General features: G+C 55.8%; 4 protein-coding genes and 1 long non-coding RNA gene across 9 annotated transcripts; 1 reads left to right on the forward strand and 4 right to left on the reverse strand.

Annotated features, from left to right (window-relative positions):
- The first annotated feature begins 50447 nt into the window (after positions 1 to 50447).
- On the forward strand, positions 50448 to 219617 carry LOC142819614 (uncharacterized). Of its 5 annotated transcripts, none has more exons than XR_016347745.1 (5): positions 50448 to 50911; positions 68828 to 68899; positions 177408 to 177581; positions 180396 to 180467; positions 185171 to 186389. XR_016347745.1 is itself a non-coding variant. In XM_089772656.1 (2 exons), exon 1 carries the CDS (start codon positions 183205 to 183207, stop codon positions 185203 to 185205), a length of 2001 nt encoding a protein of 666 aa, XP_089628782.1. In that variant the 5' UTR covers positions 181310 to 183204; the 3' UTR covers positions 185206 to 185278; positions 219484 to 219617. The 5 variants fall into 5 exon arrangements, 1 of the variants encoding a protein (XP_089628782.1); XR_016347744.1 differs by lacking the exons at positions 50448 to 50911; positions 68828 to 68899 and adding exons at positions 136279 to 136988; positions 219484 to 219505 and having other exon boundaries at positions 185171 to 185278; XR_016347747.1 differs by lacking the exon at positions 177408 to 177581.
- LOC149521888 (uncharacterized) lies at positions 71344 to 87839 on the reverse strand. Its single transcript, XM_089772752.1, has 15 exons — positions 87740 to 87839; positions 87373 to 87489; positions 86616 to 86738; positions 85338 to 85493; positions 84478 to 84615; positions 83085 to 83392; positions 80703 to 81125; positions 80127 to 80657; positions 79562 to 80075; positions 78390 to 78586; positions 77562 to 77756; positions 77274 to 77459; positions 76671 to 76739; positions 75495 to 76631; positions 71344 to 75377 (listed from the first exon to the last, which is right to left on the reverse strand). Exons 1-15 carry the CDS (start codon positions 87837 to 87839, stop codon positions 71535 to 71537), a joined length of 8037 nt encoding a protein of 2678 aa, XP_089628878.1. The 3' UTR covers positions 71344 to 71534.
- LOC142819680 (uncharacterized) lies at positions 117650 to 123666 on the reverse strand. The gene is made up of 5 exons (XM_089772753.1): positions 123181 to 123666; positions 122281 to 122652; positions 121906 to 122184; positions 119853 to 121464; positions 117650 to 117864 (listed from the first exon to the last, which is right to left on the reverse strand). Exons 1-5 carry the CDS (start codon positions 123664 to 123666, stop codon positions 117650 to 117652), a joined length of 2964 nt encoding a protein of 987 aa, XP_089628879.1.
- LOC106733060 (uncharacterized) lies at positions 152785 to 162468 on the reverse strand. The gene is made up of 9 exons (XM_089772754.1): positions 162075 to 162468; positions 161213 to 161335; positions 160180 to 160335; positions 159343 to 159480; positions 158182 to 158591; positions 156247 to 156299; positions 155931 to 156018; positions 154543 to 154682; positions 152785 to 153136 (listed from the first exon to the last, which is right to left on the reverse strand). Exons 1-9 carry the CDS (start codon positions 162133 to 162135, stop codon positions 152785 to 152787), a joined length of 1521 nt encoding a protein of 506 aa, XP_089628880.1. The 5' UTR covers positions 162136 to 162468.
- On the reverse strand, positions 186897 to 193327 carry LOC149521889 (uncharacterized). Its single transcript, XR_016347750.1, has 3 exons — positions 192848 to 193327; positions 187358 to 187480; positions 186897 to 187034 (listed from the first exon to the last, which is right to left on the reverse strand). It is a non-coding gene; the product is annotated as an uncharacterized LOC149521889 (long non-coding RNA).
- Positions 219618 to 225330: the final 5713 nt, after the last annotated feature.

Below are 225330 nucleotides of genomic sequence, written 5' to 3' on the forward strand. Positions count from 1 at the left end.
CATCCGGGCTGACGAGGGGGAGCAAGCGGCCATTTGGGCCCCACACTCCCCATGCAGCACAAGCCTCCCAGAGGGAACAGCCAGCATTTCAGGCAACAGCTCCCCCCAAGAGGGAACAGCCAGCATTTTGGCATTACAGACTCACAGACACTGGGCTACTATATATATGATATGCATATATATACATACATATTACGTGTGTGTGTGGGTGTCTATAAAAAGTGTATGTGAAAAATAATGATGCCCTATGATCAGGTGGGTGTTTAACCATAGATGTCCATACGACGGCTACTTTTTACTTCTGGATACCTGAGTACAATTAAGATGCGATACTTTCATACTTTTACTCAAGTAGTTTTCCAGAAGGTCACTTTGACTTTTACTTAATTACATTTTTTTTCAAAGTAGCTGTACTTCTACTCAAGTCACTTTTTGGGGTACTTTTACCACCACTGTCGAGGGATGGCCTTCTCTGGGGGAGCCCCCCCTCAACCTTAATCCCCCTTGCAGCCTACCCGCCAGAGTCCCTCCATGCATCCCCTCTGAAGGGCATTATATGGCCCAGAGGCCAAAGTGCACACACAGGCCCTTGTAGCAGGGTTAATACAGCCTGGTGTCCAGAATCCATTCCTCAATCCTCGCTCACTAGGGGTAACATGGCCCTCAGGTCTAGTTCACAAGCTCACAGACCCAGTTCACTCCCACGAGCCAGCTACGGAGGGGGCAGAGGGACCCAGGCCCTCCCACTCCCCAGGGTTCTAGCCCAGGGCCTATAGGCAGTGGCTGGGGACGCGCCCTCGCTCAGTGGGGAATCCTGCAGCAACACACTGAGCGTGCCAGGGCGACTCCCCACCCTGGGCTACTACCTACCGGAGTCTGGCGGACGTCTCCTGCATCGTCTCCCGGCGATCCAATGACCCTGCGGGTAGCACCTCCGGCTGCTGGAAAGTCTGGGTGCTCCTTCTCTACGGGGTGTGACGTAGTGGGGGTAATTGCTGGGCTGTGGTGACCCCTGCTGTCTGGAGCAAGACCCAGCAGGGAAAACCTGGCTAGGCAGAGATAAGGTCAAACTGGTTGAACCAGTGGCCAGACACCCCCCATGGAGAGGAACAAAGGAAGGTGGAATGCTGCCCTGACTGCGGGGGCAGGGCTGGAGGGGAATTTAGTTAGACTGTGGAAGAGCATGGAGGAGAGCCTAGGGGAAGGGGCTGGAGTTTAGGGGCCCAGTCTCCCCCATCTCAAGGGGGCCTGAGGCATCCTAGCCCAGTTCCTGTAACCAGATTACATCTGTGCTGCGCTGTGCTGGAGGAGCAATAAACCACCCTCAATTCCACTGGCTGGTGCAGTCTGTTTGTGCCATTTCGGGGTGCAGGAGACGGGGAACCCCCAACGCGCCGTCACACTGGTGTCAGAAGTGGGATGCACTGCACCCCGTGGATGGAGCTTCCAGCGGCAAGCGACAAGGCGCAGTAGAAGCAAGAGCCCTGGAGCCAGGCGTACTGGAGACAGAGCGAAGCGGTTCCTGGGAATCGTGGGGCGCTGCAGCACTAGACTGGTGAGTCTGCACCGAGGGGCCCAGCGGGCAGATGGCCTACGCCCGACTCTTGAAGGCAGAGCTGGTGGGGCTGTGCAGAGAGAGGGGCTTGCCTGTGCGGAAAGCAGCCAAGGCCCAGCTGATTACCCAGCTGGAAGAGAATGACCAGCCACAGGGCCAGGATCTTGTCCCCAGGGGAAGCAGCCAGACCCCCCCTGAGAGTGTGTCAGGCTCAGAGAGGGGGAGGAGCGCTGGAACCCAACGGAGAGATGAGACAGCGTCTCCCGGGAGGCCTGCAAGCCGTAGCCCATCTAGGGCAGGGGCCAGCCCAGCGGAGCTGCGGCGGCTGGAGATCCAGCTGCGGATCAGGGAATTGGAAGTAGAGGACCGAGAGAAGGACCGCCAGGACCGAGAGAGGGAGCGCCAGGACCGAGAGAGGCAGCGGCAGCATGAGCTGGCCATGGCAGAGCGGAGAACCGGCGGGGCACCGGCTGCGCCAAGTGCGGATGGGCCCCAGGGTCCCAGGACTGCCAGATGCTTGGAGAGGCCCGTGGTGGCCCAATTGAAGGACATGGGTGACATAGACGGGTTCCTCAGTGCCTTTGAGAGGGCCTGTGGACTGCAACGGGTTCCCCCAGCTGACTGGCTGCAGGAGCTCATCCCCGCACTGAGCCAGGAGGCGGCCGGAGTGCTCAGTCAGCTGGAGGACCTACAGCCCGGGGATTACAACCGAGTCAAGGAGGCCCTGCTGCACAAGTTCGGGCTGACCCCCGAGATGTACAGGAAGAAGTTCCGGGGGGTACAGAAAGGGCCACGGGAGACCTATGTGGATCTGGCCTCCCGCCTGGCGCAATACTGCCGCAAGTGGGTGTCTGGAGTCGGAGCCCAGACCGCAGAGGAGCTGCTCAAGCTGGTCATGATGGAGCAGTTCTATGAAGCGTGCCCACCCAAACTGAGGCTGTGGCTCAAGGACCGGAGACCAGAGAACCCCCAGGAGGCCGGGGGGCTGGCGGATGAGTTCACGGAGAGCCGGTCCGGGTGTGAACGGGAGTCCCGGAGAGAAAGGGAACCGCGCAGAGACCGGATCTCGGCTGAGCGACGGAGGGAGTCAACTACGGGGCGAGACCAAGGAACAGGTCGTCTGCGCCCCAGAGAACCAGCCAGGGCCTGGACAGAGACAGCCCAAAGCCTAACTTGCCAGCGCTGTGGGCAAAAAGGCCACAAGAGGGCTCAGTGCACCAGGTCCCGGGACCGGGGACTTTCCAGGGTTAACTGGCTGGGGCGGGAGGAAGGGCAGGCTGCCCCAGAGGCAGGGGCTGGCAGGCAAACCTCAGCTCAGAGAGAGGGGAAGGATGCTCAGTGCACCTCCCCTGGGAGGTCTGATTCTCAGGAGGCGGATTTCTCCGTGTACCGGGTGGGGGCAGGACGGCCCCTGCGGAGCGAGTGCCTCTTACCCCTGGAGGTGGATGGTAGGAAGGTGACGGGCTTCTGGGACACGGGGGCGGAGGTGACTCTGGCCCGATCCGACATAGTGGCCCAGGAGCGGATACTACCCCACGCGCAGCTGACCCTGAAGGGCATAGATGGGTCCCCGTTTAAGGTGCCTGTAGCCAGGGTGCATCTGAAATGGGGGGCCAAGGAGGGCCTCAAGGAAGTGGGGGTGCACCCGCACTTGCCCACCGAGGTGCTGATGGGGAATGACCTAGAGGAGTGGCCCCATGGATCCCAGCGGGCTCTAGTCCCTACCCGGAGCCAGAGCCAGCGGGGGGCCGACAACGTGGGTCCAGGGAAGGACTCCTGGCAGCGTCCTCAGGGTCCCATCCCAGTGGACACGGGGTCCAGCCAGGCTGGGACTCCGGACCTAGGCAGAGGTGGGGGACAGATCCCGATCCCTGCCTCAGCAGCTGAATTCCAGGCTGAGGTGCAGGCAGACCCCTCCTTGCAGAGGCTGAGGGACCAGGCTGGCCTCCATGCAGCTCAGCCCCGGGGGAGAGGTGGCCAGGAGAGATTCCTGCGGGAGCGTGGGCTCCTGTTCCGTGAGTGGCTCCCCCCCAGGAAGGCGAGGGCATGGGGTGTCCAGCGGCAGCTGGTCGTCCCCCGAAAGTATCGCCTCAAGCTGCTGTATTTGGCCCACGATGTCCCCGTTGGGGGCCACCGGGGGATCCGGAGCACCCGGCTGAAGCTGCTCCAGCACTTCTATTGGCCGGGAATCTTTACAGCCGTGCAGCGGTACTGCCGGTCCTGTGACTCCTGCCAGAGGGGCGGGAAGGCCCAAGACAGGAGGAAAGCGGCTTGGGGGTCTCTACCCCAGATAGACCCTCTGGGCTTGCTGAGAGAGTTATGGGAGGGGAAGACCTCCCTGGATGGAGCTTCGGGGGTGGAAGCCGCCCTGGCTGTCCAGAGAAGGCTCACTGGGCTCATGGCCCCGGCCCGAGAGACCCTGGCCAGAGATCAAGGCCAGCGGAAGGGTGGGTGTGACCCCCGAGGACAGGCCTGCGCCAGTCGCCCTGGAGCGGGGCGGCGAGTGGACAGAGGGAAGCCAGCTCATGTGGGGCCTTGCCACGGCCGGCCTGAGTCAAGGGGAGCACCCATGTCCCCGGGGCGGGTTCCCACGCAGAGGACCCGAACTTCCCTAGGTCACGAGCGGAGTGACCCTGCTCAGTTCGCTCTCGGAGGGGGGAGAACTGTGACGTAGTGGGGGTAATTGCTGGGCTGTGGTGACCCCTGCTGTCTGGAGCAAGACCCAGCAGGGAAAACCTGGCTAGGCAGAGATAAGGTCAAACTGGTTGAACCAGTGGCCAGACACCCCCCATGGAGAGGAACAAAGGAAGGTGGAATGCTGCCCTGACTGCGGGGGCAGGGCTGGAGGGGAATTTAGTTAGACTGTGGAAGAGCATGGAGGAGAGCCTAGGGGAAGGGGCTGGAGTTTAGGGGCCCAGTCTCCCCCATCTCAAGGGGGCCTGAGGCATCCTAGCCCAGTTCCTGTAACCAGATTACATCTGTGCTGCGCTGTGCTGGAGGAGCAATAAACCACCCTCAATTCCACTGGCTGGTGCAGTCTGTTTGTGCCATTTCGGGGTGCAGGAGACGGGGAACCCCCAACGCGCCGTCACACGGGGCCCCCGCAGCGCCTCCTTCCCCTTCTGCAGCCAGCCCCGACTGAGCTTCTCTGGGGCCTTTTATAGCCTGGTGCCACCAGGAGCATGCCCAGCCGGGCTGTGTGGGAGGGGCTCTTTTGGCCTGCTGGGACCAGCTCCCTCCCTGCTCTTCAGTGCCAGGAAGATACACCCTGTCACACACCCTCACCCTTGACTGGGTATGTGGCACCTGTTCTGCTCCAGGTTCCTCCCCTATGGCCCGGGAAAAGAAATCCGCATTGGTATGCGCCTTACCGGGCTGGTGAGCCATTCTGAAGCTGTAGGGATGCAAGGACAAGTACCATCTCATTATCCATGGGTTGGTTTCTTTCCTTGTATGTAGCCAACTCAGTGGGGTGTGGTCGGTGACTAGTTGGAAGTGGTTGCCTAGCAGGGAATATCTCAGAGCATCGATGGCCCATTTTACCACTAGGGCCTCCTCTTCCCCCATGGAGTACTTCTGTTCCCTTGGAAACGATTTCCTACTCCTATACAGGACTGGGTGTTCCTCTCCCTCTATCTCCTGGGGCAGCAGAGCCCTGAGCCCCACATCAGGAGCATCAGTCTGCAAGCTAAGAGATCTCAAGAAATCGGGTTGAACTAACACTGGGGTGTTTGTTAAGCAATCTTCAAGGGCTTGAAAAGCTCGCTCAAATTCAGCCGACCTTTGAACTTTTCTGGGTTGTGAGTCCTTGATCAAGTTGGACAAGGGAACCACCAGGATTATGAAGTCCGGGACAAAGCAGTGGTAGTACCCCACCTACCCCAAGAATTGTCATACCTGCTTCTTTGTCATGGGGGCTGCTCACTCCTTTAAGGCCTGTCCCTTATGTTCCAGTAGGAGCAGAGTGCCTTGTCCTATGGTATGGCCAAGGTCTGTCACCTCATTCCGTCCCAGATGGCATTTGCTGGGGTTAGCTGTGAGTGCGGCTTCACGCAATGCTCATACAACCTTTAGCTGTTGAAGATCTTTGGCCCATGTCTGGCTGTATATCACTATATCGTCTAAATAAGTCACTGCATATTGGTGGTGAGGTTTTAACAGCCGGTCCATCAATCGTTGGAAGGTCGTGGCAGCCCCATGTAGACCGAAGGGCATGGTGACAAATTGGTACAATCCGAACCAGGTGTGGAAGGCCGTCTTCTCCTTGGATACTGGGGCCAAGGGTATTTGCCAGTACCTTTTGGCCAGGTACAGGATAGAGGCGTACCTTGCATTACCCAAGTGCTCCAGCAGTTCACCAACCCCCGGTATAGGATAGGCATCAAAACGTGATATGGCAGAAGTCACTACAAAACCGAAGAGTCTCGTCCAGGTTTGGAACCAGCACAGTGGGACTTCTCCACTTGCTCCAAGATACTTCTACCACCCCCATCTCCGACATGGTCTGGAGTCCCCATTGGACAGCCCTCCACATCTTCTTGGGAGGTGGTCATGTAACGTCTTGCCGAGGAGGGTGGCTTTGTGGTGACTAGTCACGCTGGTCCATGCTGATCGGGCGGATAGCACATAAGAGAAGGTCTGGAATAGTTGGTGTAACTCCTCCTGTTGTTCCAGGTCTAATTCTTCCCCCATCACAGCCAGGGTCGGCATCAGGGAATCCTTGATCCATGGCCCTAATTCTGGTTCTGGTGTGTACGGGATAATCAATAGGCCCTCTCACAGCTTCCATTTCTTTAGGAGGTTTATGTGGTAGGTCAGGACTCCCCTCTTCCTTCCCGTCAGCCACTCCTCATAGTCCAGGGTGTTGCACCACCTCAAAAGGGCCTTCCACTTGCCAGCAATTTAGACTCCTTAGACAGTAACAAGAGGGGGACGTAATCTCCCGGCATAAAAGCGCGTCGCTTCGCCCTGTGATTGTAATACTGGGCCAGTGTCTCTTGGGCCTGCAGAAGATTGGAACGGGTGAACTCTCCTGGTTCCTGTAGCTGTTCACGGGGCGGTAGGATATAGGGGACCAAGCCCACGACCCGTGACTCCAGTACTTCCCAGGTTTCCTTCAATAGGTCTAGTCTTCTGCGAGCATGCCTCCCATAAGGGAGCTCAGCTGGCGAGAAGCCCGTAGAAGCCTGGGGAACTTCTCAGTGCCAAACAGCAGCGCCGGGAGCAGCTTGTCTCAATTCCAGGGATCCTCCTCTACAAACCTGTGCAGCATTGCCTGTAGGGTTTGATTAAAACGCTCTGCTAGCCCATCTGTCTGGGGATGGTGAACCGTGGCCCTTAGGGCCCTGATATTAGTAACCGGCATCATTCTGCCATCAACTTAGATGACACATTTGTCACCTGATCATTTAAAATCTTCCTGGGTACCCCCACCTGGGGAATAATCTTTAACAGTTCGGCTGCTAGGGTGGGTCTGCTGGTCGTCTACAGAGGAACAGCCTTGGGATACCTGGTTGCATAGTCTACCACCATGAGGATATGCCGGGTTCTACTAAATCAAGACCGAGCCGCTCGAAGGGGACTCCCCCCACCAGCAACACTATCAAAGGGTCCTCTGGTCCTCCCTTTGGGCTTGTTCGCTGGCACTCCGGGCAGGATTCACAGACAACACGACCCTCACGGTGCATCCCAGAACCTCTGGGTCACCCGTTGTAACGTATTTCCCTGCCTAGGTGTCCGGCCCAAGGGTTTGCATGGGCCAGATTAAACACACTCCATCTGTATTGCGTTGGGACCAGCAGCTGCCACATCTCCCCCTGGACTGGGGGTCCCTGTTCACCCAGTAGAGGTGATCCTCACATACCTCCGTGTTGCTCCGTGTCCTGCTCTCTGGGTCCTGTCGGGGAGGGGCTCCCAGGGCAGTGGTGAAGCTCCCCCCCAGGTTCCTTTTGCTCCCTTGGGCAATCAACCCCCCAACTTCTCACCCGCCGCCTATTCTCTGCAGCTCTTTTTGATTCCATTCCCTGATTATTCTATGAAACCCCTGCCAGTCCTGGCCCAAAGCCACAGGATAGGGCAGCCCAGGGACTGTCTCAGATCAGACAGCCGGTCAATCGCCCCACTGACATCCCCTCTCTGCTCTGCCCGATGTCCTGGCAGTGCGACACGGTGGCACCCAGAGAGTCCGACCTGCCAGGCAGGAGGACATGTGATGGGTGGGCGATGGGGAATGGGGCTGACAGTGACAAGTACCCAGACCCGGCACATGCAGCGGCCAAGGGAAGGGGAATCCACCCACGCTCCTGACAAGCTGCTGCCAGGCTTAAATCCACCTGAGATTGATCTAAACTTGGTTCCCAGCCACTGGCTCTCCCCCTGCCTCTGCCTGCCAGCCGGGAAAGCCCTCTGCCACCGGGCAGTGCAGTCCAGGCTCCAGTCGGTCCCCTGGCGCGTAAGTGACTCCTGTGTATCATCCCCTTCTGTTACTGGCAAACCCGCTGTGGGAGACGGAACCAAGCGCTCTGCTCAAGGCAAGGTGTGTTGGAGCCCGGAGTCAGGTTCGTTTGGGGGTTTTGCTGACATCTGGCAACTCTCTGCTGCTTGACCTGGGCCTCTTTGAAGCTGATGATAATAAAAGTTCTTCCTCTTTTCTTCTTATTAACCTGCATTGCCCCCCACTTCTGCATTTATCATGCGGGGGCCCACTTCTGCTCCTTCTGTACTCTGTCACAGTAAATACAGAAGTGGGGGCCTGCAAAAATACACCAAAACCTTATCAATGAGGCTTGGGTCAAAAACTTCCCCCCAAAATCTTAACAACCTAGATTTGGGGATAAAAGCTCCACTGACACCGCCCAAGTACTGATAAGAAAATCAGGGGAGAGATCTCTTGGGAAAAACCAGGACACAAAAATTAACCAGTGCCAGGCTAATAAAAAGAAAAGAGAACAAACTTTTATTATCACCACAATATTCCTGCTGCAAGCATATTGACTAGGCGGAAGTCACAAAGTAATATATGCATGGGGGGGGGACCCCACCATGGGCCGAGAACTTAGTTACAAAGGAGAGCAAAAAAGACATTTTTTGAAATGCGCAGACATCGGATCCCAAACCCAACCCATAAAACAATAACACCTAATGGATTGATCTAAACTTCACCCTACTTACTGTGAAGAGGCTTTTCTTGGAGGGAGACACAGAATCTGTCCCCCTCAGTAGCTGGAGGGAAACTGCCCCAGAGACAAAGGAGGGAGAAACCAAAAAATTCCTTTTCTCCCAGTTTGAAATTCCTACCTGCCTTCCTATGGGCCAATGCCACCTGGCTTAGGTGTAGTTAACCCCTTCGTTCCCAGGCTGCTGGCTAAATCTCATGATCATGACATTCCGGTCCCAGTCTCTGTTCCTGTCAGGGACTCAGGGCTTGGTTTACACAAGGAGGCCAATTAGCTGAGATAAGAAGGGATGGGGAGTAAATTAAGGCTCTGGGAGCACTTAGAGGAGCCTGTCAGACTGGTCTGAAGCGAGACTGGGTGGAGCTAAAAAAGTCATTTCCTCCGTTACGTGTTCACACCGCCTCACCAGCGACTGGAATCGTGCCACATTCCCCCTGAGGGATGGGGTCCACATCGCACGGGAACAGGCTCGTCGGTTCTGGCGCACGATCGCCTGCCCCAGCTCTGTCTCCTCTTTGCCTCCCAGCCAAGTGGGTCCAGCCCACGGGAGCGGCTGCCCAGCTAAATCTTTAATTGCCTAATGATTCCCGTCACCTGGCTGCCTCCTGAAACCCGTAAAGCAGGAATCCCGTGGCAGGGGAGGGAGCTGTGGTTTAAGGGTTATTTCGAGGGTAGGGGTTTGCCTCGAAATAACCCCGTTTTTTCTCTCGCAATAGCGCTATGTCGCAGTAGCGCCAGTCCGCGAGTATGCAAATGAAGTGTGGGATATTTAAATCCCCACGTTATTTGCAATTTCAGATGCCTGCATTTGCATTCGTCCCTCGAAGGAGGAATCAAGTGACTCTGTCCGGAGAGAGACACTGTCAGGACTGCTGGGCTCTGTCCCCTCTCTGGGAGGGGAGTGGGATCTGGTGGGTTACAGCATGGAGCAGATACACCTGGGTTCTGTACAAGAACATCAGACTGACCAGGCTGGGTCAGACCAAAGGTCCATCTAGCCCAGAATCCTGCCTGTCGCCAGTGGCCAATGCCAGGTGCCCCAGAGGGAATGGAGAGATCAGAGAACCACCAAGTGATCCCTCCCCAGTGACACAATCCTAGTTTCTGGCAAACAGATGCTGACTAGGAGCCATTGACAGACCTACCCCCCATGAACATATTTTGTTCTTATTTGGACCCTGTTATAGTTTGGGCCTTTCCACCTCCCCTGGCAAAGAGTTCCACAGGTTAACGGTGAAGAAATAATTTCCCCTGTTTTCAGTCCGCTGCCTATACATGCAATTGGGTGACCTTCAATTTTAGTGAAGAAGTTCATCACATTCCTGTAATCTAGTTTTCCTCACAGTTCATGATTTTCTAGATCTCTAACATACTTCCCTCCTTTTCATAATTTCTTTGCTAGGAATGAGCCCCAGTCTCCTTAATCTCTCCCCCAGACTATATATACATCTATAATCTGTTTGTTTCCTAATGATTCCCAACACTCTCTTGGCTTTACAGACTGGCACTGCCGTTGAGCTGACATTTTCAGGGAACTATCCACGAGAATTCCAAGGTCTCTTACCTGAGGGGTAACAGCTGATTTAGTCCCAATCATTCTTGTGTGTGCAGTCGGGATGATATGTTCCCATGCTCATTACAACCCTGAATTCCACTTGCCCGTGTGTCGCCCAGACACCCAGGCTGGTGAGGCCCCTCTGGAACTCTCTGCAGTCAGCTTTGGGCTTAGCTATCTCGAGTCATCTCGGTTTAACCCACAAAAGCTCATGATCCTCGACCTTTGACAAAGGTGCCATGGGACTCCTGATTGTGGAAACGGGTTAGGGTTAAAAGGTTAATATGTATTTGTACTTCGTTACTAACTCTGTCGGGAGAGAGACACTGTCAGGACTGCTGGGCTCTGTGTCAGCTCTGGGAGGGGAGTGGGATCTGGTGGGTTACAGCAGGGGGCAGATACACCTGGGTTCTGTACAAGAACAGCAGACTGACCAGGCTGGGTCAGACCAAAGGCCCATCTAGCCCAGTATCCTGCCTTCCAAGATCTCGTACCTGAGGGGTAACAGCTGATTTAGTCCCCATCACTCCTGTGGGTACAGGTGGGATTATATTTCCCCATGCGCGTTGCTTTGCATTTCCCAGCCCTGAATTCCACCTGCCCGTGTGTCGCCCAGTGAGGCCCCCAACTCTGGGTTTAACTATCTGGACTCCTTTTGTATCATCTGCCAATTTTGCCCCCTCACTGTTTGCCCCTTTTCCAAGATCATTTATGAACGATCTTCATAAACGGTGCCCAGTTACTCCTACCCTGGGTTTCCAGTCTTTTAATTGCAGTGCCCGGCAGTGTTTGCATGATTATTTAAGGAGCTGTCACGAGCCTTCTGCTATCTTCATCGCCCTGCCTCCCTCTGCTTAGAAACAAACTCCCGGGCCTAAGGGCAAAGCTGGGAGCAGCACCAGCTCTGTTGCAAGGAAGAGGCGGGCGCGTGAAGCAGACGTCAGGGATGAAATTCTTGGTTCTAACTTTAGGGAGTCTACAGCACCCCCTAGGCCTTTTGAACCCCGCGTCCCCCATTGGCGTCACTGCTGTCATGGTTATCAGTGTACAGGCCGGGAGGAGACAGATAGAATGGGAGTCACGTGAGCGGGGCTCACTTAGCGCCCTGGGGTGGCAGGGCCTGCCCCGAGCTGGGTGCAGAAACATGGCTGCTGCAGGACTTCGCAGTGGGACCGAAAGCCACTGTGTTTTGTCGCGTCGGGTTGTGAAGGGAGGGAGGAGGGAGGCGGGGAGGTTGGCAGGAGTCTCAGCTGCGATTTTTGCCTCAGATTTCTTGTGGCCTCAGCTGCAACACTCGGGTCTGGCAGTTCCGGCGCGGGGACAGGAAAGGGGCCGCTCCGTCCTGTGCCAGGGCCGGGTGCGCTACACTAGAGTCCCTGCACTCAGGCCGGGTCTCAGGGCGAGGCGGTTGCCTGGAGCCCCGCGGCTTCAGGGCCCTGCACTGCCCCCCTGGCTGCTCGCACGTGGCCCTGGCTGGGGGCTGCGCGGTGCAGCCTCTGTCAGCGCAGGGCTGGGCCCGCGTGCGGGTGAGGGAGGGGAGCCCCCCGCTGCGCCCGAGTGGGGCCAGGCAGAAGGCCCGGTACCGCTCCCTTGTCGCAGGGCGGTTCCGCCCCAAGCCCCAGGCAGCCCGTTCCAGCTCAGTCAGAGCCGAGCCCCTCCAGCCCCTCGGGCAGCAGGACGCTGGGGCCGTTCTCTGCCCCCAGGCACTAAGAGGTGGCCGGGGGGGGGAGCACTGTGACTAGTCTCTGCCCCCCCCCCACAGTGCCCACAGGGAGCAGATTAGGGGCCTAGCAGGGGGACTGCCCGCCAGGCCCCACAGGGTGTGAACCAGTGACCCCCCAGCCTGGCGCTGGCCGAGGGGGATGCCCGTGGGGGGGGCAGTTTGCAGACAGACATGAAGGGGCCGGGGTTGAGGCCCCTCATTGTGACACTGCGGGGGGGGGGGGGGTCAGCCCTCTCAGGGTACCACAGAAAAGGGGCGGGGCTGAAGAGGCGGGAGGAGGGTGAGACTGACAGACCCCAGGGCCAATGGGGCGAGCTCAATGCTCCAGGTTGGCTGATTGGCGGGGCAGCAGGCCAATGAGGGGGGGCCCTGGCTCCTCTCCCCTCCCGCACAGAGACGCCTCCCAGAGAGAGCGGCTGCCCTAAGCGCCCTGTGAGCCTGGGCAGGGCCGAGACCAGGGGGGAGGGGGGGAAGCCGGGGGCTGGGCGGGGCCGGGGGCTGGGTGGGACAGAGGAGGGAGCTGGGGGCAGGGGCGGAGCGGGGGGGGCGGAGGTTCGGGGGGGCAGAGGAGGGGGGCCGGGGGCTGGTCGGGGCAGAGGGGCTGGGGGCTGGTCGGGGCGGAGGAGGGGAGGTCGGGGGCTGGTCGGGGCGGAGGAGGGGAAGTCGGGGGCTGGGCGGGGCAGAGGAGGGGGGCTGGGGACAGAGGGCGACAGGGGGGGGTCGGAGGCTGGGCGGGGCAGAGGAGGGGAGGTCGGGGGCTGGGCGGGGCAGAGGAGGGGTGCCGGGGAGCGGCTGGGGGGATCCAGAGAAGGCCCAGGCAGGCCCCCCAGCGCAGGGAGGTGTCACTAGGCCTGGCAGGCTGGGTTCAGACGGGGCTCGTGACCCAGTGGCAGGAGGGGACGATGCTGGAGAGAAGTTCCCTGCCCCCAGCATGTTTGTGTCCCTCTCAGGTGCCGTGGCGAGAACACCAGAGAGGCCCAGGAGGGGTCGTTAATCATTCAGAGCAGCGCGGGGCTGGAGCGGTAAGTGGAAAATGTGGCTTGGGGTCTCTCACAACACAAAAGGAAAAGGCGCCTTCAATGAGGCACGGCTGCTGGGGGGAAAGTACAGTGTGTGAGCGTGGAATCCAAGGCTGCACGCTGCAAATGCACTGGGGCACTGAATTCACCTTGTGCACAAACATACACACACACACACACACACACACACACACACACATTGTTATCTGTCTAGTGCATCTCATAGGGCCTCAGTCTCACAGACATCACCCCTGTGCAGTACAGCAGGTCCTGGGCATCGCCCCAGCAGCACCAAAGGCCTCTGGGGTAGGGTCAGTGCAACTGGGAACTCAGACTTTGAGGCTATGTCTACACTGGCGGGTTCTTGTACAAGAATGGCCGTTCCTCCACGGAGCATCCACACTACCCACCCGCTCTTGCACAAGAAGATTAACAGTAAAGTGTGGCATGATAGGCCTTCTTGCACAAGAGCTATGCTCTTTTCTAACAAGTGTAAGCAGTCTTGTGCAAGAGCTTTTGCGCAAGAGGGCAGTGTGAACGCACGACAGGGGTTTCTTGCACAAGAAAGCCCTATGGCTCAGATGGCCATCGGAGCTTTCTTGCACAAGAGAGTGTCCACACTGCCATGGATGCTCTTGCACAAAAGCATATGGCAGTGTGAACGTGTTCTTGCACCAGAGTTCTTGCACAAGAGCCCTTGCGCAAGAACCCGCTAGTGTAGACATAGCCTAATTGTGGAGCCAGCGTCAGCATTTATTTCTTTCAGCTGCTGTAATGGGCAGGGGAGTGCTGACCAGCACCCAGTGACTCAGGGGTTAACTCAGGTATCTACAGGGGTGTTGGCCAGGGGGCCGGGAGAGCCAAGGGAGATAGAGGGTTGAAATGTGAATTGGATCTAGGTTCCCTGCCGGCTTCCTTTGGGTAGGAGAGAGAAACCAGGAGTGGGAAGACACAGAAGGATTTCAGTCAGGGGTCTCCAACCATTTTAAGCAAGAGACCTATTTTTTTAATTTAAGTGCATTTTCCTTTGGGATCTACCGCAAACGCAGATACCTTTGCCCGCCTCCTTCGTGGCCCTTCTCTGAGGCCCCACCCCTGTTCACTCCATCCTCCTCCCTCCCTCAACCGTCCTCCCTTTCATCAGGCAGGAGCAGTGGCTTGGGGTGGAGGCTCTGGTCTTGGGTTAAGGGATTTGGAGTTGAGGGGCTCTGGGCTGAGCCTGGGGCAGGGAGTTGGGCTGCAGGAGGGGGCTTAGTGTAAGGGGGGCTCAGGGCAAGGGCAGGGACTTGGGGTGCAAGAGGGGGTTCATGAATACGGGTTCAGGATGCAGGCTCCAGCTGGGCACTGCTTACCACAGGTGGTGCAATGGGGTAAGGCCGGCTCACCACTGGCCTGGCCCTGCACCACACTCGAAAGCAGCCAGCAAACTCCGAAGTCTCTACCTGTCCCCTATAGTGAACAGCGGGATTTTCCGTACCACTGAGACTAGACAGTGATGCTCCCTCTGAGATACATTGTTCTACCCCAACACGAATGAGTTAGCACTGCCCCTCTGACATAGTTACTGTAGTGACTGCCCCCTGCTGCCTCCAGTTCTCACCCAGCATTACGCATGTGGGTTCTATTAACACATCTCCCCTACCTCCCATGTCCCGATCTCTGTCCGGAGAGCTGGGGGGCCCCTTCTCCTTGGGCAGAGTTTGTGCCATGGGGCTGTTCTGGCACCACTTGTGTTAACAATCTGTCTGCGGGAGCACTTGGTGCCCAGCACCCTTAGCAACGGTACTCTGCCAGCCTGGCCCTGTGCTCTCTACCCCAGACACCCCCTCTATCTATCCATCTGTCTGTCTGTCTATCTATCCCCACACACCCCCTCTATCTATCTATCTATCTATCTATCTAGGGCAGGACTGCATCTACATCTACACAGTCTGTGCAGCACCTGGTACACTGGGGCCCTGATCTAAGGCAGGTCTGGGTGGCACGTAGCCCAGTGGGTCCCTGGTCATTCGCTATTGCCCATGGATATTTCTTTTTCTCTGGGCTATGAGAGCACTGACACACAGACACCGTGGGGGGGGGGGGGGGGGAGTGACCCGAGCCCTGGTATTTCACTGGAGGGCTTAACATGCCCTGGGAGGAGCCCAGTGACGTTTCCAGAGACCAGGCTGGAAATCGGCACCCACCATGAGACTCCCCCTGCAATTAAGGTGTCTGGCCGTTCTCCAGTCTCACGTAGGCAAGGCAGGACATGGGCAAATGGGACAGAACACACTGGGGTTTCAGCATCTATTTCTAATGCTGGTTTATTTGGAGAATTTGACAAAGGCAGATTCCAGTCAGCAGTGAGGTGCTGGGATACACACGCACACGCAAGCACCGGGTACCCCTCACCACATAGTTATACAGGATCCCCTTTGGCATCGCCACGGCACCACAGAGGGGCCTTGGAAAGGGAGAAGCTCAGATTTCAGATCTTCGTTTGCAGGCATCAGGTGGGGGGTCAGGAGGACAGATTCACCAGCAGCAGTCCAGCAAGGGCCGGAAGGTAGAGAGCAAACGAGAATTTCCCCAGAGCAGAGGTACCTCCACAGATGTGGTCATTGGTATCCGGGGTGGTCACAGAACACGGCGGAATGGTAGTGGCTGCAGGGGCGGTAGAAGTGGTTGTACCAGGGAGGCAGGGATCATGTATAGCAGGGGTCCTTGTATCAGGAATGCAGGGGTCTGGTGTAGTGGGAGTGGTTATATCAGGCATGCAAGGGTCTGGTGAAGTAGGGGTGGTTATATCAGGCATGCACGGGTCTGGTGTAGTAGGGGAGGTTATATCAGGCATGCACGGGTCTGGTGTAGTAGGGGAGGTTATATCAGGCATGCAAGGGTCTGGTGTTGTAGGGGTGGTTATATCAGGCATGCACGGGTCTGGTGAAGTGGGGGTGGTTATATCAGGATTGCAAGAGTCTGGTGTTGTGGGGGTGGCTATATCAGTCTTGCACGGGTCTGGTGTAGTGGGACTGGTTAGGGTGGAGGTGGCGGTTTCAAGAGCAGTAGAGGTGGGAACCGATGTACTTTTGTCCGAAGCCGAGGTGGTGAGGACCGAGGTGGTGGTCTCAGGAGCCAAAGTGGTTAGGTCCGAGGTGGTGGTCTCCGGAGCCGTAGTAGTAAGGATCGAGATGGTGGTCTCCGCAGCCGTAGTGGTGAGGACCGAGGGGGTGCTCTCCGGAGCCGTACTGGAGAGGACCAAGGGGGTGGTCGCCGGAGCCGTAGTGGTGAGGATCGAGATGGTGGTCTCTCCAGCCGTAGTGGTGAGGAACGGGGTGGTGGTCTCCGCAGCCGTAGTCGTAAGGACCGAGGTGGTGGTCTCCGCAGCCGTAGTTGTGAGGTCCGAGCTGGTGGTCTCCGTAGCCGTAGTGGCGAGGAGCGAGGTGGTGGTCTCCGCAGCCATAGTGGTGAGGACCAAGGTGGTGGTCTCCGCAGCCATAGTGGTGAGGACCGAGGTGGTGGTCTCCGCAGCCATAGTGCTGAGGACCGGGGTGGTGGTCTCCGCAGCCGTAGTAGTGAGGACCGGGGTGGTGGTCTCTATAGCGGTAGTGGTGAGGACCGGGGTGGTGGTCTCAGCAACCGTAGTTGTGAGAACCAGAGTGGTGGTCTCCGCAGCTGTAGTGCTGAGGACCGGGGTTGTGGTCTCAGGAACTGTAGTCGTGAGGGCCGTTGTGGTGGTCTCAGGAACCGTAGTGGTGGGGACGGAGGTGGTGGTCTCCGCAGCCGTAGTGGTGAAGACCGGGGTGGTGGTCTCCCCAGCCGTAGAAGTGAGGACAGAGGTGTTGGTCTCCGGAGCCGTAGTAGTGAGGACGGAGGTGGTGGTCTCCGCAGCCGTAGTGGTGAGGACGGAGGTGGTGGTCTCCACAGCCGTAGTAGTGAGGACCGGTGTGGTAGTCTCTGCAGCAGTAGTGGTGAGGACCGGGGTGGTGGTCTCCGCAGCCGAAGTGGTGAGCACCGAGGTGGTGGTCTCCGCAGCCGTAGTGGTGAGGACCGGGGTGGTGGTCTCCGCAGCTGTAGTGGTGAGGGCCGAGGTGGTGGTCTCCGCAGCCGTAGTGGTGAGGACCGGGGTGGTGTTCTCCGCAGCCGAAGTGGTGAGCACCGAGGTGGTTGTCTCTGGAGCCGTAGTGGTGAGGACCGCGGTAGTGGTCTCCGCAGCCGTAGTAGTGAGGACCGAGTTGGTGGTCTCCACAGCCGTAGTGGTGAGGACCGGGGTTGTGGTCTCAGCAGCCGTAGTGGTGAGGACCGGGGTGGTGGTCTCCGCAGCCGTAGTTGTGAGGGCCGAGGTGGTGGTCTCCGCAGCCGTAGTGGTGAGGGCCGAGGTGGTAGTCTCCGCAGCCGTAGTGGTGAGGACGGAGGTGGTGGTCTCCGCAGCAGTAGTGGTGAGGACCGGGGTGATGGTCTCCGCAGCCGTAGTGGTGAGGGCCGAGGTGGTGGTCTCCCCAGCCGTAGTGGTGAGGACCGGTATGGTGGTCTCCGCAGCCGTAGTGGTGAAGACCGGGGTAGTGGTATCCGGAGCCTTAGTGGTGAGGACGGAGGTGGTGGTCTCCGCAGCCGTAGTGGTGAGGACGGAGGTGGTGGTCTCCGCAGCAGTAGTGGTGAGGACCGGGGTGATGGTCTCTGCAGCCGTAGTGGTGAGGACGGAGGTGGTGGTCTCCACAGCCGTAGTAGTGAAGACCGGTGTAGTGGTCTCCGCAGCCGTAGTGGTGAGGACCGCGGTAGTGGTCTCCGCAGCCGTAGTAGTGAGGGCCGAGGTGGTGGTCTCCGCAGCTGTACTGGTGAGGGCCAAGGTGGTGGTCTCCGCAGCCGTAGTTGTGAGGGCCGAGGTGGTGGTCTCCGCAGCCGTAGTGGTGAGGACCGGGGTGGTGGTCTCCCCAGCCGTAGTGGTGAGGACCGGGGTGGTGGTCTCCGCAGCCATAGTGGTGAGGACCGAAGTGATGGTCTCCGGAGCCGTAGTGGTGAGGACGGAGGTGGTGGTCTCCACAGCCGTAGTAGTGAAGACCGGTGTAGTGCTCTCCGCAGCCGTAGTGGTGAGGACAGGGGTGGTGGTCTCCAGAGCCGTAGTGGTGAGGACCGCGGTAGTGGTATCCGCAGCCATAGAAGTGAGGACGGAGGTGGTGGTCTCCGCAGCCGTAGTGGTGAGGACAGGGGTGGTGGTCTCCACAGCGGGAGTGGTGAGGACCTGGGTGGTGGTCTCTGCAGCCGTAGTGGTGAGGGCCAAGGTGGTGGTCTCCGCAGCCGTAGTGGTGAGGACCACGGGAGCGGTTTCCGCAGCCGTAGTAGTGAGGACCGGGGTGGTGGTCTCTGCAGCCGTAGTAGTGGGGACCGGGGTGGTGGTCTCTGCAGCCGTAGTAGTGAGGACCGGGGTGGTGGTCTCCGCAGCCGTAGTGGTGAGGACCGGGGTGGTGGTCTCCGCAGCCGTAGTAGTGAGGACCGGGGTGGTGGTCTCTGCAGCCGTAGTAGTGGGGACCGGGGTGGTGGTCTCTGCAGCCGTAGTAGTGAGGACCGGGGTGGTGGTCTCCGCAGCCGTAGTGGTGAGGACCGGGGTGGTGGTCTCTGCAGCCGTAGTAGTGGGGACCGGGGTGGTGGTCTCTGCAGCCGTAGTAGTGAGGACCGGGGTGGTGGTCTCCGCAGCCGTAGTGGTGAGGACCGGGGTGGTGGTCTCAACAGCCGTAGTAGTGAGGACCGGGGTGGTGGTCTCCGCAGCCGTAGTGGTGAGGACCGGGGTTGTGGTCTGAGGAACTGTACTCGTGAGGGCCGTTGTGGTGGTCTCAGGAACCGTAGTGGTGGGGACGGAGGTGGTGGTCTCAGCAACCGTAGTCGCCATGACCGGGGTGCTGGTCTCCAGAGCCGTAGTGGTGAGGTCCGCGGTAGTGGTTTCCGCAGCCGTAGTAGTGAGGACTGGGGTGGTGGTCTCCGGAGCCGTAGTGGTGAGGACGGAGGTGGTGGTCTCCGGAACCCTAGTGGTGAGGACCGCGGTAGTGGTATCCGGAGCCGTAGTGGTGAGGACCGGGGTGGTGGTCTCCGCAGCCGTAGTGGTGAGGACCGGGGTAGTGGTATCCGCAGCTGTAGAAGTTAGGACGGAGGTGGTGGTCTCCGGAGCTGTAGTGGTGAGGACGGAGGTGGTGGTCTCCGCAGCAGTAGTGGTGAGGACCGGGGTGGTGGTCTCCGCAGCCGTAGTGGTGAGGACGGAGGTGGTGGTCTCCACAGCCGTAGTAGTGAGGACCGGGGTGGTGGTCACCGCAGCCGTAGTGGTGAGGACCGGGGTGGTGGTCTCCGCAGCCGTAGTGGTGAGGACGGAGGTGGTGGTCTCTGCAGCCGTAGTGGTGAGGACGGAGGTGGTGGTCTCTGCACCCGTAGTGGTGAGGACCGGGGTGGTCGTCTCTGCACCCGTAGTGGTGAGGACCGGGGTGGTCGTCTCCGCACCCGTAGTGGTGAGGACCGGGGTGGTCGTCTCCGGAGCCGTAGTGGTGACGACAGAGGAGGTCGTCTCCGGAGCTGTAGTGGCGAGGATCGTGGTACTGGTCTCCGCAGCCGTGGTGGTGCCCACCGGGGTGGTGGTCTCTGTAGCCGTAGTAATGAGGACCGGGGTGGTGGTGGTCTCTGCAGCCGTACTGGTGAAGACCGGGGTGGTGGTCTCCCCAGCCGTAGAAGTGAGGACGGAGGTGGTGGTCTCCGGAGCCGTAGTAGTGAAGACGGAGGTGGTGGTCTCCGCAGCCGCAGTGGTGAGGACGGAGGTGGTGGTCTCCACAGCCGTAGTAGTGAGGATCGGTGTGGTAGTCTCTGCAGCCGTAGTAGTGAGGACCGGGGTGGTGGTCTCCGCAGCCGTAGTGGTGAGGACCGGGGTGGTGGTCTCCGCAGCCGTAGTGGTGAGAATGGAGGTGATGGTCTCCACAGCCGTAGTAGTGAGGTCCGGGTTGGTGGTGTCAGCAACCGTAGTGGTGAGGACCGGGGTGGTGGTCTCCGTAGCCGTAGTGGTGAGGACCGGGGTGGTGGTGGTCTCCGCAGCCATAGTGGTGAAGACCGGGGTGGTGGTCTCCCCAGCCGTAGAAGTGAGGACAGAGGTGGTGGTCTCCGGAGCCGCAGTGGTGAGGACGGAGGTGGTGGTCTCCGCAGCAGTAGTGGTGAGGACCGGGGTGGTGGTGGTCTCCGCAGCCGTAGTGGTGAAGCCCGGGGTGGTGGTCTCCGCAGCCGTAGTGGTGAGGACCGGGGTGGTGGTCTCCGCAGCCGTAGTGGTTAGAATGGAGGTGATGGTCTCCACAGCCGTAGTAGTGAGGACCGGGTTGGTGGTGTCAGCAACCGTAGTGGTGAGGACCGGGGTGGTGGTCTCCGTAGCCGTAGTAGTGAGGACCGGGGTGGTGGTCTCAGCAACCGTAGTTGTGAGAACCAGAGTGGTGGTCTCCGCAGCTGTAGTGCTGAGGACCGGGGTTGTGGTCTCAGGAACTGTAGTCGTGAGGGCCGTTGTGGTGGTCTCAGGAACCGTAGTGGTGGGGACGGAGGTGGTGGTCTCCGCAGCCGTAGTGGTGAAGACCGGGGTGGTGGTCTCCCCAGCCGTAGAAGTGAGGACAGAGGTGTTGGTCTCCGGAGCCGTAGTAGTGAGGACGGAGGTGGTGGTCTCCGCAGCCGTAGTGGTGAGGACGGAGGTGGTGGTCTCCACAGCCGTAGTAGTGAGGACCGGTGTGGTAGTCTCTGCAGCAGTAGTGGTGAGGACCGGGGTGGTGGTCTCCGCAGCCGAAGTGGTGAGCACCGAGGTGGTGGTCTCCGCAGCCGTAGTGGTGAGGACCGGGGTGGTGGTCTCCGCAGCTGTAGTGGTGAGGGCCGAGGTGGTGGTCTCCGCAGCCGTAGTGGTGAGGACCGGGGTGGTGTTCTCCGCAGCCGAAGTGGTGAGCACCGAGGTGGTTGTCTCTGGAGCCGTAGTGGTGAGGACCGCGGTAGTGGTCTCCGCAGCCGTAGTAGTGAGGACCGAGTTGGTGGTCTCCACAGCCGTAGTGGTGAGGACCGGGGTTGTGGTCTCAGCAGCCGTAGTGGTGAGGACCGGGGTGGTGGTCTCCGCAGCCGTAGTTTTGAGGGCCGAGGTGGTGGTCTCCGCAGCCGTAGTGGTGAGGGCCGAGGTGGTAGTCTCCGCAGCCGTAGTGGTGAGGACGGAGGTGGTGGTCTCCGCAGCAGTAGTGGTGAGGACCGAGGTGGTGGTCTCCCCAGCCGTAGTGGTGAGGACCGGTATGGTGGTCTCCGCAGCCGTAGTGGTGAAGACCGGGGTAGTGGTATCCGGAGCCGTAGTGGTGAGGACGGAGGTGGTGGTCTCCACAGCCGTAGTAGTGAAGACCGGTGTAGTGGTCTCCGCAGCCGTAGTGGTGAGGACAGGGGTGCTGGTCTCCGCAGCCGTAGTGGTGAGGACCGCGGTAGTGGTCTCCGCAGCCGTAGTAGTGAGGGCCGAGGTGGTGGTCTCCGCAGCTGTACTGGTGAGGGCCAAGGTGGTGGTCTCCGCAGCCGTAGTTGTGAGGGCCGAGGTGGTGGTCTCCGCAGCCGTAGTGGTGAGGACCGGGGTGGTGGTCTCCCCAGCCGTAGTGGTGAGGACCGGGGTGGTGGTCTCCGCAGCCATAGTGGTGAGGACCGAAGTGATGGTCTCCGGAGCCGTAGTGGTGAGGACGGAGGTGGTGGTCTCCACAGCCGTAGTAGTGAAGACCGGTGTAGTGCTCTCCGCAGCCGTAGTGGTGAGGACAGGGGTGGTGGTCTCCAGAGCCGTAGTGGTGAGGACCGCGGTAGTGGTATCCGCAGCCATAGAAGTGAGGACGGAGGTGGTGGTCTCCGCAGCCGTAGTGGTGAGGACAGGGGTGGTGGTCTCCACAGCGGGAGTGGTGAGGACCTGGGTGGTGGTCTCTGCAGCCGTAGTGGTGAGGGCCAAGGTGGTGGTCTCCGCAGCCGTAGTGGTGAGGACCACGGGAGCGGTTTCCGCAGCCGTAGTAGTGAGGACCGGGGTGGTGGTCTCTGCAGCCGTAGTAGTGAGGACCGAGGTGGTGGTCTCAACAGCCGTAGTAGTGAGGACCGGGGTGGTGGTCTCCGCAGCCGTAGTGGTGAGGACCGGGGTTGTGGTCTGAGGAACTGTACTCGTGAGGGCCGTTGTGGTGGTCTCAGGAACCGTAGTGGTGGGGACGGAGGTGGTGGTCTCAGCAACCGTAGTCGCCATGACCGGGGTGCTGGTCTCCAGAGCCGTAGTGGTGAGGTCCGCGGTAGTGGTTTCCGCAGCCGTAGTAGTGAGGACTGGGGTGGTGGTCTCCGGAGCCGTAGTGGTGAGGACGGAGGTGGTGGTCTCCACAGCCGTAGTAGTGAGGACCGGTGTGGTAGTCACCGCAGCCGTAGTGGTGAGGACCGGGGTGGTGGTCTCCGCAGCCGTAGTAGTGAGGACCGGTGTGGTAGTCACCGCAGCCGTAGTGGTGAGGACCGGGGTGGTGGTCTCTGCAGCCGTAGTGGTGAGGACCGGGGTGGTGGTCTCCCCAGCCGTAGTGGTGAGGACCGGGGTGGTGGTCTCCGCAGCCGTAGTTGTGAGGGCCGAGGTGGTGATCTCCGCAGCCGTAGTGGTGAGGACCGGTGTGGTGGTCTCCCCAGCCGTAGAAGTGAGGACGGAGGTGATGGTATCCGGAGCCGTAGTGGTGAGGACGGAGGTGGTGGTCTCCGCAGCAGTAGTGGTGATGACCGGAGTGGTGGTCTCCGCAGCCGTAGTGGTGAGGACGGAGGTGGTGGTCTCCACAGCCGTAGTAGTGAAGACCGGTGTAGTGGTCTCCGCAGCCGTAGTGGAGAGGACAGGTGTGGTGGTATCCAGAGCCGTAGTGGTGAGGGCCGCTGTAGTGGTCTCCGCAGCCGTGGAAGTGAGGACGGAGGTGGTGGTCTCCGGAGCCGTAGTGGTTAGGACGGAGGTGGTGGTATCCACAGCAGTAGTGCTGAGGACCTGGGTGCTGGTCTCTGCAGCCGCAGTGGCGAGGACCGAGGTGATGGTCTCCGCAGCCGTAGTGGTGAGGACCACGGGAGCGGTACCCGCAGCCGTAGTAGTGAGGACCGGGGTGGTGGTCTCTGCCGCCGTAGTAGTGAGGACCGGGGTGGTGGTCTCCGCAGCCGTAGTGGTGAGGACAGGGGTGGTGGTGTCCGGAGCCGTAGTGGTGAGGACTGCGGTAGTGGTCTCCGCAGCCATAGACGTGAGGACTGAAGTGGTGGTCTCCAGAGCCGTAGTGGTGAGGACGGAGGTGGTGGTCTCCGCAGCAGTAGTAGTGAGGACCGGGGTGGTGGTCTCTGCAACCGTAGTAGTGAGGACCGGGGTGGTGGTCTCTGCAACCGTAGTGGTGAGGAACGGGGTGGTGGTCTCCGCAGCCGTAGTCGTGAGGACCGAGGTGGTGGCCTCCACAGCCGCACTGGTGAGGACCGAGTTGGTCGTCTCTGGAGCTGTAGTGGTGAGGACCGCGGTAGTGGTCTCCGCAGCCATGGAAGTGAGGACCGGGGTGGTGGTCTCAGCAGCCGTAGTGGTGAGGGTCGAGGTGGTGGTCTCCGCAGCCGTAGTGGTGAGCAACGCGGTGGTGGTCTCCGCAGCCGGAGTGGTGAGGAACGGTGTGGTGGTCTTAGCAACCGTAGTGGTAAGGACCGGTGTGGTGGTCTCTGCAACCGTAGTGGTAAGAATCGACGTGGTGGTCTCCACAGCTGTACTTGTGAGGTCCGAGATGGTGGTTTCCGCAACCGTAGTGGTGAGGGCCGAGGTGGTGGTCTCCGAAGCCGTAGTGGTGAGGACCGAGGTGGTGGTCTCCGGAGCCGTAGTGGTGAGGTCCGAGGTGTTGGTCTCTGCAGCCGTAGTAGTGAGGGCCGAGGTGGTGGCCTCCGCAGCCGTAGTGGTGAGGAACAGGGTGGTGGTATCCAGAGCCGTAGTGGTGAGGACCAGGTTTGTGGTCTCAGGAACTGTAGTGGTGAGGACCGTTGTGGTGGTCTCCGCAGCCGAAGTTGTGAGGATCGGGGTCGTGGTCTCAGCGATCATAGTTGTGAGATCCAGAGTGGTGGTCTCCGCAGCTGTAGTGGTGAGGACTGGGGTTGTGGTCTGAGGAACTGTACTCGTGAGGGCCGTTGTGGTGGTCTCAGCAACCGTAGTCGCCATGACCGGGGTGCTGGTCTCCAGAGCCGTAGTGGTGAGAACCGCGGTAGTGGTTTCCGCAGCCGTAGTAGTGAGGACTGGGGTGGTGGTCTCCGGAGCCGTACTGGTGAGGACGGAGGTGGTGGTCTCCGGAACCATAGTGGTGAGGACCGCGGTACTGGTATCCGGAGCCGTAGTGGTGAGGACCGGGGTGGTGGTCTCCGCACCCGTAGTGGTGAGGACCGGGGTGGTGGTATCCGCAGCTGTAGAAGTTAGGACGGAGGTGGTGGTCTCCGGAGCTGTAGTGGTGAGGACGGAGGTGGTGGTCTCCGCAGCAGTAGTGGTGAGGACCGGGGTGGTGGTCTCCGCAGCCGTAGTGGTGAGGACGGAGGTGGTGGTCTCCACAGCCGTAGTAGTGAAGACCGGTGTAGTGGTATCCGCAGCGGTAGTGGTGAGGACAGGGGTGGTGGTATCCGTAGCCGTAGTGGTGAGGGCCGCGGTAGTGGTCTGGGCAGCCATAGTAGTGAGGACCGGGGTGGTGGTCTCCGGAGCCGTAGTGGTGAGGACCGCGGTAGTGGTCTCCGCAGCCGTAGAAGTGAGGAAGGAGGTGGTGGTCTCCGCAGCAGTAGTGGTGAGGACCGGGGTGGTGGTCTCCGCAGCCGTAGTGGTTAGGACGGAGGTGGTGGTATCCACAGCAGTAGTGCTGAGGACCTGGGTGCTGGTCTCTGCAGCCGCAGTGGTGAGGGCCGAGGTGGTGGTCTCCGCAGCCGTAGTGGTGAGGACCACGGGAGCGGTTTCCGCAGCCGTGGTAGTGAGGACCGGGGTGGTGGTCTCCGCAGCCGTAGTGGTGAGGACAGGGGTGGTGGTGTCCGGAGCCGTAGTGGTGAGGACTGCGGTAGTGGTCTCCGCAGCCATAGAAGTGAGGACTGAAGTGGTGGTCTCCAGAGCCGTAGTGGTGAGGACGGAGGTGGTGGTCTCCGCAGCCGTAGTGGTGAGGACCGGGATGGTGGTCTCCGCAGCAGTAGTAGTGGGGACCGGGGTGGTGGTCTCTGCAACCGTAGTGGTGAGGACCGAGGTGGTGGTCTCCACAGCCGTAGTGGTGAGGAACGGGGTGGTGGTCTCCGCAGCCGTAGTCGTGAGGACCGAGGTGGTGGCATCCGCAGCCGTACTGGTGAGGACCGAAGTGGTCGTCTCCGGAGCTGTAGTGGTGAGGACCGCGGTAGTCGTCTCCGCAGCCATAGAAGTGAGGACAGAGGTGGTAGTCTCTGGAGCCGTAGTGGTGAGGACGGAGGTGGTGGTCTCTGCAGCAGTAGTGGTGAGGACCGGGGTGGTGGTCTCCGTAGCCGTAGTGGTGAGGACCGCGGTGGTGGTCTCCGCAGCCGTAGTGGTGAGGAACGCGGTGGTGGTCTCAGCAACCGTAGTGGTAAGGACCGGTGTGGTGGTCTCCGGAGCCATAGTGGTGAGGTCCGAGGTGGTGGTCTCCAGAGCCGTAGTGGTGAGGACCGGGGTGGTGGTCTCCGTAGCCGTAGTGGTGAGGACCGCGGTGGTGGTCTCCGCAGCCGTAGTGGTGAGGAACGCGGTGGTGGTCTCAGCAACCGTAGTGGTAAGGACCGGTGTGGTGGTCTCTGCAACCGTAGTGGTAAGAATCGAGGTGGTGGTCTCCACAGCTGTACTTGTGAGGTCCGAGATGGTGGTTTCCGCAGCCGTAGTGGTGAGGGCCGAGGTGGTGGTCTCCGAAGCCGTAGTGGCGAGGACCGAGGTGGTGGTCTCCGGAGCCATAGTGGTGAGGTCCGAGGTGGTGGTCTCCAGAGCCGTAGTGGTGAGGACCGAGGTGGTGGTCTCCGGAGCCGTAGTGGTGAGGACCGAAGTGATGGTCTCCCCAGCCGTAGTGGTTAGGTCCGAGGTGGTGGTCTCCGGGACCGTAGTGGTGAGAAGCGAGGTGGTGGTCTCCGGAACCGTAGTTGTGAGGTCCGAGGTGGTGGTCTCCGGAACCGTAGTAGTGAGGACCGGGGTGGTGGTCTCTGCAGCCGTAGTAGTGAGGGCCGAGGTGGTGGCCTCCGCAGCCGTAGTGGTGAGGAACAGGGTGGTGGTATCCAGAGCCGTAGTGGTGAGGACCAGGTTTGTGGTCTCAGGAACTGTAGTGGTGAGGACCGTTGTGGTGGTCTCAGGAACCGTAGTGGTGGGGACCGAGGTGGTGGTCTCCGCAGCCGAAGTTGTGAGGATCGGGGTGGTGGTCTCCGCAGCCGTAGTGGTGAGGACCGGGGTGGTGGTCTCCGCAGCCGTAGTGGTGAGGATGGAGGTGGTGGTCTCCGCAGCAGTAGTGGTGAGTACCGGGGTGGTGGTCTCCGCAGCCGTAGAGGTGAGGACGGAGGTGGTGATCTCCGGAGCCGTAGTGGTGAGAACGGAGGTGGTGGTCTCTGCAGCCGTAGTAGTTAGGACTGGGGTGGTGGTCTCGGGAGTCGTAGTGGTGAGGACCGGGGTGGTGGTCTCCGGAGCCGTAGTGGTGAGGACGGAGGTCGTGGTCTCCACAGCCGTAGTAATGAGGACCGGTGTAGTGGTCTCCGCAGCCGTAGTGGTGAGGATAGGGGTGGTGGTATCCGGAGCCGTAGTCGTTAGGACCGCGGTAGTGGTCTCCGCAGCCGTAGAGGTGAGGGCGGAGGTGGTGGTCTCCGCAGCAGTAGTGATGAGGGCCGGAGTGGTGGTCTCCGCATCCGTAGTGGTGAGAACGGAGGTGGTTGTCTCCGGAACCGTAGTGGTGAGAAACGCGGTAGTGGTCTCCGCAGCCAAAGTAGTGAGGACCGGGGTGGTTGCCTCCGCAGCCGTAGTGGTGAGGACCGAGGTGGTGGTCTCCGCATCCGTAGTGGTGAGGTCCGAGGTTGTGGTCAACGCAGTTGTAGTGGTGAGGACCGAGGTGGTTGTCTCCGGAGCCGTAGTGGTGAGGACCGAGGTGGTGGTCTCCGGAGCCGTAGTGGTGAGGTCCGAGGTGGTGGTCTCCGGAGCCGTAGTGGTGAGGACCGACATAGTGGTCTCCACAGCCGTAGTGGTGAGGACCGAGGTTGTTGTCTCCGCAGCCGTAGTGGTGAGAACCTGTGTGGTGGTCTCAGCAACCGTAGTGGTTAGAATCGAGGTGGTGGTCTCCGCAGCTGTAGTTGTGAGGTCCGAGTTGGAGGTTTCCGCGGCCGTAGTGGTGAGCGCCGAGGTGGTGGTCTCCGGAGCCGTAGTGGTGAGGATCGAGGTGGTGGTCTCCGCCGCCGTAGGGGTGAGGACCGAAGTGGTTGTCTCCGGAGCCGTAGTGGTGAGGTCCGAGGTGGTGAGAACCGAGGTGGTGGTCTCCGGAGCCGTAGTGGTGAGGACCGAGGTGGTGGTCTCCGGAACGGTAGTGGTGTGGTCCGAGGTGGTGGTCTCCTGAGCCGTTGTGGTGAGTACCGAGGTGGTGGTCTCCCCAGCCGTAGTGGTGGTCTCTGGAGACGTAGTGGTGAGGACCGAGGTGGTGGTCTCCGGAACGGTAGTGGTGTGGTCCGAGGTGGTGGTCTCCTGAGCCGTTGTGGTGAGTACCGATGTGGTGGTCTCCCCAGCCTTAGTGGTGGTTTCCGCTGCCGAAGTGGTGGGGTCCGAGGTGGTGGTCTCCGCAGCCGTAGTGGTGAGGACTGAGGTGGTGGTCTCCGCAGCCGTAGTGGTGAGGTCCGAGGTTACGGTCTCCGCAGCCGTAGTGGTGAGGACCGAGGTGGTGGTCTCCGCAGCCGTAGTGGTGAGGGCCGAGGTTGTGGTCTCCGCAGCCGTAGTGGTGAGGACCGAGGTGGTGGTCTCCGCAGCCGTAGTGGTGAGGTCTGAGGTTGTCGTCTCCGCAGCCGTAGTTGTGACGTCTGAGGTGGTGGTGTCCAGAGCCGTAGTGGTGAGGACTGAAGTAGTGGTCTCCGCAGCCGTAGTGGTGAGGGCCGAGGTTGTGGTCTCCGCAGCCGTAGTGGAGAGGACCGAGGTGGTGGTCCCTCCAGCCGTAGTGGTGGAGTCCGCAGCCGTAGTGGTGAGAACGGAGGTGGTTGTCTCCGGAGCCGTAGTGGTGAGAATCGCGGTAGTGGTCTCCGCAGCCAAAGTAGTGAGGACCGGGGTGGTTGCCTCCGCAGCCGTAGTGGTGAGGACCGAGGTGGTGGTCTCCGCATCCGTAGTGGTGAGGTCCGAGGTTGTGGTCAACGCAGTTGTAGTGGTGAGGACCGAGGTGGTTGTCTCCGGAGCCGTAGTGGTGAGGTCCGAGGTGGTGCTCTCCGCAGCCGTAGTGGTGAGGACCGAGGTGGTTCTCTCCGGAGCCGTAGTGGTGAGGTCCGAGGTGGTGGTCTCCGGAGCCGTAGTGGTGAGGACCGACGTAGTGGTCTCCACAGCCGTAGTGGTGAGGACCGAGGTTGTTGTCTCTGCAGCCGTAGTGGTGAGAACCTGTGTGGTGGTCTCAGCAACCGTAGTGGTTAGAATCGAGGTGGTGGTCTCCGCAGCTGTAGTTGTGAGGTCCGAGTTGGAGGTTTCCGCGGCCGTAGTGGTGAGGATCGAGGTGGTGGTCTCCGCCGCCGTAGGGGTGAGGACCGAAGTGGTTGTCTCCGGAGCCGTAGTGGTGAGGTCCGAGGTGGTGAGAACCGAGGTGGTGGTCTCCGGAGCCGTAGTGGTGAGGACCGAGGTGGTGGTCTCCGGAGCGGTAGTGGTGAGGTCCGAGGTGGTGGTCTCCTGAGCCGTTGTGGTGAGTACCGAGGTGGTGGTCTCCCCAGCCGTAGTGGTGGTCTCCGGAGACGTAGTGGTGAGGACCGAGGTGGTGGTCTCCCCAGCCGTAGTGGTGGTGTCCGGAGACGTAGTGGTGAGGACCGACGTGCTGGTCTCCGGAACGGTAGTGGTGTGGTCCGAGGTTGTGGTCTCCTGAGCCGTTGTGGTGAGTACCGAGGTGGTGGTCTCCCCAGCCTTAGTGGTGGTTTCCGCTGCCGAAGTGGTGAGGTCCGAGGTGGTGGTCTCCGCAGCCGTAGTGGTGAGGACTGAGGTGGTGGTCTCCGCAGCCGTAGTGGTGAGGTCCGAGGTGGTGGTCTCCGCAGCCGTAGTGGGAAGGACCGAGGTGGTGGTCTCCGCAGCCGTAGTGGTGAGGGCCGAGGTTGTGGTCTCCGCAGCCGTAGTGGTGAGGACCGAGGTGGTGGTCTCCGCAGCCGTAGTGGTGAGGTCTGAGGTTGTCGTCTCCGCAGCCGTAGTTGTGACGTCTGAGGTGGTGGTGTCCAGAGCCGTAGTGGTGAGGACCGAGGTAGTGGTCTCCGCAGCCGTAGTGGTGAGGGCCGAAGTTGTGGTCTCCGGAGCCGTAGTGGTGAGGGCCGAGGTGGTGGTCTCCCCAGCCGTAGTGGTGGTGTCCGCAGCCGTAGTGGTGAGGTCCGAGGTTGTGGTCTCCGCAGCCGTAGTGGAGAGGACCGAGGTGGTGGTCTCTCCAGCCGTAGTGGTGGAGTCCGCAGCCGTAGTGGTGAGGTCTGAGGTGGTGGTCTCCGCAGCCGTAGTGCTGAGGACCGAGGTGGTGGTCTCCGCAGCCGTAGTGGTGAAGACCGGGGTGGTGGTCTCCCCAGCCGTAGAAGTGAGGACGGAGGTGGTGGTCTCCGCAGCAGTAGTGGTGGGGACCGGGGTGGTGGTATCCGGAGCCGTAGTGGTGAGGACCGCGGTGCTGGTCTCCGCAGCCGTAGTGGTGAGGTCCGAGGTTGTGGTGTCCGCAGCCGTAGTTGTGACGTCCGAGGTGGTGGTCTCCGTAGCTGTAGTGGTGAGGGCCGAGGTGGTGGTCTCCGAAGCCGTAGTGGTGAGGACCGGTGTGGTGGTCTCAGCAACCGTAGTGCTTAGAATCGAGGTGGTGGTCTCCGCAGCTGTAGTAGTGAGGTCCGAGTTGGTCGTTTCTGCAGCCGTAGTGGTGAGGACCGAGGTGGTGGTCTCCACAGCCGTAGTGGTGCGGAACGGGGTGGTGGTCTCCGCAGCCGTAGTCGTGAGGACCGAGGTGGTGGCCTCCGCAGCCGTACTGGTGAGGACCGAGGTGGTCGTCTCCGGAGCTGTAGTGGTGAGGACCGCGGTAGTGGTCTCCGCAGCCATAGAAGTGAGGACAGAGGTGGTAGTCTCTGGAGCCGTAGTGGTGAGGACGGAGGTGGTGGTCTCCGCAGCAGTAGTGGTGAGGACCGGGGTTGTGGTCTCCAGAGTCGTAGTGGTGAGGACCGGGGTGGTGGTTTCTGTAGCCATACTAGTGAGGACGGAGGTGGTAGTCCCCACAGCCGTAGTAGTGAGGACCGGTGTGGTGGTCTCCGCCGCCGTAGTGGTGAGGACCGCGGTAGTGGTCTCCGCAGCCGTAGTAGTGAGGACCGGGGTGGTGGTCTCAGCAGCCGTAGTGGTGAGGGTCGAGGTGGTGGTCTCCGCAGCCGTAGTGGTGAGCAACGCAGTGGTGGTCTCCGCAGCTGTAGTGGTGAGGAACGGTGTGGTGGTCTCAGCAACCGTAGTGGTAAGGACCGGTGTGGTGCTCTCTGCAACCGTAGTGGTAAGAATCGAGGTGGTGGTCTCCACAGCTGTACTTGTGAGGTCAGAGATGGTGGTTTCCGCAGCCGTAGTGGTGAGGACCGAGGTGGTGGTCTCCGGAGCCGTAGTGGTGAGGTCCGAGGTGGTGGTCTCCAGAGCCGTAGTGGTGAGGACCGAAGTGATGGTCTCCCCAGCCTTAGTGGTTAGGTCCGAGGTGGTGGTCTCCGGGACCGTAGTGTTGAGAAGCGAGGTGGTGGTCTCCGGAACCGTAGTTGTGAGGTCCGAGGTGGTGGTCTCCGGAGCCGTAGTGGTGAGGACCGGGGTGGTGGTCTCTGCAGCCGTAGTAGTGAGGGCCGAGGTGGTGGCCTCCGCAGCTGTAGTGGTGAGGAACAGGGTGGTGGTATCCGGAGCCGTAGTGGTGAGGACCAGGTTTGTGGTCTCAGGAACTGTAGTGGTGAGGACCGAGGTGGTGGTCTCCGCAGCCGAAGTTGTGAGGATCGGGGTGGTGGTCTCCACAGCAGTAGTGGTGAGGACCGGGGTGGTGGTCTCCGCAGCCGTAGTGGTGAAGACCAGGGTGGTGGTCTCCGCAGCTGTAGAAGTGAGGACAGAGGTTGTGGTCTCCGGAGCCGTAGTGGTGAGGATGGAGGTGGTGGTCTCCGCAGCACTAGTGGTGAGTACCGTGGTGGTGGTCTCCGCAGCCGTAGTGGTGAAGACCGGGGTGGTGGTCTCCCCAGCCGTAGAAGTGAGGACGGAGGTGGTGATCTCCGGAGCCGTAGTGGGGAGGACGGAGGTGGTGGTCTCTGCAGCCGTAGTAGTTAGGACTGTGGTGGTGGTCTCCGGAGCCGTAGTGGTGAGGACCGGGGTGGTGGTCTCTGCAGCCGTAGTAGTGTGGGCCGAGGTGGTGGCCTCCGCAGCCGTAGTGGTGAGGAACAGGGTGGTGGTATCAGGAGCCGTAGTGGTGAGGACCAGGTTTGTGGTCTCAGGAACTGTAGTGGTGAGGACCGTTGTGGTGGTCTCAGGAACCGTAGTGGTGGGGACCGAGGTGGTGGTCTCCGCAGCCGAAGTTGTGAGGATCGGGGTGGTGGTCTCCACAGCCGTAGTGGTGAGGACCGGGGTGGTGGTCTCCGCAGCCATAGTGGTGAAGACCAGGGTGGTGGTCTCCGCAGCTGTAGAAGTGAGGACAGAGGTTGTGGTCTCCGGAGCCGTAGTGGTGAGGATGGAGGTGGTGGTCTCCGCAGCACTAGTGGTGAGTACCGTGGTGGTGGTCTCCGCAGCCGTAGTGGTGAAGACCGGGGTGGTGGTCTCCCCAGCCGTAGAAGTGAGGACGGAGGTGGTGATCTCCGGAGCCGTAGTGGGGAGGACGGAGGTGGTGGTCTCTGCAGCCGTAGTAGTTAGGACTGTGGTGGTGGTCTCCGGAGTCGTAGTGGTGAGGACCGGGGTGGTGGTCTCCGGAGCCGTAGTGGTGAGGACGGAGGTGGTGGTCTCCGCAGCAGTAGTGGTGAGGACGGGAGTGGTGGTCTCCGCAGCCGTAGTGGTGAGGACGGTGGTGGTGGTCTCCACAGCCATAGTAGTGAGGACCGGTGTGGTGGTCTCTGCAGCCGTAGTGGTGAGGACCGGGGTGGTTGTCTCCGGAGCCGTAGTGGTAAGGACCGCGGTAGTGGTCTCCGCAGCCGTAGTGGTGAGGACCGGGATGGTGGTCTCCGCAGCCGTAGTAGTGAGGATGGGTGTGGTGGTCTCTGCAGCCGTAGTGGTGAGGACTGGGGTGGTTGTCTCCGGAACCGTAGAGGTGAGAAACGCGGTAGTGGTCTCCGCAGCCGTAGTAGTGAGGACCGGGGTGGTGGCCTCCGCAGCCGTAGTGGTGAGGACCGAGGTGGTGGTCTCCGGAACCGTAGTGGTGAGGACCGAGGTGGTGGTCTCCGGAACCGTAGTGGTGAGGACCGAGGTGGTGGTCTCCGCAGCCGTAGTGGTGAGGTCCGAGGTTGTGGTCAACGCAGTTGTAGTGGTGAGGACCGAGGTGGTTGTCTCCGGCGCCGTAGTGGTGAGGTCCGAGGTGGTGCTCTCCGCAGCCCTAGTGGTGAGGACCGAGGTGGTTCTCTCCGGAGCCGTAGTGGTGAGGTCCGAGGTGGCGGTCTCCGGAGCCGTAGTGGTGAGGACCGACATAGTGGTCTCCACAGCCGTAGTGGTGAGGACCGAGGTTGTTGTCTCCGCAGCCGTAGTGGTGAAAACCGGTGTGGTGGTCTCAGCAACCGTAGTGGTTAGAATCGAGGTGGTGGTCTCCGCAGCTGTAGTTGTGAGGTCCGAGTTGGTGGTTTCCGCGGCCGTAGTGGTGAGGGCCGAGGTGGTGGTCTCCGGAGCCGTAGTGGTGAGGACCGAGGTGGTGGTCTCCGCCGCCGTAGTGGTGAGGTCCGAGGTTATGGTCTCCGCAGCCGTAGTGGTGAGGACCGAGGTGGTGGTCTCCGCAGCTGTAGTTGTGAGGTCCGAGTTGGTGGTTTCCGCAGCCGTAGTGGTGAGGACCGAAGTGGTTGTCTCCGGAGCCGTAGTGGTGAGGTCCGAGGTGGTGAGAACCGAGGTGGTGGTCTCCGGAGCCGTAGTGGTGAGGACCGAGGTGGTGGTCTCCCCAGCCGTAGTGGTGGTGTCCGGAGACGTAGTGGTGAGGACCGACGTGCTGGTCTCCGGAACGGTAGTGGTGTGGTCCGAGGTGGTGGTCTCCTGAGCCGTTGTGGTGAGTACCGAGGTGGTGGTCTCCCCAGCCTTAGTGGTGGTTTCCGCTGCCGAAGTGGTGGGGTCCGAGGTGGTGGTCTCCGCAGCCATAGTGGTGAGGACTGAGGTGGTGGTCTCCGCAGCCGTAGTGGTGAGGTCCGAGGTGGTGGTCTCCGCAGCCGTAGTGTTGAGGACCGAGGTGGTGGTCTCCGCAGCCGTAGTGGTGAGGGCCGAGGTTGTGGTCTCCGCAGCCGTAGTGGTGAGGACCGAGGTGGTGGTCTCCGCAGCCGTAGTGGTGAGGTCTGAGGTTGTGGTCTCCGCAGCCGTAGTTGTGACGTCTGAGGTGGTGGTGTCCAGAGCCGTAGTGGTGAGGACCGAGGTGGTGGTCTCCGCAGCCGTAGTGGTGAGGGCCGAAGTTGTGGTCTCTGGAGCCGTAGTGGTGAGGGCCGACGTGGTGGTCTCCCCAGCCGTAGAAGTGAGGACTGAGGTGGTGGTCTCTGGAGCCGTAGTGGTGAGGACGGAGGTGGTGGTCTCCGCAGCAGTAGTGGTGGGGACCGGGGTGGTGGTCTCCACAGCCGTAGTGGTGAGGACAGGGGTGGTGGTATCCGGAGCCGTAGTGGTGAGGACCGGGATGGTGGTCTCCGCAGCCGTAGTGGTGAGGACTGGGGTGGTTGTCTCCCCAGCCGTAGAAGTGAGGACGGGGGTGGTGGTCTCCGGAGCCGTAGTGGTGAGGACCGGGGTGGTGGTCTCCACAGCCGTAGTGGTGAGGACGGAGGTCGTGGTCTCCACAGCCGTAGTAGTGAGGACCGGTGTAGTGGTCTCCGCAGCCGTAGTGGTGAGGATAGGGGTGGTGGTATCCGGAGCCGTAGTGGTGAGGACCGCGGTAGTGGTCTCTGCTGCCGTAGTAGTGAGGACCGGGGTGGTGGTCTCCGGAGCCATAGTGGTGAGGACCGGGGTGGTGGTCTCCGGAGCCGTAGTGGTGAGGACCGCTGTAGTGGTCTCCGGAGCCGTAGAGGTGAGGACGGAGGTGGTGGTGTCCGCAGCAGTAGTGGTGAGGGCCGGAGTGGTGGTCTCCGCAGCCGTAGTGGTGAGAAACGCGGTAGTGGTCTCCGCAGCCGTAGTAGTGAGGACCGGGGTGGTGGTCTCCGCAGCCGTAGTGGTGAGGACCGAGGTGGTGGTCTCCGGAACCGTAGAGGTGAGGACAGAGGTGGTGGTCTCCGGAACCGTAGTGGTGAGGACCGAGGTGGTGGTCTCCGCAGCCGTAGTGGTGAGGTCCGAGGTTGTGGTCAACGCAGTTGTAGTGGTGAGGACCGAGGTGGTTGTCTCCGGAACCGTAGTGGTGAGGTCCGAGGTGGTGCTCTCCGCAGCCGTAGTGGTGAGGACCGAGGTGGTTCTCTCCGGAGCCGTAGTGGTGAGGTCCGAGGTTGTGGTCAACGCAGTTGTAGTGGTGAGGACAGAGGTGGTGGTCTCCGGAACCGTAGTTGTGAGGTCCGAGGTGGTGCTCTCCGCAGCCGTAGTGGTGAGGACCGAGGTGGTTCTCTCCGGAGCCGTAGTGGTGAGGTCCGAGGTGGTGGTCTCCGGAGCCGTAGTGGTGAGGACCGACGTAGTGGTCTCCACAGCCGTAGTGGTGAGGACCGAGGTTGTTGTCTCCGCAGCCGTAGTGGTGAGAACCGGTGTGGTGGTCTCAGCAACCGTAGTGGTTAGAATCGAGGTGGTGGTCTCCGCAGCTGTAGTTGTGAGGTCCGAGTTGGTGGTTTCCGCGGCCGTAGTGGTGAGGGCCGAGGTGGTGGTCTCCGGAGCTGTAGTGGTGAGGACCGAGGTGGTGGTCTCCGCCGCCGTAGGGGTGAGGACCGAAGTGGTTGTCTCCGGAGCCGTAGTGGTGAGGTCCGAGGTGGTGAGAACCGAGGTGGTGGTCTCCGGAGCCGTAGTGGTGAGGACCGAGGTGGTGGTCTCCCCAGCCGTAGTGGTGGTGTCCGGAGACGTAGTGGTGAGGACCGACGTGGTGGTCTCCGGAACGGTAGTGGTGTGGTCCGAGGTGGTGGTCTCCTGAGCCGTTGTGGTGAGTACCGAGGTGGTGGTCTCCCCAGCCTTAGTGGTGGTTTCCGCTGCCGAAGTGGTGGGGTCCGAGGTGGTGGTCTCCGCAGCCGTAGTGGTGAGGTCGGAGGTGGTGGTCTCCGCAGCCGTAGTGGTGAGGTCCGAGGTTATGGTCTCCGCAGCCATAGTGGTGAGGACCGAGGTGGTGGTCTCCGCAGCCGTAGTGGTGAGGGCCGAGGTTGTGGTCTCCGCAGCCGTAGTGGTGAGGACCGAGGTGGTGGTCTCCGCAGCCGTAGTGGTGAGGTCTGAGGTTGTCGTCTCCGCAGCCGTAGTTGTGACGTCTGAGGTGGTGGTGTCCAGAGCCGTAGTGGTGAGGACCGAGGTGGTGGTCTCCGCAGCCGTAGTGGTGAGGGCCGAAGTTGTGGTCTCTGGAGCCGTAGTGGTGAGGGCCGAGGTGGTGGTCTCCCCAGCCGTAGTGGTGGTGTCCGCCGCCGTAGTGGTGAGGTCCGAGGTTGTGGTCTCCGCAGCCGTAGTGGTGAGGACCGAGGTGGTGGTCTCTCCAGCCGTAGTGGTGGAGTCCGCAGCCGTAGTGGTGAGGTCCGAGGTTGTGGTCTCCGCAGCCGTAGTGGTGAAGACCGGGGTGGTGGTCTCCCCAGCCGTAGAAGTGAGGACTGAGGTGGTGGTCTCTGGAGCCGTAGTGGTGAGGACGGAGGTGGTGGTCTCCGCTGCAGTAGTGGTGGGGACCGGGGTGATGGTCTCCACAGCCGTAGTGGTGAGGACAGGGGTGGTGGTATCCGGAGCCGTAGTGGTGAGGACCGGGATGGTGGTCTCCGCAGCCGTAGTGGTGAGGACTGGGGTGGTGGTCTCCCCAGCCGTAGAAGTGAGGACGGGGGTGGTGGTCTCCGGAGCCATAGTGGTGAGGACCGGGGTGGTGGTCTCCACAGCCGTAGTGGTGAGGACGGAGGTCGTGGTCTCCACAGCCGTAGTAGTGAGGACCGGTGGAGTGGTCTCCGCAGCCGTAGTGGTGAGGATAGGGGTGGTGGTATCCGGAGCCGTAGTGGTGAGGACCGCGGTAGTGGTCTCTACTGCCGTAGTAGTGAGGACCGGGGTGGTGGTCTCCGGAGCCATAGTGGTGAGGACCGGGGTGGTGGTCTCCGGAGCCGTAGTCGTGAGGACCGCGGTAGTGGTCTCCGCAGCCGTAGAGGTGAGGACGGAGGTGGTGGTCTCCGCAGCAGTAGTGGTGAGGGACGGAGTGGTGGTCTCCGCAGCCGTAGTGGTGAGAACGGAGGTGGTGGTCTCCACAGCCGTAGTAGTGAGGATGGTTGTGGTGGTCTCTGCAGCCGTAGTGGTGAGGACTGGGGTGGTTGTCTCCGGAACCGTAGTGGTGAGAAACGCGGTAGTGGTCTCCGCAGCCGTAGTAGTGAGGACCGGGGTGGTGGCCTCCGCAGCCGTAGTGGTGAGGACCGAGGTGGTGGTCTCCGGAACCGTAGTGGTGAGGACCGAGGTGGTGGTCTCCGGAACCGTAGTGGTGAGGACCGAGGTGGTGGTCTCCGCAGCCGTAGTGGTGAGGTCCGAGGTTGTGGTCAACGCAGTTGTAGTGGTGAGGACCGATGTGGTTGTCTCCGGAGCCGTAGTGGTGAGGTCCGAGGTGGTGCTCTCCGCAGCCGTAGTGGTGAGGACCGAGGTGGTTCTCTCCGGAGCCGTAGTGGTGAGGTCCGAGGTGGTGGTCTTCGGAGCCGTAGCGGTGAGGACCGACGTAGTGGTTTCCACAGCCGTAGTGGTGAGGACCGAGGTTGTTGTCTCCGCAGCCGTAGTGGTGAGGACCGGTGTGGTGGTCTCAGCAACCGTAGTGGTTAGAATCGAGGTGGTGGTCTCCGCAGCTGTAGTTGTGAGGACCGAGGTGGTGGTCTCCGCCGCCGTAGGGGTGAGGACCGAAGTGGTTGTCTCCGGAGCCGTAGTGCTGAGGTCCGAGGTGGTGAGAACCGAGGTGGTGGTCTCCGGAGCCGTAGTGGTGAGGACCGAGGTGGTGGTCTCCCCAGCCGTAGTGGTGGTGTCCGGAGACGTAGTGGTGAGGACCGACGTGGTGGTCTCCGGAACGGTAGTGGTGTGGTCCGAGGTGGTGGTCTCCTGAGCCATTGTGGTGAGTACCGAGGTGGTGGTCTCCCCAGCCTTAGTGGTGGTTTCTGCTGCCGAAGTGGTGGGGTCCGAGGTGGTGGTCTCCGCAGCCGTAGTGGTGAGGACTGAGGTGGTAGTCTCCGCAGCCGTAGTGGTGAGGTCCGAGGTTATGGTCTCCGCAGCCGTAGTGGTGAGGACCGAGGTGGTGGTCTCCGCAGCCGTAGTGGTGAGGGCCGAGGTTGTGGTCTCCGCAGCCGTAGTGGTGAGGACCGAGGTGGTGGTCTCCGCAGCCGTAGTGGTGAGGTCCGAGGTGGTGGTCTCCGAAGCCGTAGTGGTGAGGACCGGTGTGGTGGTCTCAGCCACCGTAGTGCTTAGAATCGAGGTGGTGGTCTCCGCAGCTGTAGTAGTGAGGTCCGAGATGGTCGTTTCCGTAGCCGTAGTGGTGAGGGCCGAGGTGGTGGTCTCCGCAGCCGTAGTGGTGAGGGCCGAGGTTGTGGTCTCCGCAGCCGTAGTGGTGAGGACCGAGGTGGTGGTCTCCGCAGCCGTAGTGGTGAGGTCCGAGGTGGTGGTCTCTGAAGCCGTAGTGGTGAGGACCGGTGTGGTGGTCTCAGCCACCGTAGTGCTTAGAATCGAGGTGGTGGTCTCCGCAGCTGTAGTAGTGAGGTCCGAGATGGTCGTTTCCGCAGCCGTAGTGGTGAGGGCCGAGGTGGTGGTTTCCGGAGCCGTAGTGGTGAGGACCAAGGTGGTGGTCTCCCCAGCCGTAGTGGTGAGGACCGAGGTGGTGGTCTCCGGAACCGTAGTGGTGAGGTCCGAGGTGCTGGTCTCCAGAGCTGTTGTGATGAGTACCGAGGTGGTGGTCTCCCCAGCCGTAGTGGTGGTTTCCGCTGCCGTAGTGGTGAGGTCCGAGGTGGTGGTCTCCGCAGCCGTTGTGGTGAGGACCGAGGTGGTGGTCTCCCCAGCCGTAGTGGTGGTTTCCGCTGCCGTAGTGGTGAGGTCCGAGGTGGTGGTCTCCGCAGCCGTAGTGGTGAGGTCCGAGGTTGTGGTCAACGCAGTTGTAGTGGTGTGGACCGAGGTGGTTGTCTCCGGAGCCATAGTGGTGAGGACCGGGGTAGTGGTATCCGGAGCCGTAGTGGTAAGGACCGAGGTGGTGGTCTCTGGAGCCATAGTGGTGAGGACCGAGGTGGTGGTCTCCACAGCCGTAGTGGTGAGGTCCGAGGTGGTGGTCTCCCCAGCCGTAGTGGTGAGGACCGAGGTGGTGGTCTCCCCAGCCGTAGTAGTGGTCTCCGCAGCCGTAGTGGTGAGGACCGAGGTGGTGGTCTCCACAGCAGTAGTGGTGAGGACAGGGGTGGTGGTATCCGGAGCCGTAGTGGTGAGGGCCGCGGTGGTGGTCTCCGCAGCCGTAGTTGTGACGTCCGAGGTGGTGTTCTCCGGAGCCGTAGTGGTTAGGTCCGAGGTGGTGGTGTCCGGAGCCGTAGTGGTGAGGACCGAGGTGGTGGTCTCCGGAGCCGTAGTGGTGAGGACCGAGGTGGTGGTCTCCCCAGCCATAGTGGTGGTCTCCGGAGCTGTAGTGGTGAGGGCCGAGGTGGTGGTCTCCAGAGCCATTGTGGTGAGTACCGAGGTGGTGGTCTCCCCAGCCGTAGTGCTGGTGTCCGCAGCCGTTGTGGTGAGGTCTGAGATTGTGGTCTCCGCAGCCGTAGTGGTGAGGACCGAGGTGGTTGTCTCCGGAGCCGTAGTGCTGAGAGTGGAGGTGGGTGTTTCTGAAGTGGTGGTGTCAGTGATTGGGGTAATGTCTCTGTTTTCAATTTCAATCTGGCTGCTGGGGGTTATTTTTCCTGTCACAAATCTGAAGGTGTAGTCTGTAGACGTCAAGGTGGTTCCATTTTTCATCTCTTGTGCGGATGGTGATGCGCAGCCCTTTGCCGCAAATGTCGATGATGATGCACCTGGTGGAGATATTCAGCCTGTTTTACCAATGAGGAGCTCCTGTTCCTTCTTTACTCTTATTTTCTCTATTTCCACTAGCTGGTGGTTCCTTCTCTGCCTCCCCTCCTCCCCGACTCCGTGGCCTCTTGCCTCCCCTGCACTCCACAGGAGTCTCGTACTGGGTTTGGGAACGGAGCTGTGGACTGGCTTTCTCCACCGGGAAACACGCCGGCTCTCCCCGCCCCAGCAGCCTTTCTGCTCGGTTCAGTTATTTTATAACCATGGCTGAGTGCTGGGAGCCCTGGGCCACACTCAGAGTAGGAGGTGCCTCACGGAGCAACAGCAGCTTAACTCTCTTAAACATGAAGGAGCTGGGGAGTAGTGGATAGGGCAGCGAAGGGGTGGAAGACAGGACTCCTTGGTTCTCTCATCCGTGCTGCATCACTGACATCATAACCCTCCGCTTACAAGTACCCCGCTGCCATCACCCTGGCAGCAGGGTGGCAACCTCTGGTGGCATTGGTGAATTGGGAGAGCTGAACTGGGAGGGAAAACTTCCCAATTCCTCTATGCTTCCCTCCAGCCAAAAACCCTCTTGGTGCCCCCACCCTCCCATGGTTTCGCACAGACGCTGGGTCCCACTAGCTCTCGGGGGAGTTCCTGGCCTGCGAGCTTTCTGGGCATCCCCGCTCTGCAACCAGCTGGGAGAATTTACCTTGGTTCAGCTCGCCAGTGGAATCCAGGCAATAGGTCTCTTGCCCAGTGCAGGGGGTGATTTCACTGTTGCAGGCAGCGGAGCCCAGAGCAAAGCAGGTTGGGCACTGCCGCCCGTTCGGGGTGGTGTCTGGGTAAACTGAGAACAAAGACAGATAGATGGTTACAGGATGGGTTAAGCCTCGTTCCAACTGGGGAATGGGCCCCGCCTCAGTGCCCACATGCAGGCCCCTCCCTGCAGCCGAATGGCATTTCTCCGTCTGTCTGGGACACAACAGTCTGCGACGGCCGCACTGGTTCATTTCTAGATCCCAGCGAGTGTGAAGAGTGAGCTGTTAGGTCTGTCAAGCAGCCCTCAACCATCTGATGGCAAACGGGCCCTGACTGTTGTACCCCCTCTTGGAGACCCACCAGCTACAGGGATTTCACTGGAGATAGAAATGACACGTGAGTACATCGAATTTGGGGCAATAAAAGGGAGAAAAGGGCACCAAATACAATTGTGCCAGGGCTTGTCCATGAACAATCCAACTGTAGCAAGGGAGATGGGGTGTGCGGAGCTGCTGGGGTGTGACTCTGCCCAGTGCCGGTCCAATGACCTCTCTGACCTTGCTAGGTGCACCGTGCTGACACCTGAGAGCTGTTTATTCCTGTGCTTTGAGCTAATGCCCTTCCAAAGCCCTCCTCCTGCCAACCTATGTACATCGGCAGGAGCACACGGAGAGGTAGAGCCACACGCAGCTCACACCCTCTAATTGTTCCTGTGGTCGTGCCCTGAAATAGGGACAATACAAACAGACCCACAACGTACCTTGAGGTGCGGCCGAGTTGCACAAATCTGTGTTGCATTGTAGGACGTTGATCCTCACGTACTGGTCCTTCCCCACGGTGAAAGAGAAGGGGCCTTTTATGTCACTGCTATAGCCGCTGAGACATTGCTTGGAGAAGAACTTCTGCTTTGTCCCGCCTAGAGGAGAGCAAAACAGAAAACGGGAGGCTGGGAGGGACCCTCGGGCAGGGCAGGGAGGGGATTTTACCTCCGTGTGCGGCTGCTGGGATCCTGTCGCTGATTCTGGGGCCACAATACAGGAAGGTGAAGAGGAGCCCAGGCCTAAACTGCCCCCCAGGTTGTGTCAGCCAAGCTGAGGCTAAAGGGTTTGTGGGTGGAGAGAAGGGGGCAGTGAAGTTCAATCTCGGTTCACGGCCACTTTTATTGCAGTGAGGTCAGAGCCTGATTAAACCCACTGGGGACTGTGCTGGGAAAGGACACGTCAAAGGACAAAGTGCGGGAACTGGTGAATCCGCTGGCCCGAAGCTCTCGGCGGTTGAACAGGGAGAAGGTTTGTTTGGCATCTCCCAGTCCAAGGGGTGGAAAAGAGTCTTTTTAAGAACAAAAACACGTGTGAGGAAGGGCCCCATCCCTGAGCAGGTAACCAAGGGCAACAAATGGGCTTTGGGAGCAGCCACAGGGCCCAAAGGATCTCATCCCCAGTCTCCTTTTCAACCCCGCTCAGAAAGTGCATTTCTCCCCGGAGCAGCTTCCTTTGCTGCCGCGCAGCCGGCCCGTGTGGGGCTGAAAGCCCAATGAGTGAAATCCCATCAGTAGTGCCCGGGAGGTGAAATCAGGCCCCCTGAAATCAATGGGAGCTTTGCAGCTGACCAGTGAGGCCAGGCTCCAGCCTGCCCGGCCTGCCAGTCGCTGCACCAGAAACTGGAACGTTGCCGGAATCAGCCAAGCACCGCATCCGGCCTGAGTGTGCTGTGCCGGGTGCCGGGTCTCTCTGGCCCTGGTGCCGAGGGAGGGGACAGAGGCAGGGTAAGATGTGCCAGGGGTGAAGGTAATGTCACCTACCCAGGGAAATTTCTTCTGCCACAGAGAGGCAGCCGCCCGTCGCCTGGTCGTCTTGGCAGGTCCCTGGAGCCACATCGCAGGCCTCCGTTGGGCCCAAGCACACGTTGCATGTCAGGGTCCCCGCTGGAAGAAGAAGAGCGAGTGTTTCCTTCTTACTGGGGTAACGGTGTCAGCTCTGAACGTCCCTGAGCCCGAGTCTCCCCCTGCTGCAAGCATGCTGAGGGGAAAATAGCCCCAATTGCCTACAGGACCCTCCACAATGGCACAATTTCAGTGACAGGGCTGCTGCAGTACCTGGGCTAGGGATCATGAGGATCTGGGGTGATCTCAGACCACTGGACAAAGGCAAATGTGGTGCCCCTCTTTACAAAGGGAAGAAGCAGGATTTGGGGGAACTCCAGACTGGTTAGTCCCCTGAAAACCTTGGAGCAGATCTTCAGGAAATCCATCTGGAAACATTTGAAGGAGAGGAAGGTGATCAGGAACAGCCAACATGGATTCCCCAAGGGCAAGTCTTCTATGCTGAGCTTTGTGACTAAGGGAGTTTCTTGAGGGAGCTGTCCACGTGAAGGAGGAGTGATTACAGGACCCCTGAGGTAAGTGGCTGTCTGTAATGTGTGTGTTTGTGTTCGGGGGGTTACTTCCTGGTTGCGTGAAAGAAACTGTGTTTCGAGGTTGTGTTTGTTTGTTTGGAGATTCAAGTGCTGAACTGTTTGCTTGAAGGACCATGTGCTGTGGCCGGCATTTGGAAGGTGTGAGCTTCTTAATGAGGACTTGAAATCTAGAACCCTCTGTTCATTGGACAAGCCTTAGCCAGGGGCGGGGCTACCAGGAAGGGCAGCACTTTATAGCCAGTTAGTAAGTGACCAGGGAGCTTTGTGAACCTGGACAGCTCACAGGGAGTTTGGTGAGGGAGCTTCGAAGGGGAGTGGGAAGGGGGTGAAGTACACTTGCCATTCTTAAAAACTTTGAAACTAAACTGAAACCAAAACCACCTGATTTAAATAAAATCCCCATCAATAACCGAATTCTCTGTCGGAAGGGACGCAGGCAGAAGTGCAGCAGCAGAGGGGGGGCTGTCCTCTTTATTGCACCCCATGTAGCATGTGTGATTACCTGCCCTGTGGGCGGGTGGCGTACGTGTGCATTCAGTGCAAGGAGCCCTCAGAGACACATACGGGCTTTGGAGGCCAGGGTGGCTGAACTGGAGGAGCTAAAGAAGCCCAAGAGGTACACAGATGAGTCTTTCCAGGACACTGTAGAACTCTCCCACCTCCGGTCAGACAGCCCCTGTGCTGTTAAGGAGGGTGAAAGGCTCAGGGAAGGAGAACAGTCAACTGGAACAGAGGGAAACGATCCCATAAGTAGGACCCTCCTTCCAGAGGATGATGGGGTCTCCTCTCGCACCGAGGATACATCTGCAGGGGGAGGGAACTCCAGTCATTAGGCAAAGGCAGGTGTTAGTGTTGGGGGTGGGGTTCAATTATTAAAAAGATAGCTAGCTGGCTTTGTGATGACTGGGAGAAACATATGGTTATGCAAATAGAAATGCAAAGGTTGTGGAGCTCTCTGGGCATCTAGACAGACTTATGTGTAGTGCTGGGGAGGAGCCAGTGCTCGTGGTACATGTAGGTACCAATGACATAGAGAAGAGTAGGAGAGAGATTCTGGAGGCAAAATTTAGGCTGCTAGGAAAGAGATTGAAATCCAGAACCTCTATGGTAGCGTTCTCTGACATGTTTCCAGTTCCATGCGCAGGGCCAAGTGGGCAGACCAAGTTTCAGATGAGACAATAACAGATGAGATAATAGTGGAGGAGGAGTCTAACGCTTCAGGAAATGGCAAATTAGAGGAAACTATAGTAAAGAATAGAATTGTGAGACACATAGATGAACATCATTTTGGGGGGAAAGTCACCATGGTTTCTGTAAAAGGAAATCATGCCTTACTAATCTGCTAGAGTTCTTTGAAGGCATTAACAAACAACTGGACAAGGGAGATCCAGTGGATATAGTATACTCAGCTTTCCAGAAAGCCTTTGACAAGGTCCCTCACCAAAAGCTCTTAAGTAAAGTAAGTTGTCGTGGGATAAGAGGGAAGGTTCTTTTGGGCTGATAATGGGTTAAAAGGCAGGAAACAAAGGGTAGGAATAAGTGGTCAGTTTTCAGAGTGGAGAAAGTTAAGTAGTGGGGTCCCCCAAGGGTCTGTCCTGGGACTAATCCTATTCAACTTATTTATAAATGACCTAGAGAAAGGGGTAAACAGTGAGGTAGCAAAATTTGCAGATGATACCAAACTATTCAAGATAGTTAAGATCAAATAGAGTTTGAAGAGCTTTAAAAAGATCACCCCCAACTAATTGATTGGGCATCAAAATGGCAAATGAAATTGAATGTTGATAAATGTAAAGCAATGCACATTGGAAAATATAATCCCAACTATACATGCAACATGACGGGGACTAATTTAGCTACAACTACTCAAGAGAGAGATCTTGGAGTCATTGTGGATAGTTTCTGAAAAATTCTTCTCGGTATGCAGTGGTAGTCAAAAAAGCAAACAGAACCTTAGGAATCATTTTAAAAGGCACATTGACAGAGAATAAAACAGAAAATACCTTATTGCCTCTATATAAAACCATAATACACCCATATCTTGAATAGTGCGTACAGAAGTAGTCGCCTAATCTCAAAAAAGACATATTGATATTGGAAAAGGTTCATAGAAGGGCAACAAAAATGATGAGAGGTGTGGAACAGGTCCCATATGAAGAGAGATTAAAAAGACGGGGACATTTCAGCTTAGAAAAGAGGAGACTAAGGGGGATACGATAGGGGTCTAGAAAATCATGACTGGCCTATGAAATCATGACCATTGGTCTGACCCAGTATCGCTGTTCTAATGTAAGTGGCTCTGTGGAAATGGGGAACTGACAGTTCCTCTCTGTTTGGCACCGGTGAGGCCATGTCTGGAGTGTTGTGTCCAGTGTCGGGGGGTCCTGTTACAGAAAGGGTGAGGACATTCTGGAAAGGGGACCGTGGAGGGCAAAGAAGCCATTAGGGGACGGAGCACGTAACCTCTTCTCCTTCCATGTCAGGGGCAACTGTGCCCCCAATCCCCTTCTCCACCAGCGTTCTTGTGTTCTGGGGGAGCGGCCGATCGAAGTGTGTGCGGATGAGTCCAGGGGTGCATGTTCCCCTCAGCTTGGACCCCCTGGCTTGGGAGGTGAGCCCCTCGAGGGATGGAAACCCCCTTCCACTGGGGCAGGTGGAGTCTGCACTATGGGCTCCGCAGGACCCACTGCAGCGCTGTGGCCAAGCTGCTACCACAACGGTCGTATCCACAGAACCTTGTACCCCCAGTGCTACTCCCAGCGCCCTGCACATGCGGAAGGGGCCCTGGCTGGGGAGCCGAGGGGCGTGAGGGGTCGAACTCCATGGCTGCAGCCACTTCTCCCCTCCTGGACGACTCACCTTGGACACTGGTTGTCGCTAGGAGAGCAGGGAGGAGGCAGAGGAGCGAGGAAACCCCCATGGTGCTGGGAGGAGCCCACAGCTGGGCTGGGAGCTGAACGGAGCCTTTCACTGCTGGCGCAGCTGGAGCCGGAGGGGAGCAGGAGGGAGTCACGACAGAAAGGAGGCTGGAAGGGAATTGCAGCCGAGGATCAGGAGGGTAACACCAAGCAACACAATTCTGCCAGAACTGATTTTTGGTTTTCTCCCCGTTCTAAAGAATTTTGACCAAAAATATTCTGGATTGACCCAATTATTGGCCAAACTGAAAAGCCAAAGTATATGGGTTTGGTGCATTTACAAACGTTTAAGGACATTGAACGTTGATTTAAATCTAAATGTTGCAGTCAGCCTTCATTTTTCAACTATGAAAAGTGTGTTCCCCGCTGTACAATGCCACAGATATTCCCAGAGATAACAGAACGGGAGTTCTCTGATACAGCCCTGCGTGGGACGGTATTTTAATCCTACTCCCACTCTCTCCGGCGCTGTGCCTGCATTTTTATTTCACTCCCACCTGCAAAGACCTTAGATCTCGCTAATCCCGCAAGAGAGACATATTCCCTCAAGCTACTTTGAAAAACTACTTTGGTTACTATATTACACAAATGAACAGAATCCAACACAATTTTTACCACTAAAAATATGGAACAAAAATTATGTAAATCTTGCAAAAAGGCATTTCACTGCTGCGGTAACAAACTTCAATGCTCTTCCCACCCCCTCCTCAAATTCGAGAATTTAAACCTTTCTTTAGGAAAACACTTGCTCTCTCTTGCTGCCATTTCTGACAAGCTGCTGTCATGTGCTTTGCCCCGTGGCCCCACAGTCTCTTCTTGCCCACCCAGTCACCCCCACAGCAAAGCACCTTTTCCTGTAGCAGTAAGGTTTGTGGTACCAGCAGGATTCCAGTTTTTCCTTCCCTTATCCGCTTTGGCTCCAAATCTGAGATATCTCTTCTGAAACAGGGCAGCCAGCAATGCCCACCTCAAGCCCAGAGCATCCTGCTGGTCCAGAGAGGGCACCACATTATTTTCCATGTTTCTCTCCACCCCTCTGACAGGGAGAGTCCTATTTGGCTTTTCTCTTCTGCAGCGGCACAGGGAGCCGAGGTGAGCACGGCTCCTCCTCCTCCTCTGGGGACACTTGGGTCCCTTCCCTGGCTCCCCTGGGTTGAGTTAGAACCTGCCAAGTCTTGGGCACTTCAAACTCACCATCCCCCAACGCGCGACCAAACCTGAATTTCATCTGCCATCCTGTTGCCCTTGAGCCCACCCCGGTCAGGTCTCTCTGGAGTTCCCGACTTACCTCGGTGCCTGTCACCTCTGTGAATGTCATCACCTCACCCAAGAGCCACCTCCTCTCAGCCCCTAAATACTCATGTAGGGGCCTTGCCCCTCCCAGGTGTCACCGGCTCAGCCCACATTTCAGATACACTGTAGGCACCCAGCCAGCTATTTGCCAGAAACCCAGAATGGCTCATTCGAAGGGCCAAGAGGTAATTACCACCGCCCTGCCTGTGAGGAAAGACAGGGACCGGAGAGGGTGAGGTGCACAGCCAGGGCCCAGTGACTCAATTGGGAAGGGAGGGATGCCGGCTGCATCCCACAGCAAATTGAGGATCTGGGGGCATGGCTCAGGACTGGGGAATCCGGCCTGGCCGACCAGGGCAGTTGGGATCAAAACACAAGTGATTGATGCAAGAGGGGAGGGGAAGGGATGTGAGGGGTTGGGTCACAGAGACCCCCCTCCGGACTGTCACCTGATGGGCTGAAAACACCGGAGCCTGCTGAACTGCTATCCCAATATCCTGTCCTGCTGAGTCAGGCCCACCGGCCTCCTCCAGCCCTGGCACAGCACTGGGGTCCCAGCCCACTGCAGAGTGACACAGGCACTCCACACGGCTTGGCTTGGGGAAGGCTCCATGAAAGGGACTCGTCCCTGATCTCAGGGGCACAGCCCAATGGGACCAGAACCCCAGATCAATCCGTCTTTCCCTGTATAATGTTCACACAGAGCAAGCCCATAACATGCTCCCCCCTTTATCACTGAAGCAGAGACGTGCCCAGCTCTCGTCCCCCCAGGGAACAATTATTTACGCAGGGTTTGTTCAGAAACACGGAATTTCAGTTAGTAGAATGGGTGGGGTTTGCGTGGCTGCAAGTGGCAACAGGGAGATCAAAGTTACTGAGCAAAATAAACAAACTGGGCAGTTGCGCCTCGTACTCTCAGAAACCTGTTCCTTGCGAATTCGTACCTAAGAGTCGCTCTCCTCACCTGGGAAGCCTCCCGGCTCGGGCTGATCCTTCCTCCTGATCAGCCTTTTGTTTCCTGCAGGCAGCTTGGGTGCAGCCGTGGTCTCTGGGCGTCTGGCAGCTGCCCCCATTGTCCAGTTTCCTGCCTATGGAGAGATTTTGTCTGAGGCGGGATCCCTTTGTGCTCAGCAAGAACTTTTCCATGTTTCCAGTGGGAAAATATAAGATCCACAATGAAACGCTGTGACGCCATTCACAGGTGTGTTTACGGAGTTCTCGATCTCTGCCGCCCGGTGCCTGGAAACGTTTCGGGTGCAGAATTGCCCCAGAGGGAGGATGGCAAATTTTTCTAAAGTGTACGGTTCCTGGCATTTAGCCACTAGTACCATGTAGTAGTGTGCCTCAGTTTCCCCTGCCACACAGCATTCTGCTTCTCTCAGCCTGTGATGCGCTTGCTCCTGTGCTGGTGTCTAAACCTCTTTTCGCTTCAGAGCTGCCTGCTTACAGGGACGCACTTGTCCCTGCCCCTTGCATGTGCAGACGCTTTCCCCAAACCTCATGTGTCTCACACAGTGTCACGTCTGTCTCGTGGCTGGGGGGAGGGAAGGATTGGCCATGGACCGGGACCCCTCCTGGCCTCCGGGGCTGCACCCACACAAAGGACTGGCCCAGGCTCCTTGCTCCCCGGTTGCGATATTGTCATCCCCTCCCCCGGTGATGTATTGGCCTGGTCACAGACACTGGCCACCTCGGTACGAGCTTCTTCCCCCGTCTCAGGCGGACAGCGGGAGCTTTGACATGCGCAGCAGGAACAGTGTCCGGCCTGGGTGTGAGTGAACAGAACAGGTGCCCGGCCGTGCGTTTCCACGAGTTACCTGCTGCCGGTTCCGTTCAGCCCTGGGCACTTGCTCCCCCTACTCAGTGGGACCCGGTGAAAGCCCCGTCTGGGCTCCTCTGCCTGCGCAGGGGCCTTGGGGACGGTAACAAGGGACTGAATTGAGGGAGGAGAAGGCCCGGCCTCCCCACACCCTTCTTCCCAGGGTACCGTGGGGCCTTTGCCTCCCACCCAACTGACACCCTCTGCCTGTGATTTACCCCAGCCGGGGGTGGGATTGTTCAAACTGATCAGCACAGGCAGCAGGAGCTTCTGCTCCTTCCCCGTTTGTCCCACAAACACGGTTTCACATCACCATTAACCTCAGTGAGGAGCTCACCAACCCGCTCGCACGTCCCTTCCAGGCCGGCCCGGCCTTTCCCTCTGACTCACTTATCTAGCAGATCTGCCAATGGATTTACATAAGCCGCTTTATTCGGCCCAGCCCTTCTCCTCTGGCTTCTAAACGTCGCCCTGGAGATTTCAGGTGTAATCTGAGACTGTTTTAATACCAAATCCTCAAATTGACCATCGTCATGGGTGGGTGCAAGAGGCAGGGAGAGGCATTGCCTCCTCTGGCTCTTAGCACGCAGCCCCTCCCTTCCGCTGTCCCCAGTCTGGACACTCCTGAGCTCTCCCGCAGCAGGCTGGTGCAGCTTGTGGACAAGTGACTCTTCCCCCAAAGCGGATGTTTGTCTCCAGTTGAAAACCCTTCAGCTTGCTAGATCCGTCAGCATAACATTGGAAACATGTTTGAAGAGAAATTTCATAAACACGTCTTGTTATGAAGATCGCACAAAACAAATTTGTGTTCTCCTTTTCTAAAAGCAACAAACTTTGTTAGGAACACACTGACCTGCTCTGCCTGATTACTTTAAATTGATATCTTTGTGTCACTGGGACCGTGTCTACACTACAGAGTTTTTTTCGGAAAAAAAATGCAGATCTTCCACTCCTCAAGCGCATTCCCCTCCCCCCCCCCCCCCCCGCCCTCCAAAAAATGGAAAGAACAGAGGGTGGCCATTCTGTGCATAGCAACCGGGTCTTACTTTCAAGAGAGCGTCCATACAGTCTGGGTGCTTTCCTTCGCAAAAGCGCATCGCTTTTTCAATGTGCTTTTGCCGTGTGAACGCGCTCTTGCTCAAGAAGGCTACGTCTACACTGGCATGATTTTCCGGAAATGCTTTTAACGGAAAAGTTTTCCGTTAAAAGCATTTTTGGAAAAGTGCATCTAGATTGGCAGGATGCTTTTCCACAAAAGCACTTTTTGCGGAAAAGTGTCTGTGGCCAATCTAGATGCGCATTTGACCAAAAAAGCCCCGATCACCATTTTTGCGATCGGGGCTTTTTTGCGGAAAACAAATCTCTGCTGTCTACACTGGCCATTTTGTGCAAAAGTTTTTCAGAAAAAAGACTTTTGCCTGAACGGGAGCAGCATAGTATTTCCAGGAAAACACTGACAATCTTACATGAGATCAGCAGTGCTTTTGCCGAAATTCAAGCGGCCAGTGTAGACAGCTGGCAAGTTTTTCCAGAAAAGCGGCTGCTTTTCCGGGAAAAAGTGGCCAGTCTAGACACAGCCGAAATGTTTGCAGAAGATTTCTTGTGCAAGAAGCCTGCAGTCTAGACCTAGCCTGAGTTGAAGTAGCTAGTTTTCTGGAATGATTACTTTATAAAGGCTTAAAATAGAAAGTCAGTTTAGAAATACTGAGGAAGAAAGTGGAAAGCATAATGTGGAATGTTGCGGCTACTACAAAGTTTTTGCAAATAAATCTCTGACAAGCTCCAGGGTATGTGGAGAAACCTGCGCCTGGCGTTTTTTATTCCCAAATGCAGAGCTTTTAATGAAGTGCCTCCCGCACCCGGTGCAACACGCTCCGTTTTCTTTGCCAAGAAGTTGTAGGGGGAGGGGTTCCCAATGTCGTTTGCTACCTTTGGGTTCAGGGTTTCGGCTGAAGGGGGGAGCAGAGAGGAGGGAGGGGGAAGGGGCGGAGCCGGGGGGAAGCAGGGGTGGAGTCCGAGCAGAGCCTCAGGCTGGGGAAGTTGCCTCCCGAGGCAGCAGCTCCACTCGCGCCTACGACCCTCGGCTGCAGCATCCAGCCTCTGAGTGCATCAGCATCCCTACCCGGCCTGGGATTGCGAATGTCCAGGGCTCGCCCGGGCCCTTCTGTACCCAGCACAGCCCGTCATCTCCCGAGCCTCGGGCGGCGCGTGGGCAGGTCCGGTCCCAGGGCGATGAGCTATTTGGCCGGCTCTGCGGATGCACCGTGAGTTGGGGAGACCTGCTCCCAGCGCGGAGCGGGGCGCGCCGGCTCCTGCTGTCCCGGGCGGCCAGTTCAGGTCTCGGCGCTTCCCGCGGCGCGTCCCGCTCTCGGGGGTCTCCAAGGGGCTCCAGTGTCCGGGCTCCCCCTCCGCGGCTGCCCAGGCTTCCTCCCGCGGCGCTGAGACTTGCGCCCGCGAAGCTTTGCCCGGCCCTTTGCGCTCCAGTCTCTGGCTTCCGAAATCCCCCCGTGCGGGGCCGCTCTCTCCGCTCGCTGGCGCGGCTCGCTCTGCGCTGGCTGCTCCGCCTGCCCCCGGCTCCGCACCTGCAAGGAGCCGACAGGGAATAGCGAACCAGCCGCCGCGTGGGCTCTTCCACCCGCGGCGCTGCCACCCGCTTACCCAGGGCACAAGCCGCGCGCGCCCCTGCTCGTCTGCGCCCCTGGGCCGGGATGGGCCACGGGGATCCCCTTGGGGCTGTCAGCTTGTGCTTCCAGCGAGCCCGGGGGATTTTTATGGGGGGGGGGGGGCAAGGGCTGCGTTTCGTGCGAATCCGAAGGCAAAGCAGTTCGGTGCTTACACAGACACACGCGGACGTACGGTTTTACCGACTGGTCTTACATGGATTCATTTACGGTGTGTGGCTAATTAGATAATTATGGGCGGAGGAGCGAAGGTTAATCGGGTAACTGGTTTGGATCGAGGCTGTAGATATGGCAGGACGATTTTACAGCTTTATGGGAAAGCAGATTTTTATAGCAGTATTTTGATTGGAATTAGTACGTTGTGCATTCTTATGCTGGTTATTTCTTGTTATGCACAAGCAATTTTTGTTACAGGGAAGTTATATGCATATTTGAACAAGGACATGACATTCGATTTTAAGAAGAATAATGATAATACCATCTACGTGTTTTGTTAGTCTACAAAGTGCTACCAGAGCATTTGTTGGTTTTTTAGTTATTTTACGGTTTTTGGTGTGAGCTTAAAACAGAACAGTGTTCATAAGGCTTTAGACCTAATACTTTGGCTGGGGCACCTTTACCAACGGGAAGGGAAAGGCCCTTTCTGCTTTCAGAAAGGGTGACTGGCAGAGTGCTCTGCGCTCAGTGCTTTGCATAAAGCTACATTTTAGCTGCATGGCTACCTGCCTTTGGGGTGCCCCTGACTCTCTCCTGATGAGCCAGGCCCTCTGCCCTCCTCCAGCCCTGGCACATAGTTGGAGTCACAGCCAAGCGACACGGACAGTCAACACGGCTCGGCTCTGGTCCCCCCTCAAGGAACAATTATTTACACGGGTTTGTTAAGAAACAAAAGTAATTGCATTGAGTATAATGGGCAGGACACACGTGGTTGCAAGTGATAACATACAGATCAAGGTAAGTTAATAAGCAAAATAAAACAAAATTCACCAGTTGCGCCTGATACTCTCAGGGTATGTCTACACTAGCCCCCTGGTCTGAACTAGGGAGGTTAATAACAGGTAGTTCAAACTAGGGCTTTATTTCAAACTACCGGGTCCCTGCTGGGCAGTTAGTCCAGACTTGTACATTTCAAAAATGGCAACCGGTCGGGAAGATGCAAATCAAGCATGGGATATTTAAATCCTGGGCTTGATTTGCAACTTGGAATGCCTAAATTAGCCTCCCTAGTTGGAACTAGGGGCTAGTGTAGACACATCCTCAGAGACTTGTGACATGCAGATTCTTACCCTAACAGTCACAAACTGGGAAGCCTCCCAACTCAGGCCTGATCCTTCACCCATTCAGTCTTAGATGTTTCTAACAGGCAGCTTGGGAGGTCAACAGGGTTTCTGGGCATCTGGCAGCCACCCCCCTTGTCCAGTTTCCCCCTAGAAAGACATTTTTCTCCAGGCGAGATCCCTTTGTGCTCCGTCCAGGCTCCCAGGGGAAGCGAGGCTAGTCACAGAGTAGTATCCCCAGATAGCGACCACTGTCTCCCTTCCATAGCGCTAATGGCCCCGCTTCGCAGGGCTGGGTTAATAAACAGGGTTTATATTTCACATGTCTACCTTCCAGTGCAGGAGTGTCGTGTGCACGCAGACAGAACACAGGCACAGTGGACTGTATCCTATTAGATGAAGTTACATGACGTATTTTGCATAAAACATCTTACATTATACATATTCATAAGCCAATTTTCATTACGCCTGGGGGGCATCCTGTGATGGGGACATTCTCTGTGCTGCTCTTGGCCCCTGCTTCTTCTAGGTCCTCTCCCACGTCCCAGTGCCACATTGGGAAGGTCGGGGCTGGCCTCGGGTGCTCTAGAGGTGGAGGGGAGGAAGGCAGAGACACCCAAAGATGGGTAAGCGAGGAAGAATATAACCAAGGAGTTCTGGCTCCCAGCCTCCTAGTGAACCACTAGACCCACTTTTCCCCCATCGCTGGGATAGAATCCAGGAGGGCTGGTGCCCTGCCCCATGGTGGATGGGGATGAAGCAGCTCAGCTAACCCAGGGCAGGCCCTGCTGCAAGACTCCCCCGAGACTCTCTCTGTAACCCCACCAGGTCAAGGTCAGGAGGGGCAGGGGTGGCTGAAATCAGGGCTTCTAGGCTCTTTCTTTGGCCCTGGGAGGGGAAGAGGCCCTAGTGGTTAGACAAGGCTGGGACTGAAGCCCAGGATGCCTGGATTCTCTCACCCCTCCCGGAGCCGTGGGGCAGAATGAATCTGTGCCCCACGTCAAGCAGGTGGGAGCTGCTAGCTACTGGCAGCCTGGCTGGAGACAGTAACAGGCTCACTCTGCCTGGGTCACCCTCACCAGGTCACTGAAACTGGGGTGGGACATGGGGCTTCATGGGCAGCCCTGGCTCCCAGGAGCGCACCCCCTGCGTGGGAGAGCCCGGGGGTGTTCCAGCTACAACTCTGGCTGGGGTCAGAAAGCCTGGGTTCCATCCGTGTGTCTGGCAGGGATGTGGAGTCTAGTGGTTAGAGCAGGCGGCCTGGGAGCCAGGACTCCTGGGCTGCATCTGCAGCTCAGAGAGAGGAGTGAGCGTGACGGATTGGATCATAGAGACCCCGTGAGACTGTCACTTGATGGGCTGAAATACCACTGAACCCCCCTACCAGCTCTCTGGGGTGTCCCACCACCCTGTCTTACTGAGTCAGACCCTCTGGTCTCCTCTAGGCATGGCACAGGGGTACGGGCACAGCCCACTGCAGGGCAACCCAGACACCGAGTGCCACTCAGCTCTGGGACCTGACACACCCCCATGGGACCAGAATCCATCTTACTCTGTCGAAAAGTTTTACACCGAACAAGCTCATAACATGTCCACCCCTTTATCAGTCAAAGAGAGAGACGCACAGATATATGGCCCCTTAATAATTATTTACACTGGGTTTATTAAGAAACAAAATTATTTTATAAAGTAAAAAAGCAGGATATAAGTGGTTACAAGTGGTAGCAGACAGATCAAAGTAATAGAAATGTAGCCGTGTTAGTCTGGTGTAGCTGAAACAAAATACAGGACTATGTAGCACTTTAAAGACTAACAAGATGGTTTATTAGATGATGAGCTTTCGTGGGCCAGACCCACTTCTCATAGACTCATAGACTTTAAGGTCAGAAGGGACCATTATGATCATCTAGTCTGACCCCCTGCACAGTGCAGGCCACAGAATCTCAACCACTTCCTCAGATCAAATAGTGGAAGAAAATTGTCACAACCATATATACCAAAGGATACAATTAAAAAAAAGTGAACACATATGAAAAGGACAAATCACATTTCAGAACAGAAGGGGGATGCGGGGGGTGGGGGGGAGGAAGGTAAATGTCTGTGAGTTAATGATATTAGAGGTGATAATTGGGGAAGCTATCTTTGTAATGGGTAAGGTAGTTGGTGTCTTTGTTGAGCCCCCCTTGAAGAGTGTCGAATTTTAGCATGAATGACAGTTCAGAGGATTCCCTTTCAAGTGCAGATTTGAAAGTCTTCTGGAGTAGGATGCAGGTAATTAGGTCGTTGAGACAGTGTCCTTTCTGGTTGAAATGGTAAGAAACTGTTTTTTCTTTGTGATCCTGTCTGATACCTGTTTTGTGGGCATTGATCCTTTGGCAAAGTGTCTGAGACGTTTGTCCAATGTACAAAGCAGACGGACACTTTCGGCACATGATAGCATAAATTATATTTCTGGTTTCTTGCCATTTCAACCAGAAAGGACACTGTCTCAACGACCTAATTACCTGCATCCTACTCCAGAAGACTTTCAAACCTGCACTTGAAAGGGAATCCTCTGAACTGTCATTCATGCTAAAATCCTTCTCAGGATAGATTTTTTTTTTTTTTTAAGTCTAGTGGCTCCATTCCACCCTGCTGTTCCAGTCCTTTTGTTCTCAGGTGTTTTCAAGTGTCATCTGGGGTAGGTTGTGAACCAGCTGGAGATGATCATGGTATGCTCCCCTTGCCTTACAATCTATTTCCCTAGGGTGGGAATTCTATTCCCCCCCAGACCATGGTGGAAAAGTACCTTATTCAAGATGGAAGCCAGGCATCGGGTGACATGGACACGTATCTTTGTAGCTCATTTGCTGGTAGCCAGTTTTCCACCACTCAGTTGTCTCTTGATAATGGTCTATCAGCTCTGAGTCTGACTTCTTTGTTGTTGTTCTTGATGGGCTGGACATAGATTTTTCCCAACATGAACACATTCATAATAAACCTACAGTCCTTATTCCTAATTTCAGGAGCTGAAATGGTTCAGATGCAAACAAAAGAGAATATACACATTCAAGGGTTACAAGCTTTCCAGAGACAGATTACATGAAAAGTTTTGCATAATGTATATGAAGTCAGGGATATGAGTAGTATATACCTCGACACCTTTTATCACCATGCAATTTTGATAGGTGTATGTCCCGCTGCTTTCCGCTTCTGTCTGAGTTTGGTGCGGTCTGCTATTTTGAAAAAAGTTTTGAAGTGCTGTGTGAGTGTCAGGGTGGGGGTTGTGGTGTGCTTGTCCTTGGAGACATTTGATTGCTTTTTAAGAATAACAAATTGCAAAGGTGAATGAAATTGAAGAGGAGAGGTGAGTAGGGTTGCCGGGTGTCCAGTATTGAACAGGACAGTCCAGCATTTTCATCTCCTGTCCAGTAAAAAAAATCAGAAAATACCGGACACCTAAAATGTCCAGTATTTTCTGATATTTTTTTTTCCCAGCCAGGAGGCGAAAATCCCAGGTGCTTACCGGGTTCCGAAGAGGAGGCAAGATGGCAGGCGGTCACTAGCAGCCTGTTAGAGCCAAAAAGCCTCAAAAGCATTTCCTAAAGGGACCACATTGTTTGTTTATTTGTTTGTTTTTGTTTTTTGCTTAGCAACTCTCAGGGGCTTTTTTTTTTTTTTAGTTCGGTATTTTTTCAGAAACCATCTTACAACCCTAGAAGTGAGAGAGCAAATTGAACAATAAATAAAAAAAGAAAATAAGAAAAAAACGTTTTAGAGATGGTGGCTAAAGAACTTAGCAGAGGGATCATTTTAAAAGAGCATAAGTGGATTTTAAAAGCTGAATAAAAAGAAACTAAATTTAAAAGCAAATTAAAATAAAAGAGGGACATAGATTAACAGGGGGGAAGCATGTGGCAATTAGAAAAAAGTATAAAAAAGAATTAAAAGCAAAGGAACATAAAAGATAAAAATAAGAAATAAGGTTTTAGAATGAAAAGTATAAAAAAGAATTAAAACACGTTAAATGAAGGAGGGAAGTAGAAAAGCAGGGGAAGTATGTGGCAGCTAGAGAAAGCCTCAAGAAAAAGTATGAGAGAGAATTAAAAGTGAATCTCTACTGCGATCAAAGGAGAGGTGTCCGTCAGGCCGTCTGTCACAGAGAACAGTTGAGAATAAAGTCGGGGTCTGGCGTGGGTCCTCCAGTGGCCTAATGACTATGGCATCAGCCTGCAGAACCTGGGCTCAAGGGTTTTCAGTCCTGTCCCAGGAGCAGCTGGGCAGCTTCCCCAGGACTGGAGTTGGCGGAATTGAGCAGCAGGCTGGCTTGGGAGGGGTTAATGCTGGCACATGGGGGCTCCCGGTCCTGGCGGGAGGTGTGGTGCTCCCTGCCCCCCTCCCCAGCCAAGACAGCTCCTCCTCCCCTGGGGCAGGTCCCATAGCTGTAGGAAGGTAATTAAACAAATAACCCCTTTCCCCATCCCCAGTTAGCACTTACGCCCTGGGACTGAAAAGCACAGGCCCTCAAGGCACAGCCATTGACAAACCTGTTTAGTGACGGTTGGGCGGAGCTGCAGCCTGTGAATTAGAGATTATAACCCGAAGCTTCTAGGGTTGCTTTTAGAGGGTTTTCTTTAAAGGAAAACGTGCCAACCAGTTTATGTTTTCCCACTTTTTAACCTTTCCCCACCCCCTCTGTCCTCCACCAGACACTTTACTCCATCTTGCAATTTAAAAAAGAAAAGCTGCAATAACTTCCCAGGGTTAAAACCACAAGCCTTTAATCGGGCAGTTATCAAAGTTTTCTTCCTATCTTGTTAATGAGGATGCTGTGATGCTGCAGCCTATGAATTCTTCTGCCCCTTATTCCAGAATAGCGGGCGTGGTCGTGTGGATGCACCACTTAGAAATTCCACTGTAGGGGGGGAGGGGTGTAATTTCGGACTAAGGTCCTAGTGTAGGCCAGGCCTAAAAGCCTTCCTTTTTATTCTCTTTCTTTTATTTCATTTTATTCAGTTTATCAATCTCCTGTCTTGCCGTTTTCTCTCGCTGCCACCTTGAAAAGCCTCTTTTCCAGTCTCTGTTTTTATTTTAATTAGCTTTTATTTCCTTTTTATACTCTCTCACTGTTTTCTGTAGCTGCCATGTGCTTCTTTCCCCGCTTTTCTATTTCCCCCTTTTAATTAATGTGCTTTTAATTCTTTTTATATGTTTTTCACTCTAAAGCCTTCTTTTCTATTTTCCTCTCACTTCATGTGATTTTAATCCTTTTTTATACTTTTTCACTCTAAAACCTTTTTTCTATTTTCCTTTTTATTTTAATTTGCTTATAACTTTTTTTAATAATTTTTCTTGCTGCTTTCTCTAGCTGCCATGTCCTTCCGTCCCAACCCCTATTTTTCTATTTTCTTCTTTTATTTTAATTTGCCTTTAATTTAATTTTATTTTATTTGTATTCAGTTTTTAATCGACCTGTCCTCTTTTTTAATTATCACTCTGCTAATTTTGTAAGCTGCCATCTCTAAAAATGTTTTTTCTATTTTCTTCTTTTATTTATTTTCTACTTCCCTCTCTCACTTTTCCTTTTATTTAATTAGCCGTTGCAATTTTTTTTTAAGACTGCACACTTCTCTAACCCTAATCCAGTTTTTCTTTTTCAAACTTGCCTTCGCCGTAGACACTTTGCTTTCATAACCTCTTTAATGTCATTCTCCTTTGCAATTTTTTATTCTTAAAACGCAATCAAATATATTCAAGCACAAGCACACCACAGCGCCTGGCCCCAGACATTCACAAAACACCATATAATATTTTCAAAATGGCCAACCGAGCCAAACTCAGGCAGAAGCAGAAGGGGTGAGACGTACATCTGTCAAAATTGCATGGTGATGGAAGCTAGTGAGGTATATACTACTCATATTCATAAGCAGGCCTTGCCGAACCTTGGCGAGCCCTGCCACGAACCCGGCTCTTCCAGGTTATAATCTACTTGCCACGGGCGAGTAGATTGTATAATTTGTCGAGCCCTGTTCATAAGCATATTTTATAACAAATACTAGCAGATGTACGTGGCTTTGCTCAGGTCTTTAGCTGAAGTATTTTGGGGAGAAAATAAATGAAAATCTTGCATTCTTTACTTCAATTATTTATAGTTTTCAAAAAAAAAGGAAAATAAGAGTGGGATTTTGGGTGTGAATAGGGGCAAGGGATGGCTGGCTTAGGGCAGAGGGTTGGTGTGGCGGTGCTCAAGAAAGGAGGTGAGGAGTTGGGGGGGGTGGAGAAATCAAGGCAAGGGAAGATGCAGGAGTGAGGCTCAGGCAGCAGGCTCGGGACAGGCCTGAGAGGTTGGCGGCATTTCCAGGGCTGCCTGTGGTGGCGAGGGTGATGCTGCTCTGATGCTGACTCCTCCCAGGGGGCTGGGCAGTGCTCCCCTCAAGCAGGCCCCCCCTTTATCCCCTGCAGGCTAGCTGGGAGAGACCAGGCTCAGGAAGCTGCAGCCCCCTCCTGCAGCACACACCGTCCCCTCCCCTTCCCCGCAGCTGCTTACACGCAGAACCCGCCTCATGCCGTGGGCTCCAGCATCCCTCGCCCACGGCCTGCGTGCTGTCTGGGGGCCAACCGAGCCAAACTCAGGGTATGTCTACACTACAGAGTGTTTTGGAAAAACAGTCGTTTTTCTGAAAAAACGTCAAGTTACGTCTACACTGCAATCACGTGCTTCCAACGGAAAATGGAAAGACCGGAGGGGTTTTCCAACACTGGTCATCCTCATTATACGAGGAAGGAGCCTTTTTGCCTGCAGGCTGTATGGGGAGGGACCAGCCTGCAGACTGTCTGGGGGGGGGACCAGGCTCATGAGGCTGCCACACCCCCAGAAACACTCCCACGGCCCACAGGATATCTGGGAGGAGTCTCCAAGGGCTGCCCTCTCCTACACCTTCCCCTGCAGGTATTTACACTCAAAACCCGCCTCATACCCGTGGCTCCAGCCTGCCTCTGCCACGTGCAGCCGGCTGGGACTTTCCCCAGCCCTTGGCAGGAAGGCGGGAGCTGGGCTGGGCCAGACCATACAGCCAGGACTCTGTCCGCCCCCCCCCCCCCATCGCTGATTTATACCAGTGACCCCCAGTGCCCCCAGCCCTGGCATCGGCTTTTTTCCTCCCCTCCCCATTCCTGCCTGGTGTATAAGGCTGGGGGGCAGAGGGGGTCTTCCACCTGCTGGTTCTTCCCTTCCATCTCCCATCCCCCTCCACACCCACTAACCGCTCCCCCACCCCCCCGCTGGACTCACACAGCTGCCCGGCATGAAGTTGGGGTGTGGACAGCCTGGCCCCCTGCTTCTCAGAGCCATTGGCTGTGTCTACACTGGCATGAATTTCCGGAACTGCTGAAAACGGAATACTATTCTCCAGTCAAATGGTACAACCCCTGAGTTTAGAGATTTATTAAAAAATTATGCTAATGGACTTGCAATTTCATGTGCCAGTTCCTTTAATATTTTTGGATGAAGATTATCTGGGCCCCCTGATTTACTCCCATTAAGCTGTTCAAGTTTGGCTTTTACCTCGGATATGGTAATATCTACCTCCATATCCTTGGTCCCATTTATGTTACCATTATCCCTAAACTCTTCATTAGCCTCATTAAAGACTGAAGCAAAGTATTTGTTTAGATATTGGGCCATGCCTAGATTATCCTTAACCTCCACTCCATCCTCAGTGATTAGCAGTCACACTTCTTCTTTTTTTGTTTTCTTCCTATTTAGATGGCTATAAAACCTTTTATTATTGGTTTTAATTCCCTTTGCAAGGTCCAACTCTACATGACTTTTAGCCTTTCTCACTTTGTCCCTACATGCTCTAACCTCAATAGGGTAGCTTTCTTTGATGGTCCCTCCCATCTTCCACCCCTTATATGCTTTCTTCTTTTTCTTAATCACCTCTCTGAGATGCTTGCTCATCCAGCTTGGTCTAACACACCTGCCTATAATTTTTTTCCCCTTTCTTGGGATGCAGGCTTCTGATAACTTCTGAAACTTTAACTTAAAATAATCCCAGGCCTCCTCTGCCTTTAGATCCGTAAATTCTTTAGTCCAATCCACTTCCCTAACGAATTTCCTTAATTTATTAAAGTCAGCCCTTTTGAAATCAAAAGCCCTAGTCTCAGATTTATTTTTGTTTATCCTTCCATTTAGTTTGAACTGAATTAGCTCGTGATCGCTCGAGCCAAGGTTGTCCCCTACAACCATTTCATCTGTGAGGTCCTTAATACTCACCAAAACCAAATATAAAATGGCATCCCCCCTTGTTGGCTCAGCAGCTACTTGATGCAGGAATTCATCAGCTATCACATCTAGGAAAATCGGAGCCCTATTATTATTACTAGCACTTGTTCTCCAGTCTATATCTGGAAAGTTGAAGTCTCCCATGATTACACAGTTTCCATTAGTATTTACTTCATTAAAAACATTAAAGAGGTCTGTATCCATATCCAAATTAGATCCTGGTCATCTATAGCACACCCCAAGCACTATCCCTGGGGAGGATCTAATAGTATTCTTCCCCATTGTGATTTTTGCCCAGACAGTCTGTGTTCTCCATTCCATCACTTTTTATTTCTTTACAATCTACCTCATCTTTGCTATACAGTGCTATTCCACCACCTTTACCCTTATTTCTGTCTTTCCTAAACAGCACATACCCTTCAATACCTGTACTCCAGTCATGCCTAGTATTCCACCATGTTTCTGCTATTCCTATAATATCTGGTTTCACTTCCTGGACCAATAGCTCTAGTTCCTCCATTTTATTACCTAAGCTCCTCGCATTGGTGTACAAACATCTTAATTTTTCCTGTTTGGCCTCACTCACATTCTTTACCTAATTTGGCACGGCCGTTGTACCTTCAATATGACCTATTAGACTAGTATCCACCCTACCCTTCCTCATGTCCATTCTCCTACTCCCAACTATATCCTTTCTTACTTTGTTTTTCTCCCTCTCAATGCTAAAATCCGGCGTAGAGATTACCTGGACATCTCCCAACTGTCTCCCCCAAATTCCTAGTTTAAAGCTCTCTTAATCAGTTGTGCCGGCCTCCATCCTAGAAGTCTATTTCCCTTAAGTGAAGTCCATCCCGAGAGAACAGTCCAGACGAGGGCCTCCGGGGCAGAGAAAGAACGGGAGGGTGCAGGCCGCCCGTGCACAGTACCGACCGGCACGGCGCGCTCTGTTTTGCTGAACATGCGTGTCCCGGCAGCAACTGCTGCAAAATCTCTGATCCAGGTGCTGGCACCAAGACCAAACATGGAGCATCCACAGGGACACCATCTCAAAGAACTCCAGTTACTGCCGAGGTGAGTAACCTTCATCTCTCAGCAGTGTCCTCACAAAGCTCCGGTGTCACACCCCCTAGGGAAGGTTTACACAGACAAAGCTCAGGAAGTTCGTTCTTTTTATCAACCCAAGAGCGAGATGTGCAGCCATGGCCCCTCCCCCCCCAACCAGTGCGGGAGGCCACAGCCTTGTCCACGTTGCTGCTCTCATTCGGCTCCCGCCCATTGAAGAAATCCTGCAGCAGATTCTGGATCCTGGGGATGCGGGTGGAACCACCGACCAGCGCCACGTCATGCACCTGGGACTTGTCCGGCGTGGTGTCGTGCAGCACCTTCTCCACCCGCCCCAGCGTGGTGCTGGGGAGGTCGGCGTTGAGCTCCTGGAAGCGGGCCCGCGTGATGGCTGTGTAGAAGTCCACGCCCTCGTAGAGCAGGTCGATACTGGTGGAGGCCTGGGTGGAGGAGCTGAGGGTGCACTTTGCTCAGCCAAATGCACAGGATTGGGAAGGGGGGTTATAAACTCTTTAAACGAGCCCAGGACATGAGTTTGGGCTGATCCCACAGGCGCACAAGAAAACATTCTGGAGTGTGCAGCAGAGCCAAGAGGAGACCGACCTGGAGCTGGTCCTGCAACTCCTACCAGAGGATGGGCGAGGATGGGACAAGGAGAATTTGGTGCTGGCCATACATGGGCACAGGGAGGGGCAGTGCAGGGAATAAGCCTGGACACTCTGGATGCAGGTGAAAACGAGTCAGAGGATTTATTACACACAGCTGGTGGAGTGCCAACCAGGGGCTATCCTGGTGAACACTGGTTAAGCAAAACATGGCAATAGATTATATAGGCGGCAGATGGATGGAGGAGAAGCAATGTGATCCAGTCTGGCGGCAAGATGAAATGAGCATCTAAGCCAACAAACTCGGAAGGTTACACAGCACCTCCGCCCGTTGCCAAACAAACGCCTTATCTCTAATGCAAATAGTTGCCTTAACAAGCTCAATAAGCCAACATCAACAAACAGACAATTAAAAGGCAATTTTTGTCTAGTTAAATGATGCTGCATCTGTGAAGGGGTTACGGGCGCCGCATGCGACGTGATCCCTGAGTTTATGGGCCCATTATCTAGGATTAAAGCAACACGCAGTAGCAAGGCTGGGTTGGCATCACTTGGCGCAGCCCCTTGGAATGTGGTTGCCAGGGCGACTGAGCCTTCCCAAGACCCCTCCACTCAAACTGTCCGTGCTGTGAAGTGACAGGCCTGTCTCAGATTTAGATTGAATGGGGGTTTTAGCGAAATACCATGGACTGCCTCAGTGCCCTGCAGGCAGGGAGATGATGCCCCGGTGGATCTGTTCCCTGGGACCGGAGCGGGCTCCTGGCTGAAATCGGCTTTTCTCACCCCTTTGGGGCTCTAGGAGTTCCCGGTCCTGCCTCTCGGCCTCAAGAGGGCGCCAGCCACCTTCCAGTGCCTGCCGGACCAGCGGCTGCGGGGGATGGAGGGTTTGGCCCTGGATTCTATCGATATTTGTGTGTTTAGTCAGAGCTGGGAGGACCACGTGTCCCAGGCCAGCCAGGTGCTGGGCGGCTGCGGGGCGCTGGGCTGACTCTGAAGGCTGGGAAGTGCCAGGTGGGGATGGCCCAGGTGTCTTACCTGGGCCATAAGCTGGGGAGTGGCTGCTTGAAACCAGAGCTGGCCACAGTGGAGGCCCTCAGAAACTGGCCGGTTCCCCACACCAAAAGCCGGTCCAGGCCTGCATTGGGCTGGCAGGGCACTCCCGGAGGTGTGTGCCCCACGTTGCTCCATCACCGCCCCTATCACTGAGCTGTGTGAGAAGGGGAGGTCAGACAGGGTGGGCTGGGCCGAGCCGAGCCGGGGGGCTCTCTGCGCGCTGGCAGAGTCCCTGGTCAGAGCCCCAGTGCTGGCAAACCCACCCTGTGACAAGCCCTTCCTGGTGCTCACTGACACTGGGCAGGGGCGGGGCTGATGCTGGGGGAGGAAAAGGAGGAACGACACCCTGTTGGGCACCTGAGCAAGAAGCTGCTGCCCCGGGAGCAGAGCGACGTGGCCAGAGAGAAGGACGCCTGGCCCTGGGGTGGGTCCCTAAAAGCTGCAGCCGGATCTCTTTGGACAGCATTGCCCGGTGGAACCGACCCTGCTCCCCTGATGTGGCTGTGCCAGATGCAGGGGTCCGGCGCCGAGCTCTGAGGCGGAGCCTGCTGCTGCAGCACTATGCCACGGAGGGTCCGGGTTTAGGGGAGCACGAATGTCACAGGCTCTGAACTTCCCCAGGCCGCTGGCCAAGGGACCCTGCTCAGTTCGGTCTGGGAGGGGGAGAGACGTGACGATGTGAGGATTACATTCGCTCTGTTCACTTTGTTGCACTGCATGTGATTTCTACTGTCCTCTAGGAACCCCCTGTGTGTGCCTCAGTTTCCCTGGGCACAGCACCAATAGCGAGCTGGCGTTGGGAATTTCAGTGTGACAGCCTTTCCCATGCTCCTGTATACACAGGCTGGCATGGGCTGTGCCAAGATGACACATTTGGCCCGGAAAGTTGGATAGAGGCTGGAGGTGGGGCCAGCTGTAGGGAGTGAGGAGCTGCTGTGTGGCGAGGCGGTTTTGCAGGCTTGGGGGGCAGAGATGGGGGCAGGGCAGGTCTTCCAAGAGCTTTTGTTCTGTCTTGTGTCTCCCTAGCCCACTTTGCTCCCGTTCCTTTATTTGAAGCGTTGTCTGTTGCAAAACATCCCACACTGACGTGCTCAGGGCTGACAATGTGTCACTGGAGTTTCATACAGGAAGTGGGTCCCAGGCGGGGCTGGGTGCTACCGGGATTAGTGGGGAATGCGAGCGCTGCAGAAAGGAGCCAGCCCAGCCTCTGTCCCCGGCCGGACTCGGCTTGGTTTACACAAGGCAGCAAACTGATGAAGATTAGACAGGAATGACGATTCAATTAAGGCTCTGGGAGCACTTAGAGGAACCTGTCAGACTGGTCTGAAGCAAGACTGGGCGGGGCTCAAAAAGTCATTTCACCCTTCACCTGTTCACGCCGCCTCACCAGCGACTGGAATCGTGCCACATCCACCGAATTGCTTGGCCTCGTTCGCACGGGTCCCACGTCGCACGGGAACACGCTCGTCGGTCCTGATGCACGATCACCTGACCCAGCCCCCGTGTCCCCTTTGCGCTCCCAGCCAAGTGGGTCCAGTCCACGGGGGCGGCTGCCCAGATAAATCTTTAACTGCCCAACGACTCCTCCTTGTTTAAACCTTCCTGTCAGCAGCACATCCCTGGGCACCCGCACGGCCCCACAATCAGCCGACATCGATACGGCTGACCTCGAACAACGTTTCCTCAGCTCCCGTCCCCGCGCACCCTCCTCCACTTGCACTACATTGACAGTATGTTCATCCTCTGGACCCCCGGGAAGGAGACCCTTGAAGAATTCCAGCGGGATTTCCACAATTTTCACCCTCAGCCCGGACCAATCCACACAAGAGATGCACTTCCTGGACACTGCAGCGCAATTAAATGATGGTCACATTAGCACCGCCCTGTACCAGAAACCTACAGCCTGCTGGTCTTACCCACCCCGGACACATCACGTGATCCGTTGTCTGCAGCCAGGCCCTAAGAAAAAACCAGCTCCACTCCAGTCCCACAGACGGAGACAAACACCCACGAGAACTTTATCAGGCACCCTTAAAATTCAAATCCCCACCGGGGGAAGTGAGGAAATGGATTGACGGAGCCAGACAAGCGCACAGCAGTCACCCCCTTCAAGACAGGCCCCAGAAGGAAGATAACAGGACCCCCACTAGTCATCACCTCTGGCCCCAGCTCAAACCCCGCCAGCTCATCATTGACAGTCTGCAACCCGGCCTGGAAATCCCTCCCTCCCTCCCTCTCAGAGGCTTGGGAGACAGGCCAGGGCCCACCTGCAGATACCCCACACCCTCAAATCTTTTCCAGCAGCCACACATCTCACCTCAGGCCCACCTATACAGGAGCATCGCCCTGCCACAAACCCCAGTGCCAATGCTGGCCACACAACTACACAAGAGACACCATCACAGGCCCTAGCACATCAGCCTCCACATCAGCAGCTCATACCAATGCACATCCCCCAATGTGATCTATGCCAGCAAGTGCCAGCCATGCCCCTCTGCCATGTGTAGTGGCCAGACTGGACAGTCTCTGAGCCAAAGGATAAATGGACACAAATCACACATCAGGAATGGTAACATGCAGAAACCTGGAGAGGGGTATTTCAAGCTGCCTGGCCACTCGATAATAGTTTTAGAAGGAGCCATTCTTCTACAAAGGAATTTCACCACCCAGTCACAGAGGGAGACTGAAGAACTAGAATTCATGCACAAGTTCAACACTCTCAGCGTGGGTCTGAATATAGATATTAACCGGTTAATGCACTACAAAGGCAATTTCCCCTGCCTTTGATATTTGCATTGCCACATCAAAAGCTACGAATGGGACACATCCCTTGACACGGCCCCTGCAATTGACAGACAACTGCTTTTGCTGCTCTATAGTACCTGGATCCTGTAATTTCCACTCCAGCGTATCTGATGATGTCAGTTTAACCCACAAAAGCTCATGATCCTCGACCATTGTCAGACTCTGAGGTGCCATGGGACTCCTGATTGTGGAGACAGGTTAGGCTTAAAATGTTAATATATATTTGTACTTTATTACTAACTCTGTTGGGAGAGAGACACTGTCAGGACTGCTGGGCTCTGTGTCAGCTCTGGGAGGGGAGTGGGATCTGGTGGGTTACAGCAGGGGGCAGATACACCTGGGTTCTGTACAAGAACAGCAGACTGACCACGCTCAGTCAGACCAAAGGCCCATCTAGCCCAGTATCCTGCCTTCCAAGATCTCGTACCTGAGGGTAACAGCTGATTTAGTCCCCATCACTCCTGTGGGTACAGGTGGGATTATATTTCCCCATGCGCGTTGCTTTGCATTTCCCAACCCTGAATTCCACCTGCCCGTGTGTCGCCCAGTGAGGCCCCCAACTCTGGGTTTAACTGTCTGAACTCCTTTTGTATCATCTGCCAATTTTGCCCCCTCACTGTTTGCCCCTTTTCCAAGATCATTTATGAACGATCTTCATAAACGGTGCCCAGTTACTCCTACCCTGGGTTTCCAGTCTTTTAATTGCAGTGCCCGGCAGTGTTTGCATGATTATTTAAGGAGCTGTCACGAGCCTTCTGCTATCTTCATCGCCCTGCCTCCCTCTGCTTAGAAACAAACTCCCGGGCCTGAGGGCAAAGCTGGGAGCAGCACCAGCTCTGTTGCAAAGAAGAGGCGGGCACGTGAAGCAGACGTCAGGGATGAAATTCTTGGTTCTAACTTTAGGGAGTCTACAGCACCCCCTAGGCCTTTTGAACCCCTCGTCCCCCATTGGCGTCACTGCTGTCATGGTTACCAGCGTACAGGCCGGGAGGAGACAGATAGAATGGGAGTCACGTGAGCGGGGCTCACTTAGCGCCCTGGGGTGGCAGGGCCTGCCCCGAGCTGGGTGCAGAAACATGGCTGCTGCAGGACTTCGCAGTGGGACCGAAAGCCACTGTGTTTTGTCGCGTCGGGTTGTGAAGGGAGGGAGGAGGGAGGCGGGGAGGTTGGCAGGAGTCTTAGCTGCGATTTTTGCCTCAGATTTCTTGTGGCCTCAGCTGCAACACTCGGGTCTGGCAGTTCCGGCGCGGGAACAGGAAAGGGGCCGCTCCGTCCTGTGCCAGGGCCGGGTGCGCTACACTAGAGTCCCTGCACTCAGGCCGGGTCTCAGGGCGAGGCAGTTGCCTGGAGCCCCGCAGCTTCAGGGCCCTGCACTGCCCCCCTGGCTGCTCGCACGTGGCCCTGGCTGGGGGCTGCGCGGTGCAGCCTCTGTCAGCGCAGGGCTGGGCCCGCGTGCAGGTGAAGGAGGGGAGCCCCCCACTGCGCCTAAGTGGGGCCAGGCAGAAGTGGGGCCTTGTCACAGGGCGGTTCCGCCCCAAGCCCCAGGCAGCCCGTTCCAGCTCAGTCAGAGCCGAGCCCCTCCAGCCCCTCGGGCAGCAGGACGCTGGGGCCGTTCTCTGCCCCCAGGCACTAAGAGGTGGCCGGGGGGGGGAGCACTATGACTAGTCTCTGCTCCCCCCCACAGTGCCCACAGGGAGCAGATTAGGGGCCTAGCAGGGGGGCTGCCCACCAGGCCCCACAGGGTGTGAACCAGTGACCCCTCCAGCCTTGCGCTGGCTGAGGGGGATGCCTGTGGGGGGGGGGCAGTTTGCAGACAGACATGAAGGGGCCGGGGTTGAGGCCCCTCATTGTGACACTGCAGGGGGGGGGGGGGCTCAGCCCTCTCAGGGTACCACAGAAAAGGGGAGGGGCTGAAGAGGCGGGAGGAGGGTGAGACTGACAGACCCCAGGGCCAATGGGCTGAGCTCAATGCTCCAGGTTGGCTGATTGGCGGGGCAGCAGGCCAATGAGGGGGGGCCCTGGCTCCTCTCCCCTCCCGCACAGAGACGCCTCCCAGAGAGAGCGGCTGCCCCAAGCGCCCTGTGAGCCTGGGCAGGGCCGAGCTAAGGGGAGAGCAGGGGGGAGGGCGGGGGCAGTGCGGGGCGGGGGGGCGGAGGTTCGGGGGGGCAGAGGAGGGGGGCCGGGGGCTGGTCGGGGCAGAGGGGCTGGGGGCTGGTTGGGGCGGAGGAGGGGAGGTCGGGTGCTGGGCGGGGCAGAGGAGGGGGGCCGGGGAGCGGCTGGGGGGATCCAGAGAAGGCCCAGGCAGGCCCCCCAGCGCAGGGAGGTGTCACTAGGCCTGGCAGGCTGGGTTCAGACGGGGCTCGTGACCCAGTGGCAGGAGGGGACGATGCTGGAGAGAAGTTCCCTGCCCCCAGCATGTTTGTGTCCCTCTCAGGTGCCGTGGCGAGAACACCAGAGAGGCCCAGGAGGGGTCGTTAATCATTCAGAGCAGCGCGGGGCTGGAGCGGTAAGTGGAAAATGTGGCTTGGGGTCTCTCACAACACAAAGGAAAAGGCGCCTTCAATGAGGCACGGCTGCTGGGGGGAAAGTACAGTATGTGAACGTGGAATCCAAGGCTGCACACTGCAAATGCACTGGGGCACTGAATTCACCTTGTGCACAAACATACACACACACACACACACACACACACACACACACACACACATTGTTATCTGTCTAGTGCATCTCATAGGGCCTCAGTCTCACAGACATCACCCCTGTGCAGTACAGCAGGTCCTGGGCATCGCCCCAGCAGCACCAAAGGCCTCTGGGGTAGGGTCAGTGCAACTGGGAACTCAGACTTCGAGGCTATGTCTACACTGGCGGGTTCTTACACAAGAATGGCCGTTCCTCCACGGAGCATCCACACTACCCACCCGCTCTTGCACAAGAAGATTAACAGTAAAGCGTGGCATGATAGGCCTTCTTGCACAAGAGCTATGCTCTTTTCTAACAAGTGTAAGTACTCTTGTGCAAGAGCTTTTGCGCAAGAGGGCAGTGTGAATGCACGACAGGGGTTTCTTGCACAAGAAAGCCCTATGGCTCAGATGGCCATCGGAGCTTTCTTGCACAAGAGAGTGTCCACACTGCCATGGATGCTCTTGCACAAAAGCATATGGCAGTGTGAACGTGTTCTTGCACCAGAGTTCTTGCACAAGAGCCCTTGCGCAAGAACCCGCTAGTGTAGACATAGCCTAATTGTGGAGCCAGTGTCAGCATTTATTTCTTTCAGCTGCTGTAATGGGCAGGGGAGTGCTGACCAGCACCCAGTGACTAAGGGTTTAACTCAGGTAGCTACAGGGGTGTTGGCCAGAGGGCCGGGAGAGCCAAGGGAGATAGAGGGTTGAAATGTGAATTGGATCTAGGTTCCCTGCCGGCTTTCTCTGGGTAGGAGAGAGAAACCAGGAGTGGGAAGACACAGAAGGATTTCAGTCAGGGGTCTCCAACCATTTTAAGCACGAGACCTATTTTTTTAATTTAAGTGCAATTACCTTTGGGATCTACCGCAAACCCAGATACCTTTGCCCGCCTCCTTCGTGGCCCTTCTCTGAGGCCCCACCCCTGCTCACTCCATCCTCCTCCCTCCCTCAACCGTCCTCCCTTTTATCAGGCAGGAGCAGTGGCTTGGGGTGGAGGCTCTGGTCTTGGGTTAAGGGATTTGGAGTGTGAGGGGCTCTGAGCTGAGCCTGGGGCAGGGAGTTGGGCTGCAGGAGGGGGCTTAGTGTAAGGGGGGCTCAGGGCAAGGGCAGGGACTTGGGGTGCAAGAGGGGGTCATGAATAGGGGTTCAGGATGCAGGCTCCAGCTGGGCACTGCTTACCACAGGTGGTGCAATGGGGTAAGGCCGGCTCACCACTGGCCTGGCCCTGCACCACGCTCAAAAGCAGCCAGCAAACTCCGAAGTCTCTACCTGTCCCCTATAGTGAACAGCGGGATTTTCCGTACCACTGAGACTAGACAGCGATGCTCCCTCTGAGATACATTGTTCTACCCCAACGCGAACGAGTTAGCACTGCCCCTCTGACATGGTTACTGTAGTGACTGCCCTCTGCTGCCTCCAGTTCTCACCCAGCATTGCGCATGTCGGTTCTATTAACACATCTCCCCTAACTCCCGTGTCCGATCTCTGTCCGGAGAGCTGGGGGGCCCCTTCTCCTTGGGCAGAGTTTGTGCCACGGGGCTGTTCTGGCACCACTTGTGTTAGCGATCTGTCTGCGGGAGCACTTGGTGCCCAGCACCCTTAGCAACGGTACTCTGCCAGCCTGGCCCTGTGCTCTCTACCCCAGACACCCCCTCTATCTATCCATCTGTCTGTCTGTCGGTCTGTCTTATCTATCCCCACACACCCCCTCTACCTATCCATCTGTCTGTCTGTCTATCTATCCCCACACCCCCTCTATCTATCCATCTGTCTGTCTGTCGGTCTGTCTTATCTATCCCCACACACACCCTCTATCTATCCATCTGTCTGTCTGTCTGTCCCCATACACCCATCTATCCGTCTATTTATCTAGGGCAGGACTGTATCTACATCTTCAGTCTGTGCTGCACCTGGTACACGGGGGCCCTGATCTAAGGCAGGACTGGGTGGCACGTAGCCCAGCGGGTCCCTGGTCTTTCGCTATTGCCCATGGATATTTCTTTTTCTCTGGGCTATGAGAGCACTGACACGCAGACACCGTGGGGGAGGGGGAGTGACCCCAGCCCTGGTATTTCACTGGAGGGCTTAACATACCCTGGGAGGAGCCCAGTGACGTTCCCAGAGGCCAGGCTGGAAATGGGCACCCACCCTGAGACTCCCCCTGCAGTTAACGTGTGTGGCCGTTCTCCAGTCTCATGAGGGAAAGGCAGGCAACGGGCAAATGGGACAGAACACACCAAGGCTGGGGCTACTATTTCCAATGCTGGTTTATTCGGAGAATTTGCTAAAGGCAGATTCCAGCCAGCAGTGAGGGGCTGGGACACACACGCACATGCAAGCACCGGGTATCCCTCAACACATAGTTATACAGCATCCCCTTGGCATCACCACGGCACCACGGAGGGGCCTTGGAAAGGGAGCTCAGCTTTCAGATCTTCATTTGCAGGCATCAGGTGGGGGTCAGGAGAGCAGGTTCACCAGCAGCAGTCCAGCAAGGGCCGGCACGTAGAGAGCAAACGAGAATGTCCCCAGAGGAGAGGTACCTCCACAGATGTGGTCATTGGTATCCGGGGTGGTCACAGAACACGGCGGAATGGTAGTGGCTGCAGGAGCGGTAGAAGTAGTTGTACCGGGGAGGCAGGGGTCATGTATAGTAGGGGTCATTGTATCAGGATTGCAGGGGTCTGGTGTAGTGGGGGAGGTTATATCAGGCATGCACGGGTCTGGTGAAGAGGGGGTGGTTATATCAGGCATGCACGGGTCTGGTGAAGAGGGGGAGGTTATATCAGGCATGCACGGGTCTGGTGAAGAGGGGGTGGTTATATCAGGCATGCACGGGTCTGGTGAAGAGGGGGTGGTTATATCAGGCATGCACGGGTCTGGTGAAGTGGGGGAGGTTACATCAGGGTTGCAAGGGTCTGGTGTAGTGGGGATGGTTAGGGTGGAGGTGGATGTTTTAAGAGCGGTAGTGGTGAGAACCGACGTGCTCGTGTTTGGAACCGTAGGGGTGAGGCTGGAGGTCATCGTCTCCAGAGCCGTAGTCGTAAGAACCGAAGTGGTGGTCTTGGGAGTGGTCGTGGTGACAACTGAGGTGGTCGTATCCGGAGCCATAGTGGTGAGGACCGAGGTGGTCGTCTTGGGAGCAGTAGTAGTGAGGACGGAGGTGGTGGTGTCAAAAGCCGAACTAGTGTGGACTGAGGTGGTCATCTCGGGAGCAGTACTGGTGAGGACCGAGGTGGTCGTCTCCTGAGCCGTGGTGCTGAGCACCGAGGTGGTCGTATCCGGAGCCGTGGTGATGAGCACCGAGGTAGTCGTCACGGGAGCACTACTGGTGAGGACCGAGGTGGCCGTCTCTGAAGTGGTAGCAGTGAGACCCGAGGTGGTCGTATCCAGAGCTGCACTGGTGAGGACTGATGTGGTCATCTCCGGAGCACTAGTAGTGAGGACCGAGGTGGTGGTCTCTGGAGCAGTAGTGGTGAAAACCGAGGTGGTCATCTCTGGCGCGGTTGTGGTGACAACCGAGGTGGCCGTATCCGGAGCCCCAGTGGTGAGGACCGATGTGGTTGTCTCTGGAGCCCCAGTGGTGAGGACCGATGTGGTCGTCCGTGGAGCCCCAGTAGTGAGGACCGAGGTGGACGACTCGGGAGTCGTAGTGGTGAGGACAGAGGTGGTCGTCTCAGGGGCTGTGGTGGTGAGGACCGAGATGGTCATCTCAGGGGCGGCAGTAGTGAGAACTGAGGTGGTCATGTCCGGAGCTATAGTGGAGAGGACGGAGGTGGTCATCTCAGGGGCGGTGGTGGTGAGGATGGAGGTGGTCGTGTCCGGAGCCGTAGTGGTGAGGAGAGACGTTGTTGTTTCTGGGGCCACAGTGGTAAGGACCGAGGTGGTCATCTCGGGGGCAGTGGTGGTGAGTACCGAGGTGGTCGTCTCGGGGGCGGTGGTGGTGAGGACCGAGGTGGTCGTCTCGGGGGCGGTTGTGGTCAGGACCGAGGTGGTCGTGTCCGGAGCTGTAGTGATGAGGACCGAGCTGGTCGTTGTGGGAGCCGTAGCGGTGAGGACCGAGCTGGTCATCTCAGGAGCGGTAGTGGTGACACCCGAGGTGGTCGTCTCGGGAGCGGAAGTGGTGAGGACCGAAGTGGTCGTCTTGGGAGCTGTAGTGGTGAGGATCGAGGTGGTCGTGTCCGGAGCCGTAGTGGTGAGGACCGAAGTGGTCGTCTCTGGAACCGTAGAGGTGACGACCGAGGTGGTCATCTCGGAGGCAGTGGTGCTGAGGACCGAGGTGGTCGTTCCGGGGGCAGTGGTGGTGAGGACTGAGGAGGTTGTCTCGGGAGCTGTAGTGATGAGCACCGAGGTAGTCGTCTCAGGAGCCGTAGTGGGTAGAACCGAGGTGGTCGTCTCAGGGCCTGTGGTGGTGAGGACCGAGGTGGTCGTATCGAGAGTGGTAGTGGTGAGGACCGAGGTGGTCGTGTCCGAAGCTGTAGTGATGGGGACCGAGCTGGTTGTCGCGGGAGCCGTAGTGGTGAGGACCGAGCTGGTCGTCTCAGGAGCGGTAGTGGTAATGCCCGAGGTGGTCGTCTCGGCAGCGGAAGTGCTGAGGACTGAGGTGGTCGTATCGAGACCCGTAGTGGTGAGGACCGAGGTGGTCGACTCGGGAGCTGTAGTAGTGAGGATCGAGGTGGTCGTGTCCAGAGCCGTAGTTGTGATGACCGAAGTGGTCGTCTCGGGAGCCGTAGTGGTGAGGACCGAGGTTGTCGTCTCGGGAGCGGCAGTGGTGAGGACCGAGCTGGTTGTCTCAGGGGCGGTGGTCGTGAGGACCAAGGTGGTCGTCTCGGGGGCAGACGTGTTGAGGACCGAGGTGGTCGTATCGGGAGCCGTAGTGGTGAGGACAGAGGTGGTCATCTCAGGGGCAGTGGTAGTGAGGACCGAGGTGGTCGTCTCCGGAGCCATAGTGGGGAAGACCGAGGTGGTCATTTCGGGAGTGGTAGTGATGAAGACCGAGGTGGTGGTCTCGGGGGCTGTGGTGGTGAGGACCGAGGTGGTGGTCTCGGGGGCGGTGGTGGTGAGGACCGATGTGGTCGGCTCAGGGGCGGTGGTGGGGAGGACCGAAGTGGTCGTCTCGGGGGCTGTAGTGGTGAGGACTGAGATGGTGGTCTCGGGAGCCGTAGTGGTGAGGATCGAGGTGGTCGTCTCAGGGGCTGTGGTGGTGAGGACCGAGGTGGTTGTGTCCGGAGCCGTAGTGGGGAAGACAGAGGTGGTCGTCACGGGAGCCGTAGTGGTGAGGATCGAGGTGGTCGTCTCAGGGGCTTTGGTAGTGAGGACCGTGGTGGTCGTATCGGGAGCCGTAGTGGTGAGGACCGAGGTGGTCGTCTCAGGGGCAGTGGTGGTGAGGACCGAGGTGGTTGTGTCCGGAGCCGTAGTGGTGAAGACAGAGGTGGTCGTCACGGTAGCCGTAGTGGTGAGGACCGCGCTGGTCATCTCAGGAGCGGTAGTGGTGACGCCCGAGGTGGTCGTCTCGGGAGCCGTAGTGGTGAGGACCGAGGTGGTCGTGTCAGGGGCAGTGGTGGTGAGGACCGAGGTGGTCGTCTCGGGAGCTGCAGTGGTGAGGACCGAGGTGGTTATATCGGGAGCCATAGTGGTGAGGACCGAGGTGGTTGTTTCAGGAGCGGTAGTGATGAGGACTGAGGTGGTCGTCTCGGGGGCGGTGGTGGTGAGGACCGAGGTGGTCGTGTCCGAAGCTGTCGTGATGGGGACCGAGCTGGTCGTCACGGGAGCCGTAGTGGTGAGGACCGAGCTGGTTGTCTCAGCAGCGGAAGTGGTGAGGACTGAGGTAGTCGTATCGAGACCCGTAGTGGTGAGGACCGAGGTGATCGACTGGGGAGCTGTAGTAGTGAGGATCGAGGTGGTCGTATCCGTAGCCGTAGTTGTGATGACCGAAGTGGTCATCTCGGGAGCCGTAGTGGTGAGGACCGAGGTTGTCATCTCGGGAGCGGCAGTGGTGAGGACCGAGCTAGTTGTCTCAGGGGCGGTGGTCGTGAGGTCCGAGGTGGTCGTCTCGGGGGCAGACGTGGTGAGGACCGAGGTGGTCGTCTCGGGAGCAGTAGTGGTGAGGATCGAGGTGGTCGTCTCGGGAGGCGTAGTGGTGAGGACCGAGGTGATCGTCTCAGGGGCAGTGGTGGTGAGGACCGAGGTGGTCGTCTCGGGAGCCATAGTGGTGAGGACCGAGGTTGTCATCTCGGGAGCGGCAGTGGTGAGGACCGAGCTGGTTGTCTCAGGGGCGGTTGTCATGAGGACCGAGGTGGTCGTCTCGGGGGCAGACGTGGTGAGGACCGAGGTGGTCGTCTCGGGAGCAGTAGTGGTGAGGATCGAGGTGGTCATCTCAGGGGCAGTGGTGGTGAGGACCGAGGTGGTCGTCTCGGGAGCCATAGTGGTGAGGACCGAGGTAGTCGTTTCGGGAGTGGTAGTGATGAGGACCAAGGTGGTGGTCTCGGGAGCGGTGGTGGTGAGGACCGATGTGGTGGTCTCGGGGGCGGTGGTGGTGAGGGCCAATGTGGTCGTCTGGGGGGCGGTGGTGGTGAGGACCAAGGTGGTTGTGTCCGGAGCCGCAGTGGTAAGGGCCGAGGTGGTCGTCACGGGAGCCGTAGTGGTGAGGATCGAGGTGGTCGTTTCGGGGGCTTTGGTAGTGAGGAACGTGGTAGTCGTATCGGGAGCCGTAGTGGTGAGGACCGAGGTGGTCGTCTCAGGTGCAGTGGTGGTGAAGACCGAGGTGGTCGTCTCAGGAACGGTGGTGGTGAGGACCGCTGTGGTCGTCTCGGGGGCTGTAGTGGTGAGGACTGAGGTGGTCGTCTCGGGAGCCGTAGTGGTGAGGATAGAGGTGGTCGTCTCAGGGGCTGTGGTGGTGAGGACCGAGGTGGTTGTGTCCGGAGCCGTAGTGGTGAGGACCGAGGTGGTCTTCTCGGGAGCCGTAGTGGTGAGGACCGAGGTGGTTGTATCGGGAGCGGTAGTGGTGAGAACCGAGGTGGTTGTATCAGGAGCTGTAGTGGTGAGGATCGAGGTGGTCGTCTCGGGGACTGTGGTAGTGAAGACCGTGGTGATCGTGTCCGGAGCCGTAGTGCTGAGGACCGAGGTGGTCGTCTCTGGGGCGGTGGTGGTGAGAACCGAGGTAGTCGTCTCTGGAGCCGTAGTGGTGAGGACCGAGGTGGTCGTCACGGGAGCTGTAGTGGTGAGGACCGAGGTGGTCGTCTCGGGAGCCGTAGTGGTGAGGATTGAGGTGGTCGTCTCGGGGGCTGTGGTAGTGAGGACCGTGGTGGTCGTGTCCAGAGCCGTAGTGCTGAGGACTGAGGTGGTCGTCTCGGGGGCGGTGGTGGTGAGGACCGAGCTGGTCGTCTCGGGGGTGGTGGTGGTGAGGATCGAGGTGGTTGTATCGGGGGCGGTGGTGGTGAGGCCTGAGGTGGTCGTCTCAGGGGCTGTGGTGGTGAGGACCAAGGTGGTCGTGTCCAGAGCCGTAGTGGTGAGGACCGAGGTGGTCGTCTCGGGGGCGGTGGTGGTGAGGACCGAGGTGGTCGTCTCGGGGACGGTGGTGGTGAGGACCGCTGTGGTCGTCTCGGGGGCGGTGGTGGTGAGGACCGAGGTGGTCATTTCCAGAGCTGTAGTGGTGAGGACCGAGGTGGTCGTCGCAGGAGCGGTGGTGGTGGGGACCGAGGTGGTCGTCTCGGGGGCAGTGGTCGTGAGGACCGAGGTGGTCGTCTCGGGGGCGGTTGTGGTGAGGACCGAGGTTGTCGTGTCTGGAGCCGTAGCGGTGAGGACCAAGGTGGTCATCTCAGGGGCGGTGGTGGTGAGGATCAAGGTGGTCGTCTCTGGGGCGGTGGTGGTGAGGACCGAGGTAGTTGTCTCTGGAGCCGTAGTGGTGAGGACCGAGGTGGTCGTATCGGGAGCGGTAGTGGTGAGGATTGAGGTGGTCGTCTCGGGGACTGTGGTAGTGAGGATGGTGGTGATCGTGTCCGGACCCGTAGTGGTGAGGACCGAGGTGGTCGTCTCTGGGGCGGTGGTGGTGAGGACCGAGGTATTCGTCTCTGGAGCCGTAGTGGTGAGGACCGAGGTGGTCGTCACGGGAGCTGTAGTGGTGAGGACCGAGGTGGTCGTCTCGGGAGCTGTAGTGGTGAGGCCTGAGGTGGTCGTCTCCGGAGCTGTGGTGGTGAGGACCAAAGTGGTCGTGTCCAGAGCCGTAGTGGTGAGGATCGAGGTGGTTGTATCGGGGGCGGTGGTGGTGAGGCCTGAGGTGGTCGTCTCCGGAGCTGTGGTGGTGAGGACCAAAGTGGTCGTGTCCAGAGCCGTAGCGGTGAGGACCGAGGTGGTCATCTCAGGAGCGGTGGTGGTGAGGACCGAGGTGGTCGTCTCGAGGGCGGTGGTGGTGAGGACCGAGGTGGTCGTCTCGGGGGCGGTGGTGGTGAGGACCGAGGTGGTCGTCTCGGGGGCGGTGGTGGTGAGGACCGAGGTGGTCGTGTCCGGAGCCATAGTGGTGAGGACTGAGGTGGTCGTTTCGGGAGCGGTAGTGGTGAGGCCTGAGGTGGTCGTCTCGGGGGCTGTGGTGGTGAGGACCAAGGTGGTCGTGTCCAGAGCCGTAGTGGTGAGGACCGAGGTGGTCGTCTCAGGAGAGGTGGTGGTGAGGACCGAGGTGGTCGTCTCGGGGGCGGTGGTGGTGAGGACCGAGGTGGTCGTCTCAGGGGCGGTGGTGGTGAGGACCGAGGTGGTCGTCTCGGGGGCGGTGGTGGTGAGGACCGAGGTGGTCGTGTCCGGAGCCATAGTGGTGAGGACTGAGGTGGTCGTTTCGGGAGCGGTAGTGGTGAGGCCTGAGGTTGTCGACTCGGGGGCTGTGGTGGTGAGGACCAAGGTGGTCGTGTCCAGAGCCGTAGTGGTGAGGACCGAAGTGGTCGTCTCAGGAGCGGTGGTGGTGAGGACCGAGGTGGTCGTCTCGGGGGCGGTGGTGGTGAGGACCGAGGTGGTCGTCTCAGGGGCGGTGGTGGTGAGGACCGAGGTGGTCGTCTCAGGGGCGGTGGTGGTGAGGACCGAGGTGGTCGTCTCGGGGGCGGTGGTGGTGAGGACCGAGGTGGTCGTGTCCGGAGCCGTCGTGGTGAGGACCGAGGTGGTCGTGTCCGGAGCCGTAGTGGTAAGGACCGAGGTGGTCGTCTCGGGGGCGGTGGTGAGGACCGAGGTGGTCGTGTCCCGAGCCGTAGTGGTGAGGACCGAGGTGGTCGTCTCAGGAGCGGTGGTGGTGGGGACCGAGGTGGTCGTCTCGGGGGCAGTGGTGGTGAGGACCGAGGTGGTCGTCACGGGAGCTGTAGTGGTGAGGACCGAGGTGGTCGTCTCGGGAGCCGTAGCGGTGAGGATTGAGGTGGTCGTCTCGGGGGCTGTGGTAGTGAGGACCGTGGTGGTCGTGTCCAGAGCCGTAGTGGTGAGGATCGAGGTGGTTGTATCGGGGGCGGTGGTGGTGAGGCCTGAGGTGGTCGTCTCCGGAGCTGTGGTGGTGAGGACCAAAGTGGTCGTGTCCAGAGCCGTAGTGGTGAGGACCGAGGTGGTCGTCTCAGGAGCGGTGGTGGTGAGGACCGAGGTGGTCGTCTCGGGGGCGGTGGTGGTGAGGACCGAGGTGGTCGTCTCGGGGGCGGTGGTGGTGAGGACCGAGGTGGTCGTGTCCGGAGCCATAGTGGTGAGGACTGAGGTGGTCGTTTCGGGAGCGGTAGTGGTGAGGCCTGAGGTGGTCGACTCGGGGGCTGTGGTGGTGAGGACCAAGGTGGTCGTGTCCAGAGCCGTAGTGGTGAGGACCGAGGTGGTCGTCTCAGGAGCGGTGGTGGTGAGGACCGAGGTGGTCGTCTCGGGGGCGGTGGTGGTGAGGACCGAGGTGGTCGTCTCAGGGGCAGTGGTGGTGAGGACCGAGGTGGTCGTCTCGGGGGCGGTGGTGGTGAGGACCGAGGTGGTCGTCTCGGGGGCGGTGGTGAGGACCGAGGTGGTCGTGTCCAGAGCCGTAGTGGTGAGGACCGAGGTGGTCGTCTCAGGAGCGGTGGTGGTGGGGACCGAGGTGGTCGTCTCGGGGGCAGTGGTGGTGAGGACCGAGGTGGTCGTCTCGGGGGCGGTTGTGGTGAGGACCGAGGTTGTCGTGTCCGGAGCCGTGGTGGTGAGGACCAAGGTGGTCATCTCAGGGGTGGTGGTGGTGAGGACCGAGGTGGTCGTGTCCGGAGCTGTAGTGCTGAGGACCGAGGTGGTCGTGTCCGGAGCCGTAGTGGTGAGGACCGAGGTGGTCGTATCGGGAGCGGTAGTGGTTAGAACCGAGGTGGTTGTATCAGGAGCTGTAGTGGTGAGGATTGAGGTGGTCGTCTCGGGGACTGTGGTAGTGAGGATCGTGGTTATCGTGTCCGGAGCCGTAGTGGTGAGGACCGAGGTGGTCGTCTCTGGGGCGGCGGTGGTGAGGACCGAGGTAGTCGTCTCTGGAGCCGTAGTGGTGAGGACCGAGGTGGTCGTCACGGGAGCTGTAGTGGTGAGGACCGAGGTGGTCGTGTCCCGAGCCGTAGTGGTGAGGACCGGGGTGGTCGTCTCAGGAGCGGTGGTGGTGGGGACCGAGGTGGTCGTCTCGGGGGCAGTGGTGGTGAGGACCGAGGTGGTCGTCACGGGAGCTGTAGTGGTGAGGACCGAGGTGGTCGTGTCCGGAGCCGTCGTGGTGAGGACCGAGGTGGTCGTGTCCGGAGCCGTAGTGGTGAGGACCGAGGTGGTCGTCTCGGGGGCGGTGGTGAGGACCGAGGTGGTCGTGTCCGGAGCCGTCGTGGTGAGGACCGAGGTGGTCGTGTCCGCAGCCGTAGTGGTGAGGACCGAGGTGGTCGTCTCGGGGGCGGTGGTGAGGACCGAGGTGGTCGTGTCCAGAGCCGTAGTGGTGAGGACCGAGGTGGTCGTCTCAGGAGCGGTGGTGGTGGGGACCGAGGTGGTCGTCTCGGGGGCAGTGGTGGTGAGGACCGAGGTGGTCGTCTCGGGGGCGGTTGTGGTGAGGACCGAGGTTGTCGTGTCCGGAGCCGTGGTGGTGAGGACCAAGGTGGTCATCTCAGGGGTGGTGGTGGTGAGGACCGAGGTGGTCGTGTCCGCAGCTGTAGTGCTGAGGACCGAGGTGGTCGTGTCCGGAGCCGTAGTGGTGAGGACCGAGGTGGTCGTATCGGGAGCGGTAGTGGTTAGAACCGAGGTGGTTGTATCAGGAGCTGTAGTGGTGAGGATTGAGGTGGTCGTCTCGGGGACTGTGGTAGTGAGGATCGTGGTGATCGTGTCCGGAGCCGTAGTGGTGAGGACCGAGGTGGTCGTCTCTGGGGCGGCGGTGGTGAGGACCGAGGTAGTCGTCTCTGGAGCCGTAGTGGTGAGGACCGAGGTGGTCGTCACGGGAGCTGTAGTGGTGAGGACCGAGGTGGTCGTCTCGGGAGCCGTAGTGGTGAGGATTGAGGTGGTCGTCTCGGGGGCTGTGGTAGTGAGGACCGTGGTGGTCGTGTCCATAGCCGTAGTGGTGAGGATCGATGTGGTTGTATCGGGGGCGGTGGTGGTGAGGCCTGAGGTGGTCGTCTCCGGAGCTGTGGTGGTGAGGACCAAAGTGGTCGTGTCCAGAGCCGTAGTGGTGAGGACCGAGGTGGTCGTCTCGGGGGCGGTGGTGCTGAGGACCGAGGTGGTCGTCTCGGGGGCGGTGGTGCTGAGGACCGAGGTGGTCGTCTCGGGGGCGGTGGTGGTGAGGACCGAGGTGGTCGTCTCGGGGGCGGTGGTGGTGAGGACCGAGGTGGTCGTCTCGGGGGCGGTGGTGGTGAGGACCGAGGTGGTCGTGTCCGGAGCCGTCGTGGTGAGGACCGAGGTGGTCGTGTCCGGAGCCGTAGTGCTGAGGACCGAGGTTATCGTGTCCGGAGCCGTAGTGCTGAGGACCGAGGTGGTCGTCTCTGGAGCTGTAGTGCTGAGGATCGAGGTGGTCGTCACGGGAGCTGTAGTGCTGAGGACCGAGGTGGTCGTCTCTGGAGCTGTAGTGGTGAGGATAGAGGTGGTCGTCTCGGGGGTTGTGGTAGTGAGGACCGTGGTTGTCGTGTCCGGAGCCGTAGTGGTGAGGACCGAGGTGGTCGTCTCGGGGGCGGTGGTGAGGACCGAGGTGGTCGTGTCCAGAGCCGTAGTGGTGAGGACCGAGGTGGTCGTCTCAGGAGCGGTGGTGGTGGGGACCGAGGTGGTCGTCTCGGGGGCAGTGGTGGTGAGGACCGAGGTGGTCGTCTCGGGGGCGGTTGTGGTGAGGACCGAGGTGGTCGTGTCCGGAGCTGTAGTGCTGAGGACCGAGGTGGTCGTGTCCGGAGCCGTAGTGCTGAGGACCGAGGTGGTCGTGTCCGGAGCCGTAGTGCTGAGGACTGAGGTAGTTGTCTCTGGAGCTGTAGTGGTGAGGATCGAGGTGGTCGTCTCGGGGGTGGTTGTGGTGAGGACCGAGGTGGTCGTGTCCGGAGCTGTAGTGCTGAGGACCGAGGTGGTCGTCTCGGGGGCGGTGGTGGTGAGGACCGAGGTGGTCGTCTCGGGGGCGGTGGTGATGAGGACCGAGGTGGTCGTGTCCGGAGCCGTCGTGGTGAGGACCGAGGTGGTCGTGTCCGGAGCCGTAGTGGTGAGGACCGAGGTGGTCGTCTCGGGGGCGGTGGTGAGGACCGAGGTGGTCGTGTCCCGAGCCGTAGTGGTGAGGACCGAGGTGGTTGTCTCAGGAGCGGTGGTGGTGGGGACCGAGGTGGTCGTCTCGGGGGCAGTGGTGGTGAGGACCGAGGTGGTCGTCACGGGAGCTGTAGTGGTGAGGACCGAGGTGGTCGTCTCGGGAGCCGTAGTGGTGAGGATTGAGGTGGTCGTCTCGGGGGCTGTGGTAGTGAGGACCGTGGTGGTCGTGTCCAGAGCCGTAGTGGTGAGGACCGAGGTGGTCGTCTCGGGGGCGGTGGTGGTGAGGACCGAGGTGGTCGTCTCGGGGGCGGTGGTGGTGAGGACCGAGGTGGTCGTCTCGGGGGCGGTGGTGGTGAGGACCGAGGTGGTCGTGTCCGGAGCCATAGTGGTGAGGACTGAGGTGGTCGTTTCGGGAGCGGTAGTGGTGAGGCCTGAGGTGGTCGTCTCGGGGGCTGTGGTGGTGAGGACCAAGGTGGTCGTGTCCAGAGCCGTAGTGGTGAGGACCGAGGTGGTCGTCTCAGGAGAGGTGGTGGTGAGGACCGAGGTGGTCGTCTCGGGGGCGGTGGTGGTGAGGACCGAGGTGGTCGTCTCGGGGGCGGTGGTGGTGAGGACCGAGGTGGTCGTCTCGGGGGCGGTGGTGGTGAGGACCGAGGTGGTCGTGTCCGGAGCCATAGTGGTGAGGACTGAGGTGGTCGATTCGGGAGCGGTAGTGGTGAGGCCTGAGGTGGTCGACTCGGGGGCTGTGGTGGTGAGGACCAAGGTGGTCGTGTCCAGAGCCGTAGTGGTGAGGACCGAGGTGGTCGTCTCAGGAGCAGTGGTGGTGAGGACCGAGGTGGTCGTCTCGGGGGCGGTGGTGGTGAGGACCGAGGTGGTCGTCTCAGGGGCAGTGGTGGTGAGGACCGAGGTGGTCGTCTCGGGGGCGGTGGTGGTGAGGACCGAGGTGGTCGTGTCCGGAGCCGTCGTGGTGAGGACCGAGGTGGTCGTGTCCGTAGCCGTAGTGGTGAGGACCGAGGTGGTCGTCTCGGGGGCGGTGGTGAGGACCGAGGTGGTCGTGTCCAGAGCCGTAGTGGTGAGGACCGAGGTGGTCGTCTCAGGAGCGGTGGTGGTGGGGACCGAGGTGGTCGTCTCGGGGGCAGTGGTGGTGAGGACCGAGGTGGTCGTCTCGGGGGCGGTTGTGGTGAGGACCGAGGTTGTCGTGTCCGGAGCCGTGGTGGTGAGGACCAAGGTGGTCATCTCAGGGGTGGTGGTGGTGAGGACCGAGGTGGTCGTGTCCGGAGCTGTAGTGCTGAGGACCGAGGTGGTCGTGTCCGGAGCCGTAGTGCTGAGGACCGAGGTGGTCGTGTCCGGAGCCATAGTGCTGAGGACTGAGGTAGTTGTCTCTGGAGCTGTAGTGGTGAGGATCGAGGTGGTCGTCTCGGGGACTGTGGTGGTGAGGACTGTGGTGATCGTGTCCAGAGCCGTAGTTGTGAGGACTGAGGTGGTCGTCTCTGGGGCGGTGGTGGTTAGGACCGAGGTGGTCGTCTCGGGAGCCTTAGTGGTGAGGATCGAGGTGGTTGTATCGGGGGCTGTGGTGGTGAGGACCGAGCTTGTCGTGTCTGGAGCCGTGGTGGTGAGGATCGAGGTGGTTGTATCGGGGGCTGTTGTGGTGAGGACCGAGGTTGTCGTGTCTGGAGCCGTGGTGGTGAGGACCGAGGTGGTTGTATCGGGAGCGGTAGTGGTGAGAACCGAGGTGGTTGTATCGGGAGCGGTAGTGGTGAGGACCGAGGTGGTCGTCTCGGGGGCTGTGGTGGTGAGGGTGGAGGTGGGTGTTTCTGGAGTGGTGATGTCAGTGATTGGGGTAATGTCTCTGTTTTCAATATCAATCAGGCTGCTGGGGGTTATTTTTCCTGTCAGAAATGTGAAGGTGTAGTCTGTAGACGTCATGGTGGTTCCAGGTTTAATATCCTGTGCGGATGGTGTTGCGCAGCCCTTTGCCGCAAATGTTGATGTTGATGCACCTGTTGGAGATATTCAGCCTGGTTTTACGGATGAGGAGCTCTGGGTCCTTCTCTACCCCGTTGTGGTTCCTGCTCTGCCTCCCCTTCTCACTCGCTTGCGATCTCCCTGCTCCTGCTGCAAAAGGCCACAGTAGGGCAGGTGCCTGGTGCCCTCTAGGCTTCCCCGCGCACCAGTACATGGTGCTAGGTTTGGAAACGGAGCTGTGGGTGGGGCGGCTGCTTTTCAGTGCGGTGCCACCGGGCAACACGCCGCCTCTCCCCATCTCCAGCAACCTTCCCCCTTGGTTCAGTTACTTTATAACCATCACAGAGCGCTGGGAGCTCTGGGCACACACTGAGAACAGGAAGTGCCTCATGGAACAACAGCAGCTTAGTTCCACTTAAACATGAAGGAGGTGGGGACTAGTGGTTAGAGCAGCGAAGGGGTGGAAGCCAGGACTCTTTGGTTCTCTCCTCAGTTCTGCATCTCTGACATCACAACCCTCCCCTTGCAAGTACCCTACTGCCACCACCCTTGTAACATGGTGGCACCAGTGAGTTGGGAGAGCCGGGCTGGAAGGAAGTGTCCCAATTCCTCTCTGCTTCCCTCCAGCCAAAAGCCCTCTTGGCACCACCAGCCTGCCATGGCTCGGCACAGACTCCAGGTCCCACCAGCCCTCAGGGGAGCTCTTGCCCTGGTAGCTTTCCGGGCACCCCTCGCCCTGTGAGCAACTGGCAGAATTTACCTTGGTTCAGCTCGCCAGTGGAATCCAGGCAATAGGTCTCCTGCCCTGTGCAGGGGGTGATTTCACTGTTGCAGGCAGCGGAGCCCAGAGCAAAGCAGGTTGGGCACTGCCGCCCGTTCGGGGTGGTGTCTGGGGACACTGAGAACAAAGACAGAGAGACGGTCACAGGTTGGGTTAAGCTTTGTTCCTACGGGGGATGGGCCCTTCCTCAGTTCCCATGTGCAGGCCCCTCCCCGCAGCCAGGTGGCATATCTCTGTGTGTCTGGGACACAACAGTTGGCGATGGCCACACTGGCTCAGTTCTGGATCCCAGTGAGTGTGAAGGGGGAACCAATAGGTTCCAGGAAGCTTAGTTGTGAACCTGTCCCAGCAGCTGCTCCCTCCTTCGCATGCAGCCCCCGCCCATCTGATGGCAAACGGGCCCCGACTGTTCTACCCCCGCCCGGAGATCCGCCAGCTTCAAGAATTTCACTGGAGACAGAAATGACATGTGAGTATATAGAATCTGGGGCAATAAAATGGAGAAAAGGGCACCAAATACAATTGTGCCATGGCTTGTCCACATGAACGATCCAACTGTAGCAAGGGAGATGGGGTGTGCGGATCTGCTGGGGTGTGACTCTGCCCAGTGCCGGTCCAATGACCTCGCTGACCTTGCTTGTTGCACCGTGCTGACACCTGAGAGCTGTTTATTCCTGTGCTTTGAGCTAATGCCCTTCCAAAGCGCTCCTCCTGCCAACCTATGTACATCGGCAGGAGCACATGGAGAGGTAGAGCCACACGCAGCTCACACCCTCTAATTGTTCCTAATTGTGGCCATGCCCTGAAATAGGGACAAAACAAACAGACCCACAACGTACCTTGAGGTGCGGCCGAGTTGCACAAATCTGTGTTGCATTGTAGGACATTGATCCTCACGTACTGGTCCTTCCCCACGGTGAAAGAGAAGGGGCCTTTTATGTCACTGTTATACCGGCTGAGACATTGCTTGGAGAAGAACGTCTGTTTTGTCCCGCCTTTGTGCCATAGAAAAGAGCAAAACAGAAAATGGGAGGCTGGGAGGGACCCTCAGGCAGGGTCAGGGAGGGGATTTTACCTCCTTGTGCGGCTGCTGGGATCCTCTGCCTGATTCTGGGGCCACAATTCAGGAGGGTGAAGAGAAACCGAGGCCTAAACTGCCCCCCAGATTGTTTCAGCCCGGCTGCGGCTAAAGGGTTTGTGGGTGGAGAGTAGGGGGCAGTGAGGTTCAATCTCTGGTCCTGGCCACATTAATCACAGTGCTTCCAGAGCCTGAATAAATCCACTGGGGACTGTGCTGGGAAAATGTCCTGAGTGTGCTCAGAGGCGGGTGGGCCTGGCGGGGAATGAATAAGTAGGCAGGTTGGCAGACAGGTGGCTCGATAATGACCAACCACGTAAAAGCTGGTGGGGGCTCCGTGTCATTCCCACAGTGGAGTGGAAGGGCCGTTCAGTCCCGTTAGGTCAGTGGCAGGATGAACCGAACTGGGTCTGTAACTCGGGTTCCCACGTCAAAGGAGAAACTGCGGGAACTGAAGGGAACTGGTGAATCCGCCGGCCCGAGGCTCTCGGCGGTTGAACAGGGAGAAGGTTTGTTTGGCATCTCCCAGTCCAAGGGGTGGAAAGAGTTTTTTTAAGAACAAAAACACATGTGAGGAAGTGCCCCATCCCTGAGCAGGTAACCAAGGGCAACAAATGGGCTTTGGGAGCAGCCAGCAGGGCCCAAGGGATCCCATCCCCAGTCTCCTTTTCAACCCCCCTCAGAAAGTGCGTTTCTCCCCGGAGCAGCTTCCTTTGCTGCTGCGCAGCCGGCCCGTGTGGGGTTGAAAGCCCAATGAGTGAAATCCCATCAGTAGCACCCAAGGGGTGAAATTGGCCCTCTGAAGTCAATGGGAGCTTTCCAGCTGACCAGTAGGGCCAGACCCACTGCCTGCCCGGCCTGCCAGTCACTGTGACAGAGACTGTAACGTTGCCGGAATCAACCAAGCACCGCGCTCAGCCGGAGTGTGCTGTGCCGGGTACCGGGGTTCTGGGAGGGTCAGTGCTGGGGTGGCTCTGGTAGCGGGGGTGGGGACAGAGGCAGGGTAAGATGTGCCAGGGGTGAAGGCAACGTCACCTACCCAGGGAAATTTCTTCTGCCATGGAGAGGCAGCCGCCCGTCGCCGGGTCGTCTTGGCAGGTCCCTGGAGCCACATCGCAGGCCTCTGTTTGGCCGAAGCCCACGTTGCATGTCAGGGTCCCCTCTGGAGAAATAAGAGCGAGTGTTTCCTTCAGGACCCTCCACAATGGCACAATTTCAATGACAGGACTGCTGCAGTACCTGGGCTAGGGATCATGAGGATCTGGGGTGATCTCAGACCACTGGACAAAGGCAAATGTGGTGCCCCTCTTTACAAAGGGAAGAAGCAGGATTTGGGGGAACTCCAGACTGGTTAGTCCCCTGAAAACCTTGGAGCAGATCTTCAGGAAATCCATTTGGAAACTCTTGAAGGAGAGGAAGGTGATCAGCAACATCCAACATGGATTCCCCAAGGGGCAGTTCTGCCTGACCAACCCGACGGCCTCTATGCTGAGCTTTGTGACTAAGGGCAGTGAACCGGGAGTTTGGTGAGGGAGCTTCGAAGGGGAGTGGGAAGGGGGTGAAGTACACTTGCCATTCTTAAAAACATTTAAACTAAACTGAAACCAAAACTACCTGATTTAAATAAAATCCCCATCAATAACCGAATTCTCTGTCGGAAGGGACGCAGGCAGAAGTGCAGCAGCAGAGGGGGGCTGTCCTCTTTATTGCACCCCATGTAGCATGTGTGATTACCTGCCCTGTGGGCGGGTGGCGTACGTGTGCATTCAGTGCAAGGAGCCCTCAGAGACACATACGGTCTTTGGAGGCCAGGGTGGCTGAACTGGAGGAGGCAAAGAAGCCCGAGAGGTACGCAGATGAGTCTTTCCAGGACACTGTAGAACTCTCCCACCTTCGGTCAGACAGCCCCTGTGCTGTTAAGGAGGGTGAAAGGCTCAGGGAAGGAGAACAGTCAACTGGAACAGAGGGAAACAATCCCATAGTTAGGACCCTCCTTCCATAGGATGATGGGGTCTCCTCTTGCACTGAGGATACATCTGCAGGGGGAGGGAACTCCAGTCATTAGGCAAAGGCAGGTGTTAGTGTTGGGGCGAGGTTCAATCATTAGAAAGATAGCTAGCTGGCTTTGTGATGATCGGGAGAACCATATGGTAACTGGCCTACCTGGTGCAAAGGTTGTGGATCTCTCCGGGCATCTAAACAGCCGTATGTGTAGTGCTGGGGAGGAGCCAGTGGTCGTGGTAGATGTAGGTACCAACGACATAGGGAAGGGTAGGAGAGAGATTCTGGTGGCAATATTTAGGCTGCTAGGAAAGAGATTGAAATCCAGGACCTCTATCGTAGCGTTCTCTGAAATGTTTCCAGTTCCATGCGCAGGGCCAGGTGGGCAGACAGTTTCAGATGAGACAATAACAGATGAGATAATAGTGGTGGAGGAGTCTAACACATCAGGAAATGGCAGACAGATAAAGAGTGACAAATTATTAAAGTGCTTATGCACAAATGCTAGAACTGTAAATAATATAATGGGTAAACTAGACCACCTGATCTTAAAAGAGGATCATAAATATAGTAGCCTAATGTCTGTGCCTCTGTAACGCTGTAGTGTTACGTGTTGCCTATGGGGGGCGATGTTGCCTCCCACCGTGGTGCTTGGCTGACTTCTGGGCCACTCAGCCGGGCCGCCGCAGGGGAGTCCTAGCGGCCACTTGCTCCGCTTGCTCCCCCGCGGCGGCCCAGCTGAGCGGCACAGAACTCAGCCGAGCGCCACGGCAGGAGGCGAATGGTGGCAGGGCGGTGACGTACATGCCCAGGGGGCGGGGCCTGGATGAGCGTGCATCTCCGACGAAGACAGAGGAGTGTGGAGAAAGAGTGAGAGGCAGGAAGGGGAGAAGAGAAAGAGAGAGACAGATTGAGAGGCAGAAGGCAGTGGTGAGCTGAGAGAGAGAGGGGGAGGCAGTAGGAGGAAGAGAGAGAGAGAGAGAAAGAGACAGAGCAAGAGACCGGAGGCTCAGGAGAGAAGACGGACGTGGAGGAGAGATCTGAAAATCCTGTCTTATGACGGGCTAATTGACTAGTATTGATATAATAGGCATAATGGAAACTTGAGGATATCACATGGAATGAGGATAATCAATGAGATACAGTCATACCAGGGTACAAAAATCTATTATAAGGACAGAACAGGTCATGTGATTGGGGAAGGGGCACTATACGTGAAAGGAAATGTAGAATCAAATGAAGTAACAATGAGCCAAAATGTTCAATAGAATTTCTGTGGATAGTCATTCCATCCTCCAATAATAAGAATGTAGCAGTGGGGATTTATTATCAACCACCTGGTCACGACAGTGATAGTGACTATGACATGCTAAGGGAGATTGGAGAGGCTACCAAAATGAAAAGCTCAGTAATAGTGGGGGATTTCAACTATCCCCGTATTGACTGGGTACACGTCACCTCAGGACTAGATGTAGAGATATATTTCTTGAAACCGTAAATGACTGCTTCTTGGAACAGCTAGTTCAGGAAACAAGGGGAGAAGCAATTTTTGATGTTGTCTTAAGTAGAGCACACGATCTGGTTCAAGAGGTAAATATAACTGGACTGCTTAGAAATAGGGAACATAATGTAATCAAATTTAACTTCCCTGTGGTGGGAAAAACACCTCAGTAGCCCAACACTGTGGCATTTAACTTCAAAAAGGGGAACTACACAACAATGAGGACGTGAGTTAAACTGAAATTAAAAGGTGCAGTGACAAAAGTAAAATCTCTGCAAGCTGCATGGACACTTTTCAAAGACACCATAATAGAGGCCTAACTTCAATGTACAGTATATCCAAGAATAAAAAAACAGTAAGAGAACCAAAGAAGTGCCACCGTAGCTTAACAACCAAGTAAAACAAGCAGCGAGATAAAAAGACACCTTTAAAAAGTAGAAGTCAAATCCTAGTGAGGAAAATAGAAAGGAGCATTATTGTTGTCAAATTAAGTGTAAAAATATAATAAGAAAAGCCAAAAAGGAGTCTGAAGAACAGCTAGCCAAAACCTCAACAAGAAATAGTGAAATGGTTTTTAAGTCCATCAGAAGCAGGAAGCCGGCTAAACAACCAGAGCGGCCCAAGGACAACTGATATGCTAAAGGAGCACTCAAAGATGATAAAGTCATTACAGAGAAGCAAAATGAATACTTTGCTTCAGTCTTCACGGCTGAGGACATTGGGGAGATTCCCATATCTGAGCCATTCTTTTTAGGTGACAAATTGTCCCAGATTGAGGTGTCATGAGAGGAGGTTTTGCAACAAATTAAAAAATTTAACAGTAACAAGTCACTGGGACCAGTTGGCATTCACCCGAGAGTTCTGAAAGAACTCAAATGTGAAATTGTAGATCTATTAAATGTCGTTTGCAACCTATCCTTTAAATCAGCATCCATACCTAATGATTAGAAGATAGCTAACACAATGCCAATACATAAAAAGGGCTCCAGAGGTTTTCCTGGCAATTACAAACCAGTCAGTCTAACGCCAGTACCAGGCAAATTAATTGAAACTATAGTAACAAATAAAATTGTGAGACACATAAATGAACATAATTTGTTGGGGAAAAGTCACCATGGTAAAAGGAAATCATGCCTTATTAATCTGCTAGAGTTCTTTGAAGACATCAACAAACAACTGGACAAGGGAGACAGTGGATATAGTGTACTCAGCTTTCCAGAAAGCCTTTGACAAGGTCCCTCACCAAAGGCTCTTAAGTAAAGTAAGTTGTCGTGGGATAAGAGGGAAGGTTCTTTTGGAGGCTGCTAACTGATTAAAAGTCAGGAAACAAAGGGTAGGAATAAATGGTCAGTTTTCAGAGTGGAGAGAGCTAACTAGTGGGGTCCCCCAAGGGACTCACTGGAACCAATCCTATTCAACTTATTCAAAAATGACCTTGAGAAAGGGGTAAACAGTGAGGTGGCAAAATTTGCTGATGATACCAAATTGCTCAAGATAGTTAAGATCAATGAAGATTTGAAGAGCATCCAAACTAAATGATTGGGCATCAAAATGGCAAATGAAATTTAATGTTGATAAATGTAATTCTTCTCGGTATGCAGTGGCAGTCAAAAAAGCAAACAACCTTAGGAATCATTTTAAAAGGCACATTGACAGAGAATAAAACAGAAAATACCTTATTACCTCTATATAAAACCATGAGACACCCACATCTTGAATAGTGCGTACAGATGTAGTTGCCTAATCTCAAAAAAGACATATTGATATTGGAAAAGCTTCATAGAAGGGCAACAAAAATGATGAGAGGTGTGGAACAGGTCCCATATGAAGAGAGATTAAAAAGACGGGGACTTTTCAGCTTAGAAAAGAGGAGACTAAGGGGGATACGATAGGGGTCTAGAAAATCATGACTGGCCTATGAAATCATGACCATTGGTCTGACCCAGTATCGCTGTTCTAATGTAAGTGGCTCTGTGGAAATGGGGAACTGACAGTTCCTCTCTGTTTGGCACCGGTGAGGCCATGTCTGGAGTGTTGTGTCCAGTGTCGGGGGGTCCTGTTACAGAAAGGGTGAGGACATTCTGGAAAGGGGACCGTGGAGGGCAAAGAAGCGATTAGGGGATGGAGCACGTAACCTCTTCTCCTTCCATGTCAGGGGCAACTGTGCCCCCAATTCCCTTCTCCACCAGCGTGCTTGTGTTCTGGGGGAGCGGCCGATCAAAGTGTGTGCGGATGAGTCCAGGGGTGCATGTTCCCCTCAGCTTGGACCCCCTGGCTTGGGAGGTGAGCCCCTCGAGGGATGGAAACCCCCTTCCACTGGGGCAGGTGGAGTCTGCACTATGGGCTCCGCAGGACCCACTGCAGCGCTGTGGCCAAGCTGCTACCGCAACCGTCGTATCCACAGAACCTTGTGCCCCCAGAGCTACTCCCAGCGCCCTGCACATGCGGAAGGGGCCCTGGCTGGGGAGCCGAGGGGCGTGAGGGGTCGAACTCCATGGCTGCAGCCACTTCTCCCCTCCTGGACGACTCACCTTGGGCACTGGTTGTCGCTAGGAGAGCAGGGAGGAGGCAGAGGAGCGAGGAAACCCCCATGGTGCTGGGTGGAGCCCACAGCTGGGCTGGGAGCTGAATGAAGCCTTCTCCCGGCTGGTGCAGCTGGAGCCGGAGGGGAGCAGGAGGGAGTCACGACAGAAAGGAGGCTGGAAGGGAATTGCAGCCGAGGATCAGGAGGGTAACACCAAGCAACACAATTCTGCCAGAACTGATTTTTGGTTTTCTCCTTGTTCTAAAGAATTTTGACCAAAAATATTCTGGATTGACCCAATTATTGGCCAAACTGAAAAGCCAAAGTATATGGGTTTGGTGCATTTACAAACGTTTAAGGACATTGAACGTTGATTTAAATCTAAATGTTGCAGTCAGCCTTCATTTTTCAACTATGAAAAGTGTGTTCCCCGCTGTACAATGCCACAGACATTCCCAGAGATAACAGAACGGGAGTTCTCTGATACAGCCCTGCGTGGGACGGTATTTTAATCCTACTCCCACTCTCTCCAGCGCTGTGCCTGCATTTTTATTTCACTCCCACCTACAAAGACCTTAGATCTCGCTAATCCCGCAAGAGAGACATATTCCCTCAAGCTACTTTGAAAAACTACTTTGGTTACTATATTACACAAATGAACAGAATCCAACACAATTTTTACCACTAAAAATATAGAACAAAAATTACCAAAAAGGCATTTCACTGCTGTGGTATCAGACTTCAATGCTCTTCCCACCCCCTCCTCACATTCGAGTATTTAAACCTTTCTTTAGGAAAACACTTGCTCTCTCTTGCTGCCACTTCTGACAAGCTGCTGTCATGTGCTTTGCCCCGTGGCCCCACAGTCTCTTCTTCTTGCCCACCCAGCAAAGCACCTTTTCCTGCTTCTACGCCTGTAGCAATGAGGCCGGTGGTACCAGCAGGATTCCAGTCCGGATGCAGGGCTCTGCCCTGGGCCAGTTTCCTTCCCCCCCTCCCTATCTGCTTTGGCTCCAGATCTGCACTATCCCTTCTGAGACAGAGGGACCGGCACTGCCCACCCCAGGGCCAGAGCATCCTGCCGGTCCAGAGAGGGCACCACAGTATTTCCATGTAGTTCTCCATCCCCTCTGGCAGCCGAACGTCCTTATTGGCTTTTCTCTTCAGCAGCGGCGCGGCAAGCCGAGGTGAGCACGGCTCCTCCTCCGGGGACACTCGGGGTCCCTTCTCTGGTTCCCCTCGATTGAGTTAGAACCTGCCAAGTCTTGGAGCTCTTCAAACTCACCATCCCCCAACGTGCAACCAAACCTGAATTTCATCTGCCATCCTGTTGCCCTTGAGCCCGCCCCGACCAGGTCTCTCTGGAGTTCCCGACTCACCTCCGTGTCTGTCACCTCTGAATGCCAACACCTCACCCGAGAGCCATCTCCTCTCAGCCCCTAAATACGCAGGCAGCGGCCCTGCCCCTCCCAGGTGTCACCGGCTAAGCCCTTGTTTCAGATCCGCCGTGGGCATCCCGCCAGCTGTTTGCCAGAAACCCAGAATGGCTCATTCGAAGGGCCAAGAGGTAATTACCACCGCCCTGCCTGAGAGCAAAGACAGGGACCGGAGAGGGTGAGGTGCACAGCCAGGGCCCAGTGACTCAATTGGGAAGGGAGGGATGCCGGATGCATCCCACTGCAAAACCGGGATCTGGGTGCATGGTTCAGGGCTGGGGAATCTGACCACGCCAACTGGGGCAGTTGGGATCAAAACATGATTGAGGGATGCAAGGGGGGACGGGAGGAGATGCGACAAGTTGAGTCACGGAGCCTGCAGACCTGCTTCTGGGTGCCCTGACATCTTGTGTTGCTGAGCCAGGCCCTCTGGTCTCCTGCAGCCCTGGTACAGCGCTGGGGTCCCAGCCCACTGCAGAGTGACACAAACACTCCACACGTCTCGGCTCGGAGAAGGCTCCATCAAAGGGACTCATCCCAGCTCCAAGGAGAGCAGCCCACTGGGACCAGAACCCCAGATCAATCCGTCTTTCCCTGTATAAAGTTCACACAGAGCAAGCCCATAACATGCTCCCCCCTTTATCACTGAAGCAGAGACGTGCCCAGTTTTCGTCCCCCCAGGGAACAATTATTTACGCAGGGTTTGTTCAGAAACACGGAGTTTCAGTTAGTAGAATGGGTGGGGTTTGCGTGGCTGCAAGTGGCAACAGGGAGATCAAAGTTACTGAGCAAAATAAACAAACTGGGCAGTTGCGCCTCGTACTCTCAGAAACCTGTTCCTTGCGAATTCGTACCTAAGAGTCGCTCTGAGCACCTGGGAAGCCTCCCAGCTCGGGCTGATCCTTCCTCCTGATCAGCCTTATGTTTCCTGCAGGCAGCTTGGGTGCAGCCGTGGTCTCTGGGCGTCTGGCAGCTGCCCCCATTGTCCAGTTTCCTGCCTATGGAGAGATTTTGTCTGAGGCGGGATCCCTTTGTGCTCAACAAGAACTTTTCCATGTTTCCAGTGGGAAAGTGTAAGATCCCCAATTACACGCTGTGACGCCATTCACAGGTGTGTTTACGGAGTTCTCGATCTCTGCCGCCCGGTGCCTGGAAACGTTTCGGGTGTAGAATTGCCCCAGAGGGAAGATGGCAAATTTTTCTAAAGTGTACGGTTCCTGGCATTTAGCCACCAGTACCATGAAGCAGTGTGCCTCAGTTTCCCCTGCCACACAGCATTCTGCTTCTCACAGCCTGTGATGCGCTTGCTGCAGTGACCCCGTCTCAGCCTCTTTTAGCTTCAGAGCTGCCTGCATACGGGACGCTCTTGTCCCTGCCCCTCGCGTGTGCAGACGCTTTCCCCAAACCTCATAGCTACGTCTACTCTGGCATGATTTTCCGGAAATGCTTTTAACGGAAAAGTTTTCCATTCAAAGCATTTTCAGAAAAGAGCGTCTAGATTGGCACGGATGCTTTTCCGAAAAAGCACTTTTTGCAGAAAAGCGTCCGTGCCAATCTAGACGCGCTTTTCCACAAAAAAGCCCCGATCGCCATTTTCGCGCTTGGGGTTTTTTTGCGGAAAACAGTCCTGTGCTGTCTACACTGGGCCTTTTGTGCAAAAGTTTTGCGCAAAAGGGACTTTTTCCTGAACGGAAGCAGCATAGTATTTCCACAAAAAGCAGTAGGAAGTCAGTGTTCTTGCGGAAATTCAAGCGGCCAGTGTAGACAGCTGGCAAGTTTTTCCGGAAAAGCGGCTGATTTTCCGGAATAACTTGCCAGCGTAGACACACCCCATGTGTCTCCCACAGTGTCCTTGGGTTTCCCATTGGGTCAGTTCCTTCGGTGGGACCCGTGTGTGTTGTGGAAAGAGGCACAAGGTTCCCAGCCAGTCTGTGGCAGGGCGGCAGTTCCCAGGACGGCTGCCGTACCCCACTTCTGGGTCAGCCATGTGGCTTTAAAGTGTTTATCGCCCTGGCCAGGCCCTTTCTGTTCAGTGCGTGCAGGTAGCGACGGGTTCCCTTTCCGCCAGGGAAGGTTTCTGGGTCACGTCTGTCTCGTGGCTGGGGGGAGGGAAGGATTGGCTGTGGACCGGGACCCTGCCCGACCCCCAGGGCTGCACCCACACAAAGGACTGATCCAGGCCCCATCAGATTCTCTGGGCTCCTTGGTCCCCGGTTGGGATATTGTCAGCCCCTCCCCCAGTGATGTATTGGCCTGGTCACAGACACGGGCCGCCTCGGTACGAGCATCATCCCCCGTCTCAGGTGGACAGCGGGAGCTTTGACATGCGCAGCAGGAACAGTGTCCGGCCTGGGTGTGAGTGAGCAGAACAGGTGCCCGGCCGTGCGTTCGGGCAGCAGGCAGTACGGGGAGCAACTGCTGCCTTGTGACCCCCATGCTCTGGGGAGCAGCATTTCCTGAGTTACCTGCTGCCGGTTCCGCTCAGGTCTGGGCATTTGCTCCCCCTGCGCAGTGGGACCCGGTGACAGCCCGTCTGGGCTCCTCTGGCTGTGCAGGGGCCTCGGGGTTGGTAACAAGGGAGTTAATTGGGGGAGGAGAAGGCCCGGCCGCCCCCCCCCCTTCCTTCCCAGGGTAGCGCGGGGCCTTTGCCTCCCACCCAACTGACACCCCCTGCATTTGATTTACCCCAGCCGGGGGTGGGATTGTTCAAACTGATCAGCACAGGCAGCAGGAGCTTCTGCTCCTTCCCCGTTTGTCCCACAAACAAGGTTTCATGTCGCCATTAACCTCAGTGAGGAGCTCACCAACCCGCTCGCACGTCCCTTCCAGGCCGGCCCGGCCTTTCCCTCTGACTCACTTATCTAGCAGATCTGCCATTTGGTTCACTTAAGCCACCTTGCTCAGCCCAGCCCTTCTCCTCTGGATTCTTGATGTCACTCTGAAGATTTCGGGTGTCATCTGAGACTGTGTTAACACCAAATCCTTAAATTGACCATCGTCATAGGCAGCGGGTGTAAGAGGCAGGGAGAGGCCTCCTCTGGCTCTTAGCACGCAGCCCCTCCCTTCCGCTGTCCCCAGTCTGAGCATCCTGAGCACTCCCGCAGCAGGCTGGTCCAGCTTGTGGACAAGTGACTCTTCCCCCAAAGCAGATGTTTGTCACCAGTTGAAAACCCTTCAGCTTGCTAGATCCATCAGCATAACATTGGAAACATGGTTTAAGAGAAATTTCATAAACACGTCTTGTTATGAAGATCACACAAAGCAAATTTGTTTTCTCCTTTTCTAAAAGCAACAAACTTCATTAGGAACACACTGACCTGCTCTGCCTGATTACTTTAAATTGATATCTGTGTGTCACTGGGACCGTGTCTACACTACAGAGTTTTTTTCAGAACAAAAATCGTGGAGTGTCCACTCCTCAAGCACATTTTTGCGCCCCTAATAATCGAAAGAACAGAGGGTGGCCATTCTGTGCATAGGGCTTACTTTCAAGAGAGCGTCCATGCAGTCTGGATGCTTTCTTTTGCCAAAGCGCATCGCTTTTTCAATGTGCTTTTGCCGTGTGAACGCGCTCTTGCTCAAGAAGCCTGCAGTGTAGATTCAGCCTGAATTGAAATAGCTAGTTTTCTGGAATGATTACTTTATAAAGGCCTAAAGTATAAAATCAGCTTAGAAATACTGAGGAAAAAAGTGGAAAGTAGAGAAGGGCTGCATCACCTGTTCCATAATGTGGAATGTTGCACGGCTGGCCTGCCTGTAATACAAAGTTTTTGCAAATAAATCTCTGACAAGCTGCAGGGTATGTGGAGAAACCTGCTCCTGGCGGTTTTTATTCCCAAGTGCAGAGCTTTTAATGAAGTGCCTCCCGCACGCCCTGTCCTCCCAATCCGGCGCGCAGTGCAACACGCTCCGTTTTCTTTGCCAAGAAGCTGTAGGGGGAGGGGTTCCCAATGTCGTTTGCTACCTTTGGGTTCAGGGATTCGGCTGAAGGGGGGAGCAGAGAGGAGGGAGGGGGAAGGGGCGGAGCCGGGGGAAGCAGGGGTGGAGTCCGAGCAGAGCCTCAGGCTGGGGAAGTTGCCTCCCGAGGCAGCAGCTCCACTCGCCGCCTACGACCCTCGGCTGCAGCCTCCAGCCTCTGAGTGCATCAGTGGGCAGGTCCGGTCCCAGGGCGACGAGCTATTTGGCCGGCTCTGCGGATGCACCGTGAGTTGGGGAGACCTGCTCCCAGCGCGGAGCGGGGCGCGCCGGCTCCTGCTGTCCCGGGCGGCCCGCTCAGGTCTCGGCGCTTCCCGCGGCGCGTCCCGCTCTTGGGGGTCTCCAAGGGGCTCCAGTGTCCGGGCTCCCCCTCCGCGGCTGCCCAGGCTTCCTCCCGCGGCGCTGAGACTTGCGCCCGCGAAGCTTTGCCCGGCCCTTTGCGCTCCAGTCTCTGGCTTCCGAAATCCCCCCCGCACCGGGCCGCTCTCTCCGCTCGCTGGCGCGGCTCGCTCTGCGCTGGCTGCTCCGCCTGCCCCCGGCTCCGCACCTGCAAGGAGCCGACAGGGAATAGCGAACCAGCCGCTGCGTGGGCTCTTCTACCCGCGGCGCTGCCACCCGCTTACCCAGGGCACAAGCCGCGCGCGCCCCCGCTCGTCTGCGCCCCTGGGCCGGGATGGGCCACGGGGATCCCCTTGGGGCTGTCAGCTTGTGCTTCCAGCAAGCCCGGGGGATTTTTATAGGGGGGGGGGGGCCAAGGGCTGCGTTTCGTGCGAATCCGAAGGCAAAGCAGTTCGGTGCTTACACAGACACGCGGACGTACGGTTTTACCGACTGGTCTTACATGGATTCATTTACGGTGTGTGGCTAATTAGATAATTATGGGTGGAGGAGCGAAGGTTAATCGGGTAACTGGTTTGGATCGAGGCTGTAGATATGGCAGGACGTTTTTACAGCTTTATGGGAGAGCAGGTTTTATAGCAGTATTTTGATTGGAATTAGTACGTTTTGCATTCTGATGCTGGTTTTCATGGAAGTCTGTTATTTTAGTGGTTTTTTTGTTTTGTCATATTAAGCTGGTTTTTATTACGAATATTTTGCTTTAAACGATGGGTGTTTTTAAAAAACTGTTTATTTGCTTAGTGCTTATATTTTGATGGGGATATATAGTAATGTTTGGTGCTTTTTAATTTTTTTGGCTTTTTTAGAATACTGTGGGTTTATGTTTATATGTAATGTATACACTTTCATTATTTATATAGAATAGGATTAATTTCTTGTTATGCAGAAGCAATTTTTGTTACAGGGACAATTTTTGTTTGCCTATTTGAACAAGGACATTACAATTTTAAGAAGAATAATGATAATACCATCTACATGTTTTGTTAGTCTGTAAAGTGCTACCAGAGCATTTGTTGTTTTTTTAGGTTTCTAATATTTTAGTTATTTTACGGTTTTTGGTGTAAGCTAAAAGCAGAACAGTGTTCATAAGGGTTTGTTTTGCTTTAGACCTAATATTCCGGCTGGGGCACCTTTACCAACGGAAAGGGAAAGGCCCTTTCTGCTTTCAGAAAGGGTGACTGGCAGAGTGCACTGCGGCTCAGTGCTTTGCATAAAGCTTCATTTAGCTGCATGGCTACCTGCCTTTGGGGTGCCCCTGACTCTCTCCTGATGAGCCAGGCCCTCTGGCCTCCTCCAGCCCTGGCATATAGTTGGAGTCACAGCCAAGCAACACGGACAGTCAACACGGCTCGGCTCTGGTCCCCCCTCAAGGAACAATTATTTACACGGGTTTGTTAAGAAACAAAAGTAATTGCATTGAGTATAATGGGCAGGACACACGTGGTTGCAAGTGATAACAGACAGATCAAGGTAAGTTAATAAGCAAAATAAAACAAAATTCACCAGTTGTGCCTGATACTCTCAGGGTATGTCTACACTAGCCCCCTGGTCTGAACTAGGGAGGCTAATAACAGGTAGTTCAAACTAGGGCTTTATTTCAAACTACCAGGTCCCTGCCGTGTGTAGACACGGGCAGTTAGTCCAGACTTGTAAATTTCAAAAATGGCGACTGGTCAGGAAGATGCAAATCAAGTGTGGGATATTTAAATCCTGGGCTTGATTTGCAACTTGGAATGCCTAAATTAGCCTCCCTAGTTTGAACTAGGGGCTAGTGTAGACAGACCCTCAGAGAACTGTGACATGCAAATTCTTACCCTAACAGTCACAAACCGGGAAGCCTCCCAACTCAGGCCTGATCCTTCACCCATTCAGTCTTAGATGTTTCTAACAGGCAGCTTGGGAGGTCAACAGGGTTTCTGGGCATCTGGCAGCCACCCCCCTTGTCCAGTTTCCCCTAGAAAGAAATTTTTCTCCAGGCGGGATCCCTTTGAGCTCTGTTCAACCTTTGTCCCCTTTCCAGGGGAACGTCCAAGCCCCAGAAGGGGCTCTGGCAGCAGATGCCTGGCCCTGTGTCCCGGTAGAGCCCAGCCCTGTCCAGGCTCCCAGGGAAATGAGGCTATTCACAGAGCAGTGTCCCCAGATACTGGCTGCTGTCTCCCTTCCTTAGCGCTAATGGCCCCGCTTCGCAGGACTGGGTTAATAAACAGGGTTTATATTTCACATGTCTACCTTCCAGTGCAGGAGTGTCATGTGCACACAGACAGAACACACAAGCACAGTGGACTGTATCCTATTAGATGAAGTTACATGACGTATTTTGCATAAAACATCTTACATTATACATATTCATAAGCCAATTTTCATTACGCCTGGGGGGCATTCTGTGATGGGGACATTCTCTGTGCTGCTCTTGGCCTCTGCTTCTTCTAAGGCCTCACCCACGTCCCAGTGCCACATTGGGAAGGTCGGGGCTGGCCTCGGGTGCTCTAGGAGTGGAGGGGAGGAAGGCAGAGACACCCAAAGATGGGTAAGCGAGGAAGAATATAACCAAGGAGTTCTGGCTCCCAGCCCCCTAGTGAACCACTAGACCCACTTCTCCCCCATCGCTGGGATAGAATCCAGGAGGGCTGGTGCCCTGCCCCATGGTGGATGGTGATGAAGCAGCTCAGTTAACCCAGGGCAGGCCCTGCTTGAAGACTCCTCCAAGACACTCTCTGTAACCCCACCACGCCGAGGTCAGGCGAGGCGGGGGGTGCCTGATATCACAGCTCCTGGATTCTTTCTTTGGCCCTGGCAGGGGAGGAGGCCCTAGTGGTTAGACAAGGCTGGGGCCGAAGCCCAGGATGCCTGGATTCTCTCACCCCTCCCGGAGCCGTGGGGCAGAATGAGTCTGTGCCCCACGTCAAGCAGGTGGGAGCTGCTAGCTACTGGCAGCCTGGCTGGAGACAGTAACAGGCTCACTCTGCCCGGGTCACCCTCACCAGGTCACTGAAACTGGGGTGGGACATGGGGCTCCATGGGCAGCCCTGGCTCCCAGGAGCCCACCCCCTGCGTGGGAGAGCCCGGGGGTGTTCCAGCTACAACTCTGGCTGGGATCAGAAAGCCTGGGTTCCATCCGTGTGTCTGGCAGGGATGTGGAGTCTAGTGGTTAGAGCAGGGGGCCTGGAAACCAGGACTCCTGGGCTGCATGATGGATTGGATCATAGAGACCCCGTGAGACTGTCACTTGATGGGCTGAAATACCACTGAACCCCCCCCTACCAGCTCTCTGGGGTATCCCACCACCCTGTCTTACTGAGTCAGACCCTCCAGTCTCCTCTAGGCATGGCACAGGGGTATGGGCACAGCCCACTGCAGGGCAACCCAGACACCAAGTGCCACTCAGCTCTGGGAAGGCTCAGTCATGAGGACCTGACACACCCCCATGGGACCAGAATCCATCTTACTCTGTCTAAAAGTTTTACACCGAACAAGCTCATAACATGTCCACCCCTTTATCAGTCCAAGAGAGAGATGCACAGATATATGCCCCCCTAATAATTATTTACACTGGGTTAATTAAAAAACAAAGTGATTTTATAAAATAAAAAAGGAGGATATAAGAGGTTACAAGTGGTAGCAGACAGATCAAAGTAAGTTACTAAGGAAAACAAAACAGGCCATTTTAGCCTAAGATACTAAGAGAACTTGTTACCAATCATAATTTCTCATCCTAGGCCTTATTTCAGGTAACATCCTTCTCAGGATAGATTTTTTTTTTTTTTTTTTTTTTTTTGAGTCTAGTGGCTCCATTCCACCCTGCTGTTCCAGTCCTTTTGTTCTCAGGTGTCGTTTGGGGTAGGTTGTGAACCAGCTGGAGATGATCATGGTATGCTCCCCTTGCCTTACAATCTATTTCCCTAGGGTGGGAATTCTATTCCCGCCCAGACCATGGTGGAAAAGTACCTAATTCAAGATGGAAGCCAGGCATCGGGTGACATGGACACATGTCTTTGTAGCTCGTTTGCAGGTAGCCAGTTTTCCCCCACTCAGTTTTCCAGAGACAGATTACATGAAAAGTTTTGCATAATGTATATGAAGTCAGGGATATGAGTAGTATATACCTCGACACCTTTTATCACCATGCAATTTTGATAGGTGTATGCCCCGCTGCTTTCCGCTTCTTTCTGAGTTTGGTGCGGTCTGCTATTTTGAAAAAAGTTTTGAAGTGCTGTGTGAGTGTCAGGGTGGGGGTTGTGGTGTGCTTGTCCTTGGAGACATTTGATTGCTTTTTAAGAATAACAAATTGCAAAGGTGAATGAAATTGAAGAGGAGAGGTGAGTAGGGTTGCCGGGTGTCCGGTATTGAACTGGACAGTCCAGTATTTTCACCTCCTGTCCTGTAAAAAAAATCAGAAAATACCGGACACCTAAAATGTCTGGTATTTTCTGGGTTTTTTTCCCAGCCAGGAGGCGAAAATCCCAGGTGCTTACCAGGTTCCGAAGGGGAGGCAAGATGGCAGGGGGTCACCAGCAGCCTGTTAGAGCCAAAAAGCCTCAAAAGCATTTCCTAAAGGGACCACATTGTTTGTTTGTTTGTTTGTTTGTTTTTGTTTTTTGCTTAGCAACTCTCAGGGGCTTTTTTTTTGTTCGGTATTTTTTCAGAAACCATCTTACAACCCTAGAAGTGAGAGAGCAAATTGAAAAATAAATAAAAGAAGAAAATAAGAAAAAAACGTTTTAGAGATGGTGGCTAAAGAACTTAGCAGAGGGATCATTTTAAAAGAGCATAAGTAGATTTTAAAAGCTGAATAAAAAGAAACTAAATTTAAAAGCAAATTAAAATAAAAGAGGGATGTAGATTAACAGGGGGAAAGCATGTGGCAACTAGAAAAAAAGTATAAAAAAGAATTAAAAGCAAAGGAACATAAAAGATAAAAATAAGAAATAAGGTTTTAGAATGAAAAGTATAAAAAAGAAGTAAAACACGTTAAATGAAGGAGGGAAGTAGAAAAGCAGGGGGAAGCATCAAGAAAAAGCATGAGAGAGAATTAAAAGCGAATCTCTACTGCGATCAAAGGAGAGGTGTCCGTCAGGTCTGTCACAGAGAACAGTTGAGAATAAAGTCGGGGTCTGGCGTGGGTCCTCCAGTGGCTTAATGACTATGGCATCAGCCTGCAGAACCTGAGCTCAAAGGTTTTCAGTCCTGTCCCAGGAGCAGCTGGGCAGCTTCCCCAGGACTGAAGTTGGCAGAAGTGAGCAGCAGGCTGGCTTGGGAGGGGTTAATGCTGGCACATGGGGGCTCCCAGTCCTGGGGGGAGGTGTGGTGCTCCCTGTCCCCCTCCCCAGCCAAGACAGCTCCTCCTCCCCTGGGGCAGGTCCCATAGATGTAGTAAGGTAATTAAACAAATGACCCCTTTCCCCATCCCCAGTTAGCACTTACGCCCTGGGACTGAAAAGCACAGGCCCTCAAGGCACAGCCATTGACAAACCTGTTTAGTGGCGGTTGGGCGGAGCTGCAGCCTGTGAATTAGAGATTATAACCCGAAGCTTCTAGGGTTGCTTTCAGAGGGTTTTCTTTAAAGGAAAACGCGCCAACCAGTTTATGTTTTCCCATTTCTTAACCTTTCCCCACCCCCTCTGTCCTCCACCAGACACTTTACTCCATCTTGCAATTTAAAAAAGAAAAGCTGCAATAACTTCCCAGGGTTAAAACCACCAGCCTTTAATCGGGCAGTTATCAAAGTTTTCTTCCTATCTTGTTAATGACGATGCTGTGATGCTGCAGCCTATGAATACTTCTGCCCCTTATTCCAGAATAGCGGGCGTGGTCGTGTGGATGCACCACTTAGAAATTCCACCATGGGGTGGGGGGTTTTATTTCGGACTAAGGTCCTAGTGTAGGCCAGGCCTAAAAGCTTTCCTTTTTAGTCTCTTTCTTTTATTTCATTTTATTCAGTTTATCAATCTCCTGTCTTGCTGTTTTCTCTCGCTGCCACCTTGAAAAGCCTCTTTTCCAGTCTCTGTTTTTATTTTAATTAGCTTTTAATTCCTTTTTATGCTCTCACTGTTTTCTGTAGCTGCCCTGTGCTTTATCCCCTGCTTTTCTATTTCCCCCTTTTACTTAATGTGCTTTTAATTCTTTTTATATGTTTTTCACTCTAAAACCTTTTTTCTATTTTCCTTTTTATTTTAATTTGCTTATAACTTTTTTAATAGTTTTTCTTGCTGCTTTCTCTAGCTGCCATGTCCTTCCATCCCATCCGCTACTTTTCTATTTTCTTCTTTTATTTTAATTTGCCTTTAATTTCATTTCATTTAATTTGTATTCAGTTTTTTAATCCATCTGTCCTCTTTTTTAATTATCACTCTGCTAATTTTGTAAGCTGCCATCTCTAAAAATGTTTTTTCTATTTTCTTATATTTATTTTCCACTTCCTTCTCTCACTTTTCCTTTTATTTAATTAGCCATTGCAATTTTTTATTTTTTTTTAAGACCGCACACTTCTCTAACCCTAATCCAGTTTCTTTCTTTTTCAAACTTGCCTTCGCAGTAGACACTTTGCTTTCATAATCTCTTTAATGTCATTCTCCTTTGCAATTTTTTATTCTTAAAACACAATCAAATGTCTTCAAGCACAAGCACACCACAGCCCCCGGCCCCAGACATTCACAAAACACCGTATAATATTTTCAAAATGGCCAACCGAGCCAAACTCAGGCAGAAGCAGAAGGGGTGAGACGTACATCTGTCAAAATTGCATGGTGATAGAAGCTAGTGAGGTATATACTACTCATATTCATAAGCAGGCCTTGCCGAACCGTGGCGAGCCCTGCCACGAACCCGGCTCTTCCAGGTTATAATCTACTTGCCACGGGCGAGTAGATTGTATAATTTGTCGAGCCCTGTTCATAAGCATATTTTATAACAAATACTAGCAGATGTACGTGGCTTTGCTCAGGTCTTTAGCTGAAGTATTTTGGGGAGAAAATAAATGAAAAACTTGCATTCTTTACTTCAATTATTTGTAGTTTTCAAAAACAAAGGAAAATGAGAGTGGGATTTTGGGTGTGAATAGGGGCAAGGGATGGCTGGCTTAGGACGGAGCGTTGGTGTGGCGGTGCTCAAGAAAGGAGGTGAGAGGTTCAGGGCAGGTAGGTGGAGAAATCAAGGCAAAGGAAGATGCAGGAGTGAGGCTCAGGCAGCAGGCTCGGGACAGGCCTGAGAGGTTGTGGGCATTTCCAGGGCTGCCCGTGGTGGCGAGCGTGATGCTGCTCTGACGCCAACTCCTCCTAGGGGGCTGGGCAGTGCTCCCCTCAAGCAGGCCCCCCCTTTATCCTCTGCAGGCTAGCTGGGAGAGACCAGGCTCAGGAGGCTGCAGCCCCCTCCTGCAGCACACACCCTCCCCTCCCCTTCCCCGCAGCTGCTTACACTCAGAACCCGCCTCATGCCATGGGCTCCAGCATCCCTCGCCCACGGCCTGCAGGCTGTCTGGGAGGCAGGGTCCCTCGGGCTGCTCTGGCCTGCAGCGTCCCCCCTCACGCCACAGCCCCCAGCCCCAGACATTCACAAAACACCGTATAATGTTTTCAAAACGGCCAACCGAGCCAAACTCAGGGTATGTCTACACTACAGAGTGCTTTGGAAAAACAGTCGTTTTTCTGAAAAAACGTCAGTTACGTCTACACTGCAATCACGTGCTTCCAATGGAAAATGGAAAGACCGGAGGGGTTTTCCAACACTGGTCATCCTCATTATACGAGGAAGGAGCCTTTTTGCCTGCAGGTTGTATGGGAGGGGCCAGGCTGCTGCACCCTCCAACTACCCTCCCCACAGCCTGCAGACTGTCTGGGGGGGGACCAGGCTCATGAGGCTGCCACACCCCCAGAAACACTGCCACGGCCCACAGGATGTCTGGGAGGAGTCTCCAATGGCTGCGCTCTCCTACACCTTCCCCTGCAGCTATTTACACTCAAAACCCGCCTCATACCCGTGGCTCCAGCCTGCCTCTGCCACGTGCAGCCGGCTGGGACTATCCCCAGCCCTTGGCAGGAAGGCAGGATCTGGGGTAGGCCAGACCATACAGCCAGGACTCCGTCCGCCCTCTTCCCCCCGCTGATTTATACCAGTGGCCCCCAGTGCCCCCACTACTTCCCTTGGAAGGCTGTTCCAGAACTTCAGTCCTCTGATGGTTAGAAACTTTCGTCTAATTTTGAGTCTAAACTTCCTACTAGCCAGTTTATATCCATTTGTTCTTGTGTCCACCTTGGTATTAAGCTTCAATAATTCCTCTCCCTCCCTGGTATTTATCCCTCTGATATATTTAAAGAGAGCAATCATGTCTCCCCTCAGCCTTCTTTTGGTTAAGGTAAACAAGCCAAGCTCCCTGAGTCTCCTTTCATAAGACAGGTTTTCCATTCCTCGGATCATCCTAGTGGCCCTTCTTTGTACCTGTTCCAGTTTGAATTCATCCTTAAACATGGGAGACCAGAACTGCACACAGTATTCCAAATGGGGTCTCACCAATGCCTTGTATAACGGCACTAACACCTCCTTATCCCTATTGGAAATACCTCGCCTAATGCATCCCAAGACTGTATTAACTTTTTTCATGGCCATGTCACAATGGCGGCTCATAGTCATCCTGTAATCAACCAGGACTCCGAGGTCCTTCTCCTCCTCCGTTACTTCCAACCGATGTGTCCCCAGCTTATAACTAAAATTCTTGTTATTAACCCCTAAATGCATAACCTTACACTTCTCACTATTACATTTCATCCTATTGCTATCACTCCAATTTACAGGGTCATCCAGATATTCCTGTATGATATCCTGATCCTTTTCTGAATTGGCAATACCTCCCAACTTCGTGTCATCTGCAAATTTTATCAGGACACTCCCACTTTTGGTGCCAAGGTCAGCAGTAAAAAGATTAATTAAGATTGGTCCCAAAACTGATCCCTGAGGAACTCCACTAGTAACTTTCTTCCGACCTGACAGTTCACTTTTCAGTATGACCCACTGTAGTCTCTCCTTTAACCAGTTGCTTATCCACCTCTCAATTTTCATATTGATCCCCATCTTTTCCAATTTAACCAATAATTCCCTATGTTGTACTGTATCAAACACCTTACTAAAATCGAGGTAGATTAGATCCACTGAATTTCCTTTATCTTACAAATCTGTTATATTTCAAGGAAGGAGATCAGGTTGGTTTGTCACGATCTACCTTTTGTAAAACTGTTGTAATTTGTCCCAATTGCCATTAGCCTCAATGTCCCTAACTGCTTTCTCCTTCAAATTTTTTTCCAAGATCTTGCATACTACAGATGTCAAACGAACAGGCCTATAGTTACCCAGGTCGCTTCTTTCCCTTTCTTAAAAATAGGAACTATATTAGCAATTCTCCATTCAAATGGTACAACCCCTGAGTTTAGAGATTTATTAAAAAATTTTGCTAATGGACTTGCAATTTCATGTGCCAGTTCCTTTAATATCCTTGGATGAAGACTATCTGGGCCCCCTGAGTTACTCCCATTAAGCTGTTCAAATTTTGCTTGTACCTCGGATATGGTAATATCTACCTCCATATCCTTGGTCCCATTTATGTTACCATTATCCCTAAGCTCTTCATTAGCCTCATTAAAGACTGAAGCAAAGTATTAGTTTAGATATTGGGCCATGCCTAGATTATCCTTAACCTCCACTCCATCCTCAGTGATTAATGGTCCCACTTCTTCTTTTTTTGTTTTCTTCCTATTTAGATGGCTATAAAACCTTTTATTATTGGTTTTAATTCCCTTTGCAAGGTCCAACTCTACCTGACTTTTAGCCTTTCTCACTTTGTCCCTACATGCTCTAACCTCAATAGGGTAGCTTTCTTTGATGGTCCCTCCCATCTTCCACCCCTTATATGCTTTCTTCTTTTTCTTAATCACCTCTCTGAGATGCTTGCTCATCCAGCTTGGTCTAAAACACCAAGGGAATAAGCCTGGACACTCTGAATGCAGGTGAAAACGAGTCAGAGGATTTATTACACACAGCTGGTGGAGTGCCAACCAGGGGCTATCCTGGTGAACACTGGTTAAGCAAAACATGGCAATAGATTATATAGGCGGCAGATGGATGGAGGAGAAGCAATGGGATCCAGTCTGGCGGCAAGATGAAATGAGCAGCTAAGCCAACAAACTCGGAAGGTTACACAGCACCTCCGCCCGTTGCCAAACAAACGCCTTATCTCTAATGCAAATAGTTGCCTTAACAAGCTCAATAAGCCAACATCAACAAACAGACAATTAAAAGGCAATTTTTGTCTAGTTAAATGATGCTGCGTCTGTGAAGGGGTTACGGGCGCCTCGTGCGACGTGATCCCTGAGTTTATGGGCCCATTATCTAGGATTAAAGCAACACGCAGTAGCAAGGCTGGGTTGGCATCACTTGGCGCAGCCCCTTGGAATGTGGTTGCCAGGGCGACTGAGCCTTCCCAAGACCCCTCCACTCAAACTGTCCGTGCTGTGAAGTGACAGGCCTGTCTCAAATTTAGATTGAATGGGGGTTTTTAGCGAAATACCATGGACTGCCTCAGTGCCCTGCAGGCAGGGAGATGATGCCCCGGTGGATCTGTTCCCTGGGACCGGAGCGGGCTCCTGGCTGAAATCGGCTTTTCTCACCCCTTTGGGGCTCTAGGAGTTCCCGGTCCTGCCTCTCGGCCTCAAGAGGGCGCCAGCCACCTTCCAGTGCCTGCCGGACCAGCGGCTGCGGGGGATGGAGGGTTTGGCCCTGGATTCTATCGATATTTGTGTGTTTAGTCAGAGCTGGGAGGACCACGTGTCCCAGGCCAGCCAGGTGCCTGGTGGAACCGACCCTCGTCCCCTGATGTGGCTGCACCAGATGCAGGGGTCCGGTGCCAAACTTCTGAAGTGGAGCCTGCTGCTGCAGCACTATGCCATGGAGGGTCCGGGTTTAGGGGAGCACGAATGTCACAGGCTCTGAACTTCCCCAGGCCGCTGGCCAAGGGGCCCTGCTCAGTTCGGTCTGGGAGGGGGAGAGACGTGACGACGTGAGGATTACATTCGCTCTGTTTGCTCTGTTGCGCTGCATGTGATTTCTACTGTCCTGTAGGAACCCCCTGTGTGTGCCTCAGTTTCCCTAGGCACAGAACCAATAGTGAGCTAGTGTGGGGAATTTCTGTGTGACAACCTCTCCCATGCTCCTGTATCCACAGCCTGGCATGGGCTGTGCCAAGATGATACATTTGGCCCGGAAAGTTGGATAGAGGCTGGAGGTGGGGCCGGCTGTAGGGAGCGAGGAGCTGGTGGGGGGCGAGGCAGTTTTGCTGGCTTGGGGGGCAGAGACGGGGCCAGGGCTATATGTGCTGAGCAGCTTCTGTTCTGTCTTGCATCTCCCTAGCCCACTTTGCTCCTGTTCTTTGATTTGAAGCATTGTCTGTTGCAAAACATCCCACACTGACGTGCTCAGGGCTGGCGATGTCTCACTGGAGTTTCATACAGGAAGTGGGTCCCAGGCGGGGCTGGGCGCTACCGGGATTAGTGGGGAATGCGAGCGCTGCAGAGAGGAGCGTGTCCCAGCCTCTGTCCCCGGCAGGACTCGGCTTGGTTTACACAAGGCACCAAACTGATGAAGTTTAGACAGGAATGACGATTCAATTAAGGCTCTGGGAGCAGTTAGAGGAGCCTGTCAGACTGGTCTGAAGCAAGACTGGGCGGGTCTCAAAAAGTCATTTCACCCTTCACCTGTTCACGCCGCCTCACCAGCGACTGGAATCGTGCTACATCCACCGAGTGGCTTGGCTTCGTTCGCACGGGTCCCACGTCGCACGGGAACACGCTCGTCGGTGCTCGCGCACGATCACCTGACCCAGCCCCAGTGTCCCCTTTGCGCTCCCAGCCAAGTGGGTCCAGCCCATGGGGGTGGCTGCCCAGACAAATCTTTAACTGCCCAATGACTCGTCCTAGTTTAAACCTTCCTGTCAGCAGCACAGCCCTGGGCACCCACATGGCTCCACAATCAGCCGACATCGATACGGCTGACCTCGAACAACGTTTCCTCAGCTCCTGTCCCCGCGCACCCTCCCCCACTTGCACTACATTGACAGTATGTTCATCCTCTGGACCCCCGGGAAGGAGACCCTTGAAGAATTCCAGCGGGATTTCCACAATTTTCACCCTCAGCCCGGACCAATCCACACAAGAGATGCACTTCCTGGACACTGCAGCGCAATTAAATGATGGTCACATTAGCGCCGCCCTGTACCAGAAACCTACAGCCCGCTGGTCTCACCCACCCCGGGCACATCACGTGATCCGTTGTCTGCAGCCAGGCCCTAAGAAAAAACTGGCTCCGCTCTAGTCCCACAGACGGAGACAAACACCCACGAGATCTTTATCAGGCACCCTTAAAATTCAAATCCCCACTGGGGGAAGTGAGGAAATGGATTGACGGAGCCAGACAAGTGCACAGCAGTCACCCCCTTCAAGACAGGCCCCAGAAGGAAGATAACAGGACCCTCACTAGTCATCACCTCTGGCCCCAGCTCAAACCCCGCCAGCTCATCATTGACAGTCTGAAAACCGGCCTGGAAAAGCCTCCCTCCCTCCCTCTCACAGGGCTTGGGAGACAGGCCAGGGCCCACCTGCAGATACCCCACGCCCCCAAATCTTTTCCAGCAGCCACACATCTCACCTCAGGCCCACCTATACAGGAGCATCGCCCTGCCACAAACCCCAGTGCCAACGCTGGCCACACATCTACACAAGAGACACCATCACAGGCTCTAGCACATCAGCCTTCACGTCAGCAGCTCATGCCAATGCACATCCCCCAATGTGATCTAACCCGCCATGCCCCTCTGCCATGTGCAGTGGCCATACTGGACAGTCTCTGAGCCAAAGGATAAATGGACACAAATCACACATCAGGAATGGTAACATGCAGAAACCTGGAGGGGGGTATTTCAAGCTGCCTGGCCACTCAATAATAGTTTTTAAAGTAGCCATTCTTCTACAAAGGAATTTCACCAGCCAGTCACAGAGGGAGTCTGAAGAACTGGAATTCATGCACAAGTTCCACACTCTCAGCGTGGGTCTGAATAAATTAACCGGTTAATGCACTACAAAGGCAATTTCCCCTGCCTTTGATATTTGCATTTCCACATCAAAAGCTATGAATGGGACACATCCCTTGACACGGCCCCTGCAATTGACAGACAACTGCTTTTGCTGCTCTATAGTACCTGGATCCTGTATTTTCCACTCCAGCGTATCTGATGAAGTCGGTTTAACCCACAAAAGATCATGATCCTTGACCTTTGTCAGTCTCTAAGGTGCCATGGGACTCCTGATTGTGGAGACGGGTTAGGCTTAAAATGTTAATATATATTTGTACTTTGTTACTAACTCTGTCGGGAGAGAGACACTGTCAGGACTGCTGGGCTCTGTGTCAGCTCTGGGAGGGGAGTGGGATCTGGTGGGTTACAGCAGGGGGCAGATACACCTGGGTTCTGTACAAGAACAGCAGACTGACCAGGCTGGGTCAGACCAAAGGCCCATCTAGCCCAGTATCCTGCCTTCCAAGATCTCGTACCTGAGGGGTAACAGCTGATTTAGTCCCCATCACTCCTGTGGGTAAAGGTGGGATTATATTTCCCCATGTGCATTGCTTTGCATTTCCCAACCCTGAATTCCACCTGCCCGTGTGTCGCCCAGTGAGGCCCCCAACTCTGGGTTTAACTATCTGGACTCCTTTTGTATCATCTGCCAATTTTGCCCCCTCACTGTTTGCCCCTTTTCCAAGATCATTTATGAACGATCTTCATAAACGGTGCCCAGTTACTCCTACCCTGGGTTTCCAGTCTTTTAATTGCAGTGCCCGGCAGTGTTTGCATGATTATTTAAGGAGCTGTCACGAGCCTTCTGCTATCTTCATCGCCCTGCCTCCCTCTGCTTAGAAACAAACTCCCGGGCCTAAGGGCAAAGCTGGGAGCAGCACCAGCTCTGTTGCAAGGAAGAGGCGGGCGCGTGAAGCAGACGTCAGGGATGAAATTCTTGGTTCTAACTTTAGGGAGTCTACAGCACCCCCTAGGCCTTTTGAACCCCTCGTCCCCCATTGGCGTCACTGCTGTCATGGTTACCAGCGTACAGGCCGGGAGGAGACAGATAGAATGGGAGTCACATGAGCGGGGCTCACTTAGCGCCCTGGGGTGGCAGGGCCTGCCCCGAGCTGGGTGCAGAAACATGGCTGCTGCAGGACTTCGCAGTGGAACCGAAAGCCACTGTGTTTTGTCGCGTCGGGTTGTGAAGGGAGGGAGGGAGGCGGGGAGGGTGGCAGGAGTCTTAGCTGCGATTTTTGCCTCACATTTCTTGTGGCCTCAGCTGCAACACTCGGGTCTGGCAGTTCCGGCGCGGGGACAGGAAAGGGGCCGCTCCGTCCTGGGCCAGGGCCGGGTGCGCTACACTAGAGTCCCTGCACTCAGGCCGGGTCTCAGGGCGAGGCGGTTGCCTGGAGCCCCACGGCTTCAGGGCCCTGCACTGCCCCCCTGGCTGCTCTCACGTGGCACTGGAAGGGGGTCGGTTTGCAAGATGGTTGAAGCAAACATACCTCACCCTCCCCCCGCCAAAAAAAATGGGGAAAAAAAATCTGTGGAAGAGAAAAGGGGGAGACCAAAGTTGCTGAGCAAAAAAAAAAAAAAAGAGAGAGAGAATTCCAAGACTCATTAAACAAAAAAAATTCAATAATGAAACAGCTTGGCCCCTTTCAGAGTGAGAGCGGTCAGAATAGGGAACAGGGAGTAGTGGAGCACAAGGACCCAGGGGAGGTTTTGCTTCCCCTTAGTCTTTTTGCCAGCAGCCATTTTGTGTTCGACATAACATAATAAGAATATAAGAATGGCCGTACTGGGTCAAACCAAAGGTCCATCTAGCCCACTATCCTGTCTGCCGACAGTGGCCAGCACCAGGTGCCCCGGAGGGGGTGGACCGAAGATAGTGATCAGCGATTTGTCTCATGCCGTCCACCTCCAGCCTTTGACAAACAGAGGCCAGGGACACAAACTCTATCCCCCTGGCTAATAACCTTTTATGGACCTAACCTCCATGAATGTATCTAGCTTCTCTTTAAACTCTGTTATAGTCCTAGCCTTCACAGCCTCCTTTGGCAAGAAGTTCCACAGGTTGACAACATGCTGTGTGAAGAACTTTCGCTTATTAGTTTTAAACCTGCTACCCATTAATTTAATTTGGTGTCCTCTAGTCCTTATATTATGAGAACTAATAAATAACTTTTCCTTATTCACCCTCTCCACACCACTCATGATTTTATAGACCTCTATCATATCCCCCCCTCAGTCTCCTCTTTTCTAAACTGAAGAGTCGCAGTGTCTTCAGCCTCTCCTCATATGGGACCCGTTCCAAACCCCTAATCATTTTAGTTGCCCTTTTCTGAACCTTTCCAAGTCCAAAATATCTTCTTTGAGGTGAGACCACCACATCTGTACACAGTATTCAAGACGTGGGCGTACCATAGTTTTATACAGGGGCAGTAAAATATTCTGTGTCTTATCCCTTTTTCAATGATCCCTAACATCCTATTTGCCTTTTTGACCACCGCTGCACACTGCATGGAAGTTTTCAGAGAACTATCCACAATAACTCCAAGATCTCGTTCCAGATTTGTCGTAGTCAAATTAGCCTCCATCATATTATATGTCTAGTTGGGATTATTTTTTCCAAGGTACATTACTTTACACTTATCCACATTAAATTTCATTTGCCATTTTGTTGCCCAATCACTCAGTTTGGTGAGATCTTTTTGAAGTTCTTCACAGTCTGTCTTGACTATCTTGAACAGTTTAGTATCATCCACAAACTTTACCGCCTCACTGCTCACCCCTTTCTGTAGATTGTTTATGAATAAGTTGAATAGAATTGGTCCTAGGACTGACCCTTACAGGATACCACTAGTTACCCCTCTCCATTCTGAAAATGTACCATTGATTCCTATCCTTTGTTTCCTGTCTTTTAGCCAGTTCTCAATCCATGAAAGGACCTTCCCTCTTATCCCATGACAATGTAATTTGCACAAGAGCTTTTGGAGAGGGACTTTCAACTTAGCTTCCCTGCAGAACCAGGTAAGCATGGGGTCAGAGGGGAGCAGTATTGGGAAGGGCCCGGGGGGGAGGCCTGGCGGGTGGGTGTTGGAGGCTAAGGGGGGAAGGAGGCTGGACGCGGCGCTGAGTTTTTCTAGGTTGCCAGATGTCCTGTATTTTCGCCTCCTGGCCGGGAAAAAAAATCAGAAAATACCAGACATCTCAGGACATTCATTTTGTGTGTCTGGTATTTTCTGAATTTTTTTACCGGACAGGAGGTGGAAATGCTGGACACCTGCTGGGGGCCGCGCAGTACAGCCTCTGTCAGCCTTCCACCCGGGCCCCGCAAGTGCACGGCCGGGCCCGCGTGCGGGTGAGGGAGGGGAGCCCCCCGCTGCGCCCGAGAGGTGCCGGGCAGAAGGCCGGGTACCGCTCACTTGTCGCAGGGCGGTTCCGCCCCAAGCCCCAGGCAGCCTGTTCCAGCTCAGTCAGAGCCGAGCCCCTCCAGTCCCTTGGGCAGCAGGACGCTGGGGCCGTTCTCTGCCCTGAGGCACTAAGGGGGGGGGTGCACTATGACTAGTCTCTGCTTCCCCCACAAGTGCCCACAGGGAGCAGATTACGGGCCTGGCAGGGGGGCTGCCCACCACATGATGTGAACCAGTGACCCCCCCCAAGCCTGATGCTGGCCATGAGGGAGATGCCCGTGGGGGGGGGGTTGCAGACAGACATGAGGGGGCCAGTGCTGGGCATGGGGCCCCTGATTGTAACACAGAGGTGGGCTCAGCTGAGCTAAGCGTCAGCATTTCCTTCCTTCAGCCGCTGTAATGGGCAGGGAAGTGCTGACCAGCACCCAGTGACTAAGGGGTTAACTCAGGTAGCTACAGGGGTGTTGGCCAGGGGGCCTGGAGAGCCAAGGGAGATAGAGGGTTGAAATGTGAATTGGACCTAGGTTCCCTGCCGGCTTTCTTTGGGTAGGAGAGGTAAACCAGGAGTGGGAAGACACAGAAGGATTTCAGTCAGGGGCCTCCAACCATTTTAAGCACAAGACCTATTTTTTTAATTTAAGTGCAATTCAGGATCTAACTTTGCCCCGCTTGCTTTGTAGCCGTTCTCTGAGGCCCCGCCCCTGCTCACTCCATCCTCCCTCCCTCTCTCAACCGTCCTCCCTTTCATCAGCCAGTAGCAGTGGCTTGGGGTGGAGGCTCTGGTCTTGGGTTAAGGAATTTGGAGTTGAGAGTTCTGAGCTGAGCTTGGGGCAGGGAGTTGGGCTGCAGGAGGGGGCTTAGTGTAAGGGGGGCTCAGAGCAAGGGCAGGGACTTGGGGTGCAAGAGGGGGTTCATGAATAAGGGTTCAGGATGCAGGCTCCAGCTGGGCACTGCTTACCACAGGTGGTGCAATGGGGTAAGGCCAGCTCACCACTGGCCTGGCCCTGCACCACGCTCAAAAGCAGCCAGCAAACTCCGAAGTCTCTGCCTGTCCCCTATAGTGAACAGCGGGATTTTCCGTACCACTGAGACTAGACAGCGATGCTCCCTCTGAGATACATTGTTCTACCCCAACACGAACGAGTTAGCACTGCCCCTCTGACATAGTTACTGTAGTGACTGCCCCCTGCTGCCTCCAGTTCTCACCCAGCATTGCGCATGTGGGTTCTATTAACACATCTCTCCTACCTCCCATGTCCCGATCTCTGCCCGGAGAGCTGGGGGGCCCCCTTCTCCTTGGGCAGAGTTTGTGCCATGGAGCTGTTCTGGCACCACTTGTGTTAGCGATCTGTCTGCGGGAGCACTTGGTGCCCAGCACCCTTAGCAACGGTACTCTGCCAGCCTGGCTCTGTGCTCTCTACCCCAGACACCCCCTCTATCTATCCATCTGTCTGTCTGTCGGTCTGTCTTATCTATCCCCACACACACCCTCTATCTATCCATCTGTCGGTCTGTCTTATCTATCCCCACACACCCCCTCTATCTATCCATCTGTCTGTCTGTCTGTCCCCATACACCCATCTATCTGTCTGCCTATCTATCTATCTAGGGCAGGACTGTATCTACATCTTCAGTCTGTGCTGCACCTGGTACACGGGGGCTCTGATCTAAGGCAGGACTGGGTGGCACGTAGCCCAGTGGGTCCCTGGTCTTTCGCTATTGCCCATGGATATTTCTTTTTCTCTGGGCTATGAGAGCACTGACACACAGACACCGTAGGGGAGGGGGAGTGACCCCAGCCCTGGTATTTCACTGGAGGGCTTAACATACCCTGGGAGGAGCCCAGTGACGTTCCCAGAGGCCAGGCTGGAAATGGGCACCAACCCTGAGACTCCCCCTGCAGTTAACGTGTGTGGCCATTCTCCAGTCTCACGAGGGAAAGGCAGGCAACGGGCAAATGGGACAGAACACACCAAGGCTGGGGCTACTATTTCCAATGCTGGTTTATTCGGAGAATTTGCTAAAGGCAGATTCCAGCCAGCAATGAGGTGCTGGGACACACACGCACACGCAAGCACCGGGTACCCCTCAACACATAGTTATACAGCATCCCCTTGGCATCGCCACGGCACCACGGAGGGGCCTTGGAAAGGGAGCTCAGCTTTCAGATCTTCGTTTGCAGGCATTAGGTGGGGGGTCAGGAGAGCAGGTTCACCAGCAGCAGTCCAGCAAGGGCCGGCAGGTAGAGAGCAAACGAGAATGTCCCCAGAGGAGAGGTACCTCCACAGATGTGGTCATTGGTATCCGGGGTGGTCACAGAACACATAGGAATGGTAGTGGCTGCAGGGGCGGTAGAAGTGGTTGTACCGGGGAGGCAGGGGTCATGTATAGCAGGGGTCATTGTATCAGGAATGCAGGGGTCTGGTGTAGTGGGGGAGGTTATATCAGGCATGCACGGGTCTGGTGAAGAGGGGGTGGTTATATCAGGAATGCAAGGGTCTGGTGAAGAGGGGGTGGTTATATCAGGCATGCACGGCTCTGGTGAAGTGGGGGAGGTTACATCAGGGTTGCAAGGGTCTGGTGTAGTGGGGATGGTTAGGGTGGAGGTGGATGTTTTAAGAGCGGTAGTGGTGAGAACCGACGTGCTCGTGTTTGGAACCGTAGGGGTGAGGCTGGAGGTCATCGTCTCCGGAGCCGTAGTCGTAAGAACCGAGGTGGTGGTCTTGGGAGTGGTCGTGGTGAGAACTGAGGTGGTCGTATCCGGAGCCATAGTGGTGAGGACAGAGATTGTCGTATCTGGAGCCGTAGTGGTGAGGACCGAGGTGGTCGTCTTGGGAGCAGTAGTAGTGAGGACAGAGGTGGTGGTGTCAAAAGCCGTACTAGTGTGGACTGAGGTGGTCATTTCGGGAGCAGTACTGGTGAGGACCGAGGTGGTCGTCTCCTGAGCCGTGGTGATGAGCACCGAGGTAGTCGTCACGGGAGCACTACTGGTGAGGACCGAGGTGGCCGTCTCTGAAGTGGTAGCAGTGAGACCCGAGGTGGTCGTATCCAGAGCTGCACTGGTGAGGACTGATGTGGTCATCTCCGGAGCAGTAGTAGTGAGGACCGAGGTGGTGGTCTCTGGAGCAGTAGTGGTGAAAACCGAGGTGGTCATCTCTGGCGCGGTTGTGGTGACAACCGAGGTGGCCGTATCCGGAGCCCCAGTGGTGAGGACCGATGTGGTTGTCTCCGGAGCCACAGTGGTGAGGACCGATGTGGTCATCCGTGGAGCCCCAGTAGTGAGGACCGAAGTGGATGACTCGGGAGTCGTAGTGGTGAGGACAGAGGTGGTCGTCTCAGGGGCTGTGGTGGTGAGGACCGAGATGGTCGTCTCAGGGGCGGCGGTAGTGAGAACCGAGGTGGTCATGTCCGGAACTATAGTGGAGAGGACGGAGGTGGTCGTCTCAGGAGCGGTGGTGGTGAGCACGGAAGTGGTCGTGTCCGGAGCCGTAGTGGTGAGGAGAGAGGTTGTTGTTTCTGGAGCCACAGTGGTGAGGACCGAGGTGGTCATCTCGGGGGCAGTGGTGGTGAGTACCGAGGTGGTCGTCTCAGGGGTGGTGGTGGTGAGGACCGAGGTGGTCGTCTCGGGGGCGGTGGTGGTCAGGACCGAGGTGGTCGTGTCCAGAGCTGTACTGCTGAGGACCGAGCTGGTCGTTGTGGGAGCCGTAGTGGTGAGGACCGACCTGGTCATCTCAGGAGCGGTAGTGGTGACGCCCGAGGTGGTCGTCTCGGGAGCGGAAGTGGTGAGGACCGAAGTGGTCGTATCGAGACCCGTAGTGGTGAGAACCGAAGTGGTCGTCTTGGGAGCTGTAGTGGTGAGGATCGAGGTGGTCGTATCCGGAGCCGTAGTGGTGAGGACCGAAGTGGTCGTCTCTGGAGCCGTAGAGGTGACGACCGAGGTGGTCATCTCGGAGGCAGTGGTGGTGAGGACCGAGGTGGTCGTTCCGGGGGCAGTGGTGGTGAGGACCGAGGAGGTTGTCTTGGGAGCTGTAGTGATGAGCACCGAGGTAGTCGTCTCAGGAGCCGTAGTGGTGAGGACCGAGGTGGTCGTATCGGGAGTGGTAGTGGTGAGGACCGAGGTGGTCGTGTCCGAAGCTGTAGTGATGGGGACCGAGCTGGTCGTCGCGGGAGCTGTAGTGGTGAGGACCGAGCTAGTCGTCTCAGGAGCGGTAGTGGTAATGCCCGAGGTGGTCGTCTCGGCAGCGGAAGTGGTGAGGACTGAGGTGGTCGTATCGATACCCGTAGTGGTGAGGACCGAGGTGGTCGACTCGGGAGCTGTAGTAGTGAGGATCGAGGTGGTCGTGTCCGGAGCCGTAGTTGTGATGACCGAGGTGGTCGTCTCAGGAGCGGTGGTGGTGGGGACCGAGGTGGTCGTCTCGGGGGCAGTGGTGGTGAGGACCGAGGTGGTCGTCTCGGGGGCGGTTGTGGTGAGGACCGAGGTGGTCGTCTCAGGGGCGGTGGTGGTGAGGACCGAGGTGGTCGTCTCGGGGGCGGTGGTGGTGAGGACTGAGCTGGTCGTCTCGGGGGTGGTGGTGGTGAGGACCGAGGTGGTCGTCTCAGGGGCGGTGGTGGTGGGGACCGAGGTGGTCGTCTCGGGGGCGGTGGTGGTGAGGACTGAGCTGGTCGTCTCGGGGGTGGTGGTGGTGAGGACCGAGGTGGTCGTCTCAGGGGCGGTGGTGGTGAGGACCGAGGTGGTCGTGTCCAGAGCCGTAGTGGTGAGGACCGAGGTGGTCGTCTCAGGAGCGGTGGTGGTGGGGACCGAGGTGGTCGTCTCGGGGGCAGTGGTGGTGAGGACCGAGGTGGTCATCTCGGGGGCCGTTGTGGTGAGGACCGACGTGGTCGTGTCCGGAGCCGTAGTGCTGAGGACCGAGGTGGTTGTCTCAGGGGCAGTGGTGGTGAGGACCGAGGTGGTCGTCTCGGGGGCGGTGGTGGTGAGGACTGAGCTGGTCGTCTCGGGGGTGGTGGTGGTGAGGATCAAGGTGGTTGTATCGGGAGTGGTAGTGGTGAGGACCGAGGTGGTCGTTTCGGGAGCGGTAGTGGTGAGGCCTGAGGTGGTCGTCTCGGGGGCTGTGGTGGTGAGGACCAAGATGGTTGTGTCCAGAGCCGTAGTGGTGAGGACTGAGGTGGTCGTCTCAGGGGCGGTGGTGGTGAGGACCGAGGTGGTCGTCTCGGGGGCAGTGGTGGTGAGGACCGAGGTGGTCGTCTCGGGGGCGGTGGTGGTGAGGCCTGAGGTGGTTGTGTCCGGAGCTGTAGTGGTGAGGACCAAGGTGGTTGTGGCCGGAGCTGTAGTGGTGAGGACCGAGGTAGTCATCTCTGGAGCTGTAGTGGTGAGGACCGAGGTGGTCGTCATTGGAGCTGTAGTGGGGAGGACCGAGGTGGTCGTCTCAGGGGCAGTGGTGGTGAGGACCGAGGTGGTCGTCTCAGGGGTAGTGGTGGTGAGGACCGAGGTGGTCGTATCGGGAGCCATAGAGGTCAGGACCGAGGTAGTCATCTCTGGAGCTGTAGTGGGGAGGACCGAGGTGGTCGTTTCCGGAGCGGTAGTGGTGAGGACTGAGGTGGTCGTTTCGGGGGCTGTGGTGGTGAGGACCGAGGTGGTCGTCTCGGGGGCGGTGGTGGTGAGGACCGAGCTGGTCGTCTCGGGGGTGGTGGTGGTGAGGATCGAGGTGGTTGTATCGGGAGCGGTAGTGGTGAGGCCCGAGGTGGTCGTTTCGGGAGCGGTAGTGGTGAGGCCTGAGGTGGTCGTCTCGGGGGCTGTGGTGGTGAGGACCAAGATGGTTGTGTCCAGAGCCGTAGTGGTGAGGACTGAGGTGGTCGTCTCAGGGGCGGTGGTGGTGAGGACCGAGGTGGTCGTCTCAGGGGCGGTGGTGGTGAGGACCGAGGTGGTCGTGTCCAGACCAGTAGTGGTGAGGACCGAGGTGGTCGTCTCAGGAGCGGTGGTGGTGGGGACCGAGGTGGTCGTCTCGGGGGCGGTGGTGGTGAGGACTGAGCTGGTCGTCTCGGGGGTGGTGGTGGTGAGGACCGAGGTGGTCGTCTCAGGGGCGGTGGTGGTGAGGACCGAGGTGGTCGTGTCCAGAGCCGTAGTGGTGAGGACCGAGGTGGTCGTCTCAGGAGCGGTGGTGGTGGGGACCGAGGTGGTCGTCTCGGGGGCAGTGGTGGTGAGGACCGAGGTGGTCATCTCGGGGGCCGTTGTGGTGAGGACCGACGTGGTCGTGTCCGGAGCCGTAGTGCTGAGGACCGAGGTGGTTGTCTCAGGGGCAGTGGTGGTGAGGACCGAGGTGGTCGTCTCGGGGGCGGTGGTGGTGAGGACTGAGCTGGTCGTCTCGGGGGTGGTGGTGGTGAGGATCAAGGTGGTTGTATCGGGAGTGGTAGTGGTGAGGACCGAGGTGGTCGTTTCGGGAGCGGTACTGATGAGGCCTGAGGTGGTTGTGTCCGGAGCTGTAGTGGTGAGGACCAAGGTGGTTGTGTCCGGAGCTGTAGTGGTGAGGACCGAGGTAGTCATCTCTGGAGCTGTAGTGGTGAGGACCGAGGTGGTCGTCATTGGAGCTGTAGTGGGGAGGACCGAGGTGGTCGTCTCAGGGGCAGTGGTGGTGAGGACCGAGGTGGTCGTCTCGGGGGCGGTGGTGGTGAGGACCGAGGTGGTCGTGTCCGGAGCCGTAGCGGTGAGGACCGAGGTGGTTGTGTCCGGAGCCGTAGTGCTGAGGACCGAGGTGGTTGTGTCCGGAGCCTTAGTGCTGACGACCGAGGTAGTCGTGTCCGGAGCCGTAGTGCTGAGGACTGAGGTAGTCGTCTCTGGAGCTGTAGTGCTGAGGACCGAGGTGGTCGTCACGGGAGCTGTAGTGCTGAGGATCGAGGTGGTCGTCTCGGCGGCTGTGGTAGGGAGCACTGTGGTTGTCGTGTCCGGAGCCGTAGTGGTGAGGACCGAGGTGGTCGTCTCAGGGGCGGTGGTGGTGAGGACCGAGGTGGTCGTGTCCAGAGCCGTAGTGGTGAGGACCGAGGTGGTCATCTCAGGAGCGGTGGTGGTGGGGACCGAGGTGGTTGTCTCGGGGGCAGTGGTGGTGAGGACCGAGGTGGTCGTCTCGGGGGCGGTTGTGGTGAGGACCGACGTGGTCGTGTCCGGAGCCGTAGTGCTGAGGACCGAGTTGGTCGTGTCCGGAGCCGTAGTGCTGAGGACTGAGGTAGTTGTCTCTGGAGCTGTAGTGGTGAGGATCGATGTGGTCGTCTCGGGGACTGTGGTAGTGAGGACCGTGGTGATCGTGTCCGGAGCCGTAGTGGTGAGGACCGCTGTGGTCGTCTCGGGAGCGGTGGTGGCGAGGACTGCTGTGGTCATCTCGGGGGCGGTGGTGGTGAGGACCGAAGTGGTCGTCTCAGGGGCAGTGGTGGTGAGGACCGAAGTGGTCGTATCGGGAGCCACAGAGGTCAGGACCGAGGTGGTCGTTTCCGGAGCGTTAGTGATGAGGACTGAGGTGGTCGTGTCCAGACCCGTAGTGGTGAGGACCGAGGTGGTCGTCTCAGGAGCGGTGGTGGTGGGGACCGAAGTGGTCGTCTCGGGGGCAGTGGTGGTGAGGACCGAGGTGGTCGTCTCAGGGGCGGTGGTGGTGAGGACCGAGGTGGTCGTGTCCAGAGCCGTAGTGGTGAGGACCGAGGTGGTCGTCTCAGGAGCGGTGGTGGTGGGGACCGAGGTGGTCGTCTCGGGGGCAGTGGTGGTGAGGACCGAGGTGGTCATCTCGAGGGCCGTTGTGGTGAGGACCGACGTGGTCGTGTCCGGAGCCGTAGTGCTGAGGACCGAGGTGGTTGTCTCAGGGGCAGTGGTGGTTAGGACAGAGGTGGTCGTCTCGGGAGCTGCAGTGGTGAGGACCAAGGTGGTCGTATCGGAAGCCGTAGTGGTGAGGACCGAGGTGGTCGTCTCGGGGGCGGTGGTGGTGAGGACCGAGGTGGTCGTCTCGGGGGCGGTGGTGGTGAGGACTGAGCTGGTCATCTCGGGGGTGGTGGTGGTGAGGATCAAGGTGGTTGTATCGGGAGTGGTAGTGGTGAGGACCGAGGTGGTCGTTTCGGGAGCGGTACTGGTGAGGCCTGAGGTGGTTGTGTCCGGAGCTGTAGTGGTGAGGACCGAGGTGGTTGTGTCCGGAGCTGTAGTGGTGAGGACCGAGGTAGTCATCTCTGGAGCTGTAGTGGTGAGGACCGAGGTGGTCGTCATTGGAGCTGTAGTGGGGAGGACCGAGGTGGTTGTCTCAGGGGCAGTGGTGGTGAGGACCGAGGTGGTCGTCTCAGGGGTAGTGGTGGTGAGGACCGAGGTGGTCGTATCGGGAGCCATAGAGGTCAGGACCGAGGTAGTCATCTCTGGAGCTGTAGTGGGGAGGACCGAGGTGGTCGTTTCCGGAGCGGTAGTGATGAGGACTGAGGTGGTCGTTTCGGGGGCTGTGGTGGTGAGGACCGAGGTGGTCGTCTCAGGAGCGGTGGTCGTGAGGACCGAGCTGGTCGTCTCGGGGGTGGTGGTGGTGAGGATCGAGGTGGTTGTATCGGGAGCGGTAGTGGTGAGGCCCGAGGTGGTCGTTTCGGGAGCGGTAGTGGTGAGGCCTGAGGTGGTCGTCTCGGGGGCTGTGGTGGTGAGGACCAAGATGGTTGTGTCCAGAGCCGTAGTGGTGAGGACTGAGGTGGTCGTCTCAGGGGCGGTGGTGGTGAGGACCGAGGTGGTCGTCTCGGGGGCAGTGGTGGTGAGGACCGAGGTGGTTGTCTCGGGGGCGGTGGTGGTGAGGACCGAGGTGGTCGTGTCCGGAGCCGTAGCGGTGAGGACCGAGGTGGTCGTGTCCGGAGCCGTAGTGCTGAGGATCGAGGTGGTCGTGTCCGGAGCCGTAGTGCTGAGAACCGAGGTGGTCGTGTCCGGAGCCGTAGTGCTGACGACCGAGGTAGTCGTGTCCGGAGCCGTAGTGCTGAGGACTGAGGTAGTCGTCTCTGGAGCTGTAGTGCTGAGGACCGAGGTGGTCGTCACGGGAGCTGTAGTGCTGAGGATCGAGGTGGTCGTCTCGGCCGCTGTGGTAGGGAGGACCGTGGTTGTCGTGTCCGGAGCCGTAGTGGTGAGGACCGAAGTGGTCGTCTCAGGGGCGGTGGTGGTGAGGACCGAGGTGGTCGTGTCCGGAGCCGTAGTGGTGAGGACCGAAGTGGTCGTCTCAGGAGCGGTGGTGGTGAGGACCGAGGTGGTCGTCTCGGGGGCAGTGGTGGTGAGGACCGAGGTGGTCGTCTCGGGGGCGGTTGTGGTGAGGACCGACGTGGTCGTGTCCGGAGCCGTAGTGCTGAGGACCGAGGTGGTCGTGTCCGGAGCCGTAGTGCTGAGGACTGAGGTAGTTGTCTCTGGAGCTGTAGTGGTGAGGATCGAGGTGGTCGTCTCAGGGACTGTGGTAGTGAGGACCGTGGTGATCGTGTCCGGAGCCGTAGTGGTGAGGACCGAGGTGGTCGTCTCTGGGGCGGTGGTGGTTAGGACCGAGGTGGTCGTCTCGGGAGCCGTAGTGGTGGGGATCGAGGTGGTCATCTCAGGGGCTGTGGTGGTGAGGACCGAGGTGGTCGTCTCAGGGGCCGTGGTGGTGAGGGTGGAGGTGGGTGTTTCTGGAGTGGTGATGACAGTGGTTAAGGTAGCGGCTCTGTTTTCAATATCAATCAGGCTGCCTGGGGTTATTTTTCCTGTCAGAAATGTGAAGGTGTAGTCTGTAGACGTCATGGTGGTTCCAGGTTTAATCTCTTGTGCGGATGGTGATGCGCAGCCCTTTGCCGCAAATGTTGATGTTGATGCACCTGTTGGAGATATTCAGCCTGGTTTTACGGATGAGGAGCTCTGGGTCCTTCTCTACCCCGTTGTGGTTCCTGCCCTGCCTCCCCTTCTCACCCGCTTGCGATCTCCCTGCTCCTGCTGCAAAAGGCCACAGTAGGGCAAGTGCCTGGTGCCCTCTAGGCTGCCCCGCACACCAGTACATGGTGCTAGGTTTTGAAACGGAGTTGTGGGTGGGGCGGCTGCTTTCCAGTGCGGCGCCACCGGGCAACACGCCGCCTCTCCCCATCTCCAGCAACCTTCCCCCTTGGTTCAGTTACTTTATAACCATCACAGAGCGCTGGGAGCTCTGGGCACACACTGAGAGCAGGAAGCGCCTCATGGAACAACAGCAGCTTAGTTCCACTTAAACATGAAGGAGGTGGGGACTAGTGGTTAGAGCAGCAAAGGGGTGGAAGCCAGGACTCTTTGGTTCTCTCCTCAGCTCTGAATCTCTGACATCACAACCCTCCCCTTGCAAGAACCCTACTGCCACCACCCTTGTAGCATGGTGGCACCGGTTAGTTGGGCGAGCCGGGCTGGAAGGAAGTGTCCCAATTCCTCTCTGCTTCCCTCCAGCCAAAAGCCCTTTTGGCACCACCAGCCTGCCATGGCTCGGCACAGACTCCAGGTCCCACCAGCTCTCAGGGGAGCTCTTGCCCTGGTAGCTTTCCGGGCACCCCCCGCCCTGTGAGCAACTGGCAGAATTTACCTTGGTTCAGCTCGCCAGTGGAATCCAGGCAATAGGTCTCCTGCCCCGTGCAGGGGGTGATTTCACTGTTGCAGGCAGCGGAGCCCAGAGCAAAGCAGGTTGGGCACTGCCGCCCGTTCGGGGTGGTGTCTGGGGACACTGAGAACAAAGACAGAGAGACGGTCACAGGTTGGGTTAAGCTTTGTTCCAACTGGGGGATGAGCCCTTCCTCAGTGCCTATGTGCAGGCCCCTCCCTGCAGCTGGGGGCATTTCTCTGTCTGTCTGGGACACAACAGTTGGCGACGGCCGCACTGGCTCAGTTCTGGATCACAGTGAGTGTGAAGGGGGAGCTGTCCCGGCAGCTGCTCCCTCCTTCGCATGCAGCCCCCGCCCATCTGATGGCAAACGGGCCCGACTGTTCTACCCCCACCCGGAGACCCGCCAGCTTCAAGTATTTCACTGGAGACAGAAATGACATGTGAGTACATATAATTTCGGGCAATAAAGGGGAGAAAAGGGCACCAAATACAATTGTGCCATGGCTTGTCCACATGAACGATCCAACTGTAGCAAGGGAGATGGGGTGTGCGGAGCTGCTGGGGTGTGACTCTGCCCAGTGCCGGTCCAATGACCTCGCTGACCTTGCTTGGTGCACCCTGATGACACCTGAGAGCTGTTTATTCCTGTGCATTGAGCTAATGCCCTTCCAAAGCCCTCCTCCTGCCAACCTATGTACATCGGCAGGAGCACACCGAGAGGTAGAGCCACACGCAGCTCACACCCTCTAATTGTTCCTAATTGTGGCCGTGCCCTGAAATAGGGACAAAACAAACAGACCCACAACGTACCTTGAGGTGCGGCGGAGTTGCACAAATCTGTGTTGCATTGTAGGACATTGATCCTCACGTACTGGTCCTTCCCCACGGTGAAAGAGAAGGGGCCTTTTATGTCACTGTTATACCGGCTGAGACATTGCTTGGAGAAGAACGTCTGTTTCGTCCCGCCTTTGTGCCATAGAGGAGAGCAAAACAGAAAATGGGCGGCTGGGAGGGACCCTCGGGCAGGTTCAGGGAGGGGATTTTACCCCCTTGTGCGGCTGCTGGGATCCCGTGTCTGATTCTGGGGCCACAATTCAGGAACGGAAAGAGGAGCCGAGGCTTAAACTGCACCCCAGACAAGGGGACAGTGAGGGTTCAATCTCTGGTCATGGCCCCTTTTATTACAATGAGGCCAGAGCCTGAATAAACCCACTGGGGACTGTGCTGGGAAAATGTCCTGAGTGTGCTCAGAGGCCAGCAGGCGGGTGGGGAATGAATAGGGAGGGAGGTCGGCAGACAGGTGGCTGGATAATGACCGACCACGTAAAAGCTGGTGAGGGCTCCGCGTCGTTCCCACAGGGGGAATGGAAGAGTCGTTCAGTCCCGTTAGGTCAGTGGCAGGATGAACCGAACTGGGTCTGTAACTCGGGTTCCCACGTCAAAGGACAAACTGCGGGAACTGAAGGGAACTGGTGAATCCGCCGGCCCGAGGCTCTCGGCGGTTGAACAGGGAGAAGGTTTGTTTGGCATCTCCCAGTCCAAGGGGTGGAAAGAGTTTTTTTAAGAACAAAACACGTGTGAGGAAGGGCCCCAGCCCTGAGCAGGTAACCAAGGGAATCAAATGGGCTTTGGGGGGCAGCCAGCAGGGCCCAAGGGATCGCCTCCCCAGTCTCCTTTTTAACCCCCCTCAGAAAGTGCGTTTCTCCGCGGCGCAGCTTCCTTTGCTGCTGCGCAGCTGGTCCGTGTGGGGCTGAAAGCCCAATGAGTGAAATCCCATCAGTAGCACCCAGGGGGTGAAATTGGGCCCCTGAAGTCAATGGGAGCTTTCCAGCTGACCAGTAGGGCCAGACCCACTGCCTGCCCAGCCTGCCAGTCACTGTGACAGAGACTGTAACGTTGCCGGAATCAACCAAGCACCGCGCTCGGCCGGACTGTGCTGAGCCGGGTGCTGAGTTCCAGGGCTCCGGGAGGGGCAGTGTTGGGGTGGCTCTAGTGGCGGGGGTGGGGACAGAGGCAGGGTAAGATGTGCCTGGGGTGAAGGCAATGTCACCTACCCAGAGAAATTTCTTCTGCCATGGAGAGGCAGCCGCCCGTCGCCTGGTCGTCTTGGCAGGTCCCTGGAGCCACATCGCAGGCCTCTGTTTGGCCAAAGCCCACGTTGCATGTCAGGGTCCCCGCTGGAGAAAGAAGAGCGAGTGTTTCCTTCTTACTGGGGTAAAAGTATCAGCTCTGATCGTCCCTGAGCCCGAGTCTTCCCCTGCGCCAAACAAGCAGAGGGGTGAATGGGCCCGATTGCCTTCGAGACCCTCCACAATGGCACAATTTCAATGACAGGGCTGCTGCAGTACCTGGGCTAGGGATCATGAGGATCTGGGGTGATCTCAGACCACTGGACAAAGGCAAATGTGGTGCCCCTCTTTACAAAGGGAAGAAGCAGGATTTGGGGGAACTCCAGACTGGTTAGTCCCCTGAAAACCTTGGAGCAGATCTTCAGGAAATCCATTTGGAAACTCTTGAAGAAGAGGAAGGTGATCAGGAACATCCAACATGGATTCCCCAAGGGGCAGTTCTGCCTGACCAACCCGACTGCCCTCTATGCTGAGCTTTGTGACTAAGGGCAGTCAACCAGGAGTTTGGTGAGGGAGCTTCGAAGGGGAGTGGGAAGGGGGTGAAGTACACTTGCCATTCTTAAAAACTTTTAAACTAAACTGAAACAAAAACTACCTGATTAAAATAAAATCCCCGTCAATAACCGAATTCTCTGTCGGAAGGGACGCAGGCAGAAGTGCAGCAGCAGAGGGGGGGCTGTCCTCTTTATTGCACCCCATGTAGCATGTGTGATTACCTGCCCTGTGGGCGGGTGGCGTACGTGTGCATTCAGTGCAAGGAGCCCTCAGAGACACATACGGGCTTTGGAGGCCAGGGTGGCTGAACTGGAGGAGCTAAAGAAGACCGAGAGGTACGCAGATGAGTCTTTCCAGGACACTGTAGAACTCTCCCACCTCCGGTCAGACAGCCCCTGTGCTGTTAAGGAGGGTGAAAGGCTCAGGGAAGGAGAACAGTCAACTGGAACAGAGGGAAACGATCCCATAAGTAGGACCCTCCTTCCAGAGGATGATGGGGTCTCCTCTCGCACTGAGGATACATCTGCAGGGGGAGGGAACTCCAGTCATTAGGCAAAGGCAGGTGTTAGTGTTGGGGCGAGGTTCAATCATTAGAAAGATAGCTAGCTGGGTTTGTGATGATCGGGAGAACCATATGGTGACTGGCCTACCTGGTACAAAGGTTGTGGATGTCTCTGGGCATCTAGACAGACGTATGTGTAGTGCTGGGGAGGAGCTAGTGGTCGTGATACGTGTAGCTACCAACGACATAGGGAAGGGTACGAGAGAGATTCTGGTGGCAATATTTAGGCTGCTAGGAAAGAGATTGAAATCCAGGACCTCTATCGTAGCGTTCTCTGAAATGTTTCCAGTTCCATGCGCAGGGCCAGGTGGGCAGACAAAGTTTCAGATGAGACCTTAACAGATGAGATAATAGTGGAGGAGGAGTCTAACACATCAGGAAATGGCAGACAGATAAAGAGTGACAAATTATTAACGTGCTTGTACACAAATGCTAGAAGTCTAAATAATATAATGGGTAAACTAGACCACCTGATCTTAAGAGGATCATAAATATAGAAGCCTAATGTCTGTGCCTCTGTAACACTGTAGCGATACGTGTTGCCTGTGGGGGGCGATGTTGCCTCCCACCGTGGCGCTTGGCTGACTTCTGGGCCACTCACCTGGGCTGCCACAGGGGAGCCCTAACGGCCAATTGCTCTGCTTGCTCCCCCGCGGTGGCCCAGCTGAGCGGCACAGAACACAGCCGAGTGCCACGGCAGGAGGCGAAGGGTGGCAGAGCGGTGATGTACACGCCCAGGGGGCGGGGCCTGGATGAGCGTGCATCTCTGACGAAGACAGAGGAGAGTGGAGAGAGAGTGAGAGGCAGGAGGGGGAGAAGAGAAAAAGAGAGACAGAGAGGCAGAAGGCAGAGGAGAGCTGAGAGAGAGAGAGAGGGGAGGCGGTAGGAAGAGAGAGAGAAAGAGAGCAGAGGCTCAGGAGAGAAGACCGACGTGGAGGAGAGACCTGAAAATCCCATCTTAGGACGGGCTAATTGATATAATAGGCATCACGGAAATTTGAGGACATCACGTGGAATGAGGACAATCAATGAGATAGTCATACCAGGGTACAAAAATCTATTATAAGGCAGAACAGGTTATGTGGTTGGGGAAGGGGCACTATCCGTGAAAGGAAATGTAGAATTAAATGAAGTAACAATGAGCCAAAATGTTCAATAGAATTTCTGTGGCTAGTCATTCCATCCTCCAATATTAAGAATGTAGCAGTGGGGATTTATTATCAACCACCTGGTCACAACAGTGATAGTGACTATGACATGCTAAGGGAGATTGGAGAGGCTACCAAAATGAAAAGCTCAGTAATAGTGGGGGATTTCAACTATCCCCGTATTGACTGGGTACACGTCACCTCAGGACTAGATGTAGAAATACATTTCTTGAAACCGTAAATGACTGCTTCTTGGAGCAGCTGGTTCAGGAAACAAGGGGAGAAGCAATTTTTGATGTTGTCTTAAGTGGAGCACACGATCTGGTTCAAGAGGTAAATATAACTGGACTGCTTAGAAACAGGGAACATAATGTAATCAAATTTAACTTCCCTGTGGTGGGAAAAACACCTCAGCAGCCCAACACTGTGGCATTTAACTTCAAAAAGGGGAACTACCCAACAATGAGGATGTTAGTTAAACAGAAATTAAAAGGTACAGTGACAAAAGTAAAATCTCTGCAAGCTGCATGGACACTTTTCAAAGACACCATAATAGAGGCCTAACTTCACTGTACAGTATATCCAAGAATAAAAAAACAGTAAGAGAACCAAAGAAGTGCCACCGTAGCTTAACAACCAAGTAAAACAAGCAGCGAGATAAAAAGACACCTTTAAAAATTGGAAGTCAAATCCTAGTGAGGAAAATAGAAAGGAGCATTAATGTTGTCAAATTAAGTGTAAAAATATAATAAGAAAAGCCAAAAAGGAGTCTGAAGAACAGCTAGCCAAAACCTCAACAAGTAACAGTGAAATGGTTTTTAAGTCCATGAGAAGCAGGAAGCCGGCTAAACAACCAGAGCGGCCCTAAGACAACTGATATGCTAAAGGAGCACTCAAAGATGATAACGTCATTACAGAGAAGCAAAATGAATACTTTGCTTCAGTCTTCACGGCTGAGGACATTGGGGAGATTCCCATATCTGAGCCATTCTTTTTAGGTGACAAATTGTCCCAGATTGAGGTGTCATGAGAGGAGGTTTTGCAACAAATTAAAAAACGTAACAGTAACAAGTCACTGGGACCAGTTGGCATTCACCCGAGAGTTCTGAAAGAACTCAAATGTGAAATTGTAGAACTATTAAATGTGGTTTGTAACCTATCCTTTAAATCAGTATCCATACCTAATGATTAGAAGATAGCTAACACAATGCCAATACATAAAAAGGGCTCCAGAGGTTTTCCTGGCAATTACAAACCAGTCAGTCTAACGCCAGTACCAGGCAAATTAATTGAAACTATAGTAAAAAATAAAATTGTGAGACACATAGATGAACATAATTTGTTGGGGAAAAGTCACCATGATAAAAGGAAAACATGCCTTATTAATCTGCTAGAGTTCTTTGAAGGCATTAACAAACAACTGGACAAGGGAGATCCAGTGGATATAGTATACTCAGCTTTCCAGAAAGCCTTTGACAAGGTCCGTCGCCAAAGGCTCTTAAGTAAAGTAAGTTGTCGTGGGATAAGAGGGAAGGTTCTTTTGGAGGCTGATAACTGATTAAAAGGCAGAAAACAAAAGGTAGGAATAAATGGTCAGTTTTCAGAGTGGAGAGAGGTAACTAGTGGGGTCCCCCAAGGAACTCGCTGGGACCAGTCCTATTCAACTTATTTATAAATGACCTAAAGAAAGGGGCAAACAGTGAGGTGGCAAAATTTGCAGATGATACCAAACTGCTCAAGATAGTTAAGATCAATGAAGATTTGAAGAGCATCCAAACTAAATGATTGGGCATCAAAATGGCAAATGAAATTGAATGTTGATAAATGTAAAGCAATGCACATTGGAAAATATAATCCCAACTATACATGCAATATGATGGGGACTAATTTAGCTACAACTACTCAAGAGAGAGATCTTGGAGTCATTGTGGATAGTTTCTGAAAAATTCTTCTCGGTGGGCAGTGGCAGTCAAAATAGCAAACAGAACCTTAGGAATCATTTTAAAAGGCACATTGACAGAGAATAAAACAGAAAATACCTTATTGCCTCTATATAAAACCATGAGACACCCACATCTTGAATAGTGCGTACAGCTGTAGTCACCTAATCTCAAAAAAGACATATTGATATTGGAAAAGCTTCATAGAAGGGCAACAAAAATGATGAGAGGCATGGAACAGGTCCCATATGAAGAGAGATTAAAAAGACGGGGACTTTTCAGTTTAGAAAAGAGGAGACTAAGGGGGATACGATAGGGGTCTAGAAAATCATGACTGGCCTATGAAATCATGACCATTGGTCTGACCCAGTATCGCTGTTCTAATGTAAGTGGCTCTGTGGAAATGGGGAACTGACAGTTCCTCTCTGTTTGGCACCGGTGAGGCCATGTCTGGAGTGTTGTGTCCAGTGTCGGGGGGTCCTGTTACAGAAAGGGTGAGGACATACTGGAAAGGGGCCCGTGGAGGGCAAAGAAGCCATTAGGGGACGGAGCACGTAACCTCTTCTCCTTCCAGGTCAGGGGCAACTGTGCCCCCAATCCCCTTCTCCACCAGCGTGCTTGTGTTCTGGGGGAGCAGCCGATCGAAGTGTGTGCGGATGAGTCCAGGGGTGCATGTTCCCCTCAGCTTGGACCCCCTGGCTTAGGAGGTGAGCCCCTCGAGGGATGGAAACCCTCTTCCACTGGGGCAGGCGGCGTCTGCACTATGGGCTCTGCTGGACCCACTCCGCTGGATCCCCTTCCACTGTGGCCAAGCTGCTACTGCAACGGTCATACCCACAGGACCTTATGCCCCCCAGAGCTACTCCCAGCGCCCTGCACATGCGGAAGGGGCCCTGGCTGGGGAGCCGAGGGGCGTGAGGGGTCGAACTCCATGGCTGCAGCCACTTCTCCCCTCCTGGACGACTCACCTTGGACACTGGTTGTCACTAGGAGAGCAGGGAGGAGGCAGAGGAGCGAGGAAACCCCCATGGTGCTGGGAGGAGCCCACAGCTGGGCTGCGAGCTGAACAGAGCCTTTCACTGCTGGTGCAGCTGGAGCCAGAGGGGAGCAGGAGGGAGTCACGACAGAAAGGAGGCTGGAAGGGAATTGCAGCCAAGGATCAGGAGGGTAACACCAAGCAACACAATTCTGCCAGAACTGATTTTTGGTTTTCTCCTCGTTCTAAAGAATTTTGACCAAAAATATTCTGGATTGACCCAATTATTGGCCAAACTGAAAAGCCAAAGTATATGGGTTTGGCGCATTTACAAACGTTTAAGGACATTGAACGTTGATTTAAATCTAAATGTTGCAATCAGCCTTCACTTTTCAACTATGAAAAGTGTGTTCCCCGCTGTACAATGCCACAGCCATTCCCAGAGATAACAGAACGGGAGTTCTCTGATACAGCCCTGCGTGGGACGGTATTTTAATCCTACTCCCACTCTCTCTTGCGCTGTGCCTGCATTTTTATTTCACTCCCACCTACAAAGACCTTAGATCTCGCTAATCCCGCAAGAGAGACATATTCCCTCAAGCTACTTGTAAAAACTACTTTGGTTACCATATTACACAAATGAACAGAAGTCAGACACAATTTTTACCATTAAAAATATGGAACAAAAATTACCTAAATCTTGCAAAAAGGCATTTCACTGCTGTGGTATCAGACTACTATTCTCTTCCCACCCCCTCCTCAAATTCGAGAATTTAAACCTTTCTTTAGGAAAACACTTGCTCTCTCTTGCTGACATTTCTGACAAGCTGCTGTCATGTGCTTTGCCCCGTGGCCCCACAGTCTCTTCTTGCCCACCCAGCAAAGCTCCTTTTCCTGCTTCCATGACTGTAGCAGTGAGACCGGTGGTACCAGCAGGATTCCAGTCCGGATGCAGGGCTCTGCCCTGGGCCAGTTTCCTCTCCCCCCCCCCCCATCTGCTTTGCCTCCAGATCTGCGCTATCCCTTCTGAGACGGGGCGACCGGCGCTGTCCACCCTGGGGCCAGAGCATCCTGCCGGTCCAGAGAGGGCACCACAGTATTTCCATGTAGTTCTCCATCCCCTCTGGCAGCCGAACGTCCTTATTGGCTTTTCTCTTCAGCAGCGGCGCGGCGAGCCGAGGTGAGCACGGCTCCTTCTCTGGGGACACTTGGGTGCCTTCCCTGGTTCCCCTCGATTGAGTTAGAACCTGCCAAGTCTTGGAGCTCTTCAAACTCACCATCCCCCAATGTGCAACCAAACCTGAATTTCATCTGCCATCCTGTTGCCCTTGAGCCCGCCCGGCCAGGTCTCTCTGGAGTTCCCGACTCACCTCCGTGTCTGTCACCTCTGAATGCCAACACCTCACCCGAGAGCCACCTCCTCTCAGCCCCTAAATACCCAGGCAGCGGCCCTGCCCCTCCTAGGTGTCACCGGCTCAGCCCTTGTTTCAGATCCGCCATGGGCATCCCGCCAGCTGTTTGCCAGAAACCCAGAATGGCTCAGTCAAAGGGCCGAGAGGTAATTACCACCGCCCTGCCTGAGAGCAAAGACAGGGACCGGAGAGGGTGAGGTGCACAGCCAAGGCCCAGTGACTCAATTGGGAAGGGAGGGATGCCGGATGCATCCCACTGCAAAACCGGGATCTGGGTGCATGGTTCAGGGCTGGGGAATCTGGCCACGCCAACTGGGGCAGTTGGGATCAAAACACGAGTGAGGGATGCAAGGGGGGACGGGAGGAGATGCGACAAGTTGGGTCACGGAGCCTGCAGACCTGCTTCTGGGTGCCTTGACATCCTATACTGGTGAGCCAGGCCCTCCGGCCTCCTGCAGCCCTGGTACAGCGCTGGGGTCCCAGCCCACTGCAGATTGACACAAACACTCCACACGGCTCGGCTCGGAGAAGGCTCCATCAAAGGGACTCGTCCCAGCTCCAAAGAGAGCAGCCCACTGGGACCAGATCAATCCGTCTTTCCCTGTATAAAGTTCACACAGAGCAAGCCCATAACATGCTCCCCCCTTTATCACTGAAGCAGAGACGTGCCCAGCTCTCGTCCCCCCCGGGAACAATTATTTACGTGGGGTTTGTTCAGAAACACGGAATTTCAGTTAGTAGAATGGGTGGGGATTGCGTGGCTGCAAGTGGCAACAGGGAGATCAAAGTTATTGAGCAAAATAAACAAACTGGGCAGTTGCACCTCTTACTCTCAGAAACCTGTTCCTTGCAAATTCGTACCTAAGAGTCGCTCTGAGCACCTGGGAAGCCTCCCAGCTCGGGCTGATCCTTCCTCCTGATCAGCCTTATGTTTCCCGCAGGCAGCTTGGGTGCAGCAGGGGTCTCTGGGCGTCTGGCAGCTGCCCCCATTGTCCAGTTTCCTGCCTATGGAGAGATTTTGTCTGAGGCGGGATCCCTTTGTGTTCAGCAAGAACTTTTCCATGTTTCCAGTGGGAAAGTGTAAGATCCACAATTACACGCTGTGACGCCATTCACAGGTGTGTTTACGGAGTTCTCGATCTCTGCCGCCCGGTGCCTGGAAACGTTTCGGGTGCAGAATTGCCCCAGAGGGAGGATGGCAAAGTTTTCGAAAGTGTACGGTTCCTGGCATTTAGCCACCAGTACCATGAAGCAGTGTGCCTCAGTTTCCCCTGCCACACAGCATTCTGCTTCTCTCAGCCTGTGATGCGGTTGCTGCAGTGACCGTGTTTCAGCCTCTTTTAGCTTCAGAGCTGCCTGCATACGGGACGCTCTTGTCCCTGCCCCTCGCGTGATCAAAGGCTTTCCCCATTTTTCCCATGTGTCTCCCACAGTGTCCTGGGGTTTCCCATTGGGTCAGTTCCTTCGGTGGGACCCGTGTGTGTCGTGGAAAGAGGCACAAGGTTTCGAGCGAGTTTGTGGCAGGGCGGCAGTTCCCAGGACGGCTGCCGTACCCCACTTCTGGGTCAGCCATGTGGCTTTCCAGTGTTTATCGCCCCAGCCAGGCCCTTTCTGTTCCGTGTGTGCAGGTAGCAAGGGGTTCCCTTTCCGCCAGGGAAGGTTTCCGGGTCACGTCTGTCTCGTGGCTGGGGGGAGGGAAGGATTGGCTGCGGATCGGTACCCCGCCCATCCCCCAGGGCTGCACCCACACAAAGGACTGACCCAGGCCCCGCCAGATTCTCTGGGCTCCTTGTTGCCCAGTTGGGATATTGTCAGCCCCTCCCCCGGTGATGTATTGGCCTGGTCACAGACACAGGCTGCCTCGGTAGGAGCTTCATCCCCCGTCTCTGGCGGACAGCGGGAGCTTTGACATGCGCGGCAGGAACAGTGTCCGGCCTGGGTGTGAGTGAGCAGAACAGGTGCCCGGCCGTGCGTTCGGGCAGCAGGCAGTGCGGGGAGCAGCTGCTGCCTGGTGACCCCCATGCTCTGGGGAGCAGCATTTCCTGAGTTACCTGCTGCCGGTTCCGCTCAGGTCTGGGCATTTGCTCCCCCTGCGCAGTGGGACCCGGTGACAGCCCGTCTGGGCTCCTCTGGCTGTGCAGGGGCTGTGGGGCCGGGAACAGGGGAGTGAATTGGGGGAGGAGAAGGCCCGGCCTCCCCCCACCCTCCTTCCCAGGGTACCGCAGGGCCTTTGCCTCCCACCCAACTGATACCCCCTGCCTGCGATTTACCCCAGCCGGGGGTGGGATTGTTCAAACTGATCAGCACAGGCAGCAGGAGCTTCTGCTCCTTCCCCGTTTGTCCCACAAACACGGTTTCACATCACCATTAACCTCAGCGAGGAGCTCACCAACCCACTCGCACGTCCCTTCCAGGCCGGCCCGGCCTTTCCCTCTGACTCACTTATCTAGCAGATCTGCCATTTGGTTCACTTAAGCCTCCTTGCTCAGCCCAGCCCTTCTCCTCTGGCTTCTTGATGTCACCCTGAAGATTTCAGGTGTCATCTGAGACTGTGTTAACACCAAATCCTTAAATTGACCATCGTCATGGGCGGCGGGTGCAAGAGGCAGGGAGAGGCATTGCCTCCTCTGGCTCTTAGCACGCAGCCCCTCCCTTCCACTGTCCCCAGTCTGAGCATCCTGAGCTCTCCCGCAGCAGGCTGGTCCAGCTTGTGGACAAGTGACTCTTCCCCCAAAGCAGATGTTTGTCACCAGTTGAAAACCCTTCAGCTTGCTAGATCCATCAGCATAACATTGGAAACATGTTTGAAGAGAAATTTCATAAACATATGAAGATCGCACAAAACAAATGTGTCTTTTTCTAAAAACAATGAAGTTTGTTAGGAACACACTGACCTGCTCTGCCTGATTACTTTAAATTGATATCTGTGTGTCACTGGGACCGTGTCTACACTACAGAGGTTTTTTCAGAAAAAAAATCGTGGAGTGTCCACTCCTCAAGCACGTTTTTGCGCCCCCAAAAAATCGAAAGAACAGAGGGTGGCCATTCTGTGCATAGCAATTGGGGCTTCCTTTCAAGAGAGCGTCCATACGGTCTGGGTGCTTTCCTTCGCAAAAGCGCATCGCTTTTTCAATGTGCTTTTGCCGTGTGAACGCGCTCTTGCTCAAGAAATTTTTGCAGAAGATCTCTTCCGATAAAAGCTTCTTGCGCAAGAAACCTGCAGTCTAGACCTAGCCTGAGTTGAAGTAGCTAGTTTTCTGGAATGATTACTTTATAAAGGCTTAAAGTATAAAATCAGCTTAGAAATACTGAGGAAGAAAGTGGAAAGCAGAGAAGGGCTGCATCACCTGTTCCATAATGTTTAATGTTGCATCCAGCAGCACGGCTGGCCTGCCTGTAATACAAAGTTTTTGCAAATAAATCTCTGACAAGCTGCAGGGTACGTGGAGAAACCTGCGCCTGGCGTTTTTTATTCCCAAGTGCAGAGCTTTTAATGCAGTGCCTCCCGCACGCCCTGTCGTCCCAATCCGGCGCGCAGTGCAACACGCTCCGTTTTCTTTACCAAGAAGTTGTAGGGGGAGGGGTTCCCAATGTCGTTTGCTACCTTTGGGTTCAGGGATTCGGCTGAAGGGGGGAGCAGAGAGGAGGGAGGGGGAAGGGGCGGAGCCGGGGGAAGCAGGGGTGGAGTCGGAGCAGAGCCTCAGGCTGGGGAAGTTGCCTCCCGAGGCAGCAGCTCCACTCGCCGCCTAGGACCCTGGTCTGCAGCCTCCAGCCTCCGAGTGCATCAGTGGGCAGGTCCGGTCCCAGGGCGATGAGCTATTTGGCCGGCTCTGCGGATGCACCGTGAGTTGGGGCGACCTGCTCCCAGCGCGGAGCGGGGCGCGCCGGCTCCTGCTGTCCCGGGCGGCCAGTTCAGGTCTCGGCGCTTCCCGCGGCGCGTCCCGCTCTCGGGGGTCTCCAAGGGGCTCCAGTGTCCGGGCTCCCCCTCCGCGGCTGCCCAGGCTTCCTCCCGCGGCGCTGAGACTTGCGCCCGCGAAGCTTTGCCCGGCCCTTTGCGCTCCAGTCTCTGGCTTCCGAAATCCCCCCGTGCGGGGCCGCTCTCTCCGCTCGCTGGCGCGGCTCGCTCTGCGCTGGCTGCTCCGCCTGCCCCCGGCTCCGCACCTGCAAGGAGCCGACAGGGAATAGCGAACCCGCCGCCGCGTGGGCTCTTCCACCCGCGGCGCTGCCACCCGCTTACCCAGGGCACAAGCCGCGCGCGCCCCCGCTCGTCTGCGCCCCTGGGCCGGGATGGGCCACGGGGATCCCCTTGGGGCTGTCAGCTTGTGCGTCCAACAAGCCCGGGGGATTTTTATGGGGGGGGGGCAAGGGCTGCGTTTCGTGCGAATCCGAAGGCAAAGCAGTTCGGTGCTTACACAGACACACGCGGACGTACGGTTTTACCGACTGGTCTTACATGGATTCATTTACGGTGTGTGGCTAATTAGATAATTATGGGTGGAGGAGCGAAGGTTAATCGGGTAACTGGTTTGGATCGAGGCTGTAGATATGGCAGGACGATTTTACAGCTTTATGGGAAAGCAGGTTTTATAGTAGTATTGTGATTGGAATTAGTACGTTGTGCATTCTTGTGCTGGTTTTCATGGAAGTTTGTTATTTAAGGGGATTTTTTGTTTTGTCATATTAAGCTGGTTTTATCATGAATATTTTGCTTTAATCGATGGGTGTTTTAAAAAACTGTTTATTTGCTTATTGCTTATATTTTGAGGGGGATATATAGTAATGTTTGGTGCTTTTTAATTTATTTTTGGCTTTTTTAGAATACTGTGTGTTTATGTTTATATGTAATGTATACACTTTCATTATTTATATAGAATAGGATTAATTTCTTGTTATGCAGAAGCAATGTTTGTTACAGGGAAGTTATATGCATATTTGAACAAGGACGTGACATTATAATTTTAAGTAGAATAATGATAATACCATCTACATGTTTTGTTGGTCTGTAAAGTGCTGCCAGACCATTTGTTGTTTTTTTAGTTATTTTACGGTTTTTGGTGTAAGCTAAAAGCAGAACAGTGTTCATAAGGGGTTGTTTTGCCTCAGACCTAATACTCTGGCTGGGGCACCTTTACCAACGGGAAGGGAAAGGCCCTTTCTGCTTTCAGAAAGGGTGACTGGCAGAGTGCTCTGCAGCCCAGTGCTTTGCATAAAGCTACATTTTAGCCACATGGCTACGATTTAAGGGTCTGAAAATACCGTGGAGCTTGCCGACCTGCCTGTGGGGTGCCCCTGACTCTCTCCTGCTGAGACAGGCCCTCCGGCCTCCTCCAGCCCCAGCACAGAGTGATACAGACACTCAATACGGCTCGGCTCGGGGTCGGCTCCCTCAAAGGGGCTCGTCACAGCTCCCAGGTGCACAGCCCACTGGGACCAGAATCCCAGATCAATCCATCTTACTACATTGTATCTACATTGGCATGATTTTGCGTCAAAGCGGCTGCTTTTGCACAAAACCATGCTGCCTGTCTACACTGGGGGGTGTTCTTGTGCAAGAACGCTGACGTTCTAATGTGTGAAATCAGGGCTTCTTGCGTGAGAACTATGATGCTCCCGCTCAGGAATAAGCCCTCTTGCACCAGTTTTCCGCCAACTAGTTGTCTCTTGATAATGGTCTATCAGCTCTGAGTCTGACTTCTTTGTTATTGTTCTTGATGGGCTGGAGATAGATTTTTTTTCCCAACATGACCACATTCATAATAAACCTACAGTCCTTATTCCTAATTTCAGGAGCTGAAATGGTTCACATGCAAACAAAAGAGAATATACACATTCAAGGGTTACAAGCTTTCCAGAGACAGATTACCTGAAACGTTTTTCATAATGCATATGAAGTCAGAGATATGAGTAGAATATACCTCGATAGCTTTTATCACCGTGCAATTTTGATAGGTGTATGTCCCGCCCCTTTCCGCTTCTGTCTGAGTTTGGTGCGGTCTGCTATTTTGAAAAAAGTTTTGAAGTGCTGTGTGAGTGTCAGGGTGGGGGTTGTGGTGTGCTTGTCCTTGGAGACACTTGATTGCTTTTTTAAGAATAACAAATTGCAAAGGTGAATGAAATTGAAGAGGAGAAGTGAGTAGGGTTGCCGGGTGTCCGGTATTGAACTGGACAGTCCAGTATTTTCACCGCCTGTCTGGTGGTAAAATTCAAAAAATACTGGACTCCTAAAATGTCTGGTATTTTCTGATTTTTTTTTTTTTTTTCTGGCCAGGAGGTGAAAATCCCAGGTGCTTACCGGGTTCCGAAGGGGAGGCAAGATGGCAGGCGGTCACCAGCAGCCTGTTAGGTCCAAAAAGCCTCAAAAGCATTTCTTAAAGGGGCCACGCTGTCTGGTTGGTTGGTTGGTTTTTGCTTACCAACTCTTGGGGGGCCTTTTTGTTTTTGTTGTTGTTGTTCAGTATTTTTTTAGAAACCATCTGGCAACCCTAGAGGTGAGAGAGTAAATTGAAAAATAAATAAAAGAATAAAATAGGAAAAAAAGGTTTTTTAGAGTTGGTGGCTAAAGAAATTAGCAGAGGGTTAATTTAGAAAGAGCATAAGTGAATTTTAAAAGCTGAATAAAAAGAAAATAAATTTAAAATCGAATTAAAAGAGGGACATAGATTAACAAGGGGAAAGCATGTGGCAGCTAGAAAAATCAACTAGAAAAAAGTATAAAAAAGAACTAAAAGCAAAGGAACATAAAAGATAAAAATAGGAAATAAGGTTTTAGAATGAAAAGTATAAAAAAAGTAAAACACGTTAAATGAAGGAGGGAAGTAGAAAAGCAGGGGGAAGCCTCAAGAAAAAGTATGAGAGAGAATTAAAAGCGAATCTCTACTGCGATCAAAGGAGAGGTGTCCGTCAGGCCGTCTGTCACAGAGAACAGTTGAGAATAAAGTCGGGGTCTGGCGTGGGTCCTCCAGTGGCTTAATGACTATGGCATCAGCCTGCAGAACCTGGGCTCAAAGGTTTTCAGTCCTGTCCCAGGAACAGCTGGGCAGCTTCCCCAGGACTGAAGTTGGCAGAAGTGAGCAGCAGGCTGGCTTGGGAGGGGTTAATGCTGGCACATGGGGGCTCCCAGTCCTGGGGGGAGGTGTGGTGCTCCCTGCCCCCCTCCCCAGCCAAGACAGCTCCTTCTCCCCTGGGGCAGGTCCCATAGATGTAGGAAGTAATTAAACAAATGACCCCTTTCCCCATCCCCAGTTAGCACTTACGCCCTGGGACTGAAAAGCACAGGCCCTGAAGGCACAGCCATTGACAAACCTGTTTAGTGGCAGTTGGGCGGAGCTGCAGCCTGTGAATTAGAGATTATTATAAAGTAATTCCTCATTTAACACGGTAGATGCATTTCAGAAAATGACAGTGCTAAGCAGAAACGTGTTTTGCGGGGTCAATTTTCCCACTGAAAATAATGGAAAAGGTGAGGGTTGCGTTTCAGGAGATGGTGTCGAAGTCAATTTTCTGTTGGTGCTGAGTTGTCAACGTCAACATTAGACAATGTAGATGGAACAGAGCTATCTTGTTCAACACCTGTTTAGGTGAATAGCCACCTTCCTTTATAATAGTTTCAAACATTGCTGGGAATGATTTCGCGGCAGCAACATCTCCAATTATTTTTATATTACATAAGTTTGAACTCTTTTTAAAGCATTTAAACCAGTCATGACTTGCATTAAATGACTTGGCATCGCTTACATTCGGTTCTGTTTTAGCAGCATCATATAAAGCTTTGGCATCTTCCTGAATAACAGCCAAATTCACTGTCAACTTTCATTCTGTTTGGTCTTCAATCCGCATAGACATTTGCCTCTCCATACGTTCCATTAGATTAGATCGTGTATGAACAACCTTCTTCACACTCACTGGTGTTGCCTTTTTGCAACTTTCCTTAATTTTTTCAGCTTGGGCACGGATCATGCGCACACATGGATCATGCATATTCAAAGCGCAGTCGCAACCCCTCCCAGCTTGGTATCATCTGCAAACTTAATAAGCATACATTCTATGCCAATATCTAAATCGTTGATGACGATATTGAACAGAGCTGGTCCCAAAACAGACTCCTGCGGAACTCCACTTGTTATACCTTTCCAGCAGGATTGTGAACCATTAATAACTACTCTCTGAGTACGGTTATCCAGCCAGTTATGCACCCACCTTATAGTAGCCCCATCTAAGTTGTATTTCCCTAGTTTATTGATAAGAATATCATGCGAGATCGTATCAAACGCCTTACTAAAGTCTAGGTATACCACATCCACCGCTTCTCCCTTATCCACAAGACTCGTTATCCTATCAAAGAGAGCTATCAGATTGGCTTGATATGATTTGTTCTTTACAAATCCATGCTGGCTGTTCCCTGTCATCTTTGCTACCTTCCAAGTGTTTACAGATGATTTCCTTAATTACTTGCTCCATTATCTTCCCTGGCACCGGTCTGTAGTTTCCTGAGTTGTTCTTATTTCCCTTTTTATAGATGGGCACTATATTTGCCCTTTTCCAGTCATCTGGAATCTCTCCTGTCTCCCATGATTTTCCAAAGATGATAGCTAGAGGCTCAGATACCTCCTCTATCAGCTCCTTGAGTATTCTAGGATGCATTTCATCAGGCCCTGGTGACTTGCAGGCATCTAACTTTTCTAGGTGATTTTTAACTTGTTCTTTTTTTATTTTATTTTCTAAGTGGGCATGTGTTAAATGAGTAATTACTGTATGAAGCTTCTAGGCTTGCTTTTAAGAGTTTTTCTTTAAAAGAAAATGTGCCAACAAGTTTGTTTTCCCACTTGTTAACCTTTCCTCCACTGAACACTTTAATCCATTTTGTAATTCAAAGGGAAAAAAAGGCCACCATAACTTCCCAGGGTTCAAATCACAAGCCTTTAATCAGGGGCAGTTATCAAAGTTTTCTTCCTATCTTGTTAATGAGGATACTGTGATGCTGCAACCTTTGAATTCTGCTGCCCCTTATTCCAGAATAACAGGCTTGGTAGTGTGGATGCACCGCTTAGAAATTCGACCGTGGAAGGGTAGGGGTGTTATTTCGGACTAAGGTCCTAGTGTAGGCCAGGCCCAAAAGCTTTCCTTTTTATTCTCTTTCATTTCATTTTATTCCATTTATCGATCTATCCTGTTGTTTTCTCTCGCTGCCACCTCGAAAAGCCTCTTTTCCAGTCTCTGTTTTTATTTTAACTAGCTTTTAATTCCTTTTGATACTGTTTCTGACTGTTTTCTGTAGCTGCCATGTGCTTTTTTCTCTGCTTTTCTATTTCCCCCTTTTACTTAATGTGCTTTTAATCCTCCTTATATATTTTTCACTCAAAAGCCTTCTTTTCTATTTTCCTCTCTTATTTCATGTGCTTTTAATGCTTTTTATATTTTTTCACTCTACAACCTTTTTTTCTATTCTCCTCTTTTATTTTAATTTGCTTATAACTCTTTTTTAATATTTGTATTGATGCTTTCTCAAGTTGCCATGTCCTTCCATCCCATCCCCTACTTTTCTATTTTCTTCTTTTATTTTCATTTGCTTTTAATTTAATTTAATTTTATTTGTTTTCAGTTTTTTAATCCACCTGTCCTCTTTTTTAATCATCACTCTGCTAATTTCTTTAGCCGCCATCTCTAAAAATGTTTTTTCTATTTTCTTCTTTTATTTATTATCTACTTCCCTCTCTCACCTTTCCTTTTATTTAATTAGCCGTTGCAATTTTTATTCTCTTTAAGACCACACACTTCTCGAACCATAAGCTAGTTTCTTTCTTTTTCAAACTTGCCTTCTCCTTAGACTCTTTGCTTTCATAACCTCTTTAATTTCATTCTCTTTTGCAATTTTTTTATTCTTAAAAAGCAATCAAATGTCTTCAAGCACAAGCACACCACAGCCCCCAGCCCCAGACATTCACAAAACACCATATAACATTTTCAAAATGGTTGACCCAGCCAAACTCAGAGTATGTCTAAATTACAGAGGGGTTTTTTTCTGGAAAAACGGATGTTTTTCTGAAAAACTTCAATTATGTTCACACTGCAGTCATGTTCTTCCAAAAGAAAATTGTAAAAATGGAGGGTTTTTCCAACATTGGTAATCCTCATTCTATGAGGAAGAAGACTTTTTCCAAAAGAGCTCTTCCCCATCACACATGCCTTTTTCTGGAAGAGGGAGTTCTTCTGAAGGAAGAGGAAAGAGGAAAAAGCACAGGTGCCCTAGTGGCCACTCCATCCATAGTAATCACAGTTTACATGCGAGAGAGCGGGACGCTATTTTTCGAAAAAGCAGATCACTTTTTTGATGCACTAAGCCTGCTGTCTGGGGCTATGTCTAGACTAAAGCAGAAGGGGCGGAACATACACCTGTCAAAATTGCATTGTGATGAAAGCTATTGAGGTATACAGGCAGTCCCCGGGTTACGTACAAGATAGGGACTGTAGGTTTGTTCTTAAGTTGAATCTGTATGTAAGTCGGAACTGGCGTCCAGATTCAGCCGCTGAATCTGGACACCAGTTCTGACTTACATACAGATTCAACTTAAGAACCCCAGACGTCCCCAAGTCAGCTGCTGCTGAAACTGATCAGCAGCTGATTCCAGGAAGCCCGGGGCAGAGCAACTCAGCCTCGGGCTTCCTGTAGTCAGCGCTGGTCAGTTTCAGCAGCAGCTGACTTGGGGACGCCTGGGGCAGAGCAGCTCGGGTGCTGCTGGGTTGGTCTAGTAGCGCGGCCACTCCTCGGCACTACTGGACCAACCCAGCAGCACCCCAGCTGCTCTGCCCCAGGCGTCCTGATTCAGCCACTGCTGAAACTGATCAGCAGCGGCTGAATCAGGACTCCTGGGGCAGAGTAGCTGGGGTGCTGCCGGGTTGGTCCAGTAGCGCCAAGGAGCGGTGCTGCGGGACCAACCGGCAGCGCCCCACCTGCTCTACCACAGGCCCCGGGCTTTGCTCCACATCTCCCTGGTCTGCTGGGGGGGGCACTAGCTGCGTCCCCCCCAGCAGACCAGGGAGACGCTGAGCAAAGCGGCGCAGAACCCGGTGCCGGACCCGCAGCGCTTCCAGGTCAGCTGGAAGCGCCGCGGGTCCGGCCCCGGGTCCTGCGCGGCTTTGCTCAGCGTCTCCCTGGTCTGCAGACCTCGTAGAGCAGGTCGATACGGATGGATGCCTGGGTGGAGGAGCCGAGGGTCCGCTTGGCTCAACCAGATGGACAGGATTGAGGAGGGGGGCTCTGATCTCTTTAAATGAGCCCCGTGCCTGAGTTTGGGTTGACCCAGGCGCACAGGAAAACATTCTGGAGTGTGCAGCAGAGCCAAGAGGAGACCGACCTGGAGCTGGTCCTGCAACCCCTGCCAGAGGGTGGGGGAGGATGGGACAAGGAGAATTTGGTGCTGGCCATACCTAGGCACAGGGAGGGGCAGGGAGATGATGCCCCGGTGGATCTGTTCCCCGGGACCAGAGCGGGCTCCTGGCTGAAATTGGCTTTTCTCACCCCTTTGGGGCTCTAGGAGTTCCTGGTCCTGCCTCTCGGCCTCAAGAGGGCGCCAGCCACCTTCCAGTGCCTGCCGGACCAGCGGCTGCGGGGGATGGAGGGTTTGGCCCTGGATTCTATCGATATTTGTGTGTTTAGTCAGAGCTGGGAGGACCACGTGTCCCAGGCCAGCCAGGTGCTGGGCGGCTGCGGGGCGCCGGGCTGACTCTGAAGGCTGGGAAGTGCCAGGTGGGGATGGCCCAGGTGTATTACCTGGGCCATAAGCTGGGGGGTGGCTGCTTGAAACCAGAGCCGGCCACAGTGGAGGGCCTCAGAGACTGGCAGGTTCCCCACACCAAAAGCCGGTCCAGGCCTGCATTGGGCTGGCAGGGCACTCCCGGAGGTGTGTGCCCCACTTTGCTCCATCACCGCCCCTATCACTGAGCTGTGTGAGAAGGGGAGGTCAGACAGGGTGGGCTGGGCCGAGCTGAGCCGGGGGGCTCTCTGCGCGCTGGCAGAGTCCCTGGTCAGAGCCCCACTGCTGGCAAACCCACACTGTGACAAGCCCTTCCTGGTGCTCACTGACTCTGGGCTAGGGGCAGTGCTGATGCTGGGGGAGGAAAAGGAGAAACGACACCCCATCAGTTACCTGAGCAAGAAGCTGCTGCCCCGGGAGCAGAGCGACGCGGCCGGAGAGAAGGACGCCTGGCCCTGGGGTGGGTCCCTAAAAGCTGCAGCCAGATCTCTTTGGGCAGCATTGCCTGGTGGAACCGACCCTGCTCCCCTGATGTGGCTGCACCAGATGCAGGGGTCCAGTGCCGAGCTCTGAGGCAGAGCCTGCTGCTGCAGCACTATGCCATGGAGGGTCCGGGTTTAGGGGAGCACGAATATCACAGGCTCTGAACTTCCCCAGGCAGCTGGCCAAGGGACCCTGCTCAGTTCGGTCTGGGAGGGGGAGAGAGACGTGACGACGTTAGGATTGCATTCACTCTGTTCACTTTGTTGCGCTGCATGTGATTTCTACTGTCCTGCAGGAACCCCCTGTGTGTGCCTCAGTTTCCCTAGGCATGGCACCAATAGCGAGCTGGCGTTGGGAATTTCAGTGTGGCAGCCTCTCCCCTGCTCCTGTATCCACAGCCTGGCATGGGCTGTGCCAGGATGACACATTTGGCCCGGGAAGTTGGATAGAGGCTGGAGGTGGGGCCGGCCGTAGGGAGCGAGGAGCTGCTGGGGGGGGGAGGGGCTTTCACTGGCTTGGGGGGGCAGAGACGGGGGCAGGGCTATATGTGCTGAGCAGCTTCTGTTCTGTCTTGCGTCTCCCTGGCTTACTTTGCTCCTGTTTCTTTAGTTGAAGCGTTGTCTGTTGCAAAACATCCCACACTGACGTGCTCAGGGCTGGCAATGTCTCACGGGAGTTTCATACAGGAAGTGGGTCCCAGGCGGGGCTGGGCGCTGCCGGGATTAGTGGGGAATGCGAGCGCTGCAGAGAGGTGCCCGTCCCAGCCTCTGTCCCCGGCAGGACTCGGCTTGGTTTACATAAGGCACCAAACTGATGAAGATTAGACAGGAATGACGATTAAGGATCTAGAAGCACTTAGAGGAGCCTGTCAGACTGGTCTGAAGCGAGACTGGGCGGGGCTAAAAAAGTCATTTCCCCCTTCACCTGTTCACGCCGCCTCACCAGCGACTGGAATCGTCCCACATCCACCGAGTGACTCGGCCTCGTTTGCACGGGTCCCACATCGCACGGGAACACGCTCCTCGGTGCTGGCGCACGATCGCCCGACCCAGCTCCAGTGTCCTCTTTGTGCCCCCAGCCAAGTGGGTGCAGCCTGACAGCAGGGATCCCGCAGCAGGGGCGGGAGCTGTGGATGAACTCTCAGCCCTGAGTCAGGGCCTCAGAAGAAAGACAAAGACACATTCTTCATCCGGGCTACGGTCAGGAAAGCAGGAGAGTTGAGCAAGTTCAGTACAAGCCAAGCAGCAAATGTGGGGACATTCTCCACACACAACACCGTCCCTCTCCCCCCACACACATCGCTTCTCTCCAGGGGCTACGAAGGCACTTGAAAACTCGAGTTTTCTGGCAGGTAACTTAGCCATTGGCTGTCAGGAGCCCCGAATCTAATTCCGGTATCAAAGAAAGAAAATTTAAATAAATATTAGACCCACTTGGCTCTAGTGCCAACGTGTTCTGGCATCTTCTGGCCAGAGCCCCAACCAGGAGCATTCGATCTGCTACTCAAGACCCATAAACGCTCTGGTGAGGCCCGGCACACCTGGCGGCTGAGCTCTGTGACTCTGCCCTCCCCCACAGCGATTTCCCGTTTGGGGACGATTTAAACCTTCCCGTCAGCAGCACAGCCCTGGGCACCCGCACGGCCCCACAATCAGCCGACATCGTTACGGCTGACCTCGAACAACGTTTCCTCAGCTCCTGTCTCCGGGCACCCTCCTCCACTCGCGCTTCATCCTCTGGACCCCGGGGAAGGAGACCCTTGAAGAATTCCAGCGGGATTTCCACAATTTTCACCCTCAGCCCGGACCAATCCACACAAGAGATGCACTTCCTGGACACTGCAGCGCAATTAAATGATGGTCACATTGGCGCCGCCCTGTACCAGAAACCTACAGCCTGCTGGTCTCACCCACCCCGGACACATCACGTGATCCGTTGTCTGCAGCCCAGGCCCTAAGATAAAACCGGCTCCGCTCCAGTCCCACAGACGGAGACAATCACCCACGAGAACTTTATCAGGCACCCTTAAAATTCAAATCCCCACCGGGGGAAGTGAGGAAATGGATTGACGGAGCCAGACAAGCGCACACCAGTCACCCACGTCAAGACAGGCCCCAGAAGGAAGATAACAGGACCCTCACTAGTTATCACCTCCGGCCCCAGCTCAAACCCCGCCAGCTCATCATTGACAGTCTGAAAACCGGCCTGGAAAACCCTCCCTCCCTCCCTCCCTCTCACAGGGCTTGGGAGACAGGCCAGGGCCCACCTGCAGATACCCCACACCCCCAAATCTTTTCCAGCAGCCACACATCTCACCTCAGACCCACCTATACAAGAGCATCGCCCTGCCACAAACCCCGGTACCAACGCTGGCCACACATCTACACAAGAGACACCATCACAGGCCCTAGCACATCAGCCTCCACGTCAGCAGCTCATGCCAATGCACATCCCCCAATGTGATCTAACCCGCCATGCCCCTCTGCCATGTGCAGTGGCCAGACTGGACAGTCTCTGAGCCAAAGGATAAATGGACACAAATCACACATCAGGAATGGTAACACGCAGAAACCTGGAGGGGGGTATTTCAACCTGCCTGGCCACTCGATAATAGTTTTTAAAGTAGCCATTCTTCTACAAAGGAATTTCACCAGCCAGTCACAGAGGAAGACTGAAGACCTGGAATTCATGCACAAGTTTGACGCTATCAGCTTGGGTCTGAATATAGATATTAACCGGTTAATGCACTACAAAGGCAATTTCCCCTGCCTTTGATATTTGCATTTCCACAGCAAAAGCTACGAATGGGACACATCCAGCCTGACCAATGAGATTCATAGACACTGCTCCTGCAATTGACTGATAACTGCTTTTGCTGCTCTATAGCACCTGGATCCTGTACTTTCCACTCCCACATATCTGATGAAGTGGGTTTTACCCACAAAAGCTCATGATCCTCGACCTTTGTCACAAGGTGCCACAAGACTCCTCATTGTGGAGGTGTGTTATGTTTAAAATGTTAATATATAGTTGTACTTCGTTACTAACTCTGTGGGGGGAGAGAAGCTGTCAGAACTCCTGGGCACTCTCTCAGCGCTGGGAGGGGAGTGGGATCTGGTGGGTACAGCAGGGCACCAGAGCTGGCCTTACCATGAGGAAAACTGAGGCAGCCTCCTCAGGTGCTGGACTGGGGAGTGGGGCTCGTCCCTCCCCAGTGACACAATTCCAGCTTCTGGCAAACAGAGGCCAGGGATGCTTTCCCTGCCCATAGTAGCTGGTAGCCATTGATGGACCTGCCCTCCGTGACAATATTTGTTCTTATCGAGACCCTTTCAGAAAAAGATACGCAGATTGAAAACCACGATCTTTTTCTGGAGGAGGCTTTTCTGATATTTGGCCTGTTTACATGGGGCCAAACGTTGGAAAAACCTCCTCTTTGGGAACATCCCTTATTCTTCAGACAGTGAGGAATACAGGGATGTCGAAAGAACACGTCCGCTTTTTTGGAAACTGTTCCAAAAAAGTGGAAGCGTTCTTTGGACACAGGATCCCGGAAAAGCTCCGCAGTGTAGACCGAGTCTCTCTTGGCTTTCCAGACTGGCCCTGCCATTGAGCGGACGTTTTCAGGGACCTAGCCACTGGGATTCCAAGGTCTCTTACCTGAGGGGTAACAGCTGATTCTGTCCCCATCCTTCTTGTGGGTACAGGTGGGATTATATTTCCCCATGCGCGTTGCTTTGCATTTCCCAGCCCTGAATTCCACCTGCTCTTGTGTTGCCCAGTCAGCCAGGTTGGTGAGGAACTGTGAGGAAGTGGGGAGTTTGGGGGACTCAAAGGGGGTGTTACATACAGGGGGGCACTCAGTGCCCAGCAGTTACTGGTTTAATGTGGCAAAGGGGGGGAGTTTGTTGTTTCACAGAACAGCCCAGAGCTGGAGCCGGGGTGTCTGGGACCCGGGTGACCCCGACCCTGCTTGGAGGACACGGCCGGTTCTGGCCAGGTGACAGACAATGGGCTGCAGAGAGGGACCCAGCAACCGGCCCAGCTGATCCCAGCGAGGGGAGAACATTGGACAGGAGGGAGGTGGAGAAGAGAGGGGCCCAGGCGACCCTGTTACCTGGGGAGAAGACAATAGATGGGGGAGGAGCTGTTGCTGGGGATATTGGAGGCTCTGCTGGGAGACTGGGGCTGTTTCTTGGGGACTGAGGGCAGAGCAGGCAGGGCTCAGCTGGCTGCAGGGGAGGCTGACGTGTAGGTTGAGGGCCCAGGGCTGACTGGCCTGAGGGACCCGTTGCTGTTCAAAGCTCAATAAACCCTCCTGTTTGGTGCTGGCTGATAGTTGCTCTGGTCTGGAGAACAGGGGGGCGCCATTCCTTCTGGGGGTGGAGGCCCTGGGGGAGGGGCCCCCCAAGAGAGCTCACGGTGGAGGCAGGCGGCTGAAGGCCCTGAGAAGCACCGTCCTGGAGGCGGAGGGGTGGACCCCCCAGAGAGGGTCGCCACGCTGGAGTGGACTCCCTGAGGAAGGGCTGTCTCACAGCCGCTGGGGGGGGGGGCTCCCCGAGAAGGGGCTGCCACATTGGAGAGGGGGGTTCCGCCCAGGAGCTGAGGGGCCCAGTGAGGGCAGCCCCTCTAGGACTCTCTGCAGGCACCTCTGGGTTTAACTGTCTGGACTCCTTTTGTACCAGCTGCAGATTTTGCCCCCTCACTGTTTGCCTTTTCCAAGATCATGTATGAACCATCTTCATAAACGGTGCCCAGTTACTCCTACCCTGGGTTTCCAGTCTTTTAATTGCAGTGCCTGGCAGTGTTTGCATGATTATTTAAGGAGCTGTCATGAGCCTTCTGCTATCTTCATCGCCCTGCCTCCCTCTGCTTAGAAACAAACTCCCGGGCCTGAGGGCAAAGCTGGGAGCAGCCCCAGCTCTGTTGCAAGGAAGAGGCGGGCGCGTGAAGCAGACGTCAGGCAGGGCTGGCTTTAGGCCGATTCGGCTGATTCCCCGGAATGAGGCCCCGCGTCTCAGGGGGCCCCACTCCCGGGTGCACGACGCATGCACAGTGCCCCCTCAGGAATCGCGACCCAGGCTTGTTAAAGCTGGCCCTGATATCAGGGACGAAATTCTCAGGATCTAACTTTGGGGGGGACTACAGCACCCCTAGCCCTCTGCCCCCTCCCCCCTCCCGATCTAGGCATCTGGGGTCGCCAGAGGGTTTAACAAAAAATACCTAACACTCCACCCCCCCCCACCCCCCAAAAAAAACCACCTGGAAAAAATTCTATTGAGGGGAAAAAAAAAGGGGGAGACCACAGTTGTGGGAAAAAACCAACAACAGCATGGCCCCTTTAAGGAATGCCTTGCTTTTGAGGCTTTTTGGCCCAAACAGGCTGCTGGTGGCCACTTGCCATCTTGCCTCCCTGCGCTGGACCGGACAGCTCCCCCGCGGAACCCAGTGACTATCCGGGATTTTTGCTTCCTGGCCAGGAAAAAATCAGAAAGTCTCGGACGCTTTAGGGAACTTTCTGAATTTTTTTACCGGACAGAGCCCTGCGGCGTCAGGGCCCTGCGCTGCCCCCCCGGCTGCTCGCACGTGGCCCTGGCTGGGGGCTGCCCGGGTGCATGGTGCAGCCTCTGTCAGCGTGCCGCCCGGGCCCCATAGGTGCATGGCCGGGCCCGCGTGCGGGTGGGGGAGGGGAGCCCCCACGCTGCGCCCGAGGGGGGCCGGGGCAGTAGCCCCAGTAATGGTCACTCGCTGGAGGATGGGGGGGGGGGCTGGGCGGTGGCTCGTCCCTGCCCACCAGGCCCCACAGGCATGTGGACCAGTGACTCCCCAGCCTGGCGCTGGCCGAGGGGGATGCCTGTGGGGGGGGGGGGGCAGTTTGCAGACAGACACGAGGGGGCCGGTGCTGGGGCCCCTCATTGTGACACTGCGGGGGGGCTCGGCCTTCTCAGGCTCCCACAGAAAAGGGGCGGGGCTGAAGAGGCGAGAGGAGGGTGAGACAGACGGGCCCCAGGATCAATGGGGACAGCTCAATGCTCCAGGTTGGCTGATTGGCAGGGCAGCAGGCTAATGAGGGGGGGCCTGGCTCCTCTCCCCTCCCGCACAGAGACGCCTCCCAGAGAGAGCGGCTGCCCCAAGCGCCCTGTGAGCCTGGGCAGGGCCGAGCTAAGGGGAGAGCGGGGGGCGGGGGAGGCCGGGGCAGAGGAGGGGGGCTGGGGACTGAGGGCGGCAGAGAGGGGGGTCGGAGGCTGGGCGGGGGCAGAGGAAGGGGGGGAGGGGGGAAGAGAGAGGGGGGGGAGGGGGGAACAGAGAGGGGCCGGGGAGCGGCTGGGGGGATCCTGAGCAGGCCCGGGCAGGCCCCCCAGCGCAGGGAGGTGTCACTAGGCCTGGCAGGCTGGATTCAGACGGGGCTCGTGACCCCAGTGGCAGGAGGGGACGATGCTGGAGAGAAAGCCCTTTTTCCGGAAAAGCGTCTGTGGCCAATGTAAACGCGCTTTTCCGGAAAAGAGCCCCGATCGCCATTTTCGCGATCAGGGCTTTTTTCTGGAAAAGACTACTGGGCTGTCTACACTGGCCCTTTTCCGGAACAGTGTTCCGGAATAAGGACTTATGCCCGAGCGGGGGCAGAATAGTTTTTCCAGAATAGCGGCTGATTTTGTACAGTAGAGCATCGTTGCTTTTCCGGAAATTCAAGGGCCAGTGTAGACAGCTCGCAGCTTATTCCAGAAAAGCGGCTGATTTTCCGGAATAAGTGGCCCAGTGTAGACACAGCCCAGATGTGGGGGGACTGTTAGCCCTTGGGGGGCATCCACACTGCAGCTGTGAGGGGCCAGGATCTGGGAGAGGGGCCCGTGCTGGCTCTGAGCTCTGGAGAGGGGTGCGGCCGTGTGCCCGGGGAGACACATCAGGCCTCCCCAGGGGATGCCCTCCGGGATCTAACCCAAACAAAGCCACTAATGTTTGTGCCACTCTCCTGTTGAAAGCTCAGCAGAGACGCCCAAGAGGTAACATTGACCCTTCTGCGCAGCACAGGCTGGGAACAGTGGGTGGGCACCGCGGCTGGGGTGTCACACACTCACGGTAGGAGATACAGGGATCTAGAGAAACACAAACCCACAAAGACAAACAAACTCTTCTGTGGCTCATGCATCAGGCCACACTCTGGTCTCCCGTGGGCAAGGCAGGCAACGGGCAACTGGAACATAATGCACTGGGGGCTTTTATTTCCAATCCTGGTTTATTCAGTGAATTTGCTAAAGGCACATTCCAGCCAGCAGTGAGATAGTGGGACCCATTCACCGGGCACCCCTCACCACAGGGTTATACAGCATCCCCTTTGCATTGCCATTGCACCATGGAGGGGCATCAGAGAGGGAGCAGCTCAGATTTCAACCCTTCATTTGCAGGCATCAGATGGGGGGTAAGAAGAGCAGGTTCACCAGCAACAGTCCAGCAACGGCCGGCAGGTAGAGGGCAAACGACAATTTCCCCAGCGCTGAGCTACCTCCACAGATGTGGTCATTGGTATCAGGAGTGGTCGTAGAACCCATGGGAATGCTAGTTGCTCCAGGACGGGTGGTAGTGGTTTTATCGGGAAAGCAGGGGTCATGTATAGAAGGGGCTGTTGTATCAGGAAGGCAGGGGTCAGGTGTAGTGGGGGTGGTTACATCAGGGATGCAGGGGTCGGTGGTGATGGTGGTTGTTTTGGGGGTCTTGGAGATTATATTGGAAGTGGAGGTGGGGCTGGTAGTTTGGGGAGTGCTAGCGGTAGGGGTAGTTGTTTCTGTCATAGTGGGGGTGGGGCTGCGGGTGAGGGTAGTTGTTTCCATCGTGGTGGGGGTGAGGGTAGTTGTCTCCATAGTGGCAGTGATGGGGGTAGTTGTTTCCATAGTGGCAGTGGTGGAGGTGAGGGTGGTTGTCTCCGTAGTGGCAGTGGTAGGGGTGAGGGTGGTGGTCTCCGTAGTGGCAGTGGTGGGGGTGGTTGTCTCCGTAGTGGCAGTGGTGGGGGTGAGGGTGGTGGTCTCCGTAGTGACAGTGGTGGGGGTGGTTGTCTCCGTAGTGGCAGTGGTGGGGGTGGGGGTGGTGGTCTCCGTAGTGGCAGTGGTGGGGGTGAGGGTGGTTGTCTCCGTAGTGGCAGTGGTGGGGGTGAGGGTGGTGGTCTCCGTAGTGGCAGTGGTGGGGGTGAGGGTGGTGGTCTCCGTAGTGGCAGTGGTGGGGGTGAGGGTGGTGGTCTCCGTAGTGGCAGTGGTGGGGGTGAGGGTGGTTGTTTCCGTAGTGGCAGTGGTGGGGGTGAGGGTGGTTGTTTCCGTAGTGGCAGTGGTGGGGGTGAGGGTGGTTGTCTCCGTAGTGGCAGTGGTGGGGGTGAGGGTGGTTGTTTCCGTAGTGGCAGTGGTGGGGGTGAGGGTGGTTGTTTCCGTAGTGGCAGTGGTGGGGGTGAGGGTGGTTGTCTCCGTAGTGGCAGTGGTGGGGGTGAGGGTGGTGGTCTCCGTAGTGACAGTGGTGGGGGTGGTTGTCTCCGTAGTGGCAGTGGTGGGGGTGGGGGTGGTGGTCTCCGTAGTGGCAGTGGTGGGGGTGAGGGTGGTTGTCTCCGTAGTGGCAGTGGTGGGGGTGAGGGTGGTGGTCTCCGTAGTGGCAGTGGTGGGGGTGAGGGTGGTGGTCTCCGTAGTGGCAGTGGTGGGGGTGGGGGTGGTTATTTCCGTAGTGGCAGTGGTGGGGGTGGGGGTGGTTGTCTCCGTAGTGGCAGTGGTGGGGGTGAGGGTGGTTATTTCCGTAGTGGCAGTGGTGAGGGTGGGGGTGGTTGTTTCCGTAGTGGCAGTGGTGGGGGTGAGGGTGGTTGTTTCCGTAGTGGCAGTGGTGGGGGTGAGGGTGGTGGTCTCCGTAGTGGCAGTGGTGGGGGTGAGGGTGGTTGTCTCCGTAGTGGCAGTGGTGGGGGTGAGGGTGGTGGTCTCCGTAGTGGCAGTGGTGGGGGTGAGGGTGGTGGTCTCCGTAGTGACAGTGGTGGGGGTGGTTGTCTCCGTAGTGGCAGTGGTGGGGGTGGGGGTGGTGGTCTCCGTAGTGGCAGTGGTGGGGGTGAGGGTGGTTGTCTCCGTAGTGGCAGTGGTGGGGGTGAGGGTGGTGGTCTCCGTAGTGGCAGTGGTGGGGGTGAGGGTGGTGGTCTCCGTAGTGGCAGTGGTGGGGGTGGGGGTGGTTGTCTCCGTAGTGGCAGTGGTGGGGGTGAGGGTGGTGGTCTCCGTAGTGGCAGTGGTGGGGGTGAGGGTGGTGGTCTCCGTAATGGCAGTGGTGGGGGTGAGGGTGGTTGTCTCCGTAGTGGCAGTGGTGGGGGTGGGGGTGGTTATTTCCGTAGTGGCAGTAGTGGGGGTGGGGGTGGTTGTCTCCGTAGTGGCAGTGGTGGGGGTGAGGGTGGTTGTCTCCGTAGTGGCAGTGGTGGGGGTGAGGGTGGTTGTTTCCGTAGTGGCAGTGGTGGGGGTGAGGGTGGTTGTCTCCGTAGTGGCAGTGGTGGGGGTGAGGGTGGCTGTCTCCGTAGTGGCAGTGGTGGGGGTGGGGGTGGTTATTTCCGTAGTGGCAGTGGTGGGGGTGAGGGTGGTGGTCTCCGTAGTGGCAGTGGTGGGGGTGAGGGTGGTTGTTTCCGTAGTGGCAGTGGTGGGGGTGAGGGTGGTTGTTTCCGTAGTGGCAGTGGTGGGGGTGAGGGTGGTTGTTTCCGTAGTGGCAGTGGTGGGGGTGAGGGTGGTGGTCTCCGTAGTGGCAGTGGTGGGGGTGAGGGTGGTGGTCTCCGTAGTGGCAGTGGTGGGGGTGGTTGTTTCCGTAGTGGCAGTGGTGGGGGTGGGGGTGGTTATTTCCGTAGTGGCAGTGGTGGGGGTGGGGGTGGTTGTCTCCGTAGTGGCAGTGGTGGGAGTGGGGGTGGTTGTTTCCGTAGTGGCAGTGGTGGGGGTGAGGGTGGTTGTCTCCGTAGTGGCAGTGGTGGGGGTGGGGGTGGTTGTTTCCGTAGTGGCAGTGGTGGGGGTGGGGGTGGTTGTTTCCGTAGTGGCAGTGGTGGGGGTGAGGGTGGTTGTCTCCGTAGTGGCAGTGGTGGGGGTGGGGGTGGTTGTTTCCGTAGTGGCAGTGGTGGGGGTGGGGGTGGTTGTCTCCGTAGTGGCAGTGGTAGGGGTGAGGGTGGTTGTTTCCGTAGTGGCAGTGGTGGGGGTGAGGGTGGTGGTCTCTGTAGTGGCAGTGGTGGGGGTGGGGGTGGGGGTGGTTGTCTCCGTAGTGGCAGTGAGGGTGGTTGTTTCCGTAGTGACAGTGGTGGGGGTGAGGGTGGTTGTTTCCGTAGTGGCAGTGGTGGGGGTGGGGGTGGTGGTCTCCATAGTGGCAGTGGTGGGGGTGAGGGTGGTTGTTTCCGTAGTGACAGTGGTGGGGGTGGGGGTCTCCATAGTGGCAGTGGTGGGGGTGGGGGTGGTTGTCTCCGTAGTGGCAGTGAGGGTGGTTGTTTCCGTAGTGACAGTGGTGGGGGTGGGGGTGGTTGTCTCCATAGTGGCAGTGGTGGGGGTGGGGGTGGTTGTCTCCGTAGTGGCAGTGGTGGGGGTGGGGGTGGTTGTCTCCGTAGTGGCAGTGGTAGGGGTGAGGGTGGTTGTTTCCGTAGTGGCAGTGGTGGGGGTGGGAGTGGTGGTCTCCGTAGTGGCAGTGGTGGGGGTGGGGGTGGTTGTTTCCGTAGTGGCAGTGGTGGGGGTGAGGGTGGTGGTCTCTGTAGTGGCAGTGGTGGGGGTGGGAGTGGTGGTCTCCGTAGTGGCAGTGGTGGGGGTGGGGGTGGTTATCTCCGTAGTGGCAGTGGTTGGGGTGAGGGTGGTTGTCTCTGTAATGGCAGTGGTGGGGGTGGGTGTGGTTGTCTCCGTAGTGACAGTGAGGGTGGTTGTTTCCGTAGTGGCAGTGGTGGGGGTGGGGGTGGTTGTCTCTGTAATGGCAGTGGTGGGGGTGGGGGTGGTTGTCTCCGTAGTGACAGTGAGGGTGGTTGTTTCCGTAGTGGCAGTGGTAGGGGTGAGGGTGGTTGTCTCTGTAATGGCAGTGGTGGGGGTGGGGGTGGTTGTCTCCGTAGTGACAGTGAGGGTGGTTGTTTCCGTAGTGGCAGTGGTGGGGGTGAGGGTGGTTGTTTCCGTAGTGGCAGTGGTGGGGGTGGGGGTGGTGGTCTCCGTAGTGACAGTGAGGGTGGTTGTTTCCGTAGTGGCAGTGGTGGGGGTGAGGGTGGTGGTCTCCGTAGTGGCAGTGGTGGGGGTGGGGGTGGTTGTCTCCGTAGTGGCAGTGGTGGGGGTGGGGGTGGTGGTCTCCGTAGTGGCAGTGGTAGGGGTGGGGGTGGTGGTCTCCGTAGTGGCAGTGGTCGGGGTGGGGGTGGGGGTGGTTGTCTCCGTAGTGGCAGTGGTGGGGGTGAGGGTGGTTGTCTCTGTAATGGCAGTGGTGGGGGTGGGGGTGGTTGTCTCCGTAGTGACAGTGAGGGTGGTTGTTTCCGTAGTGGCAGTGGTGGGGGTGGGGGTGGTTGTCTCCGTAGTGGCAGTGGTGGGGGTGAGGGTGGTTGTCTCTGTAATGGCAGTGGTGGGGGTGGGGGTGGTTGTCTCCGTAGTGACAGTGAGGGTGGTTGTTTCCGTAGTGGCAGTGGTGGGGGTGAGGGTGGTTATCTCCGTAGTGGCAGTGGTTGGGGTGAGGGTGGTTGTCTCTGTAATGGCAGTGGTGGGGGTGGGGGTGGTTGTCTCCGTAGTGACAGTGAGGGTGGTTGTTTCCGTAGTGGCAGTGGTGGGGGTGAGGGTGGTTGTCTCCGTAGTGGCAGTGGTGGGGGTGGGGGTGGTTGTCTCCGTAGTGACAGTGAGGGTGGTTGTCTCCGTAGTGGCAGTGGTGGGGGTGAGGGTGGTGGTCTCCGTAGTGGCAGTGGTAGGGGTGAGGGTGGTGGTCTCCGTAGTGGCAGTGGTAGGGGTCAGGGTGGTGGTCTCCGTAGTGGCAGTGGTGGGGGTGAGGGTGGTGGTCTCCGTAGTGGCAGTGGTAGGGGTGAGGGTGGTGGTCTCCGTAGTGGCAGTGGTAGGGGTCAGGGTGGTGGTCTCCGTAGTGGCAGTGGTGGGGGTGAGGGTGGTGGTCTCCGTAGTGGCAGTGGTAGGGGTGAGGGTGGTTGTCTCCGTAGTGGCAGTGGTGGGGGTGAGGGTGGTGGTTTCCATAGTGGCAGTGGTGGGGGTGGGGGTGGTGGTCTCCGTAGTGGCAGTGGTAGGGGTGAGGGTGGTTGTCTCCGTAGTGGCAGTGGTGGGGGTGGGGGTGGTTGTCTCCGTAGTGGCAGTGGTGGGGGTGGGGGTGGTTGTCTCCGTAGTGGCAGTGGTGGGGGTGGGGGTGGTTGTCTCCATAGTGACAGTGAGGGTGGTTGTCTCCGTAGTGGCAGTGGTGGGGGTGAGGGTGGTGGTCTCCGTAGTGGCAGTGGTGGGGGTGGGGGTGGTTGTCTCCGTAGTGGCAGTGGTGGGGGTGGGGGTGGTGGTCTCCGTAATGGCAGTGCTAGGGGTGGTTGTTTCCGTAGTGGCAGTGGTGGGGGTGATGGTGGTTGTTTCCGTAGTGGCAGTGGTGGGGGTGGGGGTGGTGGTCTCCGTAGTGGCAGTGGTGGGGGTGGGGGTGGGGGTGGTTGTTTCCGTAGTGGCAGTGGTGGGGGTGGGGGTGGTTGTCTCCGTAGTGGTGGGGGTGGGGGTGGTTGTCTCCGTAGTGGCAGTGGTGGGGGTGGGGGTGGTTGTCTCCGTAGTGGCAGTGGTGGGGGTGAGGGTGGTTGTCTCCGTAGTGGCAGTGGTGGGGGTGGGGGTGGTTGTTTCCGTAGTGGCAGTGGTGGGGGTGAGGGTGGTTGTCTCCGTAGTGGCAGTGGTGGGTGTGGGGGTGGTTGTCTCCGTAGTGGTGGGGGTGAGGGTTGTTGTTTCCATAGTGGCAGTGGTGGGGGTGGGGGTGGGGTTAGGGGTGGTTGTTTCTGGAGTGGGCGTGGGGGTGGATTTTCTAGGAGTGGGGGTGGGAGTTTTGTTGGGGGTGGGTATTTTTGGTGTCGGGTTGGGGGTGGAGGGAGATGGGGTGGCTGAAGTGCCTGCATCGCGGCTGTCGATGGGGATGGGGGTGCTGGGGGTTGTCTCTCCTCTCAGAAACGTGAAGGTGTAGTCCGTGGACGTCACAGTGGTTCCACGTTTAATCTCCCGCGCGGACGCGGACGCGCAGCCCTTTGCAGCAAACGGTGACGATGATGCACCTGTCGGAGAAATTCTGCCTGTTCTTACTGATGAGGAGGTCCGGTCTGCTCTTCCCCCCCGCCCATCTGTCTCCACCAGCCGGCGGTTCCCCCTCTGCCTGCCCTTCCCTCCCGCCTGGGCACCTCCCTGCTCCGGCTGCACGAGGCCACGGCAGGGGAGGTTCCTGATGCCCTCTTGCCCCCGTCCCCGGGGCCCTGCCTGCAGCCCCACACAGCAGACTGGTGCTGGGGTTGGGAACAGAGCTGTGGTCGGGGCAGCTCTTTCTTCATTCCTGGCAGCCCCCACAGCCTCCTCGGTTCACTTATTTTATAACCCCCCTCCCAGAGCACCGGGGGCCCTGGGCCACACTGAGAACAGGAGCTGCCTCATGGGGCAACAGCAGCTTAGCTCCACCTTAGACATCAAGGGGGTGAGGACTAGTGGTTAGAGCAGTGGGGGAGGGGGAGCCAGGACTCCTGGGTTCTCTTTCCAGATCTGCATCCCTGACTTCACAACCCTCCCCCAGCAAGTACCCCGCTGACATCGTCCCCGGAGCAGGGCGGCATTGCTGGGGGGGAGCTGGGCTGGGAGGGAAACGTCCCAATTCCTCTCTCCTTCCTTCCGGCTAGAACCCCTCTTGGCCGCCCCACCCGCCCTGGGCCCAGCACAAACTGGGTCCCAGCAGCTCTCTGGGGGAGGGGGAGCTTCAGGGTGAGGACATTTCCGGGCACCTCCCCGCCCCCCCCTCCGCAACCAGCTGGCAGAATTTACCTTGGCTCAGCCTGCCAGTGTAATCCAGGCAATAGGTCTCCTGCCCCGTGCAGGGGGTGACTTGGCTGTTGCAGGCAGCGGAGCCCAGAGCAAAGCAGGTTGGGCACTGCCGCCCGTTCGGGGTGGTGTCCGGGGACACTGAGAACAAAGACAGAGAGACGGTTACAGGTGGGTGAAACCTTGTTCCAGGTCGAGGCTGGGCCCTGCCTCGCCGAGCATGTGCAGGCCCCTCCCTGCAGCCGGGGGCATTTCTCCCTCTGTCTGGGACACAACAGTCGGCGACGGCCGCACTGGCTCAGTTCTGGATCCCGGCAAGTGTGAAGGGGGAGCTGATCGGTGCCGGGAAATTTAGATTTGAGCCTGTCCCGGCCGCGGCTCCCTCCTTCCTATGCAGCCCCACCCGTCTGACGACAAACAGGCCCCGACTGTTCTACCCCCGCCTGTGACCCGCCCGCTACAGGGATCTCACTGGAGGCAGAAATGACATGGGAGGAAATGGACTTTGGGGCAATAATGGGGAGAAACAGGAACAAATAGAATTGTGCCGGGGCTTGTCCACATGAACAGTCCGACTGTAGCAAGGGAGATGGGGTGTGCGGAGCTGCTGGGTGTGACTCTGCCCAGTGCCGGTCGAACGACCTTGCTGTCCGTATGCAGCCTGTGGGAGCTGTTTATTCCTGTGCTTTGAGCGAATGCCCTTTCAAAGCGCTCCTCCCGCTGGCCCATGTGCATCGGCCGGGGCACACGGAGAGCTAGAGTCACACCCAGCTCACACCCTCAATCGTTGATGTGGCCGTGCCCTGAAATAGGGACAAATCAAACAGACCCACAATGTACCTTGAGGTGCGGCCGAGTTGCACAAATCTGTGTTGCATTGTAGGACGTTGATCCTCACGTACTGGTCCTTCCCCACGGTGAAAGAGAAGGGGCCTTTTATGTCACTGCTATAGCCGCTGAGACATTGCTTGGAGAAGAACGTCTGCTTCGTCCCGTCTTTGGACCATAGAAAAGAGCAAAACAGAAAACGTGAGGCTGGGAGGGACCCTCAGGCGGGGCAGGGAGGGGATTTTACCTCCTTGTGCGGCTGCTGGGATCCCGTGTTCGATTCTGGGCCACAATTCAGGAGGGTGAAGAGGAGCCGAGGCCTAAACTGCCCCCCAGATTGTGTCAGCCCGGCTGCGGCTAAAGGGTTTGTGTGTGGAGAGTAGGGGGCAGTGAGGTTCAATCTCGGGTCACGGCCACATTAATCGCAGTGAGGCCAGAGCCTGAATAAACCCACTAGGGACTGTGCTGGGAAAGTGTCCTGAGTGTGCTCAGAGGCTGGCGGGCGGGTGGGCGTGGTGGGGAATGAATACGTAGGCAGGTTGGCAGACAGGTGGCTGGATAATGAACAACCACAGTAAAGCTGGTGGGGGCTCCGTGTCATTCCCACAGGGGAGTGGAAGGGCCGTTCAGTCCCGTTAGGTCAGTGGCAGGATGAACCGAACTGGGTCTGTAACTCGGGTTCCCACGTCAAAGGACAAAGTGCGGGAACTGAAGGGAACTGGTGAAATCCACCGGCCTGAGGAACTCGGGGTGTGGGGGGGGTTGAACAGGGAGACGGTTTGTTTCAGTAGCGCCCGGGGGGTGACATTGGGCCCCTGAAGTCAATGGGAACTTTGCAACTGACCAGCGGGTCCAGGCCTCCAGACTGCCCTGCCTGCCCGTTGATGCGTCAGAGACTGGAATGGTGCCGGAATCAACCCAGCTCTATGCCCGGCCGGACTGTGCTGTGCCGGGTGCCGGGGCTCCAGGAGGGGCATTGTTGGGGTGACCCTGGTGGTGACGGAGGCAGGGTAAGATGTGCCAGGGTGAAGGCAACGTCACCTACCCAGGGAAATTTCTTCTGCCATGGAGAGGCAGCCGCCCGTCGCCTGGTCGTCTTGGCAGGTCCCTGCAGCCACATCGCAGGCCTCCGTTGAGCCGAAGCCCACGTTGCATGTCAGGGTCCCCTCTGGAGAAAGAAGAGCGAGTGTTTCCTCCATCCTGTGGGCCGGCAGCGCCAGCTTGGACACGTCCCTTTGCCCCAGTCTCCCCTGCTGCCAACAAGCCGAGGGGCGAATGGGCCCCATTGTCCCTGGGCCCCTCTGCAATGGGTCGATTTCAGTGACTGGCCTGCAGTATGTAGTTCCCCGGGCTAGGGATCATGAGGATCTGGGGGGATCCCTGGCGACTGGACAAAGGCAAATGTGGTGCCCGTCTTCAGAAGGGAAGGAGGACTGGGGGGGACTCCAGCCCGGCTAGTCCCTGGAAAACCTTCAGGAAATCCATTTGGAAACAGTTGGAGGAGAGCAAAGTGATCAATGTGGATTCCCCAAGGGCAAGTCCTGCCTGACCGATCTGGTTGCCTTCTATGCTGCGGTAGCTGGCCCTGTGGCCATGGGGAAGTGACTGTTCCCCCTGTTGGGTGCTGACAAGGCAATGTCTGGAGTCTTGTATCCAGTGTGGGGGCCCCCATTGCAGGAAGGGTGAGGACATACTGGAAAGTGGCCCACGGAGGGCAAAGAAGTGATTAGGGTGCGGAGCACGTGACCTATTCTCCCTCCACATGGGGCATCTGTGCCCCCAATTCACTCCTCCACCAGTGTTCTTGTATCATATCAACAGGCGCGACTGGCTCTGGTCGGGGAGCCGAGGGGCGCGAGGGGTCGAAGTCCAGGAGGGTTAAGTGGCTCCAGCCGCGCACGACTCACCTTGGGCACTGGCTGTCGCTAGGAGAACAGGGAGGAGGCAGAGCAGCGAGGAAACCCCCATGGTGCTGGGAGGAGCCTGGGGCCGGGCTGGGAGCTGAACGGAGCCTTCTCACGGCTGGTGCAGCGAGCTCTGCCGGAGGGGAGCAGGAGAGAGTCCAGAGGGAAAGGAGGCTGGAAGGGAATTGCAGCCGAGATTTGTAGGGGGGGGTAGCACCAGGCAACACAATTGTGCCAGAACTGATTGGTTGCTTCTCTCCCCGGTCTAAGGATTTTTTTTTTTTAAATTCTGGGTTGACACAATTATTGGCCATATTGAAAAGCCAAGGTATATGGGTTTGGCGCATTTTCAAGCATTTAAGTTCACATGGATTTAAATCTAAATGTTACGGGCAACGTTGGACAGAAAACCCACCTGGACGTGAAAAAACTCATAATTCTGCAAGTGTCCCCATTTCATTATTTTCAAGTTTCTTTCTAGGATTTTTTTCACTCATTTTCACAATGTTTTGGTCTCCCCAAACCTGCATTTTTCAATAGAGTAGAGTGTGTCCCCCTCTGTACAATGCCACAGACATTCCCAGAGATAACAGAACGGGAGTTCTCCGATACAGCCCTGCGTGGGACTGTATTTTAATCCTATTCCCACTCTCTCCTGCACTGTGCCGGCATTTATTTTACTCCCACCTGCAAAGACCTTAGATCTCGCTAATCCCGCAGGAGAGACATATTCCCTCAAGCTACTTTTAAAAACTACTTTGGATACTATATTACACAAATGAGCAGAATCCAACACAATTTTTACCACTAAAAATATGGAAAAAAATTTACTTAAACCATGTAAAAAGTTATTTCATTGCTGTTATAATGGACTTCCAAGCTGTTTCTATCTCCTCTTTAAATCCAAGTATTTAAAACTTTCTTTAGGAAAACACTTGCTCTCTCTTGCTGACATTTCTGACAAGCTGCTGTCATGTGCTTTACCCCGTGGCCCCACAGTCTCTTCTTCTTGCCCACCCAGCCACCCCACAGCAAAGCACCTTTTCCCGCTCCCGTGACTGTAGCAGCGAGGCCGGTGGTACCAGCAGGATTCTAGTCCAGCTGTAGGGCTCTGCCCTGGGCTGGTTTTCCCCTCCCTCATCAACATTGGCTCCAGATCTGCACTATCCCATCTGAGACGGGGCGACCAGCACTGCCCACCCCAGGGCCAGAGCATCCTGCCGGTCCGGAGAGAGCACCGCAGTATTGTCCATGTAGTTCTCCATCCCCTCTGGCAGCCGAACGTCCTTCTTGGCTTTTCTCTTCTGCAGCAGCGCGGCGAGCCCAGGTGAGCACGGCTCCTCCTCCGGGGACACTCGACAGGGGTCCCTTCCTGGGCTCCTCTCAGTTAAGTTAGAACCTGCCGAGTCTTGGGTGCTTCAAACTCACCATCCCCCACCGCGCATTACTTTGCATTTATCCAAACTGATCTGCCATCCCGTTGCCCACGAGCCCGCCTCGACCAGGTCTCTCTGGAGTTCCTGACTCACCTCGGTGTCTGTCACCTCTGCCGATTTGATCCCAACACCTGAGAGCCACCTCCTCTCAGCCCCTAAATACCCAGGCAGCGGCCCTGCCCCTCCAGAGGTGTCACCGGCTCAGCCCTTGTTTCAGATCTGCTGTAGGCACCCCGCCAGCTGTTTGCCAGAAACCCAGAATGGCTCATTCGAAGGACCAAGAGGTAATTACCACCGCCCTGCCTGTGAGGAAAGACAGGGACCAGAGAGGGTGAGGTGCACAGCCAGGGCCCAGTGACTCAATTGGGAAGAGATGGATGCCAGATGTATCCCACTGCAAAATGGACATTTGGGAGCATGGCTCAGGACAGGGGAATCTAGCCAGGCCGACCAGGGCAGTTGAAATCAAAACAGAAGGGAGGGTTGCAAGGGGGGAGGGGATGTGAGGGGTTGGGTCACAGAGACCCCCTCAGGACTGTCACCTGATGGGCTGAAAACACCGGAGCCTGCTGAACTGCTTCTTGGTGCCCCGACATCCTGTGCTGCTGAGCCAGGGCCTCCGGCCTCCTCCAGTCCTGGCACAGCGCTGGGGTCCAGCCCACTGCAGAGTGACACAGGCACTCCACACGGCTGGGCTTGGGGAAGGCCCCGTCAAAAGGGACAGCCCACTGTGACCAGAACCCCAGATCAATCCGTCTTTCCCTGTTTAAAGTTCACACAGAGCAAGCCCATAACACGCTCCCCCCTTTATCACTGAAGCAGAGACGTGCCCAGCTCTCGTCCCCCCAGGGAACAATTATTTACGCAGGGTTTGTTCAGAAACACACGGAATTTCATTGAGTATTAAACTTTAAAGTATTATGATTTGCAGTGAAGTGGCTGCAAGTGGCAGACGGATCAAAGTCGGTCACTAAGCAAAAGAAAACAAAACTGGCCGGTTTCTCCTGATACTCTCCGACACCTGCTCCCTGCAGCTTTGTACCTGGACAATCATTCTCATCACCTGGGACTCCTCCCACCTCAGGCCTGATCCTCCCCCTTTTCAGTCTGATGTTTCCTGCAGGCAGCTTCGGTGCTAACCTGGGGTCTCTGGGCATCTGGCGGCCGCCCCCATTGGCCAGTTTCCCGCTTCGAGAGAGATTTTGCCCGAGGCGGGATCCCCTTGTGTTCAGCTCAACCTTTGTCCCATTTCCAGGGGATCGTCCATGCTCCACAAGGGGCTTTGGCAGCAGGTTCCTGTCCCCATGTCCCGGCAGGACCCAGCCCCGTCCATGCTCACAGGGGAAGCAGGACTATTCACAGAGTAGTGTTCCCAGATACCGGACACTGTCTCTCTTCCGCAGTGCAAATGACCCTGCTTTGCAGGGCTTGGTCAGTACACGCCCTGTGTGTTCCATATCACTAACTCCCACCAGGACTGCTACAGGCAGCCAGACAGAACAGGCACATTCGGCCGCCTGTAACTTTGAAATGACGTGGTACTTTAGATACTTTGCAGAAAGAATCTTCCGGTTCTGCACACTCAGAAGCCTATTTTCATTAAGCACGGGGGAGGCGGCCTCCCGCCCGAGCTCACTGCTAGACTGTTGGACAGCGTTCAATGCGGAGTCCGCGTGCCTGAAATGTCTGGTAGTCTCTGCTTACACACCCAGCCAGGGTCATTATCCATGTGATCCATGCACAGGCGTGTTTACGGAATACTAGCTCTGTCGCCTGGTGCCTTGAAACGTTTCGGGTGCAGCATTACCCAAGAATGCAGACAGCAAAGTCTTAAAGTATACGGTTCCTGGCATTTAGCCACAGATGCCATGAGGCAGTGTGCCTCAGTTTCCCCTGCCGCACAGCATTATGCTTCTCACAGCCTGTGATACGCTTGCTGCTTTGCCTGAGTCTAAGCCTCTTAGCTTAGGGGCTGCCCGCTTACGGGACGCTATTGACCCTGCACATCGCCTGCGCAGACGCTTTCCCCAAACCTCATGTGTCTCCCACAGTGTCATGGGGTCTCCTGTCAGGTCAGCTCCTGCAGTGGGACCCGTGTGTGTCGTGGAAAGAGGCACAAGGTTGCCAGCGAGTTTGTGGCAGGGCGGCAGTTCCCAGGATGGCTGCCGTACCCCACTTCTGGGTCAGCCACGTGGCTTTCCAGTGTTTATTGCCCCAGCCAGGCCCTTTGTGCCCAGTGCGTGCAGGTAGCGACAGGTTCCCTTTCCGCCAGGGAAGGTTTCCAGGCCACGTCTGTCTCGTGGCTGTGGGGAGGGATGGATTGGCCGTGGACTGCGACCCCGCCCAACCCCCAGGGCTGCACCCACACAAAGGACTGACCCAGGCCCCGGCAGATTCTCTGGGCTCCTTGCTCCCCGGTTGGGATATTGTCAGCCCCTCCCCCGGCGATATATTGGCCTGGTCGCAGACACGGGCCGCCTCGGTACGAGCTTCATCCCCCGTCTCCGGCGGGCAGCGGGAGCTTTGACATGCGCAGCAGGAACAGTGTCCGGCCTGGGTGTGTGCTGGACCGGCGGGTCCCCTCTGATCTCTGCCCCCAAGGGTCAGCTGTGGGGATGCTTCCCTCAGAGAGCTCAGACCCACGAGTCCCCTTAAACCTGGACAAGGGGAGAGGCGCCTAGGAGTGCAGGCCCAGCCCCCCATGCAATCAATGGGGAGACACCCCTGCTCTGTCCCCTCTTGGCCCCCTGCCCCCAGCCAGCTCCCAGCCGCGACAGACCCTGCCCTGGGAAGCCAGGTCCCCTTCCCCTTTGAACTTGGCCAACTTCCAGCTACGAAGCCCCTGGGGTCTCATTCCCCACAGCGGCTCCTTGGGCCCCGACTTCCCCCTGAAGGCCCCCGTCTGAGACACACGTCTCTGTGCAGGCTGGGGCAGGATCTACCCCTGCTCAACTGCCCCTGCCTGGCAGTCCCATTATTCGACATCTACCTCCCTCCCTCCCCAGAGATGTTCACAGACAGAGGCTGGCTTCCTCCACCCCACCCCCTGGGGCAAATTGAGTCACAGTCCTGGAGAGGCATTAAAGAGATGCTCTCGGATTCCTCAACCGCCTCTGCGGCTTCGCCTTCCCCTTCTTGGGGTCCAGCCCCAGTTCCTCCGTGCTGCTGACAGCCCTGGGGACAGATTCAGCCGGATTGTAAAGTCATTTCCCAAAAGACGTGGTGTAACGTCGTGTGTTACAGCAGCACTCAGCCCGGCTCCTCCTACCTGTGCCGCAGCCAAAGGGGCAGGGATCTTACGGCCTCCAGCCAATCCCAGCTCTGCAGTGTCCCCGGCAGAACGTTCTTCTCATTACTCAGGTGCCCCCGACGACAGAAATCTCGGCCCCCATGTCCCTCGCTCTGGAGTTCCCGGCCATGCGCTCGGGCAGCAGGCAGATGCTCTCTGCTTGGCAGTGCAGTGACTTGCTCAAACCCATTGCAGGGTGCGGCCGCTGCCTGGGGACCCCCGACCTCTGGGGAGCAGCATTTCCTGAGTTACCTGCTGCCGGTTCCGCTCAGGTCTGGGCATTTTCTCCCCCGTGCTCAGTGAGACCCGGTGACAGCCCGTCTGGGCTCCTCTGGCTGTGCAGGGGCCTCGGGGCTGGTAACAGGGGAGTGAATTGGGGGAGGACAAGGCCCGGCCTCCCCCCACCCTGCATCCCAGGGTACCGCGGGGCCTTTCCCTCCCACCCAGCTGACACCCCCTGCCTGTGATTTACCCCAGCCGGGGGTGGGATTGTTCAAACTGATCAGCACAGGCAGCAGGAGCTTCTGCTCCTCCCCATTTGTCCCACAAACACGGTTTCACGTCACCATTAACCTCAGTAAGGAGCTCACCAACCCGCTCGCAAGACCCTTCCAGGCCGGCCCGGCCTTTCCCTCTGACTCACTTATCTAGCAGATCTGCCATTTGGTTCACTTAAGCCTCCTTGCTCAGCCCAGCCCTTCTCCTCTGGATTCTTGATGTCGCCCTGAAGATTTCCGGTGACATTTGAGACTGTGTTAACACCAAATCCTCAAATTGACCATCGTCGGGCAGTGGGTGTAAGAGGCGGGGAGAGGCATTGCCTCCTCTGGCTCTTAGCACGCAGTCCCTCCCTTCCGCTGTCCCCAGTCTGAACATCCTGAGCTCTCCCGCAGCAGGCTGGTCCAGCTTGCGGACAAGTGACTCTTCCCCCAAAATGGATGTTTGTGTCCAGTTGAAAACCCTTCAGCTTGCTAGATCCGTCAGCATAACACTGAACCTGCAACGGAGCCATTAAGCAGGAAGGAAACCAGGTAACAGGCATGAGCTAGGCCGGAGTTGGCTTCAAAATTAACTGAGCCTTGCTAGATCTACGGGACCTAAGTTTAAAATTTGCTTGAAATATTTCATTAGTTTGTTGCTGAATCACGTCTTTACAAGTTCCAGGCATAGATACTTAGCTGCACAATCTGAGTACTCAGCGTTCGCCTTAAATGCTTGGATCAGTTTCTTACATAAATTCTGCAAAAGACCACCCTGATCTAAAAGACGCATTTTCCTGTTAATTCCTGTAGTACAAAAACTTGCCTCCAAAGTCTGCCTGGCCTTTCTAGCATCCCTACTCTCCTTTCTCCTACTGTTGAAGAGAGCCTTGCTATGAAAATCACACAAAGAACATGTGTGTTTTCTTTTTGGAAAAGCAACGAAGTTTGTTCGGAACACGCTGACCGGCTCTGCCTGATTACTTTAAACTGATATCTTTGTGGCACTGAATTTCATCTGTCATCTGGAATGATTACTTGAGAAAGGCTTAAAATATAAAATCACGTTAGGCCAGTGGTCACCACCCAGTCGATCTGGATCTACGGGTGTATCTTGGAGCCTCCAATAGGTGATCCTGCCTGGTTTGGCCAAGAAGCTCTCTGTTGACAGAGAGATGTAGATTAGACAGGTCCAAATTGCTAATGAAGCGGGGATTTAAATATCCCATGCCTCATTAGCATAAACATGGCTGCTGCTTTATTTTGAAATGGAGTTTTTTGAAAAAACAACCTTGCAGTCTAGATGCGGATCTGTCGAAAATAAAGCCTTTTTCGACAGACCCCATAATTCTTATTTTTTGAGGAATACAGGATCTGTCGAAAAAGGCGTTATTTTTGACAGATCCACGTCTAGACTGCCGTTTTTTTCCAAAAAACTCCGTTTTGAAAAAAGCGGCAGCCATGTTTATGCTAATGAGGCACGGGATATTTAAATCCTGGCTTCACTAGCCATTTCGATGTGCTTGATTTGTATCCCTCTGTCGACAGAGGGATGCAGTCTGGCCATAGCCCTACTGTCATGCTTCTCCTGTCCTCTGCCTTGGAGCTACCCCCTCCTGCTTGCTGTGCACGGTGTGGGAGAGAGAAGAAGGGGGGCGCCGATGTCAGGGTGTCTCTCCTGCCCCCACTCCTGTACCCTGTCTCCCCACAGAGAAGGGGATGGAGGGAGCTTGGCAGTGCAAATCTCTGTCACTCTCACAAACACCCACTGTCCTTCCCTCTCCTCTCCCGCCCCAACACAGACGTGCATGGTTGTTACTTCTGTCCCTGCTTGCAGAGTGGGGTGGTTTGGGGGCTTGACCGCTCTGGGCATTTCACCATGTTCATTTCTCTCTTACGCTTAAATGTAATTCTTTGCGTAGTGAGTTCTAAACTCCGAACCTTCTCGTGCAGGAGTAATTACCCCGTGGTCACTGCTGCTCCTGGAAGGGGCTGGCCCGTCCCTGTGGCCCCTGAGAGAGGCAGAGCAGGGGGTCTCCACACGCTGTCCCTGCCTGCAGCACCGCTCCTGCAGCTCCCTGCAGCGATCAGTAACGGGGAACTGTGGCCAGTAGGAGCTGCGGGCTCAGGGCCTGTAGATGGGGGCAGCACATGACACCATGGAGCCATCGCTGTTCGTGCCAGCTGCTTTCAGGAACAGGGCAGGGCCAGGGCAGGAGCGAGCTGCCTTAACCCCATGGCTCCACCACCCGGAAACCATCTCAGTTAAACGGTGACCAGCCAGAGCCTGCTTCCTGAACCCCTGTCCCAGCCCTGAACCCCTTCCTGCCCCAAACACGAGTCCCCTGCCCCAAACTCCTTCCTAGAGCTGGCACCCTGAACCCTTTCTTGGACACTAATCCCCTGTCCTGGACTAAGCCCGGAGCCCCTCCCACTTGCTGACCCCTTGGCCCAAGACTAGAGCCGGCACCTCTACCCCAGCCTGGTGAAAGTGAATGAGGTTTGGGGAGGAAGGGGACGGAGTGAGCAGGATGAGGCCAAGGAGAAGGGGTGGAGCAGGGGCAGTGGCTACGAGAAGGGGTGGGAAGGACGTGGGCCGGGGTGTTTGGCTTTGAGGTAGAGCGTACATTGCACTTACACCGAAAAAGCGAACGTGTGGTTAAAAAGGGTGGAGAGCCCTGCCTTCGACATACTGAGGAAGACAGTGGAAAGCGGAGAAGGGCTGCAACACCTGTTCCATAATGGGGAATGTTGCATCCAGCAGCACGGCTGACCTGCCCGACTACAAAGATTTTGCAAATAAATCTCTGACAAGCTGCAGGGTACGTGGAGAAACCTGCGCCTGGCGTTTTTTATTCCCAAGTGCAGAGCTTTTAATGCAGTGCCTCCCGCACGCCCTGTCGTCCCAATCCGGCGTGTGGTGCAACACGCTCCGTTTTCTTTGCCAAGAAGTTGTAGGGGGAGGGGTTCCCAATGTCGTTTGCTACCTTTGGGTTCAGGGATTCGGCTGAAGGGGGGAGCAGAGGAGGGAGGGGGAAGGGGCGGAGCCGGGGGAAGCAGGGGTGGAGTCCGAGCAGAGCCTCAGGCTGGGGAAGTTGCCTCCCGAAGCAGCAGCTCCACTCGCCGCCTAGGACCCTGGTCTGCAGCATCCAGCCTCTGAGTGCATCAGCATCCCTACCCGGCCTGGGATTGCGAATGTCCAGGGCTCGCCCGGGCCCTTCTGTACCCAGCACAGCCCGTCATCTCCCGAGCCTCGGGCGGCGCGTGGGCAGGTCCGGTCCCCAGGGCGATGAGCTATTTGGCCGGCCCTGCGGATGCACCGTGAGTGGGGGAGACCTGCTCCCAGCGCGGAGCGGGGCGCGCCGGCTCCTGCTGTCCCGGGCGGCCAGTTCAGGTCTCGGCGCGTCCCGCTCTTGGGGGTCTCCAAGGGGCTCCAGTGTCCGGGCTCCCCCTCCGCGGCTGCCCAGGCTTCCTCCCGCGGCGCTGAGACTTGCGCCCGCGAAGCTTTGCCCGGCCCTTTGCGCTCCAGTCTCTGGCTTCCGAAATCCCCCCCGTGCGGGGCCGCTCTCTCCGCTCGCTGGCGCGGCTCGCTCTGCGCTGGCTGCTCCGCCTGCCCCCGGCTCCGCACCTGCAAGGAGCCGACAGGGAATAGCGAACCCGCCGCCGCGTGGGCTCTTCTACCCGCGGCGCTGCCACCCGCTTACCCAGGGCACAAGCCGCGCGCGCCCCCGCTCGTCCGCGCCCCTGGGCCGGGATGGGCCACGGGGATCCCCTTGGGGCTGTCCCCTGGCTGTGACGTAGTGGGGGGGGCTACCTGCTTTTCTAACCCTGTTCGATCTTTGCTGTATTGTGGTTTGTGGGATTCCTGAGGACTCAGGGCAGACGTGTGTTGGGCCCAGACACCTGAAGGCCAGACTTGGGAGCTCACAACTCCTGCTGGGGAGGGACACAAAGGAGAGGTGGGGCTGAGTCCAGGCTGGGCAGTAGGCCCTGGGGGATGGGTCAGTCTCCTCTGGGCTAGGAGGAGAGAAGGGGTTTAGGGCAGGAAAGGGGGAGAAGGGCCTGGGACCCTTTCCCCAGAGAGGAACAGCCCTCACCCTGCCCTGGCTCCTAAGCTACGCTGAATCTGTGAACCCAGAGTTTTAGGGGGTAGCCGAGTGAGTCTGTTACACAAAACACCACCACATGGTCTGGGAGCACTTTATAGACTAACGAAACCTGTCGATGGTATCATGAGCTTTCGTGGGCACAGCCCACTTCTTCAGGTGGCCGGAGAGTTGAGTAGGGGATATGAAAACTCGAAATAAATAGGAGAGGGGAAGGGGAGGGAGGGAGAGAACCGAACATGCGAGAAACGCATGACAAGACCTTGCTACAGTTGCTACGGGGACTCCCAATCCTGGGGGCAGAGTGCAGGTGTGGTGCTCCCCGCTTTCAGTGCCTGGATCCCCAGCTCCCGAGCTGAGACAGCTCCTGACCCAGCGCCCCCTTCCCTCCCCCAGGGCAGCTCCCAGGAAAGAGCTAAAACAGATGAAAAAATGGCCCCTTTCCCCAACCCCGTTTAGCACTTACGCCCTCAGAATGAAAAGCACAGGCCCTGAAGGCACAGCCATTTACAAACCTGTTTAGTGTGGTAGGACAGAGCCGCTGTCTGTCATTTAGAGATTATAATACCAAGCTTGTAGGCTTCCTTTTAAAGGTTTTCTAAAAAGGAAAATGTGCCAACAAGTTTATGTTTTCCCACTTTTTAACCTTTCCCCCTGTCCTCCACTGAACACTTTAATCCATTTTGTAATTCGGAAGAAAAAAGGCCTCAATAACTTCCCAGGGTTAAAACCACAAAGCCTTTAATCAGGGGTTGTTTATAAAAGTTTTCTTCCTCTGTGGTTAATGAGGGTACTATGACGCTGCAGCCTATGAATTAGAGATCATAATTTGAAATGCCAAGGCTCGCTGTCAGACATGCGCAAAGAAAGGGTACACTCTACGGGTTAGCTCTTTCTGCTTTGGGATTTCTTAATCTTTGCAGCGGGTTAAATCTTATTTGCAATACAAGTCAGAGGGGGAAGCTAATAACCCCCTTTTGGCGGATCTGAGAGAAGTTTGCATTGCCCCACTTTTTAACAAATACAAGTGAAAAATATATTAATGTTTTCTAAGGAATGTGCCTATTAAGGTAAAGGAAGAATTCCATCGCCTCTTATTCCAGAATAACGTGCTTGGTAGTGTGGATGCACCGCTTAGAAATTTGACCTGGGGGGGAGGATGTTATTTTGGACTAAGGTCCTAGTGTAGGCGAAGCCTAAAAGCCTTCCTTTTTATTCTATTTCTTTTATTTCATTTTATTCAGCTTATCACTCTCCCTTCTTGTTATCTCTTGCTGCCACCTCAAAAAGCCACTTTTCCAGTCTCTTTTTTATACTTTTTCTCACGGTTTTCTGTAGCTGCCATGTGCTTTTTTCCCTACTTTTCTATTTCCCCTTTTTACTTAATGTGCTTTTAAAATATCTTTCACTTTAAAGCCTTCTTTTCTATTTTCCCCTCTTATGAGGTTATGCACTGGAATAAGATGCCTAGGAAGGCTGTGGAATCTCCATCTCTGGAGATATTTGAGAGCAAGTTAGATAAATGTCTATCAGGGATGGTCTAGACAGTATTTGGTCCTGCCATGAGGGCAGGGGGCTGGACTCGATGACCTCTCGAGGTCCCTTCCAGTCCTAGTGTTCTATGATTCTATGATTTCATGTGCTTTTAATCTTTTCTTTATACTTTTTTCACTCTACAATCTTTCGTTTCTATTTTCCTCTTTTATTTTAATTTCCTTTTAATTCTTTTTTATTTTTGCTGCTTTCTGTATCTACCATGTCCTTCTATCACCTCCACGACTTTACTATTATCCTCTTTTATTTTAATGTGCTTTTAACTGTATTTTATTTTAATTCGGTTTTTTAATCCATCTGTCCTCTTTTTTAGTTTTCACTCTGCTAATCTTGTAAGTTATCATCTCTAAAAATGTTTTTTCTATTTTCTTCTTTTACTTATTTTCCACTTCCCTCTCCCACTTTTCCTTTTATTTAATTAGCCGTTGCAATTTTTTATTCTTTTTTTTAAGACTGCACACTTCTCTAACCCTAATCCAGTTTCTTTCTTTTTCAAACTTGCCTTCGCCATAGACACTTTGCTTTCATAACCTCTTTAATGTCATTCTCCTTTTCAATTTTTTATTCTTAAAACGCAATCAAATGTCTTCAAGCACAAGCACACCACAGCCCCCGGCCCCAGACATTCACAAAACACCATATAATATTGTCAAAATGGCCAACCGAGCCAAACTCAGGCAGAAGCAGAAGGGGCGAGACGTACATCTGTCAAAATTGCATGGTGATGGAAGCTAGTGAGGTATATACTACTCATATTCATAAGCATGTTTTATAACGAATACTAGCAGATGTACGTGGCTTTGCTCAGGTCTTTAGCTGAAGTATTTTGGGGAGAAAATAAATGAAAAACTTGCATTCTTTACTTCAATTAGTAGTAGTTTTCAAAAACGAAGGAAAATGAGAGTGGGAATTTGGGTGTGAATAGGGACAAGGGATGGCTGGCTTAGGGCAGAGCGTTGGTGTGGTGGTGCTCAAGAAAGGAGGTGAGAGGTTCAGGGCGGGTAGTTGGAGAAATCAAGGCAAAGGAAGATGCAGGCCTGAGGCTCAGGCAACAGGCTCGGGACAGGCCTGAGAGGTTGGGGGCATATACAGGGCTGCCCGTAGTGGCGAGGGTGATGCTGCTCTGATGCCAACTCCTCCCAGGAGGCTGGATTCCCACAGGCACCAGCCTGGCCTCTCTGGGGCAGGAAAGAGCCAGCCAAAGCCCCTCGGGGCAGCATGGTCAGGTGGAGACAAGAACCAGGGCTACTGGGAGGCGAGTGGAGGTGTCTAGTGGTTACAGCAGGGAGGGGCTGTTCTCTCCCCAGCTCTAGGAAGGCAGAGGGCCTAGCTAGACCGGTGCCTTGTCGAGAGGGCCCCCCACTCTTGGGCTGTAGTTAGCCCTGTCTCTGAGCAATTTGCCCTTATTGGACCCTCAGCCGTCTCAGCAGAGCCCTCACAAAGCTCTAGGGTTACACAGACAACGCTCACCATCTTCACTCCTTTTATCAGCCCAAGAGCGAGATGTGCAGCCGTGGCCCCTCCCCACCCACCGGCGCCAGAGGCCACGGCCTCGTCCAGGTTGCTGCTCTCATTCCGCTCCCACCCCCTGAAGAAATCCTGCAGCAGATTCTGGATCTTGGGGATGTGGGTGGAACCGCCGACCAGCGCCACGTCGTGCACCTGGGCCTTGTCCGGCGTGGTGTCGTGCCGGGCCTTCTCCAGCCTTCCGAGGGGGAGGTCAGCATTGAGCCCCTCAAAGCGGGCCCGCGTGATGGCTGTGTAGAAGTCCACACCCTCGTAGAGCAGGTCGATATGGATGGACGCCTGGGTGGAGGAGCCGAGGGTCTGCTTGGCTCAGCTAAATGGAGAGGATTGAGGAGGGGGGTTATGAACTCTATAAACAAACCCTGTGTGTGAGTTTGGGCCGACCCAGGCGCACAGGAAAACATTCTGGAGTATGCAGCAGAGCCAAGAGGAGACCGACCTGGAGCTGGTCCTGCAACCCCTGCCAGAGGGTGCAGGAGGATGGGACAAGGACAATTTGGTGCTGGCCATACATGGGCACAGGGAGGGGCAGGGAGATGATGCCCCGGTGGCTCTGTTCCCTGGGACCGGAGCGGGCTCCTGGCTGAAATCGGCTTTTCTCACCCCTTTGGGGCTCTAGGAGTTCCTGGTCCTGCCTCTCAGCCTCAAGAGGGCGCCAGCCACCTTCCAGTGCCTGCCGGACCAGCGGCTGCGGGGGATGGAGGGTTTGGCCCTGGATTTTATCGATATTTGTGTGTTTAGTCAGATCTGGGAGGACCAGGTGTCCCAGGCCAGCCAGCTGCTGGGCAGCTGCCGGAGGCCGGGCTGACTGTGAAGGCTGGGAAGTGCCAGGTGGGGATGGCGGAGGTGTCTTACCTGGGGCTGGAATGTTACCGCTCCTGAGGTCTGACCTGGCTCCTTTGCTGCTGGTGCAGAGAGCGGCCGGGCTGGCCAGGGCCCATGGCGGGGGCATTACTGACCCTTGGGCAGGCACCTGAGCACCGGAGGGTGCGGCCGACATGCTCAGGGCTGGCAATGTCTCACGGGAGTTTCATACAGGAAGTGGGTCCCAGGCGGGGCTGGGTGCTGCCGGGATTAGTGGGGAATGCGAGCGCTGCAGAGAGGTGCCCGTCCCAGCCTCTGTCCCCGGCCAGACTCAGCTTGGTTTACATAAGGCAGCAAACTGATGAAGATTAGACAGGAATGACGGTTCAATTAAGGATCCAGAAGCACTTAGAGGAGCCTGTCAGACTGGTCTGAAGTGAGACTGGGCGGGGCTAAAAAAGTCATTTCCCCCGTCACGTGTTCACACCGCCTCACCAGCGACTGGAATCGTGCCACATCCACCGAGTGACTCGGCCTCGTTCACACGGGTCGCACGGGAACATGCTCGTCGGTGCTGGCACACGCTCGTCTAACCCAGCTCCAGTGTCTTCTTTGCCCCCCCAGCCGAGTGGGTCCAGCCAACGGGGGGGGGGGCGCCCAGATAAATCTTTAACTGCCCAACAACCCCTCGTTGTGCTGACAGACTCACCAGGCTGCCCCCTGAAACCCGTAAGGCAGGAATCCTGCGGCAGGGGCGGGAGCTGTGGACGAACCCCCCCAGCCCCGAGTCAGAGCCTCAGAAGAAAGACAAAGACACATTCCGCACCCAGGCTGCATTCAGGAAAGAGGGAGAGCTGAGGGGCACAGGCGGAAAGAAGAGACTAATTCCCGCCAGGGTTGGGGGGGCAGTGGTAGAGGGAGGCTCCCGTTCTCCGGGGGTTCTCATGCGCCTCACATCACAGCCCCTTGGGAGGCGGAGCCGGCGGTTACCCCGTGGGGCAGAGGCACACGCTGGCCCAGGGCCAGATGAAGTAGTCCAGAGGGGGCGGACCCTGACCCAGGGGGATGTTCGAACGAGCCCGGCAGGCTCGGTGCTTCGCAAACCCCATTTGACGCCCGGAGATGAGGGGCAGGATAGCGAAGCAAGACAGAGCACGGCCGGCAGCTCCTGCAAACAGCACCAGGGCCCTGGAAAGGACACAGGGGCACCATTTCCCTGGGGGGGGACACGGAAGCCACCAGTGCATGCCCTGATGGGGGGGGGTGTAGAGTGAGGGCATGGGGGAGGGGGCAAAACAGATTGTAAGTGCCCCAGAGGGAACCGAACAGGGAATCATCAAGCGATCCCTCCCCTCTCGCCCATTCCCAGCTTCAGACAGAGACTAGGGCCATCCTCCCTGGCCATGCTGCCTAGTAGTCATTGATGGACCTGTCCTCCGTGAACTTTGTTTTTATATTTTGGAACCTTTTATAGTTTGGGCCCTTCCACCGTCCCCCGGCAAAGAGTTCCACAGGTTGACACTGAAGAAATAATTTCCTGTGTTTGTTTTCTGTCGGCTGTCTATGAACTTCATTGTGTGGCCTTCTTGTGTCAATGTTAGTGACGGAGTAAATCACGTTCCCTTGTTCTATTTTCCCGCACCGTTCATGAGTCTCTAGATCTCTAACCTATCCCCCTCCGTTTAGTCGTTTCTTTTCCAAGCTGAAACATCCCAGTCTCACGATTCTCTCCTCAGAGGGAAGCTGTTCCTTACCCCAGTCATTTCGGACATTTTCAGAGACCTAGCCACTAGGATTCCGAGATCTCGTACCTGAGGGGTAACAGCTGATTCTGTCCCCATCGTTCTTGTGGGTACAGGTGGGATTATATTTCCCCATGCGCGTTGCTTTGCATTTCCCAGCCCTGAATTCCACTTGCCCGTGTGTCGCCCAGACACCCAGGTGGGTGAGGCCCGTCTGGAACTCTCTGCAGTCAGCTCAGGGCTTAACTATCTGGAATCATTTCGAACCAGCTGCAAATTTTGCCCCCTCACTATTTGCCCCTTTTCCAAGATCATTTATGAATAAGTTGAACAGCAGGGCAGACCCTGGAGCTCACCACTAGGGATTCCTACCCTGAGTTTCCTATCTTTTAATTGCAGTGCCTGCCAGCGTTTGCATGATCATTTAACGAACCCTCAATTATGTCAATGACGGGCCTTTTGATATCTTAATCACCTGCCTCCCACTGCTCCCAAACTCACTCCCCAGCCTAAGGGCGAAGCTGGGAGCAGCACAAGCTGTTGCAAGGAAGAGCTGGGTCTGGGGCATGCGCGGTAAGTATGAAATTCGAAGGCTCAAACATGGGGGAGTGGTAGCACCCCCTACCACTCCATCCCCCACCCCCACAGCATCTCTGTTGTTGTGGTTACCAGCAGATAGGCCAGGATGGAGATAAAACTAATGAGTCTCAGGTGTGTGGGAGAAAAATCCAATAACTCCAATTGTGTCTAAGGGGGGACTGTGCAGGAAATCAAAACTCTCTAAAAGAAAACTGCTGTAAGGGTTAAAAGTTTTCCAGGCCTCTCTCCCTGTAACAGAGAAATCAAATTAACTCTAATCAAGACCCTTCCAATGCCTCCTACCTCAACTTCATGGAGACTCCTAGTCTGTCACAATTTGTCATGTAAACCCTTTTCTTTGTCACAGTTTGCCTTGTAGGCTCCTCACTCAGGTTCTCATATGGCTTTGTTCTGTAAACTTATTTCTAGCACTTCTGGTGTGAACAGAAACGGCTCAGAGTACTTCTGCCGAGACTTTGATATGTTAAAGAAAACAATCAACAACTAAACTGTCTGAACATACTGCATAAAGGATCCCTGAACCTGTCTCTCAGGGCTGCTGCTGCTCTCACTCTGGTAGCTGTCAGCCTGCCTGCATGCATAATAAAGTTTTCCTTCTAGATTTCTCTCCTGCCTCACTGCTTTGACCTCCAGCCTCGGACCTTTCTGGGGACTCTGTACCCCAGGGGAGCGAGATTTCCCCAACAGGTGCAAGGGCCTCATTTAGCACCCGGGGGTGGCCTTTTCCGAAAGATCCCTTATCCCTTATTTCAAGAGGGATAAGGGATCTTTCGGAAAAGGCTGTATTTTTCAAAAGATCAGCGTCTAGACTGGCACTTTTCTCTGACAAAGCTCCGTGCCGAAAAAAAGCAGCAGCCATTTTTATGCTAATGTAGCGTGGGAGATTTAAATCCCCGCTTCATTAGCAATTGCGATACGTCTAATTTACATCCCTTTTCCAAAAAAGGGATGTAGTCTAGACGTAGCCAAAAGGTTCAAAACCAGACGGCAGGGAGAAACTGTTGAGTAGGAATTTGACACCCTGAACCAAGGTGTAAATAAACACATGGAGCAGTTCTCTTATTGCAATAGGTCATTTCCTGTTCAGCTACTCTCACCTTCTCATCAAGTTGACAGCCACAATCACCTTGATTTAATTAGCACTGATGTCACCCTCCCGTCTCGGTATCCCTTTCTTTCTTTCTTTCTTTCTTTCTTTCTTTCTTTCTTTCTTTCTTTCTTTCTTTTCAGATAGTGATACATAATGAAAAATAAAGTGACAATGGAGAAAACTTCAAAATGTGACCCCAGGACTCTCTAAGGCTATGTCTACACTGCAACCCTATCCTGAAATAGCTATTCCGTGTCTTTTGAGCATGCCAGTTATTTTGAAATATGACAGGCTCGCGATCCCGGTAAACCTCATTCCACAAGGAGTAGGGAAGTTTCAGAACTGCCATTTATTTCGCAGATAGCGCCAAATTTCAAAATAAGCTATTTCGAAATAACATTGGAATAAGATACGCAATTTGCGTAGCTCAGATTGCGTGTCTTATTTCCACCTACGGTGCAGGGCAAACACACCCACAGGCTCCAAGAGCAGAAGGCAAATGGAAGCCACACCACAGCTATTGTTTGTCTGCGTTGTCATTATTTTAATGCCAATCCTGTGCTCTTTGAGGAGCCTGTTTCATGATTTTTGAACATTGGGGGCTGGGGATACTGTCGAGGTGACATGCCCGAGGGAGGCCGGGGCACTGGCAGCGACTCGCCCCGGTAACGCTCACTTGCTGCAGTGCGGGGCGGTTCCGGGCCTGGCCGTCCCCAAGCCCCAGGCAGGCAGCTCCCGTTCAGTCAGAGCCGAGCCCCTCCAGCCCCCTCGGGCAGCAGGACGCTGGGGCTGTTCTCTGCCCCCAGGGGCTATGGGGTAGCCGAGGGGGTGGGGGGCTGTGCAGTGGCTTGTCTCTGCCCACCAGGCCCCACAGGGGTCTGGACCAGTGACCCCGCAGCCTGGCGCTGGCCGTGGGGGGACGCCTGTGGGGGGGCAGTTTGCAGACAGACACGAGGGGACTGGTCCCAGGGCCCCTCATTGTGACACTGCAGGGGGGGGCTCAGCCCTCTCAGGGTACCACAGAAAAGGGGAAGGGACAAAGAGGCGGGAGGAGGGTGAGACTGACAGGTCCCAGGGCCAATGGGGTGAGCTCAGTGCTCCAGGCAGGCTGATTGGCAGGGCAGCAGGCCAATGAGGGGGGGCCCTGGCTCCTCTCCCCTCCCAGCACAGAGACGCCTCCCAGAGGGAGCAGTTGCCCCAAGTGCCTGTGAGCCTGGGCAGGGCCGAGCTAAGGGGAGAGCAGGGGCTGGGGGGGGGGGGGACAGAGGCTGGGCGGGGCAGGGGGGGCTGGGTGGGGCTGGGGGCTGAGCAGGGCAGAGGAGGGGGGGCTGGGCAGGGCTGGGGGGGTCGGGGGCTGGGTGGGGCAGAGGAGGGGGAGATGGGGCCAAGCCTTTGGGGGCAGCAGAGCTCCAGGGGAAGAGCGTGAGAGCGAGGGGTCAGATCCCGTCGCCCTTCCCGTCCCCTGGGGCCGAGCAGGGCCAGGGAAGTTCCCTGCTGTATCAGTTCATTTCGCCTGTGACAGCGACACGGCCTCAGAGCCCCTCAGCTGTCTCGGGGTGAGGGATGGGGGCTGCCTAGTGACACTGTCACAGTTTGCTTGTCAGGACTCCCTGTGCAGAGCCAGCCCACTGTGCCTCAGTTTCCCAGGTCACAGGCCTTGTGCAAAAACGAGTCCTTAATGTTTGTGTCCCCCTCAGGTGCCGTGGCGAGAACACCAGAGAGGCCCAGGAAGGGTTGTTAATCGTTCGGAGCAGCGCGGGGCTGGAGCGGTAGGTGGAAAATGTGACTTGAGGGGCTCTCCCAACACAAAGGGAAAGTCGCCTTGAACGAGGCAGGGCCGCTGGGGGAAATACAGTGTGTGAGGATGGAATCCAGGGTGCACACTGCAAACGCACTGGGGCACTGAATTCACCTTGTGCGCGTGCACCCACCCACACACACACCCGCACACACACCCACACAGCCATCAGCCAAGTGTATTCTTATGTGGCTAGTTGCATCTCACAGCGCCTCAGGCTATCAGACATCACCCCTGTGCAGTACAGCAGGCCCTGGGCATCGCCCCAGCAGCACCGAGGGCCTCTAGGGTAGGGTCAGTGCAACTGGGAACTCAGACTGTGATTGTGGAAAAAAACTTCAGAGGGGGAGCTGAGTTAGTATGTAACTGGAAAAACTTAAAAAACAACAGACAGTCTTGCAGCATCTTAGGGTATGTCTACACTAGCCCCCTAGTTCGAACTAGGGTGGTTAATGTAGGCAACCGGAGTTGCAAATGAAGCCCGGGATTTGAATTTCCCGGACTTCATTTGCATCTTGCTGGGCGCCGCCATTTTTAAATGTCCGCTAGTTCGGACTCCGTGCCCACGGCTACACACGGCATGAACTAGGTAGTTCAGAATAGGCTTCCTATTCCAGATATCTGTACACCTCATTCCACGAGGAGTAACGGTAGTTCGAATTAGAAAGCCTAATCCGAACTACCTACTCTGTGCCGCGTGTAGCCGCGGGCATGGAGTCCGCACTAACGGGGATTTAAAAATGGCGGCACCTGGCAAGATGCAAATGAAGCCCGGGATATTTAAATCCCAGGCTTCATTTGCAACTTCGGTTGCCTACATTAACCACCCTACTTCGAATTAGAGGGCTAGTGTAGACATACCCTGACATAGTTACTGTAGTGACTGCCCCCTGCTGCCTCCAGTTCTCACCCAGCATTGCGCATGTGGGTTCTATTAACACATCTCCCCGACCTCCCATGTCCCGATCTCTGTCCGGAGAGCTGGGGGGCCCCTTCTCCTTGGGCAGAGTTTGTGCCATCAGGATGTTGCTGTGGAGACATGTCTGCAGGAGCACTCGGTGCCCAGCAGCCTTATCAATGAGTGCTCTGCCAGCCCAGCCCTGTGCTCGCTATCCCCAGACACCCCCTCTATCTATCTATCCCCAGACACCCCCTCTATCTATCTATCCCCAGACACCCCCTCTATCTATCTATCTATCTATCTATCTATCTATCTATCTATCTATCCCCAGGCATCCCCTCTATCTATCTATCCCCACACACCCCCTCTTATCTATCTATCCCCAGACACCCCCTCTATCTATCTATCTATCTATCTATCTATCTATCCCAGACACACCCTCTATCTATCCCCACACACCCCTTCTATCTATCTATCTATCTATCTATCTATCTATCTATCTATCTATCTATCTATCTATCTATCTATCTATCTATCTATCTATCTATCTAGGGCAGGACTGTATCTACATGTTTGTGCAGCACCTGGTACACCGGGGGTCCCAGTCTGGAGCAGCTCTGGGCAGCACATGGCACAGTGGGTCCCTGGTCTCTGGCTGTTGCCCAAGGACGTTTCTTTTTCTCCAGCTAACGCGCAGCCACCACCAGGGAGCAGTGGCCCCAGCCTGGGCCTGTCGCTGGAGAGCGGCGTGTAGAAAACCTGCTCTAGGAGGAGCCCAGTCTCGTTCCCAGAGACCAGGCTGGAAATTGGCGCCTGCCTTGCGACTCTCCCTGCCCTATTGCCTGTGACGGCCCCGCCATGCTGCTGCCCCGAGAGGTCCCTTACCCTTCCCAGCAGCTGCCTCCCCCTGGCCCTGCAGCCGTCTCTTGCCCCAGCTGTGGGAGGATGTTAGTCCTCTGGGGGCATCCTCAGAGCAGCCGAAAGAGGCCGGGCCCACAGTGGTGCCACTCAAGCTCTGGGGAGGTCTGTGGCTGGGGGGGGGGGGCACATGTCAGGCCTCCCCAGGTGATGCCCCCTGTGCTCAGTCACACAGCTCTAGCCCAGACCAAGCCACTAAAGTTTATGCCACCGTCCTGCTGAGAGCTCGGCAGAGACGCCCAGGAGGTAACATTGATGCTTCGGGGAAGTGCAGGCTGGGAAGGGTGGGTGGGCACCGCGGGTGGGGTCCCACATGCCCAGCGGGGGATACAGGGATCTAGGGGGAAACGCCCACAAAGACAAACAAGCTCTTCTGTGGCTAATGCGTCTGGTCGTGCTCCGCTCTCATGCAGACAAGGTGGGGAATGTGCAACCGGAACAGAACACACTGGGGCCTTCTATTTCCAATCCTGGTTTATTCAGTGAATTTGCCAAAGCTCCAGAGAGACTGCAGCCAGCAGTGAGGTACTGGGACATACGCACACCCATGTGCTGGCGATACAGCATCCCCTTTGCATTGCCACCACACCATGGAGAGGCCTCGGAGAGGGGGCAGCTTAGATTCAGATCTTCATTTGCAGGCATCAAGTGCTGTGTGGCCCATACAGCAGGGCATCAAGAGATCAGTTTCACCAGCAGGATCGCAGTAAGGAGAGGCAGGGAGAGGGCAAACGAGAATTTCCCCAGAGCCGGGCTAGCTCCACAGATGTGGTCATTTGTATCAGGGGTGGTTGTAGAACACATGGGAATGGTGTTTGCTTCAGGGGTGGTGGTCGTGGTTGTATCTGGAAAGCAAGGGTCAGGTGTAGTGGGGGTGGTTATATGACGTATGCAGGGCTTGGTGGTGATGGTGGTTGTTCTGGGGGTGGTGCTAGCTGTAGGGACAGAGGTGCTGTTGGTATCTTTGGGGATGCCATGGGTGCTGGTACCAGCAGAGAAAGGGGTGGTGGTGGTATCAACAGAGATGGTGGTGCTAGTAGTTGTATCAGGAAGGCAGGGGTCAGGTATAGTGGGGGTGGTTATATCAGGGATGCAGGGGTTGGTGGTGATGGTGGTTGTTCTGAGGGTGGTGGTATCAGCAGGGACAGGGGTGGTAGTGTTAGCAGCGACGGTGATGGTAATAACAGAGACGGTGGCAGTGGTGGTATCACCAGGGACGGCGGTGGTGGTGGTATCACCAGGGACGGCGGTGGTGGTGGTATCACCAGGGACGGCGGTGGTGGTGGTATCACCAGGGATGGTGGTAGTAATGGTATCAAGAGGGACAGGGGTAGAGGTGGTATCAAGAGGAACAGGGGTGGTGGTGGTATCAACAGGGACAGAGGTAGTGGTGGTATCAAGAGGGACGGTGGTAGTGGTGGTATCAAGAGGGACGGTGGTAGTAGTGGTATCAAGAGGGACAGGGGTAGTGGTGGTATCAACAGGAACAGAGGTAGTGGTGGTATCAAGAGGGACGGTGGTAGTGGTGGTATCAACAGGGACGGCGGTGGTGGTGGTATCAAGAGGGACAGCGGTGGTGGTGCTATCACCAGGGATGGTGGTAGTGGTGGTATCAAGAGGGACAGGGGTAGAGGTGGTATCAAGAGGAACAGGGGTGGTGGTGGTATCAACAGGGACAGTGGTAGTGGTGGTATCAACAGGGACGGCGGTGGTGGTGGTATCAAGAGGGACGGTGGTAGTGGTGGTATCAAGAGGGGCAGGGGTGGTGGTGGTATCAAGAGGGGTAGGGGTGGTGGTGGTATCAAGAGGAACAGGGGTAGTGGTGGTATCAAGAGGGGTAGGGGTGGTGGTGGTATCAAGAGGAACAGGGGTGGTGGTGGTATCAAGAGGAACAGGGGTAGTGGTGGTATCAAGAGGGGTAGGGGTAGTGGTGGTATCAAGAGGGGTAGGGGTGGTGGTGGTATCAAGAGGGATAGGGGTAGTGGTGGTATCAAGAGGAACAGGGGTAGTGGTGGTATCAAGAGGAACAGGAGTAGTGGTGGTATCAAGAGGAACAGGGGTGGTGGTGGTATCAAGAGGAACAGGAGTAGTGGTGGTATCAAGAGGAACAGGGGTGGTGGTGGTATCAAGAGGAACAGGGGTGGTGGTGGTATCAAGAGGAACAGGAGTAGTGGTGGTATCAAGAGGGATAGGGGTAGTGGTGGTATCAAGAGGAACAGGGGTAGTGGTGGTATCAAGAGGAACAGGGGTGGTGGTGGTATCAAGAGGAACAGGGGTAGTGGTGGTATCAAGAGGAACAGGGGTGGTGGTGGTATCAAGAGGAACAGGGGTAGTGGTGGTATCAAGAGGAACAGGAGTAGTGGTGGTATCAAGAGGAACAGGGGTAGTGGTGGTATCAAGAGGAACAGGAGTAGTGGTGGTATCAAGAGGAACAGGAGTAGTGGTGGTATCAAGAGGAACAGGGGTAGTGGTGGTATCAAGAGGAACAGGGGTAGTGGTGGTATCAAGAGGAACAGGGGTAGTGGTGGTATCAAGAGGAACAGGGGTAGTGGTGGTATCAAGAGGAACAGGGGTAGTGGTGGTATCAAGAGGAACAGGGGTGGTGGTGATGGTGGTGGTAATAGGGATGGCAGTGGTGGTGGTAGCAGGACGGGTGCCGGGGGTGGTGGTAGCAGGACGGGTGCCGGGGGTGGTGGTAGCAGGACGGGTGCCGGGGGTGGTGATAGCAGGACGGGTGCCGGGGGTGGTGATAGCAGGACGGGTGCCGGGGGCGGTGGAAGCAGCAGCAGCGCTGGACATGCCTCCTTGGCGGTTGCCAATTGGTATCGGGCTGCTGAGGGTTATTCTCTCTCCAGGAGCAGACGACCCCGCCAGGAATGTGAGGGTGTAGCCTGTTGCCGCCAGGGTGGTTCCAGGTTTAATCTCCTGCGCAGACGCCGACGCGCAGCCCTTTGCAGCAAACGGTGAGGAAGATGAACCTGTTGGAAAAATTCAGCCTGTTCTTAGGGGCAAGTAGCTCCAGGTCCTTCTCTGACCCCTCCTCTCTGTCCCTTCCAGCCGGGGGTTCCCCTTCTGCCTCCACTTCCCATCTGCCTGGGGGTCTCCCTGCTCCAACTGCACCAGGCCATGGCAGGGCAGGCGCCTGGCGCTCTTTTGCCTCCCCCGCGACCCTTTTTGCAGCCCCACACAGGAATCTGGAGCTGGGGTTGGAAACGGAGCTGTGGTCGGGGCGGCCTTCCCCAGCACTGCGCCACCGGGGAACTCGCCGGCTCCCCCGTCCCCGGCAGCCCCCCGCTCGGTTCAGTTATTTTATAAACATCCCAGAGCGCCAGGAGCCTTGGGCCACACTGAGAGCAGGAGCTGCCTCAGAGCAGCTTAGCTCCACAATGAACACAAAGGCAGTGGGGTTTAGTGGTTACAGCAGTTTGAAGCGGGAGGAGCTAGCGCTCCTGGGCCCTCTCCCCAGCTCTGCGTCCCTGACATCACAACTCTTCCCGTGGCAAGTACTTCACTGTCACAAACCCAGGAGTAGGGCAGCATCCCTGCAGGGGGAGCTGGGGTGGGAGGGGAACGTCCCAATTCCTCTCTCCTCTCATCTGTCTAAAACCCCTCTGGCAGCCCCACCCGCCCAGGGCTCTGCACAGACTCCGGGTCCCACCAGCTCTCAGGGATCTCTTCGGGCGGGACATTCCCAGGCACCCCCCGCCCTGCGACCAGCTGGCAAAATTTACCTTGGTTCAGATCTCCAGTGTAATCCAGGCAATAGGTCTCCAGCCCTGTGCAGGGGGTGATTACACTGTTGCAGGTTGTGGAGCCCAGAGCAAAGCAGGTTGGGCACTGCCGCCCGTTCGGGGTGGTGTCCGGGGTCACTGAGAACAAAGACAAAGAGATGGTTATCGGGTGGGTTAAACCTCATCCCAGCTGGGGGCTGGGCCCTGCCTCGCCCAGCATGTGCAGGCCCCTCCCTGCAGCCGGGGGCATTTCTCCGTCTGTCTGGGACACAACAGTCGGCGACGGCCGCACTGGCTCAGTTCTGGATCCCGGCGAGAGTGAAGGGGGAGCCGATAGGTGCCGGGAAGTTTAGATTTGAGCCTGTCCCGGCGGCGGCTCCCTCCTTCGCATGCAGCCCCACCGATCTCACTGAAAATGGGCCCCGGCTGTTCTACTCCCCCCACCTTGGAGACCTGACAGCTACACTGTCTCAGTGGTGATAGAAGTGACATTTGAGGAAATGGAGTTTGGGGCAATAACAGGGAGAAACAGGAACAAATAGAATTGTGCCGGGGCTTGTCCACACGAACAATCCGACTGTAGCAAGGGAGATGGGGTGTCAATCCGCCCTATGCCGGTCCGATGGCTTAGCTGTCAATGTGCACCCAGTTGACACATGGGAGCCATTTATTACAGTTCTCCAAGCTAATGCCTTTCCAAAGCGCTCCTCCAGCCAACCCATGTACATCAGTAGGGGCACACTGAGAGCTAGTCACACCCAGCTCACACCCTCTAATTGTTCGTGTGGCCATGCCCCGAAATAGGGACAATACAAACAGACCCACAACGTACCTTGAGGTGCGGCCAAGTTGCACAAATCTGTGTTGCATTGTAGGACATTGATCCTCACGTACTGGCCGTTCCCCACGGTGAAAGAGATGGGGACTTTCATGTGACTGTTGTAGCCGCTGAGACATTGCTTGGAGAAGAACGTCTGCGTTCTTCCATCTTTGTGCAATAGAGAAAAGCAAAACACAAAATGTGAGGCTAGGAGGGACCCATTACTAGCACCTGGGGGTCAAACCAGGCCCCTGAAGTCAATGGGAGCTTTGCAACTGACCAGCGGGTCCAGGCCTCCAGACTGCCTGGCCTGCCCGTTGATGCGTCAGAGACTGGAACAGTGCCGGAATCAACCCAGCACTGCGCCCAGCTGGAGTGTGCTGTGCCAGGTGCCAGGGCTCCGGGAGGGGCGGTGTTGGGGTGGCCCTGGTGTTCAGGGTGGGGACAGAGGCAGGGTAAGATGTGCCTGAGGTGAAGGCAAAGTCACCTACCCAGGGAAATTTCTTCTGCCACGGAGAGGCAGCCGCCCGTTGCCTGGTCGTCTTGGCAGGTCCCTGTAGCCACATCACAGGCCTCCGTTGAGCCGAAGCCCACGTTGCATGTCAGGGTCCCCTCTGGAGGAAGAAGAGCGAGTGTTTCCTTCTCACTGAGGTAACAGTGTCAGCTCGGACACGTCCCTGAGCCCGAGTCTCCCCCTGCTCCAAACAAGCCGAGCGGTTAAGGGGCCCAATTGCCTCCAGGACCATCCACAACTCCACAATTTCAATGACAGGCCTGCTGCCGTACCCGGGCTAGAGATCATGAGCATCTGGACTGTTTGTTTGAAGGACCGTGTCCTGTGGCCGGCAGTTGGAAGCTGTGAGTTTCTTAATGAGGACTTGAAATCTAGAACCCTGTGTTCATTGGTCAAACCTTAGTCAGGGGGCGGGGCTATCAAGAAGACCAGGGCTTTACAAAGCCCATTACTAAGAGACCAGGGAGCTTTGCAGAACAGGGGCAGCTCACAGGGAGTTTGGTGAGGGAGCTTCGAAGGGGAGTGGCAAGGGGGTGAAGTACACTGGCCATTCTTTAAAACTTTGAAACTAAACTGAAACCAAAACCACCTGACTTAAATAAAATCCCCGTCAATAACCGAATTCTCTGTCGGAAGGGACGCAGGCAGAAGTGCAGCAGCAGAGGGGGGGCTGTCCTCTTTATTGCACCCCATGTAGCATGTGTGATTACCTGCCCTGTGGGCGGGTGGCGTACGTGTGCATTCAGTGCAAGGAGCCCTCAGAGACACATACGGGCTTTGGAGGCCAGGGTGGCTGAACTGGAGGAGCTCAGGGAGGCCAAGAGGTACGCAGATGAGGTTTTCCAGGACACTGTAGAACTGGCCCACCTCCGGTCAGACAGCCCCTGTGCTGTTAAGGAGGGTGAAAGGCTCAGGGAAGGAGAACAGTCAACTGGAACAGAGGGAAACGATCCCATAGTTAGGACCCTCCTTCCAGAGGATGTTGGGGGATCCTCTCGCACTGAGGATACCTCTCTGGGGGTATGTCTACACTACCCTCCTAGTTCGCACTAGGAGGGTAATGTAGGCATACCGCACTTGCAAATGAAGCCCGGGATTTGAATTTCCCGGGCTTCATTTGCATAAGCGGGGAGCCGCCATTTTTAAATCCCCGCTTGTTCGAGCCCCGTGCAGCGCGGCTACACGCGGCTCGAACTAGGTAGTTCGGACTAGGTGTACCGGTAGTTCGGAATAGGAATCCTAATCCGAACTACCTAGTTCGAGCCTCGTGTAGCCGCGCTGCACGGGGCTCGAACAAGCGGGGATTTAAAAATGGCGGCTCCCCGCTTATGCAAATGAAGCCCGGGAAATTCAAATCCCGGGCTTCATTTGCAAGTGCGGTATGCCTACATTACCCCGCTAGTTCGAACTAGGAGGGTAGTGTAGACATACCCTGGGGGAGGGAGCTCCACTTTTTAGGAAACAGCAGGTGTCAGTAATGGGGGATTCAATCATTAGAAACATAGCTAGCTGGGTTTGTGGTGACTGGAAGAACCGTATGGTGACTTGGCTGCGTGGTGCAAAGGTTGAGGATCTCTCGAGGCATCTAGATAGGCTTATGCGTAGTACTGGGGAGGAGCCGGTGCTCGTGATGACATAGGGAAGGGTAGGAGAGAGGTTCTGGAGGCCAAATTAAGGTCTTCAGAAAGAGAATGAAATCCAGGACCTCTATGGTAGCGTTCTCTGAAATGTTTGCAGTTCCATGCAGAGGGCTGGGTAGGCAGGCAGAGCTGCAGAGTCTCAATGTACGGATGAGACGATGGTGTAGTGAGAAGGGTTTAGATTTATTTGGAATCGGGCAAACTTTTGGGATAGGGGGAGCCTGTACCGAAAGGAAGGGTTCCACCTAAACTGAAATGGAACCAAACTGCTGGCACTTAACATTAAAAGGGTTGTAGAGTAGTTTTTAAACTAAGGGCTGGGGAAAAGCCAGTGGGTATGAAGGAGCACATGGATTGGACGGAGACATCTCTTAGAGGATGGTCTATTAATAGAGATGCTCTGTGTTCTAGTCGGGGGAAGAGGATGGAAGTTTGGATCAGATCAAATGAGACACAATCAAATCAATAAGAGTCTAACACATCAGGAAATGGCAGACAGATAAACAGTGACAAATTATTAAAGTGCTTATTCACAAATGCTAGAAGTCCAAATAATAAAATGGGTGAACTAGAGTGCCTGGTTTTAAAGGAGGATATTGATATAATAGGCATCACAGAAACTTCGTAGAATGAGGACAATCAACAGTTATACCAGGGTGCAAAATCTATCGGAAGGACAAAAAAGGTCGTGCTGGTGGGGGAGTGGCATTATATGTGAAAGAAAATGAAGAATCAAATGAAGTCAAAATCTTAAATGAGCTGTAATGTTCCATAGAATCTCTATGGATAGTAATTCCATGCTCCAATAATAAGAATATAGCAGTGGGGATATATTATCGAACATCTGATCAGGACAGTGATAGTGACTATGAATGGCAAGGGAGATTAGAGAGGCTACCAAAATAAAAAACTCAGTAATAGTGGGGGATTTCTAATATTGACTGGGTACACGTCACCTCAGGACGGGATGCAGAGATAAAATTTCTTGATACCTTAAAAGACTGCTTCTTGGAGCAGCTGGTTCTGGAACCCACAAGGGGAGAGGCTAGTCTTGAGTTAGTCCTAAGTGGAACACAGGACCTGGTTCAAGTGGTAAATATAACTGGACTGCTTGGAAATAGCGACCATAATGTAATAAAATTTAACATCCCTGTGGGGGGAAAAACACCTCAGCAGCCTAGGGCCGTGTCCAGACTCAGGGTTTTTTTCGGGAAAAGTAGCCTTTTCCCGAAAAAACTTCCCCTGCGTCCAGACTCAAGCCGCATTCTTTCGAAATTATTTCGAAAGAACGCGGCTTTTCTTTTGATGGCGGTAAACCTCATTTCACGAGGAAGAACGCCTTCTTTCGAAAGTTCCTCTTTCGAAAGAAGGCGTTCTTCAATGTAAAGAGGCCGTCTTCGAAAGAGAGCATCCAGACTCGCTGGGTGCTCTCTTTTGAAAAAGCGGATTTCTCTTTCGGAAGATCCGCCTGCAGTCTAGACGCGATCTTTCGAAAGAGGCTCTTTCGAAAGCATCTTTCGAAAGAGCCTCTTTCGAAAGAAGCCTGCAGTCTAGACATAGCCCAACACTGTGGCATTTAACTTCAAAAAGGGGAACTACCCAACAATGAGGATGTTGGTTAAACAGAAATTAAAAGGTACAGTGACAAAAGTAAAATCTCTGCAAGCTGCATGGACACTTTTCAAAGACACCATAATAGAGGCCCAACTTCAATGTACATACAAACATATAAAAAACGAGTAAGAGAATCAAAGAAGTGCCACCGTGGCTTAACAACCAGGTGAAAGAAGTAAAGAAAGATAAAAAGATATCTTTTAAAAAGTGAAAGTCAAATCCTAGTGAGGAAAATAGGACCATAAATTTTGTCAAATTAAGTGTAAAAATATAGTAAGAAAAGCCAAAAAGGAGTTTGAAGAGCAGCTAGCCAAAAACTCAAAAAATAAGAGCCAAATGTTTTTTAAGTCCATCAGAAGCAAGAAACCGGCTAAACAACCAGAGCGGCCTTAGGACAGCTGAGATGCTAAAGTTTGCAGATGATACCAAACTATTCAAGATAGTTAAGACCAAAGCAGACTGTGAAGAACTTCAAAAAGTTGTCACTGAATTAAGTGACTGGGCAACAAAATGTCAAATGAAATTTAATGTTGATAAATGCAAAGTAATGGACATTGGAAAAAATAAACGAAACTATATCTACAATATTATGGGGACTAATTTAGCTACAACAGCTTAAGAGAGAGATCTTGGAGTCATTGTGGCTATTTCTCTGAAAACATCCACTCCCTGTGCAGCGGTGATCAAAAACGCAAACAGAATGTTAAGAATCATTAAAAAAGGGATAGGGAATAAAATAGAAAATATTTTAGTGCCTCTATATAAATCCATGGTATGCCCACATCTGGAATACTGCATACAGATGTTGGTTGCCTCATCTCACAAAAGATATACTGGCATTGGAAAAGCTTCATAGAAAGGCAACAAACATGATGAGGGTTTTGGAATGGGTACCATATGAAGAGAGATTAGAAAGACTTGGACTTTTCAGCTTAGAAAAGAGGAGATTGAGGGGTGATAAAATAGAGGTCTGTCAAATATTCATTGATGTGGAAAAAGCGAATCAGAAAAAGTTATTTACTTGTTCCTACAATATAAGAATTAGGGGTCACCAAATGAAATGAATAGGTAGCAGGTTTAAAACAAACAAAAGGAAGTTTTTCTTCACTCCTCACACAGTCAACCTGTGGAACTCCTTGCCAGAGGATGTGGTGAAGGCTAGAACTTTAACAGGGTTCAAACAACAGCTAGATAGATTCCTGGAGGTTAGGCCCATCAATGGCTATTTGCCAGGATGGGTAGGAATGGTGTCCCTTGCTTTTGTTTCTCTGGAAGTGGGGGACAGGGGAGAGATTCCGTGAGGATTCCCTATTGCGATCCCTCCCTCTGGTGCATGTGCTATTGGCCTCTGTCAGCAGACAGGATATTGCACTGTATGGACCATTGGTCTGACCCAATATGGCCATTCTTATGTTCTTACGGTCTCAAGTTACATAGGGGAGGTCTAGGTTGGATATTAGGAAAAGCTATTTCCCTAGGCGGGTGGGAAGCCCTGGGCTGGGTTCCCTAGGGAGGGGGTAGAATCTCCATCCCTAGAGTTTTTTAAGTCTCGGCTTGACAAAGCCCTGGCTGGATTGATTGAGTTGGGGCTGGTCCTGCTTTGGGCAGGTGGCTGGACTTGACGACCTCCTGAGGTCTTTGCCAGCCATAGGATTCTGTGATTCTATGTAACTGGCTCTGTGGCCATGAGGAAGTGACTATTCCCCCCGTTTGGCACTGCTGAGGCCACGTCTGGTGTGTTGTGTCCAGTGTGGGGGACCCCCATTACAGGAAGGGGGAGGACATACTGGAAAGTGGCCTGCGGAGGGCAAAGAAGCAATTGGGGGTGGAGCACATGACCTATTCTCCCTCCACGTCAGGGGCATCTGTGCCCCCAATTCACTCCTCCAGCAGTGTTCCTGTGTCCCCTGGGATTGGCCGATCGAAGTGTGTATGGATGAGTCCAAGGGTGCATGTTCCCCTCGCTCAGGATGTGAGCTCCTCGAGGGGGGAAACCCCCTTCCACTGGGGCAGGTGGCATCTGCACTACGGGCTCTGCCAGCCCCGCTCCAGTGCCGTGGTCACGCCGCTACCACAGCCGTTGTGTCAACAGTCCGCTGTATCCCCAGAGCTAGTCCCAGCGCTTTGCACGTGCGGGAGGGGCCCTGGTCAGGGAGGGGCGCGAGGGATCGAAGTCCAGGAGGGTTAAGTGGCTTCAGCCGCGGACGACTCACCTTGGGCACTGGCTGTCGCTAGGAGAGCAGGGAGGAGGCAGAGCAGCGAGGAAACCCCCATGGTGCTGGGAGGAGCCCGGGGCTGGGCTGGGAGCTGAACGGAGCCTTCTCACGGCTGGCGCAGTAAGCTCTGCCGGAGGGGAGCTGGCGAGAGTCACGACAGAAAGGAGGCTGGGAAGGGAATCACAGCTGAGAATCAGGAGGGTAACACCAGGCAACACAATTGTACCAGAACTGATTGTTTGGTTCTCTCCCCATTCTAAAGCATTTGGACAAAAAAATATTCTGGGTTGACCCAATTATTGACCATACTGAAAAGCCAAAGTATATGGGTTTGGCGCATTTCCAAGCTTTTAAGGTCATTGAACATTGATTTAAATCTAAATGTTGCAGTCAGCATTGGAAAGAAAAGCCACCTGGATGTGAAAAAACCTCATAATTCTGCAAGTGTCCCCATTTCATTATTTTCAAGTTTTTTTCTAGGAATTTTTTTCACTCATTTTCACAATGTTTCGGTCACCCAAACCTGCATTTTTCAACAGAGTAAAGTGTGTTCCCCGCTGTACAATGCCACAGACATTCCCAGAGATAACAGAACGGGAGTTCTCTGATACAGCCCTGCGTGGGACGGTATTTTAATCCTACTCCCACTCTCTCTTGCGCTGTGCCTGCATTTTTATTTCACTCCCACCTGCAAAGACCTTAGATCTCGCTAATCCTGCAAGAGAGACATATTCCCTCAAGCTACGTTTAAAAAACTACTTAGGTTACTATATTACACAAATGAACAGAATCCAACACAATTTTTACCACTAAAAATATGGAACAAAATTTGTTTAAACCATGTAAAAAGTTATTTCATTGCTGTTATAATGGACTTCCAAGCTGTTTCTATCCCCTCCTTAAATTTGAGTATTTAAACCTTTCTTTAGGAAAACACTTGCTCTCTCTTGCTGACATTTCTGACAAGCTGCTGTCATGTGCTTTGCCCCGTGGCCCCACAGTCTCTTCTTGCCCACCCAGCCACCCCACAGCAAAGCACCTTTTCCCGCTCCCATGACTGCAGAAGCGAGGCCGGTGGAACCAGCAGGATTCTAGTCCGGCTGCTGGGCTGTGCCCTGGGCCGGTTTTCCCCTTCCCCATCCGCATTGGCTCCAGATCTGAGATATCCCTTCTGAGACGGGGCGACCGGCACTGCCCACCCCAGGGCCAGAGCACCCTGCCGGTCCAGAGAGGGCACCGCAGTATTTCCATGTAGTTCTCCTTCCCCTCTGGCAGTCGAACATCCTTCTTGGCTTTTCTCTTCTGCAGCGGTGCGGCGAGCCAAGGTGAGCACGGCTCCTCCTCCGGGGACACTCGGGTCCCTTCTCTGGTTTCCCTCGGTTGAGTTAGAACCTGCCGAGTCTTGGAGCTCTTCAAACTCACCATCCCCCACCGCGCATTACTTTGCATTTATCCAAACTGATCTGCCATCCCGTTGCCCACGAGCCTGCCTCGACCAGGTCTCTCTGGAGTTCCCGACTCACCTTGGTGTCTGTCACCTCTGCCGATTTCATCCCCACACCTGAGAGCCACCTCCTCTCACCCCCTAAATACCCAGGCAGCGGCCCTGCCCCTCCAGAGGTGTCACTGGCTCAGCCCTTGTTTCAGATCCACCGTGGGCACCCCGCCAGCTGTTTGCCAGAAACCCAGAATGGCTCATTCGAAGGGCCAAGAGGTAATTACAACCGCCCTGCCTGTGAGCAAAGACAGGGATCGGAGAGGGTGAGGTGCACAGCCAGGGCCCAGTGACTCAATTGGGAAGGGAGGGATGCTGAATGTATCCCACTGCAAATTGTGGATCCAGGCACATGGCTCAGGACTGGGGAATCTAGCCAGGTTGACCAGTGCAGTTGAGAACAAAACAGAAGGGAGGGATGCAAGAGAGGAGGGGAGGGGATGTGACGGGCTGGGTCACAGAGACCCCCTCAAAACTGTCACCTGATGGGCTGAAAACACCGGAGCCTGCTGAACTGCTATCCCAATATCCTGTCCTGCTGAGTCAGGCCCAGCGGCCTCCTCCAGCCCTGGCACAGCACTGGGGTCCCAGCCCACTGCAGAGTGACACAGGCACTCCACACGGCTCGGCTCGGGGAAGGCTCCATGAAAGGGACTCGTCCCAGATCTCAGGGGCACAGCCCAATGGGACCAGAACCCCAGATCAATCCGTCTTTCCCTGTATAAAGTTCACACAGAGCAAGCCCATAACACGCTCCCCCCTTTATCACTGAAGCAGAGACGTGCCCAGCTCTCGTCCCCCCAGGGAACAATTATTTACGCAGGGTTTGTTCAGAAACACAAGGAATTTCATTGAGTATTAAACTTTAAAGTATTATGATTTGCAGTGAAGTGGCTGCAAGTGGCAGACGGATCAAAGTCGGTCACTAAACAAAACAAAACTGGCCAGTTGCTCCTGATACTCTCAGACACCTGCTCCCTGCACTTTTGTACCCGGACAATCGTTCTCATCACCTGGGACTCCTCCCACCTCGGGCCTGATCCTCCCCCTGTTCAGTCTGATGTTTCCCGCCGGCAGCTTGGGTGCTAATCTGGGGTCTCTGGGCGTCTGGCAGCCGCCCCATTGGCCAATTTCCCACCTCGAGAGAGATTTTGCCCCAGGCGGGATCACTTTGTGCTCAGCTCAACCTTTGTCCCATTTCCAGGGGAACATCCAAGCCCCACAAGGGGCTTTGGCAGCAGGTGCCTGGCCCCATGTCCTGGCAGGACCCAGCCCAGTCCAGGCTCACGGGAAGCGAGACTATGCACAGAGCAGTGTCTCCAGATCCCGGCCGCTGTCTCCCTTCCGTAGCGCTACTGGCCCCGCTTTGCAGGGCTAGGTCGGTAAATCCTGTGTATTTTTCACATCTCTAACTCCCACCAGGACGGCTACAGGCATCCAGACAGAACAGGCACATTCGGCCGCCTGTAACTTTGAAATGACGTGGTACTTTAGATATTTTGCAGAAAGAATCTTTAAGTTCTTCACACTCAGAAGCCTATTTTCATTAAACTCGGGGGAGGTGGCCTCAGAGAATCATAGAATCGTAGAGCTGGAGGTCATCAAGTCCAGCCCTCTGCCCAAAGCAGGACCAATCCCAGCTAAATCAACCCGGCCAGGGCTTTGTCAAGCCGAGACTTAAAAATCTCTATTGATGGAGACTCCACTACTTCCCTAGGTAACCCATTCCAGTGCTTCACCACCCTCCTAGTGAAATAGTTTTTCCTAATATCCAACCTGGACCTCTCCCACCGCAACTTGAGCCCATTGCTCCTTGTTCTGTCATCTGTCACTACTGAGAACAGCCTCTCTCCAGCCTCTTTGGAACCTCCCTTCAGGAAGTTGAAGGCTGCTCTCAAATCCCCCCTCACTCTCGGGCCTCCCGCCCGAGCTCACTGCTAGACTGTTGGACAGTGTTCAATGCGGAGCTCGCGTGCCTGAAATGTCTGGTAGTCTCTGCTTACACACCCAGCCAGGGTCATTATCCGTGTGATCCATGCACAGGCATGTTTACGGAGTTCTAGCTCTGTCGCCCGGCACCTGGAAACGTTTCGGGTGCAGCATTACCCAAGAATGCAGACAGCAAAGTCTTAAAGTGTACGGTTCCTGGCATTTAGCTACCGATGCCATGAAACTTTGTGCCTCAGTTTCCCCTGCCACACAGCATTATGCTTCTCACAGCCTGTGATGCGCTTGCTGCTGTGCCCACATCTAAGCCTCTTCTAGCTTAGGGGCTGCCTGCTTATGGGACGCTATTGACCCTGCACATCGCCTGCGCAGACGCTTTCCCCAAACCTCATGTGTCTCCCACAGTGTCCTGGGGTCTCCTGTCGGGTCAGCTCCTGCAGTGGGACCCGTGTGTGTCGTGGAAAGAGTCACAAGGTTGCCAGCGAGTTTGTGGCAGGGCGGCAGTTCCCAGGACGGCTGCTGTACCCCACTTCTGTGTCAGCCATGTGGCTTTCCAGTGTTTATCGCCCCGGCCAGGCCCTTTGTGCCCAGTGCGTGCAGGTAGCGACGGGTTCCCTTTCCGCCAGGGAAGGTTTCCGGGTCACGTCTGTCTCGTGGCTGGGGGGAGGGAAGGATTGGCTGTGGACTGGGACCCCTCCCGACCCCCAGGGCTGCACCCACAGAAAGGACTGACCCAGGCCCCGGCAGATTCTCTGGGCTCCTTGCTCCCTAGTTGGGATATTGTCAGCCCCTCCCCCAGTGATGTATTGGCCTGGTCGCAGACACGGGCCGCCTCGGTACGTGCGTCATCCCCCGTCTCCGGCAGGCAGCGGGAGCTTTGACATGCGCAGCAGGAACAGTGTCCAGCCTGGGTGTGTGCTGGACCAGCGGGTCCCCTCTGATCCCTGCCCCCAAGGGTCAGCTGTGGGGATGCTTCCCTCAGGGAGCTCAGACCCACGAGTCCCCTTAAACCTGGACAAGGGGAGAGGCACCTGGGAGTGCAGACCCAGCCCCCCCTTTGGCCACCTGCCCCCGGCCAGCTCCCAGCCACAACAGACCCTGTCCTGGGAAGCCAGGTCCCCCTTCCCCTTTGAACTGGGCCGGCCTCCAGCTACCAAGCCCCTGGGGTCTCATTCCCCACAGCGGCTTCTTGGGCCCCGACCTCCTCCTGAAGGCCCCCGTCCGCGACACACGTCTCTGTGCAGGCTGGGGCAGGATCTACCCCCTGCTCCACTGCCCCAGCCTGGCAGTCCCCAGCCTGGACAGCCTCACTAGAGATGTCCAAAGACAGGAGCTAGCTACCTCCACCCCACCCACTGTGGCAAATTGTGTGACCTGGCCAAACCCAGTGTGGGACACGGCCGCTGTCTGGGGACCCCCGTGCTCTGGGGAGCAGAATTTCCATGAGTTACCCGCTGCAGGTTCCACTCAGCCCTGGGGATTTGCTCCCCCTGCTCAGTGGGACCCGGTGACAGCCCCGTCTGGGCTCCTCTGGCTGTGCATGGGTCTCAGGGCCGGGAACAAGGCAGTGAACTGGGGGAGGAGAAGGCCCGGCCTCCCACCCACCCTCTTTCCCAGGGTACCGCGGGGCCTTTGCCTCCCACCCAAGTGACACCCTCTGCCTGTGATTTACCCCTGCCGGGGGCGGGATTGTTGAAACAGATCAGCACAGGCAACAAGAGCTTCTCCTCCTTCCCGCAGTTTGTCCCACAAACACTGTTTCACATCACCATTAACCTCAGCGAGGAGCTCACCAACCCCCTGGTATCTCCCTTCCAGGCCGGCTCGGCCTTTCCCTCTGACTCACTTATCTAGCAGATCTGCCAGCTGGTTCACTTAAGCCACTTTGCTCAGCCCAGCCCTTCGCTTCTGGTTTCTAGATGTTGCCCTGGAGATTTCCGGTGACATCTGGGGGTATGTCTACACTACCCCGCTAGTTCGAACTAGCGGGGTAATGTATGCATACCGCACTTGCTAATGAAGCCCGGGATTTGAATTTCCCGGGCTTCATTAGCATAAGCGGGGAGCCGCCATTTTTAAATCCCCGCTGCTTCGAACCCCGTGTAGCGCGGCTACACGGGGCTCGAACTAGGTAGTTCGGACTAGGGTCCTATTCCGAACTACCGTTACTCCTCGTGAAACGAGGTGTACCGGTAGTTCGGAATAGGCACCCTAGTCCGAACTACCTAGTTCGAGCCCCGTGTAGCCGCGCTACACGGGGTTCGAAGCAGCGGGGATTTAAAAATGGCGGCTCCCCGCTTATGCTAATGAAGCCCGGGAAATTCAAATCCCGGGCTTCATTAGCAAGTGCGGTATGCATACATTACCCTCCTAGTTCGAACTAGGAGGGTAGTGTAGACATACCCTGGGACTGTGTTAACACCAAATCCTTAAATTGACCATCATCACCTAAAAAGAATGGCTCAGGTTTGGGAATCTCCCTCTAACAGCCTTAGCCGTGGACATCAAAACAAAAAATTAATTTAGTTTCTCCGCCATTACTTCATTGTCTTTGAGTGCTCCTTTAGGATCTCGATTGTCCACGGCACCCACTGCTTCTTTAGCCAGCTTCCTGCTTCTGATGGACTTAAAAACATTATCCTATTACTTTTTGAGTTTTGGGCTAGCTGCTCTTCAAACTTCTCTTTGGCTTGTCTTATTGTATTTTTACACTTTGGCTACGTCTAAACTGCAAGCCTCTTTCGAAAAAGCACAGTTTGCATTACATAGCGCCTTTTTTTGAAAGAGCACTTTCGAAAAAAGATGTTATTCCTTGTAAAACGAGGTTTTCCGCGATCGATTTACTTTCAAAAGAACACGGCAGCAGTCTAGACACAGGGGAAGTTTTTTCAAAAAAAGGCCACTGTTTTCGAAAAAACCCTGTAGTCTAGACACACCCTTAATTTGACAAAGTTTATGGTCCTTTCTATTTTCTGCACTAGGATTTGACTTCCACTTTTAAAACGATGCCTTTGTATCTCTAACTGCTTGTTTTACTTGGTTGTTAAGGCACGGTGGCACTTTTTTGATTCTCTTACAGTGTTTCTTAATTTGGATATACATTGAAGTTGGGCCTCTATTATGGTGTCCTTGAAAAGTTTCCATGCAGCTTGCATTGATTTTACTTTTGTCACTGTACCTTTTAATTTCTGTTTAACTAACATCCTTATTTTTGTGTCGTTCCCCTTTCTGAAATTAAATGTCACAGTGTTGGGCTGCTGAGGTGTTTTTCCCACCACATGCATGTTAAATTTTATTACGTTATGGTCGCTATTTCCAAGCAGTCCAGTTATATTTACCTCTTGAATCAGATCCTGTGTTCCACTTAGAAGACTAAATCAAGAATAGCCTCTCCCCTTGTGGGTTCCAGAACCAGCTGCTCCAAGAAGCAGTCTTTTAAGGTATCAAGAAATTTTATCTCTGCATCCCGTCCTGAGGTGACGTGTACCCAGTCTATATGGGGATAGTTGGAATCCCCCACTATGATTGAGTTTTTTATTTTGATAGCCTCTCTAATCTAATGTATTGGCATTAAGGTAGGATGCTAGTGTTTGTAAGTGATAACAGAGAGATCAAAGTTAGTTACTAAAAAATATAGTGTCAGGCTATGTCTATACTTCACGTTTTGCTGGAAGAGGCAATGCAAATGAAGTGCTTATTAGCATTTTTGCACACTTCATTTGCATAATCTCTTCCGACCCTTTTTTGCGCAAGAGGTTGTTGCGCAAAAACATGCAGTGTGGATGTTTCCTTTTTGCACAAGATCCGTATGCCTCTCTTTATGCCTCTCTGGGAGAGGGATAAGGATCTTGCACAAAAAAAGGGGGCTTGCACAAAACGGAAATGTCCATACTGTATGTTTTTGCGCAAAAACCTCTTGTGCGAAAACGGATCGGAAGAGATTATGCAAATAAGCACGTGAAAATGTTAATCAGCACTTCATTTGCATTGCCTCTTCCAGCAAAACAGCTAGTCTGCGTCTAGATTGGCATGATTTTCCGGAAATGCTTTTAACGGAAAAGTTTTCCGTTAAAAGCATTTTCGGAAAAGAGCGTCTAGATTGGCACGGATGCTTTTCCGCAAAAGCACTTTTTGCGGAAAAGCGTCCATGCCAATATAGACGCGCTTTTCCGCAAAAAAGCCCCGATCGCCATTTTCGCGATCAGGGCTTTTTTGCGGAAAACAAATCTGAGCTGTCTACACTGGGCCTTTTGCACAAAAGCTTTGCGCAAAAGGGACTTTTGCCCGAACGGGAGCAGCATAGTATTTCTGCAAGAAGCACTGATTTCTTACAGTAGGAAGTCAGTGCTTTTGCGGAAATTCAAGCGGCCAGTGTAGACAGCTGGCAAGTTTTTCCAGAAAAGCGGCTGATTTTCGGGAAAAACTGGCCAGTCTAGACACAGCCCTAGTGTAGCCGAAGCCTCAGAGAGGTAGCCGTGTTAATCTCTAACTAAAAAAAACCCAAAAAACCACCAAGGGACCTGTCGCACCTTAGAATCTAACAAAAGTCTATAAGTAGTATCGGGAGCTTTCATGGGCATGACCTGTTTTCTCAGATGACAAAGATGGAGCAAGGGGCACAGATTTGGACTATAAAGCAGAAAAAGAGGGGAGAAGGGGAGGAGAAAGGGAAAACCTGCAACTGTCCATTAAAGCATCCGTGCTAAGTGAGGCTCATGGCGTAGGCTGGAATTGCCGGACCCTGAGCCTTTGATGTCAGTGGGGTGTTGAATAGAAAGGGCCATCCAGTCTTGTTCAGGTCCTGCGCGATAGTATCACATTTGCGTATAAAAGCCAGATGCTCTCTCTCGTTGCTGCCTGAAATTGTTTTGTAACAGGCTGACAGAGCCAGAAGACCCAGGCACCAGCTTCTTGAAGACAGGCCCAGCAAACAAAATAACAGGACACCAACTACTCATCACCTGCACCCAAATTCCTCTGGCACATCACTGACAGTCAACAGCCTCTCCTGGAAAACCGTCCCTCCCTCTCCCAAGCCTATTTTCTTAGTGGGTGTATCCTCTGGCACGGGACATTCCCTGGGCTGTTCCTTGGCCCCCTGTTCTTTCTAGGGGGCTAAGCTGTGATCTTGCCCACTCCCCGGTGCCACATGGGGCAGGGCAGGCCTGGCCCCAGAGATGGAGGGAAGGAAGGCAGAGACGCCCAAAGATAGGTAAGAGAGGAAGAAGATAACCAAAGAGTCCTGGCTCCAAGTCCCCCATCAACCCACTACACCCACTTCTCCCCCATCGCTGGGATAGAACCCAGAAGGCTGGTGCCCTGCCCCGTGGAGGCTGGCTCGGCCTCAAGATTCCTCTAGGACAGCGGTGGCCAACCCATGGCTTGTGAGCTGCAAGCAAAAAAATTGCAGTTCTGACAGAACTGGGATGAACCGCTCAGGTCAGCCACTCCTCACGGCCAGGCCGCTCTGCGCTACATGCATGCTCATGGCCCCAGCACACTGCGTCACATCCTGCACGTAATAGCAGCCAGCCACTGAGCGCAGGCGGTGGCGGCGCCTCCGGCGCTGGGCCCTGGGCATAAGGTTAGAGGGCCCCGATAAGGTTAGATCAGGTGTCGGGGGGTACGCATGGCATCCCAGCATCCTGGGCAGCATACGCTCAAAGCTAGCCTCTCAGCGCACACGCCCAGCACCTGGGGAGCAGTGGCAGCGGCTCTGCTCTGGGACACGGGTGTAAGATTGGGGGGGGGATTGTGTTAGAGCAGGGAGGGAGTAGGAATCCTGGGACTGCAGGCCAGCTCCAACTTCTCAGGCAGCACACGGCTGTCAAGGGGAGCCGAGGAAGAGCAGGCACTTGCTGAGAAGTAGGAGCTGGCATGCAGTCCCAGGACTCCTACACACACACACACCCTGCACAGACAGGCAGCAGGGGAAGATGTCCCTGGCCCAGTGACAGACCTGGCGTTTCAGGAAGCGTGACAGCTATTTATGGGAGGGGAAAGGAGGGGAAGAGCAGCCTGTGTGCTTCCTGAGACCTGGGATCCCCAGGTACTGGCTGAGATTTCCCTGCTCCCTCCCCCTGGTCAAACCCCACCACTAGCACCCTGCCCTAGCACCCTGCCACCTGCCCCAGCACCCTGTCCCCTGCCACCTGCCCCAGCACCCTGTCCCCTGCCCCCACCAGCAGAGTTGGGGCCACATTAGTGAGGCTTGGGGGTTTTTTTGGAGGGGTTGTTTTTTGCATCTCACTTGTGTGGCCCCGATTGACTTTTCTGTGAGTCAGTGACCCCGACTCAGAACAGGTTCCCCGCCCCTCTCAGAAATAAAGACAATGCTGAAACACATTGTGTTTGACATAATATTTTATTTAAAAATGAAGCCTAGCCAACAAGCCCCCAATTGGGGCCAAGCCCCCATCTGGCTGCAGCATCATAATGCTCAAAACCTGAGCCTATCATAACTGGAACCCCCGGTCCTAAACCTCTCCCATCCCCAAACTTCTGCACCCCACATCCCCAGTCCCCTTCCACAACACTCCTGCACCATCCACACACTGCAAATCTGTGTCCTGAGCCCATCATACTCCCAACCTCCCTGCCCTAAGCCCCTCATGCACCCCAGCCCAAACTCCTGCACCCTCACAGCCACAAGCCTGCGGCTTGCTCAGCCCCCCAACTCTCCAACTGACCCCAACACTATCCAGCCTGGCACCCCCTCCCTGGGACGGTGTACCGATACCTATTTTCCCCCGGCATGGCTGGATTTTTTTTTCTCAACAACTTTCCACCCCGGTATGTGGCTCTTCAAACTCTGTCCACCACTATTTTGGCTCTTCTACTCTAACGGGTTGGCCACCCCTGCTCTAGGACTCTCTGTAGCCCCACCAGACAAAGGCCAGATGTTGGGGGAGGGAGTGGCTGAAATCAGGACTCCTGGGTCCTCTTCTTGGCTCTGGGAGGGAGGCCTAGTGGTTAGACCAGGGTGGGGCTGAAACCCAAGGTGCCTGGGTTCTCTCACTCCTCCCAGGGCAGCAGGCCCAGCATGAGGCTGTGCCCGTCGAGCCGCTGCCAGCCTGGCTGGAGACAGTATCAGGCTCACCCCTGCCCGGGGCGCCTTCACCAGGGCACTGAAACTGGGCCAGGGCACGAGGCTCCATGGGCAGCCCTGGCTCACAGGAGCCCTCCCTCTGTGTGGAAGAGCCCAGGGCTGTTCCAGCTGTAACTCAGGCTGGGCTCCAGATGCTGGGGTTCCATCCCTGACACTGGGACGGGAGTGGGGGATAGTGGTTAGAGCAGGGGGGGTGGGAGCCAGGACTCCTGGGCTCCATCTCCTGCTCAGGGAGGGGAGTGGGTGTGACAGGTTCGGTCATAGAGGTCCCTGGAGACTGTCAGTTGATGGGCTGAAATACCTCTGAGCCCACCTACCACCCCCTGCCCTGCTGCGTGAGACCCTCTGGTCTCCTCTAGGCTCGGCACAGGGGCACGGGCACAGCCCACTGCAGAGCAACCCAGACACGGGATGGCTCAGTCTCAGGGACGTGACACAGCCCCAGGCGCACGGCCCCCTTGGGACCAGAGACCATCTTCCACTGCATCAGAGCAAGCTCAGAACACGTCCCCCCCTTGATCAATGAAAGGGAGAGGCCCAGCACTCCCCTGCCTGCGATAACGATTATTGACCCCGGGTTTAGCACCACACACGTGATTTTATTAAGTCTAGAAAGCTGGCTGGAAGTGGTTGCAGGTGGCAGCAGACAGAACAAAGTAAGTGACTCAGCCAAACAAAACCGAACACACGCGAGACGCAGGAGAAGACCTTGTTCCAGGTGATCATCTCTCTCCATCGCCCTTATTTCATTCCTCGCAGGCCAGAAATGGGTCCAGGCCTTCCTCTCCACCCCTCTCATTCCAGCCTTTGGTCCTCCCGTGTTTTCAAGTGTCCTCTTGGGGTGGGGAGGCAGGGCTGTGAACCAGCTGGAGACGATCACTGTTTACTCCCCGGCTGTACGTACAGTTGCCCTAGGGCAGGAATTCTTCGTTCAGTTCCTCACCCCGGTGGAAAAGTGCCAAATTCCAGATGGATTCCAGTGTCGGGTGACATGGACATGTCTTTGTAGCTCCTCAGCCAGGGGACGGTTCTCTCCTCCCCCCGGCTGTGTCCTGCGAATGGTCAGTGAGCTCTGTGTTTGATCTCTTCACTATTGCTCCTGATGGGCTGGCAATAGGCTTTTCCCACCATGGGCCGGGTACATCTCCCCCTTTGCTGTCTGCCATGGCGCCTCCCCAGAGCTGGCTGCATGGACGGTGCACTAAACAGAGTGGCATGAAGCACCTGCGCCCTCCCCCGCCAGCTCCAGCCTGAGGCTCCAGCACGTGCAGCCAGCTGGGACCTTCCCCAGCCCTTGGAGCCTAGGAGCCAGGCTGGGCCAGGCCACATGGCCAGGACTCCACCCCCTGCCAATTTACACCAGTGACCCCTGACCCTGGTGCCTGCTTTTCTTCCCCTCCCCGTTCAGACTCAGGGTATGTCTACACTACCCTCCTAGTTCGAACTAGGAGGGTAATGTATGCATACCGCACTTGCTAATGAAGCCCGGGATTTGAATTTCCCGGGCTTCATTAGCATAAGCGGGGAGCCGCCATTTTTAAATCCCCGCTGCTTCGAACCCCGTGTAGCGCGGCTACACGGGGCTCGAACTAGGTAGTTCGGACTAGGGTCCTATTCCGAACTACCGTTACTCCTCGTGAAACGAGGAGTACCGGTAGTTCGGAATAGGCACCCTAGTCCAAACTACCTAGTTCGAGCCCCGTGTAGCCGCGCTACACGGGGTTCGAAGCAGCGGGGATTTAAAAATGGCGGCTCCCCGCTTATGCTAATGAAGCCCGGGAAATTCAAATCCCGGGCTTCATTAGCAAGTGCGGTATGCATACATTACCCCGCTAGTTCGAACTAGCGGGGTAGTGTAGACATACCCTCAGTGCCTTGGGATGGGGGGGGGTCTTCACTCTGCCAGTTCTGCCCCTCTCCCCGGCCCCCTCCTCACCTACTAACCCCTCCCCTCGGCACCCTAGCCAGACTCACACAGCCTCCAGCATGAGGCCAGAGGTGGGATAGGCCTGCTGGAGAGGAGCAGCGGGGGACGGGGCATCAGATCTTCAGGCCCGGGGCTGCCCCCTGCTTCTCAAAGCCATTGGGGGTCCGATCTCCAGCAGTCCCTGCAGGCCAGGGAGAGTGGCTGCCCCCTTTAGCCCCACTGGCCCCTTCTCACTCCAGATGTAGCAGGGCTTTTCCATCCTCCCTTTGGGATGGGGGGTCACTGCATCCCGGCCAGCCTGGGGATACCCCCCCCCCCTGAGTGCTGCATCGTTCCCCAGAGCAGCTGTCACACTTCTCTGTACCCTGGAGAGCCACGCATAGTAAAAGGGAAACTGAGGCACACATGGCCCTCACTCCCTGCAACTGGTGCCCCCTGAAGAAGGTGCCTGGGCCTTGGCAGGCTTGGCCAGCAGCAGGAGAAGTCGATGGCAGGGCCAGAGGCCATGCTCGGTGGCTGGTTGCCCTGTGGAGCTGGTTAACCCTTTGTTGGGCGGTGCCCGGCCCTGGCTGCTGTCAGCCCCTGATCGCCCCATGGGCCGATGTTTGGGAAAGGGAGACAGGCCAGCAAAGGAGCCCCCTCGTCCCTGGGCACCGGCTGAGCCAGGGCACCGGCGCAGCTTCAGCTGGAGCACTGGTGTCACACAGGGCCTGCCTTCTCCCCCAGCTCCTCCCCGCCCCGCCCTACGGCCTGGGCCAGGATTTCAGTGCCAAGCCCTGCCCCCCAGCACCCACCAACCCGGCAGGAACGAGGCAGGGCCCGCCCAGCACGGGAAACACCCACAGTAATTTATTCTGCGAGCCGGATTCTCAGGGCAGCGGCGGGGGAGGGGTTGGATCCCCCTCCAAGCAAGGGCTGGCTGGGGGTGGGGTCCCCGCCGGAGCAGAGGCTCATGGGAAAGCCGTGGGGAAGCCAGCCCCTTCCCCGTGGATGTGCGCTGTGTGGGGACCTGGGGGGGGAGGGGGGGCTCCGTGGCGGGTCTCAATCCACCTCCTCGATGGTGGGTCCGGAGGAGCCGCCCCCTGCCCCACCGGCCCCAGGGAACCCCCCGGGCATCCCGCCGCCGGCGCCCTGGTACAGCTTGGTGATGATGGGGTTGCAGAGGTTCTGCAGCTCCTTCTGCTGGTGCTCGTATTCCTCCGTCTGGGGGGGTGTGTGAAGGGGAGTTAACCCCTTGCACGCCAGCCCCAGTGCACCCCCTGCCTCCCATGTGGCATCCACCCAGACTCCACAGAGAGTGCCCAGCCCCACCCATTGCTCCCCGGGCCCCTCAATGTGGGGAGCCTCCCTCCACCAAGGTTGGGGTGTGGGGAAGACCATGGGGCCCCAGCTCCTCTCCTCATGCCCCCCAGGGAGGAGACTGCAAGGAGCCAGGGGAGCTGCTGGGTCTGCCCGAGCGCTGGGCTTCCAGCCCTGTTTGGCCTGCACAGGCCCAATGGGAGGCTGCCCCAAGTCCCTTCCCCACCCCCACCCCCACCCCCCTCCTCTGTAACAGGCTCCCCCCTGCTGCCCCACCCCTGGGTTCCAGACCCATGTAGGGTCCCTGCAGCAGCTGGAGCCAGGCCAGACTCCTGCTGGGAGAGGCGCCCAGGTGCAGGCACAGGCCTTCCCAGCTGCTGCAGGAGGGAGGGCCCCACCCCCAGGATAACTGTGGGGGGGCCCCAATTCTACCCCCAACTCTGGCAGGGAAGTGGGGTCTAGTGGTTAGAGTGGGGGGGAGCTGGCAGCCAGGACTGCTGGGTTCTCTGCCCCCTCCCACACCATGTACCTCCAGCCACGCCTGGCCCCCCACTCCTCCGCCTTCCAGCCCCCCTCACCTGGTTCCGGTCCAGCCAGTTGATGACCTCATTGCACTTGTCCAGGATCTTCTGCTTGTCCTCGGGCGCCAGCTTGTCCCTCAGCTTCTCGTCCTCGGCCGTGCTCTTCATGTTGAAGGCCAGCGACTCCAGCGAGTTCTTGGCCGCGATCTTCTCCCGCTGCACCTCGTCCTCCGCCTTGTACTGCTCCGCCTCCTGCACCATGCGCTCGATCTCCTCCTTGCTCAGCCGGCCTGGCGGGCAGAGAGCGGCTCAGCACATGGCCCAGTATGCCTGGCTTCTCCCGCCGGCTCGGGGAATTGGTTCTGGGTTCTAGGGGAGTGATTCCGGGTGAGACGCCACGGGGCGACCTGGGGCGTCACAATGCTATAGACTGCATGCATTTCCCTCCCTCCCCCGCGAGTACATTTTTTAGCAGGCTGGCCAGTAGCCCAGCTCAGCCCTGGCTTACACTGGGTCCTGGATCTACCCCCGCTGCGTCTCTGCATTTATAGTGAATTAGGAGCCTAGTGGGCAGACAGGCAGCCCGGCTCAGTTCTGGGAGCTCAGACCTGCCCCTGCCCCCCTGGACAGGTGTTTTCCCGGGACTATAGACTAGTCGACAAACTGATAAGAATTCATGCGGTTAATTGACTATTCAAGTAACTATTTAACATCCCTAGCAGGGACCAGCAGCTGTCCCTGTCACGGCTCAATCCCTCAACCTGACACTCTGTGTGCAGAGATGGGGGACGGGCTAGCTGAATAAACACTGCAAAAACCTGCCTCTGTGATTCCCAGAGACAAACTTATTCAATCTCAGTCCCTCTGAGATCCAAAAAAGACCAGACTGGTTCAGTGCTGCCACCACCCAAGTGATTAAAAGAAAATATAAAATTAAAAAAACAAAACCTTTTCCAGGGAAGAGATCTCCTGGGACCCCCATCCCTAAGGCAAAGCTCTCCTCCTGCCCTAACCTCTGTTCCGCTTGAAGCTGGGAAACAGAGATTCTGCAGAGAATAACGGACTCTGCCCTTGTCACTAGGCACTTAACTCTAAGGACACTGCAATCAACCAATCCCAGTTAATTAGAATAAAAAGAAAACTCTTTTATTATCAAAACAAAACTACTGTTGCAAGCGGAGTACATTGGCGGGGTGGCAAATAGCCACAATTGACACAGACTCAAGGAAAGTCTCTGGGCTGTGAGGCTTGGTTACCAAAGAGAAAAACAACCAGCCAGCTCAGACACGATTTCCAAACCCCCGAACAAGGAGAACGATACACCCTGACGGACTAGCTACACTTTTCCCTACTTGCTCATTTCAAGAAGCCTGTTCTTGGAGAGGAAAGTGTCTCCCGTCCCCCCCAATCCCTGGGAGAAAACGCTCTGATCTCAAAGGAAGAAAAGAGAGAGACAAACCCCTCTTTCTTATCTGCATTTTTATTGGCTGACTCCCTGACCCTTCCTGGCCAACACTTTTGCTAAGTACCTGAGTTAACCACTTAGTCACCAGGTGCTGGTCACCATGCCGCCTGTTCATGACAGTCCCTGCTACCGGAGCCTGGCGAGATCCTCTGATCTCATTCCTAATTCCCTCGAGCTAACCAGCCAGTCAGATCCTGCTCCCCATCCCCCACAGCCAGACCACCACCCTTTCTTGCTCCCCCATGCTAGCCAGTCCCCCACACTTCTAAATACGGTGGAGCCTATGGCAGCCCTCCATGGCTTAGGAACATGAATATGCATAACTTGAAGAAGCTTTATGCAAAACAGACCAGGTAACATGTCAATTTTAGTTACAATCTGCTGGATCTGTCTACCCTGTTTTTCTGCATGTGTCACTCCTAGCTGTGAAGTGTAAATCTGTTTAGTGTTTTAATGGCTTGGTGATCACCTAAACAACATGGAAACAGATTTGTTTGCCCTGTAATGGTGGTTGGTCCTAGGAAAACTTGTATCCACACCCCCGGGCACTGGACTCCATTTTGAACCTGGTGTTTTTCCACGGAAGAGGGGAAGCCAAACAAAAGATTCCTGCCCTGGGGGAAAGTCTGTTTAATCAAAGGGAAGCCATCAGCCCTTTGTCTTCCGCCACCTTTGAAACTGCTTGGCTTGCCCTCAGGGGATAGCGGAAGAACTCTGAAGGGCTAGAGACGCAAGTCAGAGTAAAAGGGTTTGACTCTGATTTAAAGCTTTTACATGAAACTTTTTTTTAGGGTAAGAATTTGCACGTAACAAGTTTCTTAGTGGATAAAAGTTAGCTATGCATTTTTATTCGTTTTAATTTAGTAACTTACTTTGATCTGTCTATATTCACTCGCAACTACTGTTTTTGTACTTAATACAAACACTTTTGTTGACTACCAAGTCCAGTGTAAATAATTGTTACCTGGGGGGAGCAACCTGGAGGGAGCTCATAAAGGGAGCTAACCTATGAGCTTTTCCTGTGTCAAAGTTTTACACAATGAAAGATCATAGAATCATGGAATCCCAGGGCTGGAATAGACCTCAGGAGGCATCGAGTCCAGCCCCCTGCCCAAAGCAGGACCAGCCTCAACTCAATTAACCCAGCCAGGCTCTGTCAAGCCGAGACTTAAACACCCCTAGGTATGGAGATTCCACCCCCTCCCTAGGGAACCCAGCCCAGGGCTTCACCATTCTCCTGGTGAAATAGTTTTTCCTAATATCCGACCTAGATCTTCCCCCAGTAACTTGAGCCCATTACTCCTTGTTCTGCCACCTGCCCCCCCTGAGAACAGCCTCTCTCCAGCCTCCTTGGAACCCCCCTTCAGGGAGTTGCAGGCTGCTCTCAAATCCCCCCTCACTCTGCTCTTCTGCAGACTGAACAAGCTCAAATCCCTCAGCCTCTCCTCACCGGTCATGTGCTCCAGCCCCCTCAGCATTCTGGTTGCCCCCCATTGGACTCTCTCCAATGCATCCACATCCTTTCTGTAGTGGGGGGCCCAGATCTGGATGCAGTACATCCATAAAGTTAGATGTATTGGGGGTGTTTAATCCCATTTGGGGGTTGGGTTCCTGGTGTTGAGCCCTTAGAAATGAACCCGCCCAGAACTGAGCTGGTTCAGTGTCTACTTTGCTCTGAATGGGGGCGGCAGGTGTGATGCCAACTCTGTACCACGTCTGAGGGGAACCAGAGGATCTGGCCCAGCAGGCCAGGCCAGGCATGGTGCAAATGCAGGAGTCACAGGGACAGTGGCCCAAGGAAGGAGGCAGTTAAAGGGGAGCAGGGGTGGGCAGGACAAGGCTGCTGCCAGAGGGTCTCTGTGCCCCCCCATGCACCAGTGGCTGGTACAGTGTGCCCCCCAAGGAGGCCGGTCAGCGGGGCGGCAGGAGAGGCCCAGGGCAGCGGAGAGGCAGGTAGGAAGCAGCCCGGGATGGGGAGCTGTACCCCGGGGGTCGGCATGTTGTAGTGGGATTCCCCGCCCTGCCAGCGGTGGGCCGCTCCTCTGCTGACAGGCCTGGGTCCCCCTGCTATGGGCGCTGGGGCACCCCGCCCTGCGCACTGGGAGCGTTGCTATGGGCAGGGTAGGCTGGGCGCTAGGCTGTGCTGCCCTGCAGGGAGGGACCTTGGCCACGCTCTAGGGATATAAAATCCCTTGTAACTGGTTAAGCAGTTACAGGCCGTGGTCGCTCTGCATTTCACTGACAGAAGGGGGCTGGGTCAGTCCCCCCACCCTGCTCATTGGGGTTGTTCCTGCCCCCCCCCGTGGGGCTGGCTCTGTGCCCCTCATCCCCTTGTAGGCAGGCTGCGCGTTGGCGTGGCTGCCCCCGGGGAACCTGTCAGCTCCCCCCCACACCCTGCGCGAGGGGTACAGACAGGTTTGCCCCGTGACGGCTGGTGGGGAGTACAGGCACACGGGGGTCCCCCCTCCCGATACAAGGGGCAGCGTGACAGGCCGGGGCGCTTGGTGCCTAGACCAAGGACTAAACCCCTGAGAGCTGAGGAAAGCGGGTGGGGGATCTCAGTGTCTGTGTAAGGGCGGGCACCCGGCTCTTGGGGGAGACCAGGCAGCCAGGGCGGGAGGCCTAGAGACTGCCATGCCTGTGGGCGCAGGGGCACTTGAGAAGGGCCCCCCCGGACAGTGAGAGCCGGCGAGTGCCCTTGTGAAGGGGATGGGGGACCCGAGCATGCAAGGGCTGTGGGGCACCTGGAGGCAGAAGGGGGAGTGCGCGCAGGGGACCGGCCAGGCCCCGGGGAGCCCTGAGGGAAGGGCGAAGCCACAGGTGGGGCGCAGGAGGCCCTGGCAAAGGGACAGCAGGAGAGGTGCTTGTGCTGCTGCACTGGGGGCCACAGGAGGAGGCCCTGCCCCCAGGGTGTGGGGCAGCCACCAGCAAAGGGGGCTCGTCCTGAGGCTGCCCCGAAGGAGAGGGGGGAGCAAGTAGAAACCTCAACCAGAGCAGGGGCTGAGGCAGAGGGAGCCCGCTCGGGAGCCCGGCGAGATGCAGGAGGGACCCAAAAGGGGGGACCCCACAAGAGTGGGGACCGGACACTGGAGGGGACGAGCAGGCTGCTCCAAAAGGGGGGAGCCTGCAGGGGCCCTGCGTGCCCAGCGGGCGGAGATGTCGGGTGTTAGGGTAACCTGGGGCGAGAGCTGCCCCACACGGGCTGGAAGGGGTTAAAGCAGAGTGGCCAGGGCTCTGCACTGCCCCCCCCCCCCCAACCAGGGAGAGGCTTTTAAGGAGCCAATCAGGGTGCAGCTTGGTGGGGCAGCCGGGTATAAAAGGAGCTGCCCAGCAGGGTGCAGGCTGGGCTGGGCTGGGAGCGTGCACAGGGAGGGAAGGAGGCAGTTGAAGGGGAGCAGAGGGGGCAGGACAAGGCTTATGCCAGAGGGTCTCCAGCCCCCCCCCGTTGCACCAGGGGCCTTGGGTTGCAACTTGCCCCAAGGCAGAGGAGCCGGGCTCTGGGCCGCAGGGGAAACTGAGGCCTGCGCCGGAGCAGCTGGGGAGACACGGGCAGAAGAGGAGGCTGGTCAGCGGGGCGGCAGGAGAGCCATGGAGCAGGGCAGCGCAGAGACAGGTAGGAAGCAGCCCCGGGGGGGGAGCGGTGCCCCGGGGATCTGCGTGTGGCGGTGGGATTCCCCGCCCTGCCAGTGCTGGGCTGCTCCTCTGCTGACAGGCCTGGGTCCCCCTGCCCCATCCCCACTGCCCCCCCCCAGAGGGGCTCTGCCCTCCCCACTGCTATGGGCGCTATGCCAAGGGGGCGTTGCTATGGCTGCTAGGCCGCGCTGCCCTGTGCGAAGGGGGCGTTGCTGTGGGCCCTGGCTGCTAGGCCGCGCTGCCCTGTGCGAAGGGGGCGTTGCTGTGGGCCCTGGCTGCTAGGCCGCGCTGCCCTGTGCGAAGGGGGCGTTGCTGTGGGCCCTGGCTGCTGGGCCGCGCTGCCCTGTGCGATGGGGGCGTTGCTGTGGGTGCTGGGCCGCGCTGCCCTGTGCGACGGGGGTGTTGCTGTGGGCGCTGGCTGCTAGGCTGCGCTGCCCTGTGCGACGGGGGCGTTGCTGTGGGCGCTGGGCTGCGCTGCCCTGTGCCAAGGGGGCGTTGCTGTGGGCGCTGGCTGCTAGGCCATGCTGTCTGCGGGGAGGAGGAGGGCGATCTTGGCTGTGGATTAGGGATGGAGAACGGTTAAATAGCGTGTTAGCGCTGCAGTTCACTGACACGATGGGGCTGGATCACTCCCCACCCGCCCAGTGGGGTTGAGCTGGAGTAGTTTCTGCCAGGCTGCTCCCTGCCCCCCTGTGGGGACCACCGATCTGCCCCTCCCTTCTGTGGGCAGGCTGGGAGCTGGCGTGGCTGCAGCAGCTTTCCCCCCCACAGCTGGGCCGGGAGCCAACCTGGCTGCTCCCTGGGAACCCTTATCTGGTAACCTTTTAACATCCCTGCTCTGGACTCTGGCCACTAGGCCTGACTACCCTGCTGAGAGGGCATTACTGTTAACTCGGGCCATTGGGACCCATGCCAGATTAAGCGCCACTTGAGGCCTCTGGCTCAATTACCCCCCACCCCCCCCCCACACACCTCGCACTGATACAAGGGGCAACATGACAGGCTGGGGTGGTTGGTGCCTAGACCAAGGACTTACTCCACCCGCTTCTCGGGTTATTTCAAAATGGCCGTGTAAGGGCGAGCCAGGGGCTCAGCTCCCCGAGCAGCAGAAGGGACTGTTTTGGCTGCTTCAGGGCTAGCCACCCAGCCCTTGCAAGAGACCGGGAGGCCTAGAGATTGCAGTGCCTATGGGAGCAGGGGGCTCATGAGAAGGGAAGCCCCCTCTCCCCAGATGTCAATGGAGGGTCCCTTGCCCCCTCCCCAGACATGGGAGGGCGGGGGGCTGGTGTCCTGAGCATGTGGTTCTTTCAGGGGGTATAGAGGGATTTGTTTAGGGGCTGTGGCTACTTCCTTGCTCCGTTAGCTCACCTGGACCGTGCAGTATGTAGGCGCTGGAGGCAGGGCCTGTCTGGCTTCGATGCCCTGTGCAGACCCAGCGGTGCAGCTTTTAGCAGACAATGCTGAAAGAACCTGGCGGAGAATCGGCCTGTAACTCCTGGAGCAGGGCGGCATCGCTGGGGACCGGGGGGAAGGGAAGCTTCCCAATTCCCCTCTTTCCCTTTGGCCCCAAACCCCTCTTGGCAGCCCCAGCCTCCCAGGGTGGGGTTCCCCCAGCTCTCTGGGGAGTTCCTGGGGCACTTCCCGCACTGTGGTGGGCTGGGAGAACTGCCCGTTCGCTGTCTGGCCAGGGATACTTGTGCTGTAGAGCTCGTCTCCTCTCCGGGGGTGACTGGTCTTTGCCAGACATCAGCATTCAGAGCAAAGCCGGCCAGGTGCTGCAGCCTGCTCATGCTGGTGCTCCCCTTGGGCTCTGAGAGATGCGGTTACTGGTTCAGGGGTTTCCAGGCACTTCCTAGGCACCCAGGGCCTGCAGCCTTCGGGAGAAACCAGACCCCTCCCCGCTTCCTGGCGTGTGACTGACCCTGCATGGAATCCCCCTTAGGTTTCATGCCTCTGTTCCCCCCCGGAGACTTGCAGCCAGTCCGGCTCCTATTCCCGTCTCGGCCTCAGAGCCGGCGCAGGCACCTTTGCTACACGGGGCAGTGTTGACACAGGGTTGGGGGTCATCCCGATGGGTGCCTGACTGATCCTCCAGTCAGTCAGTGATAAACCCTGGGCTGCGTGCATGTGGTCGCCTGTCTAGCACGTCCACCATGCACAAGGATTAACACGAGACTCCCACGAGAGCCCCCGGAGGCTACAAATCTGATCAGGATCGAAAGCACCCAAGTAGGTTTATTGCCAAGCGACATACAATAATAGCTGGCAGTGAACAGACTTGCCGCTGCGCCACTACACTATACGCAAGCTGTGACAATGGACTAACACCCAACTAAGTGCTCTGGATTTTAGTGTCTCAGTCAACAATCACCCTTTGGGGTGTACTTTATACACAGGTACAAAGTTACACGTCCCTTCTGACGTATCCAGTTGCCACCCTCTGTTGCCAAGTTACTGCCCTGTACCTCACAAGGGGGGGTTACTTGCTGTCAATTTAGGCCTGGTCCTGTACCAGGGTGGGTATGTTGTTGGTGGGGTGGCGGTTGGGATCAAGATGTTTCTTAACAAGCTGTTCCGTTAGGACCCCTCTGGAACGCGATTTATGGTCTGTGCTTGGCACCGTTTGGCGTTCTTCATGCTTGGCCTGGTTCTCCGTAGCTAAGCCTCTTTCCTGCTGCAGTTTCACTTAGCCAGAGTCTTGCTCACTAGATTTCAAGCCTGCTGATTTTGTTGGAGACCCTCAATTTATTACAAGCAGCCCCCTCCCTGCCTGCCCTGCACCAGCAGTGCCAGTTTCCCAGCCGCGTGCGAGCTTCTCCCACGTCTGACACCGGTTACACCACAACCGTGACCTGTTACTGATTCCAGAGACGGAAGCAGCAGGAAATCAAGGGGTTTGGAAAATGGCCAAAGAGGCTGGTTTGAATGTTTCACGCAAGAAGCAACAGGGACAAACAGGGAGCAGCAAACAGCCCTGGGGCTCTGAACCTCGCTTCCAGCCCTGACAAGATGCAGGTTTTGGAAGAGCTTTCCCACTCCTCCTGCTGGGAACAAAAGCCCCTAGTTTGAAGGTGAAGCCTGAAAGATTCAGCAGCTGCTCCCTTCCTCGCAGGCAGCCCCCGCCCGCCTGATTGCACATGGGCCCCGACTGTTTTACCCCCTTCCAGAGACCCGCCAACTACAGGTGTTTCCCTGGAGACAGAAATGACATGAGAGTAAATGGACTTTGGGGGAATCAAGGGGAGAAGGGGGAACACACTGTGCCGAGGCTTGTCCACATGAACAGTTGCCCTGTTGCAAGCAGGAAGGGGATGTAAGGATCTGCTGGGGTGTCAGTCTGCCGTGTGCCAGCCTGCCAGCCTAGCTGTCCACATGATCTTGGTGACGTGCATGAACAGTTCATTAATGTGCTGTGAGCTCGTGCCCTTTCAAGGCGCACCAGAGAGGGTGTACTGAGCCAGCGTCCCATCCCAGCTGAGCACTGTTGCTGGGGTCGGTAAAACCAGAGCCCCGCGTGCCTTTAGGGATGCCCCAGTGACAGCAACCTGCCTCAGTGCATTGTGGGGTGTCTGTCCGATGCTGCTCGCCATTCCCAGTGGGTGTTGCTGACGCCCATTGCGAGGGGGTGTAGAGACACTAACTCAGTCTGTGGGGAAGCTCACCTTTAGTCAGAAAACCAAGGGAGGGGCTGGCGCGGCGCCTTGCACTGGAGCTGGGAGGTGATTTCACCTCAGCGTTTGGCTGCGGGGAGCCCGGCCCAGTCCCAGCAGGAGGGGGTGCAGCTGGGGGCTCGGTGGAGCCGGGGGGCTGGTCGCAGGGTTAGACACCTGCCTTGGAGCCAGAGACTCCAGGGCTGCGTTGATGCAGCTTGGCCCAGTGGGGTGACCGGGGACCTGTCTGCCAGCACCCACCCAGAGCAAATCTCTACTCGGGGGCTCCTGGGTGGAGTGGGGAGGGTCTGACCCCGCCTAGGAGCTGGGAGTGGCCGCCCGACACTCTGTCTGGGAATGAGGCAGATAGCCCCAGGGGTTAATTCCCCTCACGATGAGAAACATCCCCCCCCAGGCCCGGGGCGGGTTCTCCACCAGGGACCGTGTGGGAAGCCAGAGGGGATGGTTTCCTTCAGCTCTAGGGACGAGCGAGGGCAGGTCTCTGGCCTGTGCCGGGCAGGGTCGCACGAGATGCTCACGAGGGTCCCTGTGGCCCTGCAGGCCGGGAATCGGTGGCCGTGTGCAGTGCTGGGTTAACTGGGCTAGCCGTGCCCTGGTGTGAGCATCCGCACTGCTGCATCCCAGGTGTTAGTCACCCGGACAGGGCCAGGCCGGGGCTGCACGAACCCGGCACAGCCTTGGGCCTTTGGGGGCGTGGCCTTGGCTCTTCGCGCCGCACTGAGCTGCACCGGTCTCTGTGCTGAGTCTCTCTAGGCAGCGCTGCTTGAGCCGGTGGGGCTGGCACTGGCTGTCCCTACCTCGGTATGAAGTAACCCTGGTTACAGCTGCATCCGCACTGCAGAGTGTGGGGGGGAGCTTAGTCCAAGCTGAAGTGGCGCCAGGGTCTCAGCAGCACCCCAAACTGCATGCGCCAGCCTGGCCAAGCTCGGACCCCCTGAGGTGAAAGGGTTTGTGTGGGGCTCGCAGGGGCTGAGGGGCAGGGGATTAGGCTAAACGCTGGGTCCCAGCCCCCAGCAGCTCTGCAGAGCAGCCAGACCCTGAATGGGTGGAAGTTCAATCAGCCCGTTTGGGATGGAGCCGGACAGTTTCCCGAGCATGCTCATAGGAATGGTTTCCTGAGCATCCTCATTTTTTTTTTTGAGGCGTAACGTTAGTCCGAACCAAGGGGTTTGATTCAAACTAACGCGTCCCAGCGCGCACTTCCTGGTTCCAATCAATGGTTGAGCAGAATAACACGTGGGCGAGATTATGCTAATGAAGTGCGGGGTATTTAAATCCCCGCTTCATTGGCAATTTCGGTCAGCTTCATTTGCATCCCTCCCTCGAACTAGGGAGCAAGTGTAGATGTTCCCTATAGACTAACGCAGCTGCACCACTGAGCCATTTGTCACTGGCTGTTAATTCAGAGATCGCAAGGGAATAGCATTTATCTGATTTGTGGGTGAGATGGTGTTGCCAAGATGCCTTTAAAGTCTGTGATAACTGCCCCTTGGACAAATTAGCTCCTGCTACGTACCTGATGTTTAAGTGCCATGTGGTCACATCACAAGACTATTCTGTGCTCCCAGGGCAAGGAGCTGCTGGAAATGAATAAAGGCCCTTAGGACCTGGCCATGTCTGTCTCAGATCTGCTGGGATGCTTCCCAGGGAAAGCTGCCAGCCATAAGCAAGGAGATCCCAGGAGATCCCTGGTGCCCTTAAGGTCTCAGCCCCGCTTGAGGTTTCATACGGGGCAACCCTAAACAACAAGGATCGAGGTCCCAGTCACTGACTAGGATCACCCTGGGCATGGATTTTGGACTGTAGCCCTGGAGTAAATGCTAAAATCTCTTTGCAGCTCAACAGTCGTACTCTCTGGCCTGTAACCGAGTCTCAGGGGTTGAGCTCATGTCTGTCTATTAATCTTTCCACCAATATTCCTTCTCCTTTTGTAGTGCGTCTTGGGCTCCTTCATAAGAATGGGCTGGCAGGGTGTACTTGGGTTAGCTCTCACACTTCAATTGGCCTGGAAGGTCATGTGTCTGATCCTTTGGGAGTGGTAGGACTTGATTTGGCCAAGGTCCAAGGCCGGCTGCTTTAAGGGAACTGCGCAGTTAGGGCTCTCACGGGCCTGTGTGTGTGTGTGTGTGTGTGTGTGTGTGTGCTCGTGCTCTAGAAGTGGGAAGTTAGGAGTGGCTGAATTCAGTCTCCCCGTGCATTTGCAGTGTGCACCTTGGATTCCACGCTCACACACTGTATTCTCTCCCCCCACCCTCCCCCCAGCAGCCCTGCCTCGTTCAAGGTGCCTTTTCCTTCGTGTTCAGAGAGCCCCAAGTTGCATTTTCCAACCCCACGCTGCGCCGAACCATTAACGACGACTCCTGGCTCTCTGGAGCTCTCACCATGGCATCTCGGTGACACACATTAAGGACTCGCCTTCCCATGAGTCCTGGGAAACTAGCCCGGAGAACTGGCTCCACACAGGGAGTTCTGACACACACACACACACACACCCTGTTCACATGCGAGACCTGCTGTGACTGTCTCACTAGGCAGCTCTCACCCCGAAAGAGCCGAGGGGCTCTGAGGCCGTGTCATTGTTGCAAGTGAAATGTCCTGATACAGCAAGAACTTTCCTGGCCAGGCAGGTGGGTTGGGGGCTTGCCTTCCCCAGCCCTACTTTCAGCCACCACCCATGCTCATGTGAAACTTTCTCCTTCCTTTCTGTAAAGTCCCACAGCGGCTGTGGGTCCATAACCCAGCTGGGGCAGAACCTGCCACCGCTGGGGTGCTAATTGAGGCCCTCGTACCTGAGTCTCATTAGTTCTATCTCTTCCCTGGCCCGTCTGCTGGTAACCATGACCATGGGGGTGGGGGGTGGAGTGCTAGGGGGTGCTATGGCCCCTCCCAAAGTTTGAACCTTATTTCATACTTACCGCGCATGCCCCAGACCCAGCTCTTCCTTGCAACAGCTTGTGCTGCTCCCAGCTTCGCCCTTAAGCCGGGGAGTGAGTTTGGGAGCAGTGGGAGGCAGGTGATTAAGATATCAAAAGGCCCGTCATTGACATAATTGAAGGTTCATTAAATGATCAAGCAAACGCTGGCAGGCACTGCAATTAAAAGATAGGAAACCCAGGGTAGGAATCCCTAGTGGTGAGCTCCAGGGGGCTGCCTTGGCACCAGGGCTGTTCAACGTATTTGTAAATGATCTTGGAAAAGGGACAAACAGTGAGGGGGCAAAATTTGCAGCTGGTTCAAAATGACTCCAGATAGTTAAGCCCAAAGCTGACTGCAGAGAGTTCCAAAGGGGCCTCACCACCCTGGGTGTCTGGGCGACACGGGCAGGTGGAATTCAGGGCTGGGAAATGCAAAGCAACGCGCATGGGGAAATATAATCCCACCTGTACCCACAGGAGTGATGGGGACTAAATCAGCTGTTACCCCTCAGGTACGAGATCTCTGAATCCTAGTGGCTAGGTCCCCAAAAATGTCCAGTCAATGGCAGGGCCAGTCTGGAAAGCCAACAGCGTGTTGGGAAACTTTAGGGAAGGAAGAGGTAACAATAAAATATAAATGATCTTCTTTCAGTTCTGTAACGTCAGGGCGTGCCCACCTCTGGAATGCTGCACGCAGATACAATCGCCTGCCTAAAAATATCAGACAGTGGAGATGGAAACGGTACAGAGGAGGGAACCGAAATGACTGAGGAGAGGTTAATGGGACTGGGACATTTCAGCTTGGAAAAGACACGATTGAAAGGTGGGGAAATAGAACAAGGGAACGTGATTTACTCCTTCACGGGCATTAACCCAAGAAGGTCACACGATTGCATGTAGAAGCAGCACGTGGAAAATAAACAAAAACAATTATTTCTTCACAGTCAACCTGTGGAACTCTTTGCTGGGGGATGATGGAATGGCCCAGCCTAGAACGGCTCCAAAAAAGAGAAACTAAGTACCTGGAGGACCGGTCCCTCAATGGTACTAGGCAGGGCTGGTGGCACTTGGCTCTGTTTACCACAACCTGGGAATGGGCGACAGGTTCTGCTCATTCCCCCGGGCACCTGGCGTTGGCCACTGTCCTCAGACAGGACACTGGGCGAGATGGACCTTCAGGCTGACGCAGCCTGATGTTCTTGTATGGAGCCCAGGTGAGTCTGCCCCTGTGGTAACCCACCAGACCCCGCTCCCCTCCCGGCGCTGAGCGCACCCAGGAGTCCTGACAGGGTCTCTCGTCTCCCCACACACTAGTACTGAGTAAGAAGCTAAATGTTAAGCCTCAGCTGTCTCCATTGCCAGCCGTGCACAAATGCCAGAACACGTTGGCCTTAGAGCCGAGGGGTCTAATATTCACTTTTCTTCCTTTGATACTGGAGTTAGATGCAGGGCTCCTGCCAGCAAACTCGAGTTCTCAGGTGCCTTCGTAGCCCCTGGAAAGAGGCGATGTGGGTGGAGGAGGAGGAGGGTGGAGAGTCCCCTCCTCCTGATTTGCTGCTTGGCTTGTACTGAGCATGCTCAGTAACACTGCTGCAGCTGCCGTCTTCAATGTGTTTTCTCCCCCCCCCCTCCCCCAACAGGGCACGCACCTTCCCTCCCCTCCCCACTGCTTCCATGGGAAATGGTGCCCTGTGGCCTTTCCGGGCTGGCGCTGTTTGCAGGAGTCTGAAGCTGCCGGCCGTGCTCTGTCTTGCTTCCCTATCCTGCCCCTCTCCTCCGGGAGGCGTTTGCAGCGCCAAGGATGCTGGCTGGGACCAGCCCTGGGCTCGACTCGCCCGTGGGCCTCCTGCCTGGCCTCAGCCTGGCGCCTTCGGGGCACATGTCAAGGGGTTTTAGCCACCAAGGATGCAGCTCGGTGTTGAATGGGGTTTGCAAAGCGCCACGCGTGCTGGGCTTGTTAGAACATCCCTCTGGGTCAGGGTCCACCCCCTCTGGACTACTGAGTCTGGCCGCTGGCCAGCGTGTGCCTCTGCCCCACGGGGTAACTGCCGGCTCCGCCTCCCCAGGGGCCTGTGATGTGAGGCGCATGAGAACCCCCGGAGAACAGGAGCCTCCCTCTACCACTGCCCCCCCAACCCTGGTGGGAATTAGTCTCTTCTTTCCTCCTGTGCCCCTCAACTCTCCCTCTTTCCTGAACGCAGCCTGGGTGCAGAATGTGTCTCTTTCTTCTGAGGCTCTGACTCAGGGGGTTCGTCCACAGCGCCCGTCCCTGCCGTGGGATTCCTGCTTTGCGACTTTCAGGGGGCAGCCGGGTGAGTCTGTCAGCAGAAACAATAAGGAGTCGTTGGGCAGTTAAAAATGTATCTGGTCAGCCCCTCCCCCTTCCCCTGGGGGCTGGACCCACTTGGCTGGGGGCACAAAGAGGACACTGGAGCTGGGGCAGGCGACCGTGCGCCAGCACCGACGAGCGTGTTCCCATGCGATGTGGGACCCGTGTGAACGAGGCCAAGCCACTCGGTGGATGTGGCACGATTCCAGTCGCTGGTGAGGCGGCGTGAACAGGTGAAGGAGGAAATGACTTTTTTAGCTCCGCCCAGTCTCGCTTCAGACCAGTCTGACAGGCTCCTCTAAGTGCTCCCAGAGCCTCAATTTACTCCCCATCCCTTCTTATCTCAGCTAATTTTACTCCCTGTGTAAACCAAGCCGAGTCCTGCCGGGGACAGAGGCTGGGACGGGCACCTCTCTGCAGCGCTCGCATTCCCCACTAATCCCGGCAGCGCCCAGCCCCGCCTGGGACCCACTTCCTGTATGAAACTCCAGTGACACATTGCCAGCCCTGAGCGCGTCAGCCGCACCCTCCGGTGCTCAGGTACCTGCCCATGGGCCAGCGATGCCGCTCTCTGCACCAGCAGCAAAGGGGCCCAAGTCAGGCAGCAGAGAGTTACCAGACGTCAGCAAAAAACCTCAAATCTGACTGAAGGGAACCTGGGCTCCAACAGACCTGGCCTTGAGCAGGGCACTCCGTTCAGTCTCACACAGCGGATTTGCCAGCGGGCAGCAGAGGGGATGAAACAGGAGTCCCTGACGCGCCAGGGGACCGAGTGGGGCCTGGAGTCCGGCCTGCACTGCCCGGTGGCAGAGGGCTCTCCCGGCTGGCAGGCAGAGGTGGGGGAGAGCCAGTGGCTGGGAACCGAGTTTACAGCAATCTCAGGTGGATTTAAGCCTGGCAGCAGCTTGTCAGGAGCATGGGTGGGTTCCCCTTCCCTTGGCCACTGCACGTGCCAGGTCTGGGTGCACGTCCCCGCCAGCCCTGTTCCCCATTGCTCGCCTGTTCTCCTGCCTGGCGGGTCCGGCACTCTGGGGCCCACCATGCCACAGTCCCGTGCCGCTGAGCGGAGATTGCTGAGCGGAGGGGCAGCCGGGTGAGTCTGCATCTGCAGAAATGAGGAGCCCTGGGCACCCTGAAGACGAACGGCTCTACTGGGACACGGTTCTGTTTGCAAACCCCACTTTGGCGGCTGTGGGCGTTCCGCTTCCCGGCGCCATGGTGCTGCGGAACTCGGGGCAGGGAGATGGCGCTGCAGCGGGGCAAGCTGCTGGGTCGCTCTGGGTCCTGCCCCTGGGGTAAGTTGGGGGGCTGACGCTGCCCATCAGGGTCCCCAGCTGGGAGGAATGTAGGAAGCCAAGCCTGTCAAGCCTATGGGGGGAGGGCCGGGGTGAATGTAGATTCATGGCTCTGCCCCAGTGCAAGGCAAAGGCAATTTCTCCAGTGCCAGGCTGGCTCTTTTCCCCGCAGGTTTGGCGCGCGCCGTTAGGAAGGTGTCATTGCTGCCTGCGGAACCCGGAGTGCTCCCAGCTTCCCTCTCCACTGCCGACACGGGAGCGCAGCTTTGCTGTATCTGACAAAGACGCACCCAAGAGGGGAAATCCACCTGTGACTTGGCACGGGCAGATCGGGGTCCTTCTCTGCCCCCTCCCCAACTTCTGTCTCCACTGTCCAGTGGGTCCCCTTCTCTGCCTCCCTGCCCGCCTGGGATCTCCCTGCTCCGGCTGTGCCAGGCCATGGCAGGGCAGGCACCTGGTGCCCTCTTGCCTGCCCCGCACCCCTTCCTGCAGCTCCACACTGTGACTCACAGGGGCAGCTCCTTCCCCAGCGCCCGGCACCACTGGGAGCACACCGAGGCCGGGGCGATGGAGTCTTCTGAAAAGTGGGGAGCCAGGAGGCCCTGCCAGCTTCGTGATCCATCCCCAGTTGTGGAGTCAGTGAGGGGGTATCACTCCCCACAGCTGCTTTGGGGCCAGGCCCCGATTTCCGGCCTCACTGGGAGGCTGTGCCACAGGGCCAGGATCTTGGCCTCCACTGTTCCAGCATCCTGGTCCGGTCCAGCCCTGACCCTCCCCAGCAGCCCTGGGCACTGTGTTCACTCAGAAATGCCAAGAAGTGCTGGGAGTCTTGGGCACGCCCATAGAACAGGAGCTTCCCTACAGAGCGCTCGCTTAGCTTTGCAGTAAGCAAAGGGGGGGAGGGGACTAGTGGTTAGAGCAGGGGACTGGGGCCCAGGGCTTCCGAGTTCTTTGCATCCCTGACAAGACGGTCCTTCCCCTGGCGAGAGGGCACATTGTCGGACCTCCCGGAGTTGGGTGTCATCACTGAGGAGGCGGCCTGCGCTGGAGGGAAAACTCCCCAATTCTTCTCTTCTTCCCACAGCCAAAACCCCTCCTGGTGGCCCCACCTGCCCAGGGCCTGGCACAGTCGGGCAGCCTGAGAGGGCCTGGGAGCCTGTCTACAGACCAGGGTGGGTTAGTACAAGTGACGTCTGAGTGTGCAAATCAGCTGTCACCCTCAGCAATGCACCTTCCGAAGGCCCATGTGCCCTTCACCTGACAGGCCTGCTGCCCCTGGGGGAGCGGGTTTGGTTCTGCCCATGGGAGAACTCTCACCCAGCGGCAAAGAGCCCTTCCCCAGGGTGGGGCCTGGCCCCGGCCTGCCCCGCTCCCTGGGGGCTGCCTGAGGCTCCCAGAACTGCGGAAAGCTGCAAATTTGCCTTTCTCTGTGTGCCCGGCGAAGTCGGCGCGGAAGGTCCCATCCCCCGTGCCGCTGTGATTGGGCTACTACAGCAGCTGACAGGTGAGAGCCCCGCAGGATGGGCACGGCTCCCATTGGGAGTGTCGCTCCCCTTGGGCAGTGAGAAAGCGACAATTTTAACCTCTGTGCCAGGAGCAGGTAATTACAAACGGCAAATGGCCTGGTAGCACTTTATAGACTAAGAAAGCATGTCGATGGGATCATGAGCTTTTGTGGGCACAGCCCACTTCTTCAGATGACGAGGATCGAAATAAATAGGGGAGACGGGAGGTAATTAAGGAATCCATTGGCAAACACCTGGAAGATGATAGTGACAAATTACAGGCAGTCTGGACTTGTAAAGGACAGATCACGTTGGACCAATCCAAGAGCTTTGTGATAGATAACAAGCTTTGTGGCGAAGGGGAAAGTGGTGGACATGGGGTACCTAGACTTTATTGAGGCTTTTCACATGGTCTTGCACAACCTTCTTATCAATAAGCTAGGCAAATGCAACTTAGAAGGGGCTACCATTAGGTGGGCGTGTAACTGGCTGGAGAACCGTTCTCGGCGTCGTTATCAGTGGTTCACATTCATGCTGGAGGGGCAGAACAAATGGGGTTCCACAGGGATTAGTTTGGGGACTGGTTCTCTTTAATATCTTTGATTTAGATGATGGCACGGAGAAGACGCTTATTGAATTTGCATCTGATATCAAACTGGCAGGGCTGGCATGTGCTTCGGAGGGTGGGTCAGAATTCAAAATGATCTGGAGAAATGGGCTGAGGTAAATATGATGAGGTTTAATAAGGACAAATGCAAAGCACTCAATTTAGGAAGGAACAACCACAGAATGGAGGTGACTGTCCAGAAAGCAGTCTTGCAGAAAGATCTTAGAGCTCAGAGATCTTAGGGGTCAGAGTGGACCACACGCTACATATGAGTCAACAGGGCGACACTGCTTTAAAAAAAAAAAAAAAAAAAAAAAAGCAAACCTGATTCTCGGCTGCATGACAGGAGTGTTGTGAGCAAGGCACGAGGCGTCGTTCTTCCACTTTCCTCTGCACAGATCAGGCCTCAGTTGGAGATTGTGTCCATTTCTGGGCCCCGTGTTACAGGAAAGATGTGAAGAAATTGGAGAAGGTCCAGAGAAGAGCAACACACATGATGACCGGCCTCGAACATGAGCTCTGAGGTCAAAATGAGAGAATTGGGCTGGTTCAGTTCGGAACAGAGCAGACGGAGGGGGGCAGGAGGGCCGGTTGCACAGACATCGATCAGGGAGGGTCCAGATGGTGCTGGGTCCTGCCGTGAGGGCAGGGGACTGGGCGTGAGGAGCACTCGGGGTCCCTGCCAGTTGTCGGGTTCTGGGGATCTGTAATTCTACACGTCTCTGTCCCCCGACACAAGCCTGTTCCTGCTGCCCCCTCGCGT

This window comes from Pelodiscus sinensis, chromosome 22, assembly GCF_052426305.1.
Source record: "Pelodiscus sinensis isolate ZL-2025 chromosome 22, ASM5242630v1, whole genome shotgun sequence".
Taxonomy (NCBI): Eukaryota; Metazoa; Chordata; order Testudines; family Trionychidae; genus Pelodiscus; species Pelodiscus sinensis.

Coding starts and splice junctions, on each gene's coding strand:
- LOC149521888 (XM_089772752.1), bottom strand. CDS start 87,839: ATGTCGTTGGTACCTACATCTACCACGACCACTGGCTCCTCCCCAGCA. Junction 87,490..87,739: donor ATCCACAACCTTTGCACCAG/GTAGGCCAGTTA, acceptor CCTCCTTAACAG/CACAGGGGCTGTCTGACCGA. Junction 77,757..78,389: donor CAGCTCCCGTGACGACCACC/TCGGTCCTCACC, acceptor ACCACCGCCCCC/GAGACGACCACCTCGGTCCT.
- LOC142819680 (XM_089772753.1), bottom strand. CDS start 123,666: ATGACGTCTACAGACTACACCTTCACATTTCTGACAGGAAAAATAACC. Junction 121,465..121,905: donor GCTCAGTCCTCACCACCACC/GCCCCCGAGACG, acceptor ACCGCTCCTGAG/ACGACCACCTCGGTCCTCAC. Junction 117,865..119,852: donor CTCGGTCCTCACCACTACTG/GTCTGGACACGA, acceptor ACTGCCTCCGAG/ATGACCACCTCGGTCGTCAC.
- LOC106733060 (XM_089772754.1), bottom strand. CDS start 162,135: ATGGGGGTTTCCTCGCTGCTCTGCCTCCTCCCTGTTCTCCTAGCGACA. Junction 161,336..162,074: donor AGCGACAGCCAGTGCCCAAG/GTGAGTCGTGCG, acceptor TTCTTTCTCCAG/AGGGGACCCTGACATGCAAC. Junction 158,592..159,342: donor CACTGGCAGGCTGAGCCAAG/GTAAATTCTGCC, acceptor TTTCTCCGACAG/GTGCATCATCGTCACCGTTT.
- LOC142819614 (XM_089772656.1), top strand. CDS start 183,205: ATGCAGGGCTTGGTGGTGATGGTGGTTGTTCTGGGGGTGGTGCTAGCT.